Genomic DNA, 269,334 nt, shown 5'->3' on the forward strand with positions numbered 1-269,334 from the left:
ATTTCCTATTGCCCGGGGGCCCCGTAATCTCCTATTGCCCGGAGGCCCCATGAGTTGTCAGTCCGCCCCTGAGTACATCTTTCTAATAAGTGAAAGCTGTTATTTATTTGTGATTGGAACTAAGTACTGTTAAGGAAAGTTTTAAAATGTTTTTGTTGTCAAATTTGTATGAAATTGATTTTAATAAAGTAATGGAATTGTTGGACCAATTTGGTGGATGTTGTGTACTTCTTTGCTGGGTTCCCCTCTCTGCCTTTTTTTATACGCGACACTTTTGCTGCCATTGGGGTTGATTTACTAAAACTGCAGAGTGCAAAATCTGGTGCAGCCATGCATGGGAGCCAATCAGCTTCTAACTTCAGCATGTGCTCTTCAGCCACTAGGATAGCCCAAACCATATCTGACACTCATGCACAGTGAAATCTGAGTGCAGAATCTGGTTCATTTATGGACACCCAAAGGTTATCTACAGACATTCAATTTAAAGGGTGGCTTTAAATGCAGAATCCAGCCATGAAAGAATGAAAGAAGCCGTGAAATAATCAAAAATCACGGTACAACCTTATTAAAACTGGGCAAAGGTGAGTGCTTGTACCTACGGGACGGTGGAGGATGTACTAATGGAGGGTTCTCTTGGGGTAAAAGAAATACAGATCACTAGCAAAAGAATGTATTATTATACACCAATTTACACAGCGCTTTACAACTTGAGGGTAGACAGTACAAATACAATACACTTTAAAGAGGAAGTGAACTGTCTTTAAAAAAATATATAAAAAAAAAACCTGCAAGCCAAAGACATAATGAGCTAGTATGCATAGCATACTAGCTCATTATGAATTACTTATCTGAGATCAAAGCCCCCGCTGCGGTCCTCCGACACCTCCTCCGTCGCCTCCGTCACCGCCATGATACCCGGAGTGACTTCTGGGTATCGCTGCTGCGGCGTTGTGACTGGCCAGAGAAGCGATGACGTCACTCCCGTGCATGCACGCTATTGCGCTTGCGCCCGATGTCTACGGCGCATGCACCGTAGACATCGGTGCCTGTCTTTTATGCAAATATCTCCTAAACCTTTTAGGTTTGGGAGATATTTGTTGCACCTACAGGTAAGCCTTAATCTAGGCTTACCTGTAGGTTAAAGTGGGTTAAAGGGGTTTACAATCACTTTAATACAGTAGGAATCAGAGGGTCCTGTTCCTTAGAGCTTACAATCTAAGTCAACCGCTACATTCAAACATTGTCCCAGGAAAGCCCAGGCAGGGAATTTGCCTTTGTTCAGTAGTATAGCAGCAGCAACAGTACAGGTTAAATTGTACATACTGTATATATACCGTATTTATCGGCATATACCGCGCACTTTTTTGCCCTGAAAATCAGGGCAAAATCGTGGGTGCGTGGTATACGCCGATACCCGCTTTCCCGCACCAAGTTTGAATACTGCGCCGACATATACCGAGCGCAGTACACTCGGGTATAGTCGGGCAGTCTCGGCTCCTTCCGCGCTCACGTCCTGGACGTACAGGACGTCAGCGCGAGAGTTGCCGAGCCTGCCCAACAATACACGAGTGTACTCCGCTCTGTATATGTCGCGCAGTATTCAAACTCGGAGCGGGAAACAAGCAGGGAGGACGCGAGGACGCCGCAGAAGGACGCGGGACCCGACGAAGAGGACACCCGAAGCCGCAGACGGACGGCGGACCCCGACGAGGCCGCCAATGGACGCCGCACAAGACACCAAAACTGTAAGTACAAAAAAAACTTTTTTTCCACAGGATTCGGGGCAACTTTAGGGGTGCGCGGTATACGCGGGAGCGCGCTATACCGCGATACATACGGTATATATATACACACACACACAGTATGTACAATTGAACCTACATTGTTGCTGCTGCTTTACTTTTAAATACTCAGTAAAGGTGGGGCAATTTTTCTCTTTTTCACTGAATATTTAAAATTATAGCAGCAGAAACAATACAGATATATATATATACAATTTAACCTGTATTGTTGCTGCTGCTATAATTTTAAATATTCAGTGAAAAAGAGAAAAATTGCCCCACCTTTACAGTCAACTGCAACACGAATGAAAAGTGATTTTACCAGTTATGTAAGCGAATTACAATTATTACAGCAATCATGCAGGGTTTTTAGTTCTAATTACAGATTTATACTACCGTATTTAATCTAATATAAACAGTATCAGAAGAAAACCTTAGAGGTGAAGTGGAGCGATTTTTTTTAAAAAGCAATGCTTTTAGATTTTTTTCAGAACAATCATTTTTTTAAATTATTGTAATATTTTACAAAAACAGTTGTGAAATATCCAAAAAAAATGTTTCAAATAGCATTTCATAATAAATAAAAGTAATTTTATTTATTACTTCTCATGGATGGCTGGGGGGTGGATAGCTCAGGCAGTTGATCTGCATTTTTTATCAACTTCTGATTACCGACTAAACTGAGCAATGGCAGCCAGGAAGTAGTACATAGAAAATGAAACAACATGTTGCATTTTGCAAGTAGTATCAATGCTAAACATGACCCAGGGAAGTGACTATAAAGCCATGCAGCAGCCACAAGCCAAGCTTAGCTGCACATTTTCAATAGAAAATCTAATTTGACTAAACAAAGAGCAACAGTAATACTCTACTGCCCTTTGATCGATTTTCAGAGGGGCTGCAAAGAGGGATTGCCTGTGTGAATGAGGCCTAACCAGTCTTTGTATTAAAGCGGTGGTTCACCCTCCATAGCAACATTTTAGCATAAATTAAGGCATAGTAGCGCGAGCTACAGTATGCCTGTCTTGATTTTTTTAGCGCGGTACTCACAGTGCAATCGTACATTGAAGATTCCGACTCCCCGCGGGGAATGGGCGTTCCTATCCAGACGGAGGATGATTGACGGCCGGCTCTGGCACGTCACGCTCCCCGAAGACAGCCGGAGTAGGTCTCGGCTCTTCACGGCGCTATACGGCGCCTGCGCACAGACTATGCGCAGGCGCCGTGAAGAGCCAAGCCTATTTTGGCTATTTCCGGAGAAGCGTGACGTGCCAGAGCCGGCCGTCAATCATCCTCCGTCTGGATAGGAACACCCATTCCCCACGGGGAGTCGGTATCTTCAATGTACGATTGCACTGTGAGTACTGCGCTAAAAGAATCAAGACAGGCATACTGTAGCTCGCGCTACTATGCCTAATATTATGCTAGAAGAAAAAAATGTTTTTTTTTTTTGTTTATAGGGTGAACCCCCGCTTTAACTAACATTTTTTAATAGATATAACAAATATATTGCACCCATGACACTATATCTAGTAGTTAGTAGTGTTGCTCACGAATATTCGCATTGCGAATATTCGACTCGAATATAGCATATTCGAGAAATCGCGCTATATTTCGAATTTCGCGGTGAATATTCGCAATTCCGAATATTCGCATTTTTTCAATTTGATTTTTAAAACAGATCACATCCTATCGACGTCTAAAAGCATTGCTGGTATGATTAGAGACCCTGGGCCGAGTAGCTAAGCTGAGGCGATCCTATTATGTTGCCAAATTGAAAAAAAAAAAATTGCGATTTTTCGCTATTGCGAATGCGAAAATGATTGCGAATTTTCGATAACTGTGGTAGGAGAACTCTGATTGTCTCTGATGCAAAAGGGGGGGGCTTTGTGTATGTGTATGTGTATGTTATGAATATTTGTATGTTTGATATTATTATTTTTTGTAAGAAGGAAAAAATTGCGCATACCTTAAAAAAGGGGAGAATACAGCAGCAACTCAAAAATGTTATACAACATAAATTAATACAAGACAGAAAATGGAGTCGCTCTACAAGAATAAAAAATATGTCTAGTGACAAGACATGTGGGCAAATTATAAAATAAGCAAGCGCAAATAACTTGTGAAATACACAGTGAAACAAATATATAAAGAAATATAGTCCCAATAATAGAAAAATAATCTTTCATAAAAATGTCTTTGATATGTGAAGTGAAAAAAAGTCCAAAGCATGCAGCATGAACGTGTTCAATCTTCAAGGTGTTTGATTGACAAACGGCTGTGACAGATGGATAGAGTAAAGAATCACCACCAATGCAAAACACTTTTTATTTTCTATTGTAAAATATCAAGAATATTCTGAGCCAATCAGAGTGCTCCTTCCGCATTTGCCGAATATTCGCAATTATTTTGTATTGTAAAATATCAAGAATATTCTGAGCCAATCAGAGTGCTCCTTCTGCATTTGCCGAATATTCGCAATTATTTTGTATTGTAAAATATCAAGAATATTCTGAGCCAATCAGAGTGCTCCTTCCGCATTTGCCGAATATTCGCAATTATTTTGTATTGTAAAATATCACGAATATTCTGAGCCAATCAGAGTGCTCCTACAGCATTTCTCGAAATTGCGCAATAAATATCGCATTCGCATGTTGCGATATTTCGATAAAATATCACGAATATTCTGAGCCAATCAGAGCGCTCCTCCAGCATTTCTCGAAATTGCGCAATAAATATCGCATTCGCATGTTGCGATATTTCGATAAAATATCACGAATATTCTGAGCCAATCAGAGTGCTCCTACCGCAGTTATCAAAAAATCGCAATTATTTTCGCATTCGCAATAGCGAAAAATCGCAATCATTTACTTTCGATAAAATATCACGAATATTCGAATTTAGCGAATATATCTCGAATATTCGAATATATATTCGAGATATATCGCGAAATCGAATATGGCATATTCTGCTCAACACTAGTAGTTAGTTATATTTAACTAGACTTGTTCTGTAATGTTGAATATGTTTGAAAGTTAATCCAATCGACTTCTTTAGTTCAGAAGAACTGAAGAAGTGGCTTGAATTAGCTAAGAAACATCTTCTGCATTATAGAAAAGTCCAGTTGAATGTGACTAACTACTAGTATACCATGACCTAAATCAATGAGAACCCTCACAGACATCATCAAATATAATAAAAGCATGATGACGATGCAACATATATCTAATAAAATGCATGAATAATGAAAAAAGAATGACACCCTCCTATGCATGGGAGTCTCATCCAGTCAAGGTTATGAGGACATAGCTGCTCATACAGAAATGGTTGTGCAAAGAGCGAGAATATATAGATGCTCAAGTATGCCGCAGTAGCATATCACACAAAAGATAACAGATATTGATGTATTAGTTATGCAACACTCTTGTTTAGCACCTATGCAGTGAAAGAATAGTCCTTTTATATTTTGTCAATTTGTATGCTTGTAAATCTGTATAGAAATGATCAAATAGATCCATACGCTACCTAGCTGTGCTAGATCATTGCTATTTAAAACAGTGGGACTGAATTACTAAAACAGTAGAGGCTCCACGTTCAAATGAATGTTCACTGAGCTTAGTAAATAGGATGCTGTAATCACTCTATGACGTACTAACAAGCTTTTTAATTTCTCTTGCACATACGAAATTCAGGTAAAGCCTCTAAAAGATATGTGTAGTGTATTGTAGTTAATAGTACCATCATCCATGAAATTTAGACGTATAAAGATCGGAATTTTGGTCCACCAAACCAAAAGACCAAAGGGAAGGGGCAATTGGACTATTACGGTACATATAGGTAGGTAGAGTCAAGTGTAGAACCGCAAAACTAGTTGAGATGTTTTCCATGACCCCCAATCCCACTGTAAGGCCTCGTACACACGACCGAGAATCTCATCATAAAGGAAACATCGTTTTCCTCGACGAGTTTCTTGTCAGGCTTGTCGAGAATCTTGTCAAGCTTTCTTTGCATACACACTGTCAAGACAAAATCTCGTCGTTCTGAAACGCGGTGACGTACAACACGTACGACGGCACTATAAAGGGGTAGTTCGATTCCACTGGCACAACCCTTGGAGCTGCATTTGCTAATCTCGGCAAACATTTTTCTTTGATAATATTTATCTGCTGTGATCACGTTTGGTTCATATCCAGTCCATTTTTTCAATGAGGGCCTCAGAATTGTAATATACAGTAACTAGGGACTCACACATGTGTCCATGGCTATAACATAAAGTCAAGAGGCCATTGTACATGTTACTGGGCCTCCACCATATTAAACAAGCACCCTCATGGCCACCAAGCTCCTATGAGTAACATTTCAACAATTTTCAAAATGTATAAGCCTACTACAGCCTCAGAGAGCTGATAAGGTAGAAGAATCCCACACACCCTATAGCTGTGCATTGGCCATGGCCATGATTTTGTTAAAAAAAATTGTAAATGTGAAGTAGATGAGAAATTAGTAAGACAACACAGAGAAATAAACATCTCTACAGATGGATGAATGAGCCATACACATTAGTCTGGTATACTTTGCAAGACGTTGCAGAATGATATGATTTTTACCACTGTTATGGCGGCTTGTTTTATGCCATTGTCATATGTACAGCTCATTCATCCCAGGTATGCTCTGTTCTATTCCACCCTGCAGCTAATTCTTGTCTCTTCTGTATTTTGTCACAAGTGACAGGGAAGAGAAATAAGAGAGATGAAAATATAAGGTGTAGTAGCAGCAATAGTTAAATAAAAACAGCATATATATATATATATATATATATATATATATATATATATATATATATATATATATATTAGCAGCATCACATTGAGACAGATTTTGATTCAGGGTGCAGTGGTGACCATTCACCAAAAGAACAGCAAATATATTACATTGTACAGTCACTGTCATTTCTAGAAAAAAGTCCTTTTGATCAATAGATGATGTATTGTAAATTATCATTTCTGGGTTTTCTCTGAATGTACGAATTGCTACCTTGTAGGAATACAGCTGTGGTACCATATATAGAAAAATAAAAGACTCTTGATTTTATCTCCCTATAAGCTATGTTCATATTGGGTTGTAATGAATCTATTATTACATTGGATACATTCTTCTGTAGCAAGTCAAATCACCAACCTGCATCTGCAAATGTAACCATTTTGGTATATTTAATACATGTATAAATGATGTACACAAAATGATAAAATTAGGCACAGTCGAGAATTTAACAATGTCTAAATTTTACTTAGGAACTTAGATAGATAGATAGATAGATAGATAGATAGATAGATAGATAGATAGATAGATAGATAGATAGATAGATAGATAGATAGATAGATAGATAGATAGATAGATCTTATGAGCAGGGCCCTCTTAACCCTTTTGTATTTAATTGTAATGTAATTTTCCGTTCTCCCTTTATATTGTAAAGTGCTGTGCAAACTGTTGGCCCTATATAAATCTAAATCCTGTATAATGATAAATATATGTGTCTATATATATATATATATATATATATATATATATATATATATATATATAAAGAGAGAGAGAGCGAGAGAGAGAGAGAGAGAGAGAGAGAGTTTGTATTATTATACAGGATTCATAATAATAAATAATAATATATAATATATATTGAGAGAGAGAGAGAGAGGAATATTCTCTTTCACGCCCCCCCCCTCTCTCTCTCTCTCTCTCTCTCTCTCTCTCTCTCGATATATATATATATATATATATATATATATATATATGTATATATATATATATATATATATATATATATATATATATATATATATATATATGTATATATATATATATATATATATATAGAGAGAGAGAGAGAGAATATTCCTATCTCTTCTCTCAATATATATTATATATTATTATTTATTGTTATTAATCCTGTATAATAATACAAATTCTCTCTCTCTCAATATATATAGTATTTTAGATATTATTATTTATTATTATTAATCCTGTATAATAGTATAAATGATCTCTTTCTATATATATATATATATATATATATATATATATATATATATATATATATATATATATATATATATATATATATATATATATATAGATATATATATATATATATATACACATATATATATCTATATATATATATATATATATATATATATATATATATATATATATATATATATATAACAATTATTATACAGAATTTATTGAGCGCCAACATACATACATATATTTATATACTTTATTTTTTATATATATTAAATACTTGACAAATCTAACATATCTATCTATAAATATAAGTATAGTTAGATAGATCGCTAAATAGATAGATAGATAGATAGATAGATAGATAGATAGATAGATAGATAGATAGATAGATAGATAGATAGATAGATAAATAGATAGATAGATAGATAGATAGATAGATAGATAGATAGATAGATAGATAGATAGATAGATAGATAGATAGATAGATAGATATGTGTATGTTTACATATATTTTTTATGGGGTAAAAACAAATGCTTGTGAAAAAATATATACAAATATATATATAAATGTTTTTGTTTTTTTTAATGGGGTAAAAACAAATACTTGGAAAATGATAAGATACAAAAAGGCAAAAATATTGTGAAAGATATACAGTGTAGTTGAATCCATTCGTGTTGCAATACACAGATTGGCAGTCCCAATATCAATAATAATTAAGTTCATCATAAGAACAGGATCAGCAAATCTTATATAAATATTTGGAATCCCTTTCTTCTACTGTACCTATAGTAGATGATTAGATGGCCTATTCAGTGTGAGATCAAAGGGTAAGAATGTACAAACAAATCCAAACACACAAGTGTCACGATTGGAATGACATCATCAGTCCCTATACAATAATGTTGTATGAAATGACAGCTCAGTCCTCTGTGCACTTCGTATGGCATACAACCCTTTCCTCTAAGCACAAGCCATGTATTGTTACAAGTGCTAAATATTTTGGATTTCTTTTCACTTCTTTCATCAGCACAACGAATTTCTTACAGATCTGGCCCAAGTGCAGATGTCATTTGAAAAGGAAACGGGTTAAAAAAAAAAAAAAAAAAAAAGAAAAAAAAAAAAAAGAAGTATTTTGATGTTGGTTTCCCTGCAGCTTTTTCCTTTCCTGCCCTCCTAATGATCAGCATCCTCTCCTTATCAGTGCAATCTCCTCCTCCCTCCCCCGAATATTGCATAGCGCACAGTCGTGCAGGTTTGTGTTGTCTACAGTTCAGGCTGGGGAGCTCCCATGACATAAATCATCATCCTTCTCTTCTTTATAGAATTGAAAAGTTTTCAGGACTGGGATCATCTCCAGCCCACATGAAAGGGTCCAGAGATAGGGCAGACAGCATCCCTTTTAATGAGACTCACACAGCTCAGTGCTGAGTCTAGAATAAACACACCCTGCAGTCCCACAAACTTCCTCCCCACTTAAAAGAAGCAAACAAACCTGAGATTCATTAGTCCATAGACCACAATTTAGTGCTGGCTACACACAGCTTTATCAGGGAGCTCAGCTAAGGGGGGAGAGGGCTTACCCCAAGCTCATTAACCACTTCCTCACCTTCCACTTAAAACTAGTCACATGGAGGGACATCCTCTGTCATAGATTATAGAAACTGAAATATTAGCTTTCATTAAGAAAATAGCTTGATCCAATCGTCTAGCCACTTCCCAAATCCGTTCTGCATGCATGAATTGTACTCTTTTTATTATTACCGGCTGCCAGACACATAAAGGGGGCTGCAACAGTAAAGCTAAACTATATAGAAAATGCAGGAAAGAAAAATACTGGCCAAAAGAGCATACAAAAATATAAAACATAAAAATATAAAATATAAAAGGGAAGAAAAAGATACAAAAGAATCGGAACAGTATTCGTTAATAATCCTAATATTATCTATACTACTACTAATATTAATAATACAATCTACTGGATGCTTGACAAGCCTATAAATATTGTATGTATGAATCCAATTTATATGCATGCCTGAGTAGATATATCTACATTGGTGAACACAGAGACACACAGTGATGATGATGAGGATGATGATAATGATTAAACGATGTGATATTTGGAGGTCATCCTAAAACTGTCACAGTCCTAGTTTGCTCAAGGTTTTTTTCTTACAAAGCAATCAGCCTTGCTCTCAGTAATCATTACACTGCACATTTATTGCCCTATCTCACAGCTTGCAATGGAGTCTGGGGCAGGGAAAAGGTGCTCTAAAAATTAGTATGTAAATCCTAGCAATTAGCATGAGGGAGAAAATAGGATTTCCATCGGCAATATGTGTGAATCTGGAGTAATGTGTCAGTAACTTACAAATCACTGACTGGCCTCTCATCAGTCATCTTTTGGAGGGCTTCACAGTGTCACTGTGCTGGAGGATGGGAAAGAAAGAAAGAAAGAAAGAAAGAAAGAAAGAAAGAAAGAAAGAAAGAAAGAAAGAAAGAAAGAAAGAAAGAAAGAAAGAAAGAAAGAAAGAAGCTATTAATGAAGAAGGAAGGGTGGAATAAAGGAAGGAAGGAAGGAAGGAATGATAGCTACTATGAAAGAAAGAAAGAAATAAAGAAAGAAGCTATTAATGAAGAAGGAAGGGTGGAATAAAGGAAGGAAGGAAGGATAGCTACTAAGAAATAAAGAAGGAAAGAAAGAAAGAAAGAAAGAAAGAACTATTAATGAAGAAGGAAGGGTGGAATGAAGGAAGGACGGAAGGAAGGAAGGAAGGAAGGAAGGAAGGAAGGATAGCTACTATGAAAGAAAGAAAGAAAGAAAGAAAGAAAGAAAGAAAGAAAGAAAGAAAGAAAGAAAGAAAGAAGCTATTAATGAAGAAGGAAGATGGAATAAAGGAAGGAAGGAAGGAAGGAAGGAAGGAAGGAAGGAAGGAAGGAAGGATAGCTACTATGAAAGAAAGAAAGAAAGAAAGAAAGAAAGAAAGAAAGAAAGAAAGAAAGAAAGAAAGAAAGAAAGAAAGAAAGAAAAAAAGAAAGAAAGGTGCTATTATTGAAGAAGGACGGAAGCAAGGATAGCTACTATGAAAGAAAGAAAGACAGAAAGAAAGAAAGAAAGAAAGAAAGAAAGAAAGAAAGAAAGAAAGAAAGAAAGAAAGAAAGAAAGAAAGAAAGAAAGAAAGAAAGAAAGAAATGAAGAATGTCCACTATTAAAGAAAGAAGGAAAGAAAGAAGGAAAGAAAGAAAGAAAAAAGAAAGAAAGAATGCTATTAAAAAAGAAGAAGGAAAGATAGCTACTAATAAAGAAAAAAAAAAAGGAAAGAAAGAAATTAGAGAAGACATAAAGAAGGAAGGGAAAAAAAGAAAGAAAGAGTAGCTACTGTTAAAGAAGGAAGGATGGCTACAATTAAAGAAGGAAGTATAGAAAAAAAGAAGGAAAGGAACGAAGGAATGAGGGGAAGGAGGAAGGAAGGGGGAAAAAAGGGAGAAAGAAAGAAAGAAAGAAAGAAAGAAAGAAAGAAAGAAAGAAAGAAAGAAAGAAAGAAAGAAAGAAAGAAAGAAAGAAAGAGAAAGAAAGAAAGAAAGAAAGAAAGAAAGAAAGAAAGAAAGAAAGAAAGAAAGAAAGAAAGAAAGAAAGAAAGAAAGAAAAAAAAGAAAGAAAAAAAAGAAAGAAAAAAAAAAAGAAAGAAAGAAAAAAAAGAAAGAAAAAAGCTACTATTAAAGAAAAAAGTGGAGAAAGAAAAGAGGAAAAAAATGAAAAAGCATAGCTAATAATAAAGAAAGAATAGCTACTACCAAGGAATGAAATAGCCGATAGTTAAAATGGAATAAATAGGTAATATTGCAGAGTATATCCAGTGCCATTGTCGGATTTTTGGTCTAAGCAAAGCCTGTTCATGTAAAACTAACAGCAAATAAATAAAGCTAAGTATGATGGAGTGCTCTGACTTTGAAGTGTGAATGGTATGTATATATCAGGGTGTATATTAGGAAGGACTGCACACAGGGTTGTACAGGGGGGGTGGGGGTGAATCTGAGCTATCAGGATGAATTGGACCCTTGTGTGTTGAGTGTTGGCCAGCAGGCAGTGAGTGGTGCAGTTGGTGCCAGTGAAGAGGGTGCCATGAACATGCTCACCTCCACATCCCAGATGCCCTTTTCCTAATAGGAGCTCCTAGACTTACCAGCTTTCTTCTCCCCCGTTCTCTCTGCTAATAATAACCTCTTGAGATCCCCGCTTCTCAGGAACGACTCTCTCTATCCTTCATCATTCAAATGGTGTTATTTCTGTTTGATCTCAGCTTAGTCTTCCACCGAACATTAGAAAAGCTCTCCCCATCTGCATGCCTCTGGGAGATGGGGGGTATAAGAAGCCTTGCCTATGGGGGGACAACGTGCCATCCAGATTTCTATATATCTTTTTCTACATCTACTTTTTTTGGTTTGTTTGTTGTTTTTGTTGCAGGTTTGCAACATTTCTGTTTCAAGTGTTTTTTTTTTTGTTTTTCAATACGTATTTTACACAGCACTGGCTGCATTTGATGTGTTTTAGAAAAGTTTTAACTGTACAGTGTTACTGTGACATGTAGGGGTGACACATTGAGGGGTGTCCGGGTGACGTCACAGCCCTCCCTTGCCATGGTGTGCAGCTGATCACATGCAATGGAAAGCTTCTCAGCAAGAAATGCACACCTGCCCTACTTATTAGATATTTCTCCTCTGTTTTCCTTAATTGCTATTATTAGGAGTATTTCATTTTGGACTGTTTGCCTCCCCTTAGTTTTTTTTTTCCTCTCCCTCCCTTCCACTCTCATCTTGTCCCCTCCTGCCCCTTCATTTGCTGAGCTGGTGTGTGTCTGTTTCCCTCCTCTATCAGCAAGCTGTCAATCAGTGCGGCGGCTTCTCTTTCATCTCTTTCCACCGCCTCCTCCCCTACAGCAGACAGAGAGAGAGGGAAGGGGGAGGAAGGAGAGAGGGAGGGGGGCACAGGAGGAGGGGGATGTTAAAGTTACATTACACAAACACACACTGCTTGCCCCTTCACATTTCACAGGGATAACCAGGCTGCCTTCCTCCTCACCCACAACCAAGAGGACCTGTCCCCAGCTGGAAGAAGTTCTGGAGTTCCACCTAGAGTGGTCTACAGGAAGGTCCTGAGGTTCCCATTGCCTTGCAGGTCATCACAGGGGTCTACAGGAAGGTTCTGAGGTTCCCATTGCCTTGCAGGACATCACAGGGGTCTCCTGGAGTTCCACCTAGAGAGGTCTACAGGAAGGTCCTGAGGTTCCCATTGCCTTGCAGGTCATCACAGGGGTCTACAGGAAGGTTCTGAGGTTCCCATTGCCTTGCAGGACATCACAGGGGTCTCCTAGCTTCCTCTCAGTGGTCTCCTTGCCTTTCAGGGTCATCACAGGTGGGACACCTTGTCATCTCAGAGGACCTCATTGCCCAAGAGGACTACAAGAACAAAGAAGGATCATATACTTTGTAACACCTTGTGGCAAGATTCTTATTTTATCCTTCTGGTTTACTCAGCCCTGAGTCATAGGCTGGGACAAACTTCTCTCCACTCTTAGTCACACTAACAACAAACTTTTTATTTTCTTTGTCGCTTTCCATGGGACGCTAGAGAAAAGAAAGTTTCGATGGTAACACAAGAAGCCCTTTGAAGAGTGAGATTGTCCCCCCCTCTCAGATCTGAGCCCTGGATCCTCAGGCAGAGGAGCAGAAGATCGCACTGCTGCCTGCCCACTGATTCGGATTTACCCTGCTTTTGGGGGGGCAAAGGGGGGAGAAAGTTTACTGCTTCGGTTGGATTTCTAATCCTCTGTGAACAGTAGTGGTGTATTCTGTCACAGAGCCATGCCTCAGCTCTCTGGAGCAGGGGGAGGCAATGGAGGTGGTGGGGACCCTGAGTTGTGTGCCACCGATGAGATGATCCCGTTCAAGGATGAAGGGGATCCCCAAAAGGAGAAGATCTATGCGGAGATCAGCCACCCGGAGGAAGAAGGGGATCTGGCAGATATCAAGTCCTCTCTGGTCAATGAAAGTGAAATCCCTAACAGCAACAACCACGAGGTAACTACAAGTCACGTCTGGCAAGGGGAAGCCCATGGGTGGTCAGTTGTGGGGGGTTAGCTCATGTGCATTGTGTAGGGTTAGCTGATGCATTGTTCTAGGGATCATTCAAAGTTTACAGGTAAGAAAAACAGCAGCAGCGTGACACCGATCAGCAGGGGATGGTGCCTTTACCTGCATAGCAAGTCTTTTATGTGTGTTTTCATATGTTAATGTCAGTTTGTCTGGGACTTTGCTTTAACTGTGGTGCACAACTGCACAGCATTGACACTCTCTCTACTTGAGTAGCATTGACAGTTTATATCAGCCTTTTAACACCAGGGGGACCCCCATAACATCATGCTCAGGTCTTATAAACCCCTGTTAAAATTGGTTCATTGGGTGTCAGTGGGAAACATGCCTCTTACATTGAGGGTCAGTGGGAAACATGCCTCTTACATTGGGGGTCAGTGGGAAACATGCCTCTTACATTGGGGGTCAGTGGGAAACATGCCTCTTACATTGGGGGTCAGTGGGAAACATGCCTCTTACATTGGCGGTCAGTGGGAAACATGCCTCTTACATTGGGGGTCAGTGGGAAACACGCCTCTTACATTGAGGGTCAGTGGGAAACACGCCTCTTACATTGAGGGTCAGTGGGAAACATGCCTCTTACATTGGGGGTCAGTGGGAAACATGCCTCTTACATTGGGGGTCAGTGGGAAACATGCCTCTTACATTGGGGGTCAGTGGGAAACACGCCTCTTACATTGAGGGTCAGTGGGAAACACGCCTCTTACATTGAGGGTCAGTGGGAAACATGCCTCTTACATTGGGGGTCAGTGGGAAACATGCCTCTTACTTTGGAGGGTCAGAAGTATATATGACCCTTGCATTTATAGTCAGTGGGAAGAATGGAACCCTTACATTGGTGGTCATTGGGAATAATGCTCCTTACACGGGTGGTCAGTAGGAAGAATGGAACCCTATACATTGGGTGTCACTGGAAAACATGCCTCTTACATTGGGGGTCAGTGGGAAACATGCCTCTCACATTGGAAGGTTAGAAGTAAATATGAACCGTACATTGGTAGTCAGTGGAAAGAATGGAACCCTTACATTAGGGGTCAGTGGAAAACATGCTCCTTACATTGGGTGTCAGCGGGAAACCTGCCCCTTACATTGGTAGTCAGTGGGAAGACTGGAACCCTTACATTGGGGGTCAGTGGGTGGAATGGAACCTTTACATTGGTGGTCAGTAGGAAGAAAGGAACCCTTACATTGAGAATCAGTGGCAAGAATGCCCCTTACATTGGTGGTCAGTAGGAACAATGGAACCCTTACATTGGTGGTCAGTGGGAAGAATAGAACCCTTTCATTGGTGATGAGTGGGAAGAATGGAATCCTTACATTGGTGGTCAGTGGGAAGAATGGAACCCTTACATTGGTGGTCAGTAGGCAGGATGGAACCCTTACATTGGTGGTCAGTAGGCAGAATGGACCCCTTTCATTGGTGGCCAGTAGGAAGAATGGAATGCTTACATTGGGGGTCAGTAGAAATAATGCCCTTTACATTGGTAATCAGAACGCCACCCTTTCAAGCATGGGGGTTGATTTACTAAAACTGCAGAGTGCAAAATCTGGTGCAGCTGTTGGTGGTAGCCAATTAGCTTCTAGATCCAGCTTGTTCAATTAAGCTTTGACAATAGAACCTGGACACTGATTTGTTTCTTTACAGAGCTGCACTAGATTTCGCACTCTCCAGTTTTAGTAAATCAATCTTATGGGGTCATGCAGCTGGTTCTGCCAAGTGGCATTGACCCCAAAACAATGCAGGCACCATCAGATGGGAGGTCAACGAGTCCCCAGCTCAAGGAAGCCCAAGCAACATCTGAATTTGGTTCCACAGAACCCAGGTTGAGAATAGCTGGTCTAAATTGAGTTAAGAAAATGAAAAAAAAAATGGAGCTGCCTCCAATAGTAGCTAGTGATATTCTAAATGGTTGCTGTGGGTAGCATTATCACTTTTACAGGACCAAGGAATATGGTTGCTATGGACATCAGCTGCACCTTTTTCCAGTTTTCATGAATCATCTCCTTTTGCACCTGAAGTGGTCACTTTTGAATGATTAGGACAGCGGAAGAGGCTAGCTGATTGGTTGCTATGGCTTACTGCACTTTATTCTTTGTTGTCTACTTTAGATAATGAGGCAGAAAGCCGTCAGCATGCCTAGGCATTCACATAAAAGCAATGATCTTTAGTGGCGCAGTATTTGTCATGTCACAGTTCACTTCATATGCGCAATTTGTTTGTAACATGAGAATTTTTAGGCTTTACAACAAAGTGCTTTCCCTGACCCCTTGTGAACTAGCTGCCCCCGTGGCCTTAAAAAGCATCACGACCACTTTTCATCTAAGCATTGGTATGTGTGCAAGGACCACTGGCAGGATTGTTATATTCCAAGAGTGGGCCTAAGGAACACGGCATTCTGATGGGCTCTGACACATTGCTAAATCATTTTATTCCAGAATTCACCTTATGGAGGAGACTTAGCACTCAAAGTATTTTTTTAAGCCCAAACTTTTTTTTTTTCCATTCTGGATGGTGAATTTTGGATTTCTCATTAGCAAGATTTCCCTTCACTTTCTGTCCTGCAGACTTATCAGCAAGTGAAAGAATACATTTCTAATGAGAGATAAATCCCCTCTTACTTGTCACAGAAGCAAGTGTCCCCATAGGAAGATTTCCTCTTTATTTCTATTCAAGTGACAACTAAAAATGTTTAATTTTCCCTTACATTATTTCCTGGTGACTAGTACAGGTAAAGAGGATCAATTTCCCTTACGGGGGCACAGACAGCAATAAAAACCTGACAGGTGTTCTAACCCGTCACCACTGTAAAGCTAAAATAAAATTGTTTTGCCCTTAGATATATGTTACGTTCCTTTAGGATCAAAGTAGGAGTCATAAAACTTAGTTAGGCTGGAATAATTAAGTATAAACATTAGGGTTGTCCCGATACCACTTTTTTAGAACCGAGTACAAGTACCGATACTTTTTTTCATGTACTCGCCGAAACCGAATACCGATACTTTTTTTCAATGTCAAGTGACAGTTTTCAAACCACAATACAGACTAAGGATATTTTCTTTAGAATTATGAAGAACTCTAACTCAAGACATTATAAAAGAATAAAAATGAGTACAAATTAATAAAAATGTTTTATTTGCTTGTCACGCAGTAGTAAAAAACTCAAAGAATTTCCATAGAACATGTTGATAAATACAAAAAAAGTATTCGGCCAGGCATCGGGAGCATTTGCGCGAGTACAAGTACTCACGCAAATACTTGGTATCGGTCCTGATACCGATACTAGTATCGGTATCGGGACAACCCTAATAAACATAACATTGTATATATTTTTTTAATATTGCCACTAATGTTTACAAACACAATAATCACCAAATTCAATAGTATACTTTGCTTTTCAAAACAAGGGATCTTTTCATTTCCTAGAGCTCCAGAGGGTTCAGATAAGATCTGCTTTATAGAATCCAAGTGCCAACACTTGGTGGGCCCAAAGTTCTGGAGGGTGGCTTTTTGCCTGTTTAATAATATGGCCGTGATCATATAAACAGTTACAGATATCCAGGTAATAAGATAGCAAAATAAATGATTTTCTCTGCATATTTATAAGAAAATGTATTTCTAGCTAATTTTGCATATACATAAATTCTTTATTGGTAGGGCATATTAACTGACAGTAATTGCATTATATATTGAGATGGTCTACACAAGCGATTGTCATGAATCTGAGCATCGCTTTTAGCATGTGGTAGTCTTAATATGTGAGTGATAACAAGCACCTAAAAACATTGCAAATTTGTTAGATCTTAGTGACTGTTCCCTTTTCTCCATAGGAAAGGGATCTGGCCCTTCACTTTGTATGCGCTACATCACCAAGTTGTCGGCAGATAATGGAAAATGTCTTGGTAGGTTGGTAGGTTTGAGATTTCTGCAATGACAGCGAGCTCTCTCATTGCCTGTTGTTCTTTGTGACATGCATAGGAAGATTAAAAGGTTACTAAAGGTTTGCCAAAAAAGTCTTTGTTCACTTCAAACAGCCTATCAAGTTTCAGTTTCTTTATTTCCACTTAACCTGATGGGGTGTCTAAACAGAACATAGGCTTTTGCTGGACTGGGAAGCCACTAGTAAATCACCCCAGTGTGTGTCCAGTATGTAAGATTAGGCTATCAGTAACACATCCTGGCACTGTGCCATGTTGTGTTATTACATGCCTTCTTACACTGATGTCCTAACTCTCCTCTTGGCACGATGCCTACTGACAAAGGTAACACATTTCGGATTGATATTTTTTACTAAACCACAATGAATTTTTTTTTTTTCAACTTTCATTTTTTTGGTAATGCAACAGTGATCATAAAACCTTGAACATGTCTTATGTTTAAACTGCAAGTGAATGTGAGACAAAGAGGTCTGTTCATTAAGAATCAAAGTGGAAAACTGGAAGTGGTTCAAAAGGAGGCAGTCGGATTGTCCACAGTTTAACCTGCGCTGGAAAGACCAGAGCTGACATATGATTGGCTAATTTGCCTTTTTAAATCTATCATTCCCTTTTACTGACAGTCAATTAAATGTCAACTCAATGTCTTCAGTAAACATTTTGACATTTGCTGGACAATACATAGGTGGTAGTAAACTGGGCCTGAATACATGCATTTTATCTCCTAGTAATTAAAAGAACACATTGGTGACTGCATTTTGTATGTATATGTATGTAAAAAAAAAAAAAAAAAATGACAGAAAGCACAATATATGATATATAAAATATGTCAATAATTTTGTATAGCTAACTATATGAAATAACTGATGGTAATAAATTGAAATCTCCATTCTGCCTGTAAAATGTATTATAGGTCACTTCTCCTATAACATGAATTCAGGGGTATAGTCAGTAAATGTTAAACGAATCTAGTAAACGTGGTGCCCCAGATTTTTGTTCAATAAAAGAAAAGAAAACAGGATGCTAGAGCTGACCACAGGTCTACAAACCAGCTGAAGCTGACCACAGGTCTTAGTCTAACATTAAGGTCAGACAGCTTGTGTAGGGGGAGGAATTGTCAAGTGCCAAAGATGCAAAGCTTTTGCGGTATATATATATTTTTTTAATCATTCGTTTTTATTCCAGCATAATCAAAGACAATATTGCAAATTTCACATTCTTAAAGTTAAGTCAGCTGTACAGTAAAATGTACAGTAAGGTCAATCAGAGACAAGCAGATATCTGGCGGTGGATGGCTGGCGGTGAAAGACCTGCCTGTCCACAGCTTGCGCAACACTGCAGTCTTCTGTACGATTCAACCAGCGCATGGAACACGCTCAGTAAAAGCTTTGCAACCTTTTTTCCATAGAAAAGAGAATGACTGAGTACCGGGCACAAAGAGGGTCTCCAGAATCTTTTTGTGCAATAAGGACAATTTACGAGAATCATAGGTGTTTTTACTAAATCTTTACATGGCTGAATTATCACAAACAATGCTCAGATCAGATGCTGCTTTTATCGAGCTATGCATGGCCAGCCTAAGGGGTCTTTGACAACCGGATTATTCCGTGAGAGGAAGCTTATGTGAGCATCTACTGCAATATTCATATTTTTAGAAGTTAACATGCAAGCATTAACTATTGCATGTTATGACTTGTTGGTCATGTAAACATAGAAAATGGAGAGATGATCTTGTTTACATGAGCTAAAATATAATTGTCTCTCAAACTGGGTTCAAAAATAGATATGGGTATGGTGGTGCAGCATTTTTGTTAACAGCAAGCAGATCTTTCAGCTGTCATGTTGATCAGTGATCCATGACCCTCTTACCATCCTAATGGTGCCCATAGACCAACCTCTTACCACACTAATGGTGCTGACCACCCGTAGACCAACCTTTTTTACCACCCTAATGGTGCCCATAGACCACCATCTCTGACCACTTTAATGGTGCCCCTAGACCAGGGATATGCAATTAGTGGACCTCCAGCTGTTGCAGAACTACAAGTCTCATGAGGCATAGCAAGACTCTGACAGCAACAAGCATGACACCCAGAAGCAGAGGCATGATGGGACTTGTAGTTTTGCAACAGCTGGAGGTCTGCTAATTGCATATCCCTGCCATAGACCAACCTCTCTTACAACCCTAATGGTGCCAATAAACCACCATCTCTGACCACCCTAAAGGTGCCCATAGAACAACCTCTCTTACAACCCTAATGGTGCTCATAGGCCAACCTCTCTTACATACCTCCCAACTGTCCCTGATTTTGAGGGACTGTCCCTGATTTGGAGCAATGTCCCTCATTCTCCTCATTTGTCCCTCATTTTGGTCTGTTCTATATAGATGTATATAAAATGCACTTTTTATCTATCAAAAAGTGTTTCCCAGTGCTAAACCTTTCATCTGATTTCTAAATTGCTGCATTTTTAGATTCCAAGAGCCAATATAAAGGAATAGTAGTGGTAAAAAAAAGCACTTGTGGGTTTAACCAATCGTATGTTTTTGTACAATTCTCCTTTAAGGGGGCGTGGCAAGGGGTGTGTCCTATGCCTGCATACTTTTGCCGATAGGTGTCCCTCATTTCCATCTCAGAAAGTTGGGAGGTATGCTCTTACCACCCTAATGATGCCCATAGGCCAACCTCTCTCACCACCCTAATGGCGCCCATAGGCCACCATCTCTGACCATTCTAACTGTGCCCTTAGATGACACTCTCCAAGTCTGGCCTATTTTGGTCTGATCAAGAAACGATCCAATGTTTATGTGTCAATGAGCAAGGATTCTCAGGGGACAAAGTGACTGTAAATATTTACAAACCTTGCCCAATCGTAGTTGCTTCCAATGAGATAAACTGGCTCTGCGGCTGCCTATGTGTGCCTCCACCCTCCCTCTGGTAGAGCTCTGCAAAGAAACCAATCAGCTTCCAGGTTATTTATTTTCATCAAAGCTTAATCGAACAAGCTGAAGTTTGAAGCTGATTGGCTACCATGCACAGCTGCACCAGATTTTGCGCTCTCCAGTTTTAGTAAATCAACCCCTATATGATAGCCCTATAAGTTGGATCATCCATATAATCACTCCCTAAAGTCAATGGCCAGCATTAGCTGTAGCAAACAATGAAATGTTAATTTTAAATTATTTAATATGTCATAACATGAAAATCTAGAGAATGATGCACATTATAGTAGCTAATCAATCATCATTGATTTATTACAGTTAACTTAAAGAGGTTGTAAACCGCTGGGTGCTTTTTATTTTTAGACATGCAAGGTAAAGGCATAATGGGCATAGTATGGCATAGTATGCATTGCATATTAGCATATTATGTACACTTAGACCCGGTTCACACTGGGGCGACTCGTCAGGCGACACAGCCGCCTGACAAGTCGCGTCCCATTGTAGTGAATGGAACCGTTCTAATAGGAGCGACGCAAGTCGCTCCGACTTCGGAAAAGGTTCCTGTACGACTTTGGGGGCGATTCGGGGCGACTTGCATTGACTTCAATACTGAAGTAATTTTGCAAGTTGCCTCTCAAAACGCCTTGAGATCGCCTTGCCGAGTCGCCCCCAAAGTCGGGTTGCCTGTGTGTGAACCGGCTCTAAAGTGATAATAAAGTCTTGTTTTCTTTTGTTTAAAAATAACAAATCTGTTATACTTACTTGTTCTGTGTAATGGTTTTGCACAGAGCAGCCCAGATCCTCTTCTTCTGCGATTCTGGCCCCTCTCTCCTGCCAAGTGCCCCCACAGCAAGCAGCTTGCTATGGGGGCACCCAAGCCAAGTTGCTGCTCTTTGTGTCCATTCAGACACGGAGCCACGGCTTGGCCCCATCCCCTCTCTCTCATTCTTGGCTCACTGTCTTTGATTGACAGCAGTGGGAACCAATGGTACCTGGTGCTGTGTCTCAGCCAATGAGGAGGGAGAGTCCCAGACAAACAAGGCTCTTGTGCAAAATCGCTGGATCAAGATGGGGGTCATGTAAGTATTAGGGGGGCTAAAGGGGGCTGTATAGAATCTTAATGCATGGAATGCAATAAAGTGATTGTAAAGTCTTGTTTTTTCCCCATAAAAATAACAAACATGTTATACTTACCTGCTCTGTTGCAGTGGATTTGCACAGAGCAGCCCGTATCCTCCTCTTCTCGGGTCCCTCTTCTGTAATCTAGGCCTCTCCCTCCTGCTATGGGGGCACCCGATCCGAGTCACAGCTCCCTGTGTCCATTCAGACACGGAGCCCCGACCCAGTCCCGCCCCCTCTCCCCCCCCCCCCCGATTGGCTAGCTGACTTTGATTAACAGCAGTGACAGCCATAGGCACCACTGCTGTGTCTCAGCCAGTCAGGAGGGAGAATCTCAGGTGGCTGAGATACTCGCGGACATCGCTGGACATTGAGGGACCTCAGGTAAGTGTTATAGGGGCTGCTGCACACAGAAGCATTTTTATCTTAATGCATAGAAATCTTCTGCCTTTACAACCCCTTTAAGATAAAAAAACCTTCTGCCTTTAGAACCACTTTAATATTACCTTACTGAATAGGCTTATATTGCAGCATATGAAACTGTATAGGACTTCCCGCACTTTCAAATTCTAAGTCGGTTTGGTATTTGTTGGGGGTTCTGCATTGTTAACATTTCTGGATTCACATATAATCTATAACCCTGTCCAACTATGACATTACAGGATGCTCTGCTAAGCAGTACTTTTATCCATGTACATTGGATATTAACCCAAATCCAGTACAATTTCAGAAAAACAGCAACTCTGAGAAAACATACTTTGTATATAGTGTTTCCATGCCCTTGAAAGTCATGACATGTGGGAAAAATATAAAAAATAGGAGCAGCACATGGGCACTCCTTCAAACTGTGTAGTTCATGTCAAGAAGAGGGGGCTGGCCGAGACAAAAAAACCCATCTTAAAGGAAACCTTTACTGAGAGAAAAGCAGAAGCTGCCATTGCTGATTTTCTCCTGAACATGGTGGTTGCCTGGCTGTTTCATCAATACTGTGAGGCCCCGTACACACGACCAGTTTCCTCGGCAGAATTCAGCTTCCGACCGAGTTTCTGGCTGAATTCTGCCGAGAAACCCGGCCGTGTGTACAATTTCGCCGAGGAAGCCGACGAGGAGCTCGACGAGGAAATAGAGAACATGTTCTCTATTTCCTCGTTGTTCTATGGGAGCTCTCGGCCCGCCGAGCTCCTCGGCGGCTTCAGGGCTGAACTGGCCGAGGAACTCGATGTGTTTGGCACGTCGAGTTCCTCAGCCGTGTGTACGGGGCCTCAGGCATTGTTGTTCTTAGATTGTCAGCTCTAAGGAGCAGGGCCCTCTGAATCCTACTGTATCAAACAGTATTGTAACTGTACTGGCTGCCTTTGTATTGTAAAGCGCTGTGCAAACTGTTGGCGCCATATAAATCTTGTATTATAATAATAAAGGATGTTCACCTAGCAGAGTGAATGTTACAGAATAAGGAGAAGCTGTGTTCATGTTGTATACCCAATCATGTGCTTTAGTTCTCTTGCACACAATTGGATATTTAACTGCTTGCCGACCAGCGCATGACGATATACGTCGTAAGCATGGCTCGGACTGTGTTTCCCCTTTAAGATCGTGGCATTGTGGACGCACCCGCCGCGAGCTGAGCCTGACCACGGGTCCCGCAGGCTCGATCGCCACGGGTATCCCTGCGATCGTCTCACGGTGAGTTAGAATGGGGAGATGCTGATGTAAACACCTCTCCCCTGAAAGGTGCCAAATGTGTCACCGGAGGGGGGGAGGGATCCAAAAAGCGGAGGTTCACTTTTTGTGTGAACCTCCGCTTTAAGTTTCTCAGCAACTGAAGTTTTTGTTACCGTCTCAAATAGCTTTCCTGCCTGCAAAACTTCACCACGTCTTAGGAAAGACTCTTGACCCCTTTCACACTTTAGCGTTAAAAAAGCGCCTGTAAAGCGCCTGAAGGAAACTGCATCTGCAATCCCAATGTGAAAGCCTGAGTGCTTTCACACTGAGGCGCTGCACTGGCAGGGCATCAAAAAAAGTCCTGCAAGCAGCTTCTTTGCAGCGCTTTAGGAGCGTTAAATACACCGCTCCTAACACGCCCCTTCCCATTGAGGAATCTTTTTTAACGTCAAAGTGCCTGAAAAACACCCCAGTGTGAAAAGGGTCTTAGCTGCGCTTTACTAGCGTTTTTCGGGCGCTGGCAGTGTGAAAGGGCTCTGAAAGCACTCTGGCTTTCACATTGAGATTGCAGATGAGGCTTCTTTCAGGCGCTTTACAGGCTTTTTTAACGCCAAAGCACCTGAAAATTCCAGATAAACACCCAAAAAATGCCTCAGTGTGAAAGGGGCCTTACTGACACATCCAGAATCTGTCACAAGTTCCACTCGTTGTCACTCTACCATGAGATGGATTTCAAAGGGTACTTAAAGCGGATGTGCCACTAAAAAAATATATTAAAAGCCAGCAGCTACAAATACTGCAGCTGCTGACTTTTAATATTAGGACACTTACCTGTCCTGGAGTCCAGCGCCGATCGCAGCAGATGACGAGCCGATCGCTCGTCACCCTGCTGCTCCCCCCTCCATCCACGGTGAGGGAACCAGGAAGTGAAGCGCTCCGGCTTCACTGCCCGGTTCCCTACGGCGCATGCGCGAGTCGTGCTGCGCCTGCCGATTGGCTCCCGCTGTGTGCTGGGAGCCGAGTGTTCCCAGCATACAACGGGGCACGGACGGGAAGCGAGGAAAAAACCCGTCTTTTGCCCGTATCGTAGGGCCTGAAGTGGGTGCAGATACCTGTCTGTAGACAGGTATCTGCACCCCCCTCCCCCCTGAAAGGTGTCAAATGTGACACCGGAGGGGGGGAGGGTGCCGATCAGCGGGACTCCACTTTAGAGTGGAGATCCGCTTTAACTGTTGAATACCAGGGAGCATGTCTTACTAGCCCACCCCTGGACCCAGTTATACCCACAGAATAAGCTGTTGGATGGTGTTGGAGCATATCCAGGGTTGATGATACCACACCCTACACCATGTGTTCTGGTCTGAGGCCTGAGCACAGCTTCATGAGAGGAGGTGTCTGGTGAGCACTGTAAAGGTAAGTATAAGTAGATCAGAGTGTTGGCTAGGAAGACTTTCTATTGGGGAAAAAAAATTACAGTCTCTTTAAATGGCTCTGCCATTATAGAATATTGTTCTTCTTTAAGGGCCAATATACCAAAGGGGTGAACTTTACTGTAGCTTGTGTTCATTAAAGGGGTTTTCCACCCATTTTTTAAGTTTATTAAAAGTCAGCAGCTACAAAAAGCGTAGCTGCTGGCTTTTAATAAACAGACACTTACCTGCTCCACGGCTCCAGCGACGCGCCGGCTGGGGCTCCGCTCCTCGCCCCCCCTCGCCGTCTTCATTCCTAGTGTGGGCACCCGGCAGTGACAGCTTTCGGCTTCATGGCCGGGCACCCACTGCGCATGCGCAAGCGGCACTGCGCATGCGCGAGCGGCACGGCGCCGTCCGATTGGACAGGCGCTCGCCTACAGGGAGGGGCTGTGAAAAGGTGATTAAGCTAATCGCCTTTCCAGCCCCTCGGCGGAAGGAGGAAGTGGGACAGGAAGTCCCCTTCTCCTGAAGCCCCCACTCCCCCCCCAAAAAAATTACATGCCAAATGTGGCATGTAAGGGCGCGAGGAGTGGGTTAAGCGGAAGTTCCATTTTTAGGTGGAACTCCGCTTTAAAAACACTCCTTAGGGTTCAGAAAAGTGTAAAAAGTTAACTTTTTTCCTGAGCCTGAAATGTAGCTATGAAGTAAACATAAACTAGAATATGACCCATTTAGTAAATCAGATTTTTAAGGCGCTCCTTTTGCGGCCATCTGGCTTGACAAAAGTTGATTGGGTGAAATATTCTAACCCACAAACCACCTGCAACAAATCAGAAGAAGGCCAGCTTGGGTATTCTGACAGCCATTGGTACAGTCTGTCAAAATACAATAGCCCATAGTGGGAGGTTTGTCCATCTATGCTGTTAGTGTGGATGGAGGAAAATTTAGGATTATTTTCGTTCAGCCTATTGGCTGGGGGAAAAAAATCTGTGTATGGCCAGGTATTTGGGGAGCATTTTTTCAGACTGCTGCTTCTGTTTTTGTGAAGTCTATAGCAATAATTGCTATGATCGGGATGTGTATGGAAAATAGACCATTCATAATAAGTGACAAAGATCTCAAAAAAATCTTCCAACCTTCTGAAAACAGTTTATTTATAAGAGGGTAAAATTGTACACAAGAATACCAAGGAATTAGAACTTTGTATAACAGGATTCTAAATAAAAGTTGTTCATTTACTAAAGCTGGAGAGTGCAAAATTTGGTGCAGCTCTTCATAGAAACCAATCAGCTTCCAGGTTTTGTATGTCAAATCTTAATTGTACAAGTTGATTGGCTACCATGCACAGATGCACCAGATGTTGCACTCTCCAGTTTTAGTAAATCAGTCCTATAGCAGTGGCAGCCTGTCCATAAGGGGCGCAGGGGCGCCGCCCCCCATCAATGCGTTCGGCCCCCTAATCTGTTTTTTTCTTTTTTGAAGCACATGATTAAAGCCAGAGGCTCTAATATGCTTCAAAAAAGGGTGGCAAAAAGTATCTGATTAAAAAAGAAAAAATACGTTAATATTTACAGTTTTTTTGCATTACGGGCTCTCAACTCCAATATCAACTTATTCTCCAAATGGTAGAACACCCTTTAGCAGCAGTCGATGGTTCCTTTCAAATGGAATGGTTGTAACACAATGTTTTATAGATACTGTAGGACAGTATTCATTCGCTATTGTCACACAAGTGGATGTGTTCGAGGCGCAGTGGTCTGCCCCCCGAGCACACCCACTTGTGTGACAATAGCGAATGAATATTCGCTTTTGTCACACTGATTCTCCTACCGGGCAATCTGGAAGTTAGTCCTAAAACCTATTAGGCCTCGTACAGACGACCGAACATGTCTGCTGAAACTGGTCCGCGGACCAGTTTCAGCAGACATGTTCGGTCGTCTGTACGGCCGACCGGACAATTTTCCGGCGGATCGGACAGGTTTCCAGCGGACGAATGTTTCTTAGCATGCTAAGAAACATGTCCGCTGGAAGCCTGTCCGTCGGACATGTTCGGTAGTCAGAAAGCCCTCGCATGCGTCTAAGTGATTCGATGCATGCGTGGAAGCATTGACCTTCCAGGGTCGCGCACGTCGCTGCGTCATTGTCGCGGCGACGGCGCGGCCATGTCACCGCGTATCCTGTCCGCGCGGATTTCGGTTTGATGGTGTGTACAACCATCAGACCGAAATCTCCGAGCGGACATGTCCGATGAAAGCGGACCGTTTTCATCGGACATGTCCCCTCGTGTGTACGAGGCCTTACCCAATTGGCTGAAAGGACAGATGATCCTATTGGAGGTCTAGGAGGAGGATGGAGGAGACGCGTGGCATAAGCCACCGTGATGGAGAGGAGGAGGAGACGCGATAGAAGCCGCCACCCATAGAGTGCTGCCTGCCCGTGACCTAGAGTAAGTACGGGGCTGGATGACCGACAAACCATGCGTGCAGAGGGGGTGTCGGGGGGTGCCAGCCGCCAGGGGGTGGTTGTTTGCCGCCCCCCTCCAAAAAAAAACCCAGCCACCACTGTCCTACAGTATCTTTAAAACAACGTGTTGCAACCATTCCTTTTGAAATTAACAATCGACTGCTGCTAAAAGGTGTTCTACCATTTGGAGAATAAGCTGATATTGGAGTTGAGAGCCTGTTATGCAATAGACTCTGTAAATATTTAAAAAAAAATCTTTTTTAATCAGATACTTTTTATTGAAATTAAAACTAGATTTTATATATTGTATTATAATAAAAAGAAATGCAATTGCCATATACACTACGGCCTTGGTACAGCTGCAAATATAGCCAAAACACTTCACACAAAAGTCAAGAACATATCAAAAGAAAAAGAAAACCATATACAGAAAACACCACATAACTTGTCTCCAGAGGGTACAGTATACAGGGCTCATCTAGATAAATATTCTCTTAATTTATCCAATAAGGTGGAAAGTCAATTTTCTGTTCAGTTTGAATACCGAATCATGCGGAAGAGTTCACCTTTCACGTGATTGGATAATTGAAGTGGATATTCACAAAATGTATTGGGCAAACTCCTTTAATAAGCCAGCCTCCAGTTCTTATCTCCTGTGCATGGCCAGTATTTCAAATTCTAGGGAAGGAAGTTAATTTGGACCTCGTAATCACTTATTAGCCGCCCTACTGCATGTTCCAAACCTTGTAAATAAAAAGTACAATTCATTCCCGGCATCATAAAGGGCAGTGCGGAGTCTGCCTAATGACTGGAGTCTCCCTTATCTTTTGAGGCTTTATGTCTGCTTTCTTTTGCCTGTATGTAAACTTTTTGTAGCCTATCTAATCTAAGATTAACCCTTGTAATGATATAGCCATGCTTCAGCTCTTTGAATTTTGTTGAAGGAAAGGGGAAAACCTTCCAACTCTCACAGAACCTCAAGCTGTGTGTATACATATATGTATGAGAAGCTAATTAGCCAAGTGGCGATTGAATAAACAGCTTTCACTTTTTATGCAGAATAGTATAACCCCTCCCCCTTTGTAAAAGCACAAGAGGACAACAGCCAGGCACCATAGAGCCTTGTCCGGACAGAAAGAAAAAGTTCACGGGAGACTTGTACCCTCCTGTGAAGTCTCAATGAGCTAAACATATGTCAGGAGTTCACTTCTCTAATTAGGCCCTTCATTGTACTACTGACCAAAATAAGACTGGTCTACCCAACGGGGTTGGTTTGTAAAGAAGAAAATATTCACTTAGCCCGGCAAAGTGTTCACTTAAAAAAAAAACAGTCATGTGCAGGAACTTTGAGAAATATGGCTTTCCATTACAAGAACTAATTGAAGGGTTTCAAGGAATCCCCAAAGACCCTGAAACACCGACAGACCAAAGTGGGCGGGGAGGACTATACCGGTACTGGGTAGAATGGTTGTACTCAACCAAAATGATTCACATTGGATAGGTTTAGAAAAATGTATTCACATAATATACATAAAAAGGAATTAAAAATAATACACAACATTTAAAATACAATACAAATACACTTGACCAATTGGATGATTGGAGAACGTTTTGCTAGGTGAACATGATCATTTAGTAAATCAGCTACATTGAAAACTTGACATCTTAGCCTATATTCACTTCAAATAACAAGTTCGATTTCGGGGATATTTATTTTATTATATTTAGTATTAATTTGTTAGGCATTAAAGGTAAGCCCCTGCTATAGTGAAACTCACATATTGATGGCAATCTCTTTTAAAAGTTTGAAAAAATGTTTGCCTTAGGCCTCGTACACACGACCGAGTTTCTCGGCAAAAACCAGCAAGAAACTTGCTGTTTTTTGCCAAGGAAACCTGTCGTGTGTACACTTTTCGACGAGGAAACTGTCGAGGATCTCGTCGAGCAAAAAAGAGAGCATGTCTTCTTTTTTCTCGACGGGAATGGGGAAATTTGGCTCGCCGAGATCCTCGACAGCCTAACAAGGAACTCGACGAGCAAAACGATGTGTTTCACCCGTCGAGTTTCTCGGTCGTGTGTACGAGGCTTTAGTCAAGTGACAATTTTACTACTTGTAGTGCTTAACTATTAGATGCAGACAAGATTAGAAAAATATATTGTAGGGCATTTGACTGGAAGCAAACAACTTAACGACCACCACCATGTACAAATCTAAAGTGGTCCATATAGTGAAGAATTATTCACTTTAAAGGGGTTGTAAAGGTACAATTTTTCAGGTGATGTATTATTTTATCTATTTATGACTATTTGAGAACATTAGGTAGGTGGGAAATACTTTCATTTTTTAATCTTGAGGTTTAGTGAACATGCCAGGTATGAGCAGGAATATTTACTAAATGCTGTCAGATTAAAGGGGTTGTAAAGGTAACATTTTTTTTCCTAAATAGTTTCCTTTACCTTAGTACAGTCCTCCTTCTCTTACCTCATCCTTCCATTTTGCTTTTAAATGTCCTTATTTCTTCTGAGAAATCCTCACTTCCTGTTCTTCTGTCTGTAACTCCACACAGTAATGCAAGGCTTTCTCCCTGGTGTGGAGTGTCGTGCTCGCCCCCTCTTTTAGACTACAGGAGAGTCAGGACGCTCTCTACATTGCAGATAGAGAAAGGAGCTGTGTGTTAGTGGGCGTCCTGACTCTCCTGTAGTCCAAGGGAGGGGGCGAGCACGACACTCCACACCAGGGAGAAAGCCTTGCATTACTGTGTGGAGTTACAGACAGAAGAACAGGAAGTGAGGATTTCTCAGAAGAAATAAGGACATTTAAAAGCAAAATCGAAGGATGAGGTAAGTGAAGGAGGACTGCACTAAGGTAAAGGAAGCTATTTAGGAAAAAATGTACCTTTACAACCCCTTTAAGGTCATTATAACATAGGACATAGGGGCACGCTACATTTGGAGGAAAATGCTGTATTTATTGGCGTATAACACTCACTTTTTTACCCTGAAAATAGAGGGTAAACTGTGCCTGCGTGTTATACGCAGGGAGCTGTGGAAAGTTTTTTCCCTGAAACTTCCCTCTAAAAGTTAGGGTGCTATACGCCGATAAATACGGTAGATATGGAATAAACCTCAAAAATATATGGGATTTTGTAGGCAATGTAAGAATGAAATATATATATATATATATAAAAAAGAGAAATGTATTTTATATATATATATATATATATATATATATATATATATATATATATATATATATATATATATATATATATATATATATATATATATATATATATATATATATAATATTTATTATAGAAAAAGTAAAAAAGAAAAAACCTTTTTCTATAATAAATATTAATTTTATATATATGAAATTTCATTCTTTAATTGCCTACAAAATCCCATATATTTTTGAGGTTTACTTCATACAGTATATTGACAAGGGATGGTGGAAATTTACATGTGTGGCCCTGGGAATCACCCAATTCAATAGATTTAACCTCTACATACAAAAAGGCTTCTTCACAGTAAGAGCTGTGAGATGTAGAATAGGATCCCTCAAGGAATTGTTGCGGCCCACTCAGAAGTTTGTTTTAAAAAAAGAGCTGGATACATTCTTAAATGCACAAAATATATCTAGATTATAAGCTTCATGAGCAGAGTCCTCCTATTCCTGCTCTATTGAGCTGTGTTGTAGCTGTACTGTTCCCCTTTATATTGTAGGTGCTAAATAAGTCCTATATAATAATAATAATAATAGATACCAACATTTATAGGTAATAACAACAGAGATTGTTGATCCAGGGTATATACAATGACCTTCGGGGGATCAAGAAGGAGTTTTATTTCCTCCGCTGAAGCAAATTGGACCATGCTTCATAGGGTTTTTATTTTTCTGGTCTCTAGATCAACTGTGGGTGGGTATAGGATTCTGTAAATTAAGGTTTTGTCTTTATTTTTTTTTTTCTGTTGTTTGAACTAGATGCTCTTTTTTGGCTTGACGTAAGCTGGGTATAGATGGATTGAAATTTGCCTGGATCAGCAGGGACCAATCTGTGTGTGACCCTCTCTGTTTGACAGCAGTCGATCATTAGAAAACGCTAGAAAACTTGTGTCAATTAGCAGCTGCAGCCAATCAGATCAATATATTCTGACAGGAGTGGGAGCCACTGTTAGAATACAATGCCCCAGTTGGGGGGGGGGGGGGCTTCTCTATATACCTCATTTGTGTGGATGGAGGAACCTCTTGCTGTTTTTTTCCTGAACAAAAAAAAAACAGCTATACCCCAGTTTAACTATATGATTATTATACATTGCAATATACATCATCACTGGGACCCCAGCATTGAATGAAGTGAAGTTTTGGTTTGCTAGTTGTGTCTCCTGTGTTTTCTTAACCACTTCAGCCCTGGAAAGATTTACCCACTTGCTGACCAGGCCATTTTTTGCGATACGGCACTGCGTCACTTTAAACGGACAATTGCGCGGTCGTGCGACGTTGTATTCAAACAAAACTTAGCTTTCTTTTGGTGGTATTTGATCACCTCTGCGTTTTTTTTTATTTTTTGCGCCATAAACAAAAAAAGAGCAACAATTAAAAAAAAATAATATATATATATATATATATATATATATATATATATATATATATATATATATATATATATATATATATATATATATATATATATATATATATATATATAAATATTTTTTTTTACTTTTTGCTATAATAAATATCCCAAATTAAAAAAAAAAAAAAAAATGTCTTCGATATGTGTTCTACATATTTTTGGTAAAATAAAACCCAGTTAGCATATATTGATTGGTTTGCACAAAAGTTATTGCATCTACCTGAATAATAATAATAATCTACAAAATAGGGCATAGCTTTATGCCATTTTTCTTCTTTTTTTTTTACTAGTAATGGCGGTGACCTGTGACATTGCGGCAGACAGATCGGACACTTTTGACACTTTTTTGAGACCAGTGACATTTATACAGCGACCAGTGCTATAAAAATGCACTGATTTCTGTATAAATGACACTGGCAGGGAAGGGGTTAACACCAGGGGGCGCTCAAAGGGTTAAATGTTACCTAGGGAGAAGTTTTCTAACTGTGGGGGGAGTGGACTGACAAGGAATAGAGAGAGATCGCTGTTCCTAATCACTAGGAACAGATAATCTCACTACTCCCCTGACAGAACGGGCATCTGCTTTGTTTACACTGGCAGATCCCAGTTCTGCCCCTCTGTGAAGCGATCGCGGGTGGCCGGCGGACATTGATTCCGCTGGACCCGCTGATTGGCTCCCCCGCTAGCGAATGTGCACAGATCGCCGTGTACGCGCCCAACGTACAATGACGGCGATTCACGCAGGAGAGTAAACATTCCGCAGTACAATTGCGGCGGATGGTCGATAGTGGTTAAAGTATATAAAAAATGTAAACTGTAAGAATGCATTTCTCTTTTTTTTTTGCTGCCTTGTGGCTTTTTAAATATACCAATGAAAGTGTTTTGTTATTTTTAGTCCACATGTTAAAAAAAAAAGAGACAAAAACAGCCGTAAATCACACCAGAAATCTTGTGCGCTAATAACTTCCTGTGCTTTGGGTAGCCATCAGTTAGCATTGTCCCCATCTATATCTGTTGACTACAAAACACATCCCCCTGTGTTATGGAGATGAGAAGTTCCTAACACACTACCTTCCTGGGGTGACAGTGACAACATGCTCCTCCTAAATACAGTATGGTTGTCACCTTAGAAATGGAAGTATGCACCTAGCAGGATCACCAGGTAAAAATAAAGAAACCGATAAGGAAGAGGGAAAAAAAGGTGCCATCACAACTAAGGAATTGTAAGCTGCAGTACATACAATTTGTGTTCTTGGGTTTAGAGACACTTTAAATGATCTGAAACCACCTTGTGAAGGAACATTATAAACCGGATATATATATTGATATATAATGAACATAAATGTAAAATAGATAAGATTTAGGCTCAGTTCACACTGCAACGACCTGAAAGTCACGTGACTTACAGTGCGATTTTGCCAGGCAACTTCAGCGTGACTTTGGCGGGACTTTGGCATGACTTTGAAGCAACTTCAGGGAGTTCATGTGTAATCTTCCTTTAATGTCGGATCCAAAATACATCAATTAAGATGAGAATCTGACTTGGGGGCAACTTCCATTAACCTCCCTGTCCGTAATCCCGAGTGTGGCTTGGGGTTAAATTTCAGTTCCAATAGCGGTAACCCCCGAGCCACACTCGGGATTGCATCTCAGGTTCCTGGTCCAGGTTACTTACCTTGTCACCAGGATCCTGCGATGTCCCCCCCTCTGTGTCAGCGGTCTGTGTCCTCAATTCCCATTACATAGTATTACATAATATATACAAACAAAAAAAAATTCTTCTAGCCCTCAAGCCCTCAATCTGTGTTCTTATTAAGGGCATGAGTAGAAAAAAATAGCAAATTTCTATCCATCTACACCTCCCATTAGGCATTGTAAAACTCTGACATTCACAGACATGACTAGGCATGATGGGAATTGTAGTTCCTGAACAACTGGAGGGTCGTAGTTTGAAGACCCCTGGTACCAACAAGATTATTTTTACAAATGTTACTGGTGTATTTTTCACCACTGATAGCAATTGTCAGTTGAATAAAGTGGGCTTCCCTGTCACTGCTCTTATCATTTTATTTGTTTCTGTTACACAAGTAAACCTGGCCATACACTAGTAGATATTCATTAAAAAAATCTTGTTTTTAGAACTTTTGTTTGATTTTCTAAATGTTAGTTGACGTTTGTTTTTGACCACAATGATGTGAAAACTCGAAGAAGCAGGATGGAATTTTTTTTTTTGCAAACAGATTTTTCACAATGTGGTTTTCGTTTGGGAAAGTCCGTTCAATCCAAAACTGAATGTTAAAAGCAATTTTTTTTAACTAATTTTGAATGACATTCACATACACTGATGAGAATATTCGTAAAAATGTTTGTTTAAAATTCTACTAGTGTATGGCCAGCTTAAAGTGGTTGTAAAGGCAGAAGGTTTTTTATCTTAATGCATTCTACGCATGAAGGTAAAACACATTCTGTGTGCAGCAGCCCCCCAGCCCCCCTAAACGTTACCCAAGCCCCCTCTCGATCCAGCGATGTCCACCAGAGCATTGCCTCTCCAGGGACTCGCACTGGCTAATGGAAGCAGCGGAAGCCATTGGCTCACGCTGCTGTCAATCACAGTCAGTGAGCTGATCAGAAGATGGAGGGGGTGGGGCCGAACCACGGCTCTGTGTGTGAATGGACACACAGGGCTCAGGTGCCTCTAAAGCAACCTGTTTGCTTTGGGGGCACCCAACAGGGGGCAGGAGCCAGAAGCGCCGGCGAGGGAACCAAGAAGAAGATGATCCGAGCCAGTCTGTGCAAAACCACTCTACAGAGCAGGTAAGTATGACATGTTTATTATTTTGATAAAAAAACGTTACCTCATGCACTGGCAGTGTCAAACCTGTGTTAAACCTGCTAAACTTGGTTTTAAGGCAGGAACATTCAAAGCCTGGCATACAAGTACAGTTTTTCATTGAACAAAAAAAAGAGCAAACAGATACCCATATCAATACAAGTGATGTTGGTGCAGGGATCTCTCGCTGTGTCTTTGTATTCTGACAGCGGGCATTCCCCCACCAGAATACACAGATCAGTGGTTGAAGCCATTGGCTGTTAGCGATGATTGAATGCTGGTTTTCCATCATGACTGTTTGATAGAAGCTGGTTATTAGACTAAAGAAAAATGTGATACTGCGCTAACTAACTAAGTAAACAGAGAATAAATAAGCTGCAACAAAAATTGTGATATACACACAATATACAGACAAAACGGAAAAAATAAGTTGCGCTAAACCATAAGCGAGTATAAATTATTAAATTGAATAATAATAAATAAATTAATATAAATAGTGTCCATAAAGTCCAACGGACAAAAAATAAAATCGTAGTGAAAGTTCAAATCAGGTGAGTGAGTTAATGAGTAAAGATATAAAACGTGACTGGCAAGCATAAATCCTCCACCGGTGCAATGGATGAATATATGACTATGCGCTTACCAGAAGGGCAAGCAAACAAGGCTTGCAGCTGGAACCCCCAGCTAGGGTCTTTATCAGGAACTGCCACTGATAGTCTGGATGGTATTCCTCCAATTGTGTGGATAGGTTCAAAATCCAAGGAGCATGAAAGAAATATATCATATGGTGATGTACCGCAGATAAATCGAATTATTAGCACACCAAAGGAAAGCCGCCACCGATAGGTATCACCAAATAGGGGGGACTCTTACCAGATATATAAAAACAGAATGCTTGTGGCCAAACCCAGCCAGGGCCTTTAAAAGATTGCCTCCAAATTCGCCAGCCAGAGCAAACGACTCTTACAAGCAGCCACAGCAGAGTATATCACCAAAAGAAAAATGAGATCCACATAGTGATGTACCGCAGATAAAAAGATTTAATAAAGCAAATTGCACTTACATAAAAAATGGTCAGTTTCAGCATTTAAAATTTCGAGCCGGCCGGCTACTACGAACGCCCGTCCTTCGGGACCTAGACGCAGCACGTCAAAGCGTCTCCTCCTCCCGACGTACGTTTCGTCAGTATGTGACGTCGTCTGGGGAACGGGCGACGCAATGACGTGTCGCGCTTAAATATACAACAGTAAAACCAAGCCTCGATGTGGATATATTCATGGCTATCACGCGGCAGGGATCAACCAATCGCGGGAGCCACAAATCACAACGAGACGAATAATGCATAGATGCCGCAGGGAGATCGTTACAATCTCGATGCAGCACTCAAAATAATAACAAAAATAACATGGTAATAGGAATAACATAGGGAATATGAACATTGGCTCGACTCGAGAATGTTCATATTCCCTATGTTATTCCTATTACCATGTTATTTTTGTTATTATTTTGAGTGCTGCATCGAGATTGTAACGAACGTCGGGAGGAGGGGACGCTTTGACGTGCTGCGTCTAGGTCCCGAAGGACGGGCGTTCGTAGTAGCCGGCCGGCTCGAAATTTTAAATGCTGACAAAATTTTGGTACATATGTACTGGGCTTAAATGTAGGAAAAAGGGCTCTGGAAGTCAGTTGTTTAAACTTCCCAGAGATGAGTTCTGAACTTAGAAAAGCTAAACGCAGGAGTGTCAGTGTGAATGAGACCTAAATCCACACCGTATTCCAGGCTGTACATGAAAATCCTAAAATAATATTTAGTCAAATGCAGCAGTTAAAAACAAAAACACCACAGTGCAGACAATATTTATTTTAACACATCTGGGACTTCCAAAGCTCAGGAAGTGAATTAATGAACAGATACAAACTGTGTAATTGTTGTCAGATGGCAGTGCCCCTCATTTAGTCAATGCATTATCTATTACCTGGCTTCAGCACAGGAAGGAAATGCATTGCTAATAGGACACTTTTATCGCCGGGGCTTTGTCGGTGAGCATTTTAATTATATCCGTGTATTTTTTTGTGCTGCGTTTGATGTGTACACTCAGGATACTACCTGTATTATAGGCCTGACACCACTTGTTACATGACTGGACATGCATGTTTATGGCAATGTAACTAAGATGGGGGAATGCTGCTATACCTCCTTGTTGTGGGTTTATCACAGAGCATACTGACACTCAGCTAAAAGAAAAAAATCAACATGGTTGATGCCTGTTTTCTCTGCAATTGGCCATCAAACACCTTAAAATGATTTTCTGTTTTATTGATCTACATGTGTGGATTATCTGTAGAAGAAGGCTGATGGTCTGCTGCCATCTTTTAAGGCCATTTGCTTGGGCCTTAAAAGGCTTTGATGGAGTACTTTCCATGGTCCCACTGGTGCATGTATTCAGCTATCATATGCTGATTACTCTCTTTGTCTCATGAAAGATTTAGGCAGTTGGCACATGCATGGTCAAATCTGTTCCTGATTGGCCTCATGTGACTTGTACTGCAGAAGTAGGTTCAACCATCCTTATATCATCCTTTACTTTGAATTGTGTGCGTGCATGGGTGTGTGAGTGTGGGGAGGGGGTTTTCAAGCAGGGCTGCTGCTGGAAATGATGGGGCCCCTTACATCCTGCCTGACGGGGCCCCCCAACCCTGCCCCCAACCCCCAAGATGCAGCGGAACATTGGCATTTACTTTATCTGCCCACTCCCTGAAAATGAAAAACAAAAAGTCCCTTCTCTGCTGCCATCTGCTCCTCTGTTGAAGTGATGGGGCCCAGGGAAATGTAATTTAACCCTGGTAAGCAAGTAGAAGTGGGGGTGTAGTCCAGTAAAAACAATTTATTAATTTAAGCAGAAATTAACAATAAAGCTGCCCCGGGCCCCCCTGTTTAGCTGATAATGCCTGAGCCCCGTACAACAGGACCAGTTGTACTGCCTTATCAGCAGCCCTGGTTTCAAAGCTGCACTGCTCTTAACACTGATAGCTATGAAGCAGATTGGACCATTTTTAGTAAAGATATTTAGTCTTTTTTATCATCTTAGTGTCAATTTCCCCATAGCAACCAATAAACCAGCACTCGTTATACATTAATGCTATTAATCTAATTGATGCCTAATGGGCAAAACAAACAGGTGTGGATTTATGAAAGACAAATCGACTGTGCAGTTGCTCCAAAGCTTAGTAAATTAGGTATAGTAAAGAATACCCAATCATGTCCAACAATAATAAAAAAATATATATATTTTTTTGCTTGTACAGAATTGGACGATGGATGCCAACAGAGCTTCCCCTCATTTACTAAGCTCTGGAGCAACTGCACTTGCAGAGAGCAACTACACTTTGCAAAGTGCACAGTCTGTTTGCCTTTAGTAAATCAATCCCACAGTTCTGGCTTAGAGCCCATTCACACAGGGGCAACACGACTTTGGGAGGCAACTTGGACACGACTTGAGTATGAATCATCAGGCAACTTACAAGGCAACTTCAAGTTGCCTCCAGGACAGTACAAGTCAACTTCAAGTCGCCTCCAGGACAGGGGGCTTTCCAGTGGCCAATCAAACAACAATCAGCTCTGTGGGAGGGAGGGGGAGGGAGGGGGAGGGAGGGGTTTGCCTGAGAAATGTATGTTCTCTTCCTGTATTGTTGCTTCAGTTAATCCGACTTCTGAGGCGACTTCCATTGAAATCAATGGGTACAAGTTGCCTACAAGTCGGATTGAAGTAGTACAGGAACTTTTTCGGAGCGACTTCAGTAGTGTACATTAAGACGGCTCCCATTCACTTCCATTCATTTTCTCGACCGCGCGACTTGGGGCGACTTGAAGTCGGATCCCAGGTCGCCCCTAGAGTTCACACTGGGGCAACACAACTTTCTGGATGACTTTGGGAGGCAACTTGGACACGACTTGACTATGAATCATCAGGCAACTTACAAGGCAACTTCAAGTCGCCTCCAGCACAGGAGGCTTTCCAGTGGCCAATCAAACAACAATCAGCTCTGTGGGAGGGTGGGGGGAGGTTGGGGTTTGCCTGAGAAATGTATGTTATCTTCCTGTATTGTTGCTTCAGTTAAGACAGTGATCAAACTTCTGAGGCGACTTCCATTGAAATCAATGGGTACAAGTTGCCTACAAGTTGCCTAGAAGTCGGATTGAAGTAGTACAGGAACCTTTTCTGAAGTCTAAGCGACTTCAGTAGTGTGTAATAAGACGGCTCCCATTCACTTCCATTGATTTTCTCAACCACACGACTTGGGGCGACTTCAAGTCGGATCCCAGGTCGCCCCTGTGTGAACCGGCTCCTAGGCAGTTTGGTAAATGAGCCAACATAGTGAAGACTTTTTGGGAATTATGATCTGTAAAACATAAGTACAGCTTGAAATAAAGGTTTTCCAGAGAAATCCATGTGGATGGTTTGATTTGCTCTCCCAAAGCTGACCATACACCAGTAGAATTCCATTTGAACGTTCATAAAATAATTCTGAAAAATTGTTCTTTAGAACATTCTTCCTTGCAATCACTGAGTCAAGCGATTTCATTTGAAAGCCCTTAAAATTTTCGTTCAGACTTGCCACTTGAATGGAATCTCAGGCTTATTAAATAGGCTTTATTTGTGCCTAGAACATGCTCATTACAATATGTATGATTTTCCCTGAACAAAAAACATATTCATTAGAATTAGAAAAAAATAATCATTCTGCTTCCTTGAATTTTCTCATCACTACAGACGAAAATGAGTGTTGATTTGACCTGACCAACCATTGGAAAATCAAACATATTCAGAAAACAGTATTTTCAAACAAAATACAATGCGTGTATGGCCAGCTTTAGTCTTTGTATGGGGATAATAGTCATACATGAATTTCAGAGAACTTGAAAGATTTCAAATTGTTTACCAAAATCATGGCTCCCAACTATCCCTGATTTCAAGAGACTATCCCTGATTTGGAGCAATGTCCCTCTGTCCCTCTTTCCCCCTCATTTGTCCCTCATAGTTGTATATAAAATGCACGTTTTATATTTAAAAGGTGTTTCCCAGTGATAAACCTTTCATCCAAATTGCTGCATTTGTACATTTTAATAGCCAATATAAAGGAATAGTAGTGGTAAAAAAAAGTCCTTGTGGATTTAATTAACCTTTTTTTTAGTTAATTCTCCTTTAAGGGGGTGTGGCAGTGGGCATGTCCTATGCCTACATACGTTTGTTAGTAGGTGTCCCTCATTCCCATCTCAAAATGTTGGAAGGTATGCCAAAATTAATATGCTGTGTGTATTCCTTTGCAATGGAATCTCCTCTGTGACTGTATCTCTTTAAAACTACCGTAATTGTTGTAATTGGTTAGGAAATGGGTATGCTTCTTTACTTTTTTAGTAAACAATTTACTATGCCAGAATAGATTAAACACGGGCCCAATATGAGTTAAATGGGTCCTAGCTGCTGCCATGGATGTGCAAACAAGGATGTCCAGTCATCAGTTTTCTATCTAAAGCAACGCTGTATCCTGGCCTAGGTCAACAAGGCCCAGGCCTAGGGCAGCACTTTGCAGGGGTGCAGCATGGAAAGAGTCCTCGTCGGCTTGCGCTACACTGTTAGTGTAACGCAAACTGCTTCTAATTTTGACTGTCCTATCATCCTGGACAACAAACCTTCCTCACTGTGCTATATGTTTTCTGCTGCACCATTGACATGGTTATATCTTCTTAGGTCTCTCCATAAAATTATGTGCTTAAAGTAGAACTATAGGCAACACTTTTTTTTCATTCTGGATAGAGTAAGGGAGGATTATAGCCCCAGTCAGTTTATTTTTTACCATTCCTGTCCTATTGCAGAGATCTCCCTTCACTTCCTGCCTCATAGCCAAACAGGAAGTGAGAGAAAATCTATGCAAATTAAGGGAATCCACGCCCCCTCCCCCCCAGGCCCTAAGAACTAGTGTCCCCACTCAAAATTTCAGGACGGGTGTTAAACAGAAAGGGGTGTGGCCTTGACAGGAAGCGGTGGGTCATCTTTAAATTAGGGGGTGCACGAGTTTAGTCAGGCCTAGGGCAGCACAAAACCTAAATACACTACTGATCTAAAGCCCTAAAATTCATATGGAAAGAGGTATGCATGGCCAAAGGGAGCCATTTACTTGCATTAGTAGACCCATTTCGTAAACAAGAGAGGGAGTTTAGAAAGGGATTTATACTTTGCTCTTTATATGCATTTACAATAAGTGTCTATAACCTGGTAACAATAACTCCGTTTTGTATATTTATTAGCTATCCAGAAGAAGGCAAGACTCTTACCATGAAAAGTCTAGAGAGCACCCAGACGATGGTGAGTTTCAAAACCTTTCAGTTCAATCTTTCCTTTTGTATTTCTGAACCAAATAAGATACTAAATAGTGAGAAAGTTAAAATACCCACGCTATGGATATAAGTGCTTCACTGCCTGTGCAATTCTAATCCCAATATAAATGTATGTTTTTATAGGTACCAAAATAAATTGAAGCTGCTGCTGTTGTGTCAAAGACCCTATAAAGTGACAATAAACAGTGTTTTGCCCAGTACACATTTGTCCGACCAAATTCACATCGTAATTCCGATGGAATTCCATTGGAGGAAAAGAGAATATGTTCTCTATGTAAACTCCGATGGAATTCATCTGAATTTCCGATGGAATTACTCCGATGGGGTCAGTCTGACTTTTTCCATCAGAAATTCCGATCGTGTGTACAGGGCATTAAACTTAGCACTGCTTCTATATAAAATCAAACTAATATATAAAGTGCCTGTGTAATCATTAGTCCATTATAGTGCCATCATAAGTGAAAAAAGTCCATCCATGCACATAAAGTGCCAAACGAAGTTTATTCCTGCTTGTGAAGATGCAAGTGCCACTCTGTGCTCCCCTCCTGAGTAGGCCTTATGTGCACTGGGCATTAAAAACACAATTTTTCCAAGCATTTGATTTTTTTTCTGCCTTTAAAGCGGGAGTTCACCCATTTGTAAAAAAAAAAAAATTCTCCCCTTAGCTTCCTGCTCGTTCGGTCTAGGGGAATCGGCTATTTGTATTAAAATATGAGCAGTACTTACCCGTTTTCGAGCTGCATCTTCTTCCGTCGCTTCCGGGTATGGGTCTTCGGGAGCGGGCGTTCCTTCTTGATTGACAGTCTTCCGAAAGGCTTCCGACGGTCGCATCCATCGCGTCACTCGTAGCCGAAAGAAGCCGAACGTCGGTGCGGCTCTATACTGCGCCTGCGCACCGACGTTCGGCTTCTTTCAGAAAATCGTGACGCGATGGATGCGACCGTCGGAAGCCTCTCGGAAGACTGTCAATCAAGAAGGAACGCCCATTCCCGAAGCCCATACCCCGGAAGCGACGGAGAGGATGCATCTCGTAAACGGGTAAGTACTGCACATATTTTAAAATAAATAGCCGATTCCCCTAGTAAAAACGAGCAGGAATCTAAGGGGGAAAAGTGCCCTCTAAGGGTGAACCCCCGCTTTAAGTGCCCCTCAATGTTAACCTATGTGTCCATGCACACATAGGCATTTACAGGCGTTTAGAGGCATGGGCATTTAGAGGCAGCATAAAATCCACTTCCAGCACATTCAGTACCAACAGCATTTTGGCAGAGCATTAAAGGGACACTAAAGGTTCCCGTTTTTTTTTTTAATAACATACATGTCATACTTACCTCCACTGTGCAGCTCGTTTTGCACAGAGTGGCCCCGATCCTGGTCTTCTGGAGTCCCTCGGTGGCTGTCTTTGCTCCTCCCCACATCAGCTAACCCCCTTAATGGGAAGCTCTCTCCCAAGGGGGTTAGCTTGCAGACGCTCTCCCGTGATACAGCCGGTGGCTATAGCCGCTGACTGTATCACTCGGCCCCCACCCCGGTGCTCTGCGTCATTGATTTGATTGATAGCAGCGGAAGCCAATGGCTGCACTGCTATCAATCAACCAATGAATGAGCCGAGAAGCCTGGCCGAGAAGCCATCACGTTCATGGCGCAGGACTTTCGAAAGGGGGCAGGTAAGTAAACGGGGGGCTGGGGGTTGCTAATCCTCAGATGTTTTTTCACCTTAATGCATAGAATGTATTAAGGTGAAAAAACATGTACCTCTACAACCCCTTAAATTCAATACATTATTTTTTTGGCCAATGAAATGAATTATCTCCAAAGGGCTTGACACACCTAAATGTACCTAAACACTGCTTTTCTCCTGCCAGGAATATGAGGCATTCAGGAGTGATGGGCAAACTCCTTGTGTGCATGAGGCCTTACATTCAGCCCCATCCCTCTTCTTCCCTTGGCCATTCTGTGAACTATTCACTGAACACACAGCGTTCTGTGTTATCCGCCCCATCTCCCCTTGGCCATTCGTGAACCACTAACAGAATACACAGAATCAGTGAATGATCAAAGGGAGAGAAGGGGCAAATAAAACAGAACTATGTGAATAGTTCACAGGGAAGAAGAGGGCTGGGTAATACAGAATATCACGTTTTCTTAAAATGGTTTACAGAGTACACAGCATTCTGTGAATGGCCAATGGAAGAGGAGAGCCATATAAGCCGCATTAGTACTTCCATGTAGGAGAGCCACCGCTGTCATATCAACAGCAATCCAAAAGTAGAGAGCTGTACTATCTGCCATGAAAAAAATATAAATTTTAAAGTAAAGAGTAGTGATCCAGAAATTACAATTGCACCAGGAATTAGAAAAATCGCTATGCCTGGAGTTCTGCTTTATTTGTCACCCAAGATAAAGAAACCTTCCATCAGAGTCAAAACTACATCTGTGCACCATACGCAGTTTTACTGGTCAGTCTGTGAGGGAATTCCATCTAAACCAAATGTCTGGCCACAAACAGTGGTTGAAGACAGTTGGGTTTTTACTGAGAAGCTCAGTTTATTACATATTAAATGACAGACAAGCAACTTTTTGAGTAACACTTCGAGTCGTTTATGTAATACAAACATTTTCCATATTCCTTCATATCATTATATTACTAACATTTTTCCTTCTGTTTGAAACAGAATATAAAATGTTAGTCATAGTGGGAGTTCCATGCTGAAATATGAGTATATGGTTTGGTTACTTCCTCCAAGTTTTGAACATTCTGTACCTAGAGCATACAATTCTGAGGCTGAGGTCCAAAAGTTTTTTATTTTCCATTTCATCTGAAACATTAAGCATAGAATGCTACAGAAGGCATGTACAGCTTAGGAATCCAATTTTTAGATGGTTTTTAGTTTTTACATTGTGTAAAGCACACTTCTGGGAAAAAGTATAGCTTTTCTGAAGTGTCAAAAAACTGATAGGGCATCATTGTGGCTTGGCAATGACATTCACACTTGTAAACCAATAGTTTCTGTAATGATTGTAGGATATCTGAACATTCTTTTATGGTGCTTAGTTTCCATTGAATTTTATCGATTCAGATACACCTAGCATTTAATTCCTCAGGCCTCGTACACACGACCGAGTTTCTCGGCAAAAACCATCAAGAAACTTGCTGGGAGATATTTTTTTGCCGAGGAAACCGGACGTGTGTACATTTTCGTCGAGGAAACTGTCGAGAAACTCGACGAGCCAAAAAGAGAGCAAGTTTCCTCGATCTATTTCCTCGACGGGAATGAAGAAACTTGCCTTGTCAAGTTCCTCGACAGCCTAACAAGGAACTCGACAAGGAAAACGATGTGTTTCGCCCGTCGAGTTCCTCGGTCGTGTGTACGAGGCTTTAGAAGAGAAGAGAATGTTCATTTAGCGTGTCATAAAAGCAGAATCTATGTGCTGCCACCAAGAATGGCTGTGATGGTACATAACCAGATCTTTAGCGCAGAGGTCATTGTGACTTTTAAAAGTGATATATTTCAGCTATACTGATCTTCGTCAGGTTTCATATGTGCTTGAGACAAAAAGAGGGTTTATCATCACATTAAAGTCAATGGGGTTGACAAAAACAGTAGTGAATGTTTATTAAAGTTGACCATACATGGAGCAAATTTTGTCCAGCTTTTGATAAACCAGCTGAAATGTGAACCATGGATGACCCTTTTCGCACCACATCCTTTGACCCGAAAATCGAAGGAGTCAGGTGGAAAATTGAGAGCCAGTCCTTGAAGCCAACTAGCTGGCAGAAGAGAATCCTCTATTCAGGGTGTTTAGTGTCAATGGGGAAATTGATAAACTTCTCTTACAGGGATGAATGACGAAGACTAATGCCCTGTACACACGATCAGAGTATCCGTCGGAATAAACTCCAAAGGGTTTTTCCAACGGAATTCCGTTCAAGCTGTCTTGCATACACACGGACACACCAAATTCCGACCGTCAAAAACGTGGTGACGTACAACACTACGACAAGCCTAGAAAAATTAAGTTCAATACTTCCGAGCATGCGTCAAATTGTTTCAGAGCATGCATGTTTTTTTCTCCGTTTGAGTTCCATACAGACGAACGGAATAGAATTTTTTTCCGTTGGAAAAAAAAGAGAACATGTTTTTTTTCTAAGTCCGTCGGAAGTTCAGACGGAAAAAGTCCAATGGGGCATACACACGGTCGGAATATCCGATGACGTCTGACTTTTTTCATTTGAAATTACGACCGTGTGTACGCGGCATAAGAGAGTATGGCTAGCCTTAGCAAAGTGAATGTTTGCTCTGCAAAGCAAATGTTTGGAAAAAAAGTCAACCTTTGTTCACTTTGAACATCCAATCATGTGTGAAGGAAATAAAAAACATTGGCAGGACAATATTGGTTGATTGAAGCGAACACTGATTCACCTTGTTTATTAAGCTCACGGAATATGCACTTTGCTAAGTGAACAGCTTCTTCGAGTTTAAGGGCCCCGTTCACACTTGCCCGCACAGTAAAGTGGAGCAATTAGTGTGTGGGCAGCAGCCATTTTTGGCTGCAATTTTGTGCGTCAGGGGGAGGTGTGATGAGTGTTTAATCGCACAAAGTGACACTTTATTCATGTTACCACACACCAAGCGTGGTGCGTTTTGCCGTGCAATGACATGCAGGGCCATCCATAGAGGTGTGATATTATGTAAACTATTGTTTTCTATGTATCATTGCATTCACCTGCATTTATCCATGGAGAAAAATGCAGGTGTCTGCACATAGTGTGAATGGGCCCTAATAAATTATCCCAATGATTACTTGCTGCCTATAAATACTGCAGCAGAATACACAATGTCATAAAGCACTAACAAAGAAATTATAATACAGAAAAACAAAAGTGTTCTAAAACACTTGAGACAGTCATTTGTGCCTAAATAATAAGAAATTATATAGTATAGTCCAAACAAGTACAAAGCTGCAAAATGCCCCTTTTTCCTAGCTTTGGAGAAACCATCAAGGGAAAGCATTAGGTTGCACTTGTATCACAGCCTGAGTTTAATTGCTTTCAACTGGCATGAATAGAATCAATTGTTCACGTGACTAGTATCATTGAAGGGGGAAGCCAGAGTAGTATATAGTAATCTAACAATGAAATGCTAGGCTTTCCCATGTAGTGGGGATATTACACAACAGTTCCTATAAAGGCCAGTGTTATGATAAATGAATAGTTGAATAATTAAAAAAACAATATTACAATGAATAGAAAGGTGACTGTGGTTTTAGTAACGGCTGACACATTATAAATACAACACACTAATAACTAGTATTGCCCCATAGACAAATAGAGAAAAACTAAGCAGGGTTACTGTACCGTCTATTTATTAAAAGTGTTTCTATGAACCTTGGAAATTCAGTCTAATCAGATTTAAGGCCATATCACAGAATTTAACAATAAAATGCCAAAGGGAAGGATGACATTTATGGGGGAAAGATCAACAAATCAAAAATCATCTCTAAAGCCTCGTGCACACGGTCGGATTTCCGTCGGACAAACTTTTGTCTGAAGGGCGTTGGCCGTGAACTTGTTCAGCCAACAAATACGAAACTACGTGGTTTTTAAGCTCTTTAGCGCCACCCTTTGGGAAACTTCTGCTAATGTTGTGCTATGGTTAGCATTGCTTCTGAGCATGCGTGTTTGTACTTTGGATTTTTTTTCCGACGTACGCACGATCGGATAATCCGACATCACACATGTGTTGTCGGAAAATTTTTAAGTATGCTATCCAACATTTGTTGTAGGAAAATCCGACAACAATTGTCCGATGGAGCATACAAACGGACGGATTTTCCGACAAAACCCTGCCATCACACAATTCCCATCTGAAAATCCGATCTTGTGTACAAGGCTTTAGGCTAGCCATACAATTACTTGTAGAGAAATCTACCATTCACACTATTCAGGAATGTTCCTTGCTGGCTAGTGTATCCTAAAATAAGTCACCCACAGTTGACAGAATACCTGAACAATAAGGATGAGCTCCGGCGTGTTCGCATAGAACACGTGCAGAGCCCGCCAGGAAGTGTGCACGGCGCTGCGCTAATAACAGCCAGGGAGACATTTCACGATCCCTGCAGCCGAGCATCGGGACAATGTCTCCCTGGCTGTGATTAGCACAGCGCCGTGCACACTTCCTGGCGGGCTCTGCACGTGTACTATGCGAACACGCCGGAGCTCATCCTTACTGAACAATAACTGCATCTGATTGGAGAAAGTCACTATTCTGCCAATAATGTTCTACCCAGCTCCTTCAATGAAATTGGATTGAAACATTAACTTTTGTCGAGCTGGGTGGTGAAGACAGGGCCACCTACAGCCCAAAGTTTGCCTGATTCGGCAGAAATCATCCAAAATTTGAGCCAACATTACGCTATATTCTAGTTGGTGGCTATGGGATGATTTATTTTATTTCAGGTACTTATATAGCATTGTCAGTTTACACAGTGCTTTACATATACATTAATATCAGTCCCTGCCCTCATGCAGCTTACAATCTAAGGTCCCTATTTCACATACATACATACACATATTGGGCCAATTTTGACAGAAGCCAATTTACCTACCAGCATGTCTGTGGGGTGGAGGATGAATACAGAGTACCCAGAGGAAACCCACACAGGAAGAACATGCAAACTCCAGGCAGGTAGATTGGGATTTGAACCAGCGCTAGGTAAATGTGCTAACCACTACACCACTGTTCTGCCCACTGATGAAGAACTTTTGCATTTTGCTAATTGACAATACAAGGCAAATCACTGATCAGATACAATAAAAAATCATAAAGTGTCATTTGTGACTGCAGTATGGACCAACAGTTCTCACTGCAAATAAAATTGTGTTGCTGAGCTGACTACCCAAATTCAAATATGCTGAAATATGTTACTTCAGTCACATACATTGATTAGTGTTTGACCAGTAATAAGTTAATAAACTGTTTGCATGTCGTTTGTAAAATAATCCGGGTCCACATTGTACCACTGCACTTAGCTTTGTGTGATTGCACATATCTGTGAGTGCTTGTATTTAAATAGGAGCAAAGCTGCGGGCTTCATCCCATGATAAGTGTAGGGCACAGCTAATATTAGATTATGCAAATCAGCTCCTGAAGGAAGGATGTGAAAGATGGCTATAGAAAGATAAACCCCAGCTTTTTCCTGGTACATTTTGCCATGGTAAATGTAAAATGAACATGTATTATATAATAATAGGTAGTCAGAGGGTTAATTCAGTTGAGTGCTACATAGTTACACAGTAAGGGCCCTTTCACACGGGGCGGATCAGTAATGATCTGCCTCCGTGTGTCCGTAAGCTCAGCGGGGATCGCTCCGTATATCCCCGCTGAGCCGTCGGCTGACAGGGCGGTCCCCGCACACTGTGCAGGGACCGCCCTGTCTTTTCTCCGCTCTCCCCTATGGGGGGGATCGGATGAACACGAACCGTGTGTCCGTGATCATCCAATCCGGCAGACGGAAGAAAAATAGGGTTTTTTTCCATCCAAAAATGCGGATCTTTGAGGAGGCGGACAAATTACAGGTGTCAGCGGATGGTCATGCGCTGATACCCGTAATCACATAGGGACCAATGTATGTCCCGTTTTCATCCGCAACGAACGGATGAAAATGCGGACATACGGTCCGTACGTGTGAAAGGGCCCTTAAAAAAAAGGTCAACAGTGGCATCGCCTACATTTCTATCCTCAGATATTCTCAAGATTTGCTTTCAATGTACATAAATGCATTCTAATGTTTTTAAAGGCACCCGTAGAAATCCTTAGGGAACACATAGGAACAAACGAGAAGGCACATAATTAAAAGCAACATAAAAATGTCGAAATATTCCTAAATGGAAACCACGAAAAGAGAGCTTTCTAATTTCTGTTGCACATTGCTAGCAGAGATATCAGTTTTGGCATTGCTAGGATAATCAGGTAGTGTAATTACGGATAACAAGCTTTTGCAAGTATGTAGCATTTATCTCAGAGATTTTCCTGTATGCTGGCATATCTCTGCCAAAAAGTGTTCAAATCCTAGGAATCATCTTCTTTGCAGCATAGAAAGGGTAACAATCCTTTCACTGTGCATGCGTTAAGTAAAAAAAAAAAAAAAGGTCCTTAAAATTTGAAGGAAAAATTATGGCAGCTGGAGGCGGTCAATAAAGTATATAAATGTGATATCTGTTGTGTTTAAGATGGAACAAAAACAAGAGCATACCTTCAGAAAACTGTCAGCCTTTTGATATATCATGCATACCAAGAAAGCCTTAACCTAATCCCTGCCCTCTTTGTCCTGTATTTGATTAGTGTTGCCGTCAGTTGTAAGAAAGCCCACAGCTGCCTTCTGCCCAGGAGGTAGTCTGCAGGACTCCATTCTAGTCTGTTTCTTTTTACTGCTCACAATTTCACTTTCCGACAACTACAATTGATTAATAATAACACAGAGGCCAGCTTGTGCAAAGGATCATGGTAGCTGTAGTTTGGCGGAAAGAAGCAAAGCTCTGAATGCTGTTCAAACTTTGAATGTCTTTTTCGTTCTGTGATATTTTTAATGCCTAGTTATAAGCCATGTAGAATGTAAGATACAGTTTACATTAGACAAGTGTTTATCGATAAAAAGACAAATTTGTTGCGCTAATAAAAAATAGTAATAAAATAAATAGCCACTGGCACAATATTGTTGGGAACAATAGAAAGTATATGGGGTATAGATGTAGCGCTAAGTGTTTATCAATCACTGGTATGTGGACTACTAGTAATAAATTGGCCAATTGCTTTAGTTAGTAGTCACCCAAAAGTTATTAATAAGCATAATATGCAAACCTTTCTGAATTACTCCTATATTGCAAGGTATTAGATTTCAATATTAAAAAACCTGGGGCAGATCCACAGAGATTTAGATGGACGCAGCGTATCAGAGATACGCTACGCCGCCGTACCTTACCTGGCGTTCTTTCAAATCCTCAAAGATTTTGCGCCGTAAGTTACGGCGGCGTAGTGTATTTCTGGCGGCAGAATTCAAATCGGCGATTAGGGGGCGGGTTTCATTTAAATGAAGCGCGTCCCCGCGCCGAATGAACTGCGCATGCGTCGTCCCGAAATTTCCCGCCATGCATTGCGCTAAATGACGTCGCTAGTTTTAACTTAGACGTGAGTTACGTCCATCCCGATTCAAGGACAACTTCCGTAAAAAATAAAAACATTTCAAATTTTGACGCGGGAACGACGGCCATACTTAACATGGCAAGTCGAACTATACTCCGCAAAATACCAGCTTTAACTATACGCCGGAAAAAGCCGACTAGAGATGACGTAAGAGAATGCGACGGCCGCGCATACTTTCGTGGATCGACGGAAAAAGCTAATTTGCATACCCGGTGCGGAAAACGACGAGAACTCCACCCAGCGGACGCCGAAGTATTGCATCTACGATCCGAAGACGTACGAAGCCGTACGCCTGTCGGATCGAACCCAGATGCCGTCGTATCTTGGTTTGAGGATTCAAACTAAAGATACGACACGGGTAATTTGAAAGTACGCCGGCGTATCAGTAGATACGCCGGCGTACTCGCTTTGTGGATCTACCCCAATGTGTCTATCCTATCTGCTTCTGCCTCTGGTGCTTGGTGGAAAGCTGTGCTGCTCTTTAATTTGTTTTCCCTTCCCTTTCCCACCGTGTGCCTCCAAATTTTTCTGAAGGACATTTTAGCAGGAAAACGTTCGGTCTGCAGTTTCCCAGTTCCCACAAGATTCACTGGCTGTCTTTAACATGCTTCCTGAGCTTCGCAAGCTGTCAGTAGTCACTGCTTCAGTTTCTTGTGTGGTGCACACAACATTCATAGAGTCAGTTTCATCTGGATGAGAAAAAGTTACAGCATAGTCAGTCCCCCAGGGCTGGACTGGGACAAAAATTTGGCCCTGGACTTCATCCAGACTGGCCCACTTTGACAGGTCTCTCCCATGGTGGCGGGACAACTCCCGCCCCCCCGGCCACCCAAGCCCCCTCTCCCCCTTCACTAGCCACTAGCCGTTCTACTTTATTAGAGTAGAACGGCTGGTACTGGTACTCTTATAGGCAGTACCAGAGGGGAAGCTAAACATTATTTCACCCAGGGCAAAGAATCAGTCCGTTATGGGACAAGATTAGGCAGAAGTGAGAAACTCCCAGGCCATAGCTGTTGAGTCAGCTGTCTGTCCCCTCCCCCATGCTCCTCTGTCATCCATCCTGCTCCTCTGGTCCTCCCCCTGCTTCTTTGTTTCCCCCAGGTGATCCCTGAGGGAAGGCGGGGAGGTGAGCGCTGCGGGAAGGGAGAGACAGAGGAGCATAGGGGGGCGGCGGTCCGCTGTCACTGAGGCCGGCCCACTCAGCCACCGGCCCACCGGGAAACTCCCTGTAGTCCCAATGGCCAGTCCATCCCTGCAGTCCCCTATGCAGACTGAATCCTGGGAATTGCAGATACAGTGTACTGTAAGTTGTCTTTCGCTTTAAGAATGAAAGCAATGTTGTTTCTAAGGGCTAATTCATACTAGATGCGGTAACTGGCTTTTGACTGCACTGTCAAACACCAGTCAATACTAGAGCACACTGTGTGTCCCATTCACACTGTGTCCTATTCACAGTGCAATGCAGCCCGGGACTGCACACTACTGTAAAGTGACATGAATGGAGTGTCACATAAAGTTTCAACAAAAAAAAGTGAACTGTGTGATGCGCTGAATTGTGCACCACACTGCCCTCAACCACAGAACAGATAGCTGCCAGAGGGTAAAGTGCTGCAGCTTACCTCTCTGGCAGATGTCCGTTCAGTGTGAATTCAGCCTTAGCGAGTACAACTGTTTTTTTGTGTTTCTTATTGCATTAATTGATAATGGGTGCTGCCTTCTCCACATATACAGAAGCAGTAGGGAATATGAAAGGGAAGCTCATACTAATACAGTGACCTACACGAACTTCTGGGTCCTGTGCTGAGCGGCTGTCCTGTTGCCTTATGAACACAGGAAGTTAACCACTTGGCACAGGCACCATTCAGAGAATGCTTTTTATCTTCTCAATGAATTCTCCTGTTGGGTGAGGTAGGGAGCGAGACATCACATTGTCACTTCTCCACCTCGTCCTATCAGAGAATGTTATTCATTCTTTGAGAGACTGCAAAGTGATCACTGAATGGTGCTTGTGCCAAGCAGGAAACCTCCTGTGTTCAAAATGGCTCTGCACAGGGCCTGGAACCTAGTTGAGATCACTGTAGTAGTCAGGGCCAGATTCCAGACAAGGCCAACAAGGCCAGGCATCGTGGCGGCAGTGGGTGCAGGGGCGGCACTGAGGCTGAGAGGAGAGGACACTTTTACTTTCATATCGGGAGTTCCCCCCTGTCATGCGAATGGTGAGAGGAGAAAAAACAGGGAAGAGGAGGTGAGATAGTTCTTGGCAGCAGCAACCCCCCTCCCGGTTCTCAATGTCATTTTGTCATTTTCGGCAGCAGCACCCCCCAATGCTCAATGTCATTTTTGGCAGCAACACCCCCCCCCCCCCGCTTCTCAGTGTCCTGCCGAAAAAGTCCCCTGGCGGATAATGTCCCCCCTGTACTGCGCAGGCGGCATTGAAGGACCTGGCCTTGGGGCAGCAAAGGGAGTAAATCCGGGCCTGGTAGTAGTGGTTCCTACTACAGTGATTTCCAGCTTCTAGAGCAAGGGTGTAAAACTTAATTTCATAGTGGGCAACGTCAGCATTATGATTGCCCTCAAAAGGGCCGGTTGTATCTGTAAGATTAGATGTCCAGCGCATCCCCTCCTCTTACATTAAATGTCAAGAGCCACCCACTCCACCACCGGATTCGGCCCGCGGGCCTTTTGTTTGACACCTGTGTTCTAGAGGGACCCCACAGATATGGTATATGCATAGTTACATTGGTCCAAGCTGGAACAATATAACTGTTTAAAAATATCCATACCTGGGATTCTTCTTTCATTTCTTGGTAGACCTTGGTGATGAACAAATCCTATTGAGTATGTCAGACATTTTTAGTCAAATGTCCACTGTTCTCCAAACATTCCCCAAATCAGAGCCCATCACATGTTCTCATAGAATCTAGGGAATAATCTAGGGATATAAATACCAACATTCCAAGTTTTATATGAATACATGGATGTGGCTTACCTAGTTTTGCTTCACAGGAAATGGTTAATGTGGGCCAAAATTTCACAGCCTTTGAAAGAACATGCTGTAATGTGTTGTATGCCCTGTTGGCAAAATTGAAAGAAAAGCTTTTTCATAAGATGACTTTTTCTCTTTTCTTTTTTTTTTTCTTTTTTCCCCTTTGGGGGGGGTGCAATAGCTGGAAAACATCCGGACAGTGGTTTATACAGCAAAGGCCATTCGTATCCTGGATACCCAAGCTACATCATGATGCCAAATATGAATAATGACCCATACATGTCAAATGGATCGTTGTCTCCACCCATTCCTAGAACAGTAAGTGCACTGTGTCTTGTTGCATTTGGTTTCTTCTCAGATTCAGTCCAGGTCACATTTCTGTGTTACATTTATGAGCTTTCAAATTCTGCTTGGCAGCACAAAGCACAAAATGGTTTCTTTTTGTGTGAACTGTACCGTTATTGTCTCTGCTAGCTTCTGAGGAACTGGAATACCCTCTCACACTGATTGTTGTTATACTTGCCAACTTTTCTAAAATAACAGACACCGTTATATTGTATTTGCATTTTTATTTTTTATTTATTTCCTTGACATCATAAGTTTAGGTGGAAAGCACCTATTTTCTAAAGCTGAACTTCAGGTTAGCAGATATAAACATTTGCAATACATATATGGATATTGCGGTATCTGCCAATGGATTTGTCATTCTATAAAGGCAGATTTGTGATCTAGACTTGTAGACAGCAGAGCCAGATGGGCAATCTCCATTGTAGCAGAAGCTTGGTCGAGAACAGTGGGTAAAAACCTACGAAAATTCTCGTACGGCAGAATAAAAAATCGGAAGTGATGTCATGTGTTGTAATGCATTTGTATTGCATTTTCGAACGACAGCTGTACTGATTAAACGAAAATCGTACGATCTGGCATCGTATGGGAAAAATTTCCGTGCATGTCCGATAGAATAATATCGGATGAACTGTCCAGATCGGCTCTCGGAAGCTCTGTACTAATGATCCGATTATCGTACGATCGTTTCGAAAGCGGCATTTTTCGTACGATTTTCGGATCGTGTGTACGGGGCTTTAGCCTGTAGTCATAATTCTTCCAGATGTTATCCCATCTTTGCTACAGAGACGTACCTTGATACTAGCAAACCATAGTAACAAACCATTCCTTGTTTATATAATTATCTGAATAGAAATGACCATTGGGTGCTGCAACTGAATTAAGTATGTTTCTGCATAACTGATTGTCTCGAAGATCAAAGTCCATAATCTTAAGGGCCCCTTTACTCTTCAATTGCGGTGCATTACCGTACACATTTTAAAGTGTGGTATATCATGCATTAACATGTGTTGCGTCAAGGCAATCCATTTATTTAGAAAGCCTTAAAGTGGTTCTAAAATCACAATTTTTTTCTCTTAATGCATTGAATGCTTTAAGGTACAAAGGCCCACTATCTTTTCTCCCCCCACCCGGCTTGTGTCTCATCGGCTTGTGTCTTATCACTCCAGTGCTGTCCCAGGCTACAGCAGTTCTCCTTCACTTCCACAGGCTCCTGATGCTGTCAGTCAAACTCCTGTGAGCAGGGATTGGGGGTGGGGCTTACTGGCGCTGTGTGTGTCTATGGTCGCCCACAGCCCCAATCGAGAGTATGTCTGCATGGTTGCCCCCATAGCAAGCGGCTTGCTAAGGGGGCACTTGGAAGAGGAAGGAGCAGGCATTACCGGCGGTGTACCGCCAAAGAAGAGGAAGCAAAGAGACCGGCTCTATGCAAGTACAGGTAAGTATAACCTGTATTTTATTTTAAAGCAATACAGTTTTATCTTTAGTATCACCTGGGATGTATGCCATAATCTGCCTAGGCAAGAAACCAGAAAGTAAGGGTCCTTTCACAGGGGCTTGTCCATTATACGGATTCTGCTGATCCCCACTGAGCAGGCAGATGACAGGTCTCCGCTCACTGTGCTGAGAAGGACCTGTCAAAGCCCCGTTCTCCTCTATAGGAGATCGGATGAAAATGGACTGCCGGAAAAGGATTTCATGAACAGGACCGGATCGGATAGTGGCGGGTGTCAGCGGACATGTCAGCGCTGACATCTGCCGCTCCATAGGAGTGAATGGAGTGCCCAATCGGGTCCACCTGAAAAACTGACAGGCGGACCTCATCGGAGCGCCTGCGTGAAAGGGGCCTTACTGAAGAAACAAAAAAAAAATTCAAAACAAGTAAATATGATATACATTCCTATCTATTTACTAATGCTAGCAGCCTAAGGATTAAAAATAGTCAATGTTGATTGAGAGAATGAAGTTTCACTTGAATCTCTCGTTGCACCACGCTGCTTCTGCACTACCATCTTAAGACTCTCATTCAGGGTGACTTCCTGGTATTCACATGCATGCGAAGACATATCACAGGTCTTAGTCAGGTCCCAAATACGTAAAAGAGATCTGCGGCACAGGAATCCCACGCATGCATAGACACGTTGCAGGTCTCTGCTAGGTATTGGGGCCCTGGCAGCATGTCTTGCACATGTGTGGGATCTTGTACCTCTCACTTAAACACTACCTCCACGGGGGCGACCCCTATGTTATGCTCATCTAAGTGAGAAATCAGGAAGTGGTAAGCCACACCACTAAAACAGAAAAAAAGGTACAGTATTCACTTTTGCTATTGTGTCGGAAGGAGTGGGAGGAAGCAAATGAGAGAAAGTTTATCTAATGGGTAAAGGCCCATTTTAATGCTTGTGAATTGTGGCGAATAAATGCACATAAGCAATCACTCCTAAGGCATTCAATTAAAGAGGGGACCTCAGAACTGAGTGGCAGAATCTATGCAGCTGCACTAGCACTACACATGCCCACCAATCTCATATACTTATTACAGTTTCCGTGTAACTATTAAAGGCCAGAACAAAAGAAGACAAACTGTGTTAAATGACATAGGTAGTATGTGACAGGAGGTGTGTCGTTTAACACTAACATATAAGGTGTCTATTTTAGCACCTCTGCATGCTGACACTTCAGCAAATTGTTTACCAAACAGCAAAAGTGTCACATCACCTAAGTGGCGGGCTTAAATGCTAAAGCTTTTGGTGTCTGCAGGAATTCAAAGGGAGAGCCTTTGTTCTCAGATGTTTTTCATTCCTTTAAATGTTGCAGCTGTTTGATGGAAAGTGAGCAGTCCACGTGTTGCTGGCAGAGTCTAACAGAGTTCTGTGCCGCTTGAAACAGCATGCAACTGAGGCGAGTTTAATCTGAGCACAAATGGCCACATACAATGGAACATTCAAAATCTGCTCTTCTTACTACAACCAACACAGCCGCAAGCTGAAATGGAAACTATAGTGGGTTTGGGTTCTTTTCACTTGAAATGTTGTTATCATCTCTACATTTTAAACCAACATTTCTTTATATACAATCTTTACTTTACAAAGAGGCATTTAAATCGATAATACACTGGTGTCACAAAACGTGGGTTTTCCTTAAAAGAAAGTTGAGCAGAAGATTTTTTATTTTTTTTTGCTTTTAAACTGTCTCTCTCAAATTGGTCCTCGATGTGTCCTCCTTGAAAAGAGCAGACAGGAAGGGAAAGGGGGAGTCATGTGAGACCCCTGAAGTCAGTCTGCTGTGTTTGGAAATTTGAGGTTAAGCTATTGAGTTTGGTAAACAGCGTATTTTTTTTTCAGAATTAGATCAGCCTTGTAAACATAGGAGGAGGAATTTGGAGCTCTACCTACTGACTGCAGATTTAAAATATGAAACATTAATTTGCATTATTTATTTTTTACCTGACTAAAACAAAATCTAGATATTTGTTTTCCATAATATTTATTGTTTTCTGGATAATTTGTACAAACAAGAGGTTATCATACAGCATGTATGAAATAACGCTTATATTGGAAGAATGGCAATTACAGTATGTGCGGTTCAACTGATAATAACTGCATAGCTCCCAACTGTCCCTGTTTTCAAGGAACTGTGCCTGATTTGGAGCAATGTCCCTCTTTCCCCCTCATTTGTCCCTCATTTTGGTCTGATCTTTATAGTTGTAGTTTGTATAAGCCGAGGTTCACACTGGGTACGATTTGAGATGCGATTTCACATGTCAAATCGCATCTCAAATCGGCGGCATTTGCCGGCAATTGTCGGCAATGGCACCGTCCTAATCAGTGCGACGCTGCATCTGCGGCGCTGCACCGATTTCAAAAAGTAGTTCCTGTACTACTTTTTGCGATTTCGGGCCGCGATTTACATTGAACCCTGCACAGATGTCTGTTAAATCGCGGCCGAAATCGCGGCAAAAACGCAGCCGCGAAATCGCAGTAAAATTGCGATTTTACCGAGATTTTGAATTCGCTGCAGTGTGAACCTAGCCTAAAATGTGCTTTTTATCATTCAAAAAGTGTTTCCCAGTGCTAAACCTTTCATTCAGATTCTAAATTGCTGCATTTGTAAATTTTAAGAGTCAATATAAAGGAATAGTAGTAGTAAAAAAAAGCCATTGTAGATTTAATTAACCTTTTTTTGGTTAATTCTCCTTAAAGGGGACGTGGCAGGGGGGCGTGCCCTATATACATTTGGTAGTAGGTGTCCCTCATTACAATCTCAAAATGTTAAGAGGTAAGTAACTGTTAATCCATGCTTAACAATTACTATTATGTTAAGAGTACAATTTATTATCCATATATTTTTAATATTTGTAAGTACTGAACAAGAAACATAGAAAAACACTTTACCTTTTAACATTAAACTGATTGTAAACGATCCCTTGTAAAACAACCTATTCAAAAACTCAATAAACCTTTATTGAACCTAAAACAACCTATTCAGTTTAAAATAGAAATGAAGGGCAAAACATGTTTGTATAGATATATATATATAAAAAAAAAAACATTATAAATACCTTTTTTCCCTTTTTTATAAGGGATCACATTCCCTCTGTTCTCAGCTGCATAAGAGCTGAGGGAGGAGAAGCAGCAGTACACTGAGATTCCCAGTGCAGCAAGGGGCATATCAGGACACGTGAGGTCTGATCATTGGAGGAGAGTACATGGAGTTTCCAGCAAGACTAGAGATCTGACCATGTTGTGCTCTCCTGCTTAGCGTGGTCAGTGTTTAATAGGAAAGCAGAGGGACTGGCAGGATCACCAGGGATTTCACACAAAGTAAGCAATACAAAGAGAACAGGATACTTTCTCATACAAGTACATGGTACAGCAGGCTCATATCAGGAATATGAAGGGTTGGGGTAACCAATGCTTTAAAGGCTCCTTGCACCCCGGGCCATCTAGGAGCAGTGTGCCACTCTCACTGTTTTCGTTTCCCCTGGAGGGGGCAAGTACAGTGCCCCTGCAGGCAGCTTGTCAATGTCTATGGCAAGCTGTGGCTGAATGGGGCTGAATGTTCTACCAAGTGGTAGTGGCATTTAGGGCCCTGACCTTACAGACAAAGGTCTGTTACACAGCTCATCCAGATGGCCCCGTCTTCAGAGGGCCTATAGTGTATATAAAGCAATTTTTTTATAGTTTTTACCAAATTATTGTTTGCTGTCCCGGTCCTCTGGAGAGATTTGTCATCACTTCCCATCCTGGAAACAAAGCAGCAAATGTTTGGATTGTTCATTGCTTTGTGTTTCTGTGGCAATAATCAACAAGAAAAATAGAGGGGTGCTGTTACATACATTTTTACTTTTTCTTCCTTCAAGTCTGGTTTTACTGTACATTTCTCCATTCTGCATCCAGCACCATAAGGTTTCAATTTCCATGGAATTAAAAGGCCCACATGTTTGAAAGTGCTGAATCGTTCTTTTCAGTCATAGACCAATTGCTGCATATAGACATAATAATAATATACGGCTCGACACTTTATTCACTTCTGTCCTCCTCCAGCACAACCAAGGACTGCCATGGCAGAGCTAGTGTAAAGATCAGATATAGTGCAAGATCCAAATCAGACATGATGTTATGTATTTTTGAGCCATTTTACTCTTAGTTCCAACCTATTTTTTAGGTTAATACATGTCTCAAATATCACCAATGCCCTTGAATCGGCCAGAAGTGGCTGTTACTAGGCAGATCTAATCTGCCTCTTCCTTGTCCGCGGTGGTCTTCTTTCTTCTCCTCGTCGCGCTGCCTCCTGGGAAATGTGGAGCGGTGTCTTCTGGGACCTTGTGTGTGTGTCCCAGGAGACATCCGCCCATTCACATAGCGCCGCATGGCTCACACATGCGCAGTAGGGAATCAGGCAGTGAAGCCGCAACACTTCGCTTCCTGATTCCCTCACCGAGGATGGCGGCGGGGCAGCCGAGACCCGAGCCATTGCTCGGCTTCGGTTGCCGACATCGCGGGCACCCTGGACAGGTAAGTGTCCTTATTAAAAGTCAGCAGCTACAGTGTTTGTAGCTGCTGACTTTTATTTATTTTTTTAAGCCAGACCTCTGCTTTAAGGGCGGCAGAACCTGATCTGTTAAGGTATGTCTAAAACCAAAACTTCTGAATGTTATTGCCATCTGTGTCCCCTCTAGATAGATACACTTTGACTTTTTGTCCTGGTGACCACTGTCAGAGTTCCTGTTCTGGAACAACCATGCAGCAAAAGAAAGTTACAATAACTGTTTGGTGACTCCGAAACGATTGAAGCCATAGTGTCAGTATGACAGCCAAATAAGTAATGTCTCCAGGGAGATCGGTCAGTAATGGCACGCCTTATATTTTTCTCATAATGTGTTCCCACCAATTTTGGGTACCTCTAAACAAATGTATTATATACAGTATTGTTAAAGTGGAGGTTCACCCAAAAACTCAATTTTTAACCTTAGATTGGGCCACATTACGGGAAGCAGAATCGGTTGTTTTGGTTAAAATCAGTGCAGTACTTACCTTTTTTGAGATAGATGTTCTCCTGCCGCTTCTGGGTATGGTCTTCGGGACTGGGCGTTCCTACTTGATTGACAGCCTTCCGACCGGCGCATACAGCGCGTCACCAGTTTCCGAAAGTAGCCGAACGTCGGTGCGCAGGCGCCGTATAGCGCCGCACCGACGTTCGGCAACTCGTGACGCGCTGTATGCGACCGTCGGAAGGCTGTCAATCAAATAGGAACGCCCAGTCCCGAAGACCATACCCGGAAGCGGCGGGAGAACATCTATCTCAAAAAAGGTAAGTACTGCACTGATTTTAACCAAAACACCCGATTCTGCTTCCCGTTCTGCTTTAAGCGATACATAACCTAGATTCTGCATTACAAAATGAATACCAGCAACATATAACACATTGCTTTCATATAAGGGGGTAAATCTGTTTCAAATAAGGAGACATCGTGTTAGAATTCTTTGTTTTCTCTCTACGTTTGGTCCTACATAGACTTAATTTAAAGCATTCTTACATTGTGCCACATAGAGACTGTGTGAAATGGGCTGGCTCATGTTGAAAGATACTTAGAAGACCCCCCCACCCCCCACCGCAAGATGAAGTAAATAGCATTTGTGGCTTGGCAAGCTAAGTGAACCAAATTCCATTATTACATATATTTATAATAGGAGCAGTATTTTGCTTTTAAACAGCAAGTACTAAACTTTTAAAGGCTAATTCCACCCAAAACTGATTTGTTTTTAGATGGAGATGGTTGGGCTGAATTACCCATAGGCTTCTTATGTGTCTTAGGCAGTCTTGTGGCTCCTCCATAAAGAAAAAATGATAATTGAAAAATCTAACAGGGGGCTTGAGACCCCTTGTAATGCCTGCAGCAGGTGGTCAGGATTAGGTCCTTGAGATCTCACAGTTAAAATCCCTAAGAGATGTATGTAAGTGGGGGGATGATTCAACATGCCAGCATGTACCCAGAGAAGAAACAACACTTTGGGGGTGAACTGAGCCTTTCATTTGTTTACTACAGACCTAAACACGCTAATATTTGCTTTGATCACAATGAACATAAAAAAAAACCCAAAGGGCTGTAGCAATTTGTCGGCTTTGGTGTTTTGTTTAAGAACCATTCATCTCAATAAAGCTATTTGTAACCTTTGTAGATACATTTGTTAACATTTAAGGAATGTAGCTGAACTGTAGATAGTTGAGCTAAAATTTAGTTCTTAGTAGAAAAATGTGGCCTTGTACATATGACGAATCTATCCCCCCCTGTTTGCTAGCAGGCATTCATATATAATACAGTGTTAAAAATCTTAAGGTCTAGCATTGTCCAATCAATGACATGCATTATAAATACGGCAAGATCTTTACTTGTTCCAGTTTGTATGTCCCTTAAAATAGATCCATGCCTTTAATGTTTGACATTTAGTTTGCTAAGACACTCCGGGGGTTGTTTACGAAAGGAAAATCCACTTTGCACTACAAGTGCACTTGTAAGTGCATTAAAAGTGCACTTGGAAGTGTAGTCACTGTAGATCGGAAGGGGAAGCTCTGAAATGAGGGGAAGCTCTGCTGATTTATAGAATTATGTGCAAGCTAAAATGCTGTATTTTATTTTCCTTGCATGCCCCCCTCAGATCTACAGCGACTGTACTTCCTAGTGCACTTTCAAGTGCACATGCATTGCACTTGTAGTGCAAAGTGGATTTGCCTTTCGTAAATAGCCATCTGTGTATCATAAACATCTGCCATGTTTTTTTGTTATTTTGTTTTTTAATTTACCTTTTTATTATCATCTTATGCATCCACTTTCAGCCGCTGCCTATCTACATGCACTTGCTCTAGCACTACACATTGTTGCTCAGGACTGTCATCCTGATAGTGACAAAAGTGGAACATGCTTGTGCAATGTTTATTGGTATAGCTGCTTGTAGTCTTTATCAGGGGTGAATGTGAGAGGGTGACAATGCAGGAGCACAATTAGGAGACATTTGTAACTCTATAACACAGAGTGCCCGAGCCAGAACATTTATGGCAGGATAACATGGGAATATTTTAATAACTGCTACATATATAGAAAAAAAAGAACTACAATTACATATAAAACCCAATATGAGATTTTAGTATTTTGTTGTGCAATGGAACACATATTGAGCATCAGCAGAAAGGATACTAGTAGTATATAAAGCAAAAACCATAACAACCAATAAAGTATTCAGTTTACCATAGTTAGAAACTGATGCCGCGTACACACGATAAGGCTTTTGCCCGGCCAAATCTCATCGGAATTCCATCGGAATTTCATCGGAGAAAAATAGAACAAAATCCGATGGAATTCATCGGTATTTCCGATTAAAAAACTCAGATGGGGCTACACACGATCAGAATATTCAATGGAAAAAGTCAGACTTTTTCGGAAATTCCGATCGTGTGTACAAGGCATAAGGGTCTTGTCAATATGTTCTGATATTCCCCACAGCTACTAATGAAATTCCAACTTTCAGGACAGGATTAGGGCCGTCATACACAGCTCAGATGTAGCAATCTCCACTGCCAGCTTTGCATTTAGATAGCTTTGGCACCCATGGCTGCCTGAATACCCAAAGGATGACTGTGACTGTTCTATTCCACGTTCAGATGATCATTTTCTACCCTCCTCATACTATTTTTAAAGAGTCTTTGTTAAGCAGGGTAATCAGGGCTGGATCTAGCCTATCTGATCTGGGGTGCATTATAAAAATCAGGGAGCATAATGTCACCAATGTGACAGAGATGCAGGTAACCAGTGTTCCTCGTTCACTCAACTGTTCCCTTTAGAGCCCCCCTTACATCTATTGTTCCCATCAGGGTGCCCCTTACATCAGCTGTCCCCATCAGAGTCCCCTTTAGATAAACTGTGCCCCTATTTATCAACTGTCCCATCAGAATGCTCCCTTACATCAATTGTCCCTATCAGAGTTCTCCTTATATCAACTGTTCTCATTAGAGTCCAGCTTACATCAATTGTCCCCATCAGAGTTCTCCTTACATTAACTGTCCCCATCAGAGTGCCCCCTTACATTACTTGTCCCCATCAGAGTGCCTCATGAATCAGTGGATTTGCTGGAATTTTGTCAGATTTAGCAGAAATCAGTCAATATAACAAGCCCTTAATGGGGATCTTTAATGCTGATTGGTGGCAGGGGAGATGTAACCCCCATTAGTAGAAACAAGCACAATGATACACATGGGTGTACACAGCTTTTAGTGCAATATTTTCTTGTACATATCTTATATCGATGACAGCCAATTAGATTGAAGTTCTATGTATGGCTGTTATTAGGCCTCGTACACACGACCGAGAAACGATCGTTTTCCTCCTCGAGTTCCTTGTTAGGCTTGTCGTGGAACTCGACAAGCCAATTTTCTCCATTCCCGTCAAGGAAATAGAGAACATACTCTCTTTTTGGCTCGTCGAGTTTCTCGACAGTTTCCTCGCCGAAAATGTACACACGACCGGTTTCCTCTGCAAAAAAATATCTCCCAGCAAGTTTCTTGCTGGTTTTTGCTGAAAAACTCGGTCGTGTGTACGAGGCCTTAGTTGTGCACAGTTACCATAGGGGTATCAGGGAATACATTGCACATCTCTATACAATCTGTAGGTAAATTATGATAAGGGGCAATAAGAAGATTGAGGGTGCCTTAGTACTGCACATGCTTTGGCAATATAGTGCTGAAGGCCCCATAGCATTTGCTGTTTATAAACCTTTGATCAATAGCCCCCTGTGATACAAACAATCATTTTATCAATGTCACTACAGTTTTTCAGAAGAGGAAACTGTCGCAACCATGAATCTCCTGTAGGAGGAAACAGCTGGAACCAAGAATATCTATCTATGTATTTTTCCACCAATTTCCTGTTATCATAAAGAGCTGGGTTATTCTCCCCTGGGCCAGTAAACTATGGTCCCCTCTGGTTAAAGTACTAGCTAAAATAGCATAATTTTATACAGTACATTTGGGTTGATTGATTTACTAAAAACATAGAGACCGTTCATTAAGCACAGTGAATGTTTATTGAACTTGGTAAATAAGATAAAGCTGTTTTCATGTTAATCAATCAATCATTTTTAACAATATCCTTTTAGTTATTTTATATTCCCCCTGTATATGATTTGGTTTTATATAGGGAGCAAAACTTCACCTTATTTGCTACCATTCATTACTCTTTCAACATGAACATTAACTTTTCTAAGTGAACCAACCACCTCTACTGTTTTAGTAAATATTAATTTGACAAATAAATAAAAATGTATACTAAAGATATTAATGAAAGATCTCTGTATATCTGGCCATACACTGCACCATTTTCAGCTGATTCCTGCTGGCTGGGCCACAATTGAAGCCATTTTTGACCTTGTTGGAACCGCTCTGTTTTGCAAAAGTTGGTTGCTTGTTCAACTTTAGTCAGAGAGCTTGTTGGCAAATTATTGGCCAAAAAGCACCTGCATCCAATTAGATACAGGCCCTGTATGGGTATTCTGACAGTCAGCAGCGTTGGATGTCAAAATACATTAGCGCGGGGGGGGGGGGAGGTGGACAGTTCACCCATCCACACTATAAGCATGAATGGAAAGAAATCTAAACATGTATGGCCTGCACATGCTTCAGTCTCTATCCCTTCTCCTCACTAACTAAATACAGTCACCTTTGTAGTTTTGCCACTGTTCAGCACAGTGAGATACTCAGTTACAAGGGATGTTTCCCAGCTGGCCTCTGTCTGTGGGGAAACCATGACTCACTGCCGTGAAGGAAACTTTCTAAACACCGTAAAACTGTGGATCCTTCAAATATTTTCTTGATTAATTACCATCTCAGACAAAACAAAAATGGTGCGGCCAAAAGGCTTTTAAATAACATTAAATCAAACATGACGTGCATTCATAATAAATTATTTGTTAATGGTATTCGAAAAAAATTACATTTTTTTTTCCAAAGCCTTCATAACAGCTTTCAGTTAGTTATTCATAGAACAACTTTTCTGATACCTATAAATATTTCATATTTAGCCACTCTCTGAGACATCATGAGCTATACCTTTGTATATCTCAGTGATTTATATAATTTTTTTTGAGACCTGCCGCCTCATTAAAGTAGGCAGTGAAAAGAATATTGGTAATGTGTTATATGCAGTATCCCATGGCAGACAATCACATTGTAGCCATTTTTTAAAGTTAAAGCGAAGCTCCAACCAAAAGGGGAAGCTCCACTTCTTCGCACCTTCTCCCCCCCTCCACTGCCACATTTGGCACTTTCTTGGGGGGGGGGTACCTGGTTTTGACAGGTACGGACTCCCACTTCCAGGTAAGATCACTGTGGCGATCTCCAAGTATGTTGTAGCCCTGCATTGGACATGAGGCTGAAGAGGGACAGTCCACTGTCGAAGCATAGAGGATGGGTGTTTGCCATGGGAGCTGAGGTTCAGGTAAGTAAAAGTGCTTTTATCATCTCCTAGATGAGCAGTTAACCCTTGCAGTGTGGGTGTACGAAAGGAGGATTTGGGCTCTGATGCCCCGTACACATGTGCAGGATTTCCGTCGCAAATCCCGAGGGGGAAAGCCGAGAACCTGCTCGGTTCAGCCTTTCTTCTACACATGGCCGGTTTTCCCGACAGGAAAACTGCGATGGAGCTTTGGCCAGGAATCCCGGCCATGTGTATGCTCCATTGCATTTTTTCCCATAGGAAAACTGCCAAAAACCGCCAGGCAAAAGTTCTCTTTTTTTGTTTGGCGGTTTTTGGGCAGTTTTCCCGACGGAAAAACTGCGAGGAGCATACACACGGCCGGGATTCCTGGCCAAAAGCTCTCCTCACAGTTTTCCCGTCGGGAAAACTGATCGTGTGTACAAGGCATAAGGATTGATTACTTATTACAGCCTTTCTTAACCTTTTTACCCCAGGGGAACCCTTAAAATAATTTTCAGGTCTTTATGAACCCTTACTAAATCCAATTTAGGGGTCAAAGGGAAAAATGTCCACTACATTGGCGATCAGTAGGAAGAATGCTCCTTACTTTTGTGGTCAATGGGGAAAATTCCCATCTTACATTGGTGGTCATACTGCCTCCCTTACAGAAAGCTAAAAAGGTTATTGGTATTTATGGCTTTAAAAGTGGTATTGGCCCTGGAATTATGCAGGCACAATCAACGTGAAGGTCAGTCACAGCTCAAGGAACCCCTAACAACTATTGGAGGAACCCTAGGTTTATTGACTGCATAGGCCAAAACCCTGACTCTTATTTTGGATTATATACAGTAAATGATCTCAGAGGTAGGAGAAGGCTGTAACTTGCTGTTAAATGAAAACATCCAAATACCAAGCAATGACTGTCCCATAAGTTTTGGTGCTTGTGAGCAGAAATAGGGCAGTGTATAATATGTGCATTCACAAAAGTTTCAGTTTGGTTGGAAATTTTAGGAAATTAATTTTGATAATGCGTGAGAACAACAATGAGGAAAGGTATTACAGATTTGCATGGTTTACGTTGGTGTGTGCTACACAGTCTATGTACTTTTTTAAACTAGCTTTTCATGAGTGACAACTCAAACCCTTCCCTTCATTGGGGCCCATAACTGAAAAGTGGTCACAGCATGTTTCCTGAAGGTTCTTTAAGGATAGTTTGTCTAAAATAGTAGTAAACTTTCTTATTTAGAGTATGATTATGTGCTTAGCACCGGAAAACTGACTGCTAAACCACAGCCTTAGCTGTAAGCTGTAGGGCTACAGGGTCTTTTGGTTACTTTACTTCAACTGTCAATGTCTTTTATATCTGTGGTCAACATACAGTGAGGGGAAAAAAGTTTTTTTTTTTTTCATGGTTTACAGTCTATGCTGTGACCGTTTACCCAGTAATGGAATAAGCACACAAATGATAGCCTTTTTGTTTTGAAATGAGGTATCTGAAGGTCTTCCTGTGTCTGTTTTCTGTAGGTGCTGACATGTGAAATTACCTGGGGATATAATTAGCATGTACATCATTCCCCATGGCACCTTTAAATACTTTGAAATGGCGTCTAGCTTTAATCAAGTCAAACAAGAATGTTACTGAGGAGCTACGCTTCTTGAAGAAACCACTGTATTTAGGACATAGTTGGGTGTTTTTGTATAGTAGTGATTCCTCGAATTTCTGCGTATGAAGGCAAAGACTTACAGAACAGAAATAGATTTTATTGCAAAATAAGGCTGTTCTGTGATTTATATCTAAATATCAATCAGTAGTGATTCCTCGAATTTCTGTGTATGAAGGCAAAGACTTACAGAACAGAAATAGATTTTGTTGCAAAATAAGGCTGTTCTGTGATTTATATCTAAATAATAATCAATGATATTTTTTTTATCAGCTCATGAATGTAGACAAATGGGAGATACATTATGGCTGTGGAAATTTTCCCAAAGGTTAAAATTCAGGGGGAATAGATTTACAGTAAGCATAAATCTTCTGGTAAAGTTACTCGTGGTCATTACATACTTGTCCAATGTCTGGAATTCTAAATACTTTAAAGCGGGCAATACATGTTAAGATTTCGCTTGTTCAGTCTTGCAGGTGGAACAAGAGAAATCACTTGATTCATCCATCAACACTAAATGGCGTAGATGGATAAATCTACAGTACCAGGTATTGTATTCTGACAGCCGACACCTGCAGCTGTCAGAATACCAGAACAGTGCCCGCATCAGATTGGATGCAGGCAGTGTTCAACTGAGATTTTCCTGCCTGACTCCACCAGGGCAACCCACAGAACAGATTTGGTCAATTCAGGAGGAATCTGACAAAATGTAATGGCCAGCTTTACATTAAGCTTTGGTTATATGTAGGCCACCTTAGGACTTTGGAGTTCAGTTGCGGTACATTACTGCATGCTCCTTAATGCCCAAAATCCACATGAAAAGGTGATCATATAGTGAAATAAAAAGTTTAATTTCCAAAACAGTGGTGCACTTGAAACCACTACTTCTTATCAGTGACCTGGTGTAAACATCCTCTAGCACAATAAATCGTGCTTGTGAGGCTGCTAAGCTTTAATTATAACTTCCAAATATAAGAGGCTTTAATGGCATCAAAGTGTTGAACACCAGCATCACCACAATACTGTTCTTAGTAGTGGCAAGGGAGTCCTCCAGAGCCTAATTCCACATGCATCCATATATACATGGTGAGAGATCCTAAAAGTAATAATATAACATCTAGTGCTCTCTGTGAAGAATGTTACTGTTTGTAGAAACTAATATACATACTTACAAATAAAATATTTGTAAGTCTGCAAAATTATAACACTTAAAACCTGGATCTGCTTCCTTAATGGTCAGGATGGGACAGCTATGAGCTACTTTTGCCTAGCCTGTGAACTGATAGGCAGCCTGATTTGGGCTAGTTGGCTTGATACATGTCCCCTATTAGCCTAGGTTCAAATCTATGCAGGTGCGGGACTGTGTGTAAATGTTCCCACACCTGCAGCAAAAATGTACTGCTGTTTAGGAGACCTGTTGGAGTGTCATTAATTCTTAATGCCCCTCCCCCCCCCCCCCACACACACACATTGGAAACCACAGCATGTTTTGCCGGGCATGGAAACACATAGCACCATGCGGTTTCCATGCGGCTGCGATTTTGGTAAAAGTTCAGGGACCTTTTCCCTTAGTTGCTGTACTTGTGCAAACGCAGCCACAGGGAAACTGCGTAGATGTGAACCTAGGAGATGGTACATGATTATTTGTTGCTTTCTGCTGATATATAAACGGAAATCAGTGCCTTAGTTCTCCCAACATTCTTTGAATAGAAAAAAACAACATAGGCCAGACAGTTTGATGAATAATAAAATATTTCAAGTAGTCTCTTATCTTTTTCAGATATAAAACATTGATCAGGTGTACACTTATTCATAGACCATTGCCTATGTCTAGTCCAAGATTAGACAATATTTGCCGTTATATTGCTCATTGTTTAACCGCATTGAGTTCATTTAGGGTTGGTTTTTTTCGGACTTTCTAAAAGTAGCTGCCTACTGCGATAGCTTGTAATGAACACACTATTACTACAAACTGGATTAAAAACCACCATATACATCAAAATAGTGCAATACAGCAGTACAATTAGCAGAGACAGACGCAAAAAACCTGAGTATATTTGTATAAAATGTATTTCTGAAACAAGTTATTTCCACCAGATACCATCGGGTAATGCAAAATAATAGGATCCAGATTCCAAGCAGAGTTACGAACTTCCAGCCCATAAGTATTTATATACATGTGCATCACCATCATTAGTTCTAGATGGGTCATTTATTGGCTTTAAATAGAATCCAAACATTATTAATTTATTGCACACATAAATGTGTCAAAATATATTTACTCAGTTAGTCGTATTAGGTTTAACAAGTCAATTCTGAATATGCTTGACTAAAATGAGAATTAGGCTGGCCATCAGCATCTGAATTCACTGGTCAAATACAACGCTCAGGCAAAAATGAGCTTTTAAGACATAGGAGGCTATACCTGGCTATTTGGGACATCAGAAGTGCTTATTTGTCATTTACAGAGTTTTTTGGGGGGAGATTCTAACAGGTCTTTTCCTTCTTCAAAGATAGGAGGAAAGGAAAATGTGCATGCTTGGTTCCCTCCATCTAGAAAGTGTCCATAGAAACAACGTCTGGTTCTGGAGCTTCAGACAATGGACAGATGTCTCCATGCATGTTGTTTTTGGGGATATATCTGCCTATCTATGGCTAGCTATTGTCTTGTTACATTTCACCAAGATAGCCAGCTTTCTGTTTGTTTTCAAATCAGTTTTAAATCACCTTATGTTTGCTCAACCCTCCATACCCTTGTCTTTATACTTTTTCCTCAAATGTATAGTATTTTCAAAATATTTTTCTATATAATGTTCTGGAGTAGAGAAACATGCAACATACACACCAGGTAACACAGGTTGCACAGCTGAATAAGCAGCTCAATGACACAGAGAAGGATCACTCTCCTCCTCCTCTCTTGTAGAAACCATCTAGATCAGGCATTATAGGTCATCTAGATCTATAGGTCTCTAGATCATCTAGGTCTATCTAGACCAGCCTGTATAGACGATATAGACAAGCCTAACAAGGAACTCGACGAGGAAAACAATGTGTTTCGCCCATCGACATCCTCGGTCGTGCCTTAGGCCTCGTACACACGACCGAGGATCTCAACGGGCGAAACACATTGTTTTCCTCGTCAAATTCCTTGTTAGGCTTGTCGAGAAACTCAACAAGCTTGCTTTGCGTACACACAGTCAAGACAAAATCTCCTCGTTCTCAAATGCGGTGACTACAACACATAAGACGGCAGGTGAAGTTCGATTCCACTGGCACAACTCTTGGGGCTGCTTTTGCTAATCTCATGTGTTTGCGTGTTAAGTAAAAGTTTGGTAAGAGACTATTTGCACTTTTCAGTCTGTTACAGCTTGAAAAATGTGTTATCTCCATTACAAATGCTACTTTTACTCCCGTCTCATACTTTATTCTGAGCAAGCGTGGGTTTCTTAGCATACACACACTTGAGTTTCTCGTCGAAAACCAGCCCGTCGAGGAACTTGACGAGCCAATTTGAGACTCCCGTCGAGGAAATAGAGAACTTGCTCTCTTTTCGGCTTGTCGAGTTTCTCGACAGTTTCCTCAACGAAAATGTACACACGACCGGTTTCCTCTGCAAAAAAAATATCTCCCAGTTTCTTGCTGTTTTTTGCCGAGAAATCGGTCGTGTGTACGAGGCCTCAGAGTATTACAAAGCCTTATTGGACATGGGTAGTTAAGCAACAGCTGGAGGCCCATCGTTTAGAGTTCCCTGATCTTAGATCAACTTATGTTCTGCAGAATGACAGCATTCCTACAGAGGATGATAGGAATTGTTTGAACTGCGGCTGATTAACCTATTATGTAATGATGCCTGCATGGTTCTAGAGCCAATATCACTTGGCAGAGTCAGTGATCAGTGATCTTTTAGGTGGCTCTAAGAGAGGCATTCTGACCACCACTGTAAAGGAGGCATTCTTGCTACTGACCACCAATGTAGTAGGCATTTGTGACAATAACCCTTGATAACTTTTTAGCAGGGGTTCTCTGAGACCTGATAATTATTTCAAAGGTTGAGACAATGCCGAGAAAGGCTGATCTAGATGTCTAGTCTGCAAGTAAAGACTGTGTTCTCTTATCACACACAGTACCCACAGTGAAGCTCAGAAAAACCTTGCATTAAATGTTTATTTGTAAAATAACAGGTTGTACATGTAATAAGAATGATTCTAAAAACGGTTTATAAAATTGTACACATTTTCAAAACTCACTAGAGTTTCTATTTACCGTAATTGTAGAACATTTTTTATTGTCTGGCCAACTTTGGATGCAAATATAGAAGCAAAATTAGAGTATTGAGGGAATGCAGGGACATTCATTATAATGTCCCTGTCAGCTAATTTTGCAGTCCCTTAGAGGATTCGTAAATCCAGCCTAAAATCCACAAATGCTGAGGAAGGTTTCGGACGCCCATTGACATCTATGGGAGCCAAACCTTATCAAGCCTATCAATTTTTTTTCTGGCATTTTTCAAGGCCAGTTTGCAAGCCATTGGTAATAAAAAAGTGCATGGATAGCTAGGCACTGCCATAGGGACATGTACAAATGAAAAAAAAAAATTGGTGAATCAGTAACAAGGGGCACTGTGTACGCCTTACTCATTCACATAAGGGGAAGGGCTGGATAACTATAGGCCCACTTATCTTAACTAAGGGTCCGGACAGTTTTGCAAACTGGACAAGCTTTCCATTTACTTTGCCCATTTGGTAAACTACATATTGCTTTTGTTTGGGTTGAACTCATGATTGACCTTGACCTGAAGCTAATCCCTATTCATGTATAAAAAAAAATTAATTTGTTTCTTTAAGAAAGGAGTTTTGATTGCAACTAGCATTGCTTAGTAGCTCTGAACTATTGTGATTGGTGGCATTGCACTCTTGAAAATCACCAACTGGCTTTAAATAATATCATTTGCTCAATCATCTTAATTTAGATCTTTTCAACTCAAAACCATGAACCCTACTCAACAGTTTAAAATGAAACTGTCAAAACTATGTAAAATACTTCTTTTGAACATTGCTACACAGGAGACAGACAGAACACATGTCTGACATGTTATGTAGTAGTAGCATTTACTTGTTTCGCCTAAAGAAAGATTCACCTTTTCCACATACTTGATCTATTAGTGAGTCTGGTACATTTTTAAGAGGCCCCCACGCATTTCATGACTTTACAGCAGTTCAGTTCTATTCAATGTTGTTATACAATGATCAGCCTTAACCGCAAACTGCTATAAAGCAGCTGTAATATTATTTTCTGTGTTTTTTTTTGTATTTTGTACCACACCCAAACTGATAAAGCCCACAGACAATATCTCTTCGGCATCTCTTCAAAAAGTAGCTTTTACTACCTAAATATATTACAGTTTAATGCTGGTCAAACACAGTGGTATGCCCATGGCTAGCCTCTGTGAATCCTGGCTATAAGGCCAGTCCAGTAGAATTTAAGCATGGTGGATTCATAGCGAAAGATTTTCTTGTTATGCCTCGTACACACGGCCGGACTTTCCGAGAAAAGCCAGATGGACTTTTTTCTTGGAAAGTCCGGCCATGTGTAGCCTCCATCTGACTTTTTTTGTCTGAAGTCCGACGGACCTTTAGATAAAGAACCTGTTCTCTTTCTGTTTGTCGGACTTCCGACGGGCTCACGGCAGACTTTTGCGCGGTCAAAAGTCAGACCGTGGGTACGAGGCATAAGTGACTTTATAATGGTCTATGAGCCGATGTTTGGCTACCACTCGTCTTTGTTTCTCATTCCTGCATGTTTAGACTACTGTTATCTGCTGATACTGGCTTACAAATATGTTTGCGCAAACTGTCAGTGCTGTTTGATGCTTTATCTGGCCTGCTTCACATTGCATGTGTTGTAAATGCTGGATGTTATATGCAATGATTGTTTCTTGAAATTTAGAACGCCCAATACACTCTGTGACTGCACTTGGATTTCGCTATTGAGTCCAGAATGGCATTTTACATAACAGGAGATAAAGTGACTGAGGCTGAGCCATACTTTCGCTTCAGGTCTTAGTATGTGCATCACACTGCACTAGCATTTAGACTGGTATGGTATATGTCCTATGGGTGGGAGACAACATTGGCACATTTCTAATATCCCACGGGGGAGTTATTTTTATAGGAGGTTGTGCAAGTCCATATATATGTAGCCTCATAAAGCATAGTTTTTAAAAAGCATTCCATTAACCACTTCTTGTTTTTCATATTATGTTTTTCCTGGTCTGGATTGCTAATCACATCTGCTATATACCACTACAAGTGCTTGGCTGTAGGGTGGTACATTTTTATATTGTTTTTCAGAATATAATATATACCTAAATAATAATATATTTTTATATTATTTTTCTAATGTTTTTTAAAACACAAACCCAACAGCTTAAACCCCATATAGTGTGCGTTTTTCGTATACCAGACTTAAACCATACTTATACATACTGTTCATGCTACTGTGCTTTGTACTGCCTTTGTCTGACTGCAGACAGAATACACTACACCAAATTTATGCTCATGTGAGTAATAAAAAAAGACAGAGGTCTTTAGCACATGTGTACTGGTTAATTCCTTTTTACATTTTACTTGCATATATTTTAGCTGTAAAATTGGAGCATGAAATTTCAGATTACTTTGTCAAAGTAGCGGCAAATTTGAGACATTAGAAGAAACGGACAGGGAAATGGAATGTGTACTAAGTTCTGAAAAGAACAATGTGTCTGGTCAACTTGCTGTAAGCGCAGAAGTGTCTAGACTAGGCAAATGTATAAATATTAACAATCCAGGCAGAACTACAAATTCCAAAATCATCAACAGAGAGTTCTAGGATATTAATGCACAAGTGGCAATATAGCATCAGAATCCACAGCAACCAATCACAGATTGAGAAATTCTGTATAGTCCTGTTAATGAAACATGGTTCTCATTGGCTGCTGTGAGATACTGGACTTTGCACCAAGTACCTAGTACCTACTGGGCGAAAACATGGCATTCTTTTTGTGGTAAGATGACATTTTTTCTAGTGAGCGGTTATTGTGGAGAGATTTTATACAACATGTGGTAAATGTGTTTTTCTATAAACTGTACAAACACATCCAATGCAAGAAATCCTGCAAACCATCAAAACAGTTAATCAACAGAATAATACCCAATATAACATGAATAGTGAAAAATTTAGATCTCTGCCCTTCTCCGTGCTGATTGGCAAAATTGGTCTGAATATAATGTTAAGGTTTCCATAGACTTTAGATGACAGTTGCCAGTCATCTTTGTCCAGTCTCATTTATTTTGATGACTCCCAAAGTCATCTATGATTGTCTCCAAGCCTGACCGATTATAAGACCTGCCCCCATTGATAATGTTCCTCCACACAATCATAGTCAGTTCTGATATGTGACCATCCCCAGGACATTCTGCCTTTGGAATGGTCATTTTGCACCTACACTTCTTATTATCCTCTAAAGTCTGTGGACAAACGTATGTAGCTTGTGTGGTTTGTTCAAAGAGGTGGAGCAGAGCAATGAAGCATATTTATAGTCCAGTGCTGCACATGGCACTATGGCACTTTGCACATGCCTTTTTTGTCAATTTCAATGTCAAGTATAATGTATCTGCATTGCCTAGAAATAGAGGTAATCCGTAGAGAGATGTAAGCAATTGATGTTCTAGGAAGACACACACTGTTCAATAAACGATAGTTGTTTGAAGAAGGAAAGCATTCTTAAACAAGGACCTCACCATTACCAGAAGTGAGTGGACGACAGATTGAGTAGTCACAATGTTTTTGCAGCTGTTGGCACACAGGGCTAAGCAATACTTTCTACTCTGTCACTGTCATCGGGCCTCACTGAAGTCTGTAGAATGGTTTCTTGGTAAATAAGCATTTTGTCTTTTTACTGATGGTTACATAATAGAAGGTACATTTATCCTACCAGGGCAAGAAAGCTTGAGAGAATGTTTTATGTGTAAGAAAAGTATGAAATTAGCAGTAATAAAGATTTATTTCTTCATGTAGCTCCAGAATATTTTACATTTTTGCAGAACATGGGCCCCTTATTGGAGATAATAAAAACTCAGATTGCCCTTAAATCCCTTTAACTATTTCCAGTTGCAGTTACACCTTTGAGTTTAATAAATTGCACTCCTGTGATTCATAGGAGAAGTATAGCCAAATGAGCTTTGGCTGGACTTCTCCTCTAATCAAATATTTTTAAGCTATATACATGTACAAATTTATGAAAAAATATATGTGGCCCTCTTTTTGAGAAATGGCCTTCCCCAAACAGGATATTGTGCTAAACCTGTAGGTAAATAAGAGAATCAGAGCTTTCACTAAGTGGAAGAGTGGGATTGATAATAAAGTTGGCAGTACCTCTACCTAGGACAGGGCCTCTGTGGATAGAGGGGTTTCCCTTTCTTGGAAATTAACCAGTATCCTAAGCAAAGTAATTGGGAGTAGAATAGCTACTACAACCATCATATAATATTAACCATCAGCATATAGATGCACACCAGTAGAAAAAATAATACATGCTTTATATAAGAACATATTAATAATAGTACATACTGTCAATGTACAAACAGATATTATCAGCAAATGCCCTAATAGGAGTCCTAGTGGAATTGTGCACATATACCTGGGTGTATATATACCGGGTATATATGCATACCTCCAAATGAATGTTGAAGCAAAGTCCCATTGCAGGAGGGGATGATGCAGCGTCTGTTTTTCTATTGGAGACCCAACCAGTCTGAAACACAGTCCTAGCTATCTGGCAATAATCTTATTTTCTGATCTGGTATTAGAAGCATTGACAGGGCACGTGGCTGAGACCTTCTCTCTCTCCACTTCCTCCTTCCAGGATCTTTTCCCAACAACCTCCAAGTCAGGAAGTGGTTTACATAATTTTACATTACAGTGTGGTACTAGCAGCTGACAGTGGCGGGCAGGGGATCCCTACATACTGCATATATTCAAGATTACCAGTCCTTAGATGTTGTGGCTGTATAATGTTCTTTTTTCAGTTTTCTTAACTCCTTACTTCCTGTCCTTGGGTGACAATCCTCACTTCCATTACTGCATCTATTAAGGAGCAGCGTTGTCATCCATCCTAGGTTGCCAGCTTCTGATTACAAAATGTCTTGCACTCTATGCATCTTTATAACATAAGTGTGAGGATTTTTGTAGTTCACAGAGGTGAACTCAGAAGTTCTGATAATACTGCTTGAGATTTCAGTGCAGCACAGGTAAAATGTACAAGACGTTGTCAGCTCACTGAATTCTGACAAGGATCAGTGGGTATTTTTTGCACTGATAGAATTGCACTTTTAACAAACTGAAAAAGAGCAAATAATATAAGTTTATTGATAGGGCTTCATGCAGTGCAAAGTGCACCAACCTATATACAGTATGTTTGCTGTAAACCACTGCAGAAATAAATCCAACCCATTGCATTGGTTTACTGAACCATGCACACAGTCATTACTTATGTTTTTTCCATGTTATATGGAATAATTTATAGATTTATATGATTTATTGTGTCCTATAACATTTGGAACATGATTTAATTGCAGCATTATATTATGGGCAGGTATCAGATACTGTTTATTAATTGAATTACACAGTACAGTGTGACAACTAACAATTCAAGAGACACCAGTAGTTTTATGGAATAAAAAGTCATTCTCAGAAAACTGGTTTGTTTTGAAGGTTGTTTATGAGGACGGAACTGCATTGTGGTTACTGTATAGGTGAGGTGTTTCCAGTTGCTGGCTTTCACTTTTTTAAATTGGTACATTATTATTTAAGTGGTACTAAAGGTTCAGTTTAAAAAAACAAAACAAAACAAAACAAAAAAAAAAAAAGTCCACTGTGCAGTTTGTTTTTCACAGAGTGGCCCCGAACGTCCTTTTTCTGGGGTGGCATGGCAATTTTGCTTTTAAATGTCCTTTTCTCAGTGGCTCACTGAGAGCCTGAGCCAGGTTACAATCCAGGCATGTGGGTGGATCCTGGACTCCATTGTCGCGATCTTTCCCAAACCTGGACCGGCTCTTGGATGTCAGCAAACAATGGGCTTCAGCCCGCTGTCTGCTGAAAATTGGTCACAGGAGTGCAGAACGACCTGCATTCCTGTGATTCACAGAAGTACAGCCAAACAAGCTTTGCCTATACTTCTCCTTTAAGTCACACTAAGTTATTCTGGCCATACATGGATTGAAAATCAGCTGTTTCTGCAGGGACCAGCCGCATTTCAATCCATGTAAAGGTATTGTGGTTGTACAGTTGATCTACGGATCTGTACAACTGTTCTGTTGGATTTTTCCTGCTCGATCAGTACCCCAGGCTATATTCTCCCCGCTGTCAGAATACAAAAGCTTTGGGAGGAGGATAACTCCATCCATGCTGAGTTTATGGATTGGAAAATCTAGTCAGTTTTTGTTCAATCCACTGGTTGAAGGAAAAAAAAAAGAACTCACCTATGGACTGCTTTAGACATACAGGGTAATTTCAGTGCTGGCCAGGATGACTGGATGCTCTAAGGACAGTAAATTTACAGTACTAAAACAGCCAAATAAATTCTCCTTAATGCACAGCCTTTAAAAGGGAATTTGTGACTAGTGGCAACAGTTCTGAGGTCCCCTCCTCAGTACGTATGACGTCTGCTCTTCTTGACTGGAAATGTCACAGTGGGTACAGGGTCAATGTAAGCAGCAACCTCTGCAATCCATTATAACACAGTACTTGATTTTGTGTTATCTTCACATGCACACACATTTTCTATGTTTAGCCTCGGGAGATGTCCTAATGGGGCCCCTGATTACCCCCAGGCCCCATACCAGCTGCTTGGGCTATTACTATTGTCCTGGCACTGATCTGAGGTTGTACACAAGCAAGGCTCGTATGGCAGGAACTTTAGTTAAAGTAGAGAGACATGCTATTGTTTTAAAGCAAATTATTCATTATAGCACACATTGCAACCAAAATATATTTAAAAAAGTTTCCCTAGGACAGGAAAAAAAATTTCAGTCCAGTTTCCAAAATCTTTGAAACCTACATGTCTGATTTTTCCTTCACTTTATCTAGCTGAGTGACTTGACAGATCACACCTAACACATAAGTAAAAGCTTGTATGGCTAAACTTTCTTCCCTGGTTTACCAAACTATGGCCTATAAACTATAGTAGCGTCATATAATCAGAGCTTTTTTTCTCTGAAAATAGGTGCAGGAACTCAACCACGACCCGTTCAGATTTCACAAACAGTAGAAGGGTCTTAAAGGGGCATTAAATACCAGAATTGCATTACATACAGAGTGCAGAGTTCAGGGGGTTACACACAGAGTGCAGAGCTGTCACTTGTAAACACAGAAACCAGACTTCTGTGTATACAAGTGATTGTGGTGAGCGGGCACCAAAGGGTCTGAGTCAGAGGTGGTGGAACTGAGTTCCCCCAAGTTCCCCCTGAAAAAAAGCCCTGCATATAATAACACAAATTCTACATTTCCACATATCTTTTGGCATTTGTGGGCATGTGGATACATTTAAAGGTATATAAATTTCACAACAGCGCACAGAAAAGGGTCAAATTTGTAAGGTCAGGCCCTGATGTGGATGAGAAGGCCTGGCTCACAGTCTCCGCTCTAATTCATCCCAAAGGTGTTCTATGGGGTTGAGGTCAGGACTTCTAAACCTTGTGGACAGCCTTCCTAGAAGAGTGGGAGCTGTTCTAGCTGCAAAGGGTGGACCAACTCACAATTGACCCCTACGAAATAAGACTGGAAAGCCATTAAAGTTCATGTTTGTAAAAAGGCATGTGTCCCAATACTTTTGGTATATATATAGATAGATAGATATAGATATACATATATATCTATATATATATATAGAGAGAGAGATATAGAGATATATACAAACACTCATTTATATGAGGTAATGACAGTAAGCAAATTTGCATAATATTCTTATCCAGCTGTTTTAACCAAACCATTCAAAGTTTATTATCATTGTTGTTTCATATTCACACATTTTATTTGTAGTTGTTATGGTTCCTGGAACCATTTTCTAGTTTTCACGCTATAGCGTGTATTGATATTTGATACGTAAGGGGAGTATCTTCTTTTATGTTTTCTGTAAACATCTTTTTTGTCGCTTTTTATTTTTTCTCACACTTCCTTGTTGCATGTTTGTGGAAGAAAGGTGCCGCAGATATCACATTACCATTTGTGTGCAGAACCAACCAAACTTGATGCTGGCCAAAACAACTGCTATACAGGATGTTACTGTCCTGAAGGCATGTGTTAGATCTTTTAAGGCTGTAGAGAAAGATAGCTAGACATGTTTATCCACTCAATGTTTGCTCTAGAGCCTGTTCACACTTGTCTGTTTTCCTGCACTAAAATGCATGCATTTAACTGCAGAAAAGTAGAAATACTATCTGTTGCTATGTGGTTATTTTTTCTCTATTTGCTGCAGCTTGGTGCATTTAAATATACAAGACGTGTAGCATTTTACCTGTTGAGCAGGTCTATTGAAATTAATCATGAACACATTAAACTACGTGTATGGTTTTACATTTTTGCATTTTAGGCTTTTATATGTTTTAAATGCTTCTGCACTGCATCATACATCATCCTCGCTTTTCATAATTTGTGAACAAAAGACCCTGCATTTTTTTTTAAACTCACATAAACACATAGGGAGGATTTACTAAAACTGGTGCGCACAGAATCTGGTGCAGCTGTGCATAGTAACCAATCAGCTTCCAGGTTTTATTGTCAAAGCCTAATTGAACAAGCTGAAGTTAGAAGCTGATGGTTACTATGCACAGCTGCACCAGATTCTGTGTGCACCAGTGCGTGTGTTTGATCAAGGTGAGTATGGGGGGGGGGTTTGAGGCTGTAGGGGCCTGCCTTATGTGCTTTATCAAAATCAGGTGTGATTTGTTAAAAGATTCATAGATTAAATGAGGTCTAATATGTGAGTCTAATGCCCCGTACACACGATCGGAAATTCCAACAGAAAAAGTCAGATGTGAGCTTTGGAATGGAAATTTCGACCGTTTGTATGCTTCATCGGACTTTTGCTGTTGGAATTTCCACCAACAAATGATTGAGAGCTGGTTCTCAAATTTTCAGACGGAAAAAATTCCTATCGAAAAATGTGATCGTCTGTAGCAAATCCGACGCATGCTAGGAAGCATTGAACTTCATTTTCTCTGCTTGTCGTTCTTGACTGTCGAAAGTTCAGAGAACTTTTGTGTGACCGTGTGTATGCAAGCCAAGCTTGAGTGGAATTCCGTCGGAAAAACCATCCAAGGCTTTTCCAACAGAAAATCAGATTGTGTGTACGCGGCATTAGAGGGAGCTGTAGGTTGTAGAGTGTCAAAAATGGGAGGAAAGAGGGGAGCCACAGATTGAAGAATGCCTGGTAAGGGGGCAAAGTGTAAAGGGATGAATTGCAGGATGTCCAGTATGGTGGGGTGAAGGGGGAGTCATGAATTGCAGTATGTACAGTATTGGGGAAGGTTGGAGGAGAACCGCAGATTGCATGTTATCCCATATGGGCAAAGGGTATGAAGGGGAGGAGTCACCGATTGCTGGGTTCCCTGTATGAGGGGATAGAGGGGAGTCACAGATTGCATAGTGAGCAGTATTGGAGGTGGGGTGGAGGGAGAGTCAGTATTTCTGGATGTCTGGTATATGGGAATGTCATAGATCATGGTTGACAAAGCACAGTTTAGGAAAGACAGATTGGGAGAGGGCACAATATGAACGTTAGCGAGGCCTATATCACCAACTTCACTGAGGCAAGCTGCTTGGCCTGCTACACACTGTGAGATAGAGAAGGCATCTGTGTCAAATGACATTAGAGCTTACACAGGGTCAGTGATGTCACTAACTCTGTCATGTGGCACAGTTTGTATGGTGTCATGTGGCACAGTTTGTATGGTGCTCCCACATACTCAGAAGCACTGGATATTTTTCAGCAGCTATGATGGATGACGGAAATACAATGGAACGTGGCAAAGTTGGTATAACAGGCTTATCGAGTAGGATTTAAAGAGACGCTATCACAAAAAAGTATCATTGAAACTGATGTTACCTATAAAAGAATAAATACTAATCTTTCCTAGTACCCATGCTACCTGCCAAACACTGCTCTGTTCTCATGTTTTTGTACCTTGAAATCTGCTGACGTCAATATAGTGGGTCCCCCGCAGCTCTAACTGGTTCCACCCTCTCACCTCATGTCACCATTCTCTCCTGCAGTGATGTGTCAGAAGGAGGTACCAGTGAAAGCTGCAGGGGACCCAGGAGATCAATGCTCCCTGAAGTGTTTGTTTTCCCGTGGTCTTTCGGGGATGGCTACTCATAAACAGAGTGGCACAGTCACCAGGAAAGATGAATAAATACTGCCTTCTTTTGATGGTTACAGAAATTTAGAAAAAATATATTGCAGCAGGGTCTCTTTAAGCTAGGCAGTAAGTCATTTTGGCATAATAAGACCACTGAAAAACATTTCTTCTGAAAGACTTTTCATAAACATGTATGCTGGCATCCGAAGAGCATGTTTGTTTATGCCTATGGAGGAGGCAGAGCAAGAAGACATCCCTGGCGCCAGTTTATCTTGGGGAAAACAATAGCAATCTGTAAAAAATATGTAACGTGGCTGATTGGCAGTTCCCCTGAGAATGGTCAGCAAGGGACGTCTCTGGCAGTCTGCAAATACCCAGACATTGGCCACAACTGTGCAAGGATCAGCTAATGCCTATTGCTATGTTTCTCATGCACTTAGAGATATATGCTGTCCTTACAGCTCAGATTATAAATGGTAGAGCTAAAAAGCTGTGAAAAAGAGTTATTTTCAGCTCTATATTTTTTCCATTTAGAGAAAACAGCTATGGGTGATGTCAGATCGAGTACTGAAAACACAGAGAGCCCTGGCAGAATGTAATACAGCTGCAGTCCAACATGATGCTGAAATGGGGTTGTGAGAGCATAAAGGCTTTCCGTATTCCCAGGGCGCACAACTGCTTGCGGCCTTGGCTTTGATCTCTTCAAAGGCTGCTGCCTCCTCCTAGATGGGGGAGACTTGGCTGCCGTTCGCTTGCATTGAAAAAAGGCAGAGGTCTCTATTCAGGCAGAAATCAATCACTGTGCAGGAACAATTAAGTGTAATTCAACCATCATGGAACCAGGATGAGATTATGGGTTTGTTACCTGAGTGACTGTGTGGAGATGGGGAGCAGAGGCCTGCTGCTGACACACCACATTCTGATGACAATAATAGGCCCATGAGTGATGTGCAGGCGGGTGTGAGGGGGGGGGGGGTGGGGGATTGGGGAGACACAATGACAAATCATGGTCATGCTGTCCAGCCGAGCAGAAAATGAGGTTACAATTGAGAGATAATGCTTGCATATGTAACCGTATTTTCACAAGCTGGGCAACTTGAGGGAATGAATACAATAGACCCCGGTGCACTACCATGTAAAAAGTGAATGCCAACTTAGATAACATTGAAAGTGGGTTTGTATTTGATTATGAGTTGTGTAAATGTATGTCTATTACACATTTAGAAAGATTTAATAAAGGAGGTTGATTTACAAAAGAAGTCAAGACTATTCAATTAGCAAAGGGAATGTTCACTTAGCTTAGTAAAAAAAAAAAAAAAACACGAAGCTTTGTTCACTTTGAATAGTCAACCATGTGCAAGGTAAATGAGAAAAACAGGATTATTTCTTGTATGTGATTGGATGAGCAAATGCAGCTTCACCTTAAAAAAGAACTTTGCTCAGAATTAAAATAAGACCAGCACTGTCTTCCCAGCACCTAAAGTCTTCACTGTTGATAGGTTCCTGCGCCGCCATCTTGAATTCAGCAGGTTTGCCAGTTGTGTTAATATAGGTAGCACACGTTTTCATAGGTTTTGGAAATCACACCCTCTGTTCTCGAAGCCTCAGTTATATTCTTAATTCCTGGAGAAATAATCAGTAAAAAACTGGCAGATAATTAGTTAAAGTAGAACTAGAATTAAAACTTAATTTTTTCATTTTGGACGTAGAAAGGGGGAGGCCTTTTTTGTGTCTATTTGTGGAGATTTCCCTTCACTTCCTGTCTCCAAACAAAAACAGAAAATGAAAGAAAATCCCTCCAAAGGAAGAGAATCCATGGTTGTCATCCATTTGAAGATGTCAATTGTTCTGGTGAATCCAATTTGTTTTTCTTTGATTTTCATAGTAAAAGGTACAAACAAAGATGGTGAATCTCCCTAAGGGGGGCACACACAGAAATAAGAACCTGACAGGTGTTCTAACCCCTCTCCACTTTACCTCATGTTATACTTGAACTACAAGACATTGTCCAGCCGTATATTGTTTTAAACCTTTTTAAAGCAGCCAAAGTTTTTTTAATCCCTTTGCACAAAGTAGAATATTTTATTTGCCCATGCCGCTTTTACAGATCTGCTGCATGGAATGGAAATCCATCTAGTTTAAAACTCTTTGGCAGTCAGTTTGTATTTTTGAAAGATAAGAAAACTTTATCCCCTCGATATACAGTATATTATATTAATGACACATATCTTGTCACTGAAATCCTGGTCATGCTTGTCATATTATAATGCAGTATGTATCTTGTCTTTGCAACCATAAAAATTACAAGTAGGAAATCCTTACTAGCCAATTGTAACAAAAAGTGCCAATTTACTCCTTTATCCCTCTAGGGAATGGCCAATTAGGAAAACAGGCTTTAGAAGCTTATTAGGTTGGCAATGTCTAGCTGTACTCGGTATTGCTTTGTTGTGGCATGTTTGTCTCCAGTAAGTAGATGTGCAGGCCAAAGCACGAACACGTTTAACAAAGGTGGTCATTAAGCTGGAGCCATGACTGATGTTTCCTGCTATCATTACATGCGGAGCTGACACATGATCAGGTAGAGCTAGAACTTTTTTCTTACGAATCCTGGGATGTCAGGGTGGCTTTACTTAAGATAAAACAAGTGTCTTTACAGTTCCAGTAAAAAACGATGACAATAATAAAAAAAATATTTAGTTGTAATACTAGTAAAGTTTAATTAAAAAACTTTTTTTTGTCTGTAGTTTTAGTTACATAACTTACCTGTAATGAAGTATGTCTCATGACATTCAGGCTGCTGGATTTTGTAAAAAAACTTCACTGCAGGTCTACCATGTCCTCTTCTTGCTGCTGAACATCCAGTGCCCTATGGGTCTCCAGGTTCAGCTGCACTAAAGTTGATCCGATGGGGACATGCCTTCTTCCCCCTCCTCCTCCTTCATTGTGAAAAGTTCTTTCATTGATTACACTGCCTCTAACATGACCTATGAACGTGGGAGAGTCTCATCAGTTACAGGATTCTCTCCACCATTCACAGAACATGTTACAGGCAGTGTAATCAATGAAAAAACTATTCTCTTTGGAAGCGAGGGCAGGAGGAGGCATGTCCTTGCCAGATCATCTTTTGTCTAGTTGAGCCCAGAGACATAAAGCTGTTGACCCCCACATTGCCGGAAGTTCAGCGGCAGGAAGGGGATAGGGCATCCCTGCAGCGAAGATTAGTACAGAACCCAGTAGCCTGCACATCATTGGACATATTCATTGAAAGTAATGTAAATAAAGCTACAGTTAATTTATTTTTATTTTTAACCCAACCTCTGCTTTAGTACTCACCATTACTTTTCTTTGAAACTCCATGTTTTGTATAAACATTATAATGCCTGTGCTACAACACTGTTTTATCACAAACCTGTAGTGTTCTGGGTCAAGGGGGATCCTTGTACTGCAGCACCAGCACATGATTTCCCTTCACTATAATTAAGGAGCCAAGACCAACCCTTGAACAACAGCCCCACATCGTAATCCCCCTCCACCAAATGATTTGGACCGGTGCACAAATCAAGGTCCATAAAGACATGGATGAGCAAGTTTGGGGTGGAGGAACTTGAGCGGCCTGCAGTCCCGACCTCAACCCGATAGAACACCTTTGCAATGAATTAGAGCGGAGACTGCAAGCCAACATCTCGTCCAACATCCGTGCCTGACCTCACAAATGCACTTCTGGAAGAATAGTCAAACTTTCTCATAGACACACTCCTAAACCTTGTGGACAGCCTTCCCAGAAGAGTTGAAGCGGTTATAGCTGCAAAGGGTGGGCCAACTCAATATTGAACCCTACGGACTAAGACTGAAATGCCATTAAAGTTCATGTTGGTGTATATGCAGGAAGCACAATACTTTTGGTAATATAGGGCTAGATTCAGATAGACTCGTCTATCCTTATGCCCGGCGTAACGTATCTCAGATACTTTACGCTGCCGTAATTTAGGGTGCAAGTTCTGTATTCAGCAAGAACTTGCGCCCTTAGTTACGGCGGCGTAACGTATGTGTGTCGGCGTAAGCCCGCTTAATTCAAATGTGAATGATGTGGGCGTGTTTTAAGTATATTAACTGTGACCCCGCGTATTTGACATTTTTTACGAACAGCGCATGCGCCGTTCGTGAAAATATCCCAGTGCGCATGCTCGAAAGTCCGCCGCAAAACGTCATTGCTTACAACGTGAACGTAAATTACGTACATCCCTATTCGCGAACGACTTATGCAAACTACGTAAAATTTTCAAAACTCGATGCGGGAACGACGGCCATACTTAAAATAGGATACGCCTCATATAGCAGGGGTAACTATTCTGAATCGACGTATCTAGCTCATTTGCATATTCTTCGCTTAACTATACGAAAGCGCCACCTAGCGACCAGCGTAAATATGCAGCCTAAGATACGACGGTGTAAAACACTTACGCCGGTCGTATCTTAGGGAAATCTATGCGTAACTGATTCTATGAATCAGGCGCATAGATACGACCGGCCGGACTCAGAGATACGACGGCGTATCTGGAGATACGCCTGCGTATCTCCTGTCTGAATCGAGCCCATAGTGTGTATGTATATATATATATATATATATATATATATATATATATATATTATATTGGGGTCTGATCTTGATTTGCAAAGGTGGTTAAATCTTCATCTTTTATGATATGGACGCTTTTCTATTTCAGTTAAAATCTATTAATGGAATGAGCCTTGTCTCTACTTCTCTATTTTCTCGATTCTACTGCCTCTATAGCTTAGTTAGAATGAAAACTATTTTTTTTTTTTTTAACACATTGTGATTCAAGCCATTTTTTTCAGTGTCGGTTTAACTATCGCTGTATATTTGTCCATCATTAAATATTTATTCCCCATACTTATAAATGTAGACAACTAAACCTTTCTTAAGACTTTACTATTGCTTTCTCAGAACGATAATAAAGCACTCTACACTAAGGTTATTGGGATCAATGCGTAACTAAGAAAGGAAAATAGCAAAATAAATAAATGAACTAAAAATGAAATAAAATAGTAACAGCGAGAGCGTGAGGATGCATCGATAAGGAGTTTAGTACACAGGGCTGCATTTACCTTTTATGATGTACAGGCAGAGACATCAGAGGCGTGAGAGCTGCTTTGAGTTACAGATCTTCAAACAATATAAGTCAAAACAAAAAATCAATCCCTCCGGTCCCTGGGAGCAGTTATCTGGAGATAAAAGAGAAAAAATAAAGTTATGCTAAAGCAGTGAGGGGAAAGGAACAGACATGCCAAGGGTACATGGAGCAACGAGCACTGCTGAAGTGGACCTTATATGAGCCAACATCAATGAATTTTTATCTCATCAAAAAAGTTCAGGCTTGCCAACTCATTTCAGCAAGGCTACAATCTGCTTCAGGGCTGCCCGAAGCTTTGGCTTTAGTAAACTTCTCTCTTTTTTCCCCCTCCTATCCCTTTTTTTCACACTTCTCAAATATAATCACATAGGAATTGTGATCTAAACTACTGAAGGCATGAAACTTTTACTGAAGTCAAGTTTGATAGTAATAGAAACATAACTGACAAGTGATTTTTGTTCTCCGCATTAACAATGCATTGTGTTCCTAGGTAGTCGTATTGTGCATCTAATGTCAACACTGTTATGGAGTAGCCTAGATTCTTTGAAATACATCTCATAAAAAATGTTATTTATTTTTTGTACATTGGATGTGTGATTTTTTTTTCATTCCCAGTACATTTAAACTTTGGAGTTAGACACAGAAATAACCCGAGGAAAGATTTTAATAAAAACATTTGATGGTTGAGTATAAGATTTCAGTACATTGTTGACACTTACTAGAGGCAGCAAATATCTTACAAATTGTAACCTTTCTCCTTGTGTTTATATAGAAATATCATGTTATGTTGAGTTTACAGAGTACATGAAACAGTGTCAAATCTGTTAATTATGGGTGACGACTAACCACATTTTGGGGAACAAGAAATCCAATGTACCTGGCCATGATGTTTGCAAACACTGCAAGGGATTTGAACATCGCCTGTGTTGATTGGGCCATGTATATATTAGTTCCCAAGCAACAATGAGTACTCACTTGCTTATCAAAATCATACTCTGAGTTTTTCCAGCATGTTTGAAAATGTTGGCAATCGTTCAATGTTCTATTGGAGGCTGTCGCATCACATGGTGTCCAGATGGTAATATTAAAGCGGAGGTTCACCCAAAAACACAACTTTGTACCATCCAAACTAGCATACTAGCATCAGCTACAGTATGCCTTTTTTTTTTTTTGCCGCTGTACTTACTGTTTAATCCATAACTTTCGTTTCAGACACCCGCGGGGGAGTAGGCGTTCCTATGAAGAGTGGAACATGATTGATGGCCAGCTATGGCGCGTCACACGTTTCGAAAATAGCCGGAGAAGGACTCGGCTCTTCACGGCGCTATACGGCGCCTGCGCACAGACTAGGAGCTGACTGCACAGGCGCCGTATATGTCCGTGTCCTATTTCGGCTTTTTCCGGAAGGCATGTCGCGCCATAGCTGGACGTCAATCATGTACCCCTCTTCATAGGAACGCCCATTTCCCGGCCCATTTCCCGGCCGGAGTCTGAAACGAAAGTTACAGATTAAACCGTAAGTACAGGGAAAAAAAAAAAAGGCATACTGTAGCTGACGCTAGTATGCTCGTTTGTATGGTAGATAAAGATTTTTTTTAGGGTGAACCCCTGCTTTAACAGTTCTAGTACAGTCATGGTGAATCTTGGTGAATTGGTGACCTAGGTTAGCAGAGGCCTGTTCGCCACTGTCGGAAAATGATTAATGCATGTATTGACAGTCTTTTCTGCTGAAACTAAAGGAGAAGTATGGGGAGTTTTTTCTTTAAATCAAACTTACCTAGGTGGATAAAGCGCTGGTCTGATACTGCATCTGTCCCCTGCCATTTCTAAGACTGAGAACTGAGCGATCAAGCACCGCCAATCACTCTGAGCAGAGAGCTGGTGATTGTCAGTTACCACTGTTTGCTCTGCCCCCCCTCCCCTCGTCACCGGAGCATGAGGCTCTGGAGGGGGCAGGAGCAGCCAGCTCAGGCTCTCAGCAGCTTGTTGAGAGGCTGAGCTGGGTGCCGGTCCAGGAATGTGGGCGGATCTCAATTTCATTGTCACGATCTTGCCCCAGCCTGGACCAGCTCTGTGACGTCAGCTGACAACGGGCTTCAGTCCGCTATCTGCTGAAAGCGGGTAACAGGTGTGCAGAATGAACTGCACTCCTGTGATCCATAGGAGAAGTACAGCCAAATGAGCTTTGGCTGTACTTCTCGTTTAAGAGAAACACATGTTCTATTTGGAAACAATCTAACAAATCAAGAGATCTCTTATACTAACTATACACATTTATTTTGGTATTATTGTGGACTTAAAGTAGATTTTGGACTTCTGTTTGAAACCTAGGTGAACCTGTGGGGTTGATTTACTAAAGGCAACTAGACTGTGCACTCTGCAAAGAGCAGTTACACTCTGCAAGTGCAGTTGCTCCAGAGCTTAGTAAGTGAGGTAAAGCTTTGCAAAGACTACCCAATCATGTGCAAGGAAAATAAAGACAAATGCATTTTTGCTTGCACATGGTTGAATGATGGAAGTCAGCAGAGCTTCTGCTCATTTACCATTTGTTGTGGAGCAACTGCTCTTGCAGAGTGCAACTGCACCTCCTTGTAAAGTGCACAGTGTATTTGCCTTTAGTAAATCAACTCCACTGTATTTATGCGTTGCACATTTTTTGATTCGCTTGAACACACATAAACAATTGCCCAGTCTGCACAGAACCATGAAGTCTGGAATAATTTTCCGGTTTCCTTAAATGCATGATATTCACAAGAATCTAAAAAGCAACACATTTGTGAGTCTTTTGATTTGACCATTTGACCACTTATCTCCATGTAAAAGGTTGGATCAGCAGCTAAACATGCCCACAGACAGATACTGGGGGTTATTTACGACAGGCAAATCCTCTTTGCACTACAAGTGCAAACTGCAAGTGCAAAGTACACTTGAAATTGCACTGAAAGTGCATTTGGAAGTGCAGTCGTGTAAATCTGAGGGGTAGATCTGAAATGAGGGGAAGCTCTGCTGATTTTATCATCCAATCATGTGCAAGCTAAAATTCAGTTTTTTTATTCTCCTTGCATGTCCCCCTCGGACAGGGCCGGCCTTAGGTGTTCAGGCGCCCTGTGCGATCTAATCTAATGGCGCCCCCCCATATTCACCCCTCGCTCCCGGGTCACCTAAACATACACAAAGAGGAAAAAAATATTTGTAACAAATAATTTGTTTTAATTTAACTTTACATTATACAGCCCCCTGCATCTCTGGACCCCTTTACATTACACAGCCCCCTGCATCTCTGGACCCCTTTACATTACACAGCACCCTGCACCCCTTTACATTACACAGCACCCTGCACCTCTGGACCCCTTTACATTACACAGAACCCTGCATCTCTAGACCCCTTTACATTACACAGCACCCTACACCTCTTTACATTACACAGCACCCTGCACCTCTGGACCCCTTTACATTACACAGAACCCTGCATCTCTAGACCCCTTTACATTACACAGCACCCTGCACCCCTTTACATTACACAGCACCCTGCACCTCTGGACCCCTTTACATTACACAGAACCCTGCAGCTCTGGACCCCCTGCATGTTACACAGACCCCCCTTCAGTGTATCCACCCCTTCAGTGCAGCCCCCCCATTCAGTGCAGCCCCCCTTCAGTACCTCAGATCAGTGTGGCGGCACATGCACAGCAGGTCCCCTCCCCCTGTTTACACATAAACAGAGAGGAGGGGGAGGCGGCTTCACTCGGCTGTGCCTGAGTGACATCCGGGATCGCACAGACAGGCACCACCCTCGCACACCCCCTCGCCACTGTAGCTAGCTCACCTCTCCCTGCCTGTGACAGTGTGCCGCTGCCTAAACCCGCGGCGCTGCCACCGCGGGTGTAATACAATCGCAGAGGGAGATGCCGGTCTGTCACCCCCCCAGTGTGTGCTACCCGGGGGCGCTTCGCACCCCCCTTAGTATGCCTCTGGATGGCCGCACGGCGCCCCTGTTGCTTCCTGGAGAAAGTTGATTGGCTGGAATTGATTTTTCATAATCACTGTAGTTTCTTCCTAATGAAACAAAATTGTTCAAGTATGCTTTCTATTACAGGGCAGCATTTTAGTCCCAGTCCAAATGTTGCTAACCAGTAATGATTAATGTCAGTGCTTTAGTTCATAATAATGATTCATATGCTGTGCTATATTGATGTACAAGCTTGAACGTCATGTGTAAAAATGACGTAATACTTATGAAAACTCATTTTAACATTTTTGTTTCTCATTTAAGAAACACACAAACTGACAAAGGCATCAGTCATCCAGCTTACTGACTAATCTACACAACGGCTAGATAGCAAAACATTGAAATCTTGTGTGTCCAAAGGCCTGCCTGGCTGTGCCGTGGTAGATGTGAGAAGATGTTTGTGGGATGGGAGTTACGAGATTCTTTATTCATGTAACAAAAGTATCTGCAGAGCAGAAATGCCTGACCTTTCCCAGGCCTTTGATCATACTGGCAAGCGGCAAGATAAGAACAGGGGGGGTGAAGAAAAAGGAAGTTTGGAAAAGCCTTATGTCTTCAAGCTTAATAGACTGATTTCCACATTCTCGGCACTGCACAACAAAAAGGAAGCGTGGTATCTTGTTGCTAAAGGCAACATCTCCACTTTGATTTATCCTAGTTTGTATTATAAATCAGCACCAATACATTTTTTTTAGATATTTGATTTGCTTAGCATCAGCCAATGATTATAGTCATGCTATTTTCCATAGTAGTGGCTGTCAGGCAGAATTTTATGGTTGCCGTTGTGCCAGAACTCATAGTCAATCCAACTCAGTTAACATGGCGTGTGGAGTGTTCAAAGTGTGTTGGCAAAAAGATGTTCGGGCTCAAAATTCTATTTAAACTGTACACCAAGTAAAGGTGATGTGATGTTGTGAGGTTTATTCTCATGACCTTAAAAAATCAAACTGCACTTCATCTGAGCACCACAAACCAAAAAATGCCTTTTAATTAATTTTTAATATTAAAAACAATCTCCCCATCCATCCATGTTTCCATGCTTTATTTTGATGAGAAATCACTTTGAAAAACACCCCCTGGCATTTTTGGCAGTGGCCATCTTGAGTAAGGGCAGATGATTCATGTATCATTTACTTCCTGGAATCCATATACCATTAGCTCAGGCATAGGTTGAGCTGAGAACCCTCCCTCCTCTCCTGAAGACTACTGGTATGTATGATGACATTTGCCTAGAGATGGAAACCAGGAAGTAACTGAAGAAATGTAAAAAAAAAAAGAATTTAAAACGGGTAAATGACATACTTTCTTATCTATTTACTAATGCTAGCGGCATAAGGATTATAATAGTCAATGCTGATTGTGAGAGGGAAGTTCTGCTTTAACAGGCTGACATGATGCAGCTCTCAGAAGGGGTAATGCGAAGCAACACATTACACGTTACATGTGTTGCTGAGACGTTCATTTTGAATGTCACCTCAATGCATTATAGTGCGTTGCATTGTGTTGTGTTAGAAATTCTATAGCACATCTGATTGTTTTGGTGCCCATTTGGCAGTCCATTGATTTCAACAGACTGCATTAAAGGGGTTCTAAAGGATTTTTTTCCCCCCAAATAGCTTCCTTTACCTTAGTGCAGTCCTCCTTCACTTACCTCATCCTTCGATTTTGATTTTAAATGTCCTTATTTCTTCTGAGAAATCCTCACTTCCTTTTCTTCTGTCTGTAACTCCACACCGTAATGCGACACTTTCTCCCTGGTGTGAAGAAAGCCTCTTGAGAGGGCGAGCAGGAGTGTCAGGATACCCACTAACACACAGCTCCTTTCTCTATCTGCAAAGTAGAGAGTGTCCTGACTTGCCTGCTCGCCCCCTCCCCCCTCAAGAGGCTTTCTCCACATCAGGGAGAAAGCCTCACATTACGGTGGTGAGTTACAGACAGAAGAACAGGAAGTGAGCATTTCTCAGAACAAATAAAGACATTTAAAAGCAAAATCTAAGGATGAGGTAAGTGAAAGAGGACTGCACTACTGTAAAGGAAGCTATTTATGGGGGAAAAAAATTCCTTTACAACCCCTTTAATGCAGTCTGTTGAAATCAATGGACTGCCAAATGAGCACTAAAACAATCAGATGTGCTATAGAATTTCGAACACAACACAATGCAATGCACTATAATGCATTGAGGTGACATTCAACGCATGTAACGTGTTACATAACATGCAATAATTCTTGTGTACAAACGTAAATTGGAACTGAAGGAACACTAAACTTTTTGTTCAAGTCTGTGGCCCCTGCCCAACACAAAACTAGTGCTGAGATTCACTTTTCTTAAACAATTTAAAGTGGTTGTTAAGTGTAATGTTTTTGCATTGAGGTAAAATGGTTTTTGGTGCAGCTCCCCTAAATAATTACCCAAATCCAATTTCGGTCCAACGGAGCTGCACTATCTCTCCCTCCTCACTAGACTCCCATGTTAAACGGTCCATCTTTGGAGGCACGGTACCGGCCAGCCTTGGGTGCCAGTGACCCCACCTTTGGTAGACATGTAGCTGAGAGTCTCCCGTTCAAATGTGGGTAGTTTGGAGGTCCTAGCACCAAAGGCCAGCGGGTACCTAGTGTGACCGGTAACTTCCCGGTAAAAGGTCCCATAAACTCCAAATTCTCGACTGCTGTCAGTCAAATCCAGTGATGAGGGAGTTGGAGGGGGGAGCCGCACTGTGTGTAGATGCACACAGTGTGGCTTGGGAGAAAGCCCCCACAAGTACCTGCTTGCTGGGGGGTACTAGAAACCAGGAGAAGCCAAGAGCACCGGCGGTAGACCCCAGAAGAGGAGGATAGGGACTTCTCTGCTGCAAAACCTTTGCACAGAGCAGGTAAGTATGACATGTTTGTTATTTTAGAAAAACAACAACTTTATTATCTCTTCAAATTTGCCAGTAGGGTTTTTTTTTTAACAAAAACGTAATAACGGAATTAACTGTATCAACATTTGTAGAGGATACAGCAGTGTATTGGATGAGTTTTTTTTGTAGTCGAGGGAAAGAAAAGTAAATAACAAAAATTATTTATTAACACAAGGGTATTCATTTTGTGTATGTTAAATGTTCTACAACACATAATTTACCTTCTTGTATCAAAAGGCCATTCATGGACTTACTCAATGGTGTTTTCAGTGTTGAACTCAATGTCTTTTTCCTAGACACAAGCCTGCAGCAGTTCAACAAAACTAGTTCCATCCACTGAACAAGATGTGTTAAATGCACACAAAAGAAGAGGGAATAGATATAAATCACCTAATGATATACTGAATATTTAATAACCATCCAAGAGAGTATAGAATAGGGGTCACAGTGGAGAAACACAATGTCTTTTGTCCCAATTAAACAAAAATTAGTATGTGACATGGATGTCAGAGTTGAGGAGTCAAGGGCCCTCCTATGGATAATAGAACAATGGAGTATATTTGTATATGTGGTCAGTACCCGCTGCTTCTATTCCCATAAGTATGCAACTCATGAATTAGCTGCCTTTGTTTGCCCTTCTTCTAAGAAGTAAGTTTGACCTTTTTCTCCTGTAGCTGGACATGCTAAATATAGGCAATTCATTGTCGAGCTAAAATGGAAGCTTTGGTTTATTACATCCTGTGAGGTCATAACAATAAAAAGAAGGCAATAAGACCCCTGTCTTATTCATCTTCATCTTGTTCATATATTTGTCAAGCTGTGCATTGCTGTCCTCAGGTCCTTGATATATGCAGACGAAGTAAAGCCATTTGCCAATGGCTGCAATTTTTCAGCATACCCATTTACAAGAAAACAGTCACTTTGCAGAAGTAGTCCAACAGGTAATGTAGAGATGAAAGGAGATGAAACAGCAGCCCTTGCCTTTCTACCTAGTGCTTTAAAGCAGAGTTATTTCTATATTATTTTTCTTTTGAATGCTCCTGCAGCACCTATTATTTAAAAAAAAAGAACCCTATTTACCCGGTCCAACACTCGAGTGCTGCCCTCCACATCCTTCTTTGATCCAGCTGGCCGTCCTGATTCCTCTGAGCTTAGGTTGTCAATGGATCAGAATTTAGGTGATCTTTCCCTTTAGTATACATCCTGGAAATGTGGACAACCTTCACGAGATTTCTAGAATGGCAGAACCCAATCATGGGTTCTTTTAGTATCTTTTTATGGTGGGTGAACAGTTAGACTGACAGGGAAGTTTTTTTTTTTGGGGTTGAATTTAAATTGATTTTAATTTGATTGTAATAAATCTCTTATAAGTTTACAGTGTTGTTTCCATGACCAAAGTTCTTTGCAGCTACAAATCTGTGTACTGTTAATAAAATAATTACTGTATATACTCGAGTATAAGCTGATTTTTTCAGCCCTTTTTTTAGGGCTGAAAATACACCCCTCGGCTTATACTCGAGTCAGTGTACCCGAAGGGCTGCGAGCATCCATTGTTTAAAAGACGCGGCTTCCCCCTGGTCCCTTCTGTGATAGAAGTTTCCCAGCAGACACTGTGTTCAGTGTTCCGCCTATCATGGACGTTCTCTTGTCCGAGGATGAAAAGACGTCCGTGATTTTCAGAACATTGAACACAGTGTCTGCTGGGAAACCGAGTCTGAGGATGAGAAGACGTCCGTGACAGGCTGCTGGGAAACGCCTGTTACAGAACGGGACTAGGAGGAGACTGCGACTTTTAAACAATGAATGGACGCCCGCAGCCTGTCAAGAATTTCAGGTACACTGACTCGGGCACAGGCTGTGCACAGTGAGCTTGGGCACAGTGAGGTGGCAATGGGCACAGTGAGGTTGGGCACAGTGAGGTTGCAATTGGCACAGTGAGGTTGCAATGGGCACAGTGAGGTTGGGCACAGTGAGTTGTGCAAATGGGCACAGTGAGGCGTACAAATGGGCATTGTTGACCCTCTTTTCCGCGTACAGTAGCTGCTGCATTCTCACCCTAGGCTTATACTCGAGTCAGTACGTTTTCCCAGTTTTTTGGGGTAAAATTAGGTACCTCTGCTTATACTCAGGTCGGCTTATACTCGAGCATATACGGTAGGCAAGATTGCCATGTAAATAAATATAAATAAATTACAGTAGGTTTATAGTGGTCATAATACAAGTGCTAGGTAGGCAGAAGATCTTTAAAGCAGGCACCTACATGCATACTCACATATCACATACATATTGTAAAGCCAAAAAACTAAAGCCACTCTGTTATATAATTGTCAATCAACTTGAGCCCACATCCTTACATTTCCAATTTTTACTACTGACTCTTAAGTATGATGAATTTACTCAATGGCCAATTATTTAGTATGGAAGGCAAGACTCAAGTGCTCAACCACAGCAGAATATTACTGAATGTCTTCCTCTGTTTTCAGGGCTTCTTGCAAGGTAAGTGACTACTCATGCAGCCTCCACTAGGTGCATACTTTGAGTTTTTTTTTTTTTTTTTTACTTTAAAAGTGACTACAGGGTCATTTAAAATAAATATTAGAAAATGTATGATAAGATATTACATTACTATTCAACTTTAGCATTGCCACCTTTATCAATTTTGGCCTTCTTAGATCAGGGTTGCTTGTATCATGACCAATATATCCTGAAATCAAGGACATTAAAATTAAAATCAGTTGATCAATATTATTGCTTCTTGGAGAACATATATCTGGCAGTGTTCCAGATACAAAATGGTTTCCACGTATTGGTTCAGGCGATAAGTGTTCCGTAGTGTTACTCCAGAAATCATTTTCCATCAAAATGAAGCCTTTTGATTTTAGAACGGAGGTCTTTCTCTTTATGTCAACATTTCTCAATTCCCATCCAGTAACTGTTTTAAACTGACTCCCTCTCTCAAGTATTAACTGCAGAATAAATCCACAGAGGAAAAAATGGATTAATTATGGAGTATGTGGAAGAAGAACAAACATTTTGTTTTGAAGATGCTTATTCTCTTTGTCTTCCTTTAACCAAAGAGACTTTGTAAATAATCATGTTGTAAGGCCTTTGCTATGACCGTTATGCACTGGGGATTGCACTTCCAGAGCAATGCCTTGAAAACGAAAAAAAACACATAGGGGAAAACAGATGTGTTAATAAATCATAAACTGTTTCTACTTTGCTTTATGCAACACATCAGAGATGGGAGCTTGCAGCTATTTTGCCAAAGGACACTAAGCTTGCTTCAGTAATTACTTCTGTTTATATATCAGAAACCTACATAGCTGACAGTAGGTCATGGGGAAGGCCTTTCTGAACCATGTCATTCATGGTGCTTTAGGATTATTTTGATAAAGGCAGCTTGGGGCATTGATTATCCACACCAGTATTGATTGTCTACACGCTGTCATTGACTACTTGGATGTTCATGGAAGCACAGTTTGGGTCTTTCAATTAAAAAATAACCACGAACACTAATAAAACCTGCTGTGTTGCAATAACTTCTGTATAAAAAACTTAAAGAAGAACTCTAGTTTTTTTATATAGGTAGGTGGTAAGTGGTATATAGATGGGGTAATAGTACTCCCCTGCATATCCTCACTCTTCCAAGACCTGCAGGTAGCTTTTGCGTCTCAGAATGTTGGCATACACCCAAGAGCCTTTTATAAATTCCACAAGAGAAGTCTGCTAAACCTGGCTGCAAGGTCCATTGAGGCTAGCAACCTGCTATGCAGCTGAATACTGATGAAGACTTGACTATCACTGTTACAGAAGACACTTTTTGTTTTGGTAGAAATTTTACTTTTTCACAAAAACTGGCCTCCACGAGCACTGTTGTTTGATCCAAAAAAGCACTAAAGGTTACATAGCTAACAGTACATCATACCCTTTGACTGCCTTGTAATCAACCAGATTAGTAAGGCTCTTTCACACGCTACAGCACTGTCTCGCAGAGCATGAAACATGATTGTACCCTGCCGCAGTTAAATATCCTTCACGGGACTTGTCCCTCCCCCAGCCTGTGACAAGATATTAACAGAAGACTGATGAGCTCCTCCTATCTGTTGCACAACTAAAGACTGGAACACACTGTGAGTTTTTTTATTTATTTCGTTTTAACCCAGCGTGCTGAGTGAAATAAAAACTGAAGAGTTCAGGAGGAGTCACTGTAGTAAAAATCTGATGTTAGTACAGCGATCTCCAATGCTGAGCTGTTGTGTTCTGACAGGTCCCCCGCCAGAACACACCAGTTAGCGCTCTCAGCCATAGGCAGAGAACGTTAAACGGGTGCCAATCGGCAGCCCTTTTTTGGTCATGCCTCTTCGACAGAAGCCGGCCAAACACACAGTCCCGATATTTGGCCTGTGTATACAGGCCTTGACTGTCTTTTTGAGCTGCGTCTTCTTTTACCAGCTGAACAGGGGGTTGCTATAGTCTGATAAGTAAAATTAAGGTATCTAAATTGTTTACATTTTTATAATAAATGTATTAATGTATGATAAAGTATTTACTTCTGTGTGTTTCTCCCCCTGATGAGTTTTCCACTGAAATAAATGGAACTGCATGAATTGTATATTGTTGTACATCGACGTATCTTAACGTACGTTGTCGCACATTTGAAAGGCAGGTTGCAATACACTTTGTATTTAATGGCAACACGCATCATACACGCATTGATGGGCATTGACACACGTCTTCATGCATTGAGATGCATTCATTTGTGCTTTTCATGTCCACCTGAAGTTCTTGTGGGGCAGGAAGATGAAAATTATTGCAGGGCACGAGGAGTAATATATATATATATATATATATATATATATATATATATATATATATATATATATATATATATATATATATATATATTGTAGTAAATGTGCCTAGAGAATGCTTACCTAATATGGTTGATTATGGTGGGATTTGTGACTGTTCGTGTCACTGTAGGCACTCAATATACTCTGAAGCCTCGTACACACGACCGAGAAACTCGACGGGCGAAACACATCGTTTTGCTCGTCGAGTTCCTTGTGAAGCCGTCGAGAAACTCGAAAAGCCAATTTTCTCCATTCCCGTCAATGAAATAAAGAACATGCTCTCCTTTTGGCTCGACAGTTTCCTCGACTAAAATGTACACGCGACCGGTTTCCTCGGCAAAAAAATAGCTCCCAGCAAGTTTCTTGCTGGTTTTTGCCGAGAAACTCGGTCGTGTGTACGAGGCCTGAGTGAGCTTTCTTGGGTCGGAATTTGAAAGCATTGCATGGAAATTTCCCAGTAAGTTGCTGTTGTTTCCACCTGTAATAGGTTAATGCAGAGGATGGAGAGTTGAATGCATTGGATGGAATTTTCTCAGCCAGCAGCAGTTTGCACTCTCCAGTTTTATTAAATCACCCCCCCCCCCCAGTGCTCTTAAGAATGCAGGACAAGGTTTGAGGAATTAGTCATTGCTTGGCAGAGACCTACAATCATTGTGCCATGTATGGTTCATGTGTAGCAATTATCCTCATATTTGATTGCCACTTAATTTAGCTTGAAACATTATGATTGCAGAACTGATATAAATAAAAACTGTAAGACCCCTTTCACACTGGAGCGTATTGCAGGCGCTATAGCGTTAAAAATAGAACCTGCAATCTGCCCCTAAAAAGCTGCTTCATTGTCTCCAGTGTGAAAGCCCGAGGGCTTTCACACTGGAGCGTTGCGCTAGCAGGACGGTAAAAAAAGTCCTGGTCCTGCTAGCCGTATCTTTGGAGCGGTGAAGTAGCGGTGTGTATACCACTCCTCCACAGCTGCTGCCCATTGAAGTCAATGGGACAGCGAAGCTATACCGCCTGCAATGCGCTGCTTCGGCGACCCTTTCTCGGCCACTAGCGGGGGTTAAATCCGCCCGTTAGCGGGCAAAATGCGCCTCAAATCCACCCATAGTGTCGGCTGTAAAAATAGCGGTGTTTTACCGCTGACGCTATGGGCGGCTCAGTGTGAAAGAGGTCTAATTGTTAATAAACACAGGAGCAACATTTTCTAGATACCATCCATTGGTTTCATCATCAGAAAAAAAAGTGAAATAAAGGAACGTTCCTATGGTTGCCTTAGCAACCAGTCAGATTCCAGTTCTCATTTTACCAGTGCAGTTAGACTAGTTGCTATATGCAACGCTGACCAAAGATTTTTTTCCAGTGTTTGCGCACAAGGTCCCATATAATTGAGGCAGATCTTTTACCCATAAACAGCAACGTTTTATAGAGCAGACTGAAACAATGTAGAAACTCTGCTTCAGATGCAGTAATCAGCTGTGGAAAATCAGTGTCTGTGGCATTCTTTGTTTTTCTTACGCAGAGTCAATTTTATATTAAATGGTAACTTTAATTGGGATCGTAAAAGGCTTATTGAAAACGTGCTACTTTATGGAACTTGTGAACTCCTACATTTTCAAGCACTCCTTTCTGGGTGACAGAGTCCCTTTAAATTATGTCATGTTAATATGCAAACAAATGTACTGGGAAAAATTAATTATTGCCTTTTGAACCAGTGCATGGCAGACCTAACAAAACCGTCTTTTGATCATAAATGCTAAAAACAGTGTTTCCTGCTGCTTTCAGATGAAATAAACAAGAATAATGCCAATAAACATTTTTTTTTTGTGAACTTTAAATCTCCTTTACATGACAATGTATGAAAAGGACAGGGAAGGGTCAAGCTGGATTTTTTCCCGGTTGAACCGAACTCATGCATATTAGTGACTTATTATAAATCTTTTGTTATTTAGTGACAAAAAAGGAATCTAATGCTTGACACACCTACCGGCATTGCGTTTTACTTTCCACCCGGCAAAAAATATAAGACAAGGCCACAGCTTAAATTAAAATCCTTAGGTTCTTATCTTCTTCCCACAGGAAAGCAAATCTGTGTTGAAAACCGTAAAATTAAGAGGAGAGCTAGGATGGCATAATTTAGAGAGAATTCATGGTGCTAGATTTTGTGAGCTCTATGACTGGAGGGGTAGGCCAACTGTTAATAAGATACAGTAATACAACCTCTTATAGATTGAAGACTGTAAGAAAGAGAAAATAAAAACAAAATCAAGGACCTTATTTTATTTTGTATTGTTGTTTCTATGATTTATGTGAGTTGACTTTTGTTTCACATGCAATCAGATATTATGTTTGGATATTATTATATATAGTGTGGGGAATATAGGAAAAGGGGGGGGGGGGAATTATCATTCACAATCATATTTTCTTTCTTTTTTTCTGATTTGTGCTAAAAAGTCGTTTATAATTTATTTTTATTTTTTATGAATCCATGTAATATAATGACATTGTTTGCCTTCATTGACAGTAAAGTCACGATAATGCCTTCATTGAAAGTAAAGTCACGAGATGGGTGGGGCTTACTCTGTGGCTGTGTGCAGTTGAAGAATAAATATGTTGCGCACAGTTTTAATACTTTATAAATTAATCCGCAATGATTAAAAGCATACTAAAAGCACTGGATTGTTTAAATGAACCTGGAAACATTTATTGTACTGTATACTTACCCTAGCTGTTTGGTAATATTGCAGTAGTATGCCCAAATCCCCCACCCAAAATAAATAAATAAATAAATATATATATATATATATATATATATATATATATATATATATATATATATATATATATATATATATATATATATGTGTGTGTGTGTGTATGTATGTATGTGTATATATATATATATATACTGGCCCAGATTCACATACATCGGCGCATATTTATGCCGCCGTAGCGTATCTCTTTTACACTACGCCGGCGCAGCACACAGAGGCAATCACTGGATTCACAAAGCACTTGCTCCCACTCGCTGTTAAAGATATGCTGGGTTTCCTCGGCGTAAGCCAGCGTAGGTGGAAGTGGGCGTGCGCCATGCTAATGAGGCGTGACCCCCTGCAAATGATGGGCCAAGCACCATAGAAGTACTTAAAATGAACGGCGCATGCGCCGTCCCGTGGCCGCATCCCAGTGCGCATGCTCAGAATCACGTCGAAACAACTGCCTAAGATACATTGAATCACTGCCTACGACGTGAACGTAACCTACGCCTGGTCATATTCACGTACTACGTAAATGACAAAAGATACGACGGCTTGTGTTCCCTGGTCCATACCTTTGCATGAGTTGCGCCTCCTATATGGGGAATAACTTAACGCCGGACGTACGACTTACCCAAACCGCGTATATTATGCGCCGGGTGCAACTACGTTTGTGAATCGGCGTATCTCCCTCATTTGCATATGTGCTTGAAAAATCAATGGTAGCGGCAAATGCGCACATCGTAAATATGCGCCCACAATAGGAAGCGTAGGAAAGTTACGTTGGTCGGATGAAGCCTATTTTCAGGCGTATCTCAGTTTATGGGCACGGCGCATTGATACGACGGCACATACTTACACTTACGCGGCGTATCTCGAGATACGTCGGCGTAAGTGCTTTGTGAATCCGGGCCATCGTGTATATGTATATATATATATACATCTCCCGCATTCCATGCTTCTCCCTGGCCGCACCACGCTGCGCAAACTGTTGGGGCTATATAAATCGTGTATAATAATAATAATAATATATATACTGTGTATGTGTTTTTATATATATATATATATATATATATATATTATTTTTATTAAGGAATAAAATGAAACAATGTTTTTATATTATTAATTTATTATTATTTATTTGTTTTAACCATTTTTTAAAAAAATAATTAAATTACTTATCAGATGGTGATAACTGTATCTCTATATGCATCTTTAAAAAAATGCTGTTTATAAGGTTATAAGGTAACAGTAAATCTTGTAATTTTTATGATCTAGTGGTAAAGAATAAAACAAAATATATAAATAAGAATAGAGATTGTTTGGTATAATGTACATGCATTGTGACTAGATACAGGTAAAAGAAATTAAACTGCAAGATACAATTTAAAAAAAAAGTTCTCTCTGTTCTTACAGTGCTATGTGAATAAGGGTGGGAAATTAAACAGCTGGAGTGGGACTCTGAGAGGGGACTACAGTGTGCTATAGAGATCATTTATCGGTTTCAAATAATTATTATTTTCTATGTTTCTGAATATTACCTAATTTAACACAGACATCCAAACTATTCTGTAGATTTATTTTGCAATTGTTACAAAATAATATTTAGCTGTAAATTAAAGAATGCTGCTAACTGATCTTCCTAGATGTAGTCTTTCAACATGTATAGAGCTGTGTTGTGTAACTAAAGAGTTTGCAAACAAAGGATCATATTGACTAGGTCCCATGTTTTGGGTGACCTACAGGTTAAGAACTTCTTCCATCATCACTACATAAGAATGCCACTAGCTAACTTATACATGGTGACACAAAAACCCTAAGTGGCTTATTTAGCTGTATTCTTGCTAACCCCTAAAATACCAAAGGGTCCAGCACATGCTGATACCTGACACTAGACAACTCTTCGGCCTTGTTTGCGTTGTTTTTGATGAATTAGGTGTTTGTGTCGATCACTATTGTGTTTACAATGACAGCTGTGGACACTTGCAGAGGAAGATACATTTTATGGGACGGCGAAGGAAGGTATAAAGTTAAGCCATGGGAAGTGACATCACTGTGAAAATGTGAACAAACCTAGAAAACAGCAGGGCAACAAGTGGTAAAAACATGTACAATTACCTTTTAAAAATTGTATTTACACTTTATCTTACACTGAATGGGCGGTAACGTCTGACTGTCCCAGAGCGGAGATATAGTGACTAAATAAGTTGAGAATTTCCAAACAATAAATTATGTGAAAAGCAAATTTCTGTTTATTTCATGTGCACATGATTGGATAATAAGGCTCCATGCACACTAGCGTTTTTTTTTAAGCGCCTAGAAGTTGTTATTAGCATTTTTTCTGCTCCTACAATCTAAATAGTGTTATCCTATGTGTCCAACCATACACAATACTTTTAGGCGATTAGCATTATTTGGGCTTATAGGAGCAGAAACATTTTTTTTTTTTGTTTCTTGAGTTTCTTGGAGTGTTTTTCCAGGAGAAACGCTGCTAAACACTCCTAAAGGCTCCTAAACTATCCTAAACGCTACTAATAATGTTTTTCCCCCTTTTTTTTTTTTTTTTTAAAGGAACTACAAAAATGCTAATAAAATACTCACGCTCTTTAACGCTCCTAAAACACTCCTAAAACACTACTACAAAAGCTATTACCACAGTTTTTCATCCAGCATATTTTCCAGTGTTTTTTAGCTTAAAAGCATGGAGCCTTAAATTGCCAAAATTGCAAAAATTGGGTGGTAATTAGTACTTAACAGTACCAGAGAAACAGAATTTTGTAATGTAACCTTATCTTTATAGGATAAAAACAATCATATATCTTCCTAGTAGTATTTAGACATTTTAATGTAAGGTTTACAGATACACTGTGGTAAAATGTCATAGTAATTTGGACCAGAGCTAGAAAACAAAAGGACATTTAAAACATTCTGATTAAGGGAACTCTGGTTACAGGGTTTTTATTTATAGGCTTCCAATGCTAAACATATGTGTATGATTTTAAGCTGTATTTAAAACTGAGATATCATTTTGGGAACAGATAATTTCTTACACAGTAATACTTACGGTATATATGTGACAAATAAAATTGTGTTCACCCAGTTACCCAACAAATGGAAACAGAATAGTCAGAATTTTAAAGCTTTGGAAACAACATACCCGGAAGGACTACATAATATATTAGTAGTAAATTTATAATAAGTTCTAACTGAATGAAATATAGTCATTAGTTGTCATTGGGACCTATCGGAATTACATAAAGATCATACACATATAATGATATAGGTTGTCAAATCTTTGGATCTATGACTCGATGGATCTATGACTCTATGGATATATGACTCTATGGATCTATAACTCTATGAATATTTGACTCTATAGATCTATAACTCTATGGATCTATGACTCTATGGATCTATAACTCTATGGATCTATGACTCTATGGATCTATAACTCTATAGATCTATGGCTCTATGGATCTATAACTCTATAGATCTATAACTCTATGGATCTATGACTCTATGGATCCATGACTCTATGGATCTATGACTCTATGGATATATGACTCTATGGATCTATAACGCTATGGATCTATGACTCTATGGATATATGACTCTATGGAACTATGAGGCCCCGTACACACGGCTGAGGAACTCGACGTGCCAAACACATCGAGTTCCTCGGCCAGTTCAGCCCTGAAGCCGCCGAGGAGCTCGGCGGGCCGAGAGCTCCCATAGAACAACGAGGAAATAGAGAACATGTTCTCTATTTCCTCGTCGAGCTCCTCGTCGGCTTCCTCGGCCGAAACTCGGTTGGAAGCTGAATTCTGCCGAGGAAACTGGTCGTGTGTACAGGGCCTAACTCTATGGATATATGACTCTATGGATATGTGACTCTATGGATCTATGACTCTATGGATCTATAATGCTATGGATATTTGACTATATGGATCTATGACTCTATGGATCTATAACTCTATGGATCTATGAGTCTATGGATCTAACCACTAAGCTGCCTCTCTGTTCTGCATTTGACAGAGATTTGAGTCAATTATCTGCTGGTCACCTGCAAAAGTTTATTTTGCAAACTGCTTAATGTCACAGCATATTATTTACCAGCTTTACCTATATATGTTCAAATCTGTTTGTGAACTATGTTTAACTATGTTTCTAGTGTTGAGCGGAATACGCCATATTCGATTTCGCGATATATCACGAATATATAGCCGAATATTAGTGAAATATTCGCTAAAATCGAATATTCGTGATATTTAAAAAAAATAAAAAATTGCGAAATTTCGCTAATGTGAATTTATTGCGAACATTTTGCGAATTTATTTTTATTTTTTTTTCTGATTGGCTCTGATGCAAAAGAAGGGCGGAGAACGTATTCTCGAATATTCGGAAATCGAATATTCGGAATATTTTATCAAAAAAAAAATGTTGTGAAATATTTTGACAACTGTGGTAGGAGAACTCTGATTGGCTCTGATGCAAAAGAAGGGTGGAGAAAGTATTTGCGAATATTCGGAAATCGAATATTCGCGAATACTTTCTCCACCCTTTTTTTGCATCAGAGCCAATCAGAGTTGTCAAAATCTCGCAATCAATTTTGCATTCGCATTAGCGAAATTTCGATAAAATATCACCAATATTCGATTTCCGAATATTCGCGAATACTTTCTCCGCCCTTCTTTTGCATCAGAGCCAATCAGAGTTCTCCTACCACAGTTGTCAAAATATTTCACAACATTTTTTTTTTGACAAAATATTCCAAATATTCGATTTCCGAATATTCGAGAATACTTTCTCCGCCCTTCTTTTGCATCAGAGCCAATCAGAAAAAAATAAATAAAAAATTTGCAAAATGTTCGCAATAAATTCGCATTAGCGAAATTTCGCAATTTTTTTTTTATATTCGGAATAGCGAATATTGGCCGCAAAATTCGAGATATTCGCGAATACTCGAATATGCCATATTCGAGCCGAATATTCGCAATACGAATATTCGTGAGCAACACTAATGTTAACTACATTTCTGGAGGCTGTCTATCGCTGCACTTTATAAAGCAAACTATTTTTTGATGTTTATCAAACAATGAACTTATTTTATTCTCTTCCTTTGATTTGGTAAATAAATGCAAAAAAATACTTATTTATCCAGCTAAAACCGTAAGAGCTTATAACCTTCTTATTCTCTGCCATTTTTGACTGTTATCAGTTTTTTTGCTCCCAGTTCTCTCTGTGGACCATAGAACATTTGCTCCTATGTTAAGGTGACAGTAAACCCTCTAAAGCCCTGTACACATGATCCGTTTGTCTGATGAAAACAGACCGATGGACCGTTTTCATCGGACAAACCGATCGTGTGTGGGCCCCATCGGTTTGTTTTCCATCGGTGAAAAAAAATAAAACATGTTTTAAAATGTTCCTATGGATAAAAAAACGATAGAAAAAAAATGATCGTCTGTGTGGAACTCCATCAGAGAAAAATCCACGCATGCTCAGAATCAATTCGACACATTCTCGGAAGCATTGAACTTCATTTTTCTCAGCACGTCATAGTGTTTTACGTCACCGCTTTGGACACGGTCGGGTTTTTGACTAATGGTGTGTAGGCAAGACTGATGAAAGTCAGCTTCATCAGATATCCGATCGTGTGTACAGGGCATTAGTGTTTTGAGACAAGGAAGTTGACTTCTTGCCATGATGTTGCCCATGTGATCAGTTATGACACCAGCCATTGGATGGTTTGACAATTTGGTTGACCATTTTATTTAGTGACAGGAGCTTTGACTGGCGTTCAGAGAGCTTTAACCAAGCCTGTCCAAAGCTTGGTTAGTGAAAACTAGCTGTTAATGTGTGTTGAAGCCAAAGCAAGTGTAAATGAGCACTTACTGACAGGATCACTGTGAGAAAAAAAAAAGTCTTAAGGGCTCATTTACACTTGATTCGGCTTCAACACACAATAACGGCTAGTTTACACTTTCTTCAAAACAAGGCTTCAGACATGCTTGGTTAAAGCTCTCTGAATGCTAGTAAAAGCCCCTGTCACTAAATAAAATGGTTAGCTTACATTCCTGTTTACACCTTGCTTTTGCTTTGCTTTGCTACGGCTTTGCTTCAAAAATTATACCCAATGCAGCTTTAGTGGTGCTTCAAAGCGTCTTCAAAGCCTCCATAGAAGTCTATGGCAAAGCTCGCTTGAAGCCCCATCGAAGCCCCACGAAGCCTCACCAAAGCCCCACCAAAGGCTCATCGAAAGCTCCACCAAAGCCTCATCAAAGCCCCACCAAAGCCTCATCGAAGCCCCACCAAAGGCTCATCGAAGCCCCATTGAAGCTCCACCAAAGCCTCATCAAAGCCCCACCAAAGACTCATCAAAGCCCCACCGAAGCCTCATCGAAGCACCAAGCAAAAGCAAGGTGTAAACAGGACTGTAAGCTAACCATTTTATTTAGTGAGAGGAGCTTTGACTGGTGTTCAGAGCGCTTTAACACAGTGTGTCCGAAGCCATGTTTTTAAGACTGTAAATTAGACGTAAGAACATCTAGAGAATGGTAGACTGCCATATATATTATATTTTTATTTTTGGGTTTATACATGTTTAAACACATATGTGTTATGTCCAGAAAATGTCTTCAAATTTGCAGTTTTTTTTTTTATTCCAAAGCTTAGTCTAACAAATATAAAGTGTTGTAATATTATTATTTATTGCTATTCATGTAAAAAGGCTTACGTGTATGTTGTTTTGCTCTTACTGTTTCAGTCAAACAAAGTTCCAGTTGTGCAGCCCTCACATGCAGTGCATCCCCTCACACCTCTCATCACATACAGCGACGAGCACTTTGCCCCAGGAGCTCACCCTTCACATATTCCTTCAGATGTCTGCTCCAAGCAAGGTATGAATTGCATTTCTAAATATAAAAAAATGCTGTCATGTATTTTACTGGAAGAGGGAGTTCTTTTTTTTTTCCTGCTGGGTCCTTTCAGAAATGTGAAACTTTTGCTTACATGTAAAGATCATAGGAAATCAATGTGTAGCAATTCCGTTCATGCTATTAGATCCCTTAGTATGTTCATTGTGGGCAGTCACCGAGCCATTATTATTGCAGGAACTAAGCCACCCTGAATAGCACCGTATTTCAAATTTATTGTTAATCATTTTTGACTAATTACCTTGTAGGAACATTTTTATATTTCTCTCCCACATCAAACATTAAAAACATACTTGTGTAAAATATTCTCAATTTAATCTAGCCATTATTTTGAGAACAAAAACTTCAATAGTGGTACAAAAAAAGTGCCCTGGGGTGAGGACTGCTACAACAATTAAAGAGTAATTATATGTTTTCCATTTATTTAAAGTGACATGAACACACTAATAATCTCTTCAGATTGATGGTGTACATGACCTTCTTGTAGCTTTTTCTCCTTTCATTCATTATACATTTCTGGTGCTGTTGTTTCGCCTTACAGGTTACTTTCATCTTACCATTGTATAGGTGGTCATTCTTCTTCTGATGTAGTCTATTTAAGCCTTTTGTTGTAGATTTACAGCAATTATAACTACAAGAACTGGGCCCATAAATAACCCAACAATTTTCCTTAAGATCATCCGATGTGGAGAAAATAATCACTTTTCACTACACGATTAAAACACATGGGGCAATTATTCATGTAATGGTTTTGAAGAAAACAAGTTTGCTAGCTCTTATCCTGTGTAAATCATTGAGGTTTATTTGGTATCTACAAAATTTAAGCATATCACCTAATTTCATATAAGCATATGTATGTGTATAACAAAGGCACTTGTTTGTATATCTAGCAAATATCAAGGTGTGTTCTAATTTACAGGTTGGGAAGTATATTCATTCAAAAGCATGATTGGAAAAGTGAAAAACATTCTTCTAAACTTTGTTCTACCTTCATAGATGGAGCACCTATGTAATCTAAAAAAAAAAAAAAATACTGGTATATATATAATGACTCCCTGGCCTAATAAATCACCAAACAAGGATACACCAGGTGATGAGCTACATGTTTTTAAAGAAGGATATGGGTATGTGACCTAATCTTGACAGGAAATGGTAAAATGTGGAGTGACAATCAACGAACGCGCTGGAGGCTCAGAGTGAAGTACAGTGATTGAGGCCCCGTACACACGACCGGTTTTCTCGGCAGAATTCGGCAAGTAACTCGATGGGAGACGTATTCTGCCGAGAAAACCGGTCGTGTGTACACTTTTCGCAGAGGAAACCGACGAGGATGTCGTCGGGCCAAAAAGAGAACATGTTCTCTATTTCCTCTTTGGGCAATGGGAAAATTTGGCTCGCCGAGATCCTCGGCAGCTTCAGAAGGAATTTGACGAGCAAAACGATGTGTTTTGCCCGTTGAGTTTCTCGGACGTGTGTACGGGGCCTGACAGTTACTGCTCTCTGCTGCTCATGTGATCTTTGAGCTCTCCTAAGTCAACCATACAAGGATCAAAATTCAGCCAGTTCAGCAGGGGCTGGCCAAATTTCAATCCAAATGTGGGCAATCTATTGATTGATTTGTGTACAATCAGCCTTTTCGGTTTTCCCTGAACGATTAGTGCCATCAGCTATAGCCGGCAACGGTGGTCATTGTGTTCTGCCGGCAAGGAAGGCGAACCGCCGGCAGAACACAATAGCGCTGCAGGAGGGAGTCTCCCATCAACAATGACTGTGTTGATGGAGGAATTGGGAAGTTTTCTTTCCTGCCACCATGATCTATGACCTGTCTTAGGATCAGCATTAGACAGCTGCAGTGACACACTGATGCTGGAGTATGAAAGTAGGTATGCTTTTTGTAATGCCTCATATTTCTCCTTTTAGGGAACATTGGGACAGATTTACTCAAAGGCTGTTTACTTAGCCACTTCAATATTTACTGAACTTAGGTGAAGGTGAAGCTTCGTTCACTTTAAACAACCAGCCATATACTAGTAACTATCCTGTTTTTATTCCCTCTGGAAAGTGAACATTGACGTTGCTAAGTGGACAACCTCTTTTGTTTAGTAAATCAACTAGGACCATGCTGCCCATGAGGCCAATTGAGGTGATCGCCTCAAGCCGCACTCATGGACACTCTATCCTCTAGCCCACAGGTGTCAAACACAAGGCCCGCAGGCTGAATCCGGCCCTCCAGGCCATTTCATGTGGCCCTCGCACCTCTCCTGCAGCTGCAGGAGAGCTCCAGCCCTCCTCTGGTTCTCCTCCAGACCTCTACTTTCAAACAATGCATTCAGCTTCTTCCTAGCAGCAAAAGGAAAGGGGGGTGCACTGTGATGTAAGGGAGAGAGGGGGACTCAACTTCTGATGGTGGGGTGGCTCTTGACATCAAATGTAAGGGGAGGGAATGCGCTGGACATCTAATCTTACAGATACAACCAGCCCTTTTGAGAACAATCATAATGCTCATGCGGTCCACGATGAACTTGAGTTTGACACCGCTGTTCTAGCCTGATGTCTTTCTTATATAATAAAATGTACAGTAAAGGGATTTGCACTGGAAGTTAAATTTTGCAAGGGAACTCGCTTCGTGAACGTTATGAAGTTGTACTTGCCAAAAAAATAAAATAACCAATCACGTGCATTAAAATAAAATAAAAACGCTTGCTTGCATACAGTAGGATGATGGAAGTCAGCAGAGCTTCACCTCATTCACTAAGCTCTGGAGCAAATTGCCAAGTGCAAATATCCTTGCAAAATTAAGTCTTTTTGCCATAAGTAAATCATCACTTATGTGTAGTCCACTACCAAACTATGGTTCAAAGCAGTAAACCACCTATATTATACAAAGTATACACTACTTTAAGATTAAGAATGCTGAATCAGTGGTGGCAAATCAATACATGGGGGGGTTGTTTGTTTTTTGTTTTGAAGCATGTGATTATAGCCAGAGGCTCTATTTGGCTTCAAAAAAGGGGTGGGCTTGGGGCCACAAGCCCACTCAGTTGTGTGACAATAGCAAATTAATATTCGCTATTGTCTTCCTGATTCTCCTCCTGGCCAAACAGAAAATGGGTCCTGAGACCCGTCACCCGATTGGCCGAGAGAAGAAGCGATTCTATTGTCCGCCGAGGAGGAGGAGAGAGGAGATGTAGGGGAAACCGTCGAAGCCGAGGCGGAGGAGCCGCAGGGTGAAGCCGCCGCTCCAGATAAAGCGATGCCTGCGTCCTAGATGGGGTAAGTGTGGGGCTGGTGACCGACTGACTGGGGGGGGTGGTGCCTGTGACCCGACTGACCAAGGGGGATGGATTGTTTGCCGCCTTCCCTACAAAAAAAAATATACCTCCAGACACCACTGGTGCTGATGGTCTTATTTCACTACGGAAATCTGTCCATAATGCTGAATTTATCTATTGTGTTCATATAATAACAGGTTTAGTTTGCATTATACCGTTTAGAATTACGGAGTAGAAAGCAGACATCGACTGGGGAAATGAACAAGGTTTTGGTGGCAAGGTGTTTACTCTAGAACTTGTAGGGTTTACAGTCGCTTAGTTGTATACTGAAATATGATGTGTATCACTTTGTGTGATTTTTCTTTGTACTCTTTTTGTTCTACAAAAAAAGTGCTACTAAGGCAAAACAGCTTGACCTTGCCGCCCAAAGCCGTTAGCTTGATGAAGAGCTTAGTAGTAACTGGAGTGACAGTTGGGAGCCAAGTGAATCATATCAAGAGTGAGCATTAGAAGCCTAAAAATGATTCATAATTAGTCGGTGATCCTCTGTGGTTCAAAATGGAGAGAAAAAATTGTAATGCAACCTTTGGGGAATGTGTGTTAATGGACAGACCCTAATATAATGTACCTAATCTACATTCTGTATTTTAAGCCAAGTTTTTGGCAGCTGTCTGCTTTAAACGTTATTGTTGTTTTTTCAACTTTCATTAAAACAACAATCGTGGAACTAAGCTAAAACATTACAGTGTAAAAGAATAGCTGGTTTTCTGGGAAATGCTGATCTCTTGTTGGTGTTGGGCCAGGGGTGCTAGTTGAGTTTTGAAGGGGTTAAATCAAAATCACAAATTGCCTAAGCACCTTATAAATGTAAATTTCATGGTTATTGCATTATGCATGCTGTTCATGTATATTTTTTCTCATCCATCAAAAATAGAACAGAACTGGAGGACAGTGACTAATCCATTGAGTGCTGAGAAGGAATTAATGTCCTCCGGGGGTAGAATAGCAACACTTACCACTTTTTTTTACGTTGGATCCTAACATTATTTGTTGTACATTTTTCTACAGTAAAAAAGTATATACTGTCCTGGCATCTGTCTGTATACTTGTGAGTGCTCTTTGAGACGATGTTTGATGTGATATTTTATTAACAGGCATGCACAGGCATCCTCAAGCACCTGACCTTCCTACCTTCTACCCCATGTCTCCTGGAGGAGTGGGCCAGATGACACCACCTCTTGGCTGGTGAGTTTATACTAACTGACTGAGATATCTGCAGATATACATCAGAAAAGTAATGACAAATTGATATGTGCAATCATTGTATATTCAGTGTAGCATGTAGACCATGTTGTTTAGAACTAAGGCCCAGTTGACACTGGTGCGACATGCACTCTGACTTTGAGAGCATATGTCACATGACATGTAAAAATGTTTCCCGTCTTAACTGGTCCAACTTTGGAATCGGTTCCTGCACTACTTTGGTCCGATTTCTGTCCGATTTTCAGCCCATAGTATTGAAAGGAAGTCGCATCCAAATCAGATCCTCATATTAATTGATGTCATTTGGATCCGACATTACAGGAAGATTACACAGGCCTTCCCTAAAGGCGCATCAAAGTCGTTCCGAAGTCGCGCTGAAGTGGCCTGGCAAGTCGCTCGACTTTCATGTTGGAGTAGTGTGAACCCGGCCTACAGCTCATTTAAAGTAATGCAATCTGTACTCATTCTTTGAGATGCACTGCAGCTGTGCTGTGCGTATATGTACACCAAAACAATCTGGTCACTATTGAAGGTAATGCATGATCACCAGTCGGCACCTGATGACAACCCGACTGGTGGCCTTTCCCCCCTCCATGAAGATCTTCTAGTCTCTTTTAGCAATCAAATGCACAATGTAGACAGCCTAATGAATGCCAAACCTGATTGCAGTCATGGGATGACAGTCTTCGAAAGCCAGTGACTAGCTTTACTTTCTTTGTGGTTACAAAGTTAGAAAAGATATGATCCTTGGTGGTATTTCAGTATATAGGCAGCAGTTTTCTCAAATGAAAAGTGTATTTTTAAGGCAAATAGCACCAATGAATTAGGTACAAACTGATTTTTGAGGTCTGAAGTCCTCTCCCTGCTGATGTCACCGAGATCAGTCCAGGCAATGCATTATCCCAACGCTGGGAGTCTGGATCCACCAGGTGTCTGGACTAATAGCCGTGTCAGCCACTCAGCGAGCTGCTGAGAGGCTGAGATGGCCGCTCCCCACCCCTCCACAGTTCAGCACTCCAGTGAGCGTGGAGGAACAGAGCAGGAGAGCTGCTGATTGACAGGCAGCTTCTCTCCGCTCGGGGAGGTGAGAGAACCGAGCCAAGGGTGGTGTTCGATTGCTGAGTTCTCAGTGTAGAGATGCTGGGGGACAGATGCAGCATTGGACCGATGCTGCATCGACCTAGGTAAGTATGAGTCTGCAGTAACCCCCGATTCACATACTTTTCTTTTAAGTACTATCTGTATTCTGTGAATCGTGTATAAGGCTATGGTCATATCTGTGCGGGTCAGGAAACCATGCATAATCGCACATGTTCCAGGTGCACAGGCAAAGCATGCTGCTCTTTTGCAGACGCGCAGGGGTACAATTAATGCTTAATGGCACCCCCATGCATTGGAAAACGCAGAGTGTTTTCGGGTGCACAGAATCGTATTGTGCTGCAGCTGCATGGAGTCAGGGACCTTTTTCCCCACGTTTCCCACAGGTACAACAGTCTATTTAAAATGGCTGCTGTGCCCGTGCAGATACACCCACACAGACCCGAACAAGTACGAACCTAAACTTAAACAAAATGGCCTTGCACTGTTATAAAACAGCATGCTCTAACCATTTCTTGTTCTGTTTATCTGATGTGGCATGAGCTTAATTATATGATTGGACAAAAGCTTTACTTGCAAGAGAAATTAAATTCAGATGTTGTTTGTCATTTTTTGAACAGAAACACTTTTGTTACAAATTATTATGAAATGAATTTATTTAATTTTGTGTAAAAAAAAGTATTGCAACTAACATGTAAATGGGGGTTGAACAGATTATGGGGACTTTTCATTGTTCTTAATTTATGTGAAGATGACTTCATCAAATATTCCCATTATCTATATGCCAAGAGAATCATGTGATTTAAACAGTTAACAATTTAGGTTTGGGTTGTCTCCCAAAACCACTGTTCTTTTTTTTGTTCAGGGAGAATTTCAATCTAAATAAAAATGTGTCTATCATTTCTAATTGCGATATTGTTTTTAGATCTTTAAATAGATTAATTGTTGAACTTCTAACAAAAAACAACTGTTTAATAAAAACAACTTGATTAAAGAATATATATCCGGATAACAATTTTTCTTTAAGGTTATAAAGTTACCAATGTGCAAATTAACTACTTCACCTACTAGGAGTGGCTGTAATTATTTCTCCCCTCATGTATATGACTAGTATGAGCACTAGAGCCCCATCCACAATGATTGTTATTTTTTACATTTTTTTTTTCTGATATTACTTTTATATTGTATGATGTGATTAGTAGCTCTTTAGTGCTTAGTTCTTTAACAGCCTTTGATTTTTTACATTTTGACATATGCAAATGATAGCCTTACTACATATTCAATATGTGCATTTTATAGATATAGGGGTTGATTTAGTATAGAGTGCAAAATCTGATGCAGCTCTGCATAGAAACCAATCAGCTTCCAGATTTTTTTTGTCAAAGCTTAATTGAACAAGCTGAAGTTAGACGCTGATTGGCTACCATGCACAACTGCACCAGAATATACACTCTCCGGTTTTAGTAAATCAACCCCATAATGTAAATACAAGGATGACATTCATTCATATTAAATACCCAGAGTCTCCTTCCATATCCTTCTATACCAGTATATACTGTGTATATATATATATATATATATATATATATATATATATATATATACACAGATAGATAGATACGATAGATAGATAGATAGATAGATAGATAGATAGATAGATAGATAGATAGATAGATAGATAGATAGATAGATCTATTGATAACTATAGATATATATAGATATCTTTAGATAACTATATATATATTAAAAAATATATATATATATATATATATATATGTATATATATATAGAAATATTAATTTATATCTATCTATCTATCTATCTATCTATCTATCTATCTATCTATATATATATATATATATATATATATATATATATATATATATATATAATTAAACTGAAGCCATGCCCAGACTATACACACTCAAGAACTGTATTTACATATTCGAAACTTCCAGTAAAAACGCTATAAAAGAAATCCCTGTTTACCTCTGTAGCTATAGACATTGTAGAGAAATTAAATTTCAATCTATACAGGTTCTCCTACACACTAGATGTCTTGTCCTTTTCTCCCCTTGTCCATTCACAGAACGCATTGTATTACCAAGCATTCTGTAACTAAACAAGAGAAGAGGAAGAGAGCAAAAGACAGGGTGGCTGCTCTGTATGAGAGTCTCTTGCTGAGGGCCAAAAGTATTTTGGTGTTCAATGAAAATTGTGTAATCGTGAATAGCAATCCAGGAGCTGACATATACCTGAGATTTAACCATTTGTAACCCAGCAGATTAAAGTCAAAGTTCTTGTTCCTTTGTGCATGGAAGTCCACTCAGTGGAAGTTCAGGAGAACAAAGTGTACAGTCCACTTTTGCAGTCCACTAAATAAGCCACACTTTCCTGTACATCAGTAGAAAATATAAGAGGAAGACAAAAATAATATAAATACAATGCCATTTACTAAAACATATTTCTAATCACTAATAGAACTAAGATCCAAGGCAAGGTAATGCTAGGCAACCAAAAAGCCCAGGTTGGTGGTATTGTGAACCTACATTGCAACCTTTCCTTGCTGCCCCTTGGTTAGGTCTGTAAATGCCGTTTATGCTCACGTCTTACACATGGATTCACAGAATTGTCTACACAGTTAATAATGTGCTCCCCCACATGACAGTGTGCTGAAACGGCATGCTGTTTATCCCTATAGTACAATAGCTGGCAATCAGGACTGGTGTCTAATCTTCTACATTGGAATAATCCCAATCTTCCATTTCATGCCCATGGCCCATTCTCTCCAATAAAAACAATTCACTAAGTGCTCGGATTGTCAGGAGAGTGGCATTATAGACGCCTGCAGCTTCTAAAGCCATTTTACTTGAAATCTGTCAATCAATAACCCTGTTTGAACTGAATTGATTGAGTCAAGTCGGGTAGGAATGAATCAATTATTCTGTCTGAACTATTCTTTTTAAATATGCTAATCCAGTTCAAAGTGTAAAGCAGCTCCAATCAAAAGGGAGCACAGTATAATGTAAGCAGTTCAAAGCCCACAAAAAACAATATTACTGATTGTGTCTGTTTGTATGGTGGTCTATAATTCTAGACGTTACAACAAACACGGTTGCTTTCAGGATATGAAAAATCACTATAGGGCTATCATTTATTCTCATACTATATGTCTTAGTATTTCCTTTTGTAGACCAAAATATGAAAAGGAATGTGTTGCTAAAACATTTAGGATCATCAAAATATAGTCACCACAGTTCTTGTTGTCAATTTGTAAGCTCCAAAGACAGCTCTGATGGACAGGTTGCTTTGAGTATCTTTAGATAATGTTGCCAATTATGTCCAATTTCACATGCTGAAATGAATTCTTTATTCATAGGTAATCATTTTCTAAAGCAAAGCAATATTTGTATTGGTACTGTATGTATCAGAACAGAGAGGGGTAAAAATAGTATAGCAAGCAATTTAAATGAAAGCATAATATACCATATAAAGTATATACACACACAATCATCATAGTGGCTTAAAGAATAATTCACCATTAGGTCTAAATTCCTGAATCAGATAAGAAAATGTTAATGTCCCTAGTTGCGTATGATAGTAACCTGTAATGATTTGTCATTTCTGCTTATGGAGAGATACAGGAAACTAGGTATAGGTACTGCATGACATATCATTCCCCTTATCCTTGGTTATGATAGGCTCGTGTTCCGCAACTGAATGTGTGTATGTGTGTGTGTTTGTGTGTGTGTGTGTGCACACCAGAGGTCTGAAAACTTCTAGTAAATATTTGTCACACAGTAAGTATCTATAATTTAAAAATCAGAAAAAAAAAAGAATCTAAAAACTATAGGAGCACAGCTAACATAACAGTTGAAATAATATTAAATAGCGGTTAAGTGCTTTCTTACCAAATGTTCTGTAGTTAAGTCAGTCTTGAGATTTTCTTACTATTTCCCCCAGACAGCATAAACAGGTCCCTAACCTCACTTTTCTAGAACTATATTACTTGGTCTAATATTTGACCCAACCCATGATTTAATAGCAGCACAGGGATAATATTATCCCTATGCTCTCTCTTTATGCAGTGTTGAATTGACTTAACTGTACAAATATATATTGAAGCACTTTTAAAAATAGTTTGAACATTTTTTTATTATTAATTTATATAATTCCATAAAATAAAGTATGGGTTTTCTATATCCATCTATAGATCTGCACAAAAAATTACCTACTGACTTACTTTAATTTTTTATTTTGCTTAGGTATTCACATCACATGGTCCCTGGTCCTCCAGGTCCCCACACAACTGGAATCCCTCATCCCGCTATTGTCAATCCTCAGGTTAAACAAGAACACCACCACCACCACAATGACAATGACCTAATGCATGTGTAAGTTGAGTCTACATCCTTATAAATCAATTATGAATTAATACCTATTGTCAAGGGGGTGTATTTTTTTTCAATTTTATTTATATACTGTGTATATATATATATATATATATATATATATATATATATATATACATGTGTGTATATATATATATATAGAGAGAGAGAGAGGGGGAGAGAGAGAGAGAAGGGGAAGAGAGAGTGAACAAAAGAAAGAGAGAGAGAGAGAGAGGGAGAGAGAAAAAGAGAGAGCAGCTTAATGTAACCAATGAAATGTGTTAAGGATTTGACAGAGCTTGCTTTGCATGCTCTATATAGATTGTATAGATTGTATATATGCATGGGGGCAGACTCATTGAAAACAATGCACTTCCTGTGTGGTAGAAATCTTATTTTCAAAAAGGGTAGCAGAGTGATTGCAAACTGAGTTTTGCAAACTGATAGTCCGAAATCACAAAATGTAAGGGATAAATTCACTTAAAAAAAATGCACATTTGTTTGCAGTTTATTTTTTTTCCTAGGAGCTGCAGACACTAAGTAAAGCTGTCTGCCAATACCTCCCCTATGGGCAGACAGGTACAATTTTTATATGTCTTCATTACTCCAGAAGTGGGACCTACTTACATAATTATTTTCTCCTTGAATCTCCTAGAATCTTATTCTGAATGGCCCATATTATAAAATGTAACATCTATCAAGGAGTGTGTGACCCCATTCCTAACTACCAAAACAGACCCATAACTCAAGAGCAGGTGTATGAACAGTAGAAATTGTTCGATAGTTCAACTCTCCCACATTTACCAGAAATAAAACATCACTTTTAAATGGACTCACTACTTAAAGTATAACTAAAGGCAAAACCTTTTTTTTGTTTGTTTGGATAGAGTGGAGAGGGATTAGAACCCCTGTCCATTTTTATTATTGTCTGTATCCCTGTTAAGAATAATCACCCTCTCTAACTGCCCTGTTTGCCATTATCATTGAAAGTGAAAGTAAAAGAAAGTCCCCAGAAAAGTAATAGAAGGGAAATCTTCCAATGGGGACACTAGTTCTAGTGACCTGGGGGTCCCCACAGAATGTGTACAGAACCCAAAAGATATGGCATTTCCTGCTTGTGTGATTGGCTTACTGGTTTTCTCAGAAGTTTGCACTAAGATACAGATTTTCCTTTATCAGAGCTTTGCAGGTGCAGCAGCTGATTGATAATTATGAAACCACTCCCATTAGACTCACTCAGTAAATGGGCACATACAAACACACAGGGATTTCTTCATAATAACAAAAGGGAGGAATCTGCAACAAAGTTTGTCAAAATCCTTGTAATGTACATAGATCACCCAGAGGGGAATGTTTATTCTCAACAAATGTGGAGTTACTCTTTAAGTGGTTAGCACACCTGCCTTTATGCTCAGGACATTGGGTTTAAATCCAGCCAAGGATGCTCTTTGTTTTGTTTGTGTGGGGTTTCTGCCAAAGACATACTGGTAGGTTAGTGAACAGGCTATCTCCAAAACTGCCACTACAGTGTGTTGGGGATAGTAAAGCTGGCCATACACTAGTAGAGTTTTGTTCAAGAATTGTTGTCTTAAGAATGTTTATTTGATTCTCTAACCATTAATGGGGTCCCATTTGTTGGAAGAGCAACAGCAAGTAGCTTTTTTTTTTACTGTGAACTATATAGATGCATTATACCTGTTTATACCAGTAGGTGGTGATGCAGTGTAATAGTGTGTATTCTACGGTAATGTAATCAGAGGAAGTACCTTCCTTATTGTGTTATATGCACTTGTTTGTGTTCAGTTCCTGTTCCCTTGCTGTAAAGAGATGCATTGCAATCCTGAAAGTAAAGCTGTTTCATGCAAACAACAAGCTTGCAGCGCATTATTTTAATACTCTTAAAACAACATTTTGATAGTAGTGACGAGAAAATTCAAAGCAGCAGAATGGAAAGTTTTTTCTAAAACAAACACATTTCTAACAGTGTATGTGGTTTTAGTTCAGGAAATAACATTCATTCCGAAATCAAATATTAAAAGCAAACTAAATTTTTAGGTGGTTTTGAACAACATTTGTAAAATAATTGAATGTATCAAATGTATGTATCAACCATCATTTATCAACTGAATTAAATGTATCAAATGTATGTACTTTCAAATGACAGTAGTCAAATCATCGAATGTATTGAGTGTATGTATGCTGTAAAGTTCTATTCTGTCTGCGACACCTACATAATAACTGCAGGTAGATAAACGTGGGAAGTGTACAAAAATACCAGCTAAATTATTCTCATTTTAAGATATTATTTTAATAAACTACTACAGTGATTTAAATACATTGTGCTTCAAATTTCTAAAACTACACAACCATACTTTAACCATTTTTGCACATTGTTCAACCTAGTTTGTCCCTTTCCATCATTTAGGAAATCTCATCATGAACAGAGAAAAGAGCAGGAGCCAAAAAGACCTCATATAAAGAAGCCGCTGAATGCTTTCATGTTGTATATGAAAGAGATGAGAGCGAATGTCGTAGCAGAGTGTACGCTTAAAGAAAGTGCCGCCATCAATCAGATTCTCGGCAGAAGGGTGAGCTTTGGGGCTTTCTGTTTATCTTTGCTAACCCGGCGTCTGCTTTACAAAACAGTGCCGACTGTCCTTCTGACGCTGCCTTATTCACAGATGACTGTGCTGTTGCTTGGCAACCTGTAAATACAAAGTAAATGAGGAAGTGAACGTCCAGCTTTTCATTTTGGTTACCTGTCCCAGGCGATTCATTTATAATGTACCAAGAACCAATTTGCTCCAGAAAAGCCCTTTGTGCATTTTTAACCAGGCTAGTTTGTTCCCTCTGTATTAATTTTAATGTATTTCAATAGGATAATGTTTTTTTTTTTTACTTCTATGTAATTTCTTTGTGCTGCAGTACGTTGTGATACGTTCCATTGCGTTGAAATGTTCATAGATGCAACATGTTCTATTTTTCTTTAGTTCGCACCAACCCAGTTGTGCAGTGCTTTATTATACGTAATACGTAGGTATTAATGACCCCATATCTGCAGATAAATTTGTGGTTTGCCGCGCAGTTCTTCTTATGGGGTAAATTCACGTATTATGTAATAAAAAACAGGGTTTTAAAACAGGGAAATCAATGCACTGCAATTTTTTTGATGCTCCTGAATCCATGCCTTCAGATTTGTGCAACCTCCAGAAAGATATACATTTTCCCCATTCTTAAATTATGTGATTCTCTAAAGAGCTACATATTTGGGAGAATCATAATGTGCTTGCCAATTCTCCACGGATTACACTTCAAAATTGCCACTGTTAAAATAAAAGAGTATACAGTGGGGTTGATTCACTAATACTGAGCGCAAGATCTGGTGCAGCTCTGCATAGAAACCAATCAGCTTCCAGGTTTTTTTTTTTCAAAGCTTATTTGAACAAGCTAAAGTTAAAAGCTGATTGGCTACCATGCACAGCTGCATTATATTTTGAACTCTCCAGTTTTAATAAATCAACCCCATTGCATAAGATCCAGTTATAAAACATAGAATGTAGCAGCACATCTAGTACCATTTTCAATATATAGGAAAAAAAATGCTAGAATGCTATTTAACAGACTTATGAACTAAATTTTGCAAGTGACTTGAAAAACAAAATAAAGGTTGCACCAATATTAATACTCCATCACCCAAAAATAGTTTGGTATCATGTATTTTCTTAGCAAGCATGTCTATTGGGAAAAAAATATATACCAAGTGGTTCATTTACTAACAGAAAGTAAAATTTTCACTTTGGAAAAGCTTAGTGTACAATGTGAAGCTGTGTTCACTATAATCCTCCAGTCCAGAAAGTAAAAATCAATTTTGATAATTTTTCTTCCAAATAACCGTGTATCAGAGTTAACATATCAGATCAATATCGCACAAATCAGAAAACAAAACATATTTTATGCATAAATCGATTTATATGCGAAAAAAGTCCCAATGCATCTTACTTAATATAAATATATGTGCTATTTCAAATGTGTCCACTCTTCCACTCCTCTATATTGAGCGCTACATCAACACCAATTGTGCTCTCACCTGGTATATATGACCCACAAGGAGGTGGAGGAGTGGAAGAGTGTACAGGTTTGAAATAGCACATAAAGTTATATAAAGCAAAAAGCTTAGAGACTGATGCGTTTGGGACTTTTTCACATATAATTTGCTTTATGTACGATATATTTTTTGTTTATGATTGGTGTGATATTCATCTAATATTATTTTGATATATATTTGGTTGCCCCATTTACGCTAAACACTGTGGAAAGAGGAATCTTCCCTGATGGATGTGTGAGTAATGATTGAATGCAGTTGCTATTCGGCTGACAAATTTTCACCTGGATGCTTCCATTTTTTTCATTTGAAATTTTTAAAGCCAACAGACAACAGGGCCACCCACTACTTACATTTCAGTCAATTCAGGGGAAATAATGTAAAATTCACGCCATGCAAGACCAACTTAAGTGAACATTCAGTTTATAAAGTCATTTTGCTAAGTGAATAATCCTACTTCCTTTAGTAAATCAACCCCAACACATGTGTAAGTATTCAAAATACTACCCAACTAAAAACACTTAAACACACATACAGCTCTCTTGAAATCACTAATTTGTAAATAACTTATTTAAAGCTTGCACAGTCAGAGCTTTCTCTGTGGTGTTTATTGTTGCAGGCATGTGTGTTTTTTAACTCTAGGCATTTATTTTAGGATGTGTTTTAGGTATTTGTGTTACATGTAAATTAGTAGTGGTATTAATAACTTAGTTAGTTAGCTCAGTAGCTAGGTGATGCTATGTCCTGCCTGAGGAGGTCTCTTTATTATGGTTATGTGTGCCAGTGGCTGTAATAATCCCGAGTTAACTAAGTGATGTAAAATCAATGAATCACTGCATTTCAGCATTATTTCCTGTGACTCACAGACTTCCAGGAAAAGTTATGATGACGCTACGTGTCATGTTAAGACAACCAAAAAACATGGTCAAACTGGCACTTAATCTTAAATGTTGAGATGTCCAGCATTGAGGCTTAAACACTGAGGCAAGGAGTGCTTACCTAAGAGCACACTGGAACCATTAAGCATTGAATTTGCCTTTATGGTCAAATAAAAGTAAAAAAAAGACAGAATACTATTATACACATTTTACAGTTCAGCATCCTAATTTTCCATATGATGGGAAGGCGTTGTAAAGTCTGACATGAATTAATAAAATTCTCTAATGGTCTAGTTTCTAAGGAAATTTCTACCCTTTAAGTATCTTTTCAGTACTTTATATTTGTTAGCACAGTTTTTTCCTTAAAGCAAACGTATGCCTACATGTACATTAAAGTATTAGCAAGCTGTAAAAAGAACTTTCTAACGAGAATTAATTCATCAATGTAGTTAAAAGCATTGTGGGGAAATTCATCTTCAAAGGTCACAACAGAGGCACTAAAATCACAGCTGTTTTTGCACTTTATTTTATAAGGATAGCAGAAACTTGTCAGCCTGTCACCCTTTTCATTTGATTGAACACTGGGCACTTATAAATTGTTGGAAACTGACTGAAACCAAACTTTGTAATCTCTGTTGATGATATTTGAGGAGGAATTACAGTACATACATAGGCATGTTTTTGCTTGTTTTAAGCACTTTACTGCTTGTTAAGAATATGTTCTGCATTTTAACACACAGTGGGGTTTATTTACTAAAGGCAAATCCACTTGAGGGGAACATGCAAGGACTATAAAAAACAGCATTTTTGCTTGCACATGATTGGAAGATAAAATCAGCAGAGCTTCACCTCATTTCAGATCTTCCGCTCAAACCTACAACGACTGCACTTCCAAGTGCAGTTGCAGTAAACTTGTAGTGCACAGTAGATTTGCCTTAGTAAATCGACCACATTTTGTCTTAAGGTGACAGTTGCCAAAAGTATCCAGATATCACAAAGCTCTTGGTTCTCCGGAAGTTGAGCGACAATTACCTAAGGGAGTAAAAATCAAGAATTGAGTAGCTCTGTCAATATCACTGTAGTAAACATTCATTAGAAGCTTCTGGAGCTTTACCTCCATTTGGTTTCCATGTTACTGTACTGTTAAAGTGACTTTTTAAAAAAAATGTGTCAGAATTCTTTGTATAAATGAGAGAACCTTGTAGTTTCCATACTGCTTTACGGAAGCTTGGAAGGAATGTTTACAGCAATCCCTAGAGTATATTGGAAGGCAACACTGAACTGTGAGGAACGCTGGTAGAGTAGGTCCTCTTAGTTGTCTGATGTTTCTCTGAACTAACAGTGACCTGTAACAAAAAAGTTTTGAGGGCTTCAGAGTTAGTACTAATGCACGGCATGAAGTCTGTGCTGAGCCATCAATATATTCCACATTTACATGTTTTATCCCCCTTTTGCTCTGCATGACTGGGAAGAACATTTCCTCTGGTTTTATCCAAAGGAAGTACAAATGAGCTTTTCAGCTATGTGCATATTTTTAGACATCACACAAACCACACTAAAAATATAGGGCCAGATTCACGTAGAACTCCAACGGCGTAACGTATCTCATTTACGTTACACCGCCGCAAGTTTTCAGCGCAAGTGCTTGATTCACAAAGCACTTGCCTGTAAACTTGCGGCGGCGTAACGTAAATCCGTCCGGCGCAAGCCCGCCTAATTCAAATGAAGCGTGTATCATTTAAATTAGGCACGTTCCCGCGCCGAACGTACTGCGCATGCTCCGTTTTGTAATTTCCCGCCGTGCTTTGCGCAAAATGACGTCGCACCGACGTAATTTTTTGAACGGCGACATGCGTTACGTCCTTTCCTATTCCCATACAATTTACGCAAAAAAAATAAAATTCAAAATTCGACGCGGGAACGACGGCCATACTTTAACATGGCTGGTTTTCCTTGGCAAAAAAGCTCTGCCGCCAAGTTTCTTGATGGATTCTGTCGAGGAAAACGGTCGTGTGTACGAGGCCTCAGTGTGTACAAGGCTTTAAATTGAGGGAAAGATCCAAAATGTTGAGTTTTTAACAGAACAAGAATAGAGGAGATATCTTCCAATGGGAACTAGTTCTGGTAACAGTCTAAATATGGCTTTTCCTTACTTTGAGGATTTTTCCTTTCACTTTCCCTTGTGTTTACAGAATACGAAGTGAAGGGAAATCTCCCAAATGGGGAAAATATGAACCAAAGTAAATATGAAAAACCTGGCAAGGGTTTCAAAATGTTTTAAATTGAGATATACTTGATATACTAGTTGTTGGTTATCTGCACCCTGAAGAGCACTGTAAAATGATTTTCATCAAGTAAGATAATGCCTTGCATAAATGAATACTTTTAGATGAGCCATTTCCTACTGGAGAAAATTATTTTTGTGATGTAGACAGATGGGACTTTTGGTGATGATGATCTTCAAAGCATAGAAGGCAAGAGTGCTCACTTATGCTAATAAATAAAAAGTTGATAAAACTCTGCTCACCAGGGAATGAAATAATAATATAAGCTCTTTACTACATTTTAATAGTGTAGAAAACACTCATTAATTTCAGTCATTTCTCAGGTTGTCAGGCACGCTTAGCATGAAGTATGTTGTTATAGCAGATCAATAGTCAGGCAGATCCGCTCCAGATGTTAAGGAAGTGCTAATACCGTTATTAAACATCAGTATGTAATTAAAAGTGGTTGAAGCACTTCAAGAACTAATTAGGTGTCTTTTGCAGAGTAGGGATAAGGCACTAATGACTAGGCGCCACTAGAGATCATGTAGACCCGGGGCTCTTCCATATGAACTGGGTTATTCTGGTGGCTGCAGACTAAAACAAGCACTTATACCACCAGACACACAATGTATGTGACATTTTAACTTGCTTTAATTACGCAAAAAATTCATTTCTTGTTAATGCCATTTCCTTTAATATTGATTTCTCTCTTCTGTATATCAGTTGCTTATATATTAACATTTCCAAAATGCATGTTGTCTGGGATAAGCATTTCTATTTACCCTTTTCAAGGATCTAATCTCCATGCCTAAGGCAATCAGGCCTTCCTCTCTTAAAACATGTACAGCCAACATAGTATTTTCCATGGCAACGTAACGCCTATTCACTTCCTGGACATATATGTCACACTGGCGGCTGGAAAGCCAACCAGAAAAATGGATTATGGTGACCCCATTTAAAGGATTTACGAATGGTGTACTGGTTAAAGAAAAAGCAGTATGTTAATGTAGCAATCCATGTATGCAGGTCAATACATTTCAATTACGCTACAGATTTTATCAAGCACACTATTTTTCTTCTTTTTTTTATTTTTTTATCCTGTTTAGTGGGCTTTGGAATAATACAATGTCTTTATATACGTTTTTTGTCTAGTGTTATGATGGTATTAAAACACAACATAATTTTACATTTGGGTTGATTTACTAAGGTCAAATAGGCTGATCACTCTGCAGGGGATTTTTTGCTTTGCACAGGAAATCTTCTTTAGTTTAATAAATGTGGTGAAAATTCATTCTGCAAAGAATACCCAATCACGTGCAAGGAAAATAAGAAGAGACAAAAACAGTATTTTTGCTTGCATGCGATTGGCTGATGGAAGTCAGCAGAGCTTTACCCTATTCCCCTAAGTTAAAGGAACCTTCCCTTGTAAAGTGTACAGCTTATTTACCTTCAGTAAATCACTCCCATATACTGTATCAAACAAATGAATTAAAAACTAGCACTTTTATTATAATACTACATCTTGTTTAAACTGAACTTGATGTAAATGCATACATAATCACCATTTGGTCCAGTTATATATTCAAAAATCACTGCATACATTTTACCTATATATTACATTTCAATAATCAATCCCTTCTACACCAGAAATAATGATAAGGTATACCTGTACTGAGAGTAATATGTTGGTTGTCATTGACCTCTATTGTAGGGACTGTAAAGCCTCATACACACGACCGAGAAACTCGACGGGCGAAACACATTGTTTTGCTTGTCGAGTTCCTTGTTAGGCTGTCGAGGATCTCAGCGAGCCAAATTTCTCCATTGCCGTCGAGGAAAAAGAAGACATGCTCTCTTTTTGGCTCAACGAGATCCTCAACAGTTTCCTCGTCGAAAAGTGTACACACGACCGGTTTCCTCGGCAAAAAAAAAACCCAGCAAGTTTCTTGCTGGTTTTTGCCGAGAAACTCGGTCGTGTGTACGAGGCCTTAATTGCTTGGCTTGACTGTTTATCCTGGGAATTCAATACTTTTTGACGCATAGACCTGGAACTAGCATAAAGATCAGATATTTTCTTTGACTTCACTCTATGTATACGTATTCTTGGTTTGTAGCTGGAAGGGTATTAAATCTTGGCAGTCAGTCTTCTCTTCAAGTATTTTTAGAAGGTGGTCAGCAATGGCAGCCTACATATTTCTTTCACTACTGGTTCACTTCAAGTGTGGGAATAGTAGCAGGAGTCAAGCATTGAACACGGCACCAAACAGGGAATCTTTAGATAGACTTATATCAGGGCAGAGCACAGAGAGGAATACAGAGGTTTGGTAATATCCATTCATAGCCCACATGATGGGGGTCGTTATATAAGAAGCCCCAAGGTGGCAGGATTTGTATAGGAGTATTACCTCCCTTCATTTATGTATGTATTTCTGTAGCCATTCAATGGCTGTTAAAGGGACCAGTGTTCATGAATCACTCATGAACACTATCAGTAGTTACATTGTTATTATAAAGAATGTATTAAAGGGATTGATTTACTAAAACTGGAGAAGTGCAGCTGTGCATGGTAGCCAATCAGCTTTTAACTTCAGCTTGTTAATTAACAAAAAAAAAAAAACGTAAAGCTGATTGGTTTCTTGGTTTGCAGCACCAGATTATGCACTTTCCATTTCATATGCATTCATTCATAAGCTCAGTTTAATATTTTATGTTCTTTTTGCAGTGGCATGCTTTATCCCGTGAAGAACAGGCCAAATATTATGAGCTAGCCCGCAAAGAAAGGCAGCTACACATGCAGCTCTATCCAGGCTGGTCTGCAAGAGACAACTATGTAAGTATATACCATCTTCCCCTCTAAATGGGTGCCTGAGGCCCCAGCCGTATTGCTAGCTAGTCATTGTATAGAATAGTAAATATCCATTTCAAAATGATCATCAATCCATCCAAGTCATAGGTCTAGCCTGGCCTGGGGCTGGGTTTGTTTCCAAGAGAGCAATACGATCATTGTTCTCTTAGAAACAAACTCAGACCCAGACCAGGAATATAAATCAGGCAGGGAAGTTATGTCACACCATTACATGCTTGTGCAATGTAAATATAACTAGAGGTTGTAGAATGTTTAACCATGCTAAGTTCTTGTATTAGGGTTGTGCTAGTTATTCTGTGCATAGGAAGTCACCGGTAGCCCTTTATAATCAGAATCCACTGAAATTAATAGATGGATAAGAAAAGCCAGTAGTATGTTCATTCTGCTCATCCTAAATCTGGTATTACCTATTCATATTTATGATCTAATTGTTAAAACAGGCTTATACATTTGTGGCAGCTTTATTAAATTGTTTAAGATTACATGTTTTTAAACTGATGCTTTTTACCACTTCATTATTATTTTCTTTAAATCGGTGGTCATCAACCCTGTCCTCATGGCCCACTAACAAGCCAGGTTTTATGCATTACCTTGGGGAGATGCAGACTAGAATACTGCAATCACCGAGCAGCAAATATCACCTGTGATCTATTTCAGTTATCTTGCAAACCTGGCCTGTTAGTGGGCCCTGAGCACAGGGTTGATGACCACTGCTTTAAATGATATAATCTAATATTATTGATCTAATGAATGTGGCAATTCTAAAAGAAGAAAAGCGCTAACTTCTCTCTTTGGGACTGTCCTTCTCTAATTGAATCTCTGTATGGAGTCACAGGACTAATTGTTTGTAATGTGGATTTAAATGTATCGGTTCTATAAAGAGCTATACATTTTTTAAGGCAATTAAAGCAACCCTGTCATGAGAGACATATGGAACGGTCATTGCTAACCTCTGAAAATTCTAGTAGTGGTTGCTATGCTGACCCACTAGCTTCAATACTTTCTAAATCCCTGGCACGGACTATGTATGTGGATCTGCTGTTAAAAGTCCTTTTTTTACATACCGATTCTAGATTAGTGACTTAACGACTGAAGCAAAGGGTCAGCATGGCAGCCTAGTCATGAGTATTTTCAGAAACAGAGGTCAGCAGTGGCAGCCTCCATATTTCATTTTAAAAGGCTATCTGTAATGTTTGTAAAGTAAACATGTGAAAAGTAACCTAGAGCTCCACCAGCTGGCTGGAAATCATGAAAATGTAAAAGTCATATAAAATATTTTATCTTTAACTGACTAAAACATTTTTTTTTATTATTGAATAGATATAGTTAAAATTATATTGTTTTGTCTGAACTTAATAAATACAATTGTTTGGGTGAATAGCCTTTCTTTAAAAACTGGGCCCTAGGCTGCCCATCAGTACTGGTCACATGGCCAAAAACCCAGGCATTTGTATTATCCTGACAAAGTTATTATTTTGCCTTTCTATTACTCTCTAGTTATTCATTGCTGCAAGGCTGATAACACTTAGCGCAGGTCTACTTTGAGAGATGAGCAACCTATATTTAAGAAGGGTTGGGTGGCCTATTTTGGGGATATGCTTTAGCTATATCCAATTCTTTTAGCCCCAGAGTATGAGCTGATTAACAACTGACAGCATTTACAAGGTCTTTATACTTTGCTAGTAGGGGATACATTCGGGACTGTGCATTTTTTCACAGTTCATAGTCAAGCTAATCTCAAGTCATATTGTGATCTGATATGATCCCCATGCACTTTCTATCAAGTCACATTGTGGAACCAAATGAATGCTAACAGCTTGACTATTTACAAATCTGTCAATCATAGTTATTCCGTCTAAAATGGAGCAGTCTTCCATAAGAAAATATTGACTGACAACCCGGGTTTCAATGATCTACCACCAGCTGAGCTGTTTCATTTATACTTTTTTATTAGAAAATGGTAATGGTGTCATTTGTTCATATTGCCGTCAATTTTCAGTTAAATGAATTTAGAGCTGGTTAAATATAAATATATATAATATAATATATATAAAAAATATATATTCCTTTATTGCAAAATGCATAGTCCAATTTATTTGCTTGTGCATCTGTTCCCATAGAGCATGCAGTATTATTCAGAACAAAAAAAAAGCATGTCAAATATATATTTACCTTTTAATGCATGAGTATTAAATAAAAAATAGAGTGGCCATGCACATTTAGATCAATAATTGATTACAATTAGAGATGACAGATCTGCCTGTCAAAGTGAAATCATCACATCAATAGGGTTAGATTCCCACCTTTCTGTGCACATTTTGATGCGTTTTTTTTTCTCCATGCGTTATCAGCAATTACAATTTTCTATATATTAACGACTATTTTTGCTAGCAGCTTTTTGCATGCCCATCAAAATTCCTTGTGAAAAACTGCCTTGAGTTTTCACTGTAGCGTGAAAAAAAACAAACATTAAAACTTTATGGTCATTAAAAAAAGGTGAAAAGTAATAGGGGGGCGGGGCGACAATAAAGAAGTAAAGGCGAGGGCGGAAGAAGTAACTAATATCATGGTTTTGAGTTCCTGTAGACCAGGGTTTGTAGCAGCTGTGGAACTGGGCTAGCCTCCAAACTATTTATTACTCTGCCAATAAGACAGAAGCCACCAATCTAGTGTTAACCTATGTTGTGTTGTTTGTCATTTAGCAACAAGTTGCAGCGTAAACATTTTCATGTATATTTTAGCGCCATGCAGCCTCTATCCCAGGAAAGTTTGAAGCCCATGTGGATGTGGAGTCTTTGTTTAGTCAAGTAGGTTTATCTTTTCTCTTGGGATATACCTTGGCTGACAGAAGTAACATCATTGGCAATGCTGACCCTTGTTGGCTGTCGTCCATCACATCTCTGTGATCCCCTTCAGTACAACTGCAGCTTTTCAGTACGGCTGGGATTAATGCTGGCTGCAAACCAGGCAGCAGAATGTGCACTTCTGTACACATCTCATCTTAATAAGTGGACATTTGTACCAATGACGTTCCAGCTGGTTAAACATGGACAACAGAACATGTTCATGCTGTGGCTGCTGACATTAAATGTTTTTTGGGGGTAATTATCATTTTAGATTAAATATTCAGGTGGAAACAAGAAAGATTATTTCATTCTGGAGCAATTCGCTGTCATCTGAAAAAATATTTATATAGAGATACTGACTGAGCCTGTGTTGTCCCAAAATGATTGTCCAGACTAAAACCGATTATTTACCCTGGAAACATTTGAAGCTTTGTTTCTATGTGAAATGGGATTATTAAAACACAGATAAATGCCTTATGGAATAATATTTGTAAGCAGTCTAGTTTACAGGAATATGTGTTATCCATTACAGGCATTTATATAGTGCAGACAAATTACACAGCGCTGTACATGCTATACACATCAGCCCCTGCCTTTAAAGAGTTTATAATCTAAGGTCCCCAGCACACGTGCATACATACACATCCTAGTGCTAATTTTAGACAGGAGCCAATTAACCTACCAGCATGTCTTTGGAGTGTAGGAGGAAACCTACTCAAGCATAGGGAGAACATGCAAATTCCATGCAGGAAAAGTTCAGGCTGGGATTCAGTCCAAGGACCTCCTTAGTACTGCAAATCAGAAGTGCTAGATATGTTGTACTTAAGCTGGGACAAACACACACTCAGGTTTTTTTCATTCAACCCAGTGGGCTGAAAAAAAAAGACTCAAGCCTCATACACACGACCGAGGAACTCGACGGGCGAAACACATCGTTTTCCTCGTCGAGTTCCTTGTTAGGCTGTCGAGGAACTCGACAAGGCAAGTTTCTCCATTACTGTCAAGGAAAAAGAAGACATGCTCTCTTTTTGGCTCGACGGGATCCTCGACAGTTTCCTCGTCGAAAAATGTACACACGACCGGTCTCCTCGGCAAAAAATAATCCCAGCAAGTTTCTTGCTGGTTTTTGCCGAGAAACTTGGTCGTGTGTACGAGGCCTGACAGATCGTCGTATCATCACAAGTGATGTTGGTGCGGCATCCTCCTCTGCTGTGCTATTGTATTCTGAAAGGAGGACCGCCCTCCTACCAGAACACATTGATCAGTGCTCACAGCCATTGGCTGCGAGTGCTGATCAGGTACTGGTTGGATGCTGGTTTTCCAGCAAAACCATTTGACAGAAGCCAGTTGTGAAACTGACATCTGTTGGATAGGTAGCTGTACACACTGTTCAAATGATAGCCAGTTCCTGCTGAAACAGCTAATATTTGGATTGTGTGTACCCAGTTTAAGTCTCCATGCTGCTCCTGTTTTTTTCCAAAGTGGGGTTTATTTACTAAAGGTAACTCCACTGTGCACTATAAGTGCACTGCAAGTGCACTTGGAAGTGCAGTCACTGTAGATTTGAAGGGAACATGTAAGGAAAATAAAAAACAGCATTTTTGCTTGCACATGATTGGATGATAAAATCAGCAGAGCTTCCCCTCATTTCAGATCTTCCCCTCAGATCTACAGTGACTGTACTTCAATGTGCACTTGTAGTGCACAGAGGATCTACCTTATTATCTTCATAGAGTACAGGCCAGTTCAAGATATCTGCAGGTGACAAATCAGTGCTGGCTTGAAAATAAAGAGGCCACTGGAAGCCATTTTTGAACAAGGCTTCCTTGATGTGCCTTAGGTTATATTCATGTGTTGTGCGCTCCCACTGTCATGTACCCAGCTGAGTTAGAAAGAGTCTACTGAGCCAAAAGGTGTTGGGTGTGCAAAGTTTCATATTGCTCCAACCAGAGCGTCACATACGCTGGCCATACATTATACAATTTTCTTGTTCAATTTCCTTTAGATTTACCTTCAACAATATAGTGCAAGGGCCTGACTTATTGCACACAAATTGAAAGTGTTTAGGTCTTACCTCCCTTATATTATATGGTTTTGGTAAATCTAAAGGAAAATTGCACAAGAAAATTGTATAATGTATGGCCAGCCTTGTTGAAGCTGCACCTGTCACTTAATAGCAAATGTAAGCATATCCATCATACAATATTGTGTAGTAATATAGTGTAGCAGAGAGTTTTTCATGCTCCATTTTCCATTTGTATTGAGTCAATTTCTAGTACTATACAAACCAGCAGCCATAGCGCTTATTGAACGCCATGAAATGTGTACAGTGCTAAACACTGAGGGGAATATATCAAAACTGAAATAGCCAGAATCTGTAGCTGATGTACATGGCAACCAACCAGCTTCTGTGTTTTTTTTTAAAGCTTCACCGAATAAGAAGAAGATAGCAGCTGACTGGTTGCCATGCATAGCTACTTCAGATTCGGCCTACTTTGATAAATCCCCCCCAACATGTTTTTTAAAGTAGGATTCCAGCCTAACACTAACTAGTTTTAAAAATGTTTCCCCCTGCTACCTGTGCCGCCTACCCTGTGTAAAAAAAGATGAGTATACTTACATATTTTTAGTCCACTCTGGTCTGCTCAGGTGATCCACTGTGTGAGTCAGTGGTAGCTGCAGGGGGAGGAGGTAGCACTCGACAATGGCTGGGAATTTCTGAAACTATGACATCACTCATAGACTTCTATGGCCCAGCTGCTGTCGGCGCTCCCTCCTCTCCCCTGCAGCAGCTGCTGACTGACACAGAGGAGCCAGATTAAATGACCGCATGGGAGCAGACTAAAATAGGTAAGCAAACACATCTTTTTTACACAGGTTAGGCAGGATAGGTAGTAGGAGGGGAAGAGAACATTGGAAAGAATAATTGGTATTAGGCTGGAATTCTACTTTAATGCTATTTCTCTGCTAGGAAGTCACCCTTTATTTGTGCTGGTGACCATTGTCACTGGGAGACAAAACAATGGGAAATCCAACATTGTGAGGTGCCACAGGGAACTCTTCCAGTGGGGACGGCAGTCACAGGGGGTATTCTCCCTTGTTTGCAAGAGATTTCTACTAACTTCCTGATCTGATAGGAGGTAAAGGGAAATCTCCACATTGGGACTCAAACAGCAACAAAATATTTGGCATGAGTTTTAATCATTTCCTACTCTATACAAAATTATTTAAAAAAAAAAGTCTAGGCTTTAGATATACTTTAATGCTGAATGCTCTGTAGTGCCCTGCATGCATCCTACTGGATTTTTTAAGTCATGCAAGTATATCAATGTCTATCTACCCTCTGTTGAACAACACTTGGGGCAAATAAAAGAAACATTTTCCATGCACACAATTAGGTCCCAGAAACTACTACCTATGTGACCCCTACATGTTGTAGATCTGATCTTTAGCTTATTATATATTATTATTTGTATTTCTTTTTTAACTGGGATAAATGGCATGTGCATGTGTATGTTGGGTACATGCATGCTGAGAACTCTATATTTACTATTGCAGGGTAAAAAAAAGAAAAGGAAGAGAGAAAAGCTCCAGGAATCCACATCAGGTTGGTTGACACGCTTTTCTGTTTTCTAGCCGCAGCAGCGAATTCTGTAGATCTTTCTGAGTTATCTTTTCTCTGCCCTTCTTTTCTATGTACTATAGTAAGTGCAGCTGTGGCCATGCCATACGTAAGCTTGCATTGATCTTAAACATCATCAAACAATGTTAAGAAAAATGTTCTTCCTTGATGTATGTGCGGCCAAGTTGTTATACCAGAATCTTGCCAGATGTATAATAAGTGAGGTAGTTGTGGTTTGTCACTTATTCTACAGGTGTGTGAAGTGTATGTAACCAGTACCGTCAACAACAGGTTTTCCGTTGAAACTTGAGGTTATTGTACTCACTGTTCCTCACCTGTGCAGCAAAATACCACAATAGTGTGGGCAGCGTGTTTATTGGTTTTAATATATCACTAAGTAATAATTGAACCTGTGCATGCCTCCTTTTCAATGTATTTGTGCAAAGCGCAATGTTGTGCTGTAGCCGCTAGAAACCAAATAGAAATCTTTTATTTGCTGGTTGAAGTCGATAACTGCATACTATTGCTCTCTTCATCATGGTTTTATTATACAAATATGACTGAAGCCTCGTACACACGACGAGTTTCTCGGCAAAAACCAGCAAGAAACTTGCTGGGAGATATTTTTTTGCCAAGGAAACCGGTCGTGTGTACATTTTCGTCGAGGAAACTGTCGAGAAACTCAACGAACCAAAAAGAGAGCAAGTTCTATTTCCTCGACAGGAATGGAGAAACTTGCCTTGTCGAGTTCCTCGACAGCCTAACAAGGAACTCGACGAGGAAAACGATGTGTTTCGCCCGTCGAGTTCCTCGGTCGTGTGTACGAGGCTTAACAGAAGCACTGAGCTCGTAGTAACTACTCTCATTTTCTTTTTTATTAGTCCGGTGGGCCATAGGGGAAATTAAAGTAGAATTCCAGCTAAAGCCTAACTAGTCTTAAAACGTCCATTTAGCCCTGCTAACTCCTATACTTAACTAACTGTTGTAAAAAAAGATGTACAGTATATACTTACCTATTTTCAGCCCACTCCAGGACTGTCACGTGAGCAGCCAGCAGCAGGTGACGGGTAATGGAGCGATCACATGACAACAGATGTGAAAGCCTGAAGCAGGGATGTCACCCAGTTGCAGTTGTTTTCGGTGGTCCCTCCTTTCCCCTGCAGCCACTGCTGGCTGAGACACATGGAAGCTGGATTATGTGACCAAACCATAGCAGGCTGAAAATAGGTAAGTATATACATGTTTTTACACAGGTTGGTTAGTATAGATGTTGGGGGAGCAACTAGTTAGGCTTTAGTTAGAATTCTGCTTTACGAGAAAATCTATTTGGTTGATATGGATGGCTTGAACTGGTTTTCCTTTTCACTTACAAGTCCCTGTGCTATTAATAAAAAAAAATCCACATTCTGCAAGTTCTGAGAAGCTTCTCTAGATTCCAAGATGACATATAGAGCCCCTTTTATTTGAAAATGAGGATGGTGTAGCCAGGGGGGTTGTATATGTTGAGGAATGTTGGATAAAGTGTGGTAAAATGATAGTTATAAACAAGCAGATCTTGTTTGCTGTGATTGATTCCATTACTTAGTGTTACCCTTTTGACTATCTTTGTGTGAAGTGTGTTTAGTGTCCTCCAGGCAGTCATCAAAACACCTAAATCCCAGGTTATACATAATTAAAAAGCCACATTTTACTGAATGTTCACACTGAGCATTCATTACTTTGTCAGATACTGGTGTGCAATGAAATACTCTTTAACACCAAACTTGACTTCAACATGCCCCCTGTACAACAAAAACAAACAAAAAAAAACAGTTTTGTCACATAAAATTTAACAACTGAGGCCCTGTACACACGACCGAGTTTCTCGGCAGAATTCAGCCAGAAACTCGATCGGAGCTGTATTCTGCCGAGAAACCCGGCCATGTGTACACTTTCGGCCGAGGAAACCGACGAGGATCTCGTCGGGCCAAATAGAGAACATGTTCTCTATTTCCTTGTTAGTCAACGGGGAAACTCGGCTCGCCAAGATCCTCTGCGGCTTCACAAGGAACTCGACGAGCAAAACGATGTGTTTTGCTCGTCGAGTTTCTCGGCCGTGTATACGGGGCCTCAGTTGAGGGAATCCATGGTTGTCCCCTGGATCACCAGATCTAGCGTCTTGATTGTAGGATTTCCCATCTTTCCTGTTCTGGTGACAACCCCAAATTTTTACTTTCATTCTTAAGCCTGTTACACACGATCGGATTTTCCGCAGACAAAGCGTAGGGCTTTTGTCCGAGGGGGGTTGGCTGTGAACTTGTCTTGCATACAAACAGCAAAGAATTGTCGGCCAACAAACACAAAACTATGTGGGTTTTCAGCTCTTTAGCGCCATCCTTTGGGCAACTTCTGCTAATGTTGTGTTATGGTTAGCATTGCTTCTGAGCATGCGTGTTTGTACTGTGGATTTTTTTTCCGAAGGACTTCTGTACACACAATCGGATAATCCGACAACACACATTTGTTATCAGAAAATTGTAAAGCATGCTATCCAACATTTGTTGGCTGAAAATCCGACAACAATTGTACGATGGAGCATGCAAATGGTTGGATTTTCCGACAACAGCCTGCCATCATACAATTCCTGATCGTGTGTATGGGCCTTTAGAAATAACAGTAAACAGGACAAATAGAGAGGGTGAATCTCCCTAAAGGGGACACAGACAGCAATAGAAACCTAAAAAAAATTCTAATCCATCTCCACACTATCCAATACAAATCAAAAACGTGCCTTCAGTTTTACTTTAAAGATACAAAATCTTAAAAATGAACGGTTGTGAGTGGGTACCAATGAGCAGAGCTGACTTGATTTCGAAAATGTTGGCTGGCCAGCTTGGCTCCTCCTGCCAACTGCTATCAGATAAGCAAGCCGATCAGTAGTTCTTTGACAGCTCTGCTTTGGTATCTTGTGGCACAGAGCTGTTAACAAAAGTGTGAGGATTTGGTACGGCATAGGACGAGGTGAGTATACAAAATAGACGTTGGTCTAGGGGGTTTAATATAGAAGATACATTAGCTTAGTGTTAGGTTCAATTTCATGGTTATTCCGAAAAATGGAACAGATTTCATCTTTGTATTTCGAACAAACTGTAAGGCCCCGTACACACGTCCGAGGAACTCGACGGGCAAAACTCATCGTTTTGCTCGTCGAGTTCTGTGTGAAGCCGCCGAGGATCTCGGCGAGCCAACTTTCCTCATTGAACAACGAGGAAATAGAGAACATGTTCTCTATTTGGCTCGACGAGGAACTCGTCGGCTTCCTCGGCCGAAAGTGTACATACGGCCGGGTTTCTCGGCAGAATTCAGCTCCGATCGAGTTTCTGGCTGAATTCTACGGGGCCTGAGGGATAGAAGCACACTTAAATCGCACTGAAACGCAATTCGCATTCCTTCAGTGCATTTGAATGAGATGAAATCTCACTGTATCGCAACCAAAAGTAGTATGTGTACTACTTTTCACAAACGCACTGCACAGGATCGCATAGTACTGTGGTACCAGGGGCGGACTGACAATTTATGGGGCCCCCGGGCAATAGGAGATTATGGGGCCCCCGGGCAATAGGAGATTATGGGGTCCCCAGGCAATAGGAGATTATTGGGCCCCCAGGCAATAGATTATGGGACCAAACAGTATACACACACATACAGTATACATACACAGTATACACACACACAGACACACAATATACACACACAGTATACACACACAGTATACATACACACAGAATACACATACACACACTGAAAAATGTATTGGAGAGGCAGGCAGCTATAATCTTGGGATTTCTTTTTAAAACACAGATTTGTACTGAGTTTTACTGAGCCTGGTTTTACTGAGGCTGGCAACCCTGATGGGGCCCCCTAGTGGTATGGGGCCCTCGGGCAGTGCCCCGAATGGTCAGTCTGCCCCTGTGTGGTACCATGTGATCTTGTGAAGGCAAACGCACCGCATTTGCAGTTTGCATTTGTGGTGTCATTAGGATTATATTAACAACTGCGGCAGATCGCATACCCAGTGTATTTTGATTGTGGTGCAGGAAACATGCCAAGAGGGGCTTTAAACATTTATTTCAAACGCAAAGGGCAGTATCCACATGCAACCAGTCAAAATTAATCTTTATAATGATCTCACTCTAATGATCTGTAATCTGATTGGTTGGTATATCTTGCTAAACTTTTCACTGCCTATAAAGTAAGTTTGCAATAGCAAAACTTGCAACATATTTTGTACTCCTCTAGTGTTGTTGAATAATAAAACACCAAAGTGTGCCAAAACTGTATTACTAATAATGCAGTGTGGTTATTCCGGGTTAAATTTGGTCTTCAATTACTATCCAGTTATGAGCAGCACCACAGCAATGTTCCAGTTATGGAAAATAACAGATATTATGGATGAGGATTACAATTAACCTCACAAACATTTTGGCTACTGGTATACCACATACAAGTAGAGCAAAGAGTTAGTTAGTGACATTTGGAGTTTTGTCCTCCTTTGACCTCCAACGTCCTTAATCTTTAACTTGGCCTTTCCATTTGGTTTGCATGTCATATTTACTGGCTGTTAATTTCCCTAGACAGCTGTCAAAAGATCCCAAACATTATGTAATATTATCAGTTCGGTTGAAAGTCACATTTGTTCCTGTGGAATGGAAAGCATTGGTCTTGAAAAAAAAAATCACAAGTGTAGCTGTGTTTATAGCCAAAATGCACAACCTATTTAGTGTATGTGAAGGTGGGTGCGCTTGATATCAACAGTGCAGGCCTTTCATATTTCACAAGCCTTCACAGGGCTGTTCAGCACATTTGTGAACTAGACATCAATTCCTTTCCTACATCCGGCAGCTACAAACACTTCTCTGTGGTTTTGCAATGAAAAACAAAAAGGCTGTTGTTTTAACGCCCATAAACGTACAGATTGAAGGTTGATTTATATTTTGTATTAATTATTGCTATGAAGCTGGTTGCAGTCTGGTATTCAGGGTTAGCTGTCATTTCACCTAGGGAAGTCCTTGGTCTTATTCTGGCCATACACTACACAAGAACCCATTTTCGAAAAACGAACATTCGGCAGTGAGGCCTCGTACACACGACCGAGGAACTCGTCGTGAATGAAACATCGTTTTCCTCGACGAGTTCCTTGTCAGGCTTGTGGAGAAACTTGACAAGCCTTCTTTGCTTACACACTGTCAAGATCAAATCTCCTCGTTCTCAAACGCGGTGACGTACAACACGTACAACGGCAGGGGAAGTTCGATTCCACTGGCACAACCCTTGGGGCTGCTTTTGCTAATCTCATGTTACTGCGTGTTAAGTAAAAGTTTGGTAAGAGACAATTTGCACTTTTCAGACTGTCACAGCGTGACAAATGTTCTATCTCCATTACAAACGCTACTTTTACTGAAGGTGCGCTCCCGTCTCATACTTTATTCTGAGCATGCGCGGGTTTCTTAGCATACACACGAACGTGTTTCTCGTCGAAAACCAGCCCAACGAGGAAATTGAGACTCCCGTCGAGGAAAAGGAGAACTCTTTTTTTCTCGTCGAATTCCTCGACAGTTTCCTCGATGAAAAACATACACACGACCGTTTTCCTCAGCAAAAAAGCTCTGCCACCATGTTTCTTGATGGATTCTGTCAAGGAAAACGGTCAAAAATAGTGTCATCATGTAAACAGTTCGGATGGGAAACACATTAACCTTTCAATTTATCGTGCGCTCGTCAGAAAATTTCCAAACTTGTCCTTTGTTTTTTCGACTCAAAAACCCCCCAACTATTACTGATTTTGTGCCCATTAACTGGCTGAAAAATGTACGAACTGGCCAAATGACCAAATTTTGGCCAATTTTTCATATAGTGTATGGCCAGCAAAAGTTGCAGCTTGTGTGGACTTTAGACAAAACAAGAGCATGCATATCTGCTTATGTTCAAGAACCACTCCGTCCAAACTTGATATTTATGTTATAGAGGAAGTCTCGTGGTCAGTCTCTGGCTTTCTTATATCTCTTGGGGACTCCAAAGCTGGTTCCAGTTTTATATTTATTGCTTCTGTTCTCACACATCTTGGAGTTTTGGGAGTTTCCACTCACTTTGGTGATGATAATCTGCTCCCATTTTCCCTTCTCCATAATATAAAATAAAGGAAACCACTAATTGGAAGAACGTGATCTTTTTGTATTAACCACAACGGTTATGCAGATCCAGGAACACAAACTAGAGATTTCACCATTGAGGTCCTCCAAAAAAAAAAATAGGAACATTTGGAGGGTGAGCTCTAAAGAATTTATTGAAAACGAAAATATCAATTTTGGATGGACTGACCCTTTCTTAAAGTTATCTGGTGTTTTTTACGTTTAGTTTGAACCACTTATTTGTTTTGTGCTTAACCTATGGGTAATGGGGATAAGCAGGTAATTGGAGATGCTTGCATGAATGATCACATTGCCTAGATCTCCATAACCCAGGAGTTCTATAATGCCGATCATAGCAGGACAGCATCTGTGGTTGAGAACTTGGACCTACTCTCTCTCAGTCCCTGTGGCTCAATGTTGCTCAGTAATGCTGCCCATTGTTATGACCAATAGTGTGGAGATTGATCCATATGAGCAAAGGTGAAAAGGGCCAGGCATTAGATCTTGAGCACAACAGCTGATTACAATTTGCATAAGACAGCTCCCCATGTCTTTGGACTGCCAGGGAGCTTTAGAATGTATATTTCTATAAATGATAATTCAGTCTAAAAAAGAATTTCTTAATTGACCCATGTACTTTAAGAATTGCTCACAAAAAAGGCAAATTTACTACTTCAAATGTGGTGGTGTTATGAGCATTGAAATTATCAAAAGGTCACCAAAAGGACTACCGCCTGCCGTTTACTGACTTCACAGGCCAGATATTGACCAAATGTATAACCTTTATGCTAGCTCTACAGAAAAGGTGCACTTAGTACAATATTAATGCTTCTAGGGTGACATTGAAGGTAAAAAATCATTTGCAGTAATTGTGGAAAAATATAACTAGAAATTAAGTACAAAAAAAGATCTCTAAACTGTAACGCCATAAAATAGATAACATAAATACAATATATAGCAAAAAAAGTCTAAAGGCTGGTATAACAACCATTAAAGTAACAAAGAAGTATAAATGAATGTAAATCAACTTAAGAATATGCATTTTGTAATATTTCAACAATTTTGTTAAAAGACCCAAATTTTCTGCAGGTGCAGGCCCACCAAGAATGACAGCTGCCTACATCTGAAGCATGGTAAGAACATCTCTTTAGCTCTTATACTGTTGTTAGATGGGCTCCTGCTAAATAAACCCTTTTGTTTTTTTAAATGCCCATCTACTGAAATAAACCCTTGACCTGCTAAAGAGAAACAGGAAGCTTCATAAGACAGAAAATTGCATTATTTGTTTAGTACAAATGTTAGAAGAAAACCCTACAATGGTTTTTATACCGGCTTTGAAAAAAAAAAAGCAGATATATTTAGCATATTGTAATACTGCAACTGAAGGATATCCCAGACATAACTGTAGCAGTACATTGTGGGTACCTTCACATACCCTATTATAAACCCTTTAATGCCCAGATACCCAGAATCCTGCTGCTAACACATGCTGCTTTAAGTACTTTCTGATAATTACGAGGACTGTTCCTACTCCAACCAGCCTCCTAAATATCTAGTTGGCACACCAGCCAGGTTTTTTTGTGCAAAGATGAATGAATGGGTGGCATGATGGGGTTTACCAGCTCTCAAAACTGCCAGAAAGTATTGAAACTGGAATTTTAGATTGAATTTGGGAAAACAGTGTGTTCTCAGAACTAGCCAAACCAATAAAAAATAAAGTATATCAAAATGTATAAATATTTTAGTGGCTTCTCATGTTGCTGTGCTTTTCTATGTAACTATACACTGTACAGACATCATTTAATGCATGGCAGCTAATGGTCAAAAATCAAGGGGGTATAGAAGTATTGAAGCAAGAGCATCAACTATAGAATGGGAAAGACACATGTGGCGGTGAGAGGTGCTGCACACCCCGAGAAATGCAATATTCCCCATTAGAGGAATCATCCCATAGAGCATCAACTATACAGCCAGCCAGGAGGCCAACAATGGCAGGTTTACTTTAAAGAAGGGCGTGTAGGACAGTAATAACGTTACAGGCCTTTAGAGAAGAAGTGAGACTCATCCTGCCCTCTGACACAGGGCTAAAAAGCATGAAATAAGTAATTTTCCAAGTATTTTCATTTGTGATTGTGTATGTGCTAAAAACAAAATAAGGAAGCTTGTGCAAGGATTCTCTTTCCATCTTCCTTCCCTTCCCCCCTTCCTTTCTTCCCGCATGCATAGCAGATTGATGAATTTTCCATAGTTAAACACGCATTTCGGATTCAGCTATGCAATGGTACCTTGCTTTGAAAGGATAAAAGATCGGCTTTACGAGTAAAGCAAATTTCCAAAAACATTCAGCAAGTCAAATGTGTTAAGCTGAAACCTGACATCCTTAGTTACTCTAAAACGAGCCTCCATTTTGGCTAACACTTCATATTTAAATAGCCGGATAACATTCCAGACCACTGGCTCCTGAGATCTTTACACCGGAGCCAAAATCGTGTGGATGTATGTTCCTTTTTTTTTAGCCAGGACATATTTGTAAATTTCAAAACGTAATTTGCAAATTTGTTTTACAGTTGTTTAAGCACTCTCCCTCTTTCCTTACCCAGTCTATAAAATAGAATCCTAGAATGGTAGGCATTTCCTTTCGTTTGGCACAGTTCCATTGTTTACAGTTTGTGTGGTCTGACTGCTTGCAACATGCCACTCTTTAGAAGGGCCCTCTCGTTTTAATAAAGACATCTGTTAGGACCCGGACAAAGACGTTCTGTAAGAGTCTTTAGTCGCTGTTGAAAACGAGTCAGCAGTGTTTGAGGATAGTTCACACAAAGTAAAAATGCTTCCATTGCATCTGTTTTGCTTCCATTAGAAATATGTCTTTGCTTGTTTTGTGAATGCCCCCCCCCCCCCCCCCCAGATTTCCAAGAACATAATGAGCTAATTTTTATTGTCACGCTGGTTAGATTTTATTTTGTTCTTGCTTGGCATGTTTATGTACTTGAGCCATTCTACAAGTGTGTGCTTTTTATACGTATATATCGCTGTATTGGGGTTGATATACTAAAGGCAAATATACAGTAAAACCTTGGTTTGCAAGCATTATCCGTTCCAGAAACATGCTTGTAATCCAAAGCACTTGTATATCAAAGCATTTTTTTTACAGGGTATAAAAGAGAAGAGAGGCACCTCTGAGGCCTCATACACACGACCGAGTTTCTCGGCAGAATTCAGCCAGAAACTCGATCGGAGCTGAATTCTCCCGAGAAACCCGGCCGTGTGTACACTTTCGGCCGAGGAAGCCGACGAGTTCCTCGGCGAGCCAAATAGAGAACATGTTCTCTATTTCCTCGTTGTTCAATGAGGAAAGTTGGCTCGCCGAGATCCTCGGCGGCTTCACACAGAACTCGACGAGCAAAACAATGAGTTTTGCCCGTCAAGTTCCTCGGACGTGTGTACGGGCCTGAGTGTAGCAATAATGTTGTACCTTCATTAAATGTAACTATATTACTACACTTAGAGGCTCCTCTCTTCTTTTTTTATACTCAGACATGACGCTACTCTTATATCAAGACATCGCTTGTATATCAAGGCAAAATGTAATACAACATTTTGCTTGTCTTGCAAAACACTCTCAAACCAAGGTTTTACTGTACTGTGCAATGGAAGTGCCCCTGAGGCCTCGCACACACGATAGGTTAACCAGAGGACAACGGTCTGAAGGACCATTTTCATCGGTCAAAAGCGATTGTGTGTGGGCCCCATAGGTTATTTAACCTTCGATAAAAAAAAAAGACAACTTGCCTTAAAAATTAACCAATGGATTGGTAACCGATAGGTCAAAACCCATCGTTAGTACGCACAACCATCGGTTAAAAATCCACGCATGCTCAGAATCAAGTCGATGCATGCTTGGAAGCATTGAACTTCGTTTTTTTCAGCCCGTCGTTGTGTTTTACGTCACCGCGTTCTGGCACGATCGTTTTTTTAACTGATGGTGTGTAGGCACGACGGACCATCAGTCAGCTTCATCGGTTAACCTAGGACAACGGTCCTTCAGACCATTGTCCTCTGGTTAACCTATCGTGTGTACGAGGCCTGAGAGTGTACTGCAAGTGTAGTTTTTCTGGATCTGATGGGAATCTCTGCCGATTTCTATCATCCAATCATGTGCAAGCAAAAATGCTTTTTTTATATATATTTTTTTTACATGAATGTGATTGAGTGATTGGGTATTCTTTGCAAGCTTTACCTTATTTACTAAGATCTGGAGCAAGTGCACTTGCAGTAAATCAACCCCCATTGACTTCTTCATTAAACTTTACAACAGTGCAAGAAACATTAAGGCCTGGTTCACACTGATGGGAGTTCATAACGAATGTGATGCGTCAAAAACATTCTAAATTCGCATGTCATCCATAAAGTCATTGGGCCAGATTCTGGTAGAATCCGCGGCGGCGTAGCGTAAGCCATTTACACTACGCCGCCGCAAATTATTGGAGCAAGTGCCGTATTCTCCAAGCACTTGCTCCGTAATTTGCGGCGGCGTAGTGTAAATGGCCCGGCGTAAGGCCGCGTAATTCAAAGGGGGCGGCTTGTATTTAAATTAAGCGCGCCCCGCGCCGATAGCTAATTTGCATAGACGACGGGGAAAACGACGAGGCGACACCTAGCGGTGGGAAAAAAAATTGCATTTAAGATCTGACAGCGTAAGAGCCTTACGCCTGTCAGATCTAATGGATATCTATGCGTAACTGATTCTAAGAATCAGTCGCATAGATACGACGGCCCAGATTAGGACTTACGACGGCGCAAATGGCGTTGCGCCGTCGTAAGCCCTTTGAGAATCTGGGCCATTGTTTTTAAAAAAAGGGGTCCTGTACAAGTTTACAGCGTTGCGTTGCGAATTTAGTCTCCATAGACATCAATGTAAATCATTCTGGAATCGCATTGATGGTTCACATATGTGCGAATTCCACCACACTACTCTCCACAAAAACCAGGAAGTACACAGGAAGTTAACACCTTTTTTTTTTATATTATGATTCCATTGGCTAGAACATCAATCGCAGCTATGTCCAATGTAAAATCGCGGTAAATTTGTGGTTAATTTGCGGTAAATTCGCACCTCACACAGGACAAAAAACTGAACAAATTTGCAGCGCTGCACTGTCAACCGAGCCTAACATGCAATCGTAAATCAGCTTTCATCAGTGTTGTGTAGCCAGACCAAAAGATAATATGTGATTGGTTGCTGTGCAGTACACTATGCTCACAAAGCAAAGTAGTAGGCTTGGGAAAGATGCTGAACAGGTTTATATGATGCTAGTGAAGGCAGCTCCATCTCTGGTTTATTTGCAGAGTGCCCTGATAATAAGTACTCTTTGTATGCAAACAGCATTTAGATTCACTAATTACCCCTTTTATAAGGATAAAGGAGCAGATCAAATTGTGACCTTCGCAGCTCTGGTCCCCGTTTCCATAATAGAAGCGACCCAGCCTTTCATGGTACTAGGACCATAAAATTAATCAGGGGCCTAGAGGATCAGTATTCTTTCACAGGCAGGGCTAGGACATGTCATTATTTCCTCGAAAACCACCAATCATGTTTAAACCTGCCTTAGACAATGACAAATTCTACATCAAAGAAAACACAGCTTATTAAGCCAACAACATAAAGAAAACCTGTGATTTGCCCAGACAGGGTAAAGTAACAGGTTCACTTTAATGGCGACCCAAGCAACTCTTTATAATTAGCTTCCTTCCGCTCCCCTGCTGCTTCGTGCAGCTTTCTCTCTCTGCTTCTGATGGTTGGACAGGGCTGCAAGGAAGAAAGGGAGAAGCTGATTATGCGCTGCTGTTGGGGCTGCCAATAAAGTGATTCTACATGATTCATTTAAAGCAGGTGAACATTCACCGTATATGAAACCTGTATTTGTCCTCATTTATGGCACCTTTCTTCCTTTTAATGTATTGTAATGTACTGTTTGTCATTATGTGCAGTTTTCATTCGGAGACTGTTTTTGTTAAAGTGGTTGTAAACCTTTCCATATACCCAGTGAAGTGACTGGCATTAGGTGATACACGGAGATGAAACAATTCCACCTACATAAGTTGTACCTGTTTATCTGCTGTCTTCTCTTCTCTACATCCATTTAAAGTGCTGAATTTTTAAGCTTCTCTAAGGCCTCGTACACACGACCGAGTTTCTCGGCAAAAACCAGCAAGAAACTTGCTGGGAGATATTTTTCTGCCGAGGAAACCGGTCGTGTGTACATTTTCGTCGAGGAAACTGTCGAGAAACTCGACAAGAGCCAAATAGAGAGCAAGTTCTCTATTTCCTTGACGGGAATGGAGAAAATTGGCTTGTCGAGTTCCTCGAAAGCCTAAGGCCCCGTACACACGATAGAATCCATCCGCAGATAAATCCCAGCAAATGGGTTTCTGCGGATAGATCCTATGGTGTGTACACGCCAGCGGATCTGTTTCCGCGGAGAAATCTCCTCTGGGATGGATTCCAGCAGATCGGATATTTGCTGTGCTGCACAACAAATCCATCTGCTGGAATCCATTCCAACGGATGGATCCGCTCGTCTGTACAGACTTACCGGATCCATTCGTCCAAAGGGATTCCCCGCACGCGTCGTAATGAATTGACGCATGCGTGGAATTCCTTATATGACAGCGTCGCGCCCGTCGCCGCGTCATAATCGCGGCGACGGCGCGACACGTCATCGGCAGAGGATTTCCGCGCGGATTTCAATGCGATGGTGTGTACACTCCATCCCATCGAAATCAGCGGAAATCTTTGAGAGGATTTATCCGTGGAAACGGTCCGCTGGACCGTATCTGCGGATAAATCCTCTCGTGTGTACGGGGCCTAAGGCCTTGTACACACGACCGAACATGTCTGCTGAAACTGGTCCGCGGACCAGTTTCAGCAGACATGTTCGGTCGTGTGTATGGCCGAGCGGACAGGTTTCCAGCAGACATTTGTCCAGCCGACCGTTTTGCAGCGGACAAATGTTTCTTAGCATGCTAAGAAACATGTCCGCTGGAAGCCTGTCCGTCGGACATGTTCGGTCGTCTGTACAGACTCACCGTACATGTCCGATTGGCCGCCATCCCTTGCATGCGTCGAAGTGATTCGACGCATGCGTGGAAGCTTTGAACTTCCAGGGCCACGCACGTCGCCGCGTCATCGCCGACGGATTTCTGTCTGATGGTGTGTACAACCATCAGACAGAAATCTCCGGGCGGACATGTCCGCTCAAAATGGTCCGGCGGACCGTTTTGAGCGGACATTCCGTCCGTCTGTACGAGCCCTAACAAGGAACTCGACGAGGAAAACGATGTGTTTCGCCCGTCGAGTTCCTCGGTCGTGTGTACGAGGCTTGAGAGTTCAGAAGAAAGGGGATGGAGAGCTGAAGTTACACTCTTCAGAGCTCAGTGAGAATTCTGAGAGCTGATTGGAAGGAAGAGACACCCCCCCCCCCTTCACACAGCACACAGGAACAGCTGGAGGTCCCTCTTGTGTCACCATTTTTCTCTTGGTGTCAGTAGAACTTGTCAGAAGAGACTCATGCTGATAGCAGAAGAAGGAGGCAGCAAAAAGAAATGGCACTTGGTGTTTTTACTTGAGACAAGCACACACTGTAGAGGGCTATGCTTTGTTAATATTTCATGTCTGAGGATTACAAGCACTTTAGGGCTGTTTTGGTGTATACATCATTTTTTGGGGGTAGAGGAAAAAAATGCAGAGATCTTCCAGCATGTTGGTGATTGTTTAGGAAACATTTCATGTGTGTTCTCTGCTCGTGCCCTACATCAGGACATGGGTCAGAGAGAAAAGGTTTGCCTGGTCTCACTGGTAGGGAACTAGAATAAACACAAGTGGGTCTCACCCCCCCCCCCCCCCCCCCCATCCGTAGTTCACAGTGACACACATGCCCATGTATGGCCAGCCTTAGTCATTAATTGAAACCTTACTCATTAATTAAAAGCACAATGTTTTAATTAAGTATTGATAGTACAGTTGTGTTTTAGATGAGCACTAATTATAAACAAACGCTGGCACAGTTTTACGTTATGTGGGAAGCAGCGCTGTAATTTAGAGCATTGTCCCAAGGCCAGTCACACTGTGTTCCATTTGTCTTTAATCATGGAGGAAAGTTCCCCTCTGATTTTAGGTTTTGGTTGGGGAAGCTAATGAATTCCATAATGGAATCTTAAGCCTCAATTATTTGCAGACATTTTAGAAGCAGCAGCAGTATGACTTGCTATATTTCTGTCCCTGTTTTCCATGGGATCACTTACACTGTACTTTGTAAAAGTTACTCTCGTTACTATGAATTGTAGTACAATAGTGTTTGTTGTACATAATGTACTCTATATGATTGTCCAGTGTTCACAATTGACTTTCAGCATTTGCATTCCTATTACAAAAAAATACTGATGTTATTGCATCACCAAAAAAAAACAAAAAAAAAACCTTTGGGGAATACAGTTTGTTGTGTATGAAGCTGTTTATGAAGTTTTGAAGGCTCAAGAATTCATGCTCATGTGAAAGTATTCAGAAAATTAAAGCCCCATGCTCGCCATAGCTAGTAATATCTCAGCAGGCCTGACCTGGGAATAAAAAAGCTGAGCTCCCATTGGCCAGCAGAAGTTGTCCTTCCAGCACTTTAAGTGTTACTAAACCCAGGACCCTGTAGTGGAGAAGGATCTGGGGGTTTTAGTTGATCATAAGCTCAATAATGGCATGCAATGCCAAGCTGCAGTTTCCAAAGCGAGCAAAGTCCTTTCTTGTATTAAGAGAGGTATGGACTCCAGAGACAGAGATATAATTTTGCCCCTGTACAAATCATTAGTAAGACCTCATCTGGAATATGCAGTTCAGTTTTGGGCACCAGTTCTCAAAAAGGACATCGGAGAACTGGAGAAAGTGCAGAGAAGGGCAACCAAACTGATAAGAGGCATGGAGGAGCTCAGCTATGAGGAAAGATTAGAGGAACTGAATTTATTCACTCTTGAGAAGAGGAGAATTAGGGGGGATATGATCAACATGTACAAATATATAAGAGGTCCATACAGTGTACTTGGTGTTGAGTTATTCACTTTACGGTCAACACTTTGGACAAGGGGGCACTCTTTACGTCTAGAGGAAAAGAGATTTCACCTCCAAATACGGAAAGGTTTTTTCACAGTAAGAGCTGTGAAAATGTGGAACAGACTCCCTCCAGAGGTGGTTCTGGCCAGCTCAGTAGATTGCTTTAACCAGTTCCCGACCCCCGCATGTACATATACGTCCACAATATGGCACGTACAGGCACATGGGCGTACCTGTACGTCCTCGCCTATTAGCGGATGGGGGGTCCGATAGGGACCCCCCCCCGCTACATGCGGAGGTCGGGTCCGCTCGGGGAGCGATCCGAGACCACGGCGCGGCTATTTGTTTATAGCCGCTCCGTCGCGATCGCTCCCCGGAGCTGAAGAACGGGGAGAGCCGTGTGTAAACACGGCTTCCCCGTGCTTCACTGTGTCGGCGCATCGATCGCGTCATTCCCTTTATAGGGAAGACACGATCGATGACGTCATTCCTACAGCCACACCCCCCTACAGTTGTAAACACATACTAGGTGCACCCTAACTCCTACAGCGCCACCTGTGGTTAACTCCCAAACTGCAACTGTCATTTTCACAATAAAGAATGCAATTTAAATGCATTTTTTGCTGTGAAAATGACAATGGTCCCAAAAATGTGTCAAAATTGTCCGAAGTGTCCGCCATAATGTCGCAGTCACGAAAAAAATCGCTGATCGCCGCCATTAGTAGTAAAAAAAAAAAAAATAATAAAAATGCAACAAAACTATCCCCTATTTTGTAAACGCTATAAATTTTGCGCAAACCAATCGATAAACGCTTATTGCGATTTTTTTGACTAAAAATAGGTAGAAGAATACGTATCGGCCTAAACTGAGGAAAAAAAATGTTTTTATATATGTTTTTGGGGGATATTTATTACAGCAAAAAGTAAAAAATATTGCATTTTTTTCAAAATTGTCGCTCTATTTTTGTTTATAGCGCAAAAACTAAAAACCGCAGATGTGATCAAATACCACCAAAAGAAAGCTCTATTTGTGGGGAAAAAAGGACGCCAATTTTGTTTGGGAGCCACGTCGCACGACCGCGCAATTGTCTGTTAAAGCGACGCAGTCCCGAACTGTAAAAACACCTTGGGTCTTTAGGCTGCATATTGGTCCGGGGCTTAACTGGTTAAGAAAGGCCTGGATTCTTTCCTAAATTTACAGAATATAACTGAGTACTAAGATTTGTAGGTAAAGTTGATCCAGGGTAAATCCGATTGCCTCTCGGGGGATCAGGAAGGAATTTTTTCCCCTGCTGTAGCAAATTGGATCATGCTCTGCTGGGGTTTTTTGCCTTCCTCTGGATCAACTGTGGGTATGGAGTTGGGTGTATAGGATTGTACTGTGTTTTTTATTTTGTTTTTTTATTTTTTGTGGTTGAACTGGATGGACTTGTGTCTTTTTTCAACCTGACTAACTATGTAACTATATCTGGTCTCCTACAGTACACAGAACATGGAAATGCAATCGTTTTAGTAAATATAAACTGCTAAATACCTTTTCTCATCAGCAGTATATAGCGGTCAGTGTCTGGTTAAAGCTTGTAGGAGGAGTTTTCATTCTCCTCTGACTGTCCTCTGAGGCTGCAGGACCCCTGGCCCTCTGTCTGGACAGTGCTGATTGGCCCTGTGCCAATCACATGAACCCTCCCAAGAAAAGAAATATATTCTTTAGCAATATACATCAAACTGAGCATGTGCAGAGTGACTATAATGCTGCGTACATACGACCGTTTTTCAGGTTGTAAAAATCTTTTTTTTGTTTTTATGTCATTAAAAACGATCGCGTGTGGGCTTCAGAGCATTTTTCAGGGTTCTTAAAAACGGGCCAAAAAAAATTCGAACATGCTCTATTTTTTCACGACGTTTTTAACGTTGTCGTTTTTCGGGTTGTAAAAAATGGTCGTGTGTGGGCTTTAACGACGTGAAAAATCTGCGCATGCTCAGAAGCAAGTTATGAGATGGGAGCTCTCGTTCTGGTAAAACTACCGTTCGTAATGGAGTAAGCACATTCATCACGCTGTAACAGACAGAAAGGCGCGAATCGTCTTTTACTAACACGAAATCAGCTAAAGCAGCCTAAAGGGTGGCGTCATCCGCATGGAACCTCCCCTTTATAGTGCCGTTGTACGTGTTGTACGTCACCGCGCTTTTCTAGAGCATTTTTTTTTCACGATCGTGTGTAGGCAAGGCAGTTTTAATGATCGGGTTGAAAAAAACGTTGTTTTTTCTAGAGCCTAAAAAACTTCATTTTTTACAACCCAAAAAACAGTCGTGTGTACGCGGCATAAAGGCTCTGTCTTATCAGGAGATGGATTGGGGACAGTGGCAGAAGGGGAGGATCATTATCTTCTACTAGCATTCAAAAAGGAAATGGCATCAGAGGTTTGACTATGCTTAATTGTGTTCAAATAGGCAGTTGTGTGACCTCTAAATATTTTACCTTATATTCTGTGCATTCCATGGAGGCACTAATGTATTTAATATGCATTTCTAGCATCATAAATACAGGTTGATAAACCAGTTCAAACTTGGTTTATGTGTTTCATTTTTCAGACTCTGTTTTATATCCTAAGCATGACTTATTCCAACAGCACTATTTATAATACATGTTTTGTAGTTTGCTGCCACCACCTGGAGATGTTGGGTATTGTGTCTACTAGTGCTAGGGGAGTTATTATTATTTTTACTGGCAGAATCAATCAAGCAGAGGAATTCTATGATGGGGGCAGATATTGGATATAATGGGTCAGTACCCTGTTAAGGAAAATGCAGATTATATAAGCAGCTAATAATGAATAGAAATTCATAGAAAGTTGAACTCAGTTATATTTCGCCTTTGATAGGTGCAAAAAAAAAAGAAGAAGGAAATAATAGATCTGGAAAATATAGACAAGCATGTACATCAATCAGCTTTCCTCATCTTCAAAAACATCAGAACAACAAAGATCACTGCTAAGAGCATGGTTGGGATAATCTCGGGTTTATAAAAGTTGCCGCAAAAAAAAATATTTAAAGCGGAGTTAAAGCGGAGTTCCACCCAAAAGTGGAACTTCGGCTTAATCCACTTCTCGCCCCCTTATATGCCACATTTGGCATGTAATTTTTTTGGGGGGGAGTGGGGGCTTCAGGAGGAGTGGGACTTCCTGTCCCACTTCCTCCTTGCATGCGCAGTGGGTGCTCGGCCGTGGAGCCGAAAGCTGTCACGGCCGGGTGCCCACACTTAGAATGAAGACGCCGGCCGGAGAGGGGGGGAGAGGAGCGGAGCCCCGGCCGGCGCGTCGCTGGGAACGTGGAGCAGGTGAGTGTATGTTTATTAAAAGCCAGCAGCTACACTTTTTGTAGCTGCTGACTTTTAATAAACATAAAAAATGACTGGAACACCCCTTTAAAGGGGTTGTAAAGGTTCGTCTTTTATTTTCTAAATTGGTTCCTTTAAGCTAGTGCATTGTTGGTTCACCTACCTTTTCCTTCCATTTCCCTTCTAAATAATTTTTTTCTTTGAATTTCTCACTTCCTGTTTCCCCTCAGTAAGCTTTCCACCATCATCTGAGCGGTGGAAAGTCATTTAAAAAAAAAATATATATATATATATATAAAAAAAAAGGGGGGGGGGGAAAGGAAAAAAAATATATAAAAAAAGGGGTAAAAAAAAAAAAAATTTGGGCAGTAAAAGATAAATGCATAAAATCATATACAACCACAAATGATTCGCTACTGGAGTAGAGACATTATATATGATTAAATGAAATCATGAGCAAGTCTCTTGCTATGGTTAAGTCTGAAGTGGTTGAAAAAAAAAAAGAACAGCTTACTGAACAGCTTACTGAGGAGGAACAGGAAGTGAGAAATTTAGACAAAGAAAACAAAGAAAAAAAACATTTAGAAGGGAAATTGAAGGAAAAGGTAAGTGAACCAACAACGCACTAGCTTAACCACTTCCTTACTGGGCACTTAAACCCCTTCCTGACCAGAGGACTTTTTGCGATTCGGCACTGCGTCGCTTTAACTGACAATTGCGCGGTCGTGCGACGTGGCTCCCAAACAAAATTAACGTCCTTTTTTCCCCACAAATAGAGCTTTCTTTTGGTGGTATTTGATCACCTCTGCGGTTTTTATTTTTTGCGCTATAAACAAAAATAGAGCGACAATTTTGAAAAAAAATAAAATATTTTTACTTTGTTGCTATAATAAATAGCTCAATTTTTTTTTTTTACGTTTTTTTTTTTATCCTCAGTCTAGGCCGATACGTATTCTACATATTTTTAGTAAAAAAAAAAAAAATCGCAATAAGCGACTGGTTTGCGCAAAAGTTATAGCGCCTACAAAATAAGGGACAGAATTATTATTATTTTTTTTTTTTTTTTTTTACTAGAAATGGCGGCGATCTGCGATTTTTATTGGGACTGCGACGTTATGGCGGACACATCGGACACTTTTGACACATTTTTGGCGCCATTCACATTTATACTGCAATCAGTGCTATAAATATGCACTAATTACTGTATAATTTTTTTTTTTTACTAGAAATGGCGGCGATCTGCGATTTTTATTGGGACTGCGCCGTTATGGCGGACACATCGGACACTTTTGACACATTTTTGGCGCCATTCACATTTATACTGCAATCAGTGCTATAAATATGCACTAATTACTGTATAAATGTGACTGGCAGGGAAGGGTTAACACTAGGGGGTGAGGAAGGGGTTAAATGTGTACCCTAATTAGTGTTCTAACTGTGGGGGAGGGGGGGTGACTGGGGGGGTGACCGATCTATGTCTCTATGTACAAGAGACACAGATCCGTCTCCTCTCTCCCCTGACAGCACCGCTGTCTGCGAGAGCCGGGAATGAGAGATGATCTCATATGTAAACATATGAGATCATCTCTCATTGGCCGCACAGATCGCCTAGGAAACGGCCGCTCCGATTGGCCGTTCACGGCGATCTGTGACTGGCTGTGTCCAAGGGACACGGCCAGTACAGAAGTTCCCCGCCGCGCGCTCGGGAGCGCGTGCGGGGAACGTGTAAAGGAGAGGCCGTAAAAACACGGCCTGTTAGAAATTGGGAGCCGCGCTGAGGCCGTACAAAGTCGTACGGCCGTCAGCAAGTGGTTAAAGTAACCTTGTTGGAAAATAAAAAACAAACCTTTACAACCCCTTTAAGGATACATCCTTGTTCTGCACATTAAATGCCATTTCTGTCATCTAATAATATCACAATTAGTTTTTTTTTATGTAATGTTTATTAAAAAACAGAATTACAAATTTAAGAAGGATTTAAAATTCAATTTAAAGGACCATCCACCAAAAATGAATATTTCATTTCAGACCTTTCATGAAAATCAGAAGTTCTGACTTCACTTTCTACATACTATTTCCAGTCCAGTGGAATAATCCAGCAGATCTGCATGACAGCTGTAGGAAATCAGCCTATATATTACAGGGATGGGGCTCTGCTCTGTTTATTTTGCTCAGTCCTTACCACGATCATTTGAAGGCCACACATAAGTTCTTGTGAATTTCAATGTTAGACTTTCTATAAATGAATGTGGTTAGGCTCTGTCAAGCAACATCAACTATTGACCCTTCCTCTGCTCAAGCAATAAGCAAGTTATTCTGCTTTGGCCTGATCTCCTTGTATAACGAATCACAAGGTCTGTGTATGACATCACATCTGAGAGGAAAGCTCTCAAGATCTAACAGAGAAAGTTTCCCCGAATGGGGTTTTTAGGCAGCTTAATTGGACGAATAAGATGCAATTTACGTGAAAAAAAGTATTTATTCACATGTATCAAAAAGGGAATAATAAATAGGATATGGGTTGCGGCAATACAAAAGACATAAAAAATTCATACAATATTATACAGTACACAACAAATCATTTATACAGCTGAATACAATTATTGCATGTATAAACAATGTCCTAACGCGTTTCGACCATAATAGTCTTCTTCAGAGGTTTAATTGGTTGTGACTTGAAGAGAATGTACAAAAGGTTACATAAGGTATTTCACATATTTTAGCCCAATCACCTACCCCACCCACAGCTCCATTTGTATAAAGACATCTTCCATTTGGAAGGAGGGGTGGGGGGTGGAGGACAGAAAGCATGATACTGTATCAATAAGGCAAGAAAGATTAGTAAAAATCGATCATTACCAGCTCTTAAGATCTGTGGTGTTGCATACAAAGGTGTCACCTTCATAGACCCAACTTTTGTTTTTGTGAACAGCTGTTTCTTTGTGCCCATTGGTTGTAATGTGTTGTGAGTAGGGGTTGCCACTTAGTAGTAAGACATGGCCAAACAGATGTTGCTGGCGAAGTTTAAAAATACTTTTTCTTTGATTTAAAAAATACTATACGCAAAAGAATGCATGAAAAATCTTTATTGAAGTTCCCAGAAATTGCTTGTTTGAAAATGGTTTACAGAACAAGTATACAGAAGTGTAAGTTAACGCTCAACTGTAGTACTCAGTTTAAAGCGGAGATTAACTCTGCAGACACTGACCTATGTCCAGGGATGGACTGGCCATTGGGACTACAGGGAGTTTCCCGGTGGGCCGGTGACTCAGTGGGCCGGCTTCAGTGACAGCGGACCGCCGCCCCCCTCCGCTCCTCTGTCTCTCCCTTCCCGCAGAGCTCACCTCCTCTCCCTTCCCGCAGCGCTCACCTCCTCGCCCTCCCTGCAGCGCTCACCTGGGGGAAACAAAGAAGCAGGGGGAGGATCAGAGGAGCAGGGGGGATGACAGAGGAGCATGGGGGAGGGGACAGGCAGCTGACTCAACAGCTATGGCCTGGGAGTTTCTCACTTCTGCCTAATCTTGTCCCATAAGGGGGGGGGCACCGAACTGATTCTTTGCCCCGGGTGAAATAATGTTTAGCTTCCCTTCTGGTACTGCCTATAAGAGTACCAGTACCAGCCGTTCTACTCTAATAAAGTAGAACGACTAGTGGCTAGTAAAGGGGGAGAGGGGGCTTGGGTGGCCGGGGGGGGGTGCGGGAGTTGTCCGGCCACCATGGGAGAGACCTGTCAAAGTGGGCCAGTCTGGATGAAGTCCAGGGCCAAATTTTTGTCCCAGTCCAGCCCTGCCTATGTCCCAGCCTAAGATCCCTTTGCTGACATCCTCTCCTATTGTTTCTTCTTTGTGCCGGTCGTTCGGCCATCTTTACTTTATACTTTTTATCACTTTGTCATAGTACTAAAAGTTATTTATGTCTATTGGGCACATAATAAACAAAAAAGTCAACCACTATATTTAAAAGGAGAATAGCTCATTATTTCCTGTGTAGGTCTCTCTCTAAAAATATTTGATATAATAACTACCTTTAAGGTGTATGGTGTTTTAATGTCCATATAGACTGGTACTTCTTGATATGTTGTAATCCAAAAAAAAGATTTATATCTCTTCCATAGTTAAACCATAATCCGATGAAAGTATTTGCTTAACCCATAGCATACAGCGATTATCTCAACCTATGTCTTCAACATGGCATCTTGCTGCACTTGAAAGTTCATATATAGCAGATATAGGTAATTCAATAAAGATACCTTTATTCAATTGATATTGGCTTACTTGAGATCTAGAATTTATTTTTCATATATCAGGTACCAAACAAGCACTTGAGGATTTTCCAAAACTGTGAATAATTGTATTAAATTACGTTTTTCTATGGGAGAGATATAAATAGTTTTTGGATTACAATGTATTTTGAAGTACCATATGAGCATATACATACCCTTTAGTGAAATTCCCAAGTAAAGTTGAACTATTGTATTACTTGTATAGTATATGGTGAAGTGTGAGAATTGTGGACTGCTTTAGCCAATAAGACAAAACTTATTAATAAGGGGGTCATTATACCAAGTATTTTTATGGGTAGGCCAGTGCAGTATATTAAGGCCTCGTACACACGACCGAGTTTCTCGGCAAAAAACAGCAAGAAACTTGCTGGGAGATATTTTTTGCCGAGGAAATCGGTCGTGTGTACATTTTCGTCAAGGAAACTGTCGAGAAACTCGACGAGCCAAAAAGAGAGCAAGTTCTCTATTCTCTATACAGGAATGGAGAAACTTGCCTTGTCGAGTTCCTCGACAGCCTAACAAGGAACTCGACGAGGAAAACGATGTTTTTCGCCCGTCGAGTTCCTCGGTCGTGTGTACGAGGCTTAAGAGAGATCACAAGAAGATGGAACATAAATTGATTTTCCTGGTACCCCCATGCACCAATACAATAATTTACAAAATAAAATACCATTTTATTACAAAATTCATGATTTGTAAAACCAACATACATCAGTAGGAAAAGTTAAAATAAATAATGCATCCCTTTTTATTATGGGGAGTGTAACAAATATGAATATACAGATCCCCAAAAATGAAAAACAGTATAGCCGATTGTAGAGAAACAAAATCTCCAGGTAGAATGTCATCCTCTACATGTTTCACGGAAACACCCCTCTCCTGTTTTTGGTCCCTTTGGGCACTTAATCTAGATGAGTGTTAAGATAGAGATTTTATTTTTTATTTTTCGACTTGCTTGGTGTTTGTTATGTGTCCTATAGGTATAATTTAGCTTGACTAATAACAAAAAGTACATGTGTATTCTATATACAAAAACATGTGTTGCTGTAGGTGTGTACTCCCTTCCTGTTTCAATGACCACACAGGAAGTAAGTGGGAGTCTCCTCACTCAGAAGTTAACAGTCTCTATGGTGCAGGAAATGTACCGTAAAAATGTATTTCGTGGTGCATTTCCTGAATGCATTTCTATATAGCAATAAAAACCTTCTGTATTTTCTATCCCTCCCCTGCTTTGTCCAAAAAAACGTTGCCTAGAGTTTAGGCATTAAAGAGGGAAAGTTCAACATGTAAAATGTATTAAATAAACAAACTAGAATTTATCTTTCACAGCAAATAGAACATTTTGCACATCATCATTGCCTTCTACGCTGCCTAAATTAAAAAAAAAAAACACAGTTTATGAGTTAATGCGTGAACAGCTTGTACATAGGGTTCAGCATTGCTGATCATTTCCACACCAACGTCAATGTGAATAAAATAGTACTACGCCTTGAAAAAACACAAGGCCTCTCTGGGAATATTTTCGGGTGTTACCAGGAAATTCACAGCAGTGGCATTAAATGTGAAGCCCAACTAATAAGCACATAGTGGCTTTTACTGAGCACTGAGCCTAGGACTTCACATATGTAAAATGTGACTTGCAGCACTCTCTTTGAAGCCTAACCACAGCCAGGGCACTGTAATTGCAGCCTTTGATTGTGCCGACTTTACTTGTGGATTGGGCCGTGCAGCGGCATGCCTGGCTTGGCAAGGCTTTAGCAATAAGCCCCCCAGTGAAGCCTCAGATGTGGGCAGTCCTTAGTCTGCTAGTTGCATGCCTGTGGTTTCTTGAAAAGAATCCTGATATGACCTGTTTTTTCTGTCTGCTTAGTACTGCCAGAGTTTTTCTCAAAGGTGCTTCTCATTTTAACTAGGAGACCAGCACTCACTGCTGCCTGAAAATGTGTTACAGCTTGTACAGAGTTGAGGTTTAATCTGCCAACATTTTACAGTTATTTCTAGGGACACTTTGCTACTGAAGCAGCAAGTGTAAGCAGTGTGTTCAGGACAATATGTTTGAGGACGGAAGAACAGTAGGTTGGAGAGTGACTACAAACATTAAAGTAGAACTACAGGCAAAACTTTTTTTTTCCCATTTTGGATAGAGTAAGGGAGGCTTATAAACCCTGTCAGATTTTTTTCTGCCATCTGTGTCCAATTGCAGAGATTTCCCTTAACTTCCTGTCCCTTAGCCAAACATGAAGTTATAGAAAATCCCTGCAAATTAAGGGAATTCCTTGGGGGCCTCCAGGTCACCAGAACTAGTGTCCCCATTGGAAGATTTCCCATCTATTCCTGTTCTGAGGACAACCCAAAATTTAAGAATTTCTTTCACTTTCAATGATAAATAGGACACATAGAGAGGGTGAATATCCCTAATGGGGACACAGACAGCATTAAAAACTGGGGTTCTAATCCCTCTCCACTCTATCTAAAACTAAGAGAAACGTTTATAATTTAGTTATAAAGTAATTTAATGCTGTTCCTATTAAAACAGGAAAAATAATGAGCATAGAGAATAAAGGAAGGGGAGACATCTGCCCACTGTCAGTAGCACTAGGACAAATACTTTCCTGCACCTTGCGCCGACTTTTCTGACGGAGCCCTCAGAATTCCAGCGTATGGTGGAGGAAGTAACTTTCTCCTCATTTTCCCAGAATGCAGTGCTTGAGCCGGAATGGCCAGTTGCAAGGCCAAACAAAATAGGACAGCCCCCGAGCTTACACAAGGATTATACTTAGTGCTCCCACAGGTGAACTGAGCAGCATGGGAGTGTGGGGAAAGCAGGTAACAGTTTTTGCATTATGGGGTCAGGGATTAGTGTGGGCAGCTGTCATCTTCTGGATAATCACCATAGTCTTACTGGCCAAGAGAACGGCAGAGGTTACAGAAGTTAGGACTCTAGATGCAAAGAAAAATAGATTCAGAAATGCACACAAAAGAGGGTTTACTGGCTAAGAAAAATAATATCAGGAATCTTGCGGTGCCCGCTGTTATGCATGACTTTGTAAACATTTAAAAGGGTTCACATTTAAAATGTTATTACTTGGGTCTTAAGGATCCCATCGGATCTTTAGGTTCCTGTCTTCCACATTTTTAAGAATTTGTTTGATGATGGCATTCCAAGTTATTGAGAACACATTTCCCCGGAAGCTACATGCACACCTCTAAATGTTTATACCTGTTGATACCATGGCTAACGTGGGGCAAGAGGTGATTGAACATGACACTCTTTTGTGAAATTTCACCATTGATGCCTCACTAATGGGCACTTGTTTTATGGGACAAGTAAATTTGTAAATGTCCTATACAAATACTGTTGCGCAGTGTATACTGTTTGTTTCAGTGTTAACCAATTTAAACTAAGTTAAATAAAACTTTCAACTCTTCTGTTAAAACAAAAAATAGAACTTTCAAAAAATAAAATTATCAGTCCCATCCGACCAATCAAAATATCACTAGCAAAAATTAAGAAAATACACATTAAGAAAATAAAAATAAAATGAACACCACATGTGAACGATTTATAATAAATCCATCGGGGCATTGTATCAATCAAAATGTCTCTGGTGCATCCCTCCACCTTGTCACATACAGCCTCTTACCAAGAGCCAAGACCCCAAATCATAGGTCAGTGATGGCAAACCTTGGCACCCCAGATGTTATGGAACTACATTTCCCATGATGCTCATCTACACTGCAGCGTGCATGAGCATCATGGGAAATTTAGTTCCAAAACATCTGGGGTGCCAAGGTTCGCCATCACTGTCATAGGTGGTCTAAACGAGCTCAGAGGTGTGTGGACCTGGGTGATGAGTCTTCACAGAGGAACCACAAGTTGCACCAACAGAAATGGAATTACCGTATGTATCTTCTCCACTTCAGCAAGGTCACATCCACCATAGGTGAGTGAAACTACAGGGCATATAGTTCTTCTCTTAGCTGGAAAATTGAACAACTTCAATTCCTGGTCATAACTCACACATGCAGGTGCAAGTAGACATTGTTCCTGTGTAAAAGCTGTCCCATCCACTCCATTCTCCTCTCCAGCACTGGGAACTGACATCCCCATTTATATTTGTAAATGGCTTCTGATAGTTACTATAGTGTGATCAACCATGTACAGTACATACAATTCCTATTATTCTATTAAGAGATCTGTCTTTTTATTTGTTTTATTTAGAAGACTGTACCTTCCTATATAAGGTTTTCTTGTAACATTTTAGTCGAAATACAAAAACAGTGAGAAAGCTTCCACTTGTCGCTAGTAAATATCTACAATATAAATGATTAAAGTTGCTGTAGCAAACATAGGATGATATATTTTCAGTGCAGATGTTGAGGTTAGAACTCCACCCAAAACGCATGCAAACATCCAAACCAGAATCATCAAGAAGTTCAATCCAATGGAAAGTGACACTGTTCTTAGACAAACAGTCATCTCTGTTCCCATGGTCAGGCAGATTCCTGTATTTCTCTTAACCCCACTGCATATTTCCCTTCTAAAATATGCTGTGGTTTAAGCCACAACGATTAGGCCTGTGTACATTCTTTGCTAAAGACCCAACATACTGAAAACAAATTTGTCCCTGTTTTGTCGTGTGGCTATCGTTTATGAATGTTCCAGATTGATACAATCTTACTGGAAGTTCAGATATACACTCTGGCCCGGATTCAGAAAGAAGATACAACGGCGTATCTCCTGATACGCTGTCGTATCTCTGAGTCCGGCCGTCGTATCTATGCGCCTGATTCATAGAATCAGGTTACGCATAGATATCCCTAAGATCCGCGAATACGGATTGACGTAATTTACGTTCCCGTCCAACATCCGCTGACACCCGATCTCACCCGGTTCCGCAATCCTCCGGTTCTGCAGACGGAGGAAAACCCTATTTTTCCATCCGTCATCGGATCGGGTGAACACGGACAGACGGTCCGTGTTAATCCGATCCCCCCATAGGGGAGAGCGGAGAAAAGACAGGGCGGTCCCTGCACAGTGTGCGAGGACCGCCCTGTCATCCGCCGGCTCAGCTGGGATCAGCGGAGCGATCCCCGATGAGCAAGCAGAGGTTCACGGGGCGGATCATCACTGATCCACCCCGTGTGAAAGAGGTCTTATTCAGAAGGAAAGTGATAATATAAACACCATTGTTAACCGTATGAACCAATCGCAATTGAGTTAACTGAAGTCAGATTTGTTATCAAATAAATTCTGCACTACCCTATTGAATAAATCTAATAAATTTCCGCATTTTTCCAATAAGACATTGAGGTTATATGGGTTATATGGCCTATCTAAAGTAGAAGTAAATGTAAATATTTTCCAAATCTAAGAAACAAAAATCATAGGCCAGGTATACATGAAATTATTATTATTTTTATGCAGGATTTATATAGGGCCAACAGTTCGCGCAGCGCTTTACAACATGAGGGCAGGTAGTACAAGTTACAATACAGTTCAATACAGGAGTAATCAGAGGGGCCCGATATAAACACATTATTTACAGTCTGTGTGCAAAGTAATGCAATGGCCCTCAACCCTATTCTTTGAATAGTTCCTATTAGGTGCAGTAACCCATAGTAACCAGGCATAAATCAGCCTGCTTAATTTAGACCTGTACAAGTGGCTCCTGATTGGTTGATATTTGTTTCTGTATATTAAAATTAACACTTAAGCCTCGTACACACTATAGGTTAACCAAAGGACAACGGTCTGAAGGACCGTTGTCCTAGGTTAACCGATGAAGCTGACTGATGGTCCGTCGTGCGTACACACCATCAGTTAGAAAAACGATCGTGTCAGAATGCGGTGACGTAAAACACAACGACGTGCTGAAAAAATCTAAGTTCAATGCTTTAAAGCATGCGTCGACTTGATTATGAGCATACGCGGGTTTTTAACCGATGGTTTTGCATACTAACGATCGGTTTTGACCTATCGGTTAGCAATCCATCAGTTAAATTTTAAAGCAAGTTGCCATTTTTTAATCTAAGGTTAAATAACCTATGGGGCCTACACACGATCGGTTTGGACCAATGAAAATGGTCCTTCAGACCGTTGTCCTCTGGTTAACCTATCGTGTGTACGAGGCCTAAAGAACACAAAATCCTAGAAAATATATTCATGGCAGAGCAGGTCATATATATCAGCAGTATTAATACTGAGGTAAATACTGTATATTCTTAACACTGACATTGTCAGATCAATAGCACTGCAATCTCTAAGTCTCCAAATTTGATCAGATTTCATGGCCTCAATCTTACTGCTGAGGTCTAGATCAGGCCTGCCATAGTTATTATAACCTCCTGACTTCAAAGACAGAGTAGGGAAGGAATGGTCTAAACACAGCATAGCTGTATTTCTCTTGGTGCAGCAGACATTCCTGGCTCCTAATCGGCAGCAGCTCTGAATCACGGCTCTTGTATCGGTCTGTTGTGAACCAACGGCTTGGCGCCTCCGGGACATTCCTCAACAGGAAGCCCAATGTTTTCATGTTAGGCTGAGAGGAAAACCTTCCCAGGAAGAGCAACCTGGACCAAACCCTTTGAACGTCTGGGATGAAAAGGCTAAAAGTAAATAAGATCTGTGGGGTGCTCTCACTAACTTTGCTGTGCAGTTTGCTTGGATAGCTCTTAACCCTTTTTAAGACATCTGTTATCCTTGACAAGGACATTCAAACTTTGCTGCCACTTTGTAAAGTGCAGAATTGTATTTTATTTAATGAGGGCATAAAAAGATAGAACAATACCTGCCCTCACATATCATAGGCATTACCAGATATGTATTCTACTGTGGATTAAATATACAAGGCAGATTGCAGCAACATGGATCAGTTTAAAAAGGATCTAAATAAGTAGATCTCACTGCACATTATAGCTCATTATTTAAGAGCATTGAATGCCTTCTGTGTGCATTAAAATACATTTATATATGCAAAAAGTTAAAAGGGAACTGCAGGCAGAATTCAGTAATAATGAATGTTAGGTTAAGTGGTTGTAACCCTAAAAAAAAAAAGATCCTGATCCTTTAAAGCAGGATACATGGTATAGTGCTTGTGCTGTGTCATTTGTTCCTCTCTATGATCTAAAAAACCTGGTTGATCCTGCCTGTTCTGTGTCCCCCTTAGTGTGCTGACCATAGTAATCACTACTGCTGATCCCTGATTACTGTCGTCAGGTTACGTGACTCCGTCATCCTGCAGTCTCTCCTCTCTCCCCCTAACTCCCTGCCTGTCATCTCGGGAGTCTGTGTGTGATCCATCTCCTCCTCGCCCCTCTCCTCCCACCGCTATAGCTGTAAAATTGCTACAGAGAAATCCTGTAATCCCCTTTCTTACAAGAAGCTGTAATGTGTTTACAGTGCTGCTCTACGCTGCTTTCCTCCTCGCCGCCAGACTAACGTCAGTGGGGAATCTTAGCCCCTCCCACTGTAGTGCTGTAGTGCTCAGATCATGGAAGGAGAGCCCCAGCAGGTCACGTGAGCGCCTATCGGGACTGTAAAATAAGGAATTTCGTTTTGGATAGAGTGGAGATGGATTAGAGCCCAACTACAGCACTTCCTGCCTGGAGTTTGCATGTTCTCCCTTTGTCCGCATTGGTTTCCTCCAGGTACCCCAGTTTCCTCCCACACTTTAAAGACATGCTGGTAGGTTAATTGGCTCCTATCAAAATTGGCCCTAGTATATGTGACAGACCTTAGATTGTAAGCTCCTTGAGAACAGGGACTGATGTGAATGTACAATAAATCTTCATAAGTACCTATAATAATAATAATAATAATAATAATAAATAATATCAGCATTTAAAGCTGTCTGTGTCAGATTCACCCTCTCTATTTGTCCTGTTTGCCATTATCATTGAAAGTGAAAATAAAAGAAAATCACACATTTTGGGTTGTCCCTAGAAAAATAATAGAGGGGAAATATTCCACTGGGGACACTAGTTCTGGTGACCTAGGGGGGTCCTCGAGGAATTCTAGTAATTTTCTGGTATTTCCTCTCACTTCCTGTTCAGCTATTTGACAGGAAGTGAATGGAAATCTTTGCAGTGGGTCACAGGTGGTGAAAAAAGTCTGACAGGGGTTATAATCCTTTCTTGCTCTATCTAAAATGGAAAAATAAATATGCCTATAGTTCTACTTTAATGCACCACTGCACTCCTGCAAACCAAAAGCGTTTGGTATTTACAGTATCTTTGTAAAGCAGTTAGTTCAAACTGCAGTTAAAAATCTAAAGCTTTGTTCTTAATTGTGAATGGAGTCGAAAATGATTAAAACCCATATTTTTATGTTTTTGTATCCCATTGGGTAAAATTCCCTTCATTCCTGCCTTAAAGATGCAACAGGAAGTGAGGAAATCCCTCCAAAGTGAGTGGTCAGTGGGACAGATGTCCCCTTGGAAGATTTCTGATTTCCTGTTCCTATGACAACTGTAAAATTTTGGATGTCCCCTCTAGATAGAGAAGGTGAAGCTTCCCAGTGGGGACATAAGCCGCAGTAACAACCTAACAGATGTTCCGCCCCCTTGATCCAATACTTCAAAAAATGGTGGTGGAAATACTTTAAAGTCAGCCAGATAAATATGCAAAAGCCTAAACTTTCACCTGCAAGATTTAAATAGTTGATACAAATGGATTTATATGGCTAGAAAATGGAAAACATATTTTGTTCTAAATAACGTACAAAGAATATGAACAAACCATAGTACATTTCTGTTTTGGTAGACTGAAGTTTCTTTTTAAGAGTTGAGTTAGGTAAAACATCTCTACTGGGAGTTTTGTATGATTTGAGACTTTCTGTATCTGATTTATTCACTATATTAAAAATTAACAGGTTTCATCCATAGCTTAAATATTTATTTTGCCTAGCATTGCCCTTGGTCTGTACCATCCATAAAAAACACAGCTATAGACTGAGTTGCCAAGGTGTGTGCATTTTTAATGTGTGAGACACAAAAAAATTCAACGCTATATTCGCTGAAAAAAATGTTTCTATTTTTTTTTCCAGAATGCCACTGTATGGCAAGTAGATTCTTTACTATACCAACGCAGTCTATAATGCTTTGTATAAACAGTTATTGTGCTGCTTATAATTAGTTGTGTGATGTAGCCAGTGCAAGCATTAACAGGATACAGGTGTTTGTAATATCAACTGTTACTCAAGGAATATTAGTCCTGAAGTCTAACCACTTGCCAAACGCAATACTTATAAATACGTTGCGGTTTGCAAGTGGCTTACCGGAATTATGGCTGAAGATATCAGCCACAATCCTGGTATCATTTTTACAGCCGGTGGCTGGTTTTCTCATGAAAGCATTCTGAGTAGCTCATTAGCCACTGGAACGCTTTCAGAAGCTGCAGGAGGGGGTGTACCCCCCCCCCCCCAACTCAGCCGTGTGTTTCTCAGGCTTACTGTTTCCGCCAGTTCACTGAGAGATGTTCTGATGGTGCTGCCGGATGGTCAGACAAGCGATCACAGAGTAGATCCACTTTAAACGCCTCTATGAAGGCCATAGAGGCGTTTAAATTGGATCTACTCTGTGATCGCCTGTCTGACCAGCCGGCAGCACCAGGAGGACCGTAGTGATGTTATGACGTTACTTACGGTCCAGGATAAAAGTAAACTTTTTTTTTTTCAAAGCAAAAGATCAAAACATTTCTTTTTATATCTTTTGCTTTTAAAGTTACAGAAGAGATTTGGGTCTTTTTGACCCCAGATCTCCCCATAAAGAGGACCTGTCATTCTTATTTCTATTACAGGGGATGTTTATCCTTATAATAGGAATACAAGTGATCCAAAAAAAAAAAAAGTAAAAATACCAAATAAAAGTTTTAATAAATAAGAACATCGCCCACATAACGCAAGGGGTTCTGTAGCTGACAGAAGGAATCTGGCAGGGTTGAAAATGTTTAGGTGCAGCACAAGTAAGGAGCTCATTGGATTTTTGTTAGGGTCAGCAGCTATCATTCAGTATTTGTAGTGTTTTTAAAGCATCAAAACATGTGGAAATATGTTATGTATTGCAGAAATCTACCATATATATATATTTTTTATATGCCCAGACATACATTTTAAAATAAGTAGAAGGATATGCTGTAAAAAAAAACAACAATATTATACTAAGAATAACCATGTTTTCTTTTATTTTACAGGTGGAAAAAAGAATTCTTTCTCAGCGTGCAAAGCAAAGGCAGCAACAACAACAACAACAGGGGGACTTCTGGAGATGGAAGCTTGTTAAACTTCCTCAGCTTCCTTAACAACCACCACATTTTTCCAAGGAGTCCGTCAATGACATTATATGCCACTGCTAGAGACACTGTACCGTATAGACAATCACTGCCTGATGTTTGGCACCACTGGTACCATGGGCTTTCATGTAATGCAGCTATGTCCCTAGAGATAGAAAACATTGGAGGAATCATTAGGACATGTTGTAATCCAAAGTTTTCATACTTCCTACCTGCAGCGTTCAGTGCATACGTGAAGCTCCTAAACCAGACACAGACCAAACAGAGCGCTAATTTTTGACATAAAACATGGACAAGACAAACCTCTTTTATTTAAAAATGGAGCAAAAGGATCAAAATTTGTGTTTTTGTTTCTTTCTTTTTTTTTTATCATTGTATTGTTTATTCTCCATAAAACTTGAATGCTTTTATATATCAGATTTAGGGTTGATTGATGTATATTTTATTAGTCAGGGTATAAACTAAGCCCTCTCCCTTTTCCAGCAAAAATATTTCTTTTTGTTTTTCGCACAAATATATGGCTTTTTTTTTATTTCCTTTTTTTCCCATTTTGTTAGGGTTGAATGAGCAGCCTTCCACATTTCAAAGGTTGAAAGTGTGGGAATTCGCGTCTAAGACTATGGCCACTAAGGAACCTGTACTGTATTGAAATGACATCCATCTTGTACTGTATATCTTGGAAGCTTCCATTATGTTGAGTAGTACAAAGTTGCAGAAAAACAAGTTTCATTATAAAGGATTGTGGTATAAGGCATAACAATTAACACTGATAATTTTGTGTAACAATCTGTTGTTGGCCAAGGAAAACAGGCAGTCTACTTGATCATAAAATGATGTAACAAAGTTCACCAGTTCATCTTTTCGACTCATCAAGTGGAACTAGGTTCTTCTAGTTTATTTTATTGTCCTCTTATAATTTTGTGCAGTAGGGTGGAGTTCAGTGCCATTTTTCATAATTCCTTATGGAAGGGTTTAAACCTTTTATTGGCATATTTTCTCCACGAATCAGCCTTGCCAGCAGTTAAGTGATTCTTTATTTTTTACATCATTTCAGTGTTTTCTCGATTTGTGTTGTCAAATGCCTATATTTAATATAAACGTAATTTGTTAAGGAAGGCTTGAAGAGTCTTGGCCTATTTGGAAACATCTCCCATACGTCCCAAGGAAAAGGTGATACATTTTTGAGTATTCTCTTTCCACATGTTGTGAAAAAAAAAGAAGCCCAGCACTTGGATTCATTGTAACAATGTAAATTGTTCTGTATTGTATTTGTATTATTTTCTTCTGCTACCCTATAGTGGGATTTGATGCCAGTTGTTGGGGGAAAAAAACATTGTGATGTCTCCCTCTTACTGATGGCAAAGTGCAGGCTTTGCAGAAAGAAAACTGTCAGTTTATTTTTTTCTTTTGTCATTCCAATTTGAGTTAATGTGCTGAGCATATGTTTTTAAAAAAAAAAGCTTTGTAATAAAACAGAAAAAATATTATACTATTTGTTGCTACAGAGTTATCTAGTGTCATCTTCTTTGCGTCATAAGAAATTATTACTGGAGAATGTGCATTTTGTGATGTGTTTCACAAATCATCTATTATTGCCTATGGCAGGGGTGCTCAACCTTTTGGAGAGCAAGGGCCACTTAAGTGACTTGGTAACCGGTCGCGGGCCACAATGAGAGGAGCGGGTAGATGACGGCCCACTCGGCTCTATAGAGCCCACCCTACTCTTAGCACACCAAACTCACAGGTAATAGAAGTCTATGGCTCAGTGCATGTAACCCGCAGGTGCACTTCTCTGTACCTGTGGATCCATTTGAAAGCAGCCCAGTAACCACTGCAGAACAGATATGCCCATATATACACTTAGATATTACCAATAAACTTACCTTTAATAACAGTATTTCTATTTTATTCTATCCCAGAGCAGGAGGTCGCGGGACTGGTTGGGCACCCCTGGCATATGGGATCATAATCCATAAATCAACATTCAGAAGCACTTGCTTTAAAATAATATGCCGTGTGTGAGCTGTGTATACACTAAAGAATATTTTTATTTCACAAGAACTTTGCACTTATTAATTTTGATATTTGTTAATAACAATAGAAAAAATTAAAAGAAAACTTATCTTGCGCCTTTTAGACCACTGTCTGTGGGGAAGCTGGTAAAGAGCACAATGGAGCACTAAAAAAAAGAATAATAATAACCCAAAACATAGTAATATTACCTAAAACAACTTGTCATATATTTTTAAAATGTTCAACTTTTTTATTAATATTATTATTATTATTATACAGGAGTTATATAGCGCCAACGATGTGCTTTAAATCATGAGGGCAGACAGTACAGTTACAATACAATTCAATACAGGAGAGGAGGGCCCTGCTCATTAGGGGCTTGCAGTCTAAACCTTTATTAGAAAATACACACTTGTCATGAAAAATGCCTTCACTGCCTTCTGCTACAACCTTACAATGATTCAAAATACTGAAATTTAAATCGGACCCCTAAGGATCTCTTATTATCATAATTGACCATAAAATATTCACATTGAAGCTGTGAACCAGTCAATGCATATGTATAGAAAAACAATAACAATAATGTAAACTTGTATGGGTAGAATATTGGGCCAAATCCACAAAAGGGATATGACGGCGTAACTGCTGTTACACCGTCGTATCCCTGTTCCTAACTATGGAACTGATCCACAGAATTAGTTTTCCATAGTTAGGGAGAAGATCCGGCATGTGTAATTGAATTACACTGCCGGATCTTAGGATGCAGTACCGCATCCGCCGCTGGGGGCATTTTGTGTCGAAATGCCGCCTCGGGTATGCAAATTAGCACTTACGGAGATCCACAAAGCTTTTCAGCTTCGTTTTTTCTCCGTAAGTTTTAGTTTGCATATGCAAAATTAGGGCTGCTTTTACAAGGTGTAAAGTTAGTACACCATGTAAAAGCAGACCTTTCTGTCCAGCGACGCGATTTTTTTTTAATTTTTAATTTTTTTTTTCCCCGCCGTATCTTTTTTTTTTCCCGACGCAACTTTATTGACCCGTCGCAATCCACAAAGCTCGACGTAACGTAATTTCGCGCTATGCACGTCGGGAAAATGACGTCACGAGCATGCGCAGTACGGCCGGCGCGGGAGCGTGCCTCATTTAAATGGGAATCGCCCCCATTTGAAGAGGAACGCCTTGCGACGGCGGAATTTAAGTTACACAGCCCAAAATTTCTAGGTAAGTGCTTTGTGGATCGGGCACTTAGGTAGAAATTTTAAGGCAGTGTAACTTAAATGGAAAAATTTACGTTAGGCACGATCTTTGTGGATTTGGCGCATAGAGCTTTGTTGACCCATTTGCTAAAATTTCACTCCATAGCACTATTTCTGGCTCCAATTTAATTTAACTTCTCAGGCCGGCCACTGTGGTTCCTCTTGCTGACCCCTTGTCACTGCAGTGATGTAGGAGTTATTGGGAGGAACCACAGCAGACGATAGTCAGCCTTTGCAGTAAGGAGCACATGGAAGGGTGACGCATGTCAAAAAATAAAAAATACATTTCCAGCTCAATCACCAGCCAGCCTGCAACAAGCCGAATTGTTTAACAGTTCGTGTTAAGGGTGAGGACACTCACTGGATACCATTGCTGCCATTGTGCTTTTGTTGGGTGTGCAGTGTGTTCCTACACCTTTAAGGAGGGGTCGGCTCCCTCCAGGTATACCTTACCTTAATCTATCCATTATTGTATACAGTATGTGCTCCAAATCGGGGGACTCTCAAAATTACGGAGTTCGGACTGCAGTACACTAGGGTGCTGTGACGTGGCCGCTGCAGCTTCTGCATATACTGTATCTGCAAATGTGTGCAAACTCATGCCCTTGTTTTTAATGTGAACTGTTGGAGGGCAACCACATCAGCCAGAAGGGTTGTTTCCTTCACAGGCTAGCTATTTTATGACTTTACCATCTATCAGGGCCACTAAAGTGCACTTGCAGTGAAAATGGTAAAAAATTAACTACCGAGGGGCATTACAGCTTTTGTTATCTTCTACAGTGCCTACAAATCTATAAACATAGGGTAGTTGTAACTTTTCCCCACCCTGCCTACTATTTTTCCTTTAACTGACATACAGTACAGAGAGGCATAGGAGATGGTATTTGCAAAAAAAAAAAAGATATTTGTTTATTTAAAATAATTATATATACTATTACAGATAGTTTGAAAAAGTACCCAAATCTATCCTGATATTAATCTTTTGCACACCAAGAAGGAGAAAAAGGGGGGGGGCATTATAAACCAAACTGGCTCTACTGTCCATCTAACACACTAAAAGTTAGAGGAGGTCCCTGGTCAAGCCAAACTACGTTGTTCAAGTGCAATTGAACCTGCAGCCAAAGCTTAAGAAAGATAGGATCTAGTTGTATTATTTGACAAGATTGTTTTAATCATAACATAACAGAAGAGTTGACAAAGTAGTGTACCCTGAAACATGTTATCCTGGCAACCGGTGTGATTCTCTGGTGTGTCTCCTGCCAGACTTCCTGGTTCTGGCTACGTTACTTCTGGTGACATCTACTTTCGGTGATGTGGATCCACCTGCATCCTTGCCACCGCTGGCGAGAATGTTCCGACATAGATCCCACGTTCCTCATTGGTAACCCAGTTCCCAAGAATATCCTGCATGCCTGCGGTATGGGGTTGGTCATCAACTGGTAACCACCGTTCATCTAATTTTTTTAACCATGTGTGGAATAAACCTAGACTTTTTCAATGGATACACTGTCCTCTGTGATTCTGGGCTTTTGATATCACTGCCAGTCAGCCCTTTGAGGTCTTATCAGATCACTCATATATGACACGCACATGTCATTTCAGGAGCACCTTGTAAATGTTATGTTCTCATGTGTTTCTAGCCACTATCCCGGTGGTCATTCCAAGACAGCCCTTCTAAATGACTCGATATCTGGATCACTCATGGCAGTGGACTTTTCAACAAGGTGGAGTCAGTCTAGCGCCTTACAACGCTGTTGTTTGGTTTGTTTTAATCATAACATTCCCTGCACAGAATTACAATTTTTATCAGGTAAGACAATTCAAATATGTATAGCTCAAGCACAAAATTAGAGACTGCCTTGTTCAAACCTAAGGGGTCTCTTGTCTTCCTATGTCACAGGAGTGTTCAGTTGCTAACAAATCCTCCTTTTCTGGTAAGGCCGGTCCATAAAATCTTCCCTCTGGGAAATTTATATAGGTGATACAGATGGTCTAATCCTTGGCCTGCCAATAATATAGGACCACATTAAGTTCAAGATGGAAGTGTTCATGTATCAAAAAGCAGTCATAATTGATGGATTTTGTATTGAGAACAAACTTGCCCCCACCACATGTCATTTGAACATTTGGCTTAGGTGTGCAAAAGCTAAATATTTTGAGTTTCTCTATATTGAAAATTTAGCCATTTTGTCAACTGACTGGAGACATAAAACACATGCTTGTATCCTATTTTATATGCCTATGTTCCCTTGTATTCTATTAATCATGTTCTCTTTATTCCCTCAAGGTAAGAGTATAGCTAGGGGCTAATACAGTGTCTGGGCCATATTCTTGTACATTTTCGGCGGGCGGCGCGTAAGCCATTTACACTACGCCGCCCCAACCTATAGGAGCAAGTGCTGTATTCCCCAAACACTTGCTCCGTAGTTTGGGGCGGTGTAGTGTAATTGGCCCGGCGTATCCCCGCGTAAATCCAAGGGGGCGGCTTGTATTTAAATTAAGCGCGCCCCCGATTCGAACGAACTGCGCATGCGCCGGGCTTAAAATAGCCCAGTGTGCATGCTCCAGTTCTCGGCGTAAAACGTCAATGACGCCGATGTGTGCGTCATTGACGTAAAGTCGTATTCAAGAACGACTTAGGGAAACGACGTACCCGACGGGAAAAGACGACGCGGACCCGACGCCATACTTAACATGGTGTACGTGGGACTGGCGTAAGGTTACCCCTCATATAGCAGGGGTAACCTTACGCTTACGCAAACGACGTTAGCGACGGTTACGCGACGCAAATTTGTTCGGGAATCGGCGTATCAGGCTCATTTGCATAAACAAATGAGACCTGAACGTAAACGCCACCTAGCGGCCGGCTTGGTAATTACATTTAAGATCCGACAGTGTAAGTGACTTACACATGTCGGATCTTAAGCGTATCTATGCGAAAATGATTCTAAGAATCACTCGCATAGATACGCGGGCCAAAAAAGAGAGATACGACGGAGTATCCTGAGATACTCCATCGTAACTATACTCAGAATATGGCCCTCTATGTTTATAATCGAAGCCTCTGTATTTACTCATTTCTTCTTAAACGGAAACCTCTCACCCCCCCAAAAAAACTATTTTTTTCTTCTGTAAGAGAGATCTTTAAGGGTCTTTGGTGGCCACAGTCATCCCATTTGATAGTCCTATTTTGGCAAGATACAACACTGGTCTTCTAATGTATATGGACATTTTTAACCATAATCCTACACCTCAAAATGATATATCCCATTACCCCTATTCTTGTAATGCCTGTACTCTCAGTAGGGACACAACACAAAGGATCAAAAGAACAGTGTTCCTTCAGAATAGCACCTAATGGGTTTGAGCTATAATGCAGACTTTGCTGATAGCTGTATTCATTATGTGTGGTTACTGGCCACTTCAACAGAAACCTCTCTCCAACAAGAAGGAAGGCAAGAAGGTATATAATACCCATGACCGCTTTTTCCAAAACACTGAAATGATATCCTAAGCAGACAGAGTAACACCTAATAACACACAGCTCCTCTGACCCAAGATGAGGCGCTTAGAAGACTAAACATTAAAAATGAATGTCATCTTGTACTGGGCATCCATAAAACGTATGAAGATAGAAACCTAACCTCCAGCTACAAACTTCAGAGCAGGAACGCTCTGTGGTTAAGAGAACTGGCAATGATTTCCCCTGCCAACTCATTGACTGTCAGATGATAACCACAGTTTTCAAATAAAAGAACACTTCGGAAACGGGACAGAAAACTGCAAGTCACATGAGGTCCAAAACAAGCAGAGAACACTGACTGGAAATGAAAATGCTTTGCTTATATCCCTTTGGCATAGAAATGGCTGACCAAGTTAAAAAAAATGAACTCCTCCAGTTAAAACAAACAGCTATTTGACAACTAAATATAGTGCCTGACCACAAACGCATGATATATTCACATGGGCCACTTAGTACGTATCCAAAGATATGTACTAAATGTAATTTGGATGTGAGTTGCTCAATAAACAAACCTGCAAAGCAGGTGTTATGTACTAGCCTTTATTACTTCCCTAAAGCCTTAAAGTGGAGGTTCACCCCTACAATATACTTTTTCCCCTTAGATTGATGCTCGTTTTGTCTAGGGGAATCGGCTAGTTGTTTTAAAATATGAGCAGTACTTACGGTTTACGAGATGCATCCTCTCCGTCGCTTCCGGGTATGGGCTGCGGGACTGGGCGTTCCTATTTTGATTGACAGTCTTCCGAGAGGCTTCCGACGGTTGCATCCATCGCGTCACGATTTTCCGAAAGAAGCCGAACTTTGGTGCGCAGGCGCAGTATAGAGCCGCACCGACGTTCGGCTTCTTTCGGCTACTAGTGACGCGATGGATGCGACCGTCGGAAGCCTCTCGGAAGACTGTCAATCAAAAAGGAACGCCCGCTCCCGAAGACCCATACCCGGAAGCGACGGAGAAGATGCATCTCGAAAACGGGTAAGTACTGCTCATATTTTAAAACAACTAGCCGATTCCCCTAGACAAAACGAGCAGGAATCTAAGGGGAAAAGAGAAAAAAAAAAATGGGTGAACTCCCGCTTTAAGGTCCCTATTTTTACAATTTTATCTATACACAGTTTTATTTACTTGTCTTTGCTTCTTTGCACGATCATTCGCTTCCATATGTCCTTGTCAGCACAACTGTGTCGCTAAGCTTAAAGTGCAAAATGGATGCTGGACTTACATGTTTATAACTGCTAGTGACGCAAAGTGAAAATTACAACAAACAAGAGTCTCATGCAGCGATATTTGAAGACTTCAACATGTTTAGACCACTGCACGAAACACCAAAGACCATTGGAATTAACTATAGCTAAAATGTATTTTTATAGTTTTTGATCAAGTTTTTTGCTGCCCATGTACCTCTGGGGATATCTTACTTCACTCACTCTCTGGGAGACTCAAAAAAAAGGCAATCTTACCAAAGTAAGGGACATTTCCATCTCAGACAGTTGTAACCTGACTATTTCTCCCTATTAGAAAAGTCTATTCCCCTCTTGCCTTCATGACAACTCAAAAATGTAGGAGTTCTCCTTACTTCTGATTGTGGCAATTGTCACCAGGGGAAACAGAAGGGTGAATCTCCCCCAGCAGAGACACAGACAGCAATATAACTTAGCAGAGAGTTCAAATCAGGGTCTCCTAACCAAGGTTCCATCAGGCCCCGTACACACGACCGAGTTTCTCAGCAGAATACAGCCAGAAACTCGATCGGAGCCGTATTCTGACGAGAAACCCGGTCGTGTGTACACTTTTGGCCGAGGAAGCCGACGAGGATCTCGTCGGGCCAAATAGAGAACATGTTCTCTATTTCCTCGTTGTTCAATGGGAAATTTCCGGATTAGCCGAGATCCTCGGCGGCTTCACAAGGAACTCACTGAGCAAAACAATGTGTTTTGCCCGTCGAGTTTCTCGGACGTGTGTACGGGGCCTCAGAGGTTGCTAGGGGTTTCTTGAGCAATGAGCAAGTTCTGCCTATCAGATAAGTTCTCACTGACACTATTGATCTTTTTAGATATATTTAAGGGCTGAATTCTTCCCAATGACTACAAGTGTAAGGCGCATTCTTCCCACTGACCATCACTCTAATGTATCATGAGTTGTAGATATTGGGCCAGATCCACAAAGAAGTTACATCGGCGTATCTATTGATACGCCGGGTAATTTCTAGGATGCTCCGGCGTATCTTTGTTTTGTATCCACAAAACAAGATATGCCTGAATGGGGGCTAGATCCGACTGATGTACGTCTTAGTACGCCGTCGGATCTTAGGTGCATATTTATGCTGGCCGCTAGGTGGCGCTTCCGTTGATTTCCACGTAGAGTATGCAAATTAGCTAGATACGTCGATTCTCAGAACGTACGTCCGGCCGGCACATTTTTTTACGTCGTTTACGTAAGGCTTTTTTCGGCGTAACGTTACCCCTGGGTCTATGAGGCGTACGCAATGTTAAGTATGGACGTCGGGCCAGCATCAAATTTTCCTGTAGTTTGCGTAAAACGTTCGCGAATAGGGCTTTGTGTAAATTACGTTCACGTCGAAAGCATTGACTATTTGCGACGTGATTTCGAGCATGCGCACTGGGATACCCCCACGGACGGCGCATGCGTTGTTAAAAAAAAAACGTCATTTACGTGGGGTCAAGTTGAATTAACATAAAACACGCCCACATCTTTGTCATTTGAATTCCACGCCCTTACGCCGACACATTTACACTATGCCGCCGTAGCTTACGGCGCAAATTCTTTGTGGATAAGGAACCTCCGCACTAAGTTACGGCGGCGTAGTGTATCTGAGATACGCTATGCCCGCTTATATTTACGCCGAGGTACGTGGATCTGGCCCATAGTATTTTTTAGCAGGGGTTCCCTGAGAATGGAAAGTTATTTCAAGGGTTGTAGAAAAAGTTAAGAAAGGCTGGTCTAAACCTTGTTCCCTTAAAAAAAAAAAAGATATACCTTTATATATGCTTTAAAGAATCAAGATGGGAATGCACAATAATAGCATCCTACGGTATACATAAACAGAATTTAAATGCATCTAAATGTATTGTATGTGCCCATAAGAAGCAACTATGAGTACTTACTGAAATGGAATTTCAATTTAAAGTGCAACTTTCAGCTCAACAAAAAGTAGTTGCTGATGAGCAAATACACCCCGATCCACAGCAGGTGATTACTAGTAATGTCTGCAGTTGCTAGTAATGTTTTTATGTACTCTAGGCTGGACACATAAGTGAAATCGTAACTCAACTCACCAAAACAAGATTTGCTTATTATGTCCCTCCCCACTCCCTTTTACAGAAATGCTAAAAAAAGGATTACATTTTCTATCTTTGTGTTCATTTTTGTGCTGCAAAGCAGCTCTTCCTAGTTTCTGGCTTAGGCCTCCTAGTATTGCTAAATTACAGTGAATTGCTAAGCTACAACTATGCAGCACAACCTGGACACAGGCATCTGATTTTCACGCATGGGCTCAAACGCTATAGTGCTCAGCTCAAAAACAAAAGAAATAGAGTTAGTTTCTTTCACACGGGCGGACCGTTAAGGTCCGCCTGCCAGTTTTTTAGGCGGACCTGAATGAGCACTCTGTGCTCCTCTATGGAGCCACGGATGTCAGCTGTGACATGCCCGCTGACATCCGACCCGCTCCGATCCGCCAAAGTGTGACGGAGGAAAAACCTATTTTTCCATCCGTCTGGCGGATTGGATCAGGTGAACACGGACAGACGGTCAGTGTTCATCCGATCCTCCCATAGGGGGGAGCGGAGAAAAGACAGGGCGGTCCCTGCACAGTGTGCGGGGACCGCCCTGTCATCCGCCGGCTCAGCGGGGATCAACAGAGCGATCCCCGCTGATCAAGCGGAGGTTCACGGGGCGGATCATTACTGATCCGCCCCGTGTTAAAGGGGCCTTACCGCTCCAGATGGGTGTATGGAAACACTCTGGCCCGGATTCTCGTACCTTGGTGCATAGTTATGCCGGCGTAGCGTATCGAATATACGCTACGCCGACGTAGCGCAGAGCGGTGAGCACAGTATTCACAAAGCACTTGCTCCCAACGTTGCGCCAGCGTAACGTAAATTCTTCGGCCTAATTCAAAGTAGGTGGAAGTGATCCATTTAAATGAAGCGTGACCCCATGCAAATGATGGGCTGAACGAACGGCGCATGCGCCGTCCTGTGGAAGCATCACAGTGCGCATGCTCAGAATCACGTCGGAAATACTCCTTAAGATACGTGGAATCACTGCCTACGACGTGACTGTAACCTACGCCCAGCCCTATTCACGTACTACTACGTAAACGACATAAAATACGACGGCTGTTCCCTGGTCCATACCTTGACATGACTTACACCTGCTTTATGAGGCTTAACTTTACGCCGGACGTAAGCCTTACGCAAACCGCGTATATGATGTGCCGGGCGCAACTACGTTCGTGAATCGCTGTATCTCCCTCATTTGCATATTTGCAATGAGGCGGCCAGCGTAAATATGCGCCCAAGATACGCCGGCGTAGGAAAGTTACGTCGGTCGGAGGAAGCCTATTTTCAGGCGTATCTAGTTCTATGGGCACGGCGCATAGATACGACGGCACACATTGACACTTACGCGGCATATCTCGAGATACGTCGGCGTAAGTGCTACGTGAATCCGGGTCTCTGTGTCCTCTCAGGAAAGCCCAGGTGTCAGCAATGCACGAAACAAAATTGGAAAGAATATGTAGACAGCCGCACTCTGGAAAAACCTTTCCGTTGCCTTTTATTGGTAAAAAAAACTTTAAACACCACATATCACAGCAAAAAATAGGGGATGCAGCTGACGCGTTTCACACTATTAGTTAGTGCTTAGTCATAGCTAACATATAAGAAACTGCACAAAAAAAATATAGTATCAGACCAAAACCATGTGGTCAGCACCGACCAATGGAAAATTGTGCCCAATCAATGAAAATCAAATCCTCACTAATTAAATAACACTTAAGGGTGTGAACATGTTTTAAACCATGAATCCTTCACAAATGTGGAGGGTTATGGAAAAATTTGAAAATAATGTAAAAAGCGAGGAATAAAACCTTGTGTGATATGTATATATAAAACAGATTATCCGTCTAAGGCCTTGTACACACGGTCAGTCCAAACTGATGAAAACGGACTGATGGTCTGATGGTCCGATGGACTGATGGTCTGATGTGCGTACACACCATCAGTTCAAAAACCGATCGGGTCAGAACGCGGTGACCGAAAAACACACGACGTGCTGAAAAAAACGAAGTTCAATGCTTCCAAGCATGCGTCGACTTCATTCTGAGCATGCGCAGGTTTTGAACCGATGCTTTTGTGTACTAACCATCGGTTTTGACCGACGGTCAGGCGTCCATCAGTCCGATTTTAAAGCAAGTTCTAAAACTTTGGTCTGAAGGACAAAAGTCCGATGTGGCATACACACGGTAGGTTTGGACTGATGAAACTGGACTTCAGTCCGTTTTCATCAGTTTGGACTGATCGTGTGTACAAGGCCTAAGTGTTGTATTGACATTTTTGATCAAAATATGCATAAATATATATTAATGTAAAGTAAAAACTATATATAAAACTAAAAATGTAGCCCACTTGAACAGTTAGCATATAAATGTCAAAAGGTGATACCTATAAATGGTTATCATCATCCATAAAGGCATAAATGTGTATCCGTGATAAGACATGACCGTAAATAAAGATACAACTGTGATCTTTGTGTATGTGAGACATATGAATACATAAAAGTGCCAATATAGCAAAATGTGCAAATCTATGTAATGAAAAAGAAATATAAATATATCTTAAATGTAAAAAAATGTAAATAAATTTAAATGAATTAATTAGTGGTGTGTAGGTAAGAGATTAGCTACATGGCTATAGTCTCACTGTAAAAGCTTACTGAGTGTAATGTATAGTATGACAGTAATGTCAGTATGATGTAAATTGTGGTGTCTAGAGTATGCTGATTTTTACGCCTTATATTAACCCATAATTCATATATAGTAATTTAAAGGCAATAAGATGTCACTGATAAACCAATCTTCATGTAAATAAGCAGTAAATAAAATATATACGTATGTAGAGCTTTGAAATTCAGCAGTTTATCAACTGCAACACCAGATACATACAGTTGTGTTCAAAATTATTCAACCCCCCAATGCTGTAAAGGGTTTTAGGGAATTTAGTGTACATTTGTAATTGTATTCAGAATGAAATCCTACAAGGACTTCTTAAAGAACCATATGCAACTAAAATGACATCAATTGGTTTTGTAATACAGTAGTAAATGTTTATTTTGTGAATTCTTAATTTACACAATTATTCAACCCCTTGAAGACTACCACTCTGAAGAACAGAGGTTCATTGAAGTGTTTTCAATCAGGTATTGAAAACACCTGTGGATGTCAGGGAGCAGCAATAAAGCCTAATAAGCACCAATTAGGCAGCTTTAAAATGACTGTGATACTCAGCTCCTTCTAGACATTTACTGGTGTGGTTACAAACATGGTGAAGTCAAGAGAATGGTCCGGGAAGACAAGAGAAGAGGTGATTACTCTTCACAGGAAGGGCAATGGCTATAAGAAGATTGCAAAGATGTTAAACATACCAAGAGACACCATAGGAAGCATCATTCGCAAATTCAAGGCAATGGGCACTGTTGAAACGCTACCTGGTCGTGGCAGAAAGAAGATGCTGACTTCGACTGCTGTGCGCTACCTGAAGCGTAGAGTGGAGAAAAGTCCCCGTGTGACTGCTGAGGAACTGAGAAAAGATTTGTCAGATGTGGGTACTGAAGTTTCTGCTCAGACAATACAGCGCACACTGCGTAATGAAGGCCTCCATGCCAGAACTCCCAGGCGCACCCCCTTGCTGTCTCCAAAGAATAAGAAGAGTCGACTGCAGTATGCAAAAATCATGTGGACAAACCACAGAAGATTTGGGATTGTGTTCTGTGGACTGATGAAACAAAATTAGAAGTGTTTGGGCCCATGGATCAACGCTATGTTTGGAGAAGGAAGAACAAGGCCTATGATGAAAAGAACACCTTGCCTACTGTGAAGCATGGCGGGGGGTCAATCATGCTTTGGGGCTGTTTTGCTTCTGCAGGTACAGGGAAGCTTCAGCGTGTGCAAGGTACCATGAATTCTCTTCAGTACCAGGAGATAGTGGATAACAATGTGATGCAGTCCGTCACAAACCTGAGGCTTGGGAGACGTTGGACCTTTCAACAGGACAATGATCCCAAGCATACCTCCAACTCCACTAGAGCATGGTTGCAGATTAAAGGCTGGAACATTTTGGAGTGGCCATCGCAGTCACCAGACTTAAATCCGATTGAGAACCTCTGGTGGGACTTAAAGAAAGCAGTTGCAGTGCGCAAGCCTAAGAATGTGACTGAACTGGAGGCTTTTGCCCATGACGAATGGGTGAAGATACCCGTAGATCGCTGCAAGACACTTGTGTCAAGCTATGCTTCATGTTTAAAAGCTGTTATAACTGTAAAAGGATGTTGTACTAAGTACTAAGATTGAATGTCAACTGGGGGTTGAATAAAACTGATAATGATGTGAGCACAGAAAAGACATTTGTGGTTATTTCATTATAAATGTTATGTTATATTTCTCTGACCTACACGTGCCTCTTTGATTTAATTGTAAGCAGGATGACTGAATGATCAAAATCAATGTCAAACTGGCCAAAAAAATCAATTTAAGTGGGGGTTGAATAATTTTGAATACAACTGTAGTATACGTTATTAACTGCGATCTGTGTAAAATTCAGTATGTGGGCCGCACCATCCAAAGACTTATGCCCTGTACATATGATCGGATATCTGATGGAATCTAAACCGATCGATTTTTTCATCAGATATCCGATGAAGCTGACTTTCATCAGTCCTGCCTACACACCATCGGTTAAAAAAACGATCGCGTCAAAACGCGGTGACGTAAAACACTACGACGTACTGATAAAAATGAAGTTCAATGCTTCCGAGCATGCGTCGACTTGATTCTGAGCATGCGTGGATTTTTAACCGATGGAAGTGCCCATAGACGATCGTTTTTTTCTATCGGTTTTTAACCATCAGATAATTTTAAAACAAGTTCTACGTTTTTTTACCGATGGATAAAAAACCGATGGGGCCCACACACGATCGGTTCGTCTGATGAAAATGGTCCATCAGACCATTTTTATCAGACGAACCGATCGTGTGTACGCGGCATTAGAGACAGATTATATGATAATTTGTATGATATAGAAAAGAACCACAATACCAATGTGGCAAACCACTGGAACACCGTACATTCAAAAGATACCTCTAGTCTGTCCATCCAAGGTGTGGAAAAAATCACTGTTCCAATCAGAAGGTTATGTAAGCATAAGGTCTATTGGATATTCTTTTTAGATACCTGTATACCGAAGGGGTTAAAATTTGTTTGGGTAGTACAGTGGACCCAGCTTGCCTCCGTTTTCTATCTTTCTCTCTCCTTCCTTTTTTCCCTTTTTTCTTTTTCCCTTTTTTCTTAAATCTCCTTTTAACATAGATACAAGCGCTATGTATTCATTATTATACACCAACCAGCATCTCAAACATTCTTAGAGTTTCTCCATATTGGTTTGCTGAATCGGGATGGATTCATCTGATCCTGCATAAATACATTACCCTATATAGATAGTTCATTTACGAGAACTTGGCCTTAACTTTTTCCTCCTTTTTTTGTAGTGAAGGATGTGCATATATGTAGTATATGTAAAATCGGGGTAATTGTATGTGCATATCGGATCCAAACATCCGATTCAGCAATCTAGCCAACAAGGACATATAAACGTTGAGGGTCCTGTTTTTAGAATAGAAAAACATTTATGTGTTTTCATGTCCTTTTTCTTTTTATTATAGCTTCAATGCTTTTTACAGTTGAATATAAAAGGACTAGCCACGTTGGGTCGTATATATATATATATATATGTTGGAAAATTTATATTGCATAGCTAGGTCATGCATTACCTTGATCCCTGACTACACGATCACGAGGCTTCAACATGAAACACAATAAGTCGTTTTTCCATGCACTTTCATCCATCCGTGCAGAGTTATGTGTTGTGTTATATGTATAGAAGAAATAAGTACCGTATTCATCGGCTTATAACACGCACAGGGGTATAAAACGCACCCTAACTTTAAGAGGGAAGTTTCAGGAAAAAATAACTTTCCACAGCCCCCTGCGCAGGCCCGTTGGAACAAGACAGGCAAAACAAGCAACTGCTTGGGGCCCCGAGCTGGCCTGGGGCCTCCAAGCAGGAGCCTGTTCATTCCGCAGCGGGGATGGGGGCTTTCATTTGCTGAGGGGAGAGAGAGAGAAGGCAGAGGCAGCCTGAGACTGTGGACTGCCCCGCCCTCGCCTATCCAGGAACAGAGAGAATGTAGGGAGGCGGGGCAGACACTGTCGTGGGGGAGGAGCTGCAGAGACACATGGAGCAGAGGGAGCCGAGAGAGACATGGAGCCATGCAGGGGAAACCAAGAGGACACTGACAGAAAGTAAGTGTCTCTGATTCCGGCACCCAGCGCTGCCAATGTACCCAGTCAGCTAGAGACCCTGCTGGGTCCCTAGCTTGGCACTTACAAATACTCCTCAAGCGTCACCCCACTGGCCTGCTTGGTCCCTGGCTTGACACTCAAGGCTGCTTTGCAAGCATCATCTCCACTGACTGGGGCCCTGGCTTGACATCTGCTGAAGTTTCCCAATTCTCCCCATCCCTGGTTGGTGAGAAAACTGTAACTCGCAGGTTTATCTTGATGGGTTTTTGCAAGTCCGATCCCCAGGTCCTGAGTGGTATAAAAGGGACATAGATCCAGACCCAGATAGAGAGATGGTGCAGAATAAAGTATAAGGAAAGAGAAGAGGGAGCTACCGGCGCATGAATGGCCAGTATCATGACAAATTCAGAGCTAGGTTCCAAACATGGACTCAACCAGTATTAAACTTGCACTTAAACAGGTATGTTGGGGCAGCCACAAGCCTGAAGATAGGGACTAGAGATGTTAGGAAATGTTGGCACTTTATCTTGGACTGTCGATTGTCTCTGGCATTATGTTAATTTAATCTTCAAGTAAAATGTTTGAAATTTTACAGAACATGTACAGAAGAGGAAGAGTTAATTGAAATTCATGCATTGAGTCCACACTAGGTGCATAGCGGGAAGCCATACTGTTACTAGGAGTGAGGTAGCAGTGATACACTGGACAGGTGAAGAGGGCAAGGGTTCTGTGTCTCCCTTCTAAATGTAAAAGTTACTGTGTTGAAGCACATTACATCGAGAGGCATTTAGTAGCGTTGTTCATGTATAGTCATCTTATCTGTCCAGGTCGTGAGCGTTGTTCAAGTAAAGGTACCCCATGTTTTGTGCGGCGACCCTGTACAAAGTGCTTAGCATAGCGCAGAAGAACCCACCCCGGGGTAGGCCTCTCACGTGACCCTTGCTGGGGACCCAACGAGGAGGGAAACATGGTGAATGTATGTGTCATCTAAGTCATATTGATCCTCATGTTTCAAAATATTAGCCAGTACTAGATTCAGACCTTTAAGCTGTTATTTGTAAGGCAAGCTTGAATTTGATTGGTGGCTAAAAGTTCTTTGTTCTGAGATGCTCATGCATGAAACTGTTAATTAAAAGTGTATTTAAAAATATGCTGGCAAACTAATAGTCTTCTTAACCCTTTAATGTTCCACTCCACCGTTTGGTAGAGCGCACATTTTGAGTCATGCTAACTTATTGAAAAATGAGGATGTTAAAGGGCTTAAAGTGGAACTAAATCCATCAATATATTTGTTTGCGAAAACAGTTACATTCAATCATGCCGTGACTATCACTGTTGCTTGTGTTCTCAATCAAACTGTCAAGCTGTCAATTGGCTGGTGTCATGACTGAGCACATGTGCAGCACCATGGCAACTGCAGACCAAAAAAACAACAAAAAGAGGGTGCACCAACCTAGCACATTACCATAATACAATTTTTTTAAAATATATATTTAAAAGTGTTAGGGCCAGTTCACACCGTAAACTGACTGCATAGTGTGAACTAGAGCCAACTAGAGCCATTGGAATACATGGAAAACACTGTGCATGCATTTTTAGTGCAGAAAAATGCGCACGGAACTGCGTCTGGTGTGAACTGGCCCTTATATTCATAAACACATTATATGCTTAAGTGTATCAGAAAATAAAAAATAGATCACTGCCAGGTCCACAGTATTAAAGTGATGGCATGGGAAGACCTCATAGCTTTGAAAACAGCAGCTTACATGTTTCAAAGATCAATACCTCTCCCTCAAAGCCTCTGAAAACCTGTGGACCTGAAGGCGGTCTCTTTTGTATTTTTTTTTTACATCATGCGTTTGTAAGTATAACACTTGTTGTGTGTGTATATATATATATATATATATATATATATATATACATATGTAGCGGGATATCACCCTTTTATGTGATATAAAAGACTACCACCTGCTGATTGAGAAGGATCTCAGCTCCCTCCGGTGGCCGAGTTGTGATATAGCCACCTGCGGTCCGCTTCTTGTCCTGGTACCGCAGAGGATGTTGGGAAATTGAGTACAGGGAGAAAAGAGACTCCATTTGCTCTGGCTTGTTATGAACTATTGCCTTGTTTCCACTGAGCGGATCGGTTCGGGTCGCTTAGAATGGAACGGGTTAGAATGGACCGGTCTATTCTGCAGAGCATTTCCACTGCAAATCGGACCATCCGGGACCATGCAAGGTTTAGGAAAAAAGCCTAGCACATCTACCAATCAGTGAGATGTATTTGTAGGTCCGCCCTAATGGAACCGTTCCATTCTCTATGGCCCCACATCTGAAGCAGGACCCATAATGGTCCGGTACGGTTCGCTTTTATGGCACGCTTTCATAATGGAAACACCCAAAAAAGCGTACCGTACCGAACCGTACCAAACCGATCCGCTCAGTGGAAACGAGGCATATGTTACCCAGAGAGCAACTGTGTGAGCCCAGACTGCTTTGCTTCCCGCACAGACTGCTGGGGGGAGGTAATTTAAGGGGAGAGACGTGTTTGGCGCACTCTCTCGGCACCACCTCTTCAACCCAGGAGGACACCTGTGGAGGTGTCCCACGGAAGTCTAGGCCAGAGTTGAGGCCTACCTACGCCCGGGTGGAGCGCCATTGATAGAGAGAGACAGAACCATTGACGGAGTCATCGGACGAGTTCCTATTACCCCAGTGACTTGTCTGAGGACCAGAAGCTGACACCTTGAAGGACTGTCATCGGAGATTGCGGACGGAGTGTTTCAGAAGGACAAGGCCTGAAGTGGCTGGGTTTAGACGGGCACCTGCCCAGAACCTACTGACTTTGTTGTTGAAGGTTGGATCGTTCACATTAGCCATTGTGGCTTGACTATTTGGGCTTCTTCCACAAGCTTTATTTGTTACCCTGTTGGATTACAAAATACCCCTTGCGCACCACCGCATGCCAACGCATCAGTGCACGGACTTTTGGAATAATTTAAACTGAGGTTTGGTCTGATCAACCAAACCACACTAGTTGAGAATACCATTTAAAGACTGCCTATTTAGTCATTGCAGACAGTTGATGTCCATCTTTGTTCTTTGATTGAGTAATCTGTTCTATTATACTGTGTAGTATTGCTACTAGTGAGAGCTGGGTGAGGCTTGGAAAGGAGGTGCTTCAGTGTGGATGCCTTATTGAGGGAATACCCTTGCTGTGTGCTTACCCAGGTCTGCATAGCCTTTATAACTTAACGTGTATTTATTGGTTATTACTGTTTCTGACTCTTGCAGAGCTCTGCAAGCAGTCCTTTACTTTTTTTTACCTTTGTTCCTTTTGCTTTATCCTATCAAGTAAAGAGTTACATTGGTTAAGCTGAGATTTGTGTACAGTCTCTCTGTCATCCTGCGGGATCCATACAACTCAAGGTAACCATTAATTTATATAACTTACTGTGGTGTGCCAGGATATTGTGCCATCCAACAAGTCATTGGGGTCCACAATTCCCACCATACCAATTGTGCCAAGGGAGGGTTTTGAGCCAATTTCAGGGGTTGATAGCCAGAGCGTAGACCTAAAACAAACCAGCAGCTCCTTCGGGGGTAGTGACAACACTGAAAAAATGACACTTTGCTGCATTGTAAAGTAGTGAGTGTACAGCTTGTATAACAGTGTAAATTTTCTGTCCCCTCAAAATAACTCAACACACAGCCATTAATGGCAAAACTGCTGATAACAAAAGTAATGCACCCCTTAAGTGAAAATGTAAAAATTGGGATCAAAGTGTCAATTTTTGTGTGGCCACCATTATTTTCCAGCACTTCCTTAACCCTCTTGGGTATGGAGTTCAACTGGTGGATGTTAGAAACCCTGCGTTCCTCCACCTTCTGTTTAAGGATGCCCCACAGATGCTCAAAAAGGTTTAGGTCTGGAGACATACTTGGCCAGTCCCTTACCTTTACCTTCAGCTTCTTTAGCAAGGCAATGGTCATCTTGGAGGTGTGTTTGGGGTCGTTATCATGTTGGAATACTGCCCTGTGGCCCAGTCTCCAAAGGGAGGGGATCATGCTTTGCTGCAGCATGTCACAGTACATGTTGGCATTCATGGTTCCCTCAATAAATTGTAGCTCCCAGTGCCAGCAGCACTCATGCAACCCAAGACCATAACACTCCCACCACCATGGTAACTGGTAGTGATCACGGAAACCAGTAACAGTGTCTGTGATCACTGCCATACCAGTTACAGCGTCCTTGATCACTGCTACACCTGTTATAGTGTCTGTGATCTGCGCCACAACAGTCCCAGTGTCCTTGATCACCGTCACACCACTCATATTGTCCCTAATCACTGCCACACCTGTGTTGCTAATCACCGCCGCACCACACACAATGTCTATGATCACCACTGATCACTACCACACCAGTTACAGTGTCCATTATCACCACCACATCAGTTATAGTGCCCGTGATCACTTTCACATCAGTTCCAGTGTCCCTGATCACTGTCACACCAGTTACGGTGTTCCTGATTAACACCACACCAGTGCAGTGTTGCCGTTACCTGTTTTCTAAACACATTTCTGCCTGCTGTCTGGATCGATCCTTTGCCTGCTTGCTAAGCTGACCATGTCTCTGCCCATCCCTGAACTGACCCATCTGCACATCCCACTGACTACGTTCCTGTGAGACACTAGTCCCAGCCATCCTCTGTGAACAACTGCAATCCTGGAACCACAGGATGTCTTGTTCTTCCGTTCTTCAGCCTCCTGTACTTCCTGGCCAGTGAAGATCACATTTCTGGGGGAGCCACGAACAAGTAGACTAGGCTTGCTTGGCTTATAGAAACTGGAGCTGCTGTAGGTGACACTACACTAAGCTATGTTCCCTGATCACTCTAATGCCTAGTACACACAAGAGGATTTATCCGCGGAAACGGTCCTCCGGACCGTTTCCGCGGATAAATCCTCTGGCGGATTTTGATCTCCTGGTTGTACTAACCAGGAGATCAAAATCCCCGCAGAATTCCGTCCGCGGTGACGCGTCGCGCCGTCGCCGCGTCATCATCGCGGCGACGGCGCGACGCGTCACCGCGGACGGAATTCTGCGGGGATTTTGATCTCCTGGTTAGTACAACCAGGAGATCAAAATCCGCCAGAGGATTTATCCGCGGAAACGGTCCGGAGGATCCTCTCGTGTGTACTAGGCATTAGAGTGATCAGGGAACATAGCTTAGTGTAGTGTCACCTACAGCAGCTCCAGTTTCTATAAGCCAAGCAAGCCTAGTCTACTTGACGCGACGCAGTGATATAAGGACTTCCACGCATGCGTCGAATCATTACGACGCATGCGGGGGATGGATCCGGACGGATTGATCCGGTGAGTCTGTACAGACCAGCGGATCAATCCGTTAGAATGGATTCCAGCGGATAGATTTCTTAGCATGTTAGGAAATTTGTATCCGCTGGAAATCCATCCCCGGGGACAAAAATCCGCGGAAACAGATCCACTGGATTGTACACACCAGGGGGATATCCGCTGAAACCGGTCAGCGGATCAATTTCAGCGGATCGATCCTCTCGTGTGTACGGGGCCTTAGAGAAGCGACCATTACAGTACATTGGTTTTGACACAATTGTCTGGTACATAATCCGTCCAGACACTGAAATAGTCATATGTAGAATCATCATACTCAGGAGGAGGAGTAGAATGTGTTTTGGGGTGTAATTCTAAGGCCCCGTACACACGAGAGGATCCATCCGCTGGAATTGATCCGCGGACCGGCTCCAGCGGATAGATCCCCTGGTGTGTACAATCCAGCGGATCTGTTTCCGCGGATTTTTATCCCCTGGGATGGATTTCAAGCAGATAAAAATTTGAAGACATGCTTTAAAATCTATCCGCTTGAATCCATCCCAACGGATTGATCCGCTGGTCTGTACAGACTCACCGGATCAATCCGTCCGAATGGATCCCCCGCATGCGTCGTAATGATTCGACGCATGCGTGGAATTCCTTATATGACAGCGTCGCGCACGTCGCCGCGTCATCATCGCGGCGACGGCGCAACACGTCATCGCGATGGGATTTCGGCGCGGATTTCGATCTGATGGTGAGTACACTCCATCGGATCAAAATCCGCGGAAATCCTCGAGAGGATTTATCCGCGGATACGGTCCGGCGGACCGTATCCGCGGATCAATCCTCTCGTGTGTACTAGGCCTAAGTAAGCCCATGCTATGTATGAGAAATATCCTATTAAATTGTAAATCCTTTTCCTTTTTCTGTATTTTCCAAAAACTTTTGGCAAAAAATTAAGTATTTCCACTGGTGCTATAACATTTTTTAATAGGTAGTCAGAAAAATAGATGTGTAATTTATGCCCCTAGAAAGCCTGAAGGTGCTCCTTGGATTTCAAGCCCCTCTGTGTGACTGGCCTGTGAAAAAGTCTCATGCATGTGGAATTTGGGAGGAGTAGCAGAATGTGGTTTGGGGTGTATTTCTAAGTATGCAAATGATGTACCGTATTTATCGCGGTATAACGTGCTCCCGCGTATACCGTGCACCCCTAAAGTTGCCCCCAATCCTGTGCAAAAAATGTTTTTTTTGTACTTACAGTTTTGGTGTCTTGCGCGGCGTCCATCGGCGGCCTCGTCGGGTCCGGCGTTCGTCTGCGGCTTCGGGTGTCCTCTTCGTCGGGTCCGGCGTCCTTTTGCGGCTTCGGGTGTCCTCTTCGTCGGGTCCGGCGTCCTTCTGCGGCTTCGGGTGTCCTCTTCGTCGGGTCCGGTGTCCTTCTGCGGCGTCCTCGCGTCCTCCCCGCTCGTTTCCCGCGCCGAGTTTTGAATACTGCGCCGACATATACAGAGCGCAGTACACTCGTGTATTGTCGGCAATGCTCGGCTACCCGCGCTGACGTCCTGTACGTCCAGGACGTGAGTGCGGAAGGAGCCGAGACTGCCCGACTATACCCGAGTGTACTGCGCTCAGTATATGTCGGCGCAGTATTCAAAACTCGGCGCGGGAAAGCGGGTATCGGCGTATACCGTGCACCCACGATTTTGCCCTGATTTTCAGGGCAAAAAAGTGCGCGGTATACGCCGATAAATACTGTATGTTATAAATATCTTATTAATTGACCATGTTAATTTAAAAAATTTAATTTTCATTTTCTTTCCTGCATTTTCCATAAACTTGTGGCAAAAAAAGCCTTCCTAAATGGGGTCATTTTGTGGGTGTTTCCAGTGTCCTGGTGATCCAGGGCCTCCAGAAATGTGATAAGTAATCAGAAAAATTTGATGCATAATTTTTGCCCCCGGAATGTCTGAAGGTGCCCCTTGGATTTTGGGCCCCTTTATGCATCTAGGTTGTAAAAAGTATCACACATGTGGTATCCCTATACTCAGGAGGTGTAGAAGAATCAGTTTTGGGGTGTAATTACAAGTATGACCATGCTGTGAGCGATACATAACTTATTAAAATTACAACTTTGTGGAAAAAAATATTAAATTTCTTTATTTTCCCAAAAATTTACAAAAAATGTAATCTCACTATGCCTCTTATTAAATAACTTAGACTGCCTGCTTTGCAAAAAGTGGCAATTTGGGGGTATTTGTACTGTCCTGGCATTTTAGAGCCTCAAGAAATGAGTTAATGCATCAGGACTTATTCATTTATAAATATATACAGTATACCATAGTTTGTGGACTCTATAATCTTCACACATACCAATTAATATACACTGATTTAGATTATTTTAATAAAAGAACTGTACCAGAATATATTTTGGCCTAACTTTATGAAGAAAGAGTGCCCGTGGCTCCTGCCCCCCTGCAGTCTAATGCCCTGTACACACGATCGGTTCGTCTGATGAAAACGGTCCATCGGACCGTTTTCATCGGACGAACCGCTCGTGTGTGGGCCCCATCGTCTTTTTTCCAATCTGTGAAAAAAACTTAGAACCTGTTTTAAAATTATCTGATGGTTAAAAAACCGATAGAAAAAAACGTCTGTGGGCAAGTCCATCGGTTAAAAATCCACGCATGCTCAGAATCAATTCGACGCATGCTCAGAAGCATTGAACTTCATTTTTCTCAGTCATTTTTCTTACGTCACCGCGTTCTGACACAAACGGATTTTTAACTTATGGTGTGTAGGCAAGACTGATGAAAGTCAGCTTCATCGGATATCTGATGAAAAATCCATCGGTCCGTTTTCATCGGATGAACCGATCGTGTGCACGTGGCATTAGGGTCTTGTGCGGACTGTTCCTGACGTCATCACGCCTATAGACCTGCTCTGGACCTGAAGACATCAGGAACAGTCCACCACTGGATCATGGGGGAGCGCCATTTGGCATTGGAGTAGAGGATCGGGTGAGTATACAGCTTTCTGGCCACACCTTGACAAACGAGCAGTTAACTCATGTGGGCACAGCTCCACTGCATGGGGAAAAAATATTGCCTGGAGTTCCGCTGTTTAAATACAATACTGGGAAAATCACTATTGCTAACTTTAAAAAAAAGTGCACATGGCCTATTATATATTTTTAGTTTACTGATAACAAACACTCCTGCCCCCCCCCCCCATTAAAAAACAAAATAATTATCTCTGTTTCTCACTAATGAAGTGTGAGACATGCAGTTGTATATTGTGTTACTTTACACAAAATTAAACCAATATGAGTTATTTGAAACCTCTCAGCTTCTTTTGAAAAGCAGCGAGATATTTTATTGTTTAATCTGTTTTTAATTTTAACACATATCCGCTTCCCATTCTGTGTCCTCCTAAATAAAACAAAACCATCTGCTGTTCAAGCATAGGTAGTTTATGCCACAGCTTTCCATGCAGTCTCACATTGTTCTGCTGATGTTAATGTGTTAGATAATGGGTTACATATTGTTATACTTGTGCTTTGAGGACATAGGGTGGGCTCATTCCATACACATGAAGATTGTTTTACATTTATATTAATACAATTTTTTCTTTTTAATTCATTGTTTTTATTTGTTCCTTTCTTGCAATACTGCCGCACACATGCCTTGCTTTTTGTGTTCTTTAATTCTTGGATTTAAAAAAAAAAAAAAAGAAAAGCACACTATTATGATTATCACTAACTAGAAATGGTCATACAAGCTAGTTTAATATTTGGTTGAACTTGATTGACCGTTTTATACTGACTATGGGGTTAATTTACTAAAGGCATATAGGCTGTTCACTTTGCAAGGGAATTTTCCTGAGAGCTTAGTGAATGAGTAAAGTCCTTCTGACTTCCATCATCCAATGTTCAAGCAAAAATGCAGTGATTTTCTTCTGCGTTATTACTTCCACTGCTTACCAGACTATTAGATCCCTAAGTTAAGTATGGTAGGGTTAACACCACTTAAAATGTACCAAGACACTCCACGATGTAGCCCAGTTGAACCTCTGCCACTATAATCCCAGCCAGATTTGATCAGACAGCATCCAATAGAGGAGAAACAGACGAGTTTCATAGTGTAGTATTTTAAAATATTACTATTTTATTGTAAAATAAATGTGCTCACAAGCACATAAATGTAGAGACAAGCCTGTAAAACAGCACCTCTCAACCTACTGGACGGGATTACGTCAGCTCTAGGCTTCTTTCGACACGTTTCGTCACAAGAGACGTCATCAAGAGGCTTAAATATAGAACATGTTTAACCACATTTACGTCGGCAGAATGGCACGGACAGGCACAATCACGTACCTGTACGTGCCTGCCTAGACGTGGGTGGGGGGTCCGATCGGGACCCCCCCCCCGGTACATGCGGAGGTTGGGTCCGCTCGGGGAGCAACCCGGGACGACGGCGCGGCTATTTGTTTATAGCCGCTCCGTCGCGATCGCTCCCCGGAGCTGAAGAACGGGGAGAGCCGTGTGTAAACACGGCTTCCCCATGCTTCACTGTGGCGGCGCATTGATCGAGTGATCCCTTTTATAGGGGAGACTTGATCGATGATGTCAATCCTACAGCCACACCCCCCTACACTAGTAAACACATACACAGTGATCCCTAAATGTTACAGCGCCCCCTGTGTTTAACTCCCAAACTGCAACTGTCATTTTCACAATAAAGAATGCAATTTAAATGCATTTTTTGCTGTGAAAATGACAATGGTCCCAAAAATGTGTCAAAATTGTCCGAAGTGTCCGCCATAATGTCGCAGTTACGAAAAAAATCGCTGATCGCCGCCATTACTAGTAAAAAAAAAAAAAAAAAAAAAAAAAAAAAAAAACGATCCCCTATTTTGTAAACGCTATAAATTTTGCGCAAACCAACCGATAAACGATTATTGCGATTTTTTTTACCAAAAATAGGTAGAAGAATACGTATCGGCCTAAACTGAGGAAAAAAAATGTTATATATGTTTTTGGGGGATATTTATTACAGCAAAAAGTTAAAAATATTGAATTTTTTTCAAAATTGTCGCTCTATTTTTGTTTATAGCGCAAAAAATAAAAACCGCAGAGGTGATCAAATACCACCAAAAGAAAGCTCTATTTGTGGGGGAAAAAGGACGCCAATTTTGTTTGGGAGCCAAGTCGCACGACCGCGCAATTGTCTGTTAAAGCGACGCAGTCCCGAACTGTAAAAACCCCTTGGGTCTTTAGCCAGCATATTGGTCCGGGGCTTAAGTGGTTAAATATAAAACAGTCCACCAGGCAGGAGCTTATAAAAAAGTAGCTCAGGATGCAATACTTACTTCAAGGTGTCCACTGCAGTTATCCCTTTTTGCCACAAGATGTCCTCCTCAGTCTTACAGGGTTAATAATGCTGCCCAATGTCGTTCAGCTCGAAAGACTGAGGAGATATTGTAAATGCAGGGCATAGTGGACCCATCTCTTTAGGGTGTGTCACTATGGCCCTCTCTACTCAAAGTGTAATGATGCAGAGAGTAGCACTGACATCATAACTGAGTTCTACATTTAGTGGTGAACTTACAGGTCCCTGTCCTCAGTCTTACAGGGTTAATAATGCCCAACGTCATTCAGCTCGGAAGACTGGGGAGATATTGTAAACGCAGGGCATAGTGGGCCCGTCTCTTTCGGGGGTGTCACTATGGCCCTCTCCACTCAAAGTGTAATGATGCAGAGAGTATAGCACTGACGTCATAACTGAGTTCTACATTTAGTGGTGAACTTACAGGTCCCTGTATTTCATATTATACAAAATATGAAAGAGCTTGTAAAGATGTAAATGGCACATGAAAATTTCGCTTACGGTAAACACTGCAATAATCTCTGAAAATATATGCTCATTAAAGCAGAGGTCCGCCGGAAAAAAATAAAATAAAAGATAGCAGCTACAAATACTACAGCTGCTGAAATTTTAATATATGGGCACTTACCTGTCCAGCGCGCCCACGATGTCGGTAGCCGAAGCCGATCTGTGTGTCAGCTCTTGGTTGCTGCCACCACCATCCTCGGTAAGGAAATCAGGAAGTGAAGCCGTGCGGCTTCACTTCCTGGTTCCCTAGTGTGCATGCGCGTGTCGCGCTGTGCGTCCTCAGTGGTCCCTGCTGTCTTCTGGGACCTGTAGGTGCTGGAAGTGGCGTAGGTCACCCCGATCGCTGTGGTGATCTATGCCAGGAAGTGGGAGCAAATACCTGCATTAGACAGGTATCTGCTCCCTCCTCCCCCCTGAAAGGTTGCAAATGTGACACCGGAGGGGGGAAGGATTCCAAAAAGTGGAAGTTCATTTTTGGGTGAAACTCCACTTTAAAAAAAACACATTACTTCTCTTTTATGACTGGATGTCATATACCTGTATGCAGAGCCTGATATGATCATACTTGCCAACTGTCCCGTTTTTAAAGGGACAGTCCCGTTATTTGGGACCTAGTCCCAGCTAATTTAGCCTGCCGGGACTTGTCCCGGCTAGTGGGGAAGGCAGGTGCGGCTTCTGGGTCTCAGCAGGGACCTGAGCCTGCGCTGTGTGTTCAGGATGCAAAGCTCCTTTCTGTCTCCCCCTCCCCTCCCTCCAGTCTCGTGCTGTGCGGATCCTTGTTATCTCTGACTCAGCCTCCCCCTCCAATCAGCAGCGTGGTGTGCTGTGAGACCTAGGAGGCGGAGCTCACTGTAGCTCCTGTCGGCTGGCCAGAGGAAGGGAGGAGGTGAGTAAGCTGAACTTATCTGGGAGAAGTTTCCTAGGGTGGATAGTACTACAAACTTTCAAGGAGATTTTTTCTTAGGAGAAGAATCGGGGGAGATAGTGAGTTTGAGTGTGGGGGAGGGGGGCAGGGTGAGGTCTGCAGCCCAAACACATTTTGACAAATCACTTCTAAGCATGAACAGTCTGTGCAAACATCATCCAATTGCTCAGACTAGATAATGTGGGGTCATTTATAGCCATTCATGTAACCTGTGTGTGTATGTGGTGAGTTCACACTTATTGCACAGACTCAGAACCTGGATACATGTGCAATGAGAAGTGTGAACTCACCACATACACACACAGGTTACATGAATGGCTATAAATGACTCCACATTATCTAGTCTGAGCAATTGGATTGGCTACAGAGTGCTATAAACTGGATTACATAGATCTGTACTTACATCTAGTACTGTTGTAGGATTCATTGTTTTAAATGTTTTTAGTGGATGAGTTTTTTTTTTTTTATTATATCTGACCATTATCGCTATCTGACCACTTCTCAGTCCCCCTCTCCTGTACATACTGCCCCCAGGTTGCATCACCCCCAGATCACATCATACAGACATCACTCCGAGCTTCCTACCCCCCCCAGCTGAGGGACATCATTCCATGGTCACTTTCCTTCCCTTATCTTCCCAACATCACTTCCTGATTACCCCATAGACACCACAAGAAATCCCTCTCCATACTGCCACCGCCATACCCTCCAACCTCCTCTCCTGTACTAACTGTGCCCATCATACCCTCTGCACTCCTCCTCTCCTGTACATACTGCCCCAGCATACCCTCTGCACTCCTCCTCTCCTGTACATACTGCCCCAGCATACCCTCCGAACTCCTCCTCCTCTCCTGTGCATGCTGCCCCAGCATACCCTCTGCACTCCTCCTCTCCTGTACATACTGCCCCCATCATACCCTCTGCACTCCTCCTCTCCTGTACATACTGCCCCCATCATACCCTCTGCACTCCTCCTCCTCTCCTGTGCATGCTGCCCCCATCATACCCTCTGCACTCCTCCTCTCCTGTACATACTGCCCCCATCATACCATCTGCACTCCTCCTCTCCTGTACATACTGCCCCCATCATACCCTCTGCACTCCTCCTCCTCTCCTGTGCATGCTGCCCCCATCATACCCTCTGCACTCCTCCTCCTCTCCTGTACATAGTGCCCCCAGCATACCCTCTGCACTCCTCCTCTCCTGTACATACTGCCCCCAGCATACCCTCTGCACTCCTCCTCCTCTCCTGTACATACTGCCCCCATCATACCCTCTGCACTCCTCCTCTCCTGTACATACTGCCCCCATCATACCCTCTGCACTCCTCCTCCTCTCCTGTACATACTGCCCCCATCATACCCTCTGCACTCCTCCTCTCCTGTACATACTTCGGAGTGGGTGGAGCTTCGGGGAAGTGAGTGTGGTAATTAATTAATAGCTGTGCTGCAAAGTGTCCCTGGAATTTTTTTTCAAATGTTGGCAACTATGTATGATGCAGGTGGTATATTTCACAATTTCTGTCTGAGTACCCCTGGGAGTTGAGACAGGGTCTGCAGAGGCAATGAAAGGGCACACGTTCCAGTGTGCAGATACTGAAGACTGGAACTTGGCAGCATTGGAATAAAATGAGAGGTACAGCTGGCCTGGTGGGACACCATGCATACGCCAAGTTCAGTTGTAAGCCAATTTAGAAGCTGAGTTCAGTAACAGATGATCAAGAAGGCACCATATCATAGGCAGGATTGGAGTTAGGAACAATCAGAAGTCCTGCAGGCAGCGAGATACAAGTAAATAGGCAGAATCTTGGTCAGAAGTGCAGGCCAAGATCAGTAACGGAGATGGGCAGCAAACATAGGTAGACAAGGGTAATCTGAAAGCAGGTCAAGTGAAATCTGGATCAATAACAAGGTCAGTATAGCTTCAGGAACACAGTAGAAAGGACTGAAAGACCATCCAGAGATGATCTTATTCAAATAGCCCACTTGGTGCCAGCAGATGTGCCCACCTGTTTGTACGTTGTGATGCTCTTGTGCATTAGCCCGATGGTGGGCACAATGTTCCAAACACCGTAGCTGTAGAGCAGGAGTACGCTAATGATTTTACTATCAGTTTCCTTCATGCATATTTGTATATTTTATGCTTAGTTTACACTTGCGTTTGGGGGTAGTAAAGATAGGCAGTTAGGCTGTGTTTTTACCAAATCCCAATCATCCCCTTTAAGTTTCAAATGCAGCTTTACAGGGGTATACACAGTGTGGCCAACTGGCCATGATGATTTATTTTCCCCTCTGACCCTATCGACCCAGTCACCTGTTGTGTTTTCTTATTTTAGTAGAATCAGGCTGGGTTCACACTGATACTACACAACAGTGATACACTTTCATCCTACTTTGCTCTGCGACATCGGTCCTACATTCGTCCTACATCCATCCGACTTTCATGAACAGGCAGGCCCGGACTGGCCATAGGGCAGACCGGGCATATGCCCGGTGGGCCGACCCGGCCAGGGCCACCCGCGCCGTAGCCTGTTGTTGTTCAGGCTGCACAGCGGTAGGTAAGCGCCGACCGCGGCCTGAACATGGTTAACACAGGCCGCGGCCGCCGCTCGCCGATACCGCTATGCGACCGTGCCTGTGCCTTCAGCGGAACTTTCGGCTGCATCGGCTGAGCTGTGTGTCTCACTCACACACAGCCCAGCCTCAGAGCCGATACGAACAGTTCCGCTCCTCTGCTCCCAGGGACTGCTCCTCCTCCTCCTACAGCCAAGGTGTCACGGTCTGCACGGTGGGGAAAGGGGGAGAGCTGCAGGCTGCTGGCAGGACGTTTCCCCCGCTCACCCCCTCCCCTTCTCTTGTCGGGACTCGGCAGCACATGTGACGAGATGTCCCCACAACAGCAGCTAATCGGAAGAAACAGAGAGGCATCATGGGAAATGTAGTCCCAGAGATAGTTGGCCCAATTGTTTTCAGCAGGCAGCTAACTACACTCCCCAGCATGCATTCTGCTGGGGGGGGGGGGGAACCAAAAACAGGCTAAAGGAGTGCTTATGGCAGCTATTATAGGAGACATGTAAATTGAAAGAGAGGACTGTGCTGGGGGAACTAATAGCCCCAGCACCACCAGAGAGAGCCACCCTGTACTGCACCACCAGAGAGAGCCACCCTGTACCGCACCACCAGAGAGAGCCACACTGTACCGCACCACCAGGGAGAGCCACGCTGTACCGCACCAACAAAGAGAGCCACGCTGTACCACACCACCAGGGAGAGCCACGCTGTACCGCACCACCAGGGAGAGCCACGCTGTACCGCACCACCAGAGAGAGCCACACTGTACCGCACCACCAGGGAGAGCCACGCTGTACCGCACCAACAAAGAGAGCCACGCTGTACCACACCACCAGGGAGAGCCACGCTGTACCGCACCACCAGGGAGAGCCACGCTGTACCGCACCACCAGGGAGAGCCACGCTGTACCGCACCACCAGGGAGAACCACGCTGTACCGCACCACCAGGGAGAGCCACGCTGTACCACACCACCAGGGAGAGCCACGCTGTACCGCACCAACAAAGAGAGCCACGCTGTACCGTAACCACCAGGGAGAGCCACGCTGTACCGCAACCACCAGGGAGAGCCACGCTGTACCGCACCACCAGGTAGAGCCACGCTGTACCGCACCAACAAAGAGAGCCACACTGTACTGCACCACCAGGGAGAGCCACGCTGTACCGCACCACCAGGGAGAGCCACGCTGTACCGCACCACCAGGGAGAGCCACGCTGTACCGCACCACCAGGGAGAGCCACACTGTCCTGCAACCACCAGGGAGAGCCACGCTGTACCGCACCACCAGAGAGAGCCACGCTGTACCGCACCACCAGAGAGAGCCACGCTGTACCGCACCACCAGAGAGAGAGAGAGCCACACTGTTCCTGCACCCCCAGAAAGGGAGAGCCACGCTGTACCACACCACCAAAAAGAGAGCAGGTCAGTGTCACTGGGCAGTGTGGGCACAATAGGAGACAGACAGTACTAGCATTGTATGGCCACAATAGGACTGGGACAGTGTAATATAAAGGGGACTGCACCAGGCCCGGACTGGCCATAGGGCACACCGGGCATTTGCCCGGTGGGCTGCGGCCGCCGGGATCAATCTCTGGGCCGCAGTCCGATACTTGTTTATGACCGGCTGCACAGCGGGAGGTAAGCGGTGACCGCGGCCTGGAGAGGGTTAACACAGGCCGCGGTCACCGCTTACCTCCCTCTATGCGGCTGTGCCCGTGTCTCCTCTCCAGGCTCTCCTGCCCTGCCGACAATGTTATCCATCAGCAGAGCAGGGCTGGGAAGAGGCCGGAGACACTGAACAGCATGGGTGAAGGGATCCGTGGTTGCTAGGAAGCAGGTCGGATCCAATCAAAACAGCTATTGCTGTCCCCGCACACGCTCTGCTGCCTGCAGTAGCTAGGCAACGCCGACGCTGCTAAGGCTGGAGCCGCTGATTGCACGGAAAGGTATGACGTCTGGAGACCCCGCCCACCCAGGCAGATTACGTCCATTCAAATACCAACAGGAGGGAGGAGGACACGTGTGAAGTGAAGCCAGATCGGGAGACAAGTAAAGGAGACAGAAGCAAAACAGGTAAACGAGAAAGGGGGTAATGGAGGAGGACACAGGAAAGTGTAAATCGATAAAGATGAATGGCGGCAAAAAGGAGATGAGAAAGGGGGAAGAACAAAAGGGGGCTATATAAAGAGAAAAATAAGGAAAACAGAAAGGGAGAGGAAAATAAGAGAAAAATACGAGTGAAAAATAAAAAGATGATAGAGAAATGAGAATAGGAAAAAAGGAAGTAATTAGTGGGAAAAGGAGACAAATTAAGAGCATAAGGTACAACTGAGAAAAATGTATGAAAATAAACTTAAACAAAAACAAGTAAAGAAAATTACCTAAGTAATATAAAATAAAAATAAAGTGTGAAAAAAATAATACATATAAAAATAATAAAATATCAAAATAAATAATAATAAATAGAAAAGGGGAGAAAAAAAAAGAGAAATAAAAAATAATAATAAAGGATAAAAATGAATGAGGAGTAAGAAACCGTAAAGAGGAAAAAAATAAAATGGGAAAACCTAAAATATTACAGGTGAAAAAGGAAGAGAACAAAGCCGGGGTGCAGAAGGACCTAATCAATGGTAATACAGGTTCAATAAAGCGGCAGTCCTTTCATATCAACAAGCCGGTAATCACCCATTTGTTAATATGATCCTGATTTACAGCTCCTCCCGCCCCCTACTCTGCTGATAGGATGACATTGTTGGAAGGGTGGGAAAGCCAGTAGAGGACACACAGGCTGAATCCTGCCAAAGGTAGGACTGTGCAGGGGAGGCAGAGAGTAAAAGGGGCCACTGTGATTACGGAGGAATAAGAGGGGGCATGACTGCAAGGGGCACTGTAATGGGGAGCTGTGATTGGTAGGGGCACTGTGATGAAAAGGGAACTGCACTCACTGTAAAGGGGGACTGTAATCCTTACAGCTTCATTTACCGTGCAGTCTCCTTTATATCACAGTGCCCCCATTACATTACTGACTCTGTGATTATCCCGTCATTAATCGCCCTTGCGAATGGGCGTTGCTGAAAAATTGGCTGCTCAGTCTAAATTGCCCGGGCCTATTTTTTGTCCCAGTCCGGGCCTGGACTGCACTGTAAAGGGGCACTGTAATCATTGCAGTGCCCCTTTACAATGCAGTTCCCGTTATATTACAGTGTTTCCTGTACATTACAGTGTGGAGGGCAGGGCTGACACCAGCCACCCATGAATGTCTACCCGCGACGCCCCCCCCCCCCCCCGGTCCCTGGAAAAATTGGCTGCTCAGTCTAAAATGCCCGGGCCTATTTTTTGTCCCAGTCCGGGCCTGTGAACAGGATACTACTTTGCTCCGACTTTGTGATAGTCTGACTTGTTTCTTGACCAATCAAAGCAATCCCAGTGTGAGATAAATTCCTTTTACTGCTGCTGTAATCACATGTCGGATGTCACAGTCGGATGGTAAGGACAGGCATCCTACTTTAATCCGACTTCAATGATATTCAACAGGTTGAAGTAGGATCAAAGTCGGACCAAAGTAGTACAGGAACTTTTTTCAAAGTCGCACCGACTTGTGTCGGACCAGTTAAGACGGCTCTCATGGGGAAACATTGATTTTCATACGGCATGCGACATGAGCTCCCAATGTCGGAGCGTTTGTCGGACAAGTGTGAACCCGGCCTGAGTGTCCAATCTAATTAATGAGTTAATTCTAAGCATGCAGAAGATGAATCATGTGCAGGTCACAAACCTTATGCCTAGGTTCAGGGCAGTCTTAATAGCATCATGGGCTCCTGGGCAAAGTATTGCTCTGGGGCCCCTACAATGCATACAGTGCAGGTAAACAAAAATCAAGTAGGTAGGAGGCAGACAAGCGGCGCTCCGCATTAACTACATGAACAGTCATTCTGTACAGCAAAGAAACAGTGGGAAAATAGTACATACATAAAGTAACAAAGCTGTCCTGTGCATGTAATATATCAGCTAGATTGATGCCTTCCCAGTACTCTGACCCCTCTACACCCCAGATATCCCCCAGCACTCTGACCCCTCTACACCCCAGATATCCCCCAGCACTCTGACCCCTCTAAACCACAGATATCCCCCCCAGCACTCTGACCCCCTCTACACCCCAGATATACCTCTAGCAATCTGACCCCTCTACACCCCAGATATCCCCCCCAGCACTCTGACCCCTCTACACCCCAGATATACCTCTAGCAATCTGACCCCTCTACACCCCAGATTTCCCCCCCAGCACTCTGACCCCTCTACACCCCAGATATCCCCCCAGCACTCTGACCCCTCTACACCTCAGATATCCCCCCAGCACTCTGAACCCTTTACACCCCAGATATCCCCCCCAGCACTCTGACCCCTCTACACCCCAGATATCCCCCCAGCACTCTGACCTCTCTACATCGCTGATGTCCCCTCAGCACTCTGACCCCTCTACACCCCAGATATCCTCCCCAGCACTCTGACCCCTCTACACCCCAGATATCCCCCCAGCTCTCTGACCCCTCTACACCCCAGATATCCCCCCAGCACTCTGACCCCTCTACACCCCAGATATCCCCCCAGCACTCTGACCCCTCTACACCCCTGATATCCCCCAGCACTCTGACCCCTCTACACCCCAGATATCCCCCCAGCACTCTGACCCCTCTACACCCCAGATATCCCCCCCAGCACTCTGACCCCTCTACACCCCAGATATCCCCCCAGCACTCTGACCTCTCTACATCGCTGATGTCCCCTCAGCACTCTGACCCCTCTACACCCTAGATATTCCCCCCAGCACTCTGACCCCTCTACACCCCAGATATCCCCCCAGCTCTCTGACCCCTCTACACCCCAGATATCCCCCCCAGCACTCTGACCCCTCTACACCCCAGATATCCCCCCAGCACTCTGACCTCTCTACATCACTGATGTCCCCTCAGCACTCTGACCCCTCTACACCCTAGATATTCCCCCCAGCACTGTAACCATATACTATAAGATACCCCTTGTTTTGTGACCCCACTACTGCCCTGATACCCCCTACACTGTGGCCTCTCTACAAGGGCAGGGGCCCTCCATAAAGCTGGGGCCCCTGGGCTGTGCCCAGGTGTGCCCTCTCATTAAGACAGCCCTGCCTATGTTTACACTGCTGCAGGATTGAAATCATGCGATGATGATTCAGCTGAACTCACATAATCTCATACTCATATGTCAGTCCGGCTTCGGGGGTGATTTAATTCTGTGCGGGTTCCTGCACAGATGTCTATTGAAATCGCACCAAAAGTAGTACAAAAACTACTTATGGGAATCAGTGCGGCATAGTACCGATTTGGATGGTGCCATTGCCAGCAGTAGCCGCCGATTTGGCATGTCAAATCGCATGCCAAATTACTCCAATGTGAACCTAGGCTATAACATCTAGATAGCTCAGCAATGTTTTATTTTCAGTTTACTCTATAAAGGACACAATACACACTCATCGGTAACAAGTACAAAATGACTTCACATGTGAAGGAATTACAAGCAGGTGAAATGACTTCCAGCTGGCCTTAGTCCTGACCTGAAACAAATTATATAACATATAGCGGAAGCCCCTTTTATTAGAACTACACGATAATCAATCCAATGAACTGAAACGTTGCTTCGTTATGCAGGCCACTGAGCCAGATGATTCCAAAAGTCACTTGTTACGTTATAGAGGGGAACTTAAATGAGGCCTGTGCTCAGAAGCCATATTTATTAATGCTTTACCAGAAGAAAATACTCCTATCTAAAGGGGTCCCCTGACACAGAGCTGGTAGTTGCATATTAACCACTTCCAGCCCAAGGCCGACATATGACGTCCTTGACTTTCAGTGGGGATATCTGAATGATGCATGCAGCTACAGGCATCATTCAGATATCCTCTTTGTCACCCCACCACCATTCAGTGCTTCTCCGGGCTCTCCCGTGCCATCTGGGACACAGAAAAATAATTGGCCACTGCCGGATGACGACCATAGAGATTTGCGGTAACCAGATGGTCACCAGTCATCTCTATGACCCTCGGAGGCCCAGGGGCGACGTTATGAGCCCCATCTTGCTAAGCATTGTATCGTGAATTTTTGTTTTCAATCTCATGCTTTCCAGCCTGGAGGAGAGATGCAAGGTCTTATTGACCCCGCCTCTCTCCATAAAGAGGACCCGTCGCAAACAATTCCTATTACAAGGGATGTTTACTATGGAGATTATTAAATACCATAGTTTGGTGCCATTCCATAAGTGTGCGCAATTTTAAAGAGTGACATGTTGGGTATCTAGTTACTCAACGTAACATTTTCTTTCACAATATACAAAAAAGTTAGGCTAACGTTACTGTTTTGTTATTTTTTGATTCAAGATTTTCCCACAAAAAAACGTGTTTGAAAAATTGTTGCGCAAATACCGTGTGAGACAAAAAGTTGCAACGACCGCCATTTTATTCCCTAGGGTGTCTGCTAAAAAAACACACACACACACACACACACATATATATATATATATATATATATATATATATATATAAAATGTTTGGTGTAATTGAGTAATTTTCTAGCAAAAAAAAATATGATTTTTACATGTAGGAGAGAAGTGCCAGAATAGGCCCGGGAATGGAAGAGGTTAAAGGCCATCGCTGCATAAGATTGATATTTCAGTACTTTATGCTTTAGGCAAGTTGCTAAAATAAACAACTAGGTAAAAAGAAGTTATGTAATGGCACCAAGCATTCAAGAATCGTATATTTTAAATTCTAAATGCTCCACCATACTTATACATATTTAATTTCTTATGTTTAAAGTGATATTAAACAATATCCTAATTCTCCAAAAATAATCCATACACATCCACTACTTAAAGCGGAGTTCCACCCAAAAATGGAACTTCCACTTTTCGGAATCCCCCCCCCCCCCCTCGGTGTTACATTTGGCGCCTTTCAGTGGGGAAGGGGGATCAGATATATGTGTAATACAGGTATTTGCTTCCACTTCCGGGCATAGATATCTGCGGATATCTACGCCACGTCTGGCGCCTCCGCCGTCTCTCACGCTGTCTTCTGGGAGACACACAGGTCCCAGAAGACAGCAGGGACCATTCAGATTGCGCAGCGCGACTCGCGCATGCGCAGTAGGGAACCAGGCTGTGAAGCCGCAAGGCTTCACTTCCTGATTCCCTTACCGAAGATGGCGACGCCTCGACCTGAGAGCCAGATCAGCTTCAGGTACCGACATTACGTGTGCCCTGGACAGGTAAGTGTTCATATATTGAAAGTCATATTAAAAGTCAGCAGCTGAAGTATTTGTAGCTGCCGACTTAAAAAATGTAATAAAAAATGTTGCCAGAACTCTGCTTTAATAGCCCTTTTAGATATTTATCATGAAATCATTTCTTACTATGTTTTTCAGCCTCCTTGTAACATGCTCCTGAAACTCTCTTTTACCTTTGTTTGGAATGATCAGTGCACATTAGTTGAGGTCATGTGCGCTGCTCTATGTACACTACAAATCTCAGAGTTCATTGCCCATAGTCTATCTAGGGAGGAAGCAAAACAAGGTGACTACGTTCCTCTTTTCAACATGCAGGGGGTGTTTTGTCACATATGGCTACCCATCACAGTTTGCTCCGGAAGTGACATTCCGCTGAAAAATTTCGCACTGCGCATGCACGACGCGGCCATATGCGTTCCAACACTTTTACGACAAAACAGCACACTAAAATCGTGATGGGTAGCCGAATGTGAGGAATCATCGCCATCTTGCTACACTCCGCACTCCTCCACCCTAAGGATACAGTGAAAAGGGGACAAGCGGAAATCTTTGTACACCCCCCGGAGTTTTACATTTTACACTTATTTATTACACTTAGAATCTGACTGTTTACATGTTGAATTTTAAAAAGCCACGTGACAAGTGACGTAACGCGTAGGGGAGGAGCCTAGTGACGACACACAGGAGACTGAGGAACTCTACGGTGTATCTGACCGTATGATATGCTCTGATTCTACTGACCGAACGTGAGTTTTTTTGTATCTATACAGCAGTTGGTCACAGCTTATTGCGCTATGTTTTATTGTCTCTGGTTTATTTGAGAATTCACAAGGCATTCTCGGATCTGCAATATATGTGAAAGCACCTGAAACTCATACCCATGTGCCTGTTAATAGGACTGCATACAGACAGCAGGGATTTCTTGTTGTGACTACACACCAGCAGGCAAGCTTAACCTTTCTTCACCTGTGAACGTTTTACACTGACCTTTCTTCCATATATTTATTCACATCAGGACTTTGCACTTATTAATGGATGCTTTTTTCACATTTATTCCTACTTGTGCACCTGGATCTATTGCATATTATTATTTTTCATCTGGAAGTCACCCCATCATCAATTGTTTTAAATTTTGCGGGTTGATGTTAGCGCAATTATAAATTTTTATTTCACTTTTATCATAGCGTTAGATCACTATTTTAGTTGCGGCTTTTATCATTTGTTTATCTCTTATTTATTTGTGGTTGTAAGTTTCACATCCTATCAGCGCTTGAGTCATTTTTATTTATTCAGTCTTAGGTAAAGCTGCACGATTAATCGTTAATAATCGAAATCATGAATCCTTATCCTTCCTGATCTTCAAAACAGCATTTCACAATTCTTTCTAACAGAGAGTTCTCACATCTGAAAAAAAAATAAAAATATCCAGGCAGCCTGCCAAGTTTTATCACAACATCTCGATAAGTATAAACAAAGTAACATTTCTTCTTGGATCAAAGGAATGAACTTCTGCCTGTAGATGAGGAAAGTTTAACCACTTAAGACCCGGACCAATATGCAGGTTAAGGACCTTGCCCCTTTTTGCGATTCGGCACTGCGTCGCTTTAACTGACAATTGCGCGGTCATGCAACGTGGCTCCCAAACAAAATTGGCGTCCTTTTTTCCCCACAGATAGAGCTTTCTTTTGGTGGTATTTGATCACCTCTGCGGTTTTAATTTTTTGCGCTATAAACAAAAATAGAGCGACAATTTTGAAAAAAATGCAATATTTTTTACTTTTTGGTATAATAAATATGCCCCCAAAAAAATATAAAAAAACATTTTTTTCCTCAGTTTAGGCCTATACCTTATTCTTCTACCCATTTTTGGTAAAAAAAAAACGCAATAAGCGTTTATCGATTGGTTTGCTCAAAATTTATAGCGTTTACAAAATAGGGGATAGTTTTATGGCATTTTTATTAATAATTTTTTTTTTCGTGACTGCGACATTATGGCGGACATATCGGACACTTTTGACACATTTTTGGGACCATTGTCATTTTCACAGCGAAAAGTGCTATAAAAATGCACTAATTACTGTGAAAATGACAATGGCAGTGAAGGGGTTAACCACTAGGGGGCGCTAAGGGGTTAAGTGTGCCCTAAGGGAGTGATTCTTACTGTAGGGGGGCGTGGCTGTAGGCGTGACGTCACTGATCGTCGTTCCCTATATCAGGGAACAGACGATCAGTGTCACTGCCACACAGAAGAACGGGGAAGGTGTGTTTACACACACCTCTCCCCGTTCTTCATCTCCTGTGACCGATCGCGGGACACCGGCGGCGATCGGGTCCGTGGGTCCCACGGGCGTGGTCACGGAGCTTCGGACCGGGTCCTGAGCGTGCCTCTGGCAGTGCACTCGCGACCCCACAACTGGGCTCTTAAAGGCAACGTAGAGGTACGTGCCTGTGCCCAGCCTTAAGTGGTTAAAGACTAAACTTTTTTTTGGCACTTGCTGCTTACGAGTTGAAATCAATATTTTCTGCTAGAAAATTACTCAGAACTCCCAAACATTATATATATATATATATATATTTTTTTTTTTTTTTTTTTTTTGCAGAGACCCTAGAGAATAAAATGGTGGTTGTTGCAATATTTTATGTCAATGTATTTGCGCAGTGGCCTTTCAAACGCAACTTTTTAAAAAAAAAAATACACTTTCATTAATTAAAAAAGCAAATCAGTAAAGTTAGCCCAATTTTTTTGTATAATGTGAAAGATGATGTTACATTGTGAGAATCGTGATCTTTATTCTGAGAAAAAAAAATTTGATTCTCATTTTAGCCAAAATTGTGCAGCTCTAGTCTTAGGTCATTTAAGAAGATATGTGGCCACTCAATTAAGTTAGATGAGAAGCAGTTTAACCTTCGACTGCACAGGTGGCTCTTTTTATTGTTAGAGCCGTAAGGATGTGGAACTCCCTTCCACAATCGGTGATGTCAGTGGGAAGTGTCAATAATTTCAAAAAGCTTTTTAGATGGGTGTCTAAGTGAACACAATATACAGGGATATGGGAAGTGATAGAGACATAAATACATACACACACACACACCCAGGTTGAACTGGATGGACTGGTGATTTTTTTTTTTCAACCTTACAAACTATGTAACTATATATCGGTGTCAAGATGTTTTCACTAATGATTTGCAATAGTAGATATGTTTTTTCGGGGCTTGCAGACAACATGATTATTAGTGAAACAAGGAAAAACGCATATGTGGAGTCCGTGTGCCGCGCACCCCGAAAATGCAAAAACAAAAATGGGAAGATCCCCCAGTGGAGTTTTTTAGCGGCATGATGTTCTCAATAAATAGGAGTGGTTGGATGATATTGAAGTTAAAATCTTTACTTGGTTTCAACATTAAATTACAATAAAATGTACAACATGGTTGGAGCATTTGTAAAATAGTGTAGATAATATACATATAGTACACTCTCATTATACATGAATATAAAAATAACAGTGGCAAAAATCAACAACAATACAATACATGTTACATCGTAATTCAATTGGTTTCCGTATGAGTACCCCGACGCGTTTCGACCTAAACTGTCACGGTCTTCTTCAGGGGAATTGTACTCTGATAGATATAATTAGAAAAATTATTAAAGTTACATCCCTCTAACAAAAATGTTTAACATCTGCTGAGAGAATATTGTTGAAATTATATTTACCACTCAAGGGTTAATGAAATAACAAGAGAAATCCCCGTACCGCTTTACGGGAACCCACCAAACCAGGCTTACAAGGAGTCACAAGTGTGGACCATAGGGGGGAGGAGACGACGTGATTATTAGTGTGCCTGGAGAATTCCAGCCCAAAATACCAAAATAAACATAAATACCCCAAAGATAAAACAGCAAAGCCAGCTTTCACTAAATAATTCACTGTCAGTCCAAAGATTTCCCCAGCAGTATTTTTTTTATTTATTTTTTGTCCCTATATGTCTTCAGTCTGATTTCCAACGTTGTTCAACCAACTTCCCCCAACTAAATGGACAGCAAAAGGAGTAGCAGCACAGTAATGAGGTCATCTCTTAGTCACTCTGCTTTTTCCTCCTATCGGTGTGTTTCTTGTCACCACATGAACTGATTGGTTGTCTGTGCTGCTTCTTCCTCTCACACTACAGCCCTGCTGTACAGGGATTGCAAGAGGCCAATATAATATCTGATCACATTCAGGTACTTACAGAGTTGCATTCATTTGGATTTAGAGTTCAGCTTTAACGCCATCACTTTACATAAGACTTCTGATGATCAGTGACACGTGATCAGGCAGACGTGTCGCAAACAAGTAGAATTGTTTCAGCAAGCGCAGGAAGTGCTTGTTTTCCTGGACTGGACCTTCTAAGGACAGGTGCTGTTCATTCTAAGTCACTTCCATAAACATGAAACACTGTATTGAAAGTTTAAGCGGCTTCATGTGGAGTTTCCTTCCTTGTACTGTTTTCAAGAAGCAGCAGGTAAGGTGCGAGTCATTGCTTCTATTTATGGCTGCACAGAATTCCTGAAGTCTGAGTTTGGTGGACAATCAACTCTATTATTTTTCAGGTACCAAAAAAAAAAAAAAAAAAAATACGTTATGGTATAAAACATACCCAATAAAAAAATGTAAAAATTAAAAATGTGTTCATCAATTTAGACCAATATGCATTCTGCTACATGTTTTTGGTAAAACAATAAGCATATATTGATTAGTTTGCGCAAAAGTTATCTCCAAACTATGGGAAATTTTTATGGATTTTTTTTTTGTTTTTACTAGTAATTAGTAATTTTTAGCGGGACTGCGACATTACTGGCGCTAAGTGACACTTTTTGGGGACCAGTTACACTAATACAGTGATCAGTGCTAAAAAACAAATGTGCCGTCTCTGTTCTAATGACACTGGCAGGGAAAGGGCTAACATCAGGAGTGATCAAAGGTTTAAGTGTGCTCCTAGGGAGTGCTTTCTAACTGTGTGGGGGATGCTTTCACTGGGGAAGACAGAGATTCATGTTTCTGCCTAGCAGGAACACAAGATCTCCATCTTTCCCTCTCACAAAACATCGGTCTGCCTTGTTTACATAGGCAGACCGTCGTTCTGCCTCTCCTCAGACCGATCGTGAGGTGACGGCAAACATCGGGTCTGCTGGTCCTGCTGATTGGCTCCTGCTGTGTCCAATCACAGCAGGAGCAGGTCGCTGGCAGCGTGTGTGTCCCAGACCCAGTGCACAAAATCACGTACAGGAGTGCCGCCCTGCCATGGGGCGGTCCAGAAATGGTTAAAGGCTAAGTTCACCTTTTTTTTTTTTTGTTTCTAAATTCCAGATTCCCTATGTACCAATATAGCATTCATGGACTTATTTAGCAAAAAATAAAACAGCTTTCCAAAAATTCTACACCGACTTACCTAACTCTCTTCATAGCTGTTTAAGTACACTGCTCGATTACTTCTGCCTCACTTCCTGGTCAGACTTTAGGTCATGACACAGGAAGGAGTTGACCAGCTGAGGGTAGTAGATGCAGGGTGTGTGCTAATGAGATCAGCTGGTCAACGCCTTCCTGTGTCATGACCTAAAGTCTGACCAGGAAGTAATCGAGCATTGTGTTTAAACAGCTATGAAGAGAATGCCAACTAATCAGTACCACCTCCTCAGTGCCCATAAGTGCAGACTATAAGTGTCCATCAGTGCCGCCTTATCAGTGCACAGCAGCGAAGGAGAAAAATTACTTATTTACAAAATGTACTGACTGAGACTAAGAAAACCTTTTTTCCTGCACTACTTTTGGTGATTTCAGGTGCGACTTGCATAGACATCTGTGCATGAAGTCGCACAGATGTCAGTTAAGTCGCACGGACATGATGCTTTGAAATCGTGCGATTTCAAGTGAAGTCGCAAGACTTCGACGTTAGATTCAGTAAGAAGCTATCCTTTTGTTTATCTACCACCTTCTGGAGTATAACCTACATTTTGACATTCTTTCTTTGGTTCCAGGATGAAGAAGAGAGTGTATGGGGGGTTCTGCACTGATGTGGGGGCTGTTGTGCAACGAGGGCTGAAAAAGTCTGGTGCCTGCTCTGACCTAGATAGCCGTAAAATGATTGCACAAGAATCGACTCATAGGCTATGCTTGGGTAAATGGGGAAAAGGGGTCCCTGCAATGTGTGTAGAGAGAACCAGTTGTACCCAGCCTATGAACTGTAGAGGTTGTCCTGGGGGAAAGGGCTCACCTCCAGTGCCAGGAGCCTGTCTTTAAAGGGGATCTTCACACACCGCCTCCCATTTTTTTCTTCCCCTGCTTACCGGGTGGTATATTGAGTAAATTTCAGATACTTGCCCAGCGTTCTCCTGCTGAGATTCTATCGTCTTTTGCCACTGCTTGGACTTGCACCGCCTTGTTTTTTATTACTGTGATGGAGGTGTAGGTGAAACAGACACACACGGAGAATAAGATCACTTACAAAGCTTTTATTGAATGGTAGAGAGGTTGGTTTGCAGCCAGGTAGCAGGAATTACAGACAGGCAAGAGCAAAAGTCAATAACGCAGGGGTGGATGCACAGCGGGGGGGGGGGGGTAGCAGAGTTCAGGCTGGTAAAGGGTTATCTGCAACAGGCCTGACTCACAGTAGGAATAACATAGTTCTGGCAGGTAGGGGTACTCAGTACACAGTTCTGGGCACACAGCAGGGATGTTAGAGTTTTGGCAGGTAAAGGTTAATCCATACAAAGTTCTGGGCACACAGCAGGGATGACAGAGTTCTGATAAGCAAAGAGTCACTCTACTCACAGCACTGGCAGGCAATGAGTTAATTTGCTCACAGGATGGCACACAGCAGGGTTGGCAGGCACAAGGTTAACCCGCTCGTGGGATGGCACACAGCAAGTTTGGCAGGCCCAGGGTAATCCTCTCACAGGGTGGAGTATTCAGGCCTGACAGGCTTGGTAGCTTGGATGGGGAGGACAAAGGGGATGGTCTGGAGTCTCTGGCTGTAGCCCAGGACCGCACAGGCTGGCAGTGAAGAGAGGAAGAGAGCAGGAGCCAAAAAGGGATCTGATTTCTGGGGGCTCCGCTCTGGTATTTATCTCTGGAGTTGGGGCGCTAGCTAGTGTCTAGGCAACCCCCGGTCTGGCGTCAGGTTGCCATAGAAACAAGAATGCTTAAATGCATAGAGGGACCCAAAATCCAAAGAGCTCCTTCAGGCTTTCAAGGGGCATAAATAAGGCATCTGCTTTGTTGACTACCAATCCAATTATTGAGGCCCTGAAGTGCTAAGAAAGAAGAAACATCCACAAAATGGCCATATTTTGCAAAGTAGACCATGTGTCATATTTAATTAGAGGCATAGGGATTCTTTTGAAGATCACAATTGTATTATTATTTTTACACACAGCCGTCAACTAACGAGATATTTCCCACTCACAGCATGGGCATATTTATAGTTACACCCCAAAACACTCTCTGTTATTCCTCTCGAGTATAGAGAAATCACATATTTGAGACTTTTTTTGCAGCCAGCCGCATAGAGGGGCTCAAAATCCAAGAAGCACCTTCAAGCTTTCAAGGGGCCACCTGTATATATTGTACTGTTATCATGGTTAGAAAAAAAGAAAAACTTGAATTTTTTACATTGTTAAAAAGAAATCATGGCTACTTGTGCATATGATTAAAATGTACAATTTAATCTTATATTATTTAGCAAAACAGTATGTGGTTTAAAAAAAAGGTATATATAAATGTATATTTATTTATTTTTGTACCAAAACTGGCATTTTCTTTTACGTTCTACATCTGAATATTATACAGTGTAGATCACAAAATCCAATAAATGGCATCCTTATAGTATTAACACCAGACATACACTCTCATGAGGTTTGGATAGGATTTAATGAGAGGGGTGTTAGAACGATGTTTGTAATCTGCTGCACATCAATATGTGATTTATACATCAAACAGCCCTATAGGTGAATCAAGGCTGCAGAATTCCCTATACTCCAGTTTTCCCAAACCACGGGCCTATAATGTTTCCGAACGTCTGCTTCGCAGCTGGAGGAATACCCAAAGCTCTGGAGTTCGTACTCTCAACTCTGCTCAAATCTATGCTGACAAATCTAATTAGCAGACCCATATCCACTGCCCTTCTATATAATCTATTAAGTGGTGTATAATAAACAGGACATTGTACATTAATAGCTCCCAACATTCATATGGCACTTTACCATAAAGGGAACATCAATACTGTGTCACACAGCTAATAACCATAAGCATGAAAATGTCAAAAACAAGATTTATCTTGAAAGAGGGTATTGCATGCCCCCTAGTGGCTATCAATTAGATGACAAGTAGAATAAAAGACTGCTACTTTAAAACTAGAAGACAAGACATAATATAATCTTAGGAGTTGAACGCCAGGCAAAAAGCTAAATCCATACATAGAAGTATGGCTTTGCCTGCCACAGGATTAATATACAACATACAGTAGCTTTTGTTAGCTGCCCTTTATATGATGCACTTTTTCTTTCACTTACATGTCTCCTTCCCCACCCCACCATGTGACTGGTTGATAAAAAGAAGAAGCAGCATTCTGTCACTCTGCTCCAATTGCTAGCTCTGCTGTACAGGGAATGTAAGATACAACCTCAAATTCAGGTGCTTACACTACATGCATGTAAACCTTTCAATGACAGATTAATTCATACAGCGCTGAATTATTTTGAGCCTTTTATATCTGCCTGAAGTTCAGACCTAAAGGGGTTGTAAAGGTAAAAAATAATTCCCTAAATAGCTTTCTTTACCTTAGTGCAGTCCTCCTTCACTTACCTCATCCTTCCATTTTGCTTTTAAATGTCCTTATTTCTTCTGAGAAATCCTCACTTCCTGTTCTTCTGTCTGTAACTACACACAGTAATGCAAGGCTTTCTCCCTGGTGTGGAGTGTCGTGCTCACACCCACCCTTGGACTACAGGAAAGTCAGGACGCCCACTAACACACAGCTCCTTTGTCTACCTGCAACATTGAGAGCGTCCTGACTCTCCTGTAGTACAAGGGAGGGGGCGAGCACGACACTCCACACCAGGGAGAAAGCCTTGCATTACTGTGTGGCATTACAGACAGAAGAACAGGAAGTGAGGATTTCTCAGAAGAAATAAGGACATTTAAAAGCAAAATGGAAGGATGAGGTAAGTGAAGGAGGACTGCACTAAGGTAAAATTGTATCTTTACAACCCCTTTAAGATTTGTTTGCCCTTTATGAAATTATTAGTAGATTTACCCTGTCAAGTGTATTATATTCACGTTTATACTGCAGAGTGTGTGTCATTTTTGTAAATATTTTATTTTTATCATTTTTATGTGACAACACTGAAGAAATTACACTTTGCTACAATGTAAAGTAGTGAGTGTACAGCTTGTATAACAGTGTAAATTTGCTGTCCCCTCAAAATAACTCAACACGCAGCCATTAGGCTTGGTCCACACTGGAACCGGCTGTGGATCGTACAGGAACTCTTTGCGCCCCTGTTCTCTGTTTCAGGGCCGAATCTGTGCCGGAGTTCGGCCCTGAAATGGAACCAAAGATGCACAGGGTGTTTGAGCGTTGCGCTCCGCAGCCGCCCAGAGAGTTGAACCGGCTCCATGGAGGGCTGGTCACATTCTCCTGCTATACGAATTGGATGCAGAGAAAGCCACATCCAATTTGCATAGGTGTGAACCCAGCCTCAATGTCTAAACTGCTGGCAACAAAAGTGAGTACACCACCTAAGTGAAAAGGTCCAAATTGGGCCAGATTAGCCATTTTTCCTCCCCGGTGTCATGTGACTCATTAGTGTTACAAGGTCTCAGGTGTGGATGGGGAGCAGGTGTGTTAAATTTGGTGTTATCCCTCTCACTCTCTTATACTGGTCACTGGAAGTTCAACATGGCACCCCATGGCAAAGAACTCTCTGAGGATCTGAAAAAAATTATTGTTGCTCTATATAAAGATGGTCTAGGTCAGCGATAGCGAACCTTGGCACCCCAGATGTTCTGGAACTACATAATGCTCAACTACACTGCAGAGTGCATGAGCATCATGAGAAATGTAGTTCCAAAACATTTGGGGTGCCCAGGTTCATCACTGGCCTAGGCTATATGAAGATTGGCAAGACCCTGAAACTGAGCTACAGCACGGTGGCCAAGACCATACAGTGGTTTAACAGGACAGGTTCCACACAGAATAGGCCTCAGAATTTTTTGACCAAAGAAGTTGAGTGCACGTGCTCAGCATCATATCCAGAGGCTGTCTTTGGGAAATAGAGTGCTGCCAGCATTGCTGCAGAGGTTTAAGGGGTGGGGGGGTCAGCCTGTCAGTGCTCAGACCATATGCCGCACACTGCATCAAATTGGTCTGCATAGCTGTCGTCCCAGAAGGAAGCCTCTTCTAAAGATGATGCACAAGAAAGCCCGCAAACAGTTTGCTGAAAAAAGTAGTGTGAAACATGTCATCACGGTGACAGGACAATGTTCAGGATCTACCTCCCCATGCCTCCTCTCCACCCCCATCCTTTGGTTACAGACCTGTGCGTCGGCGCAGCGTAAGACGTCACCGCTCGGACTCCGCCTCAACACAGTGCCACTGGCAGAAACTCCATAGAGCATCCAGGTGGGTCACACGCCACTTACTTTACCACACATAGGTCCCCCATTGACCATCCTCCCTGCAGATGACAGTTGTCAGCACATCGCTGCCCACGCACAGTCTCCATGCACAGAAATCCACGGGGGGGCTCTGGTTGGCTTTACATCCATCCAGAAAAGGGAAAGGGGGTTCAACTATCCATCCTTCAAATGGTTGTGACCAATGACCCACATACCAGCAACACCATTGGCGCTCAGTGACACATCTGGGACCCTTCCATCCAGAGACAGGCAGAACCACCTGGACCAATTACATCTGTGTATTGATACATTGGCACTTGGTTCAGCAGTTACCATGTAAATTTTAACAGTTTATTCCAATAAACTATACATCCTTTTCAAGGAACGTGTAGAGACTGTTCAATAGTTCTACCCATGATAAGACTGTCTTCCCTCAACATTTATACCAGAGTCTAAGCGCTTCATGGAACTTTTCTGTAACCTTGTACCATTTCCTCTCCTTCCCAGCAGTGATCCCTAGCAGCTAAGACTCTGTGGACGAATACCACCTTCTTCCATAGGGACTTCAGCAGGCGCCTGAAGTTTTATTGATTCTTGCAGTTTGCTGAAGACAAGCAGACCAAGGACATGGATTACTGGAACCATGTCCTGTGGTCTGATGAGACCAAGATAAACATATTTTGTTCAGGTGGTGTCAAACGTGTGTGGCGGCAACCAGATGAGGAGTACAAAGACAAGTGTGTCTTGCCTACAGTCAAGAATGGTGATGGGAGTTTCATGGTCTGGGGCTGTATGAGTGCTGTCGGCACTGGGAGCTACAGTTCATTGAGGGAACCACGAATGTCAATGTACTGTGACATACTGAAGCAGAGCATGATCCCCTCCATTTGGGGGCAGCAGGGCAGTACTCCAACATGATAATGACCCCAAACACACCTCAAAGATGACTGCCTTGCTAAAGAAGCTGAGGGTAAAGGTGATGGACTGGCCAGGTATGTCTCCAGATCTAAACCCTATTGAGCATCCTCAAACGGAAGGCGGAGGAGCGCAAGGTCTCTAACATCCACCAGCTCTGTGATGTTGTCATGGAGGAGTGGAAGAGGACTCCAGTGGCAACCCGTGAAGCTCTGGTGATCTCCATGCCCAAAAGGGTTAAGGCAGTGCTGTAAAATAATGGTGACCACACAAAATAGACACTTTGGGCCAAATTTGGACATTTTCACAAGACGGCGGTGAAGACCATCCCCCACTAGTAAAAGAGCTGCAAGAAGATAGTGGAGGGGCCCGGTCGAAAGCGGAGAGTCAGAAGAGACCCCCAGGAGTCGGAAAAGAAGACCCCCGAAGTCGGAAAAGAAGACCCCCGAAGTCGGAAGAAGACCTCCGAAGCGGCCTAATAAAATTACTTTAAAAAACCTGTGTAGTGTTTTTTTTTACTCATTCGCATAAGGTGGGGGGCCGGTATCTGGTATCTTGTTAAAGGGGCTCCCAGATTCCACTAAGTCCCCCGCCCATAGACCCCGACAACCAACAGCCAGGGCTGTCGGGAAGAGGCCCTGTCCTCATCAACATGGGGACAGGGTGCTTTGGGGTGCTGCAGGGCGCCCCCCTGCCCCAAAGCACTCACCCCCCCATGTTGAGGGCATGCGGCCCGGTACGGCTCAGGAGGGGTGGGGGTGCTCGCTCGTCCCCACCCCTTTTCCTGACCGGCCGGGCTGCGTGCTCGGATAAGGGTCTGGTGTGGATTTTGGGGGGACCCCCACACCGTTTTTTTTCAGCGTAGGGGGTTCCCCTTTAAATCCGTACCAGACTCAAGCCTGGTATGCTCTTGGAGGGGAACCCATGTCGTGTTTTTATTTATTTAAAATTTGGCGTGGAGTTCCCCCTCAAGATCAGCAGAGCACAAGTCGCATGCCAAAGTCGGATCATGCAAGACTGCCTTCTGACTTTGATGATATTCAATGGAGTGAAGTAGGATCAAAGTCGGACCAAAGTAGTACAGGGAGCATTTTCAAAGTCGGTCCTACATGTGTCGGACCAGTTAAGACGGCTCCCATAGGGAAACGTTGATTTTCACACGTCATGCGACATGAGCTCCCAATGTCGGAGCGTTTGTCGGACTAGTGTGAACCCGGCCTGAACCACAACTCATTTCATTAATTGGACTCCAGGTATGCAAACTACTGACTCCAATTAGCTTTTGTTGTAATTAGTGTATGGGTTCACTTACTCTTCCTCCAGCACTGTGAATGGTAAAAGGGTATGTTCAATAAAGACAAGAGAAATTAGAATTGTTTGTGTGTCATCAGCTTAAGCACATTGCTTTTGTCTCTTGCTGAGACTTAAGCCTAGAACACACTAGTAGCTGGATTCAGAGAAATGTGCCTATCTATAGGCGGGCATAGCGTATCTCAGACACACTACGCCGCTGTAAGTTAGAGCGGCAGGTCCTGTATTCACAAAGAAGTTGCGCTCTAACTTACGGCGGCGTAGTGTAACTGGGCCGGCGTAAGCCCGCCTAATTCAAATGTGGAAGATGTGGGCGTGTTGTAAATTCATTGTGACCCCACGTAAATTAAGTTTTTTTACTAACGGCGCATGCGCCGTCCGTGGACGTATCCCAGTGTGCATGCTCCAAATTACCCTGCAAAGACTCATTGGTTTCGACGTGAACGTAACTTACGCCCAGCCCCATTCACGGACGACTTACGCAAACGACGAAAACCTGAAAAATTTGACGCGGTCCCGACGTCCATACTTAACATTGGCTGCGCCATCTTTTTGGTGGTTTATCTTTACGTCTGAAACCGCCTTACGTAAACGGCATATATTTACTGCGACGGCCATGCGTACATTCGTGAATAGGCGTATCTCGCTGATTTACATATTCTCTAGGCGTAAATCAGCGTACACGCCCCTAGCGGCCAGCGTAAATAGGCAGCTAAGATACGACGGCGTAGGAGGTCGTATCTTAGCAACATTTAAGAGTATCTCGGTTTGAGCATACGCTTAATGTTACGATGGCGTATCTACCGATATGCCGTCGTAACTGTACAGCAAGGCTAAAAAAAAAAATATATATATATGTTTGACGTTTGTACAGCAATCTCCCCTGCTATTCTAGTGTGCAATGGCAGTGGACAGGCTCCCCCGCTAGAACACTCTGGTCAGCGCTCTCAGCCATTGGCTGAGAGCAATAACCGGGAGCCGATTGTCAGACCGACTCAAATACACATGTTCGAATGTCGGCTGGTTTCTATTGAGCTGGCTGATACCGCACAACATTTGGCCCATGTGTACTAGGCTTTAGATAACATATTAGGTAAATGACTACAGAAAAACAGTTAGTTGCTCAGTGCACATATTTCCCCCTTACTGTAGTACAGTGACTTGAAAAAGTATTCATACCCCTTGAAATTCTCCACATTTTTTCATGCTACAAACAAAAAATATAAATATATTTCATTGGGATTTTATGTGATAGACCAATACAAAGTGGCACATAATTGTAAAGCGAAAGGAAAACGATAAATTTCAAAATTTTCCAAATATTTTACAAATATGTGAAAAGTGTGGCGTGCATTTGTATTCAGCCCCTCTGAGTCAATACTTTGTAGAACCACCTTTCGCTGCAATTAAATTCTTTTTGGGTATGTCTCTACCAGCTTTGCACATCTAGAGACTGACATTTTTGCCCATTCTTCTTTGCAAAATAGCTCAAACTCTGTCAGATTGCATGGAAAGCGTCTGTGAACAGCAATATAAGTCTTGCCACAGATTCTCAATTGGATTTAGGTCTGAACTTGGATTGGGCCATTTTTACACATTAAATTTTTGTTCTAAATCATTCCATTGTAGCTCTGGTTGCATGTTTAGGGTCGTTGTCCTGCTGGAAGGTAAACCTCTGCCCCAGTCTCAAGTCTTTTGCAGACTCCAATTTCCCCCGTACACACGACCGGTTTTTCCGTCGGGAAAAAAAAACGGTTTTCCCAACGGGATTCCACTCAAGCGTGTCTTGCGTACACACGGTCACACCAAATTCTGACAGTGACGTACAACACTACGACGAGCCGAAAAAAAAAATGAAGTTCAATGCTTCAGAGCATGCGTCGACTTGATTCTGAGCATGCATGTTTTTTTGAGCGTTGAAATTGCATACAGACGAATGGTTTTTCCCGCTAGGATTTTTTTCTGACAAAAAAAGATCCTGCCCTCTTTTTTTCTCGTCAGTTTTTCTGTGGGAAAAAAGTCAGATGGAGCATACACACAGTCGGGATTCCTGGCCAAAAGCCCTCATCTGACATTTTCCGACGGGAAAACCGGTCATGTGTACGGGGCATGACAGGTTTTCTTCTAAGATTACCCTGTATTTGGCTTCATCCATCTTTCCATCAATTCTGACCAGTTTCCCTGTCCCTTATGAAGAAAAGCACCCCCACAACATTATGCTGCCACAAAGTTTGACAGTGGGGATTGTGTAAACATTACCAGCTCTATTATAACCCGGTGGCACAAATTGTGCGGGAAGCAACGATGGGCGGCAAGAGTGAGGGGGCTTCTTGTAAAAGCAATCCAGCAGCTAATTAGTAGCTAGGATGGCTTTAAAAAAAAAAAAGAAGGATAGCAGGATGATGCCTGTAGCTACAGGCATCACCCCGGTACAACCACTAAAAGTCCAAGACGTCATATGACAGCCTACGGGTGGAAAGTGGTTAAGATCTGTGTATAATATTTTCAGACAGGAGTTGAAGGACTTTTTGAAAGGCTTACAGGAAGCTGCTCAAAGCTTGCAGAAAGTTTAAAAAAAAAAGTGTATGCTCTGCATACCCAAAGAACCATTACCATAACTGCAGCACCTGACAATGCGTTGGGGTGTGTGACTTTAGGGAACAAAACTGTAAATGTTCATTGTTTGGCTTTGTTGTAGTGTGTTGGCAGCCCATGGTTTGACTTTTGCAACATGCATTAACGTGTGTAATGTCCCTAATATTTCCTTCCACGACACAGAAGCATACTGGAGGGTTTAGTGCAGTGATGGCGAACCTTGGCACCCCAGATGTTTTGGAACTACATTTCCCATGATGCTCAGCTACTCTGAAGAGTGCATGAGCATCATGGGAAATGTAGTTCCAAAACATCTGGGGTGCCAAGGTTCGCCATCACTGGTTTAGTGGCTTCTACTAAAACGGACCATGGGTCTCTAACTGTGGTGGAGACATTAGTCTGCAAAATGTATGGACTACATAAATAATGCAACAGCAATCATTTCCAGTACCAAAATTTGATAAATAATGAATTACACTAACGGGTAGTGTTTAAGAGTGTGTATCCCCCGATGACATGCATGCGCACGAAACGCATAGGGAGGAGCCTTACATGGTCTGGATTGGCGGCCATTGTGGATTCTGTGATAGGGGCCCCATTACGTTTTGGGAGGAGCCGCTGCATGATTGCTGGGAATTTTCCAAAGTTGATTTGATACAATGACGTTTACCAATGGCATTTTGGTGACTGTATATTGGTGAAGGAAAAGCACTGGAGTCACTTTATATGTTTGTTATCACATGGAAACATACCATTATTGGATGATTCTCATTCACCTTTGGCACAGTCTGCACTTTTTTGTGATTTAGGAGTTTATGTGACAAAATATTTTTAGGTTTATTTACGACACTTCGATGTTAGAGATTTTTAGTGCTGCACTTTTTGTATATTAGTGTTTAAGAGTCACTTTCACACTTTCTTCCTTCAAAACAACATAAAAATATCTCAGAAATAAAATACAAATACAGAAATAATTCCCATATTCTTTTTATTGGTTGTGGCTTGGTTATGACAATTGAACACCTGAAAAGCGTCTGTACAAAAGGATTTTTTTTATCCTGAACAGAAACAATCTTTGCACTAAGGCACTAGTGTGGACATGATGAGTGTAGAAAATACTACTATGGTAAAAATGGCCAGTTAACAAGCAGCAACTGTCACAGTCACCATGGCACAAGCGGAAAGACTTATAAAAAAAAGGGACGTCTTCAGAGTGGTAAGCCGGTTATCTGTATTTATAAAAACCTTCTCCAGTCTTCTTTCCCAGTTTGTTCTCAGCCACCAGTTTATTAAGCAACTCACTGGGTGCAAAGAGAGGGTTTTCAGGTTCCATCTGGTGCCAACCTAAAATGCAAGTGGAATATGTTAGCTGAACAGTGATTTACGAATAAAAAAAACAGAATACATGTCAAGGTGTCACTCTCTGCTCAGTAACTGGCCCCATCAATCTTGCCCTAAGTCCTCCTCAGTGTCCATTTCCTTGTTGACCAACATCCTCAAATGTAATGTTAGCACCACCATGCTTCACAGTGCCACGTACACCTGATGAACTGGAGACATTAATGGCAATGTTGCGATTGCTCTTGGTGGAGGAAGCAGCTGCTTTCACAGTGGTCTTGTAAATCTTCAGTGAGACAGAGCACGTTACTTTGCAGAGAGACACTGAGTGGTGGCAGCTTTTCAATTCAGAATTACCGCTTTTTTCGGGGGAAATCCAGACATAAGCTTTATTTCCCTGCTAAGCAGGATTAGATTTATTTGTAATTGTTATGTTCTATCACTGAAAACAAGCCAGCTAAGTTCTGTAATTCTGGAAATGCTCGTTATGTTTTTCTTAAGCTGGAAGTACAATAAAGCTAGTTGGTAAGCAGACAAACCTGAGCAGTAGTGTGGAATCTTACTACCTGTACTTGAGGCTGTATTTATTTGGGAATGCTATGACACTTTAAATGTTTTCAGCTGACAACGGGCTAAATATTTCTGATTGCTGATGTCACTCAGCTGGTCAAGCCATTGAATCAATGCCAACTTTACAGTCGGGATTCACATAGAAGCCTAGACTGGCAGCTGGCTCAGCCTCTTAGCGAGCTGCTGGGAGACTGAGCCAGCCCCTCGCGCCCCCTGCACAGCCCAGCACTCCAATGAGCGCTAGAGGGGCAGAGCAAAGAGCCTGTGACTGACAATCCCAGATCTCTGCTCAGAGTGGAGGGGAGAACTGAGCGATCAGCAGTGTTTGATTGCTCAGTTCTCACTGCAGAGCAGGCAGGGGACAGATCGATGCTGCATCCACCTAGGCGAGTCAAATTTTTTTATTTTAAAACAAACTTCTTTTAACTAGACACCATTTAAAGCTGCAGGCATGTGTATTCTTTACTTGAATCTCTGTGCATTTCCACTGTGCAGAAGCTTCCTGCAGTAAAGACCGGTCACTGCTGCCTTCTCTCCCAGTGTAGGGCGACTGATCTTGTAGCCACCCCTTTTATAGGTTTCAGTTGGGACCCTCCCAAAACTCTGCTCAGGTTATGTACAGCTCAGAGATAATATCACCATTACATTATAAAAGTAATATCTAAATTTTTAAAGACACCTCTGATGCAAACAAAGTGAATTTACACCCCCTTTCGACTATGTTATTATATATTTAAATGAAAATTCACAACAACTAAGATCATGAGACTTTGGAATTTTTTTGAAAATACATTTGAAGAATTGTGTAGATTTTGTTCCCAACCCAAAATTGTGGCCTATTTTGTGTAGATGACCAACATAAAAGACTAGATTAACCCATTATTATCTCAGAGTATAACACAAGATATGTAGAGAATCCAATAATTCAGCTTCCATATCCTAGACAATGCAGCACCTGATGATCATGGCATAGAAGAAATGTGTAGCTGCATAGATCTGCACTTTATTCAGCCACAGCAAACTCTAAAACCAGCTACAAATCACATTTGCAGTTGCTACAAAGCTTCCTGAATGATATGGCCAAATAAAGGACATGTGAAAAAGAAAAAAATAATTGCGCTAATCTAAACAAGTGAATAATAAGCAGCTACACAACAATGTGACAAAAATTAAACAAGTGGTAAGGAAAAAATGTAGCGCTAATATTGGTGAAAAAACATAGGCCACCTGAAGTGAATAAAGACTCAAATGAGTATTGTACACATAAATGTGAAAAACAACAATGTGCAAATAAAATCAGTAAATATATGAAGAGGTGAACAACATGTGGCCACATCAATCATGGACAGGACATTCCTCCCAGCTATACGAGATAGGTAAAATACTCTTTACGCGTTTCGCCCTATGGGACTTCAACTGATGCCCCAGTTGAAGTACGTCTACTCCTCATATTGCTTTTATTCTCTTTTATATTTTTGTGATCACTTATGTCAGCATTTTGTTTGGTTTTATTATAATAAAACCTTATCTTTGTGATCTGCACCATTGGTTTTTCTTTTTCCTTGCATGATCTGCTGGACTAAGTTTTAAGCTTCACCATCGTGCTTTTTCATCCTTTTGTGGAGTATTTCCTCCCACCATGCAACATCCACTTGAAGTAGGGGGGTCCTTCTTCCCTCCTTCCTTGGGTTCATCTGTTTGATCCAGATTGATTCATTTCCATCGAGAGGTTCCGGTCATGGACTATCGGGCTACATCCAGGTTTACGTGTGGCTTTATCATCCAGCCTTTGGACAAGTCGAGTGGATCCTCCTCGGGATAATCCATGCTTTCACGATCTGCTGTCGCCGGCAGGCAGATCCTTGGGATCCGGTAAGAGTATTTTACCTATCTCGTATAGCTGTGAGGAATGTCCTGTCCATGATGATCGATGTGGCCACATGTTTTTCACCTATTCATATATTTACTGATGGACATTTATTTGCACATTAATTGTTGTTTTTCCCATTTCACATTTATGTGTACAATACTCATTTGAGTCTTTAGTCAATTCAGGTGACCTTCTAAGTTTTTTCACCAATATTAGCGCTACATTTTTTCCTTACCAAACAAAGAACTTGACTAGGATGCTTTCATGGATTTGTATCAGCCAACTAAAAAGGAGAGAACAGCATATTTACTCCAATATGCATTTTGTGTGTGTTTCACCTAGACCTCCAATTTCTAAAATAGCAACTATTTTGCACTTTGACAAAGTATTTCCTTACCAGAACTAAACTGTAAACTTAATTTTCCTTTATTCAAGGAGGTAGGCATTAGAGATGTAAGCTTATAATATGAAACTGTGCAAAACCTTACCGGTTATGTGTAAAGCAGCTTTGTGCTTCTCCAATAACCTGACGCTAGCAAGTTTGGCAACATCAAGGACTCAAACGTCAGTAATGCTTCAGTGTGCTGCCACCATAGCTTCAGATCATGTGACCCACCGTTTACAGATGAGGTTTTGCACCCTCCTAGCTTGCCACTGTTATACCATCTGTGTGAATAAAGTGGGCCTAACTTTACGGTTTAAGTTAAATTAATTTATTTAAATTTACATACCATCAATGATAAATTTGCTAGTGTCGAGACCAACATAATCCAAGAGTTCAAAAGGGCCCATTGGATATCCAGCTCCTAATTTCATTGCAATGTCTATGTCTTCTTTAGATGCATTTCCTAAAAATAAAAAGGATTAGAAAGGTTACAAAAAGGCCATATATACAGAATGGCTGAATGCTGTTTCTGGGGCCCTGCCCCATTTTTATCCGAGCCCGCGGCCAGAGGTTTTGGTAAAAAGCGTATGGAGCCCTGGAAATGCAACAGCCATTTTTAACACTAGCTGTTCTGTTGGGTGCTAGTGGTGGTCGTTGGTTGTCCCATCCTTCCTTTAGATGTGGTTTTGTGATCATCTTGATATGCCTATTGTCTTTTACATTTGTGAGTTTTTTTCATATTTTAAATTTTAATAAATAACTTTGCATATTATTTCACAGGGCCAATGCCCTCTGTATCTTGTATTTTTTTTTTGTTTATGCTCATTAACAGGTTTCCCTATATATGTCACATAAGCCGCCTACCCTGGTGTAAAGATCTTGAAGACGTCTGCATACATCTATGGGATAAAACAAGCTTGCCTCATTTGCTTGTGTCCCAGGCACTGTGTATTGAAAGGACTGAGTAATTATTTGTTTAGCTGGAGTTCTATTTTACTGTGCTTCAAGTTCAAAACAACCAAAACCATGTCATAAGCACTATCAAATCAAAATAAATATATATTGTATAAGCTACATTTTCTGCACAAATTTATGCAAGAAAACACACTTAGCATGATTGAACCTTGGGATATCTGCATCTTGAACAGGCGTCAAGAATTTCTCCGGTCTCATAACTACATCTATTAATGAGTACATTGGAAAGATGAGGTTTAACAACTCTACACTAGATGGCAGCAGAGTTCTAAAAAAATAATAATAAAGGACTGGGGAAGAATGTGCGACGGAAGAGGCGAGGTACAGTAGTTTGGTACGTACTAAAACAGGGAAGGAAGTCAGTGGAATTGGGGACAGCACTGTAGACCTTCAAAAAGGAGACCCCAACATTTTTTGGGTTGTTAGCAGGGACTATGTCATGGACTCCAGGAATAGTGGAGTAGTACTGGGGATGTAGGAAATGGAGCAGGGTTTTGTTGTCGGGGAGCGTTTAGGCAGGAAATGGGAAGGTGGAGCAGAGATTCCCACTCGGAGGCGAGAATGAAATTTTGCATGCTGCACTGAAAAACTTTGAGGGATGATCCCATATATGGTGGAGAATGGGCGCTGAGGGGTTAACACACATGGCTGGGCACAATAGGGTTACTACATATGTGCTGTGGTTGCTGGAGAGTAAATGCACATGCACTAGGTACTGGCAGCAGAGAGATTAGTGAATTAAAAGCAGAGGGTGCTGAACAGTTTTCTCAAATCACATACATTGGGTGCTGGGGCGTGTATTTACCTGAGCCTGGAATAGGGTGCCAAGTGGGTTAAATACATGTTTGGGGGCCGACGCGGAGGAAATGGCACAAGTTCCTGGGGTCTAAAGAGATATTGCACATAGGCTGAGGACTGGGCATTCAGGAGTTATTACATATGTTCAAAGGAATAGGCACTGAGATCTTAAAGCAATATTAAAGGCTTTCATTTTCAATTTTTATATAACAAATATGTTCTACTCATCTGCTCTGTGCAGCCCAGATCCGCTTCCTCTCAGGTCCCCCGCCAGCGCTCCAGGCCCCTCCCTCCTGCCGAGTTCCCCCAGAGCAAGCAGCTTGCACTGGGGGCACCCAAGCAGGCTTGTTCTTGAGCTGTGGCTCTGTGTGTCCATTCACACACACACACACACACAGAGCTGTGGCTCGGCCCCTCCCCCTCTTCATTGGCTCACTGGCTGTAATTAACAGCAAGGGGAGCCAGTACTGGCTCATGCTGCCGTCTCAGCCAATGAGGCTTCTGAGCATGTGTGTTTGTACCGAGGGACTTGTGTACACACGGTCGGAAAATCCGAAAACAGGCCATTGTCCACCGAAAATTTTAAAGCCTGCCATCCAACAATTGTCCGCGGAAAATCAGACAATAATTGTCCGATGGATCATACAAACAGGCTGTCAACACACAATTCCCGTCTGAAAATCTGATCGTGTGTACGAGGCTTAAGAGGTTAATGCACATACATTAAAGACTGTCCACTGTTGGGTTAATGCACATACTCTGCTGGTGTAATACCAGCTGGATAGTTCTGTGTATTGGAGGGGGACATATAAAGCTGGCCATACATTGATCGAAACTTGGCCAAGTTAGGAAGGAGAAGATGAATTTTCCATCCATGTGTAGCCATTCCTGTTCTACAGAAGTCGATCGGTAACATTGGGAAACCTTTTTTGGTCAGTGGCTGCAGCTGCTGATCAATGTATTCTGACAGCGATATCTGCTGTTAGGATGCAATGTCCCAGCAGGGGGGATACCTCCATCAACCTTGCTTGTCTATGGATGAATCTTTTTTTTTTTTCCAGTTTAGCCTGCTGACTGGTCAATGACCAGCTTTACTGCTGGTATAGATACTGGAAAGGGATTTGTGTGTGTTGGGGGCAGAATCATTGTATTTTTCGCTCCATAAGACGCACCCCCCCCCCCCCAAAAAAAAAAAACAGGGGGAAATGTGTGTGCGTCTTATGGAGTGAATACTGACCAGGAGAGCCACTGAAAGGGGATCGTTTCGGCGGCAGAACGATGCCCTATGCATCACTCTGCCCCAGCCAAATCCTGTTTATCCCCTGCCTTCAGCTGCTACAGGGAGAGAAACAAAAAAGTTCTTTATTTAACCCCCACAGGATTGGCATTGATATGTAAATTGCACATGCATTGTTATGTTAATGAGGTTTGCCTTTCATATGCAAATTACGCCCACACCTCTGCATGCAGCTCACCTAGAAGGTGTGAACAGCATACAGGTGAGTATAGGGGGCATGTAGAGGGGATCAAATAGGGGGGTTTGAGGTGCAGAGGAGGTGAGCAGAGGCGTGCCGAGTTGAATGGGAAGGAGGGGTTGGATTGCAGAGGTTAGCAGAGTAGGGGTTTGGGGGATAGAGGTTAGCAGATGAGTTAGAGGGGCAATGTTGTACTGAGAGGGAGATAAGAATGCAGAGATTAGTAGAGAGATGGGGAGGTTACTGTAAATACACCATTTACATCACTGGTCAGTGTAAATGTCGCAATATGCAAATACTCCTGTTGTGTTGAGGTCATGTAAATGTCCCAGTTACATTGGGGGATCAGTGTAGGGTGCCCCCTTACATTGGTTGTCAGTGAAGAAATATCATTCTGTTAAATTTTATTAAATAATTTTAGTACACCATTTGGTTGAGGATTTTTTTTTTTTCATATTTTCCTCCTCTAAAATATAGGTGCGTCTTATGGAGCGAAAAATACGGTAAATGGAAAGACCAATGTGTGTACTAACAACCACAAAACTGTAGAAAACATTACCAGTGTCATATTAAACCAAAAATTACCTCGCTCATAAAGGCGGACTGATTCCATCAAGTAGGGGACCAGAAGGCGGTTAACAATAAAGCCAGGAGTGTCCTAAATTGGAAGAAAGTATAAAATCACGCATTGTTGAACATTTAGAGCTAACTTTAGGAGCACACTTCTCTATATTTTAAATGTGGAATCAATCAGCCAACACTGGAGGGTAAGAGTGACAACACAAGTTGGCAGAAGGACAATAAGGCTTCGTGTACACTGCTGCTGGTAAACGGACGTTTAGGATCAGTTGGGCGTTTTTTTTCAGCTGCTCCTGAACTCTCCTCTTTTATCTTATCCATACATGTACACAGGGTTGCTTATAGTCCTTTCTAGGCAGTTGCGTTTAGATGCTTTTGTGGGCCGCAAAAAAATGGGTGCAGAAGCTGAGTTCAGAGGCATTTCAAGCGCCAAATACTTCTAAACGGAGTAACTCGCATTTTGCAGCGTTTCGTTTACAGACATTTTTCCTTTTTGGCTATTTTTAAAATGCCTCTAAACGCAAATGCGGCATGTAAACACGGCACAACGGATGTTCTGAACGTGGGTTACTATCTGTCAATTGTTATGGAGAGGTTGTAAAAACGTCCCGTGTACATGAAGCCTAAACTGCCAAACCGTTAAATTCCAAACGTGAATAAATGTTTGTGAACACGTTTAGGCTGTATGCACATAGGTGTATTTGTCCATGCAGTGTAAATTTTTTGCTTTTCTGGATTTGCATACAGCCACTGCGGCTGGGTGGGTTCTATAGCAATCAAATGGCCGTGTATTGGCTAAGGATCTGCCAACTACCTGCTGTCAATCAAAAGGAGAGTGAACCTGATAAGGTCTGGTTCTGACCAGGTTCTGTCCACTCGGCTTCAAAACTCCTCGGCTGCTACACTGGGGAAGGATGGAGAGTCCATAAGGACCCTCCATCTCAGTGCACCTCCACACATGGTGCTTGTCCCAAATTCATGTATCTATTTATGAGAGGTGTATGAACCTGTTACCTACCCAGACATTTAGTAAGAATTTCCATGAATATCCTTACAATTGGTCAATGTCACAAGTCACACAAACATTATTTCATTTTAGTAAATAAGAAAAATAATTGGTGTCATCCTACGTTGCGCTGATAAAGTCCTGCTTACGGACGTAACGCGTACGAGGGGGAGGAGTCATGACAGACGTCACCCACAGCCATCGCTGTTGCAATTGTTTTCTATGCTGTCTGTAAGCACTCGCCTCTGAGTGCCATCTTTGTGAGTAGTTTCCCTTTTGTTTTATCTTTGCAATTAAAACACTCCTTATACAGAGAGCACTAGATTGTCTTCATTTATGTTTCATATGCATGTTGGAGACAAACCTCAGGACCTTGATCGACACCTTTGGTATGCTGATCGATTGGATGTTCCAAGTAGTTATACTGGGAATGACTTACATGCCACGTGACCCATTATAGGTCAAATCAGTGAGGCGAGAGGCCACTCTGTGTGCGGTGGAGGGATTTCTGGCCACGTTTGATCCACAATGTATGCCGTCATTTTCATTGTGCCTTTTCACAATCACTTGTGGACTGTTTCTTCTCATGGACATTATTTATTAGTGTTTATATTTACATTTTAGGTTGCGCTGCACTGCTTTTATTGTGTTATTTCATTTTATACAGACAGTTGTAAACTTTTGAAATATGTACTTTGTTAGTTAGCCTGTTTTTTGGGGCCCCTTAAAATTACCAAGGCTGGTTAAAGGGGTTGTAAAGATTTGTTTTTCATTTTCTAAATAGGTTCCTTTAAGCTAGTGCATTGTTGGTTCACTTATCTTTTCCTTCGATTTCCCTTCTAAATGTTTTTTTCTTTGTTTCCTTTGTCTGAATTTCACACTTCCTGTTCCTCCTCAGTAAGCTGTTCTGGCTGACTAACCCCCAGCCAGAATGCTCGGATGATGGTGGAAAGCTTACTGAAGAGAAACAGGAAGTGAGAAATTCAGACAAAGAAAAAAAACATTTAGAAGGGAAATGGAAGGAAAAGGTAAGTGAACCAACAATGCACTAGCTTAACCACTTAAAGACCTTGGGTGTTTTTCAGATTTGGTGTTTGCAAGACTAAAACAGTTTTTTCTGCTAGAAAATATTACTTAAAACCCCCAAACATTATATATTTTTTTTTCTAACACCCTAGAGAATAAAATAGTGGTTATTGCAATACTTTTTGTCACACCGTATTTGCGCAGCGGTCTTACAAGCGCACTTTTTCGGGGAAAAATTCACTTTTTTGAATAAAAAAATAAGACAACAATAAATTTGGCCCAATTTTTTTATATATTGTGAAAGAAAATGTTACGCCGAGTAAAATGATACCCAACATGTCACGCTTAAAAATTGCGCCCGCTCGTGGCATGGCGTCAAACTTTTACCCTTAAAAATCTCGATAGGCGACGTTTAAAAAATTCTATAGGTTGCATTTTTTGAGTTACAGAGTAGCTCTTAGGCTAGAATTATTGCTCTCGCTCCAACGATCGCAGCGATACCTCACTTGTGTGATTTGAACACCGTTTTCATATTCGGGCGCTACTCGCGTATGCGTTCGCTTCTGCGCGCGAGCTCGTCGGGACGGGGCGCTTTAAAAAAAAAATGTTTTTGTTTTCTTATTTATTTTATTACTTTTTACACTGAAATAAAAAAAAAAATATTTGATCACTTTTATTCCTATTATAAGGAATGTAAACATCCCTTGTAATAGAAAAAAGCATAACAGGACCTCTTAAATATGAGATCTGGGGTCAAAAAGACCTCAGATCTCATATTTAGACTTCAATGCAAGAAAAAAAAAAAAAAATTGAAACTGTAATTTTTTCAAATGCCAAAAAAAAAAAAAATATGTCTCTTTAAGACGCTGGGCGGGACTGACGTTTTGATGTCACTTCCGCCCAGCAAAGCTATGAGGACGGGTGGGGGCCATCTTGCCCTCACTCAAGTCCTCACCGCTCAGGCTGCAGCATCCGATCTCCTCCGCCGCTACCGACGGCTACGGTAAGCGGCGGAGGGCGCGGAAGAGCGGCGGGAGGGCCCCCTCTCCCGCCACCGATAACGGCGATCTCGCGGCTAATCCGCCGCGGAGACCGCAGTTATCGTTTACACGGCCGCCCGCTGAAAAGATGGATCTCTCAGTTGTGGCAGCAGCTGCAGCCGTTACTGAGATAATCAATGTTTAAAAAGAGGACGTACATTTACAATACGCGGGTCGGGAAGTGGTTAAAGGAACCTATTTAGAAAATAAAAAAACAAACCTTTACAACCCCTTTAAATACCAGAGTTCTTTTATGACAGGTGCCTCTTCAGGGTAAATGTGGAAAAGCCTAGAGCCGATTACAGAACAAGTCACAATCTTGCTGCCTTACCTTACATGACACGGGCATCTTTCCAAGTGCTTTGCTAAAATCGATGAGAGAGTCAAAAGTTGTCTGGCTTGTCATAGGGGCCTTAATGACCTTAAAGAAAAGATAAGACCTGTAAACAACAAATGATTACTTCATTCAGCTAAAAATATTTTTTTTTATACATAATTTTTTTATCAATCAAGTGGAGTGGCACAAATATACAAAGTACTAACAAGAAACGATAGGCACTACATGAACAGAAAGATTGGTAGGAAGATCTGGATAATAAAAAAAAAAAAAAAAAAAAAAGAGAAGGTCACTATACAACATCACATAACTTTAACTACTTCCCAAGCGCGCTAGCCAAAAGCGTGATCGTCCAGTTTTGGTAAGGTATCCAAGGACGTCCTCCCATAATCGCGCTCCCCGCACGACCTCTGGACACAACTTATTACAGATTGTGGTAAGGGGCCAATCACAGCGGCCCTGTGACGGTATCGGTATGATATCCCCGTCAAGCATTCCCTCCTCTCCATACAAGAACATCACAGGATTCCCCACACATGAGTCAAGACTGGATGCTGGAACCAAGACTGATTTATTGACACAAAAACTCAGCTTATATGTGGTTACAGCCTGTTAGGAACGCCCCCCCTCACACAGTGGGGTTTCCCATACAGATTATAGGAGACAAGTCGGAGCCGACCCTGCAGACACGTTTCTTTAGATAAAGACATCACTGGAGTTAATTACTACACTGAAGCAATCAGAATAATTAACATACTACTTCTCTAATCATTTAGCCTGATGATACAATACACATCTTTTAAGGGTAAACACAGATCTTCTTTACACAACACAATAGATCAATTAACGTTTAGAATAGTGAGGGGACATTAGCACGTCAATAACCTGTCAGAGGAATGAATCACACATGAAATTCCTTTCTACCTCTACCCATGGCTAGCAGGGAGCAGTACACTGAGACATATAGGCAAATGTATCACAATGGCCCCCCTTTTGCTCCCTGCTCCGGCAAACCCGGTTGGACCTTCCCTGGTCCAGTAGGGTTGACGGGTTCAGAGCTTTTAGTCCGAGGTTAACTCCGTTTGGCATGACTGACCTCCCTTGACAACTGCTTCAGACTCAGGTATGTCACCGGGTCGTCAGATCACACGCCGGTCAGTCCCCAAGTCTTTGTGCGATCTGCAAAGTCACCAGAAGTCAGTGTGAAGACAGCGAATGGGTCTGTGCGCCGCCGTCTAGGTGTCCCGCTATGGGAGGGGGCAGGTTATGGCTCTGAAGTGACAATCACAGGAGATTCATAAAAAGGAAATGTTATATTTGTTGTAGCACTGGTGCTCAGAGGCCGGGGGGGGGGGGGAGAGAGGGGACTCAGAGCCCCATAAGGTCAGCCACCCCCTGCTCCCTCCGCAGCCGCCGGTTCTCCTCTTGGAGCTTCTCCAGCTCCATCTCCAGTTCATGGAGCCTGGGGGGGTCAGCCTGCTGTGACCTCAGGTGGTTGTTCTCCTCCTCCATGCGGCTTATGCACTCCTCCAGCTCTATGTACTCACGGATCAGATCCTGCTTGCTCATGTCCTGCAGGCTCTCCACGTGGTCCTTCATCATCAGGAACTGGGTGGTGGTGTAAGGGGCCACCGGTGGGCCCTTGGCGAACATCTCGGCCCGCATCTGGGACGCCCGCTGCGACTCCCTCTCCTCCAGTCGCTTCTTCTCCTCCCAGGTCCGCTGGTTATATGACTTCCAGGACCTCTTCTTCTTGAAGGATGGCCGGCGGTGCCTCTTTCTGCCCAGCTCCCTCCAGGGCCCCTCCGGCTCAGGGCTGGAGCCCATGACCAGCTGACAATGGTGTTCCCTGTTGTCCGTAATAGCAGATTGTACCATGAGGGCTTCGTAAGGGGTGCCCAATGGTTCTTCCCGACCCCGCTCCTGGGGATCCCAAGCCGAGTCTACACAATGGGCTGCTGCTGGTGGGCGGTACCCAGGTTGAGACCAATTTGACCTGGTGTTGTCATTCATGGGGCAATTCTGCTTGAAGTGACCCAACTGTTTGCACCGGAAGCAGCGTTGTTCGTTGTCCTCCTGGCGTGGATAGCGAGGGCTAGATGTCACCGGTCTGTTAGGAGGTTGGTATCTAGCGGCTGGTGGGTGTGAGGGCGCCGTTGGTCGTGGAGGTTGTACCCGTGGTGTGACCTGGTTTGTCTTGCGAGTATCCGCATATTCATCCGCCAACTTCGCGGCCTCTGGTAGAGTCATGGGCCTGCGATCTCTCACCCAATCTTTGACATCCGTCTGGATGTGATTGTAAAATTGCTCCAGGAGCATTAGTTGCAAAATGTCCTCTGCGGTGGTGGCCTGGCTGCTGTTAACCCAGTTAGAGGCCGACAGGGACAGCTGGCATGCCCACTCCGCATAAGAGTCTTTCGTGGTTTTGCGTGAGTCCCTGAACTTCTGTCGGTGGGACTCTGGGGTTACTGCATAACGAGCCAGGAGCACTTCTTTAACCCGGGCGTAGCTATGGATATCCTGATCTGGCACGGTCCGGAAAGCATCAGAAGCTTTGCCTGACAGTTTGCCTGACAATATTGAAACCCACTCTCCTCTAGCTATTCGGTGCAGGTTACATTGTCGCTCAAAATCCGCCAGGAAGTTATCAATCTCACAGTCCTTTTCATCAAAAGCTTTAAAAGCGCTAAACGGAATCTTCCTTGCGTCTGCTGTGCTGTACTCACTGTTCGGAGAAGGTGCGGCTGCTTGTTGGACTGCTGCCAGTTTTAACTGTAGTTCTGCGTCTCTTATTTGTTTAGCCTCCTCCGCTAACAGGTCCATCACTTTCAGCACCACATCCGGCGTTGGGTTCGGGCCGAACCACACTAGCTTCTCTCTCATTAGCTTGTTGGCTGGTGATTCCTCCTCCTGAATCACTGGTGTATCCATCTCTTGTACTGCTGGCGTTGCTGCAATCCCGTCCTCCTGGTCTATCTCCATTGATTCCGCTATGATGACCCGCTTGGTTTTGTTGCTAGCAATCCTTCCAGTAGTTCTTCCAGTGTCTGCTTGGAATCCGGGTGTGAAGGAGAGTAGAAGGGAAGATCCCACCGCTGCCACCAATTTGTGACGGTATCGGTATGATATCCCCGTCAAGCATTCCCTCCTCTCCATACAAGAACATCACAGGATTCCCCACACATGAGTCAAGACTGGATGCTGGAACCAAGACTGATTTATTGACACAAAAACTCAGCTTATATGTGGTTACAGCCTGTTAGGAACGCCCCCCCTCACACAGTGGGGTTTCCCATACAGATTATAGGAGACAAGTCGGAGCCGACCCTGCAGACACGTTTCTTTAGATAAAGACATCACTGGAGTTAATTACTACACTGAAGCAATCAGAATAATTAACATACTACTTCTCTAATCATTTAGCCTGATGGTACAATACACATCTTTTAAGGGTAAACACAGATCTTCTTTACACAACACAATAGATCAATTAACGTTTAGAATAGTGAGGGGACATTAGCACGTCAATAACCTGTCAGAGGAATGAATCACACATGAAATTCCTTTCTACCTCTACCCATGGCTAGCAGGGAGCAGTACACTGAGACATATAGGCAAATGTATCACAGGCCCTTTACCACGTGATCAGCTGTGTCCAATCACAGCTGATCACATGTAAACAAACGTGCTGATTATTGGCATTTCTTTCCTCACGTGCCGTCACAGAGTAAGGAAAAAAGAGCCGGTAACCAACCTTTCTGACAGGGCACATTTACACTAATATTCATGGAACTCATAGTCCACCGAGCCTCATCAGCACCCCTCAGCAAAGGAGAAAAGTAATTTTTTGTCAATTTTTTTTTTTTAACAGAAACAAAAAATAAAAATACGTTTTTTTTTTTCTCTACGTTTTCGATCTTTTTAAATTTTGGCAAAAAATTAACAACCCAGTGGTGACTATATATCACCAAAAGAAAGCTCCATCAGTCTCAAAAAAAATTATAAACATTTCAAAAAACACACACAACTTTCTCTGCAGTCTCGGCTGCACTGGACAGTGAATCAACAGGATAGTGCTCTGTGTTGAGGGAATTCCTGTTCATTCACAAACTGAAGCATAGTAAACAGTTTACTATACTTCCGTTATAAATGAACACAGTGAGTTAGTATGTTCACTATGTTCATTTAGAAAAGGGGCCAGTAAATGACACATTTACTAGCCCCTTCCCCCACTCTCCATTCTGAAACCTCCCCCGCAGCAGCCTGGGGGAGAGGAGAAAGGGGAAGCCTGGTTGGGTGACGTAGAGCCCCGCAGGTTCTGCGGGGGTCTATACCCGGAAGTGGGTGCAAATACCTGTATTATACAGGCATCTGCACCCCCCACCCCCCTGAAAGGTGCCAAATGTGACACCAGAGGGGGTAGTGTTCCCAAAAGGGGAGGTTCCATTTTTGTGTGGACCTCCACTTCAAGGTAAAAGATGTTTAGGCATCAGTAGACATGGTGAGAGTCGAGAAGTTCCTAGAAATCAGCCATGACACATTCTCCTTAGAAACAACTTTATTTTTATTTTTATGCATGCTGTGTGAATAGGAACACAACATAGTGAGGGTCCAAATTTGACTGCAAAAGTGGAAATACGCTGTAAAGAACGATCCCGCATTGTTGCCAGATTTTCTAAAATAAAGAAAGGAGGCTTATACAATATCAAATCCGACAGCCACCCAGCTTTCTAGGTCTCTAATAAAGTGACTTGGCACTCCAGTGTGGAACAAAGCGATAACCTTAAAATACACCTCCACTCTCATGGTATCTCAATGCTTTCCAACACTGATTTTTGATGCCAAAATGCATGCCTATTCATAGTGCAGGGATTCTTGCAGACTCAAGCTAAGCCCAAGAGCAAGAAGTATGGCCAAGCTGTAAGATATGAAAAGTGGACTAAACTGTGGTCACTGCATACAAGTACAACTACAACATACAGGTTTATGGTGGTGAAGAAAAGGATCTGCCCTTCTATGAACTGAGGACTTCAGATACCTAAAGCGGTACTGAACTCCCCCCCCCCCCCCCCCCCCCATGTTTTTTTCGTCACTTACCCACAATGCTGTAGTGCTATTCAAAGCATATACTGTAAGCTAACAATCCTCTCAATTCTGCTTGTGAAGGGGGGCGTGTTAAAGCTAACCCAACTTCTTTTGGGGATTTTAACGCACATTTAACCCTAAATTTTAGAACCCTTATAAACAGAAAGAGATTATATATATATATATATATATATATATATATATATATATATATATATATATATATATACACACACACACACACACACACACACACATATATATATATACACATACATATATACACACACACACACACACACACACATACATACACATACATATATATATATATACACACACACACCGTATTTATCGGGGTATAGCGCGCTCCTGCGTATAGCGCGCACCCCTAAAGTTGCCCCAATTCCTGTGGAAAAATGATTTTTTGTACTTACAGTTTTGGTGTCTTGCGCGGCGGCCTCGTCGGGTCCGTCTGCGGGTGTCCTCTTCGTCGGGTCCTGCGGTGTCCTCGCGTCCTACCCGCTCGTTTCCCGCGCCGAGTTTGAATACTGCGCCGACATATACCGAGCGCAGTACACTCGTGTATCGTCGGGCAGGCTCGGCAACTCTCGAGCTGACGTCCTGTACTTCCAGGACGTCAGCGCGAGAGGAGCCGAGACTGGCCGACGATACACGAGTGTACTGCGCTCGGTATATGCCGGCGCAGTATTCAAACTCGGCGCGGGAAAGCGGGTATCGGCGTATACCGCGCACCCACGATTTTGCCCTGGTTTTCAGGGCAAAAAAAGTGCGCGGTATACGCCGATAAATACGATTATATATACACACACACACACACACACACACACATATATATATATATTACACATACACACACATAAACACACACACACACACACACACACACACACACCATTAAAGGCTTATTTTTCCTCAAAAGAGGCTTTAGAATGTACACGTAGCTGCACATGGGGATAGCTGAAGTCCCTGGACCCAGCGGAAGTTGTCAGCACCGGAAAGCGAGCTTGCAGCTGTTGCTGGAGAGGAGGGGAGTATTGGGGAGGAGTCTAGTCCTGTTTTCTGGTACAAATATTTTATTCATGGTTTTAAGAAAACAACAATGAAGTACCCAATCCAACCACGCAGGAGTTTGGAATGACAACAGAAAACATAAGTGAGCATCATGTATTAACAAACAAAAAGGGGACAATAGCAATGTTCAATGAGCACAAACAGTTGAATAACAAGGTTCAGGAAGATCTGTTAGGCTGCTTTCACACTGAGTAACTTTGCAGGCGCTATTGTGCTAAAAATAGCGCCTGCAAAGCCCCCTGAAAGAGCCGCTTCTTTTTTATCCAATTAAAAAACCCTCAGGAGCAGTGCACTGGCACTGGATGGTAAAAAAAAGTCCTGCCAGTCGCATATTTGAGGCGCTGTAGGAGCAGTGAATATACCACTCCTACAGCACCCCTGCCCAATGAAATCAATGGCGAAGCGCCTCCAAAAAGCCCACAAAGCTGCGTTTAACCTTTTTCCGGCCGCTAGCGGAGGTTAAAACCACAGCGCTAGCGGCCGAAAATCGCGGCAAAAACGTTGGTAAAGCCCCGCTAAAAATAGCAGCACTTTAGCGCCAACGCACCCTGCGCTTCAGTGTGAAAGTAGCCAAATGATATCACTGTTAAACCTGGACAGGCTAATACCCTGAGAGTGATGCAGTATAAGTTACACTCTCAAAGAGCATAAAAAAAGCAAGTTAGGCTTACCGGTAACTTGTTTTCCAGAAGTCTTTCAGGACAGCACCTCGAGAGATAGTGGCTCCTCCCTCTCCAACAGGAAACACCTTCATTCCAAACTTTAAAAGGGAGACTCCTCCCAGCACACTTCAGTTGTTACCGAGAAACCTCCGGCCCCGGCTGGAACATATAAACACATAGGTTAGTCACAGCATGGCACATTTAACAAGTATCTCAAACGGGCGGGTTGCTGCTGTCCTGAAAGACTTCTGGAAAACAAGTTACCGGTAAGCCTAACTTGCTTTTTCCCAGAGCGTCTTTCAGGACAGCACCTCGAGAGGATACCAGAGACTTACCACCTTAGGGCGGGACAACAGCTTGTAGGACCTTTCTGCCAAATGCTTGGTCCTTGGCAGAAATCAGGTCCAATCTATAATGCCGTATAAACGTGTTAAAGCTTGACCACGTTGCCGCCCTGCAGATCTGTTCCGGGGTGGCACCAGCTCTCTCTGCCCATGAGGTCGCAAGCGCTCTTGTAGAGTGGGCACAGATCCCATCTGGTGGGACAATCTTTGCATGCAAATAGGCCTCCCTGACGGCTAGCTTTAACCATCTGGCTATCGTGCCCTTTGAGGCTGGATGGCCCCTTCTTTTGCCCCCAAACAAAACAAATAGTGAATCTGATTGTCTGAAGGACTCTGTTATTTTAAGGTAGCATAACAGAGCCCTTCTCACATCTAATATGTGAAAAAACGATTCTTTTTCCCCCGAGGGGTTTGAACAAAACGTAGGTAGCACAATCTCTTGAGCTCGATTGGCTGCTGAGGCTACCTTTGGTAAGAATTTTGGGTCTGTTCTAAGCACAACCCTATCCGAAAATAAAGAAAAATACGGTTCCCTTATTGACAGGGCCTGTAGTTCGCTCACCCTACGGGCTGAGGTGATAGCGACCAAAAACAGAACCTTTAAGGTAGCATCCCTAAGAGAAGCATCACACAAAGGTTCAAAAGGCTTTCCAGCTAAAGCTTTCAAAACAATTGACAAATCCCACTTCGGGAAACCCCTGGACCTGTGGCGGCCTAGCCCTCGAGAGGGCTCTAAAGAACCTTGATACCAACGGTTCGGAGGCTATTGATCTTTCTAGGAAGACCGCTAAGGCGGATACCTGCACTTTCAGAGTGCTGACCGCTAACCCCATATCTGCTCCGTTTTGCAAAAATTCTAGGATGGCCCTCAAACTGCTAGGTTCCATGTTAGCAGTGTGACACCAGGACGTAAATACTCTCCAAACCTTAGCATAGATGGCTCTTGTAACCGTCTTCCTGCTATTTAATAGGGTAGACACTAACCGATCCGAAAACCCCTTATCCTCTAGGATCTTTCTTTCAGAAACCAAGCTGAAAGGGAGAGCCTGGATACGTCCGGATGACACACTGGACCCTGACTCAGAAGATCTGACCTGTAAGGTAGGTGCCAACATGGTCTTGTAGCCATGCTTAGGAGTGTCGAGAACCATGGTCTCTTGGGCCAAAACGGAGCAATCAGGATTACTGGGACTCGCTTCTTCTGAATCTTTCTCAGGACCAGTGGAATCAGTTGGAACGGGGGGAAAGCGAAGGAGAGGCGAAATCCCCAGGGCTGCGCCAGGGCATCCACCCCTAAGGAGCCCTCCAGTCTGTTTAGAGAAAAGAACAGAGGTACCTGGGAGTTTTCTCTCGAAGCAAATAAGTCCACCTCTGGTTGACCCCACTTGCTGACTATTTCTGCGAAAACTTCGGGGTTTAGAGACCACTCCGACTCCTGAACCTGACGCCTGCTCAGAAAATCTGCCACCCCATTCAGGGATCCCTTTAGGTGTATTGCCGAGAGGGATCGCAGATTTTTTTCTGCCCACAATAGAGTGCTTTCGGCCAACATCAGCAGGGACTTGCTTCTGGTGCCCCCCTGCCTGTTCAAATACGCTACGGCCGTAGCGTTGTCCGTCAACACCTGGACATGTTGGTCTAGAAGATCCGGAGCAAACCTCTCTAGAGCTAATGAGACTGCTCTCAACTCCCTCCAGTTCGAGGATCGAACTGATTCCTCCTTTGACCATCGGCCCTGAACAAAGTTCTTTCCCAGATGGGCTCCCCATCCCCAGGCACTGGCATCTGTCGTTATCCTTTCCCCCACCGGAAAGGACCAACTCAGACCTCTCGAGAGCACCCTTTGGTCCTTCCACCAATATAGGGATCTTTTTACCCGAGATGGAATCCTTACTAGACTGTCCAGGGAATTGAGGTTGTGATCCCATGACTTTAACCACTTAAGGACCAGCCCATGTACATATACGTCCACAATATGGCACGTACAGGCACATGGGCGTATAGGTACGTCCTCGCCTATTAGCGGGTGGGGGGTCCGATCGGGACCCCCCCGCTACATGCGGAGGTCGGGTCCGCTCGGGGAGCGATCCGGGACCACGGCGCGGCTATTTGTTTATAGCCGCTCCGTCGCGATCGCTCCCCGGAGCTGAAGAACGAGGAGAGCCGTGTGTAAACACGGCTTCCCCGTCCTTCACTATGGCGGCGCATCGATCGCGTCATTCCCTTTATAGGGAAGACACGATCGATGACGTCATTCCTACAGCCACACCCCCAAACAGTTGTAAACACATACTAGGTGCACCCTAACTCCTACAGCGCCACCTGTGGTTAACTCCCAAACTGCAACTGTCATTTTCACAATAAAGAATGCAATTTAAATGCATTTTTTGCTGTGAAAATGACAATGGTCCCAAAAATGTGTCAAAATTGTCCGAAGTGTCCGCCATAATGTCGCAGTCACGAAAAAAATTGCTGATCGCCGCCATTAGTAGTAAAAAAAAATAAAAAATAAAAATGCAATAAAACTATCCCCTATTTTGTAAACACTATAAATTTTGCGCAAACCAATCGATAAACGCTTATTGCGATTTTTTTTACTAAAAATAGGTAGAAGAATACGTATCGGCCTAAACTGAGGAAAAAAAATGTTTTTATATATGTTTTTGGGGGATATTTATTACAGCAAAAAGTAAAAAATATTGCTTTTTTTTCAAAATTGTCGCTCTATTTTTGTTTATAGCGCAAAAACTAAAAACCACAGATGTGATCAAATACCACCAAAAGAAAGCTCTATTTGTGGGGAAAAAAGGACGCCAATTTTGTTTGGGAGCCACGTCGCACGACCGCGCAATTGTCTGTTAAAGCGACGCAGTCCCGAACTGTAAAAACACCTTGGGTCTTTAGGCTGCATATTGGTCCGGGGCTTAAGTGGTTAATAGAAAATTTTGTAGGCACCGAAAATGCAGCCTTGCCCACTGGATTGCAGGCATGGTTGAGGTTAATAGTCCTAACGCCGCCATTATTTGCCTTATGGATATGGGTTGATAGGACTGAAGTCGAGAGATTGTCTCGTGGACCTTGATCTTTTTTTCTTGGGGCAGAAATATACTTTGGCTCAGAGAGTTCACCTGAAAACCTAGAAACAGAATATCCTGAGCAGGTACCAATGAGGATTTCTGAAGGTTCAGGATCCATCCCAGGGACTCCAGGTGAGTCTGAGCCGTGGCCACGTCCATCAGTAATTTTTCCCTTGACGGGGCAAAGAATAGCAGGTCGTCTAGATAAGGGACCACTGCTACTCCCTGTAGCCGCAGCGGGGCCAAGGCTTCCGCCATCACCTTGGTAAACACCCGGGGTGAGGATGAGAGCCCGAAAGGCAGAGCCCTGTACTGCAGATGCTGAACTATCCCCCCTCTCCTTACCGCAAACCTGAGGTATCTTTGGGATTGCGGAGAGATCGGGATGTGCAGGTAGGCGTCCCTTAAATCTATCGACGCCATGAAGCAACCTGGCGTCAATAGATTCCGGACCGAAAAAATAGAGTCCATTTTGAACCTCCTGTACCTGACTGACCTGTTTAAGGGTTTTAGGTTCAAGATCATCCTGAATTTTCCTGTCGGTTTCCTTACCAGGAAAATATGGGAGTAGAAACCCAGGCCCTGTTCTGCCTGAGGTACCTCTACTATTACCCCCTGCTGCCTCAACTCCTTTAAAGAGGATTTCATGGCTAGGGATTTTGCTGGATCCTTCGGGAAATTTGTCACGAGAAATCTTTGGGGTGGAGTTTCTGAAAACTCTATCTCGTAACCCCGGGACAGAGTGGTCAGAATGTACTGATTGGTGGTTATCTCTGACCATTGCGGAAGAAACCTTTGTAATCTTCCGCCAACCCGGGACGCCGAGTCATTGCGCTTTTTGGGGCTGTGTAGGAGGATTGAAAAGGATTCCCTTCTTTTCTTTGGCTTTCTGTGCCCAACCTCTCCTGTCCCTTTGGGGTTTGTTACCCTTATCTTGTGCCCTTTGCTGACGAAAAAAACGTCTAGGGGGCTGCCTTTTCCTTTTGACAGGGAAAGATTTCTTTCTATCTGCGGTCCTGTCCAGGATATTATCTAAGTCTGGACCAAATAAGAGATCTCCTGAGAAAGGGATACCGCAAAGCTTGTTCTTTGATGCGGCATCCCCTGGCCAGGTTTTTAGCCAAAGCGCCCTCCTGGCCGAATTAGCCAGGGCCGCTGACCTTGCTGACATTTTAATGGCCTCCACTGAGGCATCTGCAATGTAGGCTACTGCCGCGGTCAGAGTAGAAAACGATTCCAGAATCTCCTCCTTTGACGAATCAGCCGAAATATGATTCTTCAGCTGATTTGTCCAGAATTCTAGATTCCGGGCAACACAGGTTGTGGCCATGGCGGGTTTTAAACCATTCATGATTGACTGCCAAGATCTTTTGAGGAGGAGATCCATGCGCTTATCCATGGGGTCCCTTAGAACGCCCATGTCCTCAAAGGCTAGGTCCGTGGACCTAGATACTTGCGAAAAAGCCGCATCGAGTTTTGGAACTTTACTCCAAACTGCTGTTTGATCCTCCTCAAAGGGAAAGCGCCTCTTATGTGCTTTAGGGAAAAAGGGTTTTTTCTCTGGGTCCTGCCATTCCCTAACTATGGTCTCAGAAATCACTGAATGGACCGGAATGACCCGTCCCTTTGACTCACCCAGACCCGCATACATGCGGTCATGCAAGGTTAGATCCCTTTTTTCCTCACTCAGGCCTAGAGTTAAATGAATAGCCCTGATTAAGCCGTCCACTTCCTCCAGGGATAGTTTAAATTTTGAGGGATGCCCCACAGACTCCCCTTCTGACTCCTCTGAGTCCTCGCTGTCTGGTACCTGAGAGCCCCCTTCCCCGGGACCTGCGTCACCTGCTCCCAAAATCAGTTCCGGTACTGACACTGAATCCTGAGAGGATTGGGAAGTGGAGGCTAGAGGGGTGGTAGGCGGAACTAATGACTCACGTAAGGACTGAAATGTGGACAGTACTTTCTTTGCTGAGGAAATCAGTTCATCCCGCATAGCGGCTGACTCTTCCTGTATCAAAGAATCAATGCATGGTTTACAAAGTGCCTTCTTCCAGCTGTCACTCATCTTAGTTTTACATGATGGGCATCTCTTTTTAGAGTCAGACTTAGCCTGCAAGGAAAAAAACAACAGGGAAGAGAAGGCAGGGAGACCTTAGTGAGAAAACCTTGTTCACACTTATGGACCCCCATAATAGGTGCACTAGGAAAGAATAAAGACCAACCAGTGCCCAGACAGGCCCCCAAACCACTGGGGGGGAGAAAAAGGGTTTTGAGACTGACCATCCACCTGACAGTAAAAAAAGGAAAAAACAGGCAGAACTCATAAGGAAAAGAAAACCACTCACTGTGCTGCTTCCCGCCGAGGTCTTGCTGGTGCCTGTGCCTGTCCCCACCGCTGGATTCTCTGCTGTCTCCATCGCAGAATACCAGCGCTTCACCGTGGTTTCACTGACCGGCTTCCGGAGACCTATAGCGCCGTTGCGCCGGACCGGAAATCGCCACCAGCTCCCGCTCCGCCCCTTCCTGGCCGGCGCGCCGGAAATGACGCATCAGCCGGCGCCCGCGCTGTAAACAGAATGGCGCGAATCGCGCGCGCGGCCGCCGGACGCCATCCCCTGCTGTTTGTGGCTCCACTGAGCACACCTCGCCTGCCTGTAACACCCGGACCCCGGATGCATGGAAGGGGAAAGCCCGGCTACTACCGTCGCCGAACGGGTAGCTCGGGGAGCGGAGTCTCCCAGGCTCTTGGCCTGAAAAAGGTAAGAAAAAAACGGGAGTAATCCAGGGCTTCCCTGGCCTCTAAGAACTCCCTTGAAGATGTTCCCTCCGGGTCGGAGGAAACACAAAAACTGAAGTGTGCTGGGAGGAGCCTCCCTTTAAAGTTTGGAATGAAGGTGTTTCCTGTTGGAGAGGGAGGAGCCATTATCTCTCGAGGTGCTGTCCTGAAAGACGCTCTGGGAAAAAGGTCAAGTTGAACAGAAGAGGGGACAAAATCCCAGGAGGAGAAGACAAAAGAGAAGAAGGAGAAAAAAAAAAAAAAAAAGGGGGAGTGGGAGAGAGGGGAAGCCAGTAGAGGAGAAAAGAAAAGAGAGGAATACACTCAAAAGTGCGGCTAAACGCTTTTAGCCACTTTTGGATTTTTTTTTTACATTTTTACATTATAGGGAGTGTTTTTACTGTAAAAACATGCATAAATGCCCATGAACGTTAGTCAAAAAGGAGGCTAAAAGCATGTTTTTTTTCCTGGCGTTTTTTAAACGTCCTGTGTGCATGAGCCCTTATAGTACAACTGCCTACTTGATCAAATCTAAATAGATTACACAAAGCAGTCCCACCTTTTAGCAGCTCCCTATTTTTACAGACGTTACACAACTTATCACACAAGAGCGCAAAAGGTCCAGATAGTAAAACTTACCTCCACCAGCTTCATCATTGGGACAGGATTGAAGAAATGTAAGCCTCCAAACCGGTCCTGTCTGGTTGTGCAATTGGCGATGTCAGTTATTGGCAAGGATGAAGTGTTGCTGGCAAATATGGTATGTCTGTGGAAGATTGAAGGAAACATGGTCAATAACATGTACTGCATTTACAGAGTATGTATACGAGACGCTATGGCAGTTATATGCAGGGCTTTTTTTTCAAACAATAGGTGCTGGAACTCAACCACGATACCCCAAAACCCCTCCCCCACACACACACTTCAAATCACATCAAATAGTGGGTGTGGTCAGTCAAATTTCACGAACAGTAGGAGGGTCACTACAAGGATTGCATTACATGCAGAGTTCAGGGGGGTTACACACACACACACACACACACACACACAGTGCAGAGTGCAGAGCTGTCGCTTGTAAACACAGAAATCGGACATCTGTGTTTACACGCGATTGTGGTGAGCAGGAACCTAAGGGTCTGAGCCAGAGGTGGTGGAACTGAGTTCCACCTGAAAACGACAGTTTTTCTTATGTAAACTGCACAAGCTCTCCAACCATGCGAGTTGCTAAATGTTGTACCTTCATTAAATGTAACCATATTGCTACACTCAGAGGTGTCTCTCTTCTCTTTTATACTATGTAGCTCCTGCTGGATTTTGCTTCTAATCCCCTTGTGGAGGCTTCCATTTGTGGATGGACATTTTATGGTTACACAACCTATCACATTGCTATGATCTTTTTATATAGACTATAAACTGAAGGACCTATGAAGAAATGGTTGTGGAACAAATCATTTGATTTTCCATTATTTCTTATGGGGAAATTCGCTTTGATATACAAGTGCTTTGGATTACAAGCATGTTTCTGGAACGAATTACGCTCGCAATCCAAGGTTTTACTGTATTTAACTTAAAGGGGTTGTAAAGGTAAAAGTTTTAAAGACATCTGCGGATTAGAGGCCCACCAAACCCCCCCTTTACTTACCTGACCCCTCAAAAGTCACATGCCTTGAACGCGCAGGCTTCTCGGCCATCTTCCCGGCTCATTTATTGGTTGATTGAAAGTAGCGCAGCCATTGCTCGCGCTTCTGTCAATCACATCCAATGACACGGTGCGCTGGGGCCGAGTGATACAGTCAGCGGTTATGGCCGCCGGCTGTATCACGGGAGCGCACCCGTAAGAGCTCAATACCATGCATGAAGGAGTCAAGTCCTTGCGGGGGGGGCCCCCCCCGAGACAGCCGCCGAGGGACCCCAGAAGACCAGGTTAGGGGCCACTCTGTGCAAAACGAGCTGCACAGTGGAGGCAAGTATAACATGTTTGTTATTTAAAAATATTTTTTTAACTTTAGTGATCCTTTAATAAATATATTAATATATTTGTTGCTCTCGGAACTCCAGCCAGATCTCAGTAGAAACCTACATTGGCTGCCATTTTTGATCTTATACCTAGAAATTTAAGAGCTACCATGGAGGATCTGCTTGGTGGTCAGGCACACTATAGGTAATAAGTGGTGCCAGAGGATGCCCGTTATCCAGCTGTGGGGTTACTTTGCTAACTAAATCCAATCCCCAGTTTACACCACAAGTGGCTTTAAAGTCCAACTCCAGGCTGGGTACCTTTCCATTCAATGTTGCCTTACCTGCTTTGGCACTCCCCACCTGTCACCTCAGTATGTAAAAAATAAATAAATACAATATTAAATAATTTTGTATTCAATTTTATTTTTTACATACTTTAATCAGAGTAGTTCCGTGTCACCATAGTAACACTGTGCTACTCTGAGGGGTGAACAGGTATTTTATTTTTTATTACACCAATTGCTGTTACATTGATGAACACCAACAGCAATTAATGGGTTTCCATTCGCGACAGCTTGCTTTCTTGTTGACATGCTGCGGTTGGCTACAGCTAATCACATGGTACAGGGTGCTGTAATTGGCCCAGGTACCATGTGATAGCTGTGGGCCAATCACAACACCGCTAGAGAAAGCACAGCTGTAATGAATAGTACACATTGCGATTATGTGATCGCATATCGATCACGCGATTCCCCAGCCACTCAAAAACGGCTGAGTTCTAGGAATTGACATGTGCTGTGTCTGGACACAGGGGTTATGGTAGCCGTGTGCTGCACATGTAAGAAGAAACAAATTTACTGAGGCTGCTCATGCCGCCCACCGACAGGTAAACGTGGTAAATTAAAAGTGTGTAATTATTTTTATTACACACTTTTAATTTACCACATTTACCTGTGGGCGGCATGAGCAGCCTCAAAGTATAAATGTGTTGCTTCTCACCTGTGCAGCACACCGCTACCATAACCCCTGTGTCCAGACACAGCGCATGACAGTTCTTAGAACCCAGCCGTTTTGAGCGGCTGGGGAATAATTTATATATATATATATATATATATATATATATATATATATATATATATTATTATTATTATTATATTCTGATACTGCTGCTCCCGTAGCTGTCTGAATACCTGAACAGTGACTGTATCTGAGCTGGGTGGTGGCACCAGCCATATTCTGAGCCGTGTATCATAAGCATAAGATAATTAATGTGTCTCCATTTATTAAAAAAATATTTTAAACCTGTACCTTAACAATGCCATATTAAACGTATGGTGACTTACTCTGGGGCAAATTTATCCAGTCTCTTGAAGAGTTCATGTTTGACTTCCAAGTTTTCTACAATTGCCTCTACCACAAGATCAGTGCTGTGTACTACTGCTGCGGCGTCTGTGCTTGTGCTTAGGTTTGATAAAGTTTTTTGAAGGAACTGAGATGATGCCTGCAAAACAAAGGCCAGTGGAAGAAAAAAAAAACTGGTTACAAACAAAGATAACTTTACTTACAATAAGACATTCATTATATGGCATCTGCCAACAGGTTTATCTGCACTGATCTGCTAACTAATATTAGCTTCTCTGAGGAAACCTTTCCTGTATCCTCTACATGCCATGTTAAGTAGTTCAAATGCACTAAAATACCAGAATGTCACCTCAGGCTTGTCTGCAAACATCTTCTTGGCAACCCTCTTCAAGCTCTCCTCTATATTTCTGGAGGACTTTTTCAAGATTTCATCAGTCTGGTCTACTAATACTACGATGTGTCCTGTTGCTGCCGCCACCTGTAGAAAACAAAGTGAAAAATACATTGAGGGATATGGCCAGGTAGCTAAAATCAAAATATAAATTGTGTAAATAAATCGATAGTTATTCTTACACATTAAATGATTTTATTGTTTTACACCAATGCAGCATAGCCCCTTAATTTGTGAAATGATGTCATTTTTAGACCTGCCCATTGTTTTCCATATGGGTATTGTAATGAATGCTGGAATGCTGTATATGCAGTCTTTGTACAACTGCCTCTACACTTAGTCCAGAAATTTCACCTTGATGCTGTATTTAAATTTGCAAGATTTCACCATACACGTGCAGGGCAAATCTTTTAAGATTAGGATGTCTGTCCCTGGAGAAAAGTGATCCAGTGGACTTGATCATTTAGTGCAGGGATATGCAATTAGCGGACCTCCAGCTGTTGCAAAACTACAAGTCCCATCATGCCTCTGCCTCTGGGTGTCATGCTTGTGGCTGTCAGAGTCTTGCTATGCCTCACGGGACTTGTAGTTTTGCAACAACTGGAGGTCTGCTAATTGCATATCTCTGATTTAGTGGATTGCTTAAAAGGAGAAGTCCAGCCTTAGCGCTTTTGGCTGGGCTCCTCCTATGGATCACAGGAGTGCAATTCGTTTTGCACTCCTGTGACCTTTTTTTCAGCAGAGCGGACCAACACCAATCCCAGCGAGCCGCTGAGAGCTTGAGATGGCTGCTCCGCCCCTCCACAGCTCCAATGAGCATATTGCGAGATAAGCAGAGATCTGCGACTGACAGTCTACAGCTCTCTGCTCACGGATGTCTGAAAACCGAGCGATCAACGGTGTTCGATCGCTCGGTTCTCAGTGCAGAGATCCCAGGGGGACAGATGCAGCTTTGGACCAATGCAGCATCCACCTAGGTAAGTATAAATGGGGGAGAAACCCATACTTCTCTTTTAAATCTGAAATCCAGGCAAACATCCAAATACACAGGTGAAATACAAAAAGGTGTTGTACCTGCTAAAGAATTAAACATTTCTGTCACATTTGGTGGGAGTGCCCGGTGCTCCGGCCGTTCTGGGATGTGGTCAGCAAACATATCTCTGAGGGCTTGGGGTTGGATATCCCGGCTCTGCCTCAGCATTTTCTGCTCCACATTCCTACCATGTCACTGTCCCGTTATAAGAAAAGTGCTCTCCCCCACCTCCTCAATGCAGCCAAATGTCTCATCCCAATTCATTGGAAAAGCTTGCATATCCCTAGCGAACAGGACTGGTTGGGGAGGATCATGGAGGCAGAGAGCTGGCTCGCAGAATGTAGGGACACCCGGGAACGCTTCCATACTATATGGGGGGAATGGAAGGCACACATCCACGATACTGCCCCGTTATCGTCCAGTTTAGAAGAGGTTCTGCTTACTTTGGCGGACCCCTCCTTTGGGAGACTCATCCAGGCTCACCGCCAAGGGTCTAACCAGGGGACCTCATGATTACTGATATACCCCATCTGTGCCGTCAGTGGGGGCTGACTCTTCCGCTACCTTCCCTTCTGTTTCTTGCTTTCTCCTTCTTATTCTAACCCTTGTTTCCCTTCTCTCTCTGTGTTAGTCCACTGTTTGTCTGTTTTTGTTTTTTCTTTTAATTTTTATTTTTTACTATTTTATTTTGTTTTTGCCTTTTATTGTAGATTATGGTTACTGTCAGGCAGGCATGTGGTGCTCAGGTGTCCAGCCTTGCCTCGGGCTTTCGGGGTGTTCTTGGAATAATGTTCTTTTTTTTTTATTCACGTTATTAGGTGGCCCATAGCGCCCCTAGCTGTTCCAAGACGTGTATTACTGTTACTCTGGGAGCGTAATTAGCATTTGTTAGGGGCAGGGGTTCGGGGCTATCCCGCCCCCCACTTGTTGGGGGGATGCCTGCTCAATTGGACCGAATGTCCGGAGTAGGCGGGATGACCCCCGTCCCCTTGCTTATCCAGAGCCTCATCCCAGATGCAATGCCCGAATGTGCTCGGATTATGTTAAGTAATGTTGTTCCACTGTCAATGTACCTTGCATTCGTTTTGAACTTTTAAAAATAAAAATACAAATTATACAAAAAAAAACATTTCTGTCAACCAAGTTCTTACTTTTTCACACCACACAGTTCCTGTCTGGCAGCGGAACAAACCAGATTTTTCACTGGTGCAGTTCAGTCAAGAGGAGGGAGAAAACAAAAAGCAATCGGATACTTTTTCCATCATATCTAAGAAAATTGCTTGATTCCCCTATCAACACAGTCAATGCTTATGGGTGAATGCCTCTCACTGAGTAATTGTGTTCTCCCGGTAGGGAAAGCCATCCCCGCCAGGAGAACACAGTGATTATTGCTAGCAGCTACACCAGCAATAATCGCATATAAAATCCGACAGGCTGGTTGTACCCAAATGGATCAATCGGGCAACTTGGGTACATTCAGCCTGCCCATATACTTGGTTCGAATCTCGGCCAGTCCATCTCCAGAACAAGCTTAAAATAGGAAGCAAACCCTGATGGGTTTTACATCTTCTTTTGCTCCCTGCAAATTAAAAGCATAATGGGCTAGTAAGCATTGCATTCTAGCCCATTATGTGACACTTACTTGCAAACGAAGCCCGCGCTGTCCCCTGTGCAGGCCGCGTCCATCTTCACCCCTCTTCCTTCCAGGCCCGTGGATTCCGGCTCTGTGACTGGCCGGAGACACGTGACATCACTCCCACACATGCGAGTGAAGGAATGGCACGGAGGTCCGTTTCTTCTAAGCCAATTGGGCCGATTACATTATCGGCGCACTACAAGGGAAATATCTCCTAAACGGCGCACATTTAGTAGATATTTCCACTACCTGTAGATAAGCCTAGAATAAGGCTTACTATAGGTAAAACTCACACAAAAGGGTTTATAACCACTTTAAACCAATTTGAACAGGTCCCAAATTAGACGGAGCACAATTCCTCAAGCGAATCCACCTACTCAGCAGGGGATCTCTCTGCTGATCTCCGCTGAGCAGGCGGGTGACAGGTCCCTGTCCGATCCGCTATGCAGAGTAGACACAGACACAACCCGCTGTCCTCTAAGGGGCAGTCAGATGGAAATGGATTGGCTGTCCGTTTCCATCTGACCCGCTGGACGGATGGCAAACATACCCCCTGGCAGGGTTTGACAAATTTGCTTGGAATCTAGGAGCCAGCTAAAAAAGTTAGGAGCCAGAAATCGCGCCCCGCCCCGACGAGCTTGCACGCAGAAGCGAACACATACGTGAGCAGCGACCGCATATGTAAATGCTATTCAAACCACACATGTGAGGTATCGCCACGATTGGTAGAGCGAGAGCAATAATTCTAGCCCTAGACCTCCTCTGTAACTCAAAACATGCAACCAGTAGATTTTTTTAAACGTCGCCTATGAAGATTTTAAAGGGTAAAAGTTTGTCGCCATTCCACGAGCGGACGTAATTTTGAAGCGTGACATGTTGGGCATGAATTTACTCGGCGTAACATTGTCTTTCATAATATAAAAAAAAAATGGGGATAACTTTACTGTTGTCTTATTTTTTAATTAAAAAAAGTGTAATTTTTTCCCGAAAAAAGTGCGCTTGTAAGACCGCTGCGCAAATACGGCGTGACAGAAAGTATTGCAACGATCGCCATTTTATTCTCTAGGGTGTTAGGATAAAAAACATATATAATGTTTGGGGGTTCTAAAGTAGAGGGAAGAAGATGGCAGTGAAAATAGTGAAAAATTACATTAGAATTGCTGTTTAACTTGTAATGCTTAACTTGTAATACCAACGGCCACCACCAGATGGCACCAGCTCACACAAGGAAGAGCTGGGGACTTCACAAGGCCGCGGCCTCAATTACCAGACATCACGGGCCCCCCCACGATCGAGCAGCGGGGGAGGTGGGGGCATAGTCCGCCGCGATCCTGGGGAAAAGGCGCTCCGCGGACTAGGCCGAAGCCGCGGCCTCACCTAAAACATCCTGCCCGCAGCGATCCTGGGAAAAGGATCGCGGCGAGCTGGGGGCAGGATGTTTTAGGCGAGGCCGTGGCTTCGGCCTAGTCCGCGGAGCGCCGGTCCTATGGAACAAAATGTATTTATTTTTTTTGCCCACCTTCCAAGCCAAGTCGCCAGGATGCCATTTCTAGTTGCCATGGCGACCGGGATTTGTCGAGCCCTGGCTTACCTACCACTTTAAACCAATCTGAACAGGTCCCAAATTAGGCCCCTTTTAGACGGAGCACAATTCCTCAAGCGAATCCACCTACTCAGCAGGGGATCTCTCTGCTGATCTCCGCTGAGCAGGCGGGTGACAGGTCCCTGTCCGATTCGCTATGCAGAGTAGACACAGACACAACCCGCTGTGCTCTAAGGGGCAGTCAGATGGAAATGGATTGGCTGTCCGTTTCCATCTGACCCGCTGGACGGATGGCAAACATACCCCCATCCATCTGTTTTTAGCAGATCGGATGCCAGCGGGTGTCAATGGACACATGTCCGCTCCATAGGGAACAGTGGGTGACCCAATCAGTCTGCTGGTGTGAAAGGGGCCTTACAGACATCAAACTTCATATGAAAGATAGTACCAGTCTTGTTGGCCATACAAAATGAACATGCATTTCACCCCATATACAGGAGGCATAGGCCAAAAACAACCCATTGTACTGCAACAGTGAGCACATGTATGGCTACCAAGATCCAATTATTTCATTTACTTTTTATTTAATGGTGCATGAAAACTGTTTTAAAACATTCTATGTGAATGTGTTTGTACTTTACAAGAGTGAGATCTTCCAACATAGTAACAATATACAGTAAAACAGACTAACCGCCACCATTATCAGCAATGAATGCCGTCCAAAGGTTGACCAGAAGGACAAACGTATGAAGCAAAATTCAAGGTTAGCACCGACTGAACTAAACATTAACCCCTGTGTGGTCACATGACTTGGATTTGCCCTTTATCCATTGTCCATTTTAACGTTATTCCAGTGAATGTTGGAAGCACACTTACCTAAAATGAAAACATCGAATAAACCTTACAAATGCATGGAAGTTTGTCAGAAGCACATTTTACTTCTGACTATTACTATCTGCCACCCTATTTGGCAATGGGTTGCTTGTCTTTGAATATGGAGTGGAGTCACACATTGGTGAATGTTACATATACGGTAATCATTACACAAATCTCACAATTTAGAATAAGCAAACCTTAAAGTGATGCTAAACACGCACGGATTAATTTGCATTGTGCCTTCTATTTCTGTATATGGATCATGGGACTGGAATTATTTTCAATAATAAAAAGAAAAAAAATCCAAGTACCTTTTTCCTAATCAATATACATCCGTCACATGACCCAGCTCTTTCCCAGCCTGTCTGCAGGGAAACAAAAGCAGGAGGAGCTTCTAGTCCTCTGCTGCTGGTCACAGGTTTAAAATAAAACAGCCTTTGGAATACAGAGCGAAAATAAATAATGAATAGCAATAAACTGTTTTAAATGGCCATACAAATATATATTTAAAACAAATATTTAGTATTTCTTTGCAAGAACATGGTGTAGGCAGATTTGTGTCAGTCACAGGCTGTATAAAGGCCTTCCAACCTGCATATTAGAAGAGGGAGGTGAAGCCTCCATCAATCTACATGTAATATTCTGCCCTCATTGTGATCACTTGGTTCTCACAGCTCCCCTAGCAGAGAGTTCGCTGGAGCTTTGGGCTGTAGAGGGGACGGGAGCAACCAAGCTTAGGCTTTCAGTGACTCGCTGAGAGGCTGAGCCGGGTACCGGTCCAGGCATGTGGGCGGATCCCGACTTCATTGATGCAATCTTGACCCAGCCTGGACTGGCTCTGTGACGTCAGCAGATGGCGGGCTTCAGCCCGCCGTCTGCTGAAAATGGGTAACAGGAATGCAAAACAAACTGCACTCCTGTGATCCACAGGAAAAGTACAGCCAAACAAGCTTTGGCTGCACTTCTCCTTTAAGCCACCGGTTTGACATCAGCCATTTGATGGCTTCATAGCTTGGTTGAGAGCAAACATACCGTGTTTCCCCGAAAATAAGACCGGGTCTTATATTAATTCTGGCTACAAAAAACACACTAGGGCTTATTTTCAGGGGATGTCTTATTTATTTATGGTATGTACAAAAAAGTTTCTCCCCATGTCAGCCCTGGAGTCAGCATTGTGAAATTGTGTAATCCCAAAAATAAACCTTTGTTTAAAGACCTTAAAAAATGATGTAATCCGTTCTGTAAAAAGATAATATCATGTGCAGTGTGTCTCCTTGTGTAACATTATTATGGAAAATACCTTACTTACAGTGCCGCTTGCCGCTCACGTGAGCCGCTGGAGCTCTTCTTTCCTACTCCAAATACTACAGAGGGAGGGGCCAAAATCCCCAATGACATCAGCCCCACTCTGAGTACTGCAGTGGGTAGGGGCTTAATAAAGTTATTGGAAAAAAAAAAAAAACAGCTGACATCAGCCGGAAGGAGAGGAGAAGAGCTCCGGCGGGTCACGTGAGCGCCCAGCAGTGCTGTAAATAAGGTATTTTCCACAAAAAAAGTTACACACTGCACATTATATAATCTTTTTACAGAACGGATTACATGTTTTTACAAGGACTAGGGCTTATTTTTGGGGTAGGGCTTATATTGCAGCCATCCCAGAAACTCACGCTAGGTCTTATTTTCGGGGTAGGGCTTATTTTCGAAGAAACAGGGTATGTACACTAGTAAATGTAACAGTTATCATTTGAGGCCTTGAACTTTACTCTTATGGGAAAGTGTTAAATCGGAATGAAAGCCGAGTATGTGGATGACAGTTCTGTCTCGGCTCACTGCGCAGAGTGCAGACTGACAGTCCCACTCTCCTCTATGGGGAAATGGTATGAAAAGGGACTGCCTGTCCATTTTCAAACGATCTGATCCGCCAGACAGATGGAAAATAGGCCCACCATCATTTGGATTTGGCAGAGAGGATCGCATAGCGGCGGATGTCAGCAAACATGTTACCGCTGACATCCGCTGCTTTATAGAAGTGAATGGAGACTCCGATCAGGTCCACCTGAAAAACTGACAGGCAGACCTGATTGGACAAACCGTGGGAAAGGAGCCTTATTCATTTGAATGCATCCCAACCCAGCTCCAGCGTACATGTATTGCAGTGCACCACAATGACATGCTACTTTTGCTCTGTTCTGTTTTTGTTAACAATTGCGTCTCTGTAATCTCAAAATCTGACACAGTATCGCAGTGTGACCAATTGATGCAAAACGATTAGAGATTGGCTCAGGCGTGTTCGGGATCTTAGTCTCAAACCACCTGTCTGATCCCACTAGGAAGCCAACACTGCACACGGCCAATCACAGGCAGTGAGAAATCTCCAAGCCCGCAGCTGCACAGATCAGGAAATGTCTCACTGTCTGTGATTGGCCGTGTGCAATTTCCTGATCTGTGCAGCTGCGGGCTTGGAAATGTCTCACTGTCTGTGATTGGCCGTGTGCAATTTCCTGATCTGTGCAGCTGCGGGCTTGGAAATGTCTCACTGCCTGTGATTGGCCGTGTGCAGATTTCTTGATTTTGATCAAATGACACACCGATCGGACAATAAATATGAGACATGTATATTGTCCGATCGGTGTGTCATTTGATCAAAATCAAGAAATCTGCACACGGCCAATCACAGGCAGTGAGACATTTCCAAGCCCGCAGCTGCACAGATCAGGAAATTGCACACGGCCAATCACAGACAGTGAGACATTTCCTGATCTGTGCAGCTGCGGGCTTGGAGATTTCTCACTGCCTGTGATTGGCCGTGTGCAGATTTCTTGATTTTGATCAAATGACACACCGATCGGACAATAAATATGAGACATGTATGGCCACCATTAATCAATGCAGGAGAGAAAGACAAGAAGCGCGCCCAGCACTGACGTTATGTTGTAAAGCGCTGTGCAAACTGCTGCCGCAATCTAAATCCTGTATAATAATAATAATTTGGGGCCAATAACAGCAATGGGAAGGATGAATTGCTGACAGTGACAGACATGAGAAGATCTCTCCATCAGACAGTGCTCTATGCTGTAATGAGGAGATCTCCTTCACAATGATCTGTTCCTAAAAACAACTTGCTGGCACTCCTTATCTGCAATGTATTCAGCTCTCCCCAGCAATGCTCCATAGGCTGCCAGTCTGCACACAGTGCCAGCTGGGCGATCTCACCTGTGCTATCCCGGAGCCCATCAGGCCGCCCCCGATCACAGTGACATGCTTGATGGCCAGCTTCCTGGCGGCAGTGCTGCTGGACATACAGGCGACGAGCTGCCGGCTAGCGGAGGCCATGTCTGCTAAGAAGTGTGTGGGGTGAAGGACACTGCGAGTGACAGCTCGTGACGTCAATACTCAGCGCCGAAGAGAGGAGACAGGAGGGGCGAGAACAGCCAGGCAGAAAGGAGGCGCTAGAGCGTGCTTCTTCTTATTATTATTATTACAGACTACAGTATAAGAACTTCTTTATAGTAAGCCTTTTACATTTAACTCTTTTTCTGCCATGGATGTAAGGGTGGAACAAAACCTGTAGTTGCCAACAATGTAACAAAAATGCACGGGACACTCTTTTGCCTGTAGACGGAGTCGTATTATAATTAGGGGGTCGGGCATTTTTTTGTAGGCGTGGCATAGCGAGAAAAGAGAAATGCAGCAAGTGATTGGGCGTGGCTCAAAGGGGGTGTGGTTAGAGTCTGAGATAAACAGGGATGGAGGGAAGGAAAGAGGGATGGGGAGAGAAAGAAAGAGGGATAGCAGGCTCAGATTCTACACCACAATAGCAATATGTGTATTCGAAAAGTTTAACAATCAGCAGATAAAGATACTCCAAACACCTGGGGTTAGCGCTTCAATCATCCCAGCATGGTTGTTATGGTGTCAGGATGATTGAAGTGCATCATTTCTATAATTACATTGTAATATATGTAGCGCCTGTGTACTTTCAGTGTTAAATTTAGAGGGGAATGAGAGAGTTATTTTGCTCTCGTTCATGATGATTTGTTTAATTGGGTTTCTTCCCGGCTGGACTGTTCTGTGGTTTCATTCTGTGTTCCAAAGATACCGTTCCATCTTTGGATAGCAGGTGGCGTCCTCTTTACATCAGTGTCCCCATCAGAGGAGCCCCTGCTTACATCAGTGTCCCACTCCCCATCAGAGGAGCCCCTGCTTACATCAGTGTCCCCATCAGAGGAGCCCCTGCTTACATCAGTGTCCCCATCAGAGGAGCCCCTCCTTACATCAGAGGAGCCCATCCTTACATCAGTGTCCCCATCCGAGGAGCCCCTCCTTACATCAGTGTCCCACTCCCCATCAGAGGTGCCCCTGCTCACATCAGTGTCTCACTCCCCATCAGAGGAGCCCCTGCTTACATCAGTGTCCCCATCAGAGGAGCCCCTGCTTACATCAGTGTCCCACTCCCCATCAGAGGAGCCCCTGCTTACATCAGTGTCCCCATCAGAGGAGCCCCTGCTTACATCAGTGTCCCCATCAGAGGAGCCCCTCCTTACATCAGAGGAGCCCATCCTTACATCAGTGTCCCCATCCGAGGAGCCCCTCCTTACATCAGTGTCCCACTCCCCATCAGAGGTGCCCCTGCTCACATCAGTGTCTCACTCCCCATCAGAGGAGCCCCTGCTTACATCAGTGTCCCCATCAGAGGAGCCCCTGCTTACATCAGTGTCCCCATCAGAGGAGCCCCTCCTTACATCAGTGTCCCCATCAGAGGAGCCCCTGCTTACATCAGTGTCCCCATCAGAGGAGCCCCTCCTTACATCAGTGTCCCCATCAGAGGAGCCCATCCTTACATCAGTGTCCCAGTCCCCATCAGAGGAGCCCCTGCTTACATCAGTGTCCCACTCCCCATCAGAGGAGCCCCTGCTTACATCAGTGTCCCACTCCCCATCAGAGGAGCCCCTGCTTACATCAGTGTCCCACTCCCCATCAGAGGAGCCCCTGCTTACATCGGTGTCCCACTCCCCATCAGAGGAGCCCCTGCTTACATCAGTGTCCCACTCCCCATCAGAGGAGCCCCTGCTTACATCAGTGTCCCCATCAGAGGAGCCCCTCCTTACAACAGAGGAGCCCATCCTTACATCAGTGTCCCCATCCGAGGAGCCCCTCCTTACATCAGTGTCCCACTCCCCATCAGAGGAGCCCCTGCTTACATCAGTGTCCCACTCCCCATCAGAGGAGCCCCTGCTTACATCAGTGTCCCCATCAGAGGAGCCCCTGCTTACATCAGTGTCCCCATCAGAGGAGCCCCTCCTTACATCAGTGTCCCCATCAGAGGAGCCCCTGCTTACATCAGTGTCCCCATCAGTGGAGCTCCTCCTTTCATCAGTGTCCCCATCAGAGGAGCCCATTCTTTACATCAGTGTCCCCATCATAGGAGCCCCTCCTTACATCAGTGTCCCCATCAGAGGAGCCCATCCTTACATCAGTGTCCCCATCAGAGGAGCCCCTCCTTACATCAGTGTCCCCATCAGAGGAGCCCCTCCTTACATCAGTGTCCCTATCAGAGGAGACCCTCCTTACATCAGTTTCCCCAGAAGAGGAGCCCCTCCTTACATCAGTGTCCCCATCAGAGGAGCCCATCCTTACATCAGTGTCCCCATCAGAGGAGCCCCTCCTTACATCAGTTTCCCCATCAGAGGAGCCCCTCCTTACATCAGTGTCCCCATCAGAGGAGCCCCTCCTTACATCAGTGTCCCCATCAGAGGAGCCCATCCTTACATCAGTGTCCCACTCCCCATCAGAGGAGCCCCTGCTTACATCAGTGTCCCACTCCCCATCAGAGGGGCCCCTGCTTACATCAGTGTCCCCATCAGAGGAGCCCCTCCTTACATCAGTGTCCCACTCCCCATCAGAGGAGCCCCTCCTTACATCAGTGTCCCCATCAGAGGAGCCCCTGCTTACATCAGTGTCCCACTCCCCATCAGAGGAGCCCCTGCTTACATCGGTGTCCCACTCCCCATCAGAGGAGCCCCTGCTTACATCGGTGTCCCACTCCCCATCAGAGGAGCCCCTGCTTACATCAGTGTCCCCATCAGAGGAGCCCCTGCTTACATCAGTGTCCCCATCAGAGGAGCCCCTGCTTACATCAGTGTCCCCATCAGCGGAGCTCCTCCTTTCATCAGTGTCCCCATCAGAGGAGCCCCTCCTTACATCAGTGTCCCCATCAGAGGAGCCCATCCTTGTATCAGTGTCCCCATCAGAGGAGCCCCTGCTTACATCAGTGTCCCACTCCCCATCAGAGGAGCCCCTGCTTACATCAGTGTCCCACTCCCCATCAGAGGAGCCCCTGCTTACATCAGTGTCCCCATCAGAGGAGCCCCTGCTTACATCAGTGTCCCCATCAGAGGAGCCCCTCCTTACATCAGTGTCCCCATCAGAGGAGCCCCTGCTTACATCAGTGTCCCTATCAGAGGAGCCCCTGCTTACATCACTGTCCCCATCAGCGGAACTCCTCCTTTCATCAGTGTCCCCATCAGAGGAGCCCCTCCTTACATCAGTGTCCCCATCAGAGGAGCCCATCCTTGTATCAGTGTCCCCATCAGAGGAGCCCCTGCTTACATCAGTGTCCCACTCCCCATCAGAGGAGCCTCTTCTTACATCAGTGTCCCCATCAGAGGAGCCCCTCCTTACATCAGTGTCCCCATCAGAGGAGCCCATCCTTACATCAGTGTCCCACTCCCCATCAGAGGAGCCCCTGCTTACATCAGTGTCCCACTCCCCATCAGAGGAGCCCCTGCTTACATCAGTGTCCCACTCCCCATCAGAGGAGCCCCTGCTTACATCGGTGTCCCACTCCCCATCAGAGGAGCCCCTGCTTACATCAGTGTCCCACTCCCCATCAGAGGAGCCCCTGCTTACATCAGTGTCCCCATCAGAGGAGCCCCTCCTTACATCAGAGGAGCCCATCCTTACATCAGTGTCCCCATCCGAGGAGCCCCTCCTTACATCAGTGTCCCACTCCCCATCAGAGGAGCCCCTGCTTACATCAGTGTCCCACTCCCCATCAGAGGAGCCCCTGCTTACATCAGTGTCCCCATCAGAGGAGCCCCTGCTTACATCAGTGTCCCCATCAGAGGAGCCCCTCCTTACATCAGTGTCCCCATCAGAGGAGCCCCTGCTTACATCAGTGTCCCCATCAGTGGAGCTCCTCCTTTCATCAGTGTCCCCATCAGAGGAGCCCATTCTTTACATCAGTGTCCCCATCATAGGAGCCCCTCCTTACATCAGTGTCCCCATCAGAGGAGCCCATCCTTACATCAGTGTCCCCATCAGAGGAGCCCCTCCTTACATCAGTGTCCCCATCAGAGGAGCCCCTCCTTACATCAGTGTCCCTATCAGAGGAGACCCTCCTTACATCAGTTTCCCCATCAGAGGAGCCCCTCCTTACATCAGTGTCCCCATCAGAGGAGCCCATCCTTACATCAGTGTCCCCATCAGAGGAGCCCCTCCTTACATCAGTGTCCCACTCCCCATCAGAGGAGCCCCTGCTTACATCAGTGTCCCACTCCCCATCAGAGGAGCCCCTGCTTACATCAGTGTCCCCATCAGAGGAGCCCCTGCTTACATCAGTGTCCCCATCAGAGGAGCCCCTCCTTACATCAGTGTCCCCATCAGAGGAGCCCCTGCTTACATCAGTGTCCCTATCAGAGGAGCCCCTGCTTACATCAGTGTCCCCATCAGTGGAGCTCCTCCTTTCATCAGTGTCCCCATCAGAGGAGCCCCTCCTTACATCAGTGTCCCCATCAGAGGAGCCCCTGCTTACATCAGTGTCCCACTCCCCATCAGAGGAGCCTCTGCTTACATTAGTGTCCCCATCAGAGGAGCCCATCCTTACATCAGTGTCCCCATCATAGGAGCCCCTCCTTACATCAGTGTCCCCATCAGAGGAGCCCATCCTTACATCAGTGTCCCCATCAGAGGAGCCCATCCTTACATCAGTGTCCCCATCAGAGGAGCTCCTCCTTACATCAGTGTCCCCATCAGAGGAGCCCATCCTTACATCAGTGTCCCCATCAGAGGAGCCCCTGCTTACATCAGTGTCCCTATCAGAGGAGCCCCTGCTTACATCAGTGTCCCCATCAGCGGAGCTCCTCCTTTCATCAGTGTCCCCATCAGAGGAGCCCCTCCTTACATCAGTGTCCCCATCAGAGGAGCCCATCCTTGTATCGGTGTCCCCATCAGAGGAGCCCCTGCTTACATCAGTGTCCCACTCCCCATCAGAGGAGCCCCTGCTTACATCAGTGTCCCCATCAGAGGAGCCCCTCCTTACATCAGTGTCCCCATCAGAGGAGCCCATCCTTACATCAGTGTCCCACTCCCCATCAGAGGAGCCCCTGCTTACATCAGTGTCCCACTCCCCATCAGAGGAGCCCCTGCTTACATCAGTGTCCCACTCCCCATCAGAGGAGCCCCTGCTTACATCGGTGTCCCACTCCCCATCAGAGGAGCCCCTGCTTACATCAGTGTCCCACTCCCCATCAGAGGAGCCCCTGCTTACATCAGTGTCCCCATCAGAGGAGCCCCTCCTTACATCAGAGGAGCCCATCCTTACATCAGTGTCCCCATCCGAGGAGCCCCTCCTTACATCAGTGTCCCACTCCCCATCAGAGGAGCCCCTGCTTACATCAGTGTCCCACTCCCCATCAGAGGAGCCCCTGCTTATATCAGTGTCCCCATCAGAGGAGCCCCTGCTTACATCAGTGTCCCCATCAGAGGAGCCCCTCCTTACATCAGTGTCCCCATCAGAGGAGCCCCTGCTTACATCAGTGTCCCTATCAGAGGAGCCCCTGCTTACATCAGTGTCCCCATCAGTGGAGCTCCTCCTTTCATCAGTGTCCCCATCAGAGGAGCCCCTCCTTACATCAGTGTCCCCATCAGAGTAGCCCCTGCTTACATCAGTGTCCCACTCCCCATCAGAGGAGCCTCTGCTTACATTAGTGTCCCCATCAGAGGAGCCCCTCCTTACATCAGTGTCCCCATCAGAGGAGCCCCTCCTTACATCAGTGTCCCCATCAGAGGAGCCCCTGCTTACATCAGTGTCCCCATCAGAGGAGCCCCTCCTTACATCAGTGTCCCCATCAGAGGAGCCCCTGCTTACATCAGTGTCCCCATCAGAGGAGCCCCTGCTTACATCAGTGTCCTCATCAGAGGAGCCCCTCCTTACATCAGTGTTTGTCCTCTCTCTTCAGACACGGGGCAGATGTTTGGCGGCAGCTACAGTTCCTGGCTTTATCCTTTCTTTTCAGCGGAGATGGGGGGGGGCCTCCAATCCACGCAACCAATCGGCTTCAGTGTACAAGTGAATTGTCTACTTGGACACTGAAGAGAGAAGTCGATTTGCTGCCCCTTCCCTGAACACACGGGAAATAGTCCTCGTAGCACATCCAGTGCCCCCAACAGAGCTCCTCCTTACATCAGGTGCCCCCAGTGGAGCCCCTCCTTACATCAGGGCCCTCCAACGGAGCCCCTCCTTACATCAGGTGCCCCCAGTGGAGCCCCTTCTTACATCAGATGTCCCCAGCAGAGCCCTCCTTACATCAGTGTCCCCATCAGCGGAGCTCCTCCTTACATCAGTGTCCCCATCAGCAGAGCTTCTCCTTACATCAGTGTCCCCATCAGAGGAGCCCCTCCTTACATCAGTGTCCCCATCAGAGGAGCCCCTGCTTACATCAGTGTCCCTATCAGAGGAGCCCCTGCTTACATCAGTGTCCCCATCAGTGGAGCTCCTCCTTTCATCAGTGTCCCCATCAGAGGAGCCCCTCCTTACATCAGTGTCCCCATCAGAGTAGCCCCTGCTTACATCAGTGTCCCACTCCCCATCAGAGGAGCCTCTGCTTACATTAGTGTCCCCATCAGAGGAGCCCCTCCTTACATCAGTGTCCCCATCAGAGGAGCCCCTCCTTACATCAGTGTCCCCATCAGAGGAGCCCCTGCTTACATCAGTGTCCCCATCAGAGGAGCCCCTCCTTACATCAGTGTCCCCATCAGAGGAGCCCCTGCTTACATCAGTGTCCCCATCAGAGGAGCCCCTGCTTACATCAGTGTCCTCATCAGAGGAGCCCCTCCTTACATCAGTGTTTGTCCTCTCTCTTCAGACACGGGGCAGATGTTTGGCGGCAGCTACAGTTCCTGGCTTTATCCTTTCTTTTCAGCGGAGATGGGGGGGGGCCTCCAATCCACGCAACCAATCGGCTTCAGTGTACAAGTGAATTGTCTACTTGGACACTGAAGAGAGAAGTCGATTTGCTGCCCCTTCCCTGAACACACGGGAAATAGTCCTCGTAGCACATCCAGTGCCCCCAACAGAGCTCCTCCTTACATCAGGTGCCCCCAGTGGAGCCCCTCCTTACATCAGGGCCCTCCAACGGAGCCCCTCCTTACATCAGGTGCCCCCAGTGGAGCCCCTTCTTACATCAGATGTCCCCAGCAGAGCCCTCCTTACATCAGTGTCCCCATCAGCGGAGCTCCTCCTTACATCAGTGTCCCCATCAGCAGAGCTTCTCCTTACATCAGTGTCCCCATCAGCGGAGCTCCTCCTTACATTTGGTGTCCACATCAGCGAAGACCCTCTATACATCAGTGTCCCCCTCAGAGGAGCCCCTCCTTACATCAGTGTCTGTCCCATCTTTTTTTAGCCAACCAGCGTTTTTGTCAAAAATATTCCCGATTTCCCAAGACAAAGGCAAAATTCCGGGAATTTAATCGGGACGAGCTCCGATTGGGACGAGAGTCCCAAAATCAGGATTGTCCTGTGAATAACGGGACTGTTGGCAAGTATGAAAACCATCTGCGGCTGGTCAGCTCAGTAACCCCTATGTCAGCTGTGTTCCCCTCTGTTATAACTTCATGGTGCTTCAGTGACCACATTAGGGCCACAAGAATGACAAAGGGCTCCCATGGGGTTACAAACTCCCGAACCCCGTTTAGTTTAAAGTGAACTTTCACAAAACCCGATTGGCTTCCAGAGGCTAATGACTGGTGGGGTGGAAGTAATTTGACGCCATTTTTGTCAACAATCTCACTGCAGGGCTCAACCATGCTTGGCGCCCCGAAACCTCAAATCTAAACAGGGCCTGACTTTGAATGCTGCAGAGCCTTCAAGTGGTAGTAAAACGCTGAAAAAAAACAACCTGCAAGACAATGACATAATGTGCTAGTATTCATCGTATACTAGCACAGTATGAAATACTTACCTTAGAATGAAGCTCCTGCAGTACGCCTGGTCACTGCTGAGGGGGCTGACATGTTCCCTCATTTCTTCCAGGTTCGCAGGCTCCGGTGCTATGAGTGACTTGGGTCGCGATGACGTCACTCCCGCGTATGCGCGTGGGAGTCCTCCGTTCCGACAAGTTCCAGCACGATCTGCCAGATCTTCAGAGCGCATGTGCCACTGACGTAACCGGCTGCATGCAGGATGAATATCCTAAACCGTGTAGGTTTAGGAGATATTCATTTTACCTACAGGTAAGCCCTATTATATTATAGTAAAAATGACCAAGCGGGGTATATAACCGCTTTAACAGCTCATTCTTCACCTCTCCAGGTTAGGCATATGCAGCAGAGTCTGCCGAGCCTGGGCTCAACTGCAGCACACCTCAGACCCAGAGGCGTCCCTAGGGGGGGGGGCAGAGGGGGCCCTGACCCCCCCAACATCATGCTGTGCCCCACCATGTGTCCCCCCCCCCAAAAAAAAATCTTTTTTTTTGCAATTTTTGTATTTTGCTCCCCGAGAGGGAGAGCGTCCCCAGTCAGCTCTGCGGGGGATTCCTCCCCCTCCCTCTGCTCACCGACACTGCATAATGCGAGCGCTCACACAACCAGATATTCTAGCCTGGACCGTGTTTAAGTGTGTGCACTGCAGACTGCAGTACACTGTAATCACTGAACTACATTATCTCCATCCCTTCTCTCCCCCCCCACATCTGTCTCCCTCCCCCTCTCCTGTTCTTTCAAAACATTCACAATTTACTTTTACTTTCAGTTAGGCAGATAATATATGGTGCAAATTTCTTTCCTGCATCCACATGTGAAAGGGCCCATAGTGGGATTGTAGTAAAGGGCCCCAGGATATATATATATATATATATATATATATATATATATATATAATTGCATTTTATAGTTGGCCCCCCTACTTGTGTCCCTGTCCCCCCATGTGCCCCCCCTAAATATGAAAGCTGGAGAAGCCACTGCTCAGACCTAGATGTGTATAAAACCCCACCAGCTAACTTGTGTGGTGCAACTGCCTGCCAGAGTGAGCACCTATCTCTGAGTTTAATGCAAGTAGCAACTCACAGGCAATCCCTGATTTTCACAGGGTCCGGGTATAACCCTATATGGATAGCAAGATCCAGGGACTGATACAGATAACTGCAGCTGCTTTTCAGCACTGAGGCTAAGCAGCCATTAGCATACAATGTATCAAAGGAAAATACTTTATTTTCTCAGTAGAGACAGGTCCATCACCTACAGACTCTAACAAATGTTTGGAGTGGGTGGGGTTATGCTGGACTGAGTTAAAGGGACACTAAAGGTTCCTTTTTTTTTTCTTTTAAAATAGCAAACATGTTATACGTACCTCCTCTGTGCAGTTGGTTTTGCACAGATTGACCCTGATCCTCCTCTTCTGGGGTCTCTCTGCGGCGCTCCTGGTTCCTCCCTACATTGAGTGACCCATCGGAGAAGCACTCTCCTTTGGGGCACCCGTGCGGGCGTGCTCAGGTGTCCTGCTGCTGCGTCCATAGACACAGGCAGCGGGACTAGGCACCACACCACGTGTCGGGGTCATTGGATTTGATTGACAGCAGCGGGAGCCAATGGCTGTGCTGCTATCAATCTATCCAATCAAAAGCTGAGACACCAGCCAGAGAGGGTGTGCGTGTCTCCGTCGTGGGAACGGACAGGCATAGCTGAGTAAAACGGGGGGCTGGTGCATTACAATAGGTTTTTCACCTCAATACATGTCCAATCATGCAGAGGTGGGGAATAACCCTATGGTTTAACGTGATATTAAACCCAAACCAAAACTGCAATATATTGCACTACTTACCAATCATGGCTGCATTAGTCTTCTTTTTTTTTACTTTTTCACCTTTGTTTTCACCTAGTGATCTGGCCAGTAGCACACCTCCTGTATTAGAGTGCCCCCACTTCAGGTGGAGGAGCACAGGGTCACCTTTGGACAGCAGCATTGATGTAGTAACTAGGAATGCACCGATATATAGGCGGCCGATACATATCGGCCGAAAATAGCTGTTTTGGGGAAATGCCGAAATAACTTAAAAATTGCCGATAATGACTAGTGGTGCAACGCGGGATTGCAGAGCGGTAAAACACACATTGAAATTGTCTCCGCTCTGCTCACACACAGCCCCGCCTGCTCCTAACCACGCTATGATAGACAGAATGCGGGTCTAATGCTGAGATGTGTTCTGTCTATCACAGCGTGGGGTTAGAAGGAGGCGGGGCTGTGTGCGAGCAGCGTGGAGACAGTTTCAGCATACGGGCGGTGAGTTGCTTTCCTTTCTAGCATAACATGTTTGCAGCCATCCATCCTCCCCTCTCCCCCCACATACATCCCTCGGCTGGCTCTATCTTCGGGAAACTCTGTCCCCCCCCCCCCGGCTGCCTAGTCTGGCTCCTGTCCCTGCCGCCAATGCACTCCTGTTTTGGAGGTGACAGGGTTAATAAAGAGAACCTGTCACCTCCAATTGCTATCACACAGGGAATTATTTTCTCATGTGTGATAGCAATAAAGTTAAGTGTAAAAAAAAAATAAGAAATAATAATTAAATTATAAAATAAGTAATTAAAAAGTAAAGAATACAAGCCACCCCATCATAC

The 269,334-nt window shown here is 42.4% G+C and overlaps 2 protein-coding genes across 16 annotated transcripts; one reads left to right on the forward strand and one right to left on the reverse strand.

Moving 5' to 3' along the window:
- Positions 1 to 12,828: 12,828 nt before the first annotated feature.
- LEF1 (lymphoid enhancer binding factor 1) lies at positions 12,829 to 169,790 on the forward strand. Of its 15 annotated transcripts, none has more exons than XM_040329484.1 (13): positions 12,829 to 13,089; positions 13,140 to 13,884; positions 17,785 to 17,856; positions 41,261 to 41,318; positions 53,721 to 53,857; positions 108,336 to 108,474; positions 112,937 to 113,027; positions 118,409 to 118,537; positions 120,960 to 121,122; positions 128,504 to 128,611; positions 131,389 to 131,454; positions 135,052 to 135,100; positions 168,190 to 169,790. In XM_040329484.1, exons 2-13 carry the CDS (start codon positions 13,669 to 13,671, stop codon positions 168,276 to 168,278), a joined length of 1,317 nt encoding a protein of 438 aa, XP_040185418.1. In that variant the 5' UTR covers positions 12,829 to 13,089; positions 13,140 to 13,668; the 3' UTR covers positions 168,279 to 169,790. The 15 variants fall into 15 exon arrangements, with proteins under 15 accessions (XP_040185418.1, XP_040185451.1, XP_040185442.1 ...); XM_040329517.1 differs by adding an exon at positions 142,355 to 142,415 and having other exon boundaries at positions 12,829 to 13,884; positions 168,190 to 168,276; XM_040329508.1 differs by adding an exon at positions 142,372 to 142,415 and having other exon boundaries at positions 12,829 to 13,884; positions 168,190 to 168,276.
- Positions 169,791 to 223,174: 53,384 nt separating this feature from the next.
- HADH (hydroxyacyl-CoA dehydrogenase) lies at positions 223,175 to 258,842 on the reverse strand. Its single transcript, XM_040329616.1, has 8 exons — positions 258,655 to 258,842; positions 250,312 to 250,440; positions 249,944 to 250,101; positions 247,281 to 247,407; positions 233,597 to 233,686; positions 230,200 to 230,272; positions 226,713 to 226,829; positions 223,175 to 223,547 (listed from the first exon to the last, which is right to left on the reverse strand). Exons 1-8 carry the CDS (start codon positions 258,772 to 258,774, stop codon positions 223,429 to 223,431), a joined length of 933 nt encoding a protein of 310 aa, XP_040185550.1. The 5' UTR covers positions 258,775 to 258,842; the 3' UTR covers positions 223,175 to 223,428.
- Between the last annotated feature and the right edge of the window lie 10,492 nt (positions 258,843 to 269,334).

This window comes from Rana temporaria, chromosome 1 (genome assembly GCF_905171775.1).
Source record: "Rana temporaria chromosome 1, aRanTem1.1, whole genome shotgun sequence".
In the NCBI taxonomy this organism is placed as follows: domain Eukaryota; kingdom Metazoa; phylum Chordata; class Amphibia; order Anura; family Ranidae; genus Rana; species Rana temporaria.

Bases quoted from the DNA above. Each gene is read 5' to 3' on its own strand.
- HADH (XM_040329616.1), bottom strand. From the start codon at position 258,774: ATGGCCTCCGCTAGCCGGCAGCTCGTCGCCTGTATGTCCAGCAGCACT. The intron at 250,102-250,311 runs GTGACATTCTGG...TTTGTTTTGCAG, and splicing joins TGTTTGCAGACAAGCCTGAG to GCATCATCTCAGTTCCTTCA. The intron at 230,273-233,596 runs GTAAGGCAGCAA...CTTCCAATTTAG, and splicing joins AGATGCCCGTGTCATGTAAG to GACACTCCTGGCTTTATTGT.
- LEF1 (XM_040329484.1), top strand. From the start codon at position 13,669: ATGCCTCAGCTCTCTGGAGCAGGGGGAGGCAATGGAGGTGGTGGGGAC. The intron at 17,857-41,260 runs GTAGGTTGGTAG...TATATTTATTAG, and splicing joins AGATAATGGAAAATGTCTTG to CTATCCAGAAGAAGGCAAGA. The intron at 41,319-53,720 runs GTGAGTTTCAAA...GGGGTGCAATAG, and splicing joins TAGAGAGCACCCAGACGATG to CTGGAAAACATCCGGACAGT.